The sequence below is a fragment of the Pholcus phalangioides genome, unplaced genomic scaffold (genome assembly GCF_987345545.1).
Source record: "Pholcus phalangioides strain wild (caught in Gottingen) unplaced genomic scaffold, Ppha-v1.0 ptg000022l_1, whole genome shotgun sequence".
Classification (NCBI taxonomy): Eukaryota; Metazoa; Arthropoda; class Arachnida; order Araneae; family Pholcidae; genus Pholcus; species Pholcus phalangioides.
The window spans coordinates 34,427,712-34,684,778 of NW_028301615.1; the positions used below are offsets into that span (position 1 = coordinate 34,427,712).

The following is a 257,067-nucleotide window of genomic DNA, read 5'->3' on the forward strand; positions in this document are numbered from 1 at the left end:
TCACTCACCAGAGATTATGCATAGTGCTATTGGTAAATTTAATAAGTACTAAAAAACATTTTTACTGGTGATTATGTATCAGGTGTACAAGTATGAAATGCAGATTTTTTTTTTTCAAAAAAAACACGTTAAATTCGGAAGGATGATTAAAAAAAAAAGTGCTTTATTCAAAGTATGCTCTATTGCTTGTTATACATTTCCCCCATCTTTCCTGAAATTTGTGAATACCACGCCAGTAAAAATCTTCCCCTTTTGCTGCGAACCATTCATCGAGCTATTTTTTCACATCTTCGTACGAACCAAAGCGTTGCTCAGAAAGTACGTGACCCATCAATGCAAACAAATGGTAATTGGAAGGAGCCAAGTCTGGTGAGTAAGCCGCACAGGGTAGAACTTCCAGCTGAGTGCTTCCAACGTGCCGCGAATCGCTTTTGCTGTATGTGATGGAACATTGACCATTGTCAAGGAGCATTTCACGTTGTCATGGGGCATTGCGATTGGAAACAGCTTGTTGATTAACACTCAATTGCTCTGCAAGTTGTTTTTGTGTCTGTGTAGTGTCATCTTCGTTCAACAATGCTTCCAATTCCACATCTTTTTTTTTTGGCGGTTTTCCATGTTCCTTGTCTGCAACATCGAAGTCGCCACATTTGAAAAACCGAAACCATCATTCACACGTGTCTTGCGATGGAGCATGTTCACCATACGCTTCTCGAAGTAATCAGTATGATTCAGCAGCAGTTTTCTTCAAATGAAAACAAAAAAATTATTGCTGTCCGCGAATGCTCTTTGTTCAGTATAACTTTCGACATATTGAATACAACACTATGCACACACTTTTCCAATTTATCACTCGTGCGCATCTGACACTTGTTGATGACACAACAAAATGACGCAGTGTCAAATCTTCATAGCACAAACTGCATTGGTGCACCATCTGTTTTCTGAAATCCGCATTTCATACTTGTACACTTGGTATAGACCCAAGCGTTACATCACTAGTAAGCATGATAAATAATACTGTATCATATACTATTCACACTAATTCATGCATCAATTGTAGATATGTATTTTTATATTGGGGCCTGACTATTCGTCACGCATACCAGATTCATTTGGAATTTTTTCTCATGTTTATCAAATTTACATATTGCACTGTGATATGTATAACCACAGATAAAGATGATGAATTTCAAGTATTTATCAAATTTACCAATGGCACTTGAGTATTATGCATAATCTCTGGTGAAAGTAATAAATTTATCGAACTTACCAAGACTATTGGTAAGTATGCATAGTAACCCATTGTAAATGTGATAAATCTGTTATAGATAAATATAGGAAAATTAATGTATTGTGTTAATTAAGATGGTGTTTTATATATTCTACCTGTTTTATGTATGTTAAAATCCTGCATAATGCCTTCCCCACTTACATGGGGTGTTCTTAAACTCAGAGGATTGTCACTCTCCGCTATCCAAAGGTCTCGCGATGCGAGGATCCGGGTTCGAACCCCACAGTGGTGGTCGGCTGAAGTAGGTTTTCTGTGGTTCCCAACTTCAAGGTGTGAATGCGAGCCGATCTCCCCTTTAAAAAGTCTCGCCACAGAGAGCAACAGGCCTACAACGTTACAAATATTCAATCATTAGACTTCACTCGCAATTTGCAGTATAGATGTCAGCACTGAAATATCATACACGACACTAGCTACACACTCAGACTATTAGGTGCACTCACTTTGTTCCAGACTCTGCCACGAAGCTGGGCTGGAAGAGATCTCGGCAACGGGATAAGTCCGGTGGCAGAGACCCTGGCGTTCATTCATGCATTCATTGCTATCCAAAGGTTTTTAACAGCTGGCTGATGTGAAGATATATTTTAGGAAAGGGAAAATTCAACTGCCTTTGTGGGGAATCAAACCCACGCCCTTTCACTTTCTGGGTGAACGCACTAGACTACAAATGCAACAAATCTCAATCTTTTGTTGGAGCTCGTGTGCACTGAATCGGATGTTTGCAGTTGAATGTGATGGAGATCCACCAGTTTGTCTGTGGATGTGAACATGTTTTTCCACCAGTTCTTGAATGTCAGGCTCATGCACCTCCAGTCTCATGGTCTTCCCCAATCACACAATCTCTTCAGAAATGGTGGCTCTTGTTCATGAGCTAGCCCCTCAAAGTCACGGTCAATAGTGCAATCAACCCAAAGTTTTTCTCCCAGCAGAATTGAAAAAAAATGTTCAAGCACACGTGTGGTTGCAATTCTACATCTAGTTTCATATCGTAGTCACTTTTATAGGATTGTTCATTTTTCAAGTTAGGCTTGCTGATGGAAGACTAGGGGAGAATATTACCCACAATTTGACAGCCCTTGTGTGTGGATAAAAGAACAAATCATCAGCTGAGTTATGATGTGAAAATAAACAAAGCGTGAAATTTTTGCTCATAATGCAACCCATCACTTATTAATTAAATTTTAAATTAAATCAAAATATTTGCTGGCTATGAAAATAGCTCATTAACTGAAGTTCAACCATAGTTGAGCAAATGAGCCACTTACTGGTGGCAAACTGTGGGCCAGTGAATTGTATAGTGTTGAATTTTCTGTAAATCAAATATAGTGTGGATCCACATTTAAAGCCGGGTTTTCCTAGGAGTGTAACGTATCCATGGGCCCCCAGGCGTAAAAGTCTGAAGTCAGCATGTTAATTACAGCAAATGTTAAATTTTTATCGAGAGACAGAGTGTTGCCGGTGGACGAATGGTCCTAAAGTTAAAGCAGGTTTTCGATGTATAAAAGCGCCTCTCTCGATCTCACTAATCGCATTCATTCAAGTATTCACCTCTTGCTTTGGCTACTTGAGTAGCTTGTTGATTTCGGTCATGAAATTTTAATATAATATGATCTAAATAACTACCATTCTTGTTCCCGGCAGGTCCGGTGAAGATGTTTTTATAAAAGCTAAATAACCCATTAACGAGTCTTGCAGTTCAACCCGTGACTAGTTGCCCTCTGACAGATGAAACCTTGAATGGTCTGGTTCGTGACGATACTTCTGGTCTAACGCTTTAGAAAACGTCCAGTACCTCTGTCTTCGATGTTCAACTGGCTGGGCTCTGATGGACTGTCATCGATGATTGCTGGGAGGTCTACCTGAAAACTGGCTGCTGACGACTCGCTCTGAAACTTGGGACACTGTTCTTCGGTTGGTTCCAACGACGTGAACGGATCTACATCGCTATCGTATCTAGTGCACTTGCATCTCTTGGTCTGCGAGAAGAAAGGTGATGTCCTGCTACATGGACTTCTGCGGTGAGATCCACACTTTTTTATAATTAAGATTGATATTCGAATAATTGACTTTAACGCAAAAAAAAGTTGTTTTAATGAACAAAGTCTAACTTAATCTAATAAAGCCTTCTGAAGTGATACAAAACAACTTGTTTGTTTCCTGCTTGTTGTCTGCCTTTAACTGGATAATTAGAACCGGGCACTTAACCCCATTAAGGGCTGTTACAGGAGCAGGTCTCCTGTGTCGCCCGCAACGTGATTCACCCAGCGCGACACGCCGCCCACTCACCAATAAGAAAAGCAGCATGACTGTTTTCCTACAGAGCGTAATACGCCTCAAGACAGCGCTTTATGTCGACTGCGATTGGTCGTCTGCTTCTGGAGGAGTCGAATTCATCATGCGCCGCATGTTTTGTCGACTTTCCCTTCCCCTCAAACCGGAGCATGCAGACTACAGAGTAGCTGATGCCAAGGCCATATACTATAATATAGCTAATCTGATGTGCCCAGCTAGAAAAACACAAATGTGTAGCGTGATTATGTAACACGTTTCTGCTGACGCGCAATGACTCAATTTGGTTCACACGGCGCAAAAAACCTGACTTGAGGGGCCATTCAAGTATTACGCCAGCATATTTTCAGCCACATTTTTGACCTCCTGCCCCAGCAAAATTAAGCTGTGCCTCTCCCACCACATATTTGGATCAGAGGCATATGCTGGGGGGTGGGGGGGGCGCATTGCCAACCCCCCCCCTCCCCCAGCATCAAAGGTGGAGTCGATTGGTATAATGTATATATGTGCATATATGAATCAACATTATAAACCCGAATTCCAAGTCTATCTGCCTATGAATGAGTCTTACCACACACCAACTCCAGTCATATATCACCGTACAGCAATTTCCAACCAGAGGAGTTGGGTGGGAAATGAAGGCTCCATCCATTGGTGGTTGCCCTAGGCTCGGTAGGTAAAGAACTTGCTTCTAACGTTCTATGCTCAGATTCGAACCCATGTAGCTTAATGGTAACCTTCATAGTGGAAGACTAGCATCTTACCACGGTACCACTCGGACTCCTATGGATGAGTCTGGCATTGGTGTAGTGAATTTTGCTGTGCAATCATTGAGATCATTTTTCACATTACAGACTGAACACACTATATTTTTCACTTACATTGGCGGGACAAAAAAATTGTCTACAAAAGAAGGGGTTCCGTTGGCTCTAAAAGAGGGTTTTTACTGTATTTCATGTTTTCATAAAGTGTGGTTGGTGACAATCTCATTTAAACCCCTCCTCTCTCCTTTGATACTGGCATACCTGAACCCGTGTCAGGAAATGTTTTCTTACAAGGACAAACTGGGTATCAAACCACCTCTAAACATCCTTTGGTACTTTAGGCGAGCATTTTATCGACATGGGCTGCTGCGTCCACCAAACTTGAATAATAGATTACTTTGAAAGTTCGTCAGAGCTGGACAAATGCCTATTTTGGGCAAGAATGGTTTCTGAGCCTCAATAATGGTTTTCGGAATGTTTACTTTGGTTACTTAACATTGCATTTCAGGCATGTATGTGCCTTTACAATGGTTTGTCACCTCTTTAATGCTGCCAGCATTATGTATAATAGCTCATTCCTTTATAGTATTCTTTTGTCACTTTTTAAATCCTCCAAGTTTGAAGAAAACCCGGGCAGCGCCAGGTATTATAGCTATCCCCAGCGCGACCCAACCCATACAGGTAAAAGGCTTACATCCCGGAAGGGGCAGAGCCTGGTCTGTTTTGACAGGTATTACAGCTAGTCACAATATATAATGAGAGTTTGTTACAAACCATTTTTTCAGTATTGAAAAACACAAAATAAGCAGATCAGAGACTTACGTAGTAAAAAAAAATATTTATAACATAACAATTATAGCTATTTCAATAACGATTTTGTTTTTCCTCTAAATATGGCACATTTAATGCAAAAAATACATCTAGAATGTTCAAGTTGCCAGTGAAAGCAATAACTATAAAAAAAACTTCTACAGAATTATAAAAAAAAGAAAATCATTGTGCATTAGCAATGAGAAATTAACCTAAAAATCTTTGGTCCATCAGGATATTTGTCAAAATAACTTTCTAAAAACATACGAAGAATAACAAAACTTCTCTATTTATCCCGTTCAAATAATGGATCTGTAGGGAGGGGAATGGATTAATATTTTAACAGAACATATTTGAAAAAGACACCTGCTGCGAAAATACCGCTAGAATGTTCCAATGCCATTAAATGCAAAAAAATATATAGGGTTTGCAAGTTGTTTCTATCACAAAACAGTAAAATTTTGACGACAAAACGCTACAAAAATATATTTTATACCTGCGCATGTTTTTTATATGGAAGATAACTTTTTATATATATTTTCTGTGAAACAGTCCCTTGAACAAAACATTACTAACAGCTACTCTATTCAACGGAGAATTTGGCAATGCAGTCTTGTGATAATCGCCTCTTTTTGAACAACATTCAGTTTGCAGGGGCAAACACGATAGCTACTCGACTAGGAGCGTAAATCTGAAAATAATAAAAATTGTAATGAAAATTTCTCAATATTGTCTATTCAAATACAAAAACAAAATCCAGAATTTATGGATTGTGAACATAAAAAATAGAAAAAAACAGATACAATAACGAAAGCTTACAATTACAGGAAAAATTGACATCCTGACACACTTCTTGTTATAAGGAAATTTAAAGTTTTTGCTCGGTCAGAAATATTAAATTCCGAAACATTTTTCCTTCAGAGAGAAATTATGTCACTCTCCATTGTTCATCATAACTACGAAAGACAGGATACAAAGCAGAGATGAAAATGAACTTTGGAAAAAAAATGAACATGCTTCTGCAAGGAATCGAACCACCGTCCCCATTTCGCAGTCCAGGCAAGTGCTGTAGCATTAAGTTACAGAAGACTGACCTTTTCTTCCCTTGGGGCATGTATGCACGCTGAACAGGACTATGCATGGGGCAACCTTCTAATTCACCCAATAGCTTTAAGAGACACTAGCCCTCAGATGATGCTATATAGAGAGAACCAATGTCATTTCACTGTTCATACAAACCGTGCATCATCTGGACGCTATTGTCTTTAAGAGCTATTAGCTGAAATATGAGGCTGCCCATGCATGGTCCCATTCAGCCTGTATACATTATCTAAGGCAAGTGTGCTCAACCTTTTTGAGAGTGCAGGCCACTTTATTGGTTTGGAAACAGTGTTGCTGGCCACTAGAGTTAAGAGTCAAGAGAGCCAAGAGTCACTACAAATGATTTGCAAGTGTGCCGCAGGCTGCTTGAGTGATCTGGAAATGTGCCAAGAGCCACTTAAGTGATCTGTAAAGTTGATGTGGGCTCTTAAGTGAACTATAAATGTGTTTCAAGTCAATCAAATCAAATGATCTGGAATTGTGCCGCCAGCCACTCAAGCAATCTGCAAATATACCATGAACAACTTGGTTGAAATGGAGGTGTCCCTTGGGTCACTCAAATGATCAGAAATGTGCTTAGGGTCACTGATCTGAATGTGTGCCATTGGCAGCACAAATAACCTGGAAATCTGCTGCAAGTCACCGAACTAATCTGAAAATGTACTATGGAACACTTGAGTTATTTGGTTATTTGTCATGGACCACATCAGATTCTTCTAGGGTCACATTTGGGCCGTGGGTTGAGCACGTATGCTCCAAGGGAAGAAAATGTCAATCCTCTGCAGCTTAATAGTGAAACACTTGCCTGTACTGAGAGTGGATGGTGGTTCGATTCCCAGCAGAGGAGCATGAATTTTCTTTGCAAAGTTCATCTTTATCTCCACTTTGTATCCAGTCTTTCATTTCTCCTTCATTGGGATTATAGACATCTTTTGTATCATGTTGCTTTAATGATAGTGATTGAACAGGATGCCAATTGTGTAATTACATCCTACCTGACAGGTATTTTTCAAAATGTTTTTTTTGACATAAATTTTCCGCTTTTGTAAGCTGTTTTGTATGAGAATGATGTTTCATTCTGATTTGTTCAGCTACTGGGTAAACAAGATTTGAAATAAAAATTGTTGCAGAGAGGTTTTACAGAGTATACAAATATGACCCTGCCTTGCATTTCAGGCACAGTAAAATGATGACATAAGAAATCTAGTTAGAAAAACAATATAGTCACCCCCTTGGTGTTAGCGGGGGTTACATTCCAGAGGTGGCCACAAATAACCATAAACTTTTGTTTTTTAGACGTCTCATTTATATCTGCTTTGTGCAGCAAAAGTAGAAGGGGATGTCCAGTTATTATCAGCGATGTTTCCTGAAAGAATACTACAATGTTGTGCCGTTGTATTTGTATAGAAACAAGGTTTCCCCACCAATTTTCCATCATGTGAAAAATGTACCATAGATGAGTCTATGTCATGGAAACAGTCTATTGCCAATTTAAACTTGTGAAGCTCTGGCATTATGTCATTAGTAAATAACTTGTCTTCCACTTCTTAATCTTGATTATCTTCATGGGGGATAACATTTTAATTTCAGGAACAGTCAGCTTGATTAATACCTCCTGTCGATTTCTGAATTGCTGTCAAAAAATTCTCTAATTTCTTCTATGTCAACATCATTGAAACCTTCTCCACCCTGCTGCTTTGCTAACGTGTCTTTCATAACTTTTATAGCTGGCTCCACAGAAAAGGGGAGTGGAGGGAGGTGCTGTAGGTGTTTGAGCACCGATAGAGTTTTGCAGAGCAGGTTTGAGCACCCCCCCCCCCCCAGAAATAAATCACAATTTCCTGCTTAAAGCTCAATCTCAGCACCAACAGGTCTGAAACATGTCTGATGCCTATGAAAAAGGATGTGTCCTCGGGCACACATTGTAGTTCAAATTCTTCCAGCATGAGATGAGTGTTTTCATCTTTATAGCTTCCACAACTCTAGTCTAGCAATGACACTGATGGCATTAGTAAAATGCATTCATGACTTTAAGAAGCTTTTTGCATTTGCATCTTTTTTGATCGTCTGCAGAATATTCATCGAGCAATGTTTATAGCGAGCCATAAATGTTCACATACCATCCGATCAGGCAGCTAAATGCTAGATGTTGAGTTGGAAGGAGCATAGAGGACTCAAAGGTAATGATGTTCACAGGTGTTATGCAGTATCCAAAGACCTTCAAATAGCTTGAAATCTTCACTATCAAGACACCTTCTGACTTCAAGAACAAGACAATGTTTAAACTAATCCAGAAAAAGTGTTTTTTCTTAGTCCAAGCTGTTCTATCGTTCATGATCAATATTCCGTTCTAATATGAAAATTAGCACTGTATTGCAGAAAACTTGGAAAGAGTGAATATGAAAACTGTGAATACCGAGGGCTGACTGTAGTTACATAAATTAATTTCTGTTAAGACACATGAGAAAATTGAGAATGTGGTGATACTCACAAGCATAGAATTCTGCCTGCCGCTGTACATTTCAGGGAAAGTGAAGAACTCTGTATTGTGGTCCAAACGCTTGTGGCCTCCAAATTCTTCAGAATCGCTATCAAGTGCTATCTTGTATCTGAAAAAAATATGCTTAAGGAAAATAAAGCGATCCAGCTGAGGATTAGAATGTAAGCTTTGGAAGAATTCATCTCAACATGGGGAGTCAGAAACCAAATACATTTGGTAATCTATAATTTATTTATTTTTCACCAACCAAACAATCTATTACAGTGTACGGTGCCCCAGTCTCTAATATTTAATTTTTTATACATTCTCACCAAAAATTTACTTGAAAATTTTTCATCTTTAACGGAATGTGTGTGTGTGGGTCATAACTTAATCATATTTCATTTCATACTGTGCAACGACCATTGTCAATTTTAGCCATTGCCCCGAATGAGGGGGCTGGGATTATGCATATAAAATACATGAATATAAAAACACATTATTTAAAAAAAAAAACAACAATTTATATGCATCCATAAATTTTAATTATAAGGGATTTTAAAAGAAAAACTTGTCTGAGAAAATGGCCAAGTGATTGGTTATATATATATATATATATATATATATATTAGTGTTCAACATTTCTTTATTTGCAGACCAGTGAAGTTAATTTCACAGACCAGCATAAATAGGAGAAATAATTCGAGAACCGGCAAAAAAATAAATAAATAAAAGGAGGATGATTTCCTTACTTCCTTTTCATTATATTTCAAAATCTGGTATTATCCATGCAAGAAACACCATTGAGCCGGGATCCCTGTTGCCACCTATCGAGTAAAAACAGAACTGCCGCTCATAATTCTTCAAATGAAAATGGTTGGCTTTAAACTGGTTTGCAGTGTAAACATGAACAATATGTGGTATAATACTACAATATTCATTTTTATACTGCACTAGTGTAAAAATATTGTTTGTGTTTTTATGTCTGCTGCAAAATCACTTGCAAGCACTGTTGCGGAAAGCATATTAGCCAATACTTTGGTGCATAAGACACGAAAATTAACAGTGTATGATATCATACTGCATATCATTAATTTTTCATACTGCACAGCCAGGGTTGTTTGGTTTAAACCAAGTGGTTTTTTTCAAAAAATCAAATAGAAGTTGCCTAAATATCATTTTTTTTCCTTGAAAAATATCATATTGGTTCATTATTAGCCAAAATGTTTCATTTTTACCACATTTTATATCCTTGGGGTACATTCTGATGGTATATCTTTAAATGACATAAGATTTTATAAGTGGTTTTTTTCAAAAAGGCTCATAAAAGTGGCCAGAATATATATACATTTTTCATATGAAGTATCTTAGTCATTTAAAGTTATATATAAAAGCCAAAATTTTTTTCTCATTCTTACAACATTTTCTAACCTTTGGCTACATTCTGATGCTCTATCTTTAGCAAATTCATGAATAAGGATTGCATCACACATCTAAATGTAGTGGTGTATTATCTCACAGGGTTTCTTTTTCCCTTCACAAAGAAGCAGCTACAGTAGTGACACCATCATGCTAGGGGCAGTTGGTCCTATAATCCAATAAAGACACCAGCTGTCCTCAAAGGACAAAGACTAGTGTACTAGTTGTTACATTACCTCACATACATTTTCATTTTCTTTCCCATAAGAAGTAGCACATCTCCTAGACTTAATATTCAATAGTTGTTTTTTTTATACTTTCACACACACACTGTTAAGCCCAGTTAATCAAGGTTCTACTATATAGTAGTAACAGATTTATGAAAAATAATCAGCTATATACAGGGTGATTATAATTTAAGTTTTGATTCCAAAACTATACAATAAGTACTAATCAGAATGACTTGAAAATTTGCACGGATACTCCTGAAGCAATAGAAGTTTCTTTCGCAAAAGAAAAAAGTGCAAAATGCAGACGATGCTGTACTTGGCTAGCAGTATAATCTATTTTGTGCAACCACATCATTTCGGCACTTCCACAGCATCAGTGTGTGGATAGAACTTCTATCAAGATGCACATTGCAATACCAGCAAAGCAGATGGTGAAGACCCATTTTGACAGGATGCACCTCAACCCTTGCAACTTCTGGCTGTGGGGGGTACCTCAAAATGTTATAAACAGTGGACAAATGGCAAACTTTGATGAATTGCAATCTGCAGCACATTCCCTATACGTTAGAAGTTCCTCAGGAATATTAACCGGGGGGGGGGGGCATTTGTTTTAATAAAGCTGAATTGCAAGCACATCCACATTATTACCATGGCATACTCCGATTCTGTTGAACAAGAATTTTTGTGCTTTCAACCTCATAGCCAGTGGACAACATATTTAACATTCCTTAAGTAAGTTGTAGTTATTTGTTCAATTACTTTGTTTTTTGTGATGTTTCCATGAATTATGAAATCGTGAAATGCTATAATTAAAGTATTCTGCGATGACTGGCTATCGTTTCCATTCTGCGAGCAAATTTCCCACATGTTGGATGATGTCATTAATTTTACATTTTTAAGTATTTTTTCCCCTTTATCAAATAAAATTGAATTTTTTCAGGAATATTCACGTCAATTTTCAAGTCATTCTGACAATCGTTCTTTTTTTACACTGTTTTGAAATCAGAACCTTATTATAATCACCCTGTATATCGTAAATCATTGCTAATTAATCTGCATTATTTATGCTTCATTAAATGCATTATATTCACCTAATTTTTATTACTTTTTGCAAAATAGCTTCGTAATTAAGTATACTGAAAGTAACTGGAGAAAAACCTTTATATATTATATGATTAATAACAACATTAAAAGAATTTTCAAACACATAGTAATCCATTGAGTTAAGTAAAAAATAATTAAATTGCAAAAGTTGGCTTTAGTTAAAATATAAGAAATATTTATTAATTAAATATGGGAATATGGGAATTATATTAATAAACATTTTATTTTAGTTAATTATTGGAAGGTTGAATGATTTTTCAGAAATTTTATTGTTTTTAATGTTAATACTATTTAAAACAAAAAAAATGGTTTAAACCAAGAAAACCGGTTTTTTTACCAACCCTGCTGCACATTGCTTTAAGACAATTTCAGTTGAAGAATTTGTAACAAACAGTTTTTGTTATATCTAACAGGTGGTGGCAGGGGTCCTAGTATGAAGTTCGGATCCCTTTCTCTATCTCAATCAATTTTCATGCACATTTGTGTTCGACACAGAAATACTGGAATGGGAAAGCAAAATTCGAACCCATTCATCAATTTTCAAGGTAACATAATTTATCCTTCTAATACACTCAGATCTTCTGGAGAAATTTTTGGCAAACATCTTTCATTCGAGAAAAAAATAAAACAAAGTATCAATTATGGGCAATTAAATTCAGCAGATTCAAGGAGATAAATCTAAATTGAGAATGAAAAAATTGTATATATTGAATGCAATATAATTGAAAGTGCCGAATAGATGAAGTTAGTTAATAACAGAACCTAGAAAAATCTTAATCATTTTCAATTTTGGTTTCCGAATACATTTTAAGATTTTGTTCTTTTCTCTAAGACAAAATTACTACTACCAACAAAAGGATACTTTCCGGGTTTGTCAACACCTATTTTGTAATCGGCGAAACTTTTTGATGAATGGAAGTTGAATACAAACACCAAATTCGCTCTTTCAAACACGATAACTTTATCATCTTCATGCTTCCAACTGACATAGGCCTTAAGAATCAAAGAAATATTTTGAATGAATGAAATTCAAACAAGTATTATAACATGTGCGCAAGCAAGTTGTAATTTAATTTTATCATATACTTACAATAATGAAAGATGCAACCATTTTTTTGTCTGGAGGCTAAAGAAAAGTGTGTTGTGTGTGTGTGTGATGTAATGGACAACTTTATAGTCATACTAACTACAATACCCGAGGTTTTACCCATATACTGGCAGCATTAAGAAGTGGCAAATCATTGTAAAGGAATAAACATGTCTGAAACGCAGTGTTAGGGAACCACGGTAATCAAAGTAAACATTGCAAAAAAAAATTGTTGATGCCCACAAATCATTGTTTGCAAAACAGTTTTTTTTCCCATTTCAGTCATTCGCTCAGCTCTGAAAAAATTTTAAAGTAGCCTATCATTCAAGTTGAGTACCATTTGGTATACATGCAAAATTTGACGATGATCAGCCAAAAACTGTAAATTTGTATAGAGAATACACACAGACAGAAAATCAATATTTTACATACACTCATGTATAAGACATGAGTCAACATCACCAACAACCATTTTCAATCTGCTGCTGAATGAAGATCTCTAAATTTTTCCATTTTGCTCTGTCTGATGCTTTAGCCACAGCCACTTTTCTGATCTCATCCATCCATCTTGCATGGGGGATGCCTTCTCGGATGTTTAACACCACAGGAGTACCAATCTAGAATACTTGTAGTCTAGCTGTTGTCCTGTCTTCTTGCAATATGTCCAGTCTGTTTTAGATGTTCAATTCTTTCCATGATATCATATACCTTTGTGTGGTTCCTTATCCAAGTGATTTGTTTCCTGTCTTTCTCCTTGTGATGCCTAGCATAAATCTTTCCATGCTCCTTTGAAGTAGCCTTTGTATAGTCTTGCTTGTGAGTGTCCATGTTTTAGCTCCATAAGTCAGTGCTGTTAGCACACTGATTAAACACCTTTAGTGGTCCTGAAGTGGGGGGGGGGGGGGAAGACATAACGCTCACTGGTGATTCTTAATTTTTCACTAGGCTGAAACTCTAATAAACATGAACTGAAACTCTTGCAACCTATTGCGTAATAAATTTATGAAGAATCAGTAACATGTATGATGAAACATTAGTTAAGAACCACTACTTTACAGCACACAGACTCTGCTGGTCATATATCGCCATGTGGCAATTTCCAACCAGTGCAGTTGGGTCGGATTTGAAGGTGCAATCTTTATCGGTGGTACCCCAGGCTTGGTAGATGAAGAGCTTGTTTCTGATGTTCTTGCCTGGAATCGAACCCACAGATTTTGGCTGTAACCTTCATGGTGGAAGAGAAGACAGGCATCTTACTACTGCGTCACTCTGGAGCAGTTAAGAACCACTGGGTTAGGTGTTTGATCTTGTTAAGTAATTTATCATACTACACTTTTGAGCTTTAATAGGAAGTAGCTAGGGCCTGTTCCTCATAAGTTCAGGCCTTGGGCAAACATGACTTTGAGGCCCCTTTGTATATAGCATTATTTGAAGCACGGGCAAAGAGGGCTGGCTGCCTGCCCTCCCCCCCACCCCCTTTGAGACAAAAATAAAAACATTTGTTAATATTTTTGTAAACATTTAAAATATCAAAAGATGCCAATTTTGGCATCTGAATAGGCCCTGGAAATTTGTGGGCTTTTTTTGCTCATGTAAGAAACAGACCTCGAAAGTGGCAACAGTGATAACTTTATTAAAACTTCTGGATGGCAGATGATAAAAAATACTGATGTCACCAGATGCCCTCAGCAGCACATAAACTAGTGAGGTTGCTAGCTGAAAGCAGTTCCAAGCAATATTGAAAAAATGCTATAGCTGTCTCAAATTTAAAATAAATTGGAGTAGGCTGTGACATGAATATGTCCTTCGCGCCTTGAACTGCATGGTAGGTACTGACAAAGAAATTGGTATTCTCAGATTTGTCTTGGAAATATCTAACATACAATACCATTGTCTTGTATTTGCATTGCAAACCTTCTGAGATATAATGTAAAACACTTTTGTTATGAAAGTGAGACGAGAGCTTGGTGAGCAGACCAGAAGTGGTATTAAAACCAAAGCAGTATCATTTGATTTGTGGGAACGAGATCTACCCACAGATTTTTTTAATTAAAAACACTTGATTCTATGATAAAATAGAAAACATATCCCCCACATAAATAGATTTTACTTACTTGGGGTGAACTCAGCCAATGGAATCTTTCTTCAGTCAAATTCATCGCACGATCAAAGTTGTTTAGGAACTTGTACCGCAACAAATCGTCATCTACCAAATTCCACTGTCTTCTTGCATATTTATAACTCTCCTGGTTGCCAATCCTAGGGAAATCAAGCCATTCTGGATGGCCAAATTCATTGCCTGAAAATGAATTTCATTGCCATGAAAGTAATGAATAACTTATGTCCAATTTTACAATGTTAAAAATGTTTCGATTAGAACTAAACATTGAAAAGATATTTGGTGATGTACTTCAAGTATGGGTAAATTGGGTAACTTTAAGTATGTTTTGGGAGAATGGAGGATAGGGTCAAAACTCTGGAGTCTCCCTGAAAATCAGAGAGAGAAACCTGGTAGACTCGGTAGCTGTCATAGGCACATGGTGATTGTGACTGAAGAACTGCCCCTCCCCCAACTTAATTTTATTGAGCAACTGTTGATTTTATTAGTAGATACCTATTCCTTGAAACAGATTCCCCAGGACATCAAACCCCCTGACATGAGAGAAAAATTTGATTATTGAAACCTTAAACCTTTAATGATTCAAAGGTACAGCCTCATTAATGCACATTAATAAAAAATCTCTGCTGTAAATATTTTAAATGCGTTTTCGAATTTTTTTTTATTAATTTAGTCCGTGTAAAATGCAGTATTTTAAAACCTTCTAAAAACTTCATCAATGGAAATAGCCTACATATGTAGAGACCTCTCCACTTGTTAATATCACATATGCAGGAAACTGGTTGTTTGCAGCGATGACGACTAGGAAAGAAAAATTCATGTGTGTCCACTGGTACTTGAACCATAGCCCTCTCACAGTTTGGATGAGTGTGCTACCACTGCGCTATAGAAGTAATGAAGAAAACTGAAAGGCTTGTCAATACAAGTTTCAGTTCCATATGTACCTTGCATTAACAAGTGAAGAGGACATTTTCTCTTCATATATGCCACCATCTGGCGGCCTTGATACAGTTCTGAAGGCATTACCTGATTGCTTGTCATCTTCCATTGCATGGTGCTGTTCAGCATATACGCTCGAAGGAAGATCTTTCCAGTAGAAAGAAATTTCCTATTGCTTCTATAGTGTAGTGCACTCTTCCGGACTATGAGAGGGCTGTGGTTTGAGTTCCAGTGGAGGCAAATGTGAATTTTTTTTCCTAGTTGTCATCTGTGCATATCAACCAGTTTCCTACAAACTTTGTGTTATGAAAGTACATACTTGAACACCATGGAAAAGATGACTTACCAATGAAGTTCAGCCAAGCCTCTCCACCAAGGGAATGGGTTATGAAGCGAATCATTTTATGCAATGCTATTCCTCTATCAATGGGTGCAATCAAAGGAGTAAGTACAGACATGTAGTCATACATTTCTTTATCCATTAACCAAAATGCTATTGTTTTATCACCAACAAGAGCCTGAAAAATCAAAAGGGAAAATATTAAAATTTTGTGAAGGCTTCGATATTTTGATTCTGCCAAATGAAAATGCTGCGTTGTATTTTTATACTCTCGTCTAAAAAATAACCCTGATATGCCGTTATTTTTGAAAAATCTGATTGCTGATGGTCTAAAATATTCATGGTTATAATAATATAATGCCAACTTAAAAAAAAAAAATGTCATGTAAGTGCTATGGGGCCGTTCAAGTATTAAGTCATCATTGATGGGGGAGACGGGGGTTTCCAATTTGCTGACTTTTGATAAGGGGGGGGGGGTGTTTGGATTATGCTTACATCATCAACCACCTTTTATGAAAATATGAAATATTTTTAATGGCATCTTACTCGGTGTGACAAAAATGAGAAAACCCTTTCGACAGTTTGTGAACAATGGAAGTAACATCCCTCCTATTCATAAGTGCCCTACAGAGCCACTTTAGTGATCTCTAAATATTTCGCGGATCCAAGTGATCTGGAAATGTGTCCGGGCCACTTAAGTGCTCTGGAAATGTGCCATGCATCACTTAAATAATCTGAGAATGTGTCGTGGGTAATTTGAGTGATGTAGAACCGCACTGGAGGCCACTTAAGTGCTCTAAAACTACGTCACATGTCACTCAAGGGATCTCTAAATGTGTCACGGATCGCTTAAGTGTTTTGGAACTGTGTCTCGGGTCATTTAAGTGATCTGAAAATATGCCACGGGCCGCTTAAATGTTCTGGAATTGTACCATGGGACACTTAAGCGATCTGTAAATGTGCCGTGTAGTTAATTTTTACAAAATTAGGTTTGAAGAGAGCAGGCCACATCAAGTAACCCCCAGGGCTATATTTGGTCCGGGGGCCAAGGAACTTTATGTGATTTATCATTATATGGCTTAGAGGGTGGGTCGCGATGAATTTATTAAAGATAAATTTTGAGTTCATAGCCTTCAAATAACATTGAAATTAACAGAAATTGATTATAACAACATGTAAAGGTATTTTCTTCCGAAATTTCAATTTAAAAAAAAATAATTTTTTTTGCATTAAAAAATAAAATTTTGATCGTGGAAAGGGGGCACGAGAGAACCCCCCCCCCCCCCCGTGTACGTCTCTGATCCCACCAATATGCGTTAGGTTTCAGAGGGGCAGAGTTGATGAAATTTTGCTGACAGGGGGGGGGTCAAAAATGGCTAAAAATTTGCTTACGTAATACTTGAATGGCCCCTATCAGGTTTAATTTCCTATAATTTGAATTACTTGATCTTGGCACATAAATGGTGTTTCTCCAGTGCACCATAAGTTATTTTATGGTACTTCTTTGTTTTTACGTTGCAATCAGTCCAAAAAAATATTGTTTTATTCAACACTGCTATTGAGAGTACAGACGAATCTTGTTAACCCCCTTTAACTAGCATAGCAGAAATCACTTAACCCCCCCCCCCACTCCTCCTTTAAAATACTGTATTTTTTTCTTTTATGAAGTAGGCTTTCTTCCGATTTTCAACTGGTGCAAAGTAAAGAGTATAGAGAAATGTGTTCCATTGAGAAATCAGTTTCACAAAATATCTGGGCTCGTCATTGCTAAAATAAAAAACTTTTCAAAGGTGAGGCATCGGGTCAATGCTTCTTAGAGGATTAAGGCAAACTTACTTGATACAAACAAAATGCTTGTCCTACCCCAGATGGCATCAAAAATTATACTGTATCTCCCCCCCCCCCCCCCCCCCACTATCTAGCATGCCGTAAAAATCAGAAGACACCACGGTTTTTAAATGTTGGAGTCTGGTCCATTCCCGACATGCCAGGAAAAGAGAGTTTCAATGAGGATCACATTATATATTCAGAAAATCAATATTAATCTATATTAAATACTGAATAAATATATGAAAGGCAATAAAATAATAATTTTAACTATAGCAAACGTGTTTGGTCCAGAAATTTTATAATGAAATAAAAATTCAGCATTTACTTATCACGCTAACCTAATTAATGCCAGCTTAATATGAAGTAAGATATTGCATGGCTTTTTTTTTTAATGTTCATGTATCAAACAGAGAAATATGCTTTCACTTTAAATATTACAATATCATGTTTTGCAGTGCGATTCTTTAACTTTTTGCTCTGCTTATTCATATCTTAAACACATGGTCGAAAAAAAAGGAATGCAGAAATACTTTGCAGTCTACTAATTTAGCCCATCTAATCTATGAGAAAGAATATGCTTAGTATCAGACATTTGCAATAAACTAAGATTTATGGTAGCAAAAAGCAAATGTGAAATTGAAGCTCTCTTCAACGCAGTTCACAAAACACAAAGGATCTCAAAAAGCAGAGAACAGACGAGGTGGAAATCAGCCAATTCAATTGATTATTTGATTAAATATATTTAAGAATTTTCTGGAACCAGAATCTGTACCTTGATTTTTCTGTCATGCAAAAAAAAAAAAAAAAAAAATATGGGTATTAGTGGCACGCCAGCTAGTTTAGGGGTAATAAGGTAGGAATATCTATGTTTAATATGAACCTGTAAAACTGAATGAACACCAGAACTTTGTCACTGGACTTATCCCATCGCAGAGATATCTTCCAGCCCAGTTGTAAGAATGGCACAGTCCAGAACACTTTTTTTTCCTTCTTTGACTCAAAATAAAAACAAACATTCAAAATTTTTACAATATTTTCCCTGAACAATTGGCTACTGTCACGATTAACAAATTTTGTGGTAATAACAGACAAGATAGGATTGAGATAAAAGTTCCAGGGTTTTGTTAATAAGGATGGATGTAATGTACATATTAGAATGAATGTATACTTAAAAAGCAATTGGAGGAGGCCCCATGCCATCTCTTCTGTTATCTTACACTTGTCATATTACAAATACAGGATACAAGAAAAAAAAAGGAAAATGAGAATCTTATAGTGAAATATAAAATATCCATCGGAGTGAGTCATCTCGCTTAACACCTTGTTGGTGAGCAAATGGGTTTGATAACTTCTGGGCTAGAAACTAACATCAAAAAACTAGCATCATTAAACTTATTGGGTTGAGTTCACTCGCTCCAGTGAACCTGAACGTAAAATAAAAATACATGGGGGAATATATGCAATTAGGGATAATCCGTGCCATCTTGCTTAGCACCTTATTTGGTGAGCAACATGAATATGACAATATGAACCTGTAAACAGCAAACTTCCAGTCGCAATGACAACTCCAACTTAAAAGATAAAAAAAATCCAGGTTGTTTTCTTCAAAAGTTCTCTCCAGAAATAATTCTGGAGCATGAGGCTTTTAAATGGCAGGTAACTACCATTGCCCTTCTTGGTTTCAATGCCTGATAATTCGACAATACTTGGCAAAACTAATTCACAATTCCTTTTTTCATCCAGCAATGCTTAATTTTCTTTCCAATTGCCTAAATTTTCACTGTAGTTGCATTTTTTTGTTTTACTATTCATTGGGTCATTGCACATGAAAATGACTGATTTTAAGGAAAATTAAGAAACAGAATGGAAAAAAAAAAGTACCAGTTGAATGAACTGCCATATGAGGTTGCGCATTACCCTGAAGCACTATGGCTATTCACAAGTGCTAGTTACTCAAGACACAATTCGCCACACATTTGCAACATTTGTGTGAAGAGAAAAAATTTAATTTCTTTAACCAGACAAGTAGCCAGAAACTTTTCTATGTGTGCGCAAGAAAAAAATTAATTTCTTTTCTTCTGCGGTATTGCAAATCATCAGAAAACGATTCAGCAGGCTACTAAGCTCATAATCAATTTATCATAGGAGCAGTTTAAGGGTTAAAAAGATTCACCATTTCATTAAAAAAAACCTTCTCATTGAACTTTATAGATTAAACAGGGAAAAATTATTTCAATTTTTGATAATTGCCTTGAAATATAGTTGAAGGGATTAAACTCACCTGGTCATGAGATTCAGCATAAGTAACTGTCTTCTCCATCCATCTACGGTTGCTTAGAGTGTGAACTATATCACCCATGTTCCAATCTTCGTCTTGATGTTCCTTCAGTAGCTATATAATAAACAGAGAAAAAGAAATTAAAGGACTGAATCTTATTACTCGCAAGTCAAAACTGATTGAACTATAACTGGGTAAACAAAGCATAATGTAAAGAAATCATGTGTAAGAACATGTTTTTTTTTTCTGAAATAAAAAAGTTATTGTGCAAAAAGTTAAAAAAAAAAATACAGCAGCACCATGATCTATGAAAGTATTGGCTCGAAAGTAAATATCAGCTAGTGAGAATGAAACTTCCAGGTAAAAAAGGCTTGTTTAATGTAATGTTCAAAAGCTTTGAACAAATTAAAAACAACAGTGTTGTTGGACAATACTACATAGTGGTTTGCAAGAATATGGTAGCAAAATTACTTTTTTTCTGCATAGAACACACTGTCCTGTAGCATCTCTCACTATAATTTTCTGCTTATAATAGCCAAGTTATACAGTAAGGCTGAACACATAGTGAGGCAACCACGAGGTATGGGAGTGCATAAAGGAGACTAGCAATGAAAACAATTGTATTGCTTTGTTCTACACATATTCGAGCAGCGAGACAAACAAGAGATAGTGTCCACTCAACGAGGTGCGCTACCTACAATCTGGTTTGCTTTCACCTCGATCTGCAGATTGGTCCGTTTCTTCCTTTTTTTTCTTTCCTTCTTCTGCAGAAGAATCATCATTATTACATCTTACATTTCAGAACCCCTCTGGCTATTTTCTCTATCCTGTTCTACTATGAGCGAATGTCTCTTCCTCTACCCCTATGCATTTTTTTCTTCCTATAGTTGCGATTCTCGTACCGCTTACCTCTTTGTCCCACTGTAATTTCAGCCTAAGATTTAGGTACAAAATTATCACTATTAACATCACCCTGCCTATAATGTCACCTTTTATTGATCCCAGCCCATCAGTGAATTAGGATTACTTGTTATTTAGTCACCCTGCTTATGAAACAATTTCTATTCCATCCCCAAAGATGACCTTATGCAAACACAAGGCCACAACAGGCAAATTGCCCAACGATGGCTGAAAATTCATTGTAATTGTAAAACTCATTAAATTGCTTACCGAGGTGTGTACATTCAAAACATGTAAATTTTTAAGTGTTGATTATAGACTGTTGCATATGATCCACCGCTTTCTGCGCTCTAGGAAATTTTGATGTTTTTTAAATAAATCTACAAAATAAAACTAATTCAACAACTTCGCATAGATTTGATAGGGTGTGGATGCAAGTAAAAGGGGATCAACTTTTTCTCCCCTGAAAACATGACTTTCCTATTCTTCAAGATTCAATGATTAAGTTGCCTTATTGAAGAGACTTTCCAGATATTAGCCCCAAGATGAACTACGAACAGAACAGTAAGTCTCAACCAGGAAAGTTGCCTTAGTTTTAACGAAACTAAGGCAAACTGTAGCGAAACCTCAACAATGATAAATCCCTCTATAACAAGGATTGTCAACCTGTGGACAGTTGCAAGCTCCAGGACAATGAAATAATCAAATTTGATAAATTAAAAGAGGCCTGCCGGGCTCCACCATAGAAATTGTAGGCTAGAAAGCAAGTCAGAAAAGGTTGAGAACAGTTGATCTACAATGTTTCCTAAAGTGGGTAATATTGGCCCCTGATGAGGGCGATAGAAGCTGTGGGTACAACATAGGATACTATAGGTTCACTTGAGTTGGGGGAACAATCAAAGAAACAAATTTCTGAAGGGGGAGGATGGAACAAGATATTTGAGGAACTACGCTCTACAATGATATTTTTTCACAGTTCACAAAATATTGTATTGAAATTTCACCGTCTTTACGAAAGATACAAATTATGAGAGGATCACTAACACACCATACTGATGTTTTTACACTCTCTTGAGAAATAAAAAAAAGTATTACCTGAATCCATTTATCGGGTATTGCCATTCCTAAACGATAATCAAAACCATTTCCACCTTCTGATACAGGTCTGCACAATCCAGGCATTCCTGAAACATCCTGTAGAACCAAAAAAAGTTGTATACGAAAATATAATAAACACACAATTTTTCAATTAATTATTTAAAAATAATTTAATATATATTTTTCCTTTTCACCTCAGCAATAGTTATCAGCTCAGGATAAAACTTGTGGAGCATGTGGTTGGCCAACATTAAGTACGTTAAGGACTCTGTGTCAGTATTTAGGCCAAAGTATTCATTGTAGTCTCCACTGAAGCCATGGCCTATGCCATGAGTGTGATACAACATCGAAGTTACACCATCAAATCGGAAACCATCGAATTGGTACTCATCCGTGTACCAACATAAGTTTGATAAAAGAAACCTCAGCACTTCCCACCTGAAATGTAAATAATTGAGTTAAAGCATGAAATCAAATTTTCACTAATCTATAAACAGTGAAATGCCTCTTGAAGTCACCTCCCCCCCCCCCCTCCCCTTTTAAGGCAAAATAATAATTGTGTTTTGTTTAACATAACTTTTATGTTAAACTCAATAAGACACCCCTTTTTTTTTACCGTCACCCCTTCTTTCACTTTTTTTTCTTTTGCCTGTCAGCATAAACAAAAGAGGGGCTTTATGGTATATAAAATTGATTTTCTGTCTGTATGTTCTCAATACAAATTTACAATTTTAATCTGATCTTTGCCACATTTTATACGTATGTGTACCAAACAGGACCTGACTTGAATGACACGCAACTTTGAAAGTTCATCAGAGTTAGGAATATTCCTAGAATGGCCAAAAAATGTCCAGCAATAATGGTTTGTAAAACAATATGTATTGTTGCCAGTATTTATTATACAGTAAAATCTCTCAACAATGGCCGTTAACGGGACTGTGAAAATGTGGCCGGTATCTGAAAATCATTGTTTTGAGGTTTCTTGCAATGTTGAGTCTATGGGACACGTTCGGTTCCAACAAAATGTGGCCGTTGTTTGGAGGCAGATGTTAGAGAGGTTTTACTGTATTAAAGTTTTGACAGACTGAAAATAAAGACTCCTTGATTTCAAAGCTCTCTACATCCTTCTAAAAGCATATAAAGGTGATTCAAATTAAAAAGAGATTTTACCCAAAAACTACTGAAGAGCATTACAGAAAAAACATTGATTTCAAGACAATACATGTTGATCTAGAACCTTAAGACAATTGTCCACTATTCGCTCGAGTTAGCCAGGCTACAACACCCGTTAGATATCAGAATTAATATGTAAGTGCATAAAGTGATATTATGAGAGCTCATTCATAATTAATAGGAAAATAACGCAGAAAATTAATAATTAGAACAATGATGTTATTTATTAAAACTTTGTCAGTTGTATCATGAAATGGAATGCCAGCAATTAAGTGGTATCTCTATGATTCATGTATATGACCATGTTCTGTTTGACATGGGAAAAGTTCAGGTAATTTACAAGGAAAGGGTTCCCAAGGTGCCATCCTCAAAAAATTGCGAAATTTTTACATTCATCTTACCCAAAAGCACATGAAAAACAAAAAATTAGTGGGGAAGTGCCATTATTTGTTGTTGTTGTTAGGAACCACCGAGTCAATTTCGATTCTTGGTGACTCTATAGATCATGGCTCTCCAAGCTTTCGTGCCATTATTAAAGCGGCAAAAAATGATTAAAAATGCAATAGCTGACCAGGTTTGCTGGATATTTAAATTTATTCTTAGCCTCTATTGGCACATTCAAGTAATTACTTTTTTTTAGAGACCCATAATAGTTCTGCCAGAATTTATATATATATATATATATATATATTCATTTAAATGTTAAATATATATATATATATATATTGATTTAAATGTTAAATATATATATATATATATATATATATTTGACATTTAAATGAATAGAACCATTGACAATTTTTAAAGACTAAACTTTTTAAAGACATCACTTTTGGACCCTTTCCTTGCACCTCGGATGCCTCCTCCAAAATAATTTAGATAAATGTGTGACAACATGCATCATCTTCTTTCTACTTGAACTTACCCATGTCATTTTAACATCAACTTTATCATATATTAGTTTCCCCTACCCCTCATAACACCAAAAATGACCAGTTAGAGGGTTTTTGTACATACAAAAAAAATCTGTGAAACATTTTTTCCTCCAGATTTTTAGTGCACAATATTTCAAAACCCATCTGTGAAAGCATTTCAAGTTATATTCATTCTCAATTTCTAGATATGTGTTATTGAAAAACTAACATTTTTCTCAGAAAAATTTCAAATTTCAATCAAATTTAACATTTTGTCTCACAAAACATATCACCAATATATATATTTTTTTAAATACATAATTCTCATAGCTAGATAATACATTGCTATCTGAATTTTTGGAATTTAACAAATAATGTAGGTATTAATTTTTAATCAATGCCTTTTTATTTACTTTTTTCCTCTACCTTTTGGAATAAAACAGTATTTCAATGTGCAACATGACCAGAGGCAGATATCGGAAAGAAATTGTGAAAAAATAATATCAATAGAGCATACCAATGAGCAATGCCTCCAATGAAACAAAAAATATACCCTAAAGGCAGCAGTTCTCAACTGGTGCTCCACGGAGCCTCTGTGTGCACTCCCCAGGGGCTCCACGGCCACTCGAAGAAAATTAAAAAAAAACAAATTTGAAAAAAATAGTTACAAATATTTTTAAACAAAAATAAATCAGTAACTTTGATGAATAAATAAAAAATAAGCAAATGGGGCTTCGTCATCAGAATTATGTACCAGAAAGGGCTCCACGAGTCAAAAAAAGTTGAGAACCGCTGCCATAAGGTAATAAAAGAAAAAGATTTTATTCAAAAATTTACAAAAAATTCATATTTTTTTTCACTTACTGTGAGTAATCGAAGAGTCTACTGCCCCACAATGAATGTTCCCCACGTCCTTTATCATGAAAGAAACAAGAATTGCTGCCATCAAATTGGTTGAGACCATCTAAGACATTCTTCGATGCATGACTGTGAACAACATCCAGCAACACATAGAGCCCATGAGCATGGGCATTGTCAATGAGTTCCTTAAGCTCTTCGGGTGTTCCAAAACGACTGAAAGTTTAAAAAAATATATATTAATGTAAAAACTACAAGAAATAAACTGCTTTAAGAGACCAGTATTATACTAAAAACTTTACAAAGTTCCTTTATAAATCTTGAAAATGTAATCAATAAGACTATAAACTATATACCAATAATCTATTGGTTGTTTTTTTTTTCTTTTTCAAGTATTTTAAAAGATCTTTTGCCAAACTTTCATAGTGTAATACCGGCTTTAGACAGAAAGAAGCACATGGTGACCCCTTTCCCCAACAGTCAATTCTTGCACAAACAATGGTGTTCTGCTGAAAGTGGTTTACACAAGGGGGAAGAGTCAACAAAAAATATTTGGGAACCAAGTGCTAATAACTTTTCAGCTGCTAAAAAATGCTTTAACAGTAAATACAGTGAAACCTCGATATGATATTTTGTGGATAAAGAAAAAATATTGTAAAGGGGTTATCATGATATTGAGAGGCAACATTATCACGTGCCACTAAATTTATGTTGCTGTTTGCATTTTTTCTAAATCAGCGTTGTCAGTACCATCAGAAAATGCACTTTCGATTATTTATTTGCCACAAAAAATTTCATTTTATTAGCTGATATACAAAATTCAGTTATATGTATTAACCCTGTTTAGAGGTGTATTACACAAAAACCAATAAGCGAAAGACACAAAAGTAAATGGTACTCCTAACCATATCATAGCCCTCCGTATATCAATGAAAAGATTTTAATAGGGTAATCAAAGAAGACTGGGCTATGCTGGAAGCATGCATATGTGTTGTGAACCTAACCCGAACTCTGTTTCTGTGTAATGCGTGTTATGTGTAGTGCTGCCATCTCCCTCAACTTTTCCAACTATGAGCAAAGTGTAATGATTGAATAATTATATTGTTGTAGGCCTGTTGCTCTCTGGACTATGAGCACTCGACCACCACAAGGGAAAATAAACAATACTGAAAACTTCCAACACTTTTGGTGATCAGGTGATGCCCATGTCATCAGACACACTCAAAAGAACAAAAATATGCGAGGAGTATAAAAATATATTGAAGGATATTTCAAGAGAAATATTAAAAAAACAAAGTTGTAATGGTTTCAAAATCTTTAATAAGCTATTGTTATAGAGAGGTTCATCGTAGTAAAGGATATTGTTGCATCAAGAGGAGTTTGACACCAAACTATAGGCGAATCCACAGAAAGTTTAGAAAAATATCATTGTACAGGAATTTATTGTTATTCTGACATTTATATCTTGCTTTATAATTTGAAATTTTGGAAAATCTCATGGAAATTTTAAATTGAATCAACAAACTGATATTGTAGATGTTACTGACATCACATATTCATACTGAAATACAAATGCATAGTGATGCCTTGTTGCATTCCGATGCAGGATTTCCTAGTCACTGACCCTGCACAAATTTCTCCAAGTCCTAACTTGACAATTATCTTCGAAGACTCAAAGGCAGAATAGTTATCCACAGACAGCAAGGGAATTATTGGAAAAAATACAGAGACCAGAGAAGTTTATGAAGAAACGTTAATATTTAATCTAGAGAATTAGAATGAAGATTTAGAAATTGGTCTGTTTTCCATTCTTGTTAAGAACAAGGAGACAACACACCAATCAATGAACTACAATAGACTCGTGGTAATCCAGCCATGTGCTAATCAGGCCTGTCCAGTGTAATTCAGTTTTTTTAGACAGGATTCCATCCAGCATAGAAAAGAAAACTTGTCACGAAATGTCTGTGCACAGTTTATATAATTCAAATGGGTTTTTTTCAATTAACTTCCAGTAATCTGGCACATCCTGGTTTGATATATGCTGTATTAGCGAGAGTTCTACTGTACTTCAAACCAATAATGCAGCTCAAAAACTTTCCGAAAATTTGATTCATGTTGATAACTCTTAAGGGCCATAATGACTTCGCATTGTTAGAAAAATGTATACAAAATAAAAAAATGCACTGCCATATTAGATTGGATGGCCTATGTTTCAAAAATGAGCAGGTAAGATAACTACCTAGATGCAGCAAAAAAACTTGTGACTTGATAACCAAAACTTCCGTAATATGCATGCTCCATAACAGCCATCAATTGGATTGCATTATAACCTGCGCAATAAGAGAAAAAATACATTTTTATAATACAGTAAATTCAATTCAGATAATTCTTGATTTCTCCTTCCTTCAACTTTACATATTTTTTGTATGATTTAAATATGTTAATCAGATTTCTTTTTTTAACTGTAAACCAGTGAAATAACTATAATAATAGTAATTCTTCATTTTGTACTAGGCCAGTGTTCATGATGCTAAAAATTTTACTACACAGAAATAACTGTAATCATTTAATTTATATATATTCAATTTGCTAGGGATTTTGATTTCACAAAAGTGGGCGTGTCCTGATGGTGTCGGATAATTTTATTCTTGTGTATATAAGTACAACCATACTTTTCTTTAGCCTGAAGAATTATTAAACAGCAAAAGCTAACAAAAATCATGAATATAAACAAAAATATTGCTTTTTTCTTTTAATACCATATATTCACCAGAAAAAACATAACTCTGAAGTACAGGTTAATAACGAATAGGGTAGTATTAATATAGGTGCAATTAACAATCAAATACTGAAGCACCAAAACATTTTTTTTGTACGTCATCAGTAAGAATTATTTTAAATACTCTTTTATTAATTTTAAATTTCATTGAAAATGTATTTTGAAAAAAGAGTAGCCCAACTGTAATAAAATTTCAAACTGCATGTGATCAAAATACAAAAAATAAAGTCTCAACCTTGGTTCTTTATCCTGGGAACAACATTTTTGCTGAAATGAGAATAACTTGCGACTTTTTGTTCTTCAGATGAAATACCAACATGAGCTTCATAAATTCTGAAGCCCTCTGGCTTTTTAGGTTTGGTATGCTTGAACACATATCGCTGTAAGAAAGAATAAATCTTTCAGCATTCAGTCACTTTCAAGCGTAGCAAATAGCAGGGCTGGAAAAATCCCAGGCACTAGGTTGCCATAGCAACTAAAAACTTGGTATTGAAGCCTAAAATGTTCTTAGTGTAGTTACTAAATTGCAGGCTGAGACATGCTAACATGAAAGAGGGTCACTATATCCTGGAAAAAAAGTCAAAAGAAACATTATTTATCTTTTTTTTTTCAGTTGAAAGATGTTTTGGCCCCTAAAAAAATTGTTCTGCCACCTACAATTTTTTTTGTAATTTGTCCAGCCCTGACTAAAAGCATTAAAAATCTTTAAACCACTCAATCAGTCACCTATAATTTTCAAGCCAGACTGGGTAGACCAGCGTTTCCCAACCTTTTGGATTTCGCGGCACCCTCGGGAGTAACATTAGAAACTTGGGGCACCCTTCCTTGAACCCACACAAAGCACAGTTTATTACAACAAAAGTCGCGTTTGTGTGAGGTGGATGTATGCTTGAGTAATAGCAGTCTATTTCTTGCTTTGTATTTTATTGCCGCCATAGCAGATATATCTTGCTCGGACAGATATGATGTTGAAAAATGTGAATTTTAATTGCTTTCTTCATTAGATTAGGATACTCCTCTCTCAGTCTAAGCCAAAAAGCAGTCACCGGCCCCCTATTTCTTGTTGAACTTACCTTTGAGTGTGGAATAGGAGCAAAGATCAATAAATTCATCCTGTTCACAAGCAGTGTGTTTTCTCCGCATTGTCTGCGAAATCAAATGGTGAGACAAACCAGTTGAGATGCTCGATAGAAAGTACATACCTATTGCATCTTGCAATCTTGATAAATGTTAAAAAATGAGGATTTTTGAGATTATTCGAAGGTGATGTCACTCTCCACAATTACTAGGAAGGTTTCGACTGTTGGCTGATGCGAACATAAACTCAAGAAAGAAAATTCAACTAGCCTTGCTTGGAATCGAATCCATGTCCTTTCACTACGCCAGGAAAGTGCCCTAGACCAATAAACTACAAACCCACTGAATCCTCTTTCCTTAGAGCTTGTGTGCGCTGACCCAACGCCATCTATAGCAGAAAGCTTCTGCGCAAAGCTCATGTGACGTCACTGAAGAAGTACATTTCACCTGTAGCCATTGGATATAGCAGGCCAACGCATGTGATATCTTTATCTTTTTTGCAGTATATCCAACGGTTATAGGTGAAATGAACGACTTCAGTGATGTCACAGGCTTCGCGCGGATTCTTTCTGCTGTAGATGGTGTTGGCTGAACGGGGTCGTACACTGGCAGCCAGACTTAACTCAGGCCAAAGCTCACATTTCTCACACTGTGACCAGATGACGACTTATCCAATGAGTCTGTCATGCATGAGAGTAATATATTAATTCGACTTAATTCATTTTTATTTTAAGACCTTAAGTGGACTAATATTTTTTTTAATTTATCTCCATAATATCTCGCAGCACCCCTTAGGCGATATCGTGGCACACCAGTTGGGAAACACTGGGGTAGACTATTGGTCAAATGAACATAATACAGCTGTGCATTATTCAAAAAAGATGCGATTTGCTAATTTTAATGGATATTAATAAATTTCAAAACATGACCATGCAAAAGTATACCTATATTATGTATGGGATTCACACTTTTACAGTTTTCTAGAAAAAATACTTACCTACATACCTCATGTTGGGGAGGATTCCAAAACCGCTGGTCGTACACAATGGCGTCTTTAGGTTGTACCACATAATTTGTCCAAGGTGACAAACGATCCTCCATCTTTCCATTAGGTGTCAAAATCACCAGCTATAAATTTAATATAATGTTATAATGTGCTGAAAAACTTTACCACACAAATTTCTTTGAAACAGTTTTATAATCGCAAGTTCTTTTTCAAAAGTACAAAAAAAACATTAAAACACATGCTCATAAGCACTTTTGCAAAGCAGCCATGCTGAATAGAAAAAGGACCGATCATATGATCAATACATGAAAATTGTATTTGCTCATTACCTGGGCTCAACAAATTCCAAAGTGACCATAGTGACTAAGAAATTGGTGTTGGTGCCTAAAAGTTTGTACATGTGATTAGTACATTGAACTCTGAAAATTATAGTAAAATTTTCATAATTTATGGCAGCATGTCTACTGACATGGAAAAGTTATAAAATCCGAGAAAAGTAAAAAAAAAAGAATCAGTTGATTAAAAAAAAAATATCTCTGAACATTCTCCTTGGCAGAAGAAAAAGACTGGCTCCTAAGAAATTGAATAGACATTGTTTTGGTTTTTTTGGTCTACACCATAAATAAAATACTTTCTGAAAGAGACTTTATGATGTTTCTCACTTGATAAAGTTGCAGAAACTTTAATTTCTATATATAGTCAAACCTCATTAGTGCGTCACCCGGTTAACACGTCACTCCGCTTACTGGGTTACTTTTTAGAAGTCCCAATTGTACTCGGGCAGGAATTGGCGCAGATATGGCTTACTCCGTTTAACAAGTCACTCTGCTTACTAAGTCATATTTTTGCTCTCCCAAGAGTGACTCATTAACGAGGTTTGACTGTATATACAGTGAAATCTTCCAACAACGACGAGAAAATATGGCCATTATTGAGAGCATCCCATTGTTAACCTTCCATTTAGCACAATTCGTTGATCGCTGAATTTGTGAGCAATGTGCTTGATGGGACGCACATTCAAAAAACACCTAGTGAAGTTCATTTATATAACTGCCAGGTGATGGGTGATGAGCATCAGTGTTAGGGGGTACCAATAGAAGGAAAGGAAAAAACATGTGATTTCACATAAAACCAGGTAAACAAATTTTATTGTGGGAGGGGGGGGGGAGGTGTAACATAGCCGTGCTGTGTCTGTTAGATAAAATGTGTCTGCAGAAGGAAATCAACAAGAACCTCAATAAAATTGTTCTATGTCTAGTATAATTTTTTTTAAATTGACACGAAAAAACTGTATATTGTTATCATGACCCTGATTGTCCTAGATGGCAGGTGGTAGTCACACTGAAAGGAAAAATATAGAATAGTTGTTCCATGAAAGCATTTGGAACTCTTCCCTCCAGCCGTTGTAATGGAATGATTGCTATAACGTGGGGTCATTATAACAAGCATCAACTGTATCTCCATTTATTTATTTGTAAATGTATTTTCCACCAGATTTCTTCCCAATAGATACACCATTATAAAGTTGATTGTTGTAATGATTTCAAGTCTCAGTCAACTTAATAAATTGATGGTAGCATTGCACATAACAATCATGACACAGAAACAAACTTCACGTTGAGTTTACAACAGGGACATTAACATGTACCAATTTTTTAGAAGTTTTGCTCATGTAATTTACATTTAGTCAAATGTTTTTTACCCTAAAACCATTTTTGCCCGTGTTTTTTTTTTTTTTTTTGATGGGACGAAAATACCTTTTTGTCGGCAAAATGGCCAACCCTGTATAGAAACAAATCACAGATAATCTACCTTGATATTACTGTTGTGTGGAATAGCACACGACCCATCTGCATTTGGTGGTATTTCAAGCTCCCATTTACCATGTTCCAGTTGCTTGAAAGGATGAGTCGTTCTCTTCCAATCATCTGTAAAGTAAATGTCATGATTAATAGCTCTACAATATATATTTCACTCAATCACTTGCTAAAATATTTCAGTAAACAAACAAACTTACTGAAATCTCCTCTCAGGTACACGCCTTCGGCTGCTGGAGCCCACTCCCTGCAAATAATACTGTTGTCTTCCCTTACATGGATACCAAAATGCTTGTAAGCACGACAAAATTCTTCCAAACCACCTTCATAATCGCAGAACTTTCTCAGAATATCTGTAAAACAGCCATACCTGAAACATATGATTATAATTAGTTTCAAGTCGAGGAGAGGAAAAAACTATAAACAAAGAACAATCGATTCATAAATACTATCTTTTTCTATTATTTATAACGCATGCATACCCAAATTACAAATTCCACAACAGGCAAATCGCCCAACTAAGATGCTGGAAAAAAAGGTGCCCATAAAAAATATGGATGTCAAATATAACAACCCAATATTTAAAAGCATATACGTATCACAGGATAATACACTGTCAATAAAAACATGATTAGGATTGTCTTAATTTTAAGTATGGATAGCTTTCTACTATGTCTATCCTACTTCTTTTTGAAAGTATCAATTGTGCTCGGTATTCATAACCCCCGGAGGTAAGCTATTCCATTCATTCACAACCCTATTAGAGAAGAACTCCCTGCGATATCACAACCTGGAATCGTCCCTTACAAAACAATACTGGTATCCCCTTGTTGAAGCAGTTGTTTGACTGTGTATTAGTAACTCATGATCCAACCCATTCAAAATTTTAAACACTTCAATCATATGCCCTTCATGACATGTGCATTCTTCCAATGTAAACATATTTAAGAAATCAAGTCTTTCTTCACATCTCACACCTTGCATGCCAACAAGAGCAAGCGTAGCTCTTTTCTCCCCCCCCCCCCAACCAAGTCTATGTACGTATGGTCCCAAAAACCTTACAGTGTACTCTAGTCCAGAGCGAATAAAGTCCTGGAAAAGCGAAAGAATGACTTTGGGGGAAAGCGCAGAGACCTTTTCAGAATGAAACTGAGCATTCTATTTGCTATACAAAAGGGAAACTCTCCTTTTAGTTATTGAAATGTGAAGAACAACGGACTCTGCCTACTGGCTGTTGATCGATACGTTGGAGGAAGGGAAGGAATGGAATACATTTTCTTAGGCATAGCATCATAGTAAAAATGCTTGGGATCGTCATTGCTGAAATAAGAGGGTTTTAAGGAGGCGAGATGTATCGTAATTGCCACTAAGATGGTTAAGATTAAACAAATAATATTCAGCTTGCAGAAAAAATTTAGCTCTTACACCATCAGCAAAAACTGCTCTAAGCAAAATATCACCCACAAATCGAAACTTGTACACCCATGGTTTAAAGCAGTGGTTCTCAAATTTTTTGGAGAATGACTCCCCTTTGAGCGGGATCCACAGATAAATGTTGCCCAAGGCAAGGGAGATGCAGGTGACCAAAGTTTGAAAATCCCTGTCCTAGGAGGTTGCGACCCAAAACTAAAAAATTATTGGTTTTATCGCCACGGCTCTCCCAAGGGCGACAGCGCTTCAACACTGGAGCCTGGGAAAATTTTCATCCTTTTTTTACTTTTTCACGCTAAATTCACGAATTGACTATAAAAGAGCTCGTGAAAGTCTGGTCTGGAGACCCACAAATGATCCCAGCCCAGGGGCCCTGATCAAGGATGTGGGACCAGGAGGAAAATCCCTGGAGGGGCAAGAAAGAAATTTTTGAGAGTGAAAGCTTTCACAAGTTTATTTAAAGAGTAGCAAGAATGTAAATTTAAGTTTACTGTGAGTGTGAGCGTCTGAATCAAAGTTCACTAGGGCTGCAGTGATGCAAAAAGGTCAAGAACCACTGGTCTAAATGTACTCTAAAAAAAAAAGGGTTCGTTTTTATTAATACATCGACAAACTCTCATCAAATATATATTGTTTCTGCCATTCTATGAGTATTCCGAGCTATTGTGACTGCGTTATAGACTACTAGTACTAAACCATACATGTATCTCGTCCATATTCCTCTACAGAACCTCTAACAAATTGGTACATCTTGGAATGCGTGAGAATGTGTAGTGAAACCTGACGTGAAGTTTGTTTCTGTAATGCTTGTTATGTGTAGTGCTGCCATCTACCACAAGTTTTTTCTAACTATGAGTGAAGTATAATGATTGAATAATTGCATCTTTGTCGGCCTGTTGCTCTCTGTATTACACATAAACATAGATGCAGAGACTGAGCCCCAATAACTAATGAACATGCAATGCATCACTTCCCCTTCCTCCATTACGTCCCGTATATACGGGATAACTGAATGAATGCCAGAACTTTGCCACTGGACTTATCCTGTCGCCAAGATCTCTTCCAGCCCAGCTTCATGGCAGAGTCCGGAACAAATATATACGGGATAACTGTCAACTTTCAGCCCTTCCAATGTTTTCTTCATATTGGCGCCTCTGCACATAACTAAAAACATAAATAAAAGTGAATTTCATTCTGGAACAGACGCAGTATAACCCAGATCTCCCAACAACACAAGTCACTAAGGCAGACATAATGTGATGCTGGGTTGCTTTAATTTTTTTAGATCTTTCCATTCCAGGTGGCAATAGTAATGTGGGCTATTCAAATGACGTCGCCCTTTCTGCAACATTTGAAATAGCATCATTTCGTTTTCTATTGTATAGAATAATTTAATTAATAATTTAATAATAATTTTAATAATATTATCATCGCATCATGGTCTCATGAGTAAGATTATTTTTCCGCCAGGTTGTATATCTGATATATTTATTCTTTTTATTTTTTGTAACTTTTCATGTCTTCCGCATTCTCACTGTCATGAAGAAGCATCATTATATAAGTTAATTGGTGATTTTTTTTTGGCATCCATAGTGGCAGTTATAGCCTTGTCGATTTTTCGTCGGGCGTGTTTGGCACTGAAAAAAAAAAGTAGTGAAGGGGATCTGGATTATACTGCATCAATTCCAGATAAAACTGAAGTGGCCTATTTTCAGATCACCTGAGTGACTCAATGCCACATTTCCAGATAACTTAAGTCACCCCTGAGATGTTTCCAAACCAATGAAGTGACCCGCAGTACCCAAAGGGTTGAGCATCCTTGACCTGAATCATTGTTTGTAAATGTAAGATCAAGAATGAAAGAACAGATATGATCTTGATCTTACATTCGCAAACAACGATTCAGGTCAAGAGCGCTCAATCCTTTGGGTAGTGCAGACCACTTCATTGGTTTGGAAACATGTCATGGGCCACTTGAGTTATCTGGAAATGTGCCTCGAGTCACTCATCATATCTGAAAATAAGCCACTTGAGTTATCTGGAATTGTGCTGCGGACAATTTGAGTTATCTTAAATGTACTGCAGGTGATTTTGGTGATCTGGGAAAGTGCCAAGGGCCACTTGTGATCTATAAAAAAATCCTGCGGGTTGCATAAGTCATCTGCAAAAGAACTGAGCCACTTAAGTAAACTGGAGGTGTGCTGCAGGTTGCTAAAGTGATTTGGATATGTGCTTGGGTGTCGCTACATGATCTGAATATGTATCGCCGGCACCTCAAACAATCTAAAAATGCAGCAAGAGCCACTGAAATACTCTGCAAATGTGCCACAAGCCACTTAAGTGATAATCTTTTGTAGACCACATATGACCCATGGTTTGAGCATGTATGGCTTCGATAAAGATGGCAACATGAAGAAAACATTGGCAGGAAATCGAATGTTGTCAGTTCTATATATACTGTACAGGACTCAATCCCTTACGCAGGCAAGTGCAGATCTAAAGAAAGGGTGATCTTCCCTTCCAAGAGCGAAATGATATATGTGGAAAATTTTGTCCCATAAAATATAGGATGATCAGATGCACCTGCACAATGAGTCCCTTTCCCCAAAGTAGAATGCTTTGCATTGTTCTTCAACGAGCCCTCGGCTGACTAGAAATGTCCTGCGGTAAAAAAATCTCAGTTTCCTGTAATTTTTCGTTTAAACTCTTCCAGATTGTTCTGTGACATGTCACAGATTTTCGCATATTTTGCTTTGAGGCCTTCTCCGACATATTGCCCTAGATCCACCTGCCTCTGCTCTATTCATGGCTGAAAATGTCTGCCTTGGCTTATTCTCTCCTGTTTCTGATCCATTCGTAGCTGCAGATGTCTACGTCACTCATGCACAAGTCCAGTGGAGGAATTGGGGTGATGGGAACGGTCACCTCTCAAATAATATGGGAAAATTGCCTATCCCGTAAAGTATGGAATGATCAAATTAACTCACACAATTCGCCTCCTCCCGTCACATCATCCTGGATCCACGCGGGGCTGAAGATGCCTCCCCCCACTTCATTAGCAGCTATGAGGAGAGAAAAGGCAGACATCTGCCTTCATACATAGCTGGAGATGCCTGCTTCCGCAACATTCCTAGCTGCAGAATGGAGGAAAAGGCTGACATCTGCCTCGGCTTCATACGCAGCTGAATATATCTACCTAGGCTCTGTTTGCACAGCTGAATATATCTGCCTAGGCTATGTTTGCACAGCTGAAGATATATGGCTGCTTCCACTTCATTCACAGCTGAAGATGCCTGCCTCCACTCAGGCATGGATCCAAAGGGTGAAGGGTGGGGGATAGGAACAACCATTCCTCTCCCAAGATCCGAATAACACGCAAAAACTCTTCTATCCTGTAAAATACAGGATGACTTGAATAATTTACAGGACACGAAGGGAGTGGTACTTAACATTGTATATTCATTAATTGTCATTGGGGGGGGGGGCTCAAAAAGTCTCAGCACCCCCCCCCCCCCCATCTGGTTCTGTCGCCTACGGATTTTAACTAATAAAATCTGTAGTTGCATATAATTTGTAATTTAAATTACTAACGCGAAGCACTTTAGTTCACTTGATGATTCTTGAACCCGTTTCTAAAATGTCATGAAATTTTGAGAAGCAAATTTGTTTACCTTCTACGAATTTCACCTTCGAAGGGTTTCAAATATGGATCGAACTTGAACAAATTTTCGATGTCCGGTACAATGATATTTTTATAATCCGGGGCGGACATTCTTGAGAAATTGGGGAAACAGTTCCAATGCGATATATATTAACACGATATATATAACAAGTTATATTGAGAAAATATATATTGGAAGGTTAGGAGAGAAGAGAGTCTTGGGAAGAACCTTTGAAATCACATTCACGCACCGCCGCAGGGCACTCCACCACTGGAAATCAAGGCCGCGTGTGCGATAAGATAAACAACACCTCGGACGCGTCGCTTTCACGCTCGAACCAATCACGTTCGATCTCTTATTCGGATGATATCAAACGGTTCGAATGATACACTATTTTTATTCGTTGATTCAGAAACATGCGCGTGTCGACGTCATTGCAAGGTCGTTTTTTAAAGGGCATCTGCAATCAATCTTTTCATCGCGAAAGAAAAAGTAAAATAAAAATAGAAAATCCTTGAAAATACAGATTGACCATATTTTTTAAAAACAATTACGGGACATTTATTATCCTATATACAAACACGACCACAAGAAAACAGCCAATTGTGGAGGAAATTGCCAAATCGGTGCTGAAATTCCTAAAAAAAGATTACCAATGGGAAGAAATAAAAAAAGACCTTCCACACAAAGGGGGGTGAACTTCCATTAACGATCAAGGACGAGACATCTCACCCAAACTCAAATGGAATAAATTCATTCTGGCTCTCTCCATGTTTTTTTTAGCAGTTTTCTCATCAATGCAAAGCTTCATTGTAACCCTATGTGTGAACGGAAGTTTTTCCTCCTCTTCTTGCGCTTTCTATATACAACGAAACCTCGATATTGTACGATACTGTGCGGACTGATAAAAAATATTGTTGTAGAGGGGTTATATCGTTATATCGAGAGGTAGCATTATCATCAGAATTTGCATCAGATCAGCACTGATTTGTTCATTGATTGTTTCTGAGAATACCCAGAAGCGGCGACTCACAACCTAGTAGCACAACGATATAGTACAATATCTGGACCGTATTGTAATGTATCGAAATGTCAGAGGAATATCAGATGTCATAACTACGATATAGAACGATCTTGTCCTATATATGGTACAAATTATTTATGATATTAATTGATCAAGTCTTTAGTTTTTCAGTCGAATATGTATTTGATTCCGTGTGAATAATCTCTACTTTGAAGGACAACAATTTGGGACAATAAATTATTTTAATATAGTTTGAAAAACATAGATCTATATCGGAACCTGACAATCTCGATATAGACCTGATGTAGATCTATCAAAGAAGACATAGCTCTATATCCTGAACATGACATACATCTATATCGTGAACCTGACAAAGATGTATATCGTGAACCTGACAAAGATCTATATCGTGAACCTGACAAAGATCTATATCAGATTCTCGATATAGACCTGATGTACATCTATCAAAGAAGACATAGCTCTATATCCTGAACATGACATACATCTATATCGTGAACCTGACAAAGATCTATATCAGATTCTCGATATAGACCTGATGTACATCTATCAAAGAAGACATAGCTCTATATCCTGAACATGACATACATCTATATCGTGCACCTGACAAAGATATATATCAGATACACAATATGCTGATATATCAACATATCGTGTGCCTTTAAATAAAAATATTGCCTTCAAATAAAAATTTGGAGAAAATTTAAAGTCGATCGTACAATTTTTTGTTTAAATGGAAATTAAAAACGTTCGAATGAATAATTTTTCATATGATAATTTTGATTTTAATAGGATTAATTATGTTGATATATCAAAATCATTTCGTCAGTTATGATTGAATCCTTACTGTGTATGTTTCACATCGTAGATGTTGGTATTTTAGGAGGAGCAGAACTTATCCACCGTAACTTTAATTGCGACTTTATTATTGCACATATTTTTTAATTTAGAAAAATTTGCTCTTGTTTTTGTTGTATATGTGTGTGTTTTTCTTAAAATTATTTATTATTTATTTTTATTCTTCGATGGTTTCATTTCTTATCCTACTTTGAGAATTTTAACTTTTTTGTGTTGCATATTTTTTATTTTTTGTTTTATTAGCATAAATGAATAATTTTCAAAAAATAATTAATATACTACATATGGGTTCCTTTTCATCTCTGACTATGCCTTTTTTAGCCAGCACGATATCGTGGCCCGATATAGATCTATATTGGAAACTGAAATTTTAAGATATAGATCTATATCTTTGTGCTGCTTGGGAAAGAAACGGGTTTTAATTGTTCGAAAGACGTCCATATTTCCTTTCAGAATTTTTTTTTTTCACAATGTGTTTTTATTCCCCAGAATGTGGAAAGTCCATTGTAAGCATTTAGAGGGTACAGGTCTGCCTATAAGAAATATATATATGGTGCACACACGTAGTACTGTATCAGCTTTTTCGATAATTCCCAAAAATTTTCTTTCGTTGTGGTGATTTGCTTGCTGGTTATGCCGTATCCACCGTTCGTAATGGCTTTTTACTATATGCCATTGCGAACGGCTGTGTATGTAAGCTGTGTAAACCAGCCAAATGAAGGTGCTGGTTAAGAACTGTCGGTTCTAAATAAATGAACGTACTGCGCTCCTGGTGGCTCGAAGTGTACAAGGGTCACCTACCGGGGCAATTGTGTAGTTACTATGATAACTGACCAGATGGAAGTGAATCAGCACTCTGAATAGGGGCACAAAAGCACCAATGGAAAGAACTATGCAATGGATCAACATTCATTCAGACCGTTCTCATCCCCAGAGAAATAAAATAAGACCTTTGTTCGAATATGAGCTACATTTGAAGATCATTTTTTCATGTAGGTTGTATGAAGTAGACTATATTTAAAATAGACACCACATAATAACCTAGGATCAAATCACTCCTTTATTGCACTTGTAAACACAAAATAGTTCACATATTACGAACACAATGCCCAAAATATGAGGGAATGAGACCTGTTAGGTGTTATGTTGACGGTTCTATGGATCAGTAACTCTGCCAGAAAATAAAACTAGTCCGTTCCTCTTGTCAACGATGTAGACCAAGAAGGGGTGGTCAGCCACGAATTCGATTTTCACCAACGTCGCTCCTACGCCGGCCACTTTCGTTGCAGCTGCCGCTTCGGTTCCTTCTTCGTTGACGTCCAAGACGGCCTTGAGGATAACGGAAGACACTGACAGCTTGCCGTGGTCGCTTATCCCCCGGAGGTCAGAGGAATCGGCTTTGAACAAATCCCGGATACCTAGAGCGATCAAAGCATTTTTCAATTCAGTTTTGTATCGGAGGCTGAATTTCGGGATCGCTACCGTGTCCATCAAACAGTGTTCCAATTTGTCGAACACGTCGCAGAGTTCAAATGAGCTCATCGGTGCGTCTGAGAAGTCCTGATCACTACGGGGCAAGACCAGAAGCATGAAGATGTCGCCGCCTTTGTAAGGAAGCTGTAGGTACTTGTACCCGGTATTTTTGTCTTCGTGGAAAAAAAATTCCGGATTGTCGTTTTTATCCATTTTCATCATTTTTACCTGAAACGTGAAGAAACAAAAAAGTGACGTGCATAGTAACGAATTTAGGCATTAGACAAAATTAATTTGGAACAACTGAACCAACGGTGCTTAACGTTTAGGAGAGTGCACTTCATTGATGGTTTTTCAAATGTGTAGCGGGCCACTTCGTTGTTGTGAAAACATGTCACGGCCGCTTAAATGATCAGTAAATATGGCACGTGTCACATAGGTGATCTGTAAACGTGCCACTTGTAACTAAAGTGATGTGGAACAGCACCGTGACGGGCTGAGTGCTCTGGGACTATGCCGCAAGCAGGGCCGAACTTGGGCAGGTGCGAAAGGCACGGCCGCACAAAGACGCTAAATTTTAGGGGCAGCAAAATGATCTGATTGCATTTTAACATGAAAAAGTGACTACTTTATATTACATTTGACTTGGAAAAAGTAATAGTTTAAAAAATTCAGACATCGAACCCTCTGGCCTAGAGTTTGACAACCTGTTTTAGAGGGCCACCAGGCTGTTTTTGCACCCGGCCTTCCTTAAGCCCGTCTTTACCTGTAAGTTATTGAAGTGATCTGGAACCCCCTTAATCGTTACAGCGGCAATCTCAGAACATCTCGGGTTTTTAAAACTCTTTCAAATCGGCAACCCCGAGTCCACATACCGATGTAAGTTTAATTCTCCTGATAACATGTTACCCTCCCCCTCCCCCTTCTGTTTACCAACTACCAGTGGGCGGAGCCAGCTTTTGTTTAAAGTCTGATAGTAGAAGGGAGGAGAGAAAGGATGTGTTTCTTTTTTCTTCGAGGTTGTATACGATTATGCTTATTACAGCATTAAGTTTCCCCCCTCCTTGTTGTATTATTATTATTTTGTATTGGAGGGGGACACGCATTTATCAGCTTACGAGATCGGGGAAAGATATTCTTCTTGAAAATAGATGGCAATTTCTAGAAGGTTTAGTGATTTCCAGCGTGGTAGTTATAATGCGCATCAGGAAAATTTTAAAAACTGCTTAATGGGTTGGGTGATCTGTAAATACGCCGTGCATTACTCAAGTGATCTGTAAATGTGCCACGGGACACTTGAGTATCTGGAACTGTGTCGCAAGTTACTCAAATGATCTGTAAATAAGCCGCAGGTCACTTAAGTGATTTGGAAATGTGCTTCTTTGTTCATTTTTACAAAATTAGGTTTGAAGTTGCGGGCCGCATCAGACAGCTCCTAGAGCCACATTGAACCCGCGAGCCATTGGTCGAGCATATATGATCTGAATATCAGTATCAAAGGGAACATCAGCAACACAACGCATGCACTGAAGCGTATTTACGAAGGGGGGTTAGCCACGACAGCAACTAAATACTTTGTCAGCCGGGGCAAGCACTCATTTTGGTTCCCCAGGGGTGCCGAATTCACCCTTTAACTACTCCTTCTACACCAAACGGGGAACCATCCTTTGGGTCAAGCGCCCGTAGTACCAGATCTGCACGCACTCCAGTTGGTCCCTGGGATTAGCGGCTTATAACTCAAGGCTTCTTCTTCTTCTTAACCGTACATGCATCTCGTACACATTCGGAATTTTTAACGAATCGGAATGTGTTCTGAGTGAATGTGTGGCCCTAACGTATCTATGTTGTAGAGCCGCGCTTGTTTTGTGTTCATGCTGCCATCTGTCTTCCATTTTCTGGAGTAAAGATGGAAAATGCCTGAATTTTCATGTTATGCCAGTATCGTGTTGTAGGTCTGCATAGCCCAGGGCTGCAAATTATGAGGGGCCGTGAATTTGAGGAAAGAGTTGTCAAGAAAATTTATAAAATGGTAGGAAGAAGGCAAAATTTGTATAGACCACAGGCGAGCTGAGTCGCTTGTGCCCAGAAAGAGAGACACTAGGTCAATGAGTGACTCAGAGAGTTTGCAAGCATGTGAGTTACCTAGAGGACAAGCAGGGCCACAATTAAGGGGGAGGGGGAGCAGGTGGGTCTCTTGCCCCGTGTGCTGGACCCGAGGAGGCGCAAATTTCATTCTGACAGCTCTTTTTCAACATTACAAGGGGGGCGTCAAAATGCACGCTTGCCCCGGGTGACCAAGCATCTAGTTGCGGCCGTTAGGACGACAGACCAGGTCCGAGAGTAACCAAAAGAGAGGCCAAGAAATTCTGCAATCATGTTAATGACTAAGAGAGTTTGCAAGCATGTGAATGATTAATTGAGTGACAGAGAGTTCGCAAGCATGTGAATGATTAATTGAGTGACAGAGAGTTCGCAAGCATGTGAATGATTAATTGAGTGACAGACAGAGAGTTCGCAAGCATGTGAATGATTAATAGAGTAACAAAGTGAGTGCAAGTATGTGAGTGACCGAGAGAGTTTATAGGCATGTGAGTGACCAAGAGAGTTTGCAATGATGTGAATGACCAACAGAGTTTGCAATGATGTGAATGACCAACAGAGTTTGCAATGATGTGAATGACCAACAGAGTTTGCAATGACCAAGAGAGTTTGCAATGACCAAGAGAGTGTGCAATGATGCGAATGACCAAGAGAGTGTGCAATGATGTGAATGACCAAGAGAGTTTGCAATGACCAAGAGAGTGTGCAATGATGTGAATGACCAAGAGAGTTTGCAATGATGTGAATGACCAAGAGAGTTTGCAATGATGTGAATGACCAAGAGAGTTTGCAATGATGTGAATGACCAAGAGAGTTTGCAAGCACGTGAGTGGCCAAAAGACGGACTAGCAAAGGACTAGAAATCAGGACCGAAGTCCAACATATCCACTGAAAAATTTCTGCCAACTTATAATAAGTTATCGATATTTGAAGGTGTGCGGACACAAATTTGATTTCGGGGGAGTCACTAGTCCAGTTCCATTGAGTGAACATAAAATTAATTCAGTTTGATGTAACATTCTAATTACTGTTCATTCGAACATGATTAGCATTCGTGTGCGCTCATTAAAGGTAGAAATATGAAGCACCCACCTGTTTCTTTTCACTGCCAGTCATGTGGAAAGTGCCATCGTACGTGTGGTTCTCGTTGAAAGGCGTCTCCCAGAAACCCTTGAAATATACGGCATTCAATATTATGAATTGCGTTGAAGCAGGCGGTGTTTTGGAAAGCATCTTATCTATCTTGCCGTTAGTAGCTTTGGCAACCCATTCATTTATTTCTTTCTTGGCTGCTTCACCACCTTTGATGAAATCAAACTGCTTGACTATGGCTTGTCCGAAATCTTCGAATTCGCTTAAATACTCTTTTTTCACGGGAAAATCCTTGCGCAGGAAAAGTCCGTTCGCAGTTTCCAAACTGTAATTGCCTCTCGAATTGTTCAGAAAGTTTCCCAGAAGGGTCTTGAAAGAGTTGTGAAAGCCAGACAAAATTAGGCCGTCGCGATCCAACTGCAGGGCGTTTTCGATTTCAGTAGCTGTGTTTTGCTTCGCACCCATGTATGTCATCACGATCGCGGTATATATGCTGAACGGAGATATGAATAGGTTCCCAGTCTGGTCCAGTTTTCTGCTCAGCTCGAAACCGAAGTCGTTTATGTTTCTGATCAATGTGCTGGATGATCCACACAGGTCTGATGAACTCACGGGTGTTGATACCAGGATTTGCAATAGAGCGGGTACGAAAATTAACGCGTTCAAGCACGGCATTTTTCCTCTGCTCTCTTCTGAAATATAAACGAGTGAAGTCTGGAGTTATATATAAGAACAAAATGCGCAATTGAGTATTTGCACAATAGAACAGAACGACTAAAAATGCGTGAGTGTGCTACGCGTGGAATCGCATAATATTTGAAAAGGTTGTCAGATCGAAAGAATGCGATTTATTGAATATTCAACAGCGTTTCTGCTTCACACAAGTATACGTCAAAAATTTTTTTGTTTTAGAGTTGATTTTAGCAACACGGAATGCTGCGTTTATGTTCTATTTTTTAGATGATTTCTGATTGAAAACATGAACACCTGTTCCTCACTGCCTATTGCCATGATTTCACTGTAAATTAAGAAATTCATATATTTCGTTTTTGAAACAAAAGCATGAGGAAACAGGTGTGAAAGTCACATGCTTCTACATCGGTGATTCTATAAGTGGGGCCCACGTCTCCCAAGCGGATAATTTGAATTTTAAGGGGAGCAATTTGAGAATGAGTTTATTTTTTTTTAAGGGTTGGAACTATTTAGAACTCCGACATTATTTATATAAGTTCAAATTTATACTTTCAAACAGCTTCTTTTGATGTACTCCTTCTTTTAATTTTCCTCCAAGTGTTTTCTTTGGAAGGGATTTAACCAGGGGTTCGTAGCGTTTTGTATTCCACGGACAATTTGTGCCAGTAAGATGAAGTCCGCGGATCCCCCGTGCTAATACAAAGAAGAAATTTGCAAGACACGGACCCCTTTGCAAAGTAATACTCTGTATGTGTAGCAATGCAAAAGTAACAAGCTCATGGAACCTCTTGAAGGCTCTTCAATGACCCCCCCCCCCTCTTAAAAACCGATGCTTTTGACCAAGTAAATAGGCTTTTTTTGGCTCCCTCAACATGAATAGGACTTTACTTTTTATATGACAGGAATTTTAAGAAATGGGGGAAAATGACAGAACTTGGGGGGTGGGGGAAAGCCCGCGTGTTGAAAAAACATAAGTACGTATGCAAAGCAAAAAAGTCTTTACATACAAGAAAAACTTTGTCATGAAACTATAAATATTCAAGTGCACTCCTCCTGACAAAAGTTTCGGTTACTGCCCTGACGGGGGATACATCGGGATTTCAGGGTGGATTTGGTGGGGCATGGAGCAAAAAGGTTTGAGAACCACTACTTTATACGTTTAAATGTAGCAATTCTTTTCACCACGCATATTCGAGTGAATAGTTGAAACGAAATCATATTTTAATTAAAATAAATACGTATATGTTAAAAATGGGACGTATGAAGATAGAGTAGGCATGTAAAGTTGTAGGCGCACCGCACTTTGAATACAATTTTTCGATAAGGTAAGACAGCGTTGAGAAAAATTGTTGTTACTGGAAGAGATGATTGCATGAGAAAACATCATCTTCAAGGACTGGACCAGAAGTAGGTAGGGTGACAGGGGTAGTTGCCGTGGGGGAAAAAACTTAAGAGGGCGGAAAATTTCAGGGGGCGGGGAAAAAACGAAATTTTTCGAGACATCGATGGTTGAAAGTAGAGAGTACCGACCGCACATGCACCTCGTACACATCCCTCTACGGAATTTCTAACAAATCGGCACATACCGGAATGTGTATTCTCAGTTTGATGTTTGGCCCGCAAGGTACTTATGTTGTTGAGTTGCACTTGTTTCGTATTCATGCCGCCATCTGTCTAAGGGCTCCCTACACGTGAAGGAGGAGGAGACCCGTGCAGACTGGCCACAGGGGCCCTGTATGTGAAGAAGACGGAAAACTGTGCAGCCAGGCCATAAGGACCCTACACGCAATGCAATGAATGACAGGAACTGTTGAGAATTGACATCACTACAAACGGATGCGCCGTAATAGCCCGTGTCGTGAAGCATCCAAATGTCTGTAAATATGTTTTATGTGCTACTATTTATTGTTTTGATTTATATTGAGGCTCCGGAAGGGGCAGGGTGGTTCTGGGGGCGGGGAGAGTTCGGTCGTGGGGCTTGGTGTGGAGTTTAGGGTGGCTGTTGTGGGACATGGCTGAGGATGTTTAGTTGGGATTTGGGGGCGCGAGCGTCGTGCTGGTGCCGGGCGACGATGCTGGGCTATTGTTGGGTTCGGAATGGGATGGAGGCATGGTGGCGGAGAGTTGGCGAGGGGCGCCCTGGTGTGGTGGGTTGGCTTGGGGTGCCTTCGCCTGGCTGGTACACTGTTAGGTTTATCCGGCACGTCCGCGATCTTATGGCAACTGTGCTTAAATTGCAATAAAGCCTGGACATTCTCGGTTCATTCTGTGTATTCTACCACCTGTCTTCTATTTTCTAAAGTAAAGGTGGAAGTGCTTGAATTTCCATGTTATGTCAGTATCATGTTATAGGTCTGCCTGTTCACTGCGGAGAGACTTTTTCAAATGGGAAACCGTCTCGCATTCGCGCCTCGAAGCTGTAAAACAGCAGAAAATCAACTACAGCCGACCACCACTGCACCGTCAACGAGATTTGAACCTGGATCCTCAGGATGAGAGTCCGGCACGATGCCCACACGACCGCACAGCGTCAGTAGATGGTACCAGACGTTTAAAATTTTGCCAGTCAACATATTCTGAGTGAACATTACCTATTATCACCTCATTCAATATGCTTTATTGATTCCAGCGGTGACATGAGGGAGGGCGAAGGAGATAACAACCCGTCCTTGTCCGACACAAACCCCAAAATGGTTCAGGTAAGCGTTCTTAAGGGAAAGGAAAGCTTATGTTATTTACGTTCCTCCGTTTCCCTTTTTCTGAAGTGGATCTGAAAATTCGCCCCGTCCCTAAAAAAGTTCCCAAAAAATGCGGCAAATAAATATATTTTTTAAAGATTCATTTTTTCGTTACTTTATACAGTTACTTAACTTTTCGGGTGCATCAGCCATTAATAGAAGACATCTAACTGTAAATATCGTATTCCGTCGTTTCTTGAGAGAACAAACAGATTAAAATTCAGAACTCACCGTGGAATGGATTCGAAATATACATTTGGATGACGATAACCAAGTAAAATAGTAATCAGCAATTCTTTTTACACTGGGAGGTAAACGAAGAGCAGCAGCAAACGGATGGACACCATCAACCATCAATAGCAGTATGAACAGTGAACGACTCAACCACCAACGGCTCTGCCGAAGGCCAGCCTTGTAGAGGTACCAATACGCATGTATGTATCGAGGTTCTTGTCGTGGAACGTTCTCGAATAAGGGAAAAGTGGGACCACAGAGGCGCCGACACGAAGCTGTAAGGTATCCGGGTGGTGTCAGTATATGCGGGACTCAAGTGCTTATGCACGAAATTGGAGATGCGTTTCATTGTATATTCATATCCGCTCTTGAAATTTATTGGGAAGGGGCACAAACATCCTCAGCTCCCGGGTTCCGGTGCCTGTGAGTGGGAGTACTCTTCTGAGTGTAGTCCTCCCTTTGCCTATGAAAGTAATTATGGTTGGCTTTAGTTTTAAATATAGATGGACAATGTAAGACAGATAACATAGCAAGAACACAAACTTTATTTGGTACTTGTACTGGTTCTATGGATCAGTTACTCTACCAGAAAACAGGACGAGTCCATTCCTCTTATTGACGATGTAAAACAGGAACGGATGGCCAGCTATGAATTCAAACTTAACATCGTGTGCGTCTATAGACTTATCAACAATCTTTACGACTGTCGCTGCGGCCGCTTCACTTCCTTGCTCGTTGATGTCGATGATGGCTTTGTGCAGGGGCGTCGAAAGTGTTTCGAAACTGTGGTTGCTCATCTTTAGTTTTATATCGGAAATTTTAATTTCTGAATCAATTCTGGGGGTGCTCGGATGCATTTCACAACTTATCGTGGGTGCTCAAGCACCCACAGTACCCCCGGCTGCGACACCACTGGCTTTGTGAAAGACAGAGAACACGGTCAATTTGCCCATGTCGCTGATCCCAGTGAGATTGGTGAATAGGCTCCGGATCCCGAGAGCAATCAATGTCTTTCAATTCCTGCTTGTATTCGAGACTGAATTTCGGGATACTCACAGTGTTTAACTTCTTGTTCTCGAGATTCTACGAAAACATCATAGAGTTGGGACGTGCTCATAGGTGTGCTTAGGAAATCTTCAGCACTACGTGGCAAGGCCAGAAGCATGACGATTTCCTCACCTACGTAATGAAGCTCTAGGTACTTGTATGTACCTAGGTTTTTTTTGTCCTCATAATAATGATAAAGGAAAGTATTTCGCAGAGTGATAAGTCACTCTCACATCATTTTTACCTGAAATATAAAAAAGTGTAATATATAAAAACACAACAGGAATATTTTTTGCTCCTGTTGATGCCTATTAACAACCCTCTGAGTTCGTCGGTCCATTAACAGATCACTCTGTATACGTATTGTAAAAAAAAAATAATTCTTAAACGTATAATGAAAAATGAAGAGTTATAAAAATCGTTTGGAAAATGTATCAGTAGGCAGTCGTATAACTTTTTTTTTGAACTAATGAAAAGGTACAAGGATGACGTCACTCTTCGCTACCATACGAAGATTTTAACAACTGGCTGTTGCGAAGATATATTTTGGAAAGAGAGAAAATTCAGCGGCCCCTGCGGGGAACCGAACCCACGTCCTTTTACTTTCCGGGTGAACGCCCTAGACCACTAGACTACAGAGGCACCGAATCGCTCAATCTTTTCTTGGAGCTCGTGTACACTGAAAGGGTACTTTTTTCTAGAAGAATTAGAAGGGTACTTTTGAAAAAAGGGAGGTTTTTTTCTCTCTTTCCAAAATATATCTTCGCAACAGCCAGTTGTTAAAACCTTCGTAATGAAAAGGTAATGAAAAAGCTAAAAATTGTTGTTGAAAAAATAACCAACAGCAATGAAAAAGGAATTGTCGATCCTCTTCTCGCTTTGTTTCGCTCAGCATTAGTGATATACAAATCATTTTTCTGACGTGAAACTGTCATCGGAAGAGAGATAAATGGGTACGGCTTGAAGAGCGATATATATATAGAAATTGTTCGCATGTAATACTGTATATTTATCTCTGTGATTTGTAAAGGAACAAGCGAGCAGCTCTTTTACAATTCGAAAAGGTTTTTTTTAATCTTTCTATCCTCCTGTGTGTAGTGATTCATCCTCCCCACACACATCTATATATGTGTCTTTCTTAGAACTAATCCTTCTATTTTGCATATACTGTGCATAAAAGTAAGAAAAAGAACAAGAAAACCTACAAAACAAATTTGTAGGTGAGGGCTAAAAAGCGAGAAACACTGTACTAATACTTCCTTATCTAATCATCTACTTTTGCTCTCTGTACTGTTCCTCCCCCACCCAGTGATGGTAACCTCTTCCAGCGAAATTTACCTCAAAAAATTCCCTTTTGACTAAATTTCCCCCCCCCCACGCACTCAGAAAAATGTGCTGCCATCTAACGGGGCAAATACATAATCAAGTATTTTACAAAGAAAAGTATTGCACTGCATTAATTTCTTAATTTTTTGCAAAAATTATTTTGTTTGATGAATTCTCCAAATTTCCCACAAATGTTGAGAAATTGCCCACTTGAGCAAATTTTAGACAATTTTTCCCACGAATATGGGAAATTCCCCACCTGATGCATCAGGCTCCCTAATATAATAGTTATTTTAATTAAATTAAGTTAATTTATATTAATGAAAAAGTTTATGAATTGTAAATTGGTATTAATTACAAAGAAAAACATGCTGAATTAATATCCAATTTTTTAAACTTCTCAAATATGTTATTTAAGTAACCAGTTATCATGTATATAAAAAATGTGCAATTTGGTCTTGAATTTGAGGAGCGGTCAAACATGGGTTAACATTTTAATTTTTTAACTTTTAAAATTAAATACTTTTATTAAACACTTATACACGTATGGCGTTCACTGGATGAAAACAAAATCAGCCTTTAAAGATACGGGCGAAACGACCGCAAATACGTATGTGAAAGGGGCCTTAGACATGGGAACACCAGTGTCGATTGTTTAGGGACAATTTTAGGTTGTGGTGTTGCAGGGAAATTTTCTCTGAAATCGTTGTGAATAAATGGAATAGCTTAACTTCGGGTATCTTGAATTCTAACACTACTATCACGTTCAAAACGAAAGAACATAAGAATTGGGGAAAATCGAGGAACTATCCACACTATAGTTGCCTTATCTAAGAGAACCGTAAGTTTTATGGGCGGTGTATTTTTATTTCATCATAATCATGTTTGTATTAGGCCGGTATTACACTATAAAAAGTTTGATATAAAATCCCTCTTACAAAACTTACAAATTCCAACCAATAGAGAGCTACATTAGGTCACATTCGAGCAAATGCAACATATAAGCTTATTGGTTGAATTTTTTATTTTTTATAAAATTTCTTTTACAAAACTTTCACAGTGTAATCCTGGCGTTTTATTTTTGCACGTTTTTATTTTCTCGGGGGGGGGGGGGGGGGGTAATTGCTCTTATTTTGCGGGTTGCTGTATTTTAATTATATTTGACATCCATATGTTTAATGGGCATTCTCTTTTCATCCACCTCATTGGGCTTTTTGCCTGTTGTGGCAGTTGTATTTGTATCTGAAAGACACAAGGGACTTATTAATTAAATATAAAAATTTGGGTGCGTAGCCATCGGAAAACATTTGGTTCATTTGTCGCTCATGAAGTCGCAACACAACCACAGCTCGGGAATTTAGTTAATAACGAGAGATTGTTGTTTTGTATGTGTGTGAGAAAAAGTATTAAATGACTGACACCTATTTCTCTTACACTTTTATCGGACTTGCAATACTTGAATTTCCTAATTCACGGCGAAATAGTGAAAATGCGTAATGGTGAACAGGTGTTCATGTTTTCAATCTGAAATCATTTGACGAGGATTCTCGTATCGCAACCAAATTCTGGCAGAACCTGCTTGAAGTTTATTCCTGAGAAGCACGAAAGCCGTTTGATCTGCTTTCACCATATGTTTTGCACCAAATCATTTGCACCATATTTTTCTTCAAGTGTTTGCCGTTCTTGTGGGGCTTTCCAAGAAAATATCCCATGGTGGGATGTCAAGTGACCTCGGAGGTCAAGCATATAGCATTCTTGCTGAGACGCCATTTTCAGTTGTAGCGATAGTAGCGTCACCAAAACTTCTATAGCGCTACCAAACAAGGGGAGTTTCAATATTTTTGAGTTTTCCTTTATTTCAAGCCCGTTCTAGTAAGTGTATGTTCAAAAAACAGTTTATTATAGTATTTTGAAGTACCGTAAATCATTTTGAACAGCCCTGTACATACACGACCTGGAAGCTTTCAATCAGGTGATAGTCATGCATTTAGATTTCGCTGAAGCGAGTGAATCAGTTTCACAATATAAATGGATAGGTAGCCAAAATGACTCACGGCAAGATAAACCAGATGCTTTCCAGCCTGGGTAGTTCGACGAAACTCTTAGTGATAGGACGATAGATTTGACCATTTTTTCCCCTTTTTTCGTGGGGGGGGGGTACTTGGAGGTCCCCCCCCCTTGTTGTACTTGGAGGTTCCCCCCCCGCGCTGCAGCCTTGACGGCAGACCTGTGTCCATGAAAGCTAGTCTTGATCGAATCAATAGTTATTTGAACGTTCCAACTAAATCCTGTTTGTTGTTTCTTTACTGGTATCGGTGATTCAACTTTCTCTGCATAAATATTGTAGACAATTTCAACTAAAAGCAAGGGTGCATAACTTCCGGCCCGCGAAGTTTGTTCCGGTAGTAAAGTATCAACACACACAACACGATAAATGCTTGGTTGACCATATTTCTTTCATAAGAATATATTCTTTCTTAGAAGAAAGCTATGGAAAGCTCGTAAAGTTGCCAGTTACAGCCAAAAAAAATTATTGTCGAAGGTAGGTGAAGTTGCCCTTCGCAAACAGAAAAATTGCCAAGGGCAAGTGAAGTGGCCACCTATCGCTAAAATTGCTCAAAAATCACCAATCACGAAAAATGATGGATGCTGAAAGGCAAAATTTAACTCACTAAAAAGAAGTATATGTTTGACAAAAACTCTCACTTCTACGTTTCTCGCAGTTATAAGACGATTTTTTGCGGTTTCGGTCGAAGGTACAGGGAAATAATAGTATTCGCTTTATACGTCTTTCAATTACGCGTCTTTTTTCCTTGTTTCCTTGCACCAACGGAAAAGTGAGAGATCACTGTATGTAAGATGAACGTACTAATTTGACTATTGAGTACTCCCCTTAATTCATCACTACGTGATAAATAAAGTCACTTCTTTTTTATACACTGAAGAGCCAAAAAAACTGGTCCACCTGCCTAATATCGTGTAGGGCCCCCCGCGAGCCCGCAGAAGTGCCGCAACACGACGTGGCATGGACTCGACTAATGTCTGAAGTAGTGCTGGAGGTAATTGACACCATGAATCCTGCAGGGCTGTCCATAAATCCATAGGAGTAAGAGGGGGTGGAGATCTCTTCTGAACATCACGTTGCAAGGCATCCCAGATATGTTCAATAATGTTCATGTCTGGGGATTTAGGTGGCCAGTGGAAGTATCTAAAGTCAGAAGAGTGTTCCTGGAGCCACTTTGTAGCAATTCTGGACGTGTGGGGGGTGTCGCATTGTCCAAGTCCGTCGGAATGCACAATCGACATGAATGGGTGCAGGTGATCAGACAGAATGCTTACGTACCTGTCACCTGTCAGAGTCGTATCTAGACGTATCAGGGGTCCCATATCACGCCAACTGCACACGCCCCATACCATCACAGAGCCTCCACCAGCTTGAACAGTCCCCTGTTGACATGTAGGGTCCATGGATTCATGAGGTTGTCTCCATACCCGTACACGTCCATCAGCTCGAAGCAATTGGAACCGAGACTCGTCAGACCAGGCAATGTGTTTCCAGTCCTCAACCCTCCAATGTCGGTGTTGTCGTGCACAGGCGAGGCGTAAAGCTTTGTGTCGTGCAGTCATCAAGGGTACGCGAGTGGGCCTTCGGCTCCGAAAGCCCTTATCGATGATGTTTCGTTGAATGGTTCGCACGCTGACACTTGTTGATGGCCCAGCATTGAAATCTGCAGAAATTTGTGGAAGGGTTGCACGTCTGTCGTCGCTGGTCCCGTTCTTGCATGATCTTTTTCCGGCCGTAGCGATGTCGAAGATTTAATTTTTTACTGGATTCCCGATATTCACGGTGCACTCGTGAAATGGTCGTACGTGAAAATCCATATTTCATCGCTACCTCGGAGTTGCTATGTCCCATCTCTCGTGCGCCGACTATAACACCACGTTCAAACTCACTTAAATCTCGATAACCTGCCATTGTAGCAACAGTAACCGATCTAACAACTATGCCAGACACTTGTGTGTTATATAGGCGTTGCCGACAGCAGCGCCGTACTCTGATTGGTTCCATATCTCTTTATTTGCATACGCATGCCTGTACCAGTTTTTTTGGCTATATTTATCGTCCTTTTTTCTGGTAGAATAACTAATCCAGGGAACCAGTACAAGTACCAAATAAAGTTTGTGTTCTTGCTATGTTATCCGTCTTAAATTGTCCACCCAGTATTTGAAACTAAAGCCAACCACCATAATTACTTTCATATGCAATGGGAGGACTACACTCAGAAGAGTACTCCCACTCACAGTCACCGGAACCCGGGAGCTGAGGATGCTTGTGCCCCCCTCCCAATAAATTTCAAGAAGGGGATTGCCCCCCCCCCCAAACAATAAATGAATATACACTCATTGCCATAAAAATTGGCGCACCAAGAAATAATTGTGGGATCGAAACGAAAGTTGGCCTGAAGGTACATATCGGGCAGATATGCAAATGATTAGAAATGCAGCGTGATTGCGCATTGCGTAATGCCACTAGAGGGCGTTGAACTTCGTTCTCCTTGGAGTATAAAACAGGTAAGCAGAGTTTGCTGGAGTGTATTTAATCGTTTGCAAAGGAAATGCTGAGGTAGACATGCCGTTACGCCGCCGTCGAAGACCATATGAGCAGTTGTCAGAGTTCGATAGGGGAAGAATCATCGGGATGATGGAAGCTGGGTGGTCAGCTCGGCGAGTAGCTCGTCAACTAGGCCGTTATGATTTTACTGTGAGGATGTGTTGGGACCAGTGGACAGAAGAGGACGCCCTCGACAGACCAGTCGTCGAGAAGACCGTCACATCATCCGAAACGCACGCGTAGAGCCAACTGCCTCATTGGCCGCTATCCAGACACAGCCAGCAGTTTCACTACGGGCCCCTGTGTCTTCCCGAACCATCTCAAGGCGCCTGGCTGAAGGACATCTGGTATCGCGGTCCCCATTACGTGTGCTGCCAATGACACCCACCCACCAACGCCTCCGTTTGGAGTGGTGTCGAGCACGACGGGATTGGACTGCAACGGAATGGAACCAGGTCGTCTTCAGCGACGAATCGAGATTCAACTTGAGCATTGATGACAATCGTGTTCGTGTGTGGAGGCCCCGTGGTGAACGCTTCAATCCTGCCTTCGCTGTACAGCGACACACCGCTCCCACAGCTGGTGTCATGGTATGGGGTGCCATTGCTTACGATACACGGTCACTCCTAATATTGATCCATGGCACAATGACAGCCCAGCGGTACGTCCATAACATCCTTCAGCCACATGTGTTGCCACTCATGGCAGGGCTCCCAGGAGCCATTTTTCAACAAGACAATGATAGGCCACACACAGCAAGGATGTCACAAGACTGCCTCCGCCACATTACCACCACTTCCCTGGCCTGCTCTATCCCCAGATTTGTGACCAATCGAGCATATCTGAGATCATTTGGGACGGCAAGTTGGACACCCTACGAGGTTGGTCGAACTAGAAACGCATTTACAGCAACTGTGGAACGAGATGTCTCAGGACATCATACGGAACTTGTATGCCTCAATGCCCGCTCGTATCGCATCGTGCATTCGCGCTAGAGGGGGTCCAACAGAGTACTAAAACTTCTGTTCATCTGTACTTTTTTCTGCAGTAAATGATCCTTTTTCTTCGATTTTCTAATCACTTACTTATATCAACGTAGTACTTACATGTGTAAAATTTCGTTTCATTTTGACGATTTCTTCTGGGTGCGCAAATTTTTATGGCAATGAGTGTACAAGGAAACGGACCTCCCCTCTCGTGCATAAGGACTTGTGTCCCATATATACTGGACAACTTGAAGCTTCGTGTCGGCGCCTCTGTGGTCCTACTTTTCCCTTTTTCGAGAACGTTCTACGACAAGAACCTCGATACATACATGCGTATTGGTACCTCTACAAAGCTGGCCTTCGGCAGAGCCGTTGGTGGTTGAGTCGTTCACTGTTCATACTGCTGTTGATGGTTGATGGTGTCCGTCCGTTTGCTGCTGCTCTTCGTATACCTCCCAGTGTAAAAAGAATTGCTGATTACTATTTTACTTGGTTATCGTCATCCAAATATTTTCGAATCCATTCCACGGTGAGTTCTGAATTTTAATCTTTTCGTTCTCTCAAGAAACGACGGAATACGATATTTACAGTTAGATGGCTTCTGTTAATGGCTGATGCACCCCAAAAATTAAGCAAATGTATAAAGTAACGAAAAAATTAATCTTTAAAAAAATATATTTATTTGCCGCATTTTTTTGGAACTTTTTTAGGGACGGGGCGAATTTTCAGATCCACTTCAGAAAAAGGGAAACGGAGGAACGTAAATAACATAAGCTTTCCTCTCCCTGAAAAACGCTTACCTGAACCATTTTGGGGTTTGTGTCGGACAAGGACGGGTTGTTATCTCCTCCGCCCTCCCCCGTGTCACCGCTGGAATCGATAAAGCATATTGAATGAGTTGATAATAGGTAATGTTCACTCAGAATGTTGACTGGCAAAATTTGTAACGTCTGATACCATCTACTGCCGCTGTGCGGTCGTGTGGGCATCGTGGTGGACTCTCATCCTGAGGATCCAAGTTCGAATCCCGTTGATGGCGCAGTGGTGGTCGGCTGAAGTTGGTTTTCTGCGGTTTTCCAGCTTCGAGGCGCGAATGCGAGACGACTGACACATAACAGGAAAATTTAAGCACTCCCATCTTTACTTCAGAGAGTAGAAGACAGATGGCAGAATACACAATGTACTGTGAACGTCCAGGCTTTATCGCTATTGCAATTTAAGCATAGTGGTCATAAGACTGCGGGAAAACCTACTGGTGTACCAGCTAGGCGAAGCTACCCCAGGGTGCCCCTCGCCAACTCTCTCGCCTCCATGCCTACATCCCATTCCTAACCTAACAATAGCCCAGCATCACCGCCCGGCACCACCAGCACGTTCGAGCCCCCAAACCCAAACATCCTCAGCCAAGTCCTACAACAGCCTCCCAGACCACCCAAATCTTCACACTACGCCCCGCGACCGAACTCACCCGCTCCTCCCGGAGCCTCATTATAAACAATAAATAGCAGCACACAAAACATATTTATTGAGATTCTGATGCTTCACGACACGGGCCTTTACAACGCATCCGTTTGTAGTGATGTCAATTCTCAACAGGTCCTCGGTCATTCATTGCATTGTGTGCAGAGCCTTTGTGGCCTGGCTACACGGTTATCCGTCTTTTTCACGCACAGGACCCCTGTGGCCAGTCTACATGGACCTCCTCCCTCTTCATGTGCAGTGCCCCATTGACCTAACTACAAGGGTATCCCTGTTCTTCATGTGTAGGGCCCCTACGACAAATGGCGGCATGAACAGGAAACACGTGCAACTCGACAATATGAGTACCTTTGGGGCAGGGTCGCAACTAGGAGGGATGCAGGCGGGTCAGATGCCCAGGGCGCCAGACTAGAGGGGACGCAAATTTCACTCTTTAACCTCTCCTTCAACATTATGAGGGGGCGACAAAAGCGTACTTGCCCCGGCTGACCAAGCATCTAATTGCGGACCCTGCTTGGGGGCCACACATCACACTCAGAATAGACATTCCGGCATGTGCCGATTTGTCAGAAATTCCGTAGAGCAATGTGTACAAGGTGCACATACGGTTAAGTAGTACCGTCTACTACTACTTTCAACCATAGATGTCTCGAAAAATTTCGGTTTTTTTTCTTTTATTTTTCCCGCCCTCGGAAATTTTCCGCCCTCTTAAGTTTTTCCCCCACGGCAACTACCCCTGTCACCCTATCTACTTCTGGTCCAGTCCTTGAAGATGATGTTTTCTCATGCAATCATCTCTTCCAGTAACAACAATTTTTCTCAACGCTGTCCTACCTTATCCAAAAATTGTATTCAAAGTGCGGTGCGCCTACAACTTTACATGCCTACTCTATCTTCATACGTCCCATTTTTAACATATACGTATTTATTTTAATTAAAATATGATTTCGTTTCAACTGTTCACTCGAATATGCGTGGCGAAAAGAATTGCTTTATTTAAACGTGTAGAGTAGTGGTTCCCAAACCTTTTTAGGCCATGCCCCCACCAAAGCCAATCTGAAATTCGGATATCCAATTCTTAATATATAAGAAGGGAAATAAGCAAAAAAGTATTCCCTTGTGAAAGGATACCGCCCCCCCCCCTTTCCTAAACCGTTCAGAACATCCGAAAGCTGCACAAGTATTGTCCATTCTAATCAAAAATAAGACAGCATGTGGAGATCGTCGTATCAACAGCCATAAGGAAAGCATTGCCAGCGAGATTCCCTGACCAGCCTTTTGACCGGAGTCACGTGACTCCGATCTTTTCTTCACATTGTAACCTCTCGCGCGCTCTCTATATTATTATTACTCTGTGTTTAAACCTCTTCCAAAGAAAACACTTGGAGAAAAATTAAGAGAAAGAAATCATCAAAAGAAGCTGTTTGAAAGTATAAATTTGAACTTATATAAATAATGTCGGAGTTCTAAATAGTTCCAACCCTTAACAAAAAAATAAACTCGTTCTCAAATTGCTCCCCTTAAAATTCAAATTATCCGCTTGGGGGACGTGGGCCTCACTTATAGAATCACCGATGTAGAAGCATGTGACTTTCGCACCTGTTTCCTCATGCTTTTGTTTCAAAAACGAAATATATGAATTTCTTAATTTACAGTGAAATCATTGAGGAACAGGTGTTCATGTTTTCAATCAGAAATCATCTAAAAAATAGAACATAAACGCAGCATTCCGTGTTGCTAAAATCAACTCTAAAACAAAAAAATTTTTGACGTATACTTGTGTGAAGCAGAAACGCTGTTGAATATTCAATAAATCGCATTCCTTCGATCTGACAACCTTTTCAAATATTATGCGATTCCACGCATAGCACACTCACGCATTTGTAGTCGTTCTGTTCTATTGTGCAAATACTCAATTGCGCATTTTGTTCTTATATATATCTCACTTCACTCGTTTATATTTCAGAAGAGAGCAGAGGAAAAATGCCGTGCTTGAACGCGTTAATTTTCGTACCCGCTCTATTGCAAATCCTGGTATCAACACCCGTGAGTTCATCAGACCTGTGTGGATCATCCAGCACATTGATCAGAAACATAAACGACTTCGGTTTCGAGCTGAGCAGAAAACTGGACCAGACTGGGAACCTATTCATATCTCCGTTCAGCATATATGCCGCGATCGTGATGACATACATGGGTGCGAAGCAAAACACAGCTACTGAAATCGAAAACGCCCTGCAGTTGGATCGCGACGGCCTAATTTTGTCTGGCTTTAACAACTCTTTCAAGACCCTTCTGGGAAACTTTCTGAACAATTCGAGAGGCAATTACAGTTTGGAAACTGCGAACGGACTTTTTCTGCACAAGGATTTTCCCGTGAAAAAAGAGTATTTAAGCGAATTCGAAGATTTCGGACAAGCCATAGTCAAGCAGTTTGATTTCATCAAAGGTGGTGAAGCAGCCAAGAAAGAAATAAATGAATGGGTTGCCAAAGCCACTAACGCCAAGATAGATAAGATGCTTTCCGAAACACCGCCTGCTTCAACGCAATTCATAATATTGAATGCCGTATATTTCAAGGGTTTCTGGGAGACGCCTTTCAACGAGAACCACACGTACGATGGCACTTTCCACATGACTGGCAGTGAAAAGAAACAGGTGGGTGCTTCATATTTCTACCTTTAATGAGCGCACACGAATGCTAATCATGTTCGAATGAACAGTAATTAGAATGTTACATGAAACTGAATTAATTTTATGTTCACTCAATGGAACTGGACTAGTGACTCCCCCGAGGTCAAATTTGTGTCCGCACACCTTCAAATATCGATAACTTATTATAGTTTGGCAAAAATTTTTCAGTGGATATGTTGGACTTCGTCCTGATTTCTAGTCCTGCCCATACTTTGTCACTCTTTTGGTCACTTTCTGACACGGTGCTTTTGCAAACTTAAGTCCGTCTTTCGGCCACTCACGTGCTTGCAAACTCTCTTGGTCATTCACATGATTGCAAACTCTTTTGGTCATTCACATGATTGCAAACTCTTTTGGTCATTCACATGATTGCAAACTCTTTTGGTCATTCACATGATTGCAAACTCTTTTGGTCATTCACATGATTGCAAACTCTTTTGGTCATTCACATGATTGCAAACTCTTTTGGTCATTCACATGATTGCAAACTCTTTTGGTCATTCACATGATTGCAAACTCTTTTGGTCATTCACATGATTGCAAACTCTTTTGGTCATTCACATGATTGCAAACTCTTTTGGTCATTCACATGATTGCAAACTCTTTTGGTCATTCACATGATTGCAAATTTCTTGGCCTCTGTTTTGGTTACTCACGGACCTGGTCTCTAGGGTAACTCCCATGCTTGCAAACTTTATGAGTCACTCATTGATCTAGTGTCTCTCTCTCTCTGGGCACAAGTGACAAATTTTGCCTTCTTCCTAGCATTCTATTAATTTTCTTGACAACTCTTTCCTCAAATTCACGGGCTCTCATAATTTGCAGCGCTGGGCTATGCAGACCTATAACACGATACTGGCATAACATGAAAATTCTAGCATTCCATCTTTGCTTCAGCAAATGCAAGACAGATAGCAGTATGAACACAAAACAAGCGCGGCTCTACAACATAGATACATTAGGGCCACTCATTCGCTCAGACCACATTCCGGCATGTGCCTATTCGTTAGAAATTCCGAAGAGGAATATGTAGGAGATGCATGTACGTTTAAGAAGAAGAAAAAGCCTTGAGCTATAAGCCGCTAAGCCCTGGGCCCAACTGGGAGCGGGGTGCGAGCAGATCTGGTACTACGCGCTCTTGACCCAGAGAATGGTTCCCCGTTTGATGTAGAAGGAGTAGTTAAAGGGTGAATTCGGCACCCCTGGGGAACCAAAATGAGTGCTTGCCCCGGCTGACAAAGTATTTAGTTGCTGCCGTGGCTAACCCTCTTCGTAAATACGCTTCAGTGCATGCGTTATGTTGCTGATGTTCCCTTTGACACTGATATTCAGATCATATATGCTCAACCCATGGCCCGCGGGTCCAATGTGGCTCTAGGAGCTGTCTGATGCGGCCCGCAACTTCAAACCTAATTTTGTAAAAATGAACAAAGAAGAACATTTCCAAATCAATTGAAAGACCTGTAGCTCATACACTGATCACTTGAGAAATGCACGGCATATTTACAGATAACCCAACTTTTTAAGCAGTTCATAAAATTTTCCTGATCCGCATTATAACTGCCGCACTGGAAATCACTAAACCTTCTAGAAATTGCCATCTATTTTCAAGAAGAATATTTTTTCCGATCTCGTAAGCTGATAAATGCGTCTCCCACTCCACCACAAAATAATTAGAAGGAGGCGAAAAACCCTATCGTTTCCTCTCTGTTATTTACGCTGTAAGGATAATCGTATACAACCTCGAGCAAAAAAGAAGACACATCCTTTCTCTCCCCCCTTTTACTATCAGACTTTGAACAAAAGCTGACTCCGCCCACTGGTAATTTTTTAATGTTAAAATGTAATCAAATCATTTTGCGGCCCCTAGCGTTCCCGTTTCGCGGCCCTGTGCGGCTGTGCTTTTCGCACCTGCCAAAGTCCGGCCCTGTTTGCGGCGTAGTTCCAGAGCACTTAAGCCGATTACGGTGCTGTTCCACGTCACTTTAGTTACAAGTGGCACATTTACAGATCATCCATGTGACACGGGCCGTATTTACAGATCATTTAAGTGGCCGTGACATGTTTTCAAACCAATGAAGTGGCCCGCTACACATTTGAAAACCATCAATGAAGTGCACTCTCCTAAACGTTGAGCACCGTTGGTTCAGTTGCTCCAAACTAATTTTGTCTAATGCCTAACTCTTCGTTACTATGCCAGTGATGGATTCACTTCTTTGTTTCTTTGCGTTTCAGGTAAAAATGATGAAAATGGGTGGAGACGTCTATCCGAAATTTTTTTTCCACGACGACAAAAATACCGGGTACAAGTACCTACAGCTTCCTTACAAAGGCGGCGACATCTTCATGCTTCTGGTCTTGCCCCGTAGTGATCAGGACTTCTCAGACGCACCGATGAGCTCATCTGAACTCTGCGACGTGTTCGCCAAATTGAAACAACATATGATGGACACGGTAGCGATCCCGAAATTCAGCCTCCGATACAGAACTGAACTGAGAAATGCGTTGATCGCTCTAGGTATCCGGGATTTGTTCAAAGCCGATTCCTCTGACCTCCGGGGGATAAGCGACCACGGCAAGCTGTCAGTGTCCTCCGTTATCCTCAAGGCCGTCTTGGACGTCAACGAAGAAGGAACTGAAGCGGCAGCTGCAACGAAAGTGGCCGGCGTAGGAGCGACGTTGGTGAAAATCGAATTCGTGGCTGACCACCCCTTCTTGGTCTACATCGTTGACAAGAGGAACGGACTAGTTTTATTTTCTGGCAGAGTTACTGATCCATAGAACCGTCAACATAACACCTAACAGGTCTCATTCACTCATATTTTGTGCATTGTGTTCGTAATATGTGAACCATTTTGTATTTACTAGTAGAATAAAGGAGTGATTTGATCCTAGGTTATTATGGTCGTCTACTTATACAACCTTCATGAAAAACTGATGATCTTCAACTCATCTTCGAACAAAGGTTTTATTTCTCTAGGGACGAGAACGGTCTGAATCTGTTGATCCATTACATTACATAGTTATTTTCATTATTGGTTTTTTTTTTTTTTTTTTGCCTCTATTCAGAGTGCTGATTCACTTCCATCTGGTCAGTTATCGTATTAACTACACAATTGCCCCGGTAGGCGATTCTTGTCGACTTCAAGCCACCAGAAGCATATTACGTTCATTTGGCTGGAACCGACTGTTCGGCACCAGCAACTTCATTTGGCTGGTTTACACTGCTTACATACACAGCCGTTCGTAATGGCATAGTAAAAAGCCATTACGAACGGCGGATACGACACAGTCAGCAAGCAAAGCACCACAACGAAAGAAAATTCCAATGTTAATTATTGAAAGGGCTGATAGAGTACTGCGTGTGTGTACCATATATATATATATATTTCTTATAGGCAGACCTCTACCCTCCAAATGCTTGCAATCAATTTTCCCACACTATGGGGAATAACACTAAAAACATTGAGAAAAAAAAATTCTGAAAGTAAATATGGCCGTCTTTTCCAAACAATTAAAACCCGTTTCTTTGTGACTCGCAACGTCTGGGTATTCTCAGAAACAATCATTTGAGTGTCCTCTCTAATTTGTCATCAGCCAGCTAAAAACGACTATTTTTGTATATTTCAGCAATCACTCTTCAGAAGAGTGATTGTCCTTGTTCCCTTGCACTTCTCTCACTTACGCGTCTTTTTTCTTTTGCAAGGGAACAAGGAAAAAAGACGTGCAAGTGAGAGAGACGTATAAGCGAATACTATTATTTCCCCGTACCTTCGACCGAAAGTGCAGAAAATCGTCTTATAACTGAGAGAAACGTAGAAGTGAGAGTTTTTGTCAAACATATACTCTTTAGTTTAGTGAGTTAAATTTTGCCTTTCAGCAACCATCATTTTTCGTGATTGGTGATTTTTGAGCAATTTTAGCGATAGGTGGCAACTTCACTTGCCCTTGACAATTTTTCTGTCTGTGAAGGGCAACTTCACCTACCTTCGACAATTATTTTGGCTGTAACTGGCAACATTACGATCCTTTCATAGCTTTCTTTCGGCGATATTCCGTATTCTTATCAAAGAAATACGGTCAACCTATGTATTTATCGCGTTGTGTGTATTGACACTTTACTACCTCCAGACCAACCGTGGCCCCCGCTCTGCCCTCCTAGGAGATACATACACTTTTCTACCGGAACAAATTTCACGGGCTGGAAGTTATGCATGCACCCTGGCTTTCAGTTGAAATTGTCTACAATATTTATGCAGAGAAAGTTGACTCACCGGTATCAGTAAAGAAACAACAAACAGGATTTAGTTTTATGGAATGTTCAAATAACTATTGATTCGATCATGACTATTATAGCTTTCACGGACCCAGGTTTGCAGTCAGGGCCGTAGCGAGTGGATTTCCCATCGAAATATGAGATGACCGAGGAAAGGGGAATCGTGTTTACGTCGTTGTAGACTGTGCAATGACGTCAGCGGCCATCACTTCCAACAACTCTTTTTGTAGTTATTATATATTGTACTTTTTTGTCGTTCCAGCGTGACGTCGAAACTTGCACGCGTTTTTCGCGATTTTCACCCTCTCAACGTGGTTTGCGACGCCATGTTCCATTGCAATTTTCGTTTGCCTCTTGATGCCTACTAACAACCCTCTGAGTTTGTCGGTCCATTAACAGAATACCCTGTATACAAAGCTTGAGGTGGCCAAAAAGCCAAAAAAAAATTTAATTAGGAATGCTGCTGCCATCTATCTGTTATGATTCTTAGAATGAAACTGTTTTTGATTTGAAACCGATGTGTAGCAACTGATGAACCACATAAAGCATGAAACTAAATTTTATTTCTATTTATATGATGCATATGTGTGAATTTCTTGCGCTAAAATATCGGTTACTATGTTTGCCGCAATAGTATCCTGTATTTTGGCGCATGTAATTTACACTGGTATGATATGGTATCATATAATCATATAAATAAAAAAAATTATAGTTTTATACAATATGTCGTATATTATCATGCAGCACATCCGTTTCAAACCAACAACGATTTTATTTCAAGAATTATTAAAGATAGTTTTGTTTTCTTTCAATAGGTGGCAGCAGTCCCAGCTTAACGGTGTTTCTCGCATTAAGCAAAGTATAAATATTTATACTGTTGTTTTAAACAAATATTAGTTATGAAATATTTATACAGAAAAGGTTATGAAATTTTTCCTCTTCATATTTATTTTATTATTTTCGTCTATATTCGCAAATTATTTCCCTCATTTATACCGATTCGCGAAAATGTTCAATTGATTCCAGCCGCCTGCAATGAGAGGAGTTTGAATAACACTGAACCAAAACATACAATGCCCAGGCTTTCAGAGTCAATTGGTTATTCTATCCATTGCCTTACAATTCGACCCTCAAAAAGTTTTTTTTTCAAGATGTCCCGGTTTTTATCAGGATTTGACTCGATTTCGCAGTCGCATGATCTACTGTATACATGAACGGTCGCACAGAGGCAGCTCTCATATGGATGTGCTGTGTGGTATAGAAATCAGCAGATGCGATATACATTGGATGTGGCGCAGAGACCCTTCCTCTTATATATAACGGGGGCATACGTTACCACGGCTAACGACGTGCTATACGTTGCTACGGGGAACCCACCGCTTAGCTTATTCATGGAGTATGAAGCACGTCGGACAGCAGTTCTGCATCTCGGGGAGGACATCCAGATCAATGATCACCCGATCAGTTCAACCCAATATGAGCAGAAGCGCATGGAGTGGCTACATCATCCAAGTGTTGACATCGTGCCTCTACAGGTTACGTGGTTCAACTCTACCGGTTCCTCGAAGGGATCTTTGGTCACCGACGAGACAGTACGGATATTCACTGAAGGCTCTCGGATCGGGGAGGCAACGGCATGTGCATACGTAGTCCTCGACTCATCGGATGTAGTTTTAAAGAGACTTGGAGTAGTCGTCTGACGCAGGGCACAAGTATATTCCAAACGGAGGCGTATGCAATCTTGAATGCGGTCATCTGGGCCTCGCAACATAGCTCCCCGGTGGTCATACATTCAGATAGCGCTTCTTGCCTTCAAGCTATCTGCGATCCCCGCTCAACACATCAGGATATTCGTAGGATTCGACAGCTACTTTGCCCCCATCATTCGATTCGTATAATATGGGTTAAAGCTCACACAGGAATTGCAGGTAATGAGATGGCTGATCGTCTGGCCAAGGATGCCACTAGTTCGACCACAGAGGAACAACACTTACTGCCACGCAGCCACTCCAAATACCAATTAAAGAGTGAGCTGTTGCGAAAGTGGCAATCACAGTGGGATCATAACGTCCAGAAGGACGCATATAGTATCCAACGGCATGTTCGCTGGCATCCTTTCATTTGGTCGCGCGAAAAGATTATTATAGTTACAGAGCATGGTCCGTTACCAGTATATTTAGAACGTTTTAAAAAGTCCAACAATGACAAGTGTCTTTGTGGTCAAGTCGGGACATTACAGCATTATCTGTGTTCCTGCCCGCACACTAAACAGTTCCATTTCGGCCATATTTCGGATAATGGAAAGCTTTGCTGGGAGCGACGCGTATTTCAGAGCCCAATCAACTTCGGCCTACTTCGCCAGCTGATCCAATTCCTGGACAAAAAATCTTCATCATATCCATACCAAATGGGTTGGCACGAAGCGTAAACGAGGTGCTGATGACGACTATGTACCAGCTAGGTGCTTTCGCCCGGACCCTACTAGAATATACGATCTGCGGCCTCGTCGCTGAAACTCATCTACTGAGAGCCAAGCGACGTTGCGCCTATCGACATTTTGTACTGACGAATGTCTAATCAACTTGTAAATTGAGATTATATTCCAGAGACAATCAATCTTAATTAGTGTTGGCGATACTACGATTATTCAAATCAACTCTTTACTATAAGATGAGCGTGATCTGGCGGTTATACCTTTCGGAGTTCTTTAATTTCTTCCTCCGTATATTATGATACGTCCATTGACGAACATTGATTATATGTGAATTTATATGTGCAATCTATATGTAATATTTTTATTTATTATTCTGAGATTTTTAATAAAATTTCCAGACACACCCTTCCTCCAGGAACGCTTCGATATCTCAATGAGATGGGAAGCGGGGTGTGTTTGGTTTTCAAAGGTCAAAGTCGCGTGATCTGTCTACCATATACTAGGCACGTGCCTGCTATCCTGTCCCGTACCGTAAATAGGCTATGATTCTATGAGCGAAGTGAAGTGTAACTTGGTGACCGACGTCAACAGAGAGAAAATAATTAGCGCCAATAATTAGCGGTTTGACTAATTTTAGAATTTTATTGGTCATCACCATTCCTTTTGAATTTCCTTACTTCTTTCACAAACACACGTTTGTATTTATCATACTTCAATGTAGTTCCATCGTATATGTTTAGTAGATACTCCTTGTTCTGTTGATTGGTTTAATTTTGTATAAATTGAAAATTTTAAATGGTATTTACTCTTTTCACGCCATAATTTTCGAAAAAAAAACAACATTTTGCATGTTTTTTCCAGGCTTTCGGTAAGAGCTATTGTGACCTAAAAAAGCAATTTTATGCTTAATTGAAATAAATATCAGGAGGGAGGTGGGGGCAAAATCCCTTGAGTCTAACTGAAAATTTGTCTGTAAATCAGTTTTTGTTATATTTTTGAAAATTAGCTTTTGTGAACTCTCTCATGCCGTTTTCGAAACCACAGATTCAATTGTGCAACTGGGTGTGCCGAAATATTTGCGCATAAATGAGTTATAAGCTGAGCAAGTTATTAGTACACAAGTCTAGATCTCAAATGGAAGATCCAAGTGGAATTGCAACTTGTACACGTAACCTGCCGATTGATTGCAAGGAACCTCCCATTTATGTACAACCTGTTTGTACCAAAACGGGCCGAATGAGTGTTCTTTTGAATTTAAGTAGAAAATTGCGGTGAGTGAGACATTTTTCAAGACCAGAATTACTTCTAAGAGTTGTCTATAGTGGGGTCAAAATATAGTGCTATGGATATTGGGAATGCCATTTTGCATGTTACCGATATTAATTGAGTTCAGAATATCGGGAACAATGTATTGGATCATGATCTCTTGAGTATTTAAAAAAACAATAGCCACTGTTGTCAATTATTTTCCACAAATTTACAAGCCAAATTGTATTTTCTGCTCGCCATGTATATATTTCGGAGCATTAAAAACATTGTTTGTTAGCCTATTGTTCGGCACCTTTTTAATCCTCAGCAAGTAACGTAATACAATTTTTGTGAGAAGAGCTGGAATAAATCTGGTTGTACGAGTTCCACCCTGACCATATGTTCCGGCGTTCTTCTATCTGAAGGAAAAATTCTTTTAGTGAAGGAGTTTCTCTCGAAATGAGAGGAGAGATCTGACTGCCGAATTATAAGAAAGAGTTGAAAGAAGCAAAACACGAAGAGAGTTTAAACGCTACGGAGAGAGCAACGATATATTTCAACAAAAGCATTGATCAAATCATCGAATTTCACAATGACGACAGCGGCAAAACCCACACGTGTCTCCCATCTCCCAAAAAAAAAAAAGAAATCTTAGATACGAACTTGTTTCGTGAAGCTTTCTTCTCTCTTCGGCTTTTGCTTCATAATCGCATAACAGAATTTCCCAATATACTGGGAAATGATGACAATTCGAAATGACGAACAGGTGTTCATGTTTTCAGTCTGAAATCCATATAAAAGGGTGACACCTCATATCGCAACCACATTCTGACAAAATTCTTTAGGAGTCTACTATCGTGAACAACGAAAGCAGTGTGTTCGCTCTACAATAGACCATATTTCTTTCAGTTTGACGTCCATCTCAAGTCCGCCAAAATCTGACGCATACCTTTTGACGTGCAGTATGTATACGCATTTCATAATCGTCATCTATTATATTATAAATAAATACTTAAGTTGAGTTTTTTTTCTTGTTTCACTTCACCACGAACTAACTTAACTCGTTTCCATCCAAATATAGCACGGACAACAAAAATGGTGGATTTCAACGTGCTACTTTCCGGATCTACTCTATTACTAATCACGATGTCCTCATCCGTGAGTTCATCGGACCAGTGCCGATCATCCGGTCAGAACCCATTGGTCAGAAACATAAACGACTTCGGGTACGAGCTGAGCAGGAAACTGGACCAGACTGGGAACCTATTCATATCTCCGTTCAGCATATACACAGCGGTCGTTATGGTATACATGGGTGCGAGGGGCAAAACAGCCGAAGAAATGAAAAACGCCCTGCAGCTAGATCGTGACGGCCTAACTGGCTCCAACTTGCAGCGCTCTTTCAAGGCGCTTTTGAGAAATTATCTGGAAAATGCGGGTCGTGGTTACACATTGGAGACGGCGAATGGACTGTTCATGCAGGACGGGTTTCCAGTGAAGGAAAAGTATATACGCGACCTGGAAGCTTTAAATGACGTGATAGTCATGCATTTTGATTTCGTTCGTAATGGTGAATCAGCCGCGGACGCTATAAATGGATGGGTATCCAAAATCACTCGCGGCAAGATAGACAAGATACTTTCCAGCCTGACTGGTGAGACGAAACTCCTGCTCGTGAATGCCATATATTTCAAGGGAACCTGGAAGACGCAGTTCGACGAGAGCAAGACGAAAGATGACATTTTCCGCAAGAGTGGTGGTAAAACGAAAAAGGTGAGCACTCGATATGCATTACTGCAAACCTGTGTCAATGTTTTGTCACCCGGGTCAAGCCGGCATTTTGGCTCCCTTTGTAATGTAGAAGAAGCAGTTAAAGGGTGAATGCGGTGCCCCTTTGGGTTCATCGCCCGGGGCACCAGACCCACCTGCACCCCACCCCCCAGACCCTCCTCCCAGGTGCACATCCTTCGGCCAGTGAAATTTGTTCCTGTAGAAAAGTAGTATCCGGTAGTATCAATACACACAACACGATAAATACCTAAGCTGACCGTATTTCTTCCATAGGAATACGGAATATCACAAAAAAAATTTAGGAGAGAAAATTCCCTTCACAAAAGAACCAAGTGAAGTTGCTAATTACAGCTGAAATAAATGTCAAATTGAAGTAAAGTAATAATTTCTAGCCGAAAGAAATTGTCAAAATTGGCTTGGGACGGCCAAAATTACAGAAAACCACCCGTACAATACGGTGGTATGTTTATATGTAATTTTCGAATTGCAGAAATGCCGTATATATATTACCGAGCATTTTGTTAAGTTTGATAAATTTAACTAAATTAATCACATTGTTACCGGCGATTATGCATAGTACCTGAGAGTCATGTCGTGATGAAACATTGGTTGCCGTGGTTCTCAAACAATGCGTTTTAAAGATGAATTATGACTTTACAACGGTTTGTCACATCTTTAATGTTGCCAGTATTATGTATAACAGTTTATTCCTCTATAATGGTTTGTCGCTTTTCCATTCCTTGCATTAATTGAAGAAAACCCGAACACATTGCCGAGTATTATAGCTAGTACATGATAATTCATACATTCAATTGTATCATTACATCGGGGTACGATCGCAGAATTTGTTATCATTATATCGGGGTCCGACTATATTCATCACACACACACTACACTTATTGGAATTTTTACACATTTATCAAATTCACCAGTTACACTTGGGCATTATGTGCAATCACAGATAAAAAAAAAGAAAAGCGATAAATTTCAAGTATTTATCAAATTTACCAATGACGTTGGTTATTATGCATGTTCACGTTTAGCAAGGCGATTGTGGTAGGCAGTGCCGTAACTTGGCAGGTGCAACAGGTGCACCCGCACAGGACCCACTTAAAAGGGGGGAAGGCCCAGAATGCGCTCAAATGAGCCATTCTGGGTGCATATGGGTCCTAAATGTGCAAATTCTTGCACAGGGATGTCTAGTTACGGCACTGGTGGTAGGTATGACAATTAATGTATAATAAAATATTTATCATTATATATATTTACCCTAACATGTATTTTCTCCTCTTCCGTCCACAACATAAAATCGTAAACTGCAGTGATTTCGGGTTACGTTTCTGTGCAGTGCTCGTATGTGTAGGGAACCGAACAACCCCCATTGGCCAAGTTCGCCTTTCATACCAGACAGGATCCGGCATAATTAAAAAAAATAATAATTCAAGAATTTTGATCCGTCATTTTAAAAAGAATTCAACACTCGTGGGAAAACGTTATTACGGTCTTAACGGTTGTTTGTTTAAAGGTCTATAATGACAACACCAAAGTGTGTTCTCTTCCCAACAATCTTAAAGAGCTTCACGGGATCCGCGATGATTTTCATAATCACTTATTGTTGCATCATGCGCTTACCTCCTACGCGGAGAGGGAGGGGGGAATGAAAAAATCATTTCTGGGGTTTCTCTCTGAGTTGAATAGTAGCGGCAACTGTATCAGCGGAAAACAATGTGCGTGAGAGATTGAAACCCATTGAACGTGGGAATCACGATGAAATTTTTATTGCGCATGCGCTCTAGTTGCGTCTTGTGTTGTATGGGGCATGGGGGTGTATTGCATAGCGGAATGCTGTTGATTGAATTTTTATTATTGATTGAATTTTTATTATTGAATCATGCATAGTTTGTGTATGTTGTCCTATACTCATAATTACATGTATTTCATCTCATTTTATGCATATTTACTACACATATGTTATGTACTATACAATGTTTACATCGTTATCATGTATGTACTCTTTACATCATACGTCTCGTAGCATCGCTTTATGTCTAGATCATTCCCAGAGCCCATCTGTTACAAAAACTCTGACGTTGTATACGGACACCTGCTTATACTGTATAATCAAATTACATATCATACTTTCTCAACTTCTATACGAAACGCCATAATTATTGTCCTTCGTCAATATATGTTCATACGTGAATATACATTCATGTGTTCGAATGTATACCGCCGGTGAATCTGCTGTGGTACAACTGAACTTTTTTTATAACTTTGAACTTTTTTATGTTCAAGTGAACTTTGAAATTTCTCCGAACTTGATCACCATTAGGACTATAATATCCAAATCTAAATATGCCTCTAACTGGCAACGAAGTCCCCCACCCCCAGCTCCTTCAGTCTTGTGATATTATTGATCAATATCAATAATACTCACTTACACCTTTATAGTATAGTAAAGTACAGTACAGAACCGAGCACGCCCAGGCTCTGTCGCTTTTCCGATATAAATTCATTTACACCTTTATAGTTCATTGGACCTGCATTTGCACAAGTATCCTGCTTTTCTTTTCATGCTCTATTTTCAGATTCGGGCCTATGAAAAAACCCTTCCAACGGAGGACAAGATGAGAGGAGGAGTGGGTGTCGCACATCAGTCATCCGGCTGATGGTTGGGGACAGAGTACGTTGATGAAGGCGGATACCCCGGGATGTTTTTGTCGGTCTCTTGCTCCTTGGCGACCGGCAGGGGTTTCCGGGAGCTTTGGAGGGGTGTGATTGCCGGAAGCGATGGGAGTCTCGGTAGGGTTGGGTCCTGTGGCTTACGGGCCGGGGATGCCTGCCGAGCCCGGACATCAACAGAGTTTTCCCAGCATGGCCCAGCCACTAGGTAATCTGCTTCAGAGGGGGGGGGGATATATTTGGCGTTCGTTTTTGCGGTCCTTTGCATGGGTCGGAGGTCCGATCACGCAATACCGGCCGGCGCCGGCGTTCGGCCCGTGGTCTTGGTGGCTTGCGTGGTTTTTTTTTCAGCATGGTTCAGCCGCACAAGGTAGCCTGCTTATATCCCACAAGGGACAGAGCGGGCGCCATGTTTGGTGTTTGCATATTGGAATGCTGTGCGTATTGTGATGTCTCGTACAGCATTCTACTGAGTATTGCTAGGTGTATTGCGGTGCACTTCACATTATATTGCTTTGTGTTTTGTCCTTCCTTTATTGCGTATTATAAGGTATCGTGTATTTGTAGTGTGTAACTTATTGCCCTATGAGATGACACGTATTGTGGTGCATAGTGTGTTATAATGCGTTACGAATAGTGGTACATCACATGTTGCTCTGTTCACGTATAGTACCTCGAAGTCTACGTGCGTATCTAGTATTATGCGCGAAATTGTGTTATACATATCACATAGATTTCTGTTTCAGAAAAATGAAATGATTATTTCATAGAGCATCGAAAATTGGGGTACATCGACTATTGTTGCGGCGCGTTACGTGCCCGTGATGTGCTGTCATGTATTTCTCAAATCGGAAGTGGGAATACTGGCAATTGAGTGGTTATTTTACTCAGGCTTCACTTTTACTAGCCGAAATGTACAAAGTATGATAAGTAGCAGGTCCAACGGGGGGAGGTGATTGAATGCGGCAGGAGAGCAAAGTCCATCTAGTAATCATTAGTTCATTACTACGTGCTAAATGGAGTTACTACTTTTTTTTTTATATTTCAGGTAAAAATGATGAGAGGGAACAACATCCCTTGTCGTTATTATGAAGAAACCGGATACAGGTACCTAGAGCTTCCTTATGTAGGTGAGGAAATCGTCATGCTGGTGGCCCTGCCAAGCCGTGCTGAGGACTTCCCAAGCACGTTCTTGAGCGCGTCCCAACTCTGCAATGTCTTCGCCAAGCTCAAGCCCAACATATATGACACAGTCGTCATCCCGAAAGTCAGTCTCGAATACCAGAGGGAATTGAAAGACCCTCTGACTGCTCTCGGGATCCGGAAAATATTCGACGATAAAGCTGACCTCACTGGAATGAGCGACGGGGGCAGCTTGTACGTGTCGTCTGTCGTTCACAAAGCCGTCATCGACATCAACGAGCAAGGAAGTGAAGCGGCCGCAGCGACAGTCGCAAAGGTTGTTGATAAGTCTATAGACTCAGTCGTGGTTACGTATGTATTCATAGCTGACCATCCGTTCCTGTTTTACATCGTCAATAAGAGGAATGGACTCGTCCTGTTTTCTGGTAGAGTAACTGATCCATAGAACCAGTGCAAGTACCAAATAAAGATTATGTGTTCTTGCTATGTTATCTGTCTTACATTGTCCATCTAGTATTTAAAACTAAAGATAACCATAATTACTTTCATATGCAAAGGAAGGACTACACTCAGAAGAGTACTTACTTACAGGCACCGGATCATGGGAGCCGAGGATGCTTATGCCACCCCCCCCCCCCAATAAATTTCAGGAGGGGGATTAAAATACCCCCCTCGAAAAATTAATGAATATACAATGAAACGCATTTCCAATTTCGTGCATAAGGACTTGAGTCCCGAATATAGTGGTCAAATTTCAGCTTCGTGTCGGCACCTCTGCGGTTCTACTTTTCCCTTTTTCGAGAGCGTTCCACGACAATAACCTCGATACATACATGCGTATTGGTACCTCTACAAGGCTGGCTTACGGCAGAGCCTTTGCTGGTTGAGTCGTTCACTGTTCATGCTGCTGTCGCTGGTCTCCTTCCGTTGGCTTCTGCTCTTCATAAATTCACATTATGAAGTTATATGAATTTTTTGTGAAAAATATGAATGTAACGTGAAAGATGATATTAGTAGAATAAACCATTTCTGTAGCATCGAGATTATCTCCCGTAACTCCGTAGTTGAGTGCGGCCGTCAGTAGAGACTACGGAAGATCTGTAGCAGTTGGCAGATCCTAGAATATATGAATATTCAGAATGCGAGAAAAAGTTTTCACAATATTTTTCCCAGTAAAGTTCCACTTTTCGACACCAGGAGGGAAGCGCATCGCTACCTATTCTGTAGTGTATGGGAAGGGGGAACGGCAGTCCCATTTTTTCGTCGTTGTTACTGTTGGGTGACCCGCACAAGCGTTTTCGAAAAAAGTTCCATTTTCCGTCACCGGGGGGGGCCTCGAGACACGCCTAATTTTTTCTGTGAACATCGATTTGGTGGAATGGCTTTAGGCTCTCTAGGTTGTGAGGGGGGAGAAGGGTGAGCACCGGACCTGTTTGTTTGCCTGCGCACAGAATTTTGACATCCCGATATTATGAAATAAAATCCTACCTTAATATAATATAGGGAGTTTTTCTCTTTTTTGCTCATCAAAAAACTCTGTGTACACGCAAGCATTTTCAGTCACTTACAGACTCTAAACGTCCATACTTTGCAAAAAAGAAATGGACCATGGAAAAAAAAAATGATGAGTTTCTTTGTTGCTTTTGTCCATAACCTAAAAACGGGAAAAAATAAAATTTTATCAGTAAAAATGAGCTTTCTGGAAAATATTGAAAAATAAGTGAGCGGCCTACATTATGCACTGAAGAGCCAAAAAAACTGGTCCACCTGCCTAATATCGTGTAGGGCCCCCGCGAGCCCGCAGAAGTGCCGCAACACGACGTGGCATGGACTCGACTAATGTCTGAAGTAGTGCTGGAGGTAATTGACACCATGAATCCTGCAGGGCTGTCCATAAATCCGTAGGAGTAAGAGGGGGTGGAGATCTCTTCTGAACATCACGTTGCAAGGCATCCCAGATATATTCAATAATGTTCATGTCTGGGGATTTAGGTGGCCAGCGGAAGTATCTAAAGTCAGAAGAGTGTTCCTGGAGCCACTTTGTAGCAATTCTGGACGTGTGGGGTGTCGCATTGTCCAAGTCCGTCGGAATGCACAATGGACATGAATGGGTGCAGGTGATCAGACAGGATGCTTACGGTATGGATGATGATATGGTACGATGATATGGGACCCCTGATACGTCTAGATACGACTCTGACAGGTGACAGCCCCTGATACGTCTAGATACGACTCTGACAGGTGACAGCCCCTGATACGTCTAGATACGACTCTGACAGGTGACAGCCCCTGACACGTCTAGATACGACTCTGACAGGTGACAGCCCCTGACACGTCTAGATACGACTCTGACAGGTGACAGCCCCTGACACGTCTAGATACGACTCTGACAGGTGACAGCCCCTGACACGTCTAGATACGACTCTGACAGGTGACAGCCCCTGACACGTCTAGATACGACTCTGACAGGTGACAGCCCCTGACACGTCTAGATACGACTCTGACAGGTGACAGCCCCTGACACGTCTAGATACGACTCTGACAGGTGACAGCCCCTGACACGTCTAGATACGACTCTGACAGGTGACAGGTACTGTCACCTGTCAGAGTCCTGAAATTGTCCAAGTCCGTCAGAATGCACAATGGACATGAATGGGTGCAGGTGATCAGACATGCTTACGTACCTGTCACCTGTCAGAGTCGTATCTAGACGTATCAGGGGTCCCATATCACGCCAACTGCACACGCCCCATACCATCACAGAGCCTCCACCAGCTTGAACAGTCTCCTGTTGACATGTTGGGTCCATGGATTCATGAGGTTGTCTCCATACCCGTACACGTCCATCAGCTCGAAGCAATTGGAACCGAGACTCGTCAGACCAGGCAACGTGTTTCCAGTCCTCAACAGTCCAATATCGGTGTTGTCGGGCCCAGGCGAGGCGTAAAGCTTTGTGTCGTGCAGTCTTCAAGGGTACACGAGTGGGCCTTCGGCTCCGAAAGCCCATATCGATGATGTTTCGTTGAATGGTTCGCACGCTGACACTTGTTGATGGCCCAGCATTGAAATCTGCAGCAATTGGCGGAAGGGTTGCACGTCTGTCACGTTTAATGATTCCCGTTGGTCCCGTTCTTGCATGATCTTTTTCCGGCCGCAGCGATGTCGTAGATTTAATTTTTTACCAGATTCCCGATATTCACAGTACACTCGTGAAATGGTCGTACGTGAAAATCCAAATTTCATCGCTACCTCGGAGATGCTATGTCCCATCTCTCGTGCGCCGACTATAACACCACGTTCAAACTCACTTAAACCTCGATAACCTGCCATTGTAGCAGCAGTAACCGATCTAACAACTATGCCAGACACTTGTTGTGTTATATAGGCGTTGCCGACCGCAGCGCCGTACTCTGATTGGTTCCATATCTTTTTATTTGCATACGCATGCCTGTGCCAGTTTTTTTGGCTCTTCAGTTTATATACTACATATATATTATATTGCATGTAAAACATCACTTAGCTGTGTGATTGAATTCAGGGCGATTAATCAATTCCCCTTTTTGTCCCATTTTACTGGCAAACCGTTCATTCTAGAAACATACTTTCAATTAGGAAAAAGTATCCAAATAACGGGGGAAACTCAGATTCATGTTGTTTTGTAGTTATCAAACTAAAAATAATAACTTTTTATACGAGCACCATGTCTTCAAAAACCCGATTAGAAACTTGCTGCCCTGTCTTCCCAGGGCAGCAAGCACTAATTCACACTTTCAAGTGCAATATTCGCAGAGATATTTCAATTCAAAATAGGGAGAAATTTTGGTCAAAAAAAAATGACGTCAGCAATATAACTAACGGACAACGCTTCTTTCCCTGATTTATGGTGTTCCAATCTGCTGATTTTGTAAGAGCCACCATCTCGTTAAAACTCAAAATAAAGCCCAGTTTTGCGAATATTAGTAACCTTTTCTTCTTTGAAAGCTATTTGGGTTCCGGGATGTTTTAGGATTTCGTGACATTTGATCATGCGGAACTCCAAGAAAGTTGTCGCGGAACACCAGTTGGAAACCCATGGTCTACACAGAAAGAATACCGTCAATTTCTGTTCTAACGACTTCGGTTGTGACGACGCCTCGGCTATAACGTCAAGAATTCACAAAATTAATCGTCAAAAATCGTAATTTTCAGAAATTTATGATAGGCAAGTATGGTTTAAGCAGGGATGTTTTCCTGAAACTATTCTATTGGAAGATACGACGGATAATAAAACTGATCCAGAATGACAGTGCCACCTATCCGCGAAATGCTGTAAAACGGCATTTTGCGAAAGGTTCATTTTCTCGCTTGGTTAAAGTACGTTTAATCCCCTGGGAAAAAAAGGATTTAACATTCATAACGAAATTCGGTGATGTCCAAACGACACCGATATCATTCACCAACAACATTCCGTTCGATTCTCACGAATTTCCAAAAGACTTTTGGCAAACCCCAGTGTTATTAGAAGTATGCCTCTAGGATCAAAGATTCGCCAGAAAAATGCATTTATGCGCAAAGGGAGTTATGGAAACACCATATATGCACTTTTATAAACACAGGGTGGACCAGTGTTATCCGGATTTATAATTTCGAAGAGATCACTCCTCTCCCCAAAATTCTAAGGGTATTCTAGTAAATAGAGGGGCATTTTCTTAACAGTGAGAAATAACTCTATATTAAAGAGTATTTTCACTCCTCAAAACGGAATTTGGATCCCGCATTTTCCAGAGAATTTCTCAAAAGAGCCTTGAAAGAGCGCTGCAAGTCGGAGCCAATTAGGCCTTCAGCAGGGCGTTTTCAATTTCGGTGGCTGTTTTGTGCCTCGCACGCATGTATGCCATCACGATCGCGGTATATATGTGAACGGAGACATTTTCCCAGTCTTGCCCGGTTTTCTGGTCAGCTCGAACGAACCCGAAGTCATTTATGTTTCTGAACAATGGGGTGGATGACCCACACAGAACTGACGAACTCGTGGGTGATATCACCACAATTTGTAACAGCGCGGATACGAAAGTAACATTTAGAAATGCGCAATTTTTTCCTCTGGGATATCTGCGATAAAAATGCGTAAAGTTAGTTTGGGGTGGAGTGCAAAAAACTTCTTGATATGAGTAATTTTTAGAATAAAATGGAACGAACGCAAATGCATATGTGTACTGCGTATCACAACGTACTTGTAAGGTTTCAAAGTAAGTAGGAGGTATGACCTGAAAGAGTGAGAAGAACGACAAACACTTGAAGAAAAAATGGTATATAGCAGATCAAAAACGCGGCTTTCGTGCTTCTCAGGAATAACTTCAAGCAGATTCTGTAAGAATTTGGTTGCGATACGAGAATTCATGTCAAATGATTTCAGATTGAAAACATGAACACCTGTTCACCATTACGCATTTTCACTATTTCGCCGTGAATTGGGAAATTCAAGTATTGCAAGTCCGATAAAAGTGTAAGAGAAATAGGTGTCAGTCATTTAATACTCTTTCTCACACACATACAAAACAACAATCTCTCGTTATTAACTAAATTCCCGAGCTGTGGTTGTGTTGCGACTTCATGAGCGTCAAATGAACCAAATGTTTTCCCAAATTTTTATATTTAATTAATAAGTCCCTTGTGTCTTTCAGATACAAATACAACTGCCACAACAGGCAAAAAGCCCAACGAGGTGGATGAAAAGAGAATGCCCATTAAACATATGGATGTCAAATATAATTAAAATACAGCAACCCGCAAAATAAGAGCAATTACCCCCCCCCCCCGAGAAAATAAAAACGTGCTGAAATAAAACTAACACAAACATGATTATGATGAAATAAAATTACACTGCCCATAAAACTTGCGGTTGTCTTAGATAAGGCAACTAACTTTAGTGTGGATAATTGTCGTAGTTTGGCAATTTGCGGATAGGTGTCATTGGAACTCATTTTTATTATCCGTCGTATCTCCAGGTAGAATGATTTCGGGAAAATATCACTGTTTGAGAACCAAATTTGCTTTTTATAAATATTTCAAAATTAGCATTTTGACAATTAATTTACAATGAATTTTTGACATTATAGAAGACGATTCCTTTGAACCGAGGTCGCTATAACCGAAATTGGCGGTATTCGTTCTGTGTAGACCGGCGATGTCATTTTACATTTGAAGTTTCCAACTGCTGCAAACTTGAACTTATAGTGTAGATGGAAAGTAGAGCCGCCCCCAGGAAGAGAGAAATAGCATTAAATGATGGTAAAACAGTTTATCCGCACTTAAATTAAAAATAAAAATTAATTTAAAATTAATTAACTTAAAATAAAAATTAATACTGTTTTTCCTCAACTTTCCTCCGTTTTTCGAATTCGAATATCTCACTGTATATTGCATTTAAAAACGTGGAATTTTTTTAGTTGGTATCAGGAGAGACTGGGCAACAACTTTTTAACTGGGTTTTCGGGGAGTATATAGAAGTTTTTATTTTTATTTTAATAACTATACAACCCCTTGCAACACGATTGACATATCTGAGAACTACACGTAATTTGGATAATTTTTGTAATTGGAAGTATGCCTCTAGAATCAATGGTTCGCCAGTAAAATGTCATACGCCCCGTTATCTAAGCACCCTGTATAAAATCGGAGCAAAGGGGATGCTAAAGATTTTTAGACCTACGAAATTGTTGAGAAGCACCGGGCCCTGCGTCTGGTAAGGATGGTTCTGATGGCAGTACCATATTTACCATCTAGGCAACATCTTAAAAGCATTAAATATTTTTATATTATATGACAGTAATATCAGAAACACTAAGAACTAATGAAAGAGATGAAGCAATAGAACTAATTGGCTTGGAAATCGTTAACACCAGACTACCAACAGCTGCGTGACAACGTATAAATTCTACATCGTCCAGATCGTAACAATAAACATGTACGGACTATTTCTCACGCGATGCGCACCTTCGGCTACAAGCTGAACAAACAGGCCTTCTATTTTTAATGAAATTTTCGAAATGCCAGGACTGATTATAGTCCTCCATCCAGTGGAAAATATCATTCGAGATACAGAGCGGACAGTCTACTGAATGCTCTACGTCTACACTCTATAATCGGCGAGATACTAACGATGATTATTGTCCACATAGTGATCGCGTCCGTCGGATTTGTTCTCGTCAATGGCCAGTGTCCGTCGTCTATTTCTCCCATAAGCTTGAGCATCAACGATTTCGGATTTGGTCTGGGCCGAGAGTTGATGCCAGGTTACGGGAATTTTTTCATGTCCCCTTTCAGTATATACGCTGCTGTGGCGATGATTTACGACGGAACCGCGGGATTCTCATCCGCTCAGATCGAGAGAGCTTTGAAGCTCACTGATAACGAACTATCGAACGACGATCTAAAGAGTGCTTTCCGGAATATGATGGACACATACCTGAAACGGAACGCGGATTACAACCTCACAGTGGCTAACGGGTTATTCATTCAGGACGACTATCCCCTGAAAGACACGTTCGTGGATGACATGGATTTATATTATCGAGCTCAAGTCCGGACATTGGATTTCGTGAATGACGGCGACGCAGCGAAGGACGAGATCAACAGCTGGGTCTCAGAAATCACCAATGGGAAAATCGAGGATATCTTCTCAGAGCCTTTGAATCCGCTGACGAAGCTGATCCTGATCAATGCCATTCATTTTAAAGGGACGTGGAAGGTACAGTTCAACAAGGATTTCACCTATGATGGCACTTTCTATAACGCCAACAGCGGACAAAAGAAGGTGACGTATGATTCCATGTCAAATCAAATTCATATCCGTACCTATAATGTGCTCGTAAACTGTTTAGAAAAAAAAAAAGAAATCGGAGGGGGTGTTAGAGAGAGTACCCATGACAAGACCAACAATACAGTACTTGAGTATTTAACAGTGAAATCTATCAGATTTAATTGGACAAACCGATCTCGACCAGGCTCTGTCGTATTTGCGATTTCCACTCAGTGCCCTGGAAAATTTTAACAAACCGTATATATACATACACAACTGAACATCTTTGTGTGTGTGGAAAATTTTAACAAGCCGTACATATATATACACCTGAACATCTTGTGTGTGTGGAAAATATTAACAAACCGTACATATATACAGGGTGATTATAAAAAAACTATCCCGACATATGGGCCCATAACCATCATACCATTCACAGAAACTGAATGAAATTTTGGCATAAGGTATTTTGAGGTATGCGCTCAAGAATGATATGGAAAACAACAGTGTCACTCTAACAGTTACGGTTACAGTGAGAAAATATGAAATGGCAACACCAAGTTTTTTGTATTGTGATTTAGACGCAGTGATTTATCCGCCCTAAAGCCATTTCAGAGTTGGTCCCTTCTTAATCAGTTCAAACTTCAAGAATTGTGTATTATCGTTGAAAGTTCCTGTGGTTAAAAAAAGAAAAAACAACCCCTTCCCAGTGCCGTCTTAACGCACGCCCCCCCCCCCCGGAACCCTCAAGAGTAGAGGGGACCTCGCGAAAATGAGATCTAGTTAAAATTTTCTAGAATTTACTAGGTAGAGTCTCAGAAAAACCACTTGTACCGGGGGGGGGGGCCCATGATGCTCTTAAGACAGCACTGTCCCTTCCCCAGGACCATAGCGTGCTTTCTCGGGAGCAGCAGCACAGAAAAAGGAGGAGTTACAAGCGCCCCCCCCCCCCGATTCGGCTCGTTGACCGCCCAAGTTGCCTCAGAATAGTTACGGGCCTGGCCAAGTTGCAGGGCCCGGTGCTTTAGCTGATGTGTGTGTGTGTGTGTGTGTGTGTGTGTGTGTGTGTGTGTGTGTGTGTGTGTTTGCCTGCTCTTTCTCTTTCTTAGTACTGGGTCTGAAAGGGATAATTTCAAATGAAGTTCATGAGTTTTATAAATATGAAAGAAATCATTCGGAAATATCACTTTAATTTAACCACTTTTATTCTGGGGGGGGGGGGCGCTGACTACTGTTTTTGCACCGGGCGCCACTAGGTCTAAGACCTGCCCTGCTTATCCACATAGGGCTCACCTGGTCAACGATTATCTGGAAAGTGAGGATATTCGGCGTATGGATTGGCCAGTCAGATCTCCTTACCTAAATCCTATAGAACATGTCTGGGACGCTATTAGGAGGGCAATTGCATCTAGTTATCCCCCTCCGAGAACCATCCCGGAACTAAAAACTGCGTTGCTGCAGGTATGGGACCGATTGCCACAGAGACTCCTCACCTGCATCGTGTCCAGTATGCCGTCTGACTGTGAGAGGGGACCATACTCCATATTAGACTCATTTTCGGTTCGATCCCGCAATGTGGATTTTGGACATTCCTGCAACGATGAGCTTTTACTGACAATCATGCGTGCGTACTATGAATTTGTATAGTACATCTCTTTCTCTGTTATAAATGTGTGTTCGTACCAAATTTTATTAAAATCTGTCCACTATTTTTTCAGAAATTCGACATAATGTGCTAATTCTCTTAATTTTGCACACGAGTGTAGTTAACCATGGCTATATTGTAAATGGCCATAATTTTCACACCAAACTACGCAAACGTGACGATGATCCCAAATCATAGGGACCGGTATAGGGATCCGGCAAAACCCGAATTTCGGACATTATCCGAGTCAACTGGGCTGGCACGGTCACGAATTGGCCAACTTCGGGCTTTGGCAGTAACATATATATTTATATATTTTTTACATGTGTCGAAATTTATTGGGGGGGGGGGGTTTGTTCAAATGGCCTCAATCTCTAGGTTCCGGTGCCTATGTTGCCAATAGAAAAGCACGGTTTGTGTTGGAGGATATGCCAACGATTGTTGATATAAAAAGATTGAGGATATGCCAAGAAAAAGGTTGCGACTTTCCCTGCTCTGCTGTACTTGCATTTAAAGTACAGTCAAATCCCGTTTTAACGAATACCGTTATAGCGAAATTCTCGTTTTCACGAACACTTTTCTAATCCTCCAGTTAAGTTTACCTAGGAACGATGCATAAACATGGAATTCCTTTATGACGAAATTTCGTTGTAATGAAAGGATTTCTCCGGTCTCTTGGAGTTCGTTGTAAGTTCGTTCTAATTCGACTGTATTCTAACAGTGTGTAAATAAAAATTTATGCGTGGTAAATATTTCGGGACCAGCACAACTTATTTCGTAGGGTTACAATAAGTTTCGCGTTAAGGAAAAAAAGAGCTTAAAGAAAAAGTCAGCTGGAATGAATTCATTCCTCTGGCATTTGGACTTCATAGGCACCTTAGTTTAAACTACTCAAAACGCGTTAGTACGTGATAGTTATAAATATTCAATTGGCTACATTTCTCATTTGGATTTAATCTCGTTATTCCTCTACTGTAGGTCAAACTGATGCAGCTCAAGAAGCAGAAATTCCCTTTCAGCGATACCATCGCCGGAACCGACCACAAGTTCCTCGAGATGCCTTATAAAGGCGGAGATATCAGCATGCTGCTCGCATTGCCGAAGAATCGCGATCAGTACCCGGATCTACAGATGACTTCAGAGACCTTTTGCGCAGTCCGTGATAACCTACGGAATATAACCGTCAATCGAGTGGTCATACCCAAGTTCAAATTCGAGTATCAGAAACAGCTTCGAGACACGCTGGAAACACTCGGAATCAAGGATATCTTCATCGCCGGAACAGCGGACCTGAATGGAATAGGCAATGACTCCGACGCGGAGCAAAAACTCTGCGTTTCTTCGGTTCTCCACAAGTCGTTGATCGACGTCAACGAAGAAGGCAGCGAAGCAGCCGCGGCCACTAAAGCCACCATCGTCACTCGTATGATGCCCGTAGCCCCACCGCCCCAAATCGAATTCATCGCTGACCATCCATTCCTCTTCTACATCATCGACAAACGGAAAGGTATCGTCGTTTTCTCTGGAAGAGTCGATGACCCATCATAAATATCCTCATATTATACATTGAACATTGAAGGACCGGACACTACCCCGCTTCCCATCTCAGAGAGATATCGAAGCTTTCCCGGGGGATGGGTGTATCCGGAAATTTATTAATTTATGTGAAAATAACAAACAACGATATACATATATATAATAAAGAATCTGGAGTAAAAATTGTGATCATAGCATCATCCACAGATAATCAGTCCGTAATCGTAATAGTCCTTATACAAATAATCAAAGAATAATTTTTGTCTTGTATGTGATAGAATCAGGAATTGAGTTTATCCAATCTAGAATATACCAATATCAGCAATCAAGCTGTAATAAGATATAAATTGACGTCTATATGGCCGGCATCTCCATTTCGTCCTCCAGCCGGAAAAGGCGGATAGAGTTGCCTCATATTATAACAGTAAAGTCCCTCATAGCAAACACCCTCAGATGCAGCCATCCTTCTTTTCAGGCCAAAAAATAATATTTCCCCTTTTATATAATAAGAGTATGCATTTCAAACCCCTGATCAACGGTCATCCCTCTCTTACGGACGAATTTTTTTATCCCCACTGGTGTCCACAACAGAGAGGTTTTACTGTAATTTAACACTCATCTATGAAAAATATTCTCCATTCTGTACTCTAAATCCGCAGTGCAAACGGTACAAATGCCATTCAATCATTACACTTCACTCACTTCTGAAATACAGATGGCAGCGCTGATAATCAGACACAACATTAGATACGCATTTAGAAAGTTACAGTTCCGGCACAACACACTAGGTAGTAAATTGCCCATAGACAGTGCCGTCTTAACGTATGGGCCTACCCGGGCACGGGGGCCTCAACAGAAGAGGGGGCCTCACAAAAATCAGATCCGGTTGAAATTTTCTAGGATTTACCTGGCCTCCGAAAAACCACTTGGCCCGGCAGCCCGTGATACTCTTGAGACGGCCCTGCCGATAGATAGCAATAGACCTAAGTTGTTCTCGGTTTGAAAGAAAGAAAGACTATTAATGCTTGTGAAATCCAGTAACAATATAGCGTATTGGCGCCATTAATAGGAGAAATAATTAGCCAACTCGCAAACACAAGAAAAAATAGCAATACAGTAGGAGGGAAATTTCCTATAAAAACTTAACTTATACTCTACATTAAACATTTAAGAAACAGATTTTAGTTGACTCGTGCTGCTATCTATCGGATAAAAACAAAACTATACCAATTACATTTCTGAAAGGGAAACCGGTTATTGGTGTAAAATCGTTTTACAGCATCGAAATGAACAACGTGTGATGCCTTACATTTTTTTTTAATTTTCATGCTCCACTTCAGTGTATTTTTTTTTCTGTCATACCAGTTGAGATGTGTTGTTTATGTTTGTAAAAGAACTCTATATCGGTTATTTTATTATTTTCCTAATGCTATATATTCCTGAACAAAATAAATATTTTATGGTTTTTTGTGTGTCGAATATGAATATCGTTTAAATTAACGGGCCATGGCGAGGATATCTTGCGTTGTATAGTTTTTAATTCTTGTAGAATACAGCACAGCAATGGTATGCTTCATCACAGCTATTATACATATATGAGAAAAAGAAAAGCATCGGATACTTGCTAGCGAATAAAAAGTTATAAAAATAGCGGCACCCCTAGTACTCAATCATTGCGAATACGAACCTGCAGCATCAACCCCCCCCCCCCCACTTCCACGTTCAGCGACAAGCTCAAGAGCGGTTCACAATCCCAAACGCCGGTGCCCTAGTCCACACGCCTCAGTGACCTGCTCCTGCAATTCCCCCGGTCACTCTATTGACAACTAAAATTATTTACATCTGACGTACATTGGTTGGCCATCGCAAGGCCTGCTGGAAGATCCACATGTATTCCAAGCGAGGAATCTGGCTGTGCAGAGTTTGGACGCTCTTGATGGGACACCCTGTATATATGTTACTGCAAAAGCCCTACGTTTGCCAATTCGTGACGGGGCCAGCCCAGTTGACCTGGCCAATGTCAGCTTTCGCACGGCTTTATCCGGCCCCTATATATCGATCACAAAGATATCGATATTCAAATTCCTTTGATCGTTGCCATTGCTATATCATGTGCAAAATTAAGAGAATTTGTACATTTGTGCCTATTTTTTTTTTATAAAAAGTACTTACTTACTGTAGTGACCGATCATAAACGATGCTCTGTGACGTCACGATGTCACGTTTTCTCGTTGTAGCGTTTTTCGCCTTGCGATGGATGGTAACCTAGCAACGGATCGCCAGAGAGTTTTCGAACGTTTTAATCAGTTGATTGTATTTCGTCATAGAGTATGGATGTCGCGTATAACTTGTCCGTGTGTGTAAATAAAATGTTCATGTCTTTAAAAATGAAATTTACATCTTCTCATTGCCGTCGCCTTTACTGGTGACCCGGACGTGATCCCGAACCTGCCAAGAACTTATCGCCATGGCTGAACAGCAAGAGAGCGATCTTCGAATTCAAGCTGTCCACGCGAAACTGCCGACATTCTCGAAGGACAAGATCAAACTTTTTTTCGTCCAGCTTGACGCTGCCTTCAAGATCAACCATGTTACTGCCGAAGGAACTAAGTATAACTACCTAGTCAACTGCCTAGATGTGGAGATCTTGTCAACGGTAAGTGACATTGTTTTCGATCCTCCCGCATCGGATCCGTTCTCGAAACTCAAGGGGAGACTTCTCGCTGTGTATAAACATTCAGCCGCGAAAGAGGTCAAGATATTGTTAGAAGACCTATCCCTAGGTGATCAGAAGCCTAGTACGTTGCTACGTAAAATGCGTGAGCTTTCGACAGGGCGAATTAGCGATGAGACTTTCCTCAAAAATTTGTGGCTTCAACGGCTACCAAAGAGTATACAAACGGTGTTAGCAGCTAGCAGTGAAGAACTGGACAAGCTAGCCGAGTTAGCTGATCGAGCAGCTGAGCTCACCGAACCCAATTACGGTCATGTAGCAGAAGCCTCGTCTTGCTCGGAGCTAAGAGACCTTAAACTTCAAATCTCGGAGCTGACTAAAAGAGTCGAGCAGTTGGGCAAATATCCGAGGAATAGCCGGAACCGCTATCGAAACTCCAGTCGAGACCGACGTTATTCTGGTTCTAGGAATCGCTCGCGATATCGAGACTCCGATGAAAACCCTAAAGTGTGTTATTATCATAGCAGGTTCGGAAATAAAGCTTTCAGATGCAAGTCCCCCTGTGCTTACAACGCTCAGAATAGTCAGGGAAACGGTCCAAGCCCCCCGCAGTAACGGCATGCGGTGGCGGCGATAGCAGTCTTCACCATAGCCATTTGTTCATTATGGAAAGGAAAAGCGGCATGAAGTTTTTAATTGACTCTGGAGCTGATATATCAATTTTACCTTACAAAGGCAACGGCAAACCGACAACTTTTGAGCTTTTCGCTGCAAATAGTTCCCGTATATCTACCTACGGTTTGAAACTCCTGGAATTGGACTTGAACTTACGGCGGAATTACAAATGGCATTTCACCCTCGCTGACGTTGAGAGACCAATTATCGGATCGGATTTCCTTGCTCACTACGGACTCATCATCGATATCAAAAACAAGCGACTTATAGATCCACTCACTTCTCTCACATGTAAAGGTTTTACTTACAATGGACCTTCGACAACGATTAAAACAATCTCAGGGAATAGTGCTATAACTGAAATTTTGAAGGAATTTCCCGAATTAACGAGACCTCGTCCGTTTTCGAAGAAAGCTTCCCATAATACCTTGCACTACATAGAAACTAAAGGTCCTCCTGTTTTCGCAAAGCCACACAGATTGCACCCAGCTCAACTCAAGATTGTCAAGACCGAATTCCAGATGATGTTGGACCAAGGTATATGTCGTCCATCGAAATCAAACTGGGCTTCCCCGTTGCACATGGTTTCAAAAGGACCGAATGAGTGGAGACCAACTGGTGATTATCGAAGTCTGAATCGAATTACTGTGCCGGATAACTACCCAGTGCCACATATACAGGACTTCGCGCAGAATCTGCATGGATGTAAAGTTTTCTCTAAAATAGATCTGGTCAAAGCATTTCATCATATTCCTGTAAATCCCGACGACATTCCCAAGACAGCAATCATAACTCCCTTTGGTTTGTTTGAATTCGTAGTCATGCCGTTCGGACTCTCAAACGCTGCACAAACGTTCCAACGCTTCATCCACGAGGTGCTACGCAATCTCGACTTCTGTTTCTCGTATCTTGATGACGTGCTCATCGCCAGCCATGACGCAGAACAACATCACAAGCACCTTAGAGAAGTGTTTGAAAGACTCGATAAGTACGGACTGACAATCAACACATCTAAATGCGTGTTCAATGTACCGGAAATTTCCTTCCTGGGCTATTTGGTCAATGAACACGGCTCAAAGCCTCTCCCAGACAGAGTTCGTGCAATCCAAGAATTTCCTCTTCCAGAAAACATCAAGCAGCTTCGAAGATTTCTAGGAACTTTGAACTTTTACAGGCGATTTCTACCATCTACAGCAGCTGTGCAAGCACCACTTCATTCCTTCTTGTCCAGCACCAAGAAGAATGACAAGACATCAGTTCCTTGGACTCTTGAGACCAGACAAGCATTTGAAAAATGCAAAACGCATCTCGCTAATGCCACTCTTTTGCACCATCCTTCAGCATCATCACCATTAGTTTTACATGTGGACGCAAGTGATTTTGCTATAGGTGCCGCCTTGCATCAAGTATCTGACGATAAGCAGCTACAACCACTTGCATTCTTCTCAAAGAAGCTTTCAAGCGCACAAAGAAGTTATTCTGCATACGATAGAGAATTACTTGCAGCTTATTCTGCTGTCAAGCACTTCAGGTATATGCTAGAAGCAAGACAGTTCTGCATTTGTAGTGACCATAAGCCGTTGGTGTATGCGTTCAGGCAGAAACCAGAAAAGTGCTCACCACGCCAGCTACGACAGTTGAACTTTATCAGCCAATTCACAACAGAAATTCTCCATATAAAAGGTGTCGACAATATTCCAGCTGATACTCTTTCTAGAATATCGGCCATTTCTGTACCCACACCTTTAGATTATGTGCAACTCGCAGCTGACCAAGAGAATGACAACGATCTCAAAACCATCTTAAATTCTAGTGTATCATCTTTACAACTGAAAAAACTCAGCCTTCCTGACGCAACAGCCGAAATTTGGTGTGATGTGTCAAACGGAAAAATAAGGCCTTTTGTACCAATTTCTCAACGACGACGAGCGTTTGAATCATTGCATTGCTTATCACATCCTGGCATCCGAGCAACATCAAAACTGCTGAGCGACAGATTTGTTTGGCCTTCAATTAGATCTGACTGTCGTGAGTGGACTAGAGCATGTATTCCATGCCAACGCTCTAAAGTTCACCGACACACTCGATCCGCGCTGGCTGAATTCAAGGTACCAAACAACCGATTTCAGCATATCAATCTTGACATAGTTGGTCCATTACCATTATGCCAAGGTTCTCGGTACCTCCTAACGATGATAGACAGATTCTCCAGGTGGATCGAAGCCTCTCCAATGCCAGACCAAACTGCCGAAACAGTCGCCAAAACATTAATTGCCACTTGGTTTTCAAGATTCGGCATACCGCACAGGATCACCACCGACCAGGGCAGACAGTTCGAGAGCCAGCTTTTCCAAAGCTTGAGCAGATATCTAGGATTCCAACATCATAAAACGACTGCTTATCATCCACAAGCAAATGGGCTGATCGAGAGACAACACCGATCGCTGAAAACTGCCCTGAGATGCCGTATTCAATCGAATCCTGCTTGGGTTGATGCTCTTCCATTCGCTCTACTGGGTCTAAGAGCAGCAGTGAAAGAAGACCTGGGATGCTCTTCCGCAGAAATCCTGTACGGAACACCATTGCAGTTGCCCGGCGAGTATTTTTCGAAAACACCAGACATTATACAATCCGATTTCGTCCATCAAATCCAAAAGCTAATGCGTTCAATGAAGCCGGTGCCTACAACAACTCACGGATACACGCCGACGTATATTCCTAGTGATCTGCAATCCGCGTCGCATGTCTTCGTACGCAACGACGCACCACATCCTGCCTTACAACCAACATATCAAGGCCCGTTTCCTGTCAAAGATCGCAGGGAAAAATTTTTCGACATTAACATCAATGGGGCAAGCAAGAGGATCTCCATTGATCGTTTGATTCCAGCTTTCCTTGGCGATAGCTTTAAAGTACCTTCAGAAGTGCCCATTCAGCCATCCAGTACAGCGTTGCCAGCACAAGCAGTACCAGCAACTGTGACTCGCTCCGGTCGTCACGTCCACTTCCCCGACAGATATTCGACCACAAATTTCGTTGACACTAGGGGGGGAGTGTGTAGTGACCGATCATAAACGATGCTCTGTGACGTCACGATGTCACGTTTTCTCGTTGTAGCGTTTTTCGCCTTGCGATGGATGGTAACCTAGCAACGGATCGCCAGAGAGTTTTCGAACGTTTTAATCAGTTGATTGTATTTCGTCATAGAGTATGGATGTCGCGTATAACTTGTCCGTGTGTGTAAATAAAATGTTCATGTCTTTAAAAATGAAATTTACATCTTCTCATTGCCGTCGCCTTTATTACTAACCGAAACGGCGATCCAGTCCATATTCCGAAGAATTTCTAACCGATAGGTCACCGCCGGGGTAAAAAGACTATGACAGGGGCAGGAAGAGTCAAGAAGGTGTGAAAAATCAAAGTATCGTATCGAAAAATGCACGCGTACAGTTAAAAGCAAGGGCTGCTGGGAAATAAAAATTCACGTACAGTTCAAAACAAGGACAGGAGAAAAGAAATGTATGCTTGCAAAATTGGCTATACAAGAAATTACACCTGACACTACTAAATAGTGTAAAAATACATGACATACTGAAAAAAAAGGTGGAATGGATACAAGTGTAGTGACTAGGAGAAGAGTACACATGGTAGTCCGTTGCATTCCAAGTATCATACAATACACAATTTTTACATGAAAATAGATTTAAAAAAAACAAACCCAGTGACAAGTTATTTGTAAAGCGCAAACGGCTAGGGGAAGCGTTACGCACTTTCTAGTCCGTGAGTAATTATAGAGGAAAAAAAGAGTGTGACTTGTGGTCGCAAGATCCATAGACCCATAGTTACAAGGGAGTATACAAAGCATATACATGTGCATGTAAAGTTTCAAAACTACACAAAGTAAGAAAAGTGAGAAGCAGGTTTCAGTTCACAATGTGAATACATCGAGAATATTCTGAGGGAGTTTTGGAGAAAAATACAATACATCTTTGAATGTGATAGGACCAAAGTATCAAAAAAAAAAATCGACATTGAGAAAAGATGCAATTGTGTATCTGCGGAAGGGATACAAAATGAGTGATAAGGAGATGTGTGTGTGTGTGAGTACATATATAAAAAGTACTGAAATAAAGATACTAATAATGCCACCGAAGAAGTATGCAAATATTCAGTGTCGAATACGCAAGCGTACACGTGCGTTTGGGTGGAGCTGTGACCACGAAGGACACGAGGCGTTTTCCACGATTCGTGTGCTCGTACTCCTCTGCGATATTCGCTGTGTTTGTCGCTAGAGTTTGGTACATTTTTTTATCAGATAAAATAAGTAGCCACAAACGTATGGATGACGAGTGAGATGGATAATCGTCGGTAGATTGGAGGCAGGGAAATCACAAGTGCAGGTGGCTACACAGCTCAGTGTCGCCTGCAATTTGTGGAAACAGTTTCAGGACACTGGATCCATATCGAGAAGACCTGGACAAGGTCGTCGAAGAGCCACGACGACCAATGAGGATTGTTATTTTGTACTTTCGCGCCACAGGACTGCTACAGCATCACAGCTCTCACGTGAGCTGCATGCCGCCACTGGAACTCGAGTTTCACGGTTTACTGTTACCCGAAGGCTTCGGTGAGAGAGGGCTTTATGCCAGAAGACCCGCTGTTTGCGTCTCGCTAACTGCAGCGCACAAGAGAGGGTGTTTAGCATGGTGCAGACAACATCAGCTTTGGACCAGACTTCAGTAGAGCACCGTGCTTTTCACAGATGAGTCGAGATTCAGCCTGGACGCTGATTCTCGACGTTCACTCATCTGGAGAGAGCCTGGTACCCGATACCATCCTTCCCACATCAGGGAAATGGACCACTATGGTGGTGGAGGTGTCATGGTCTGGGTAGGCTTCATAATCACATTTGGTGCATCATGTTGGACGGAAGAGGGTCCGTGACTGCTAGGAGGTATAGAGAGGAGATCTTAGAGCCCTATGTTCGACTTTTCAGTGGTGCAGTTGGTCCTCGGCTCCAGTTCATGGACGACAACTCTCGTCCACATCGGGCTCACCTGGTCAGCGATTATCTGGAAAGTGAGGATATTCGGTGTATGAATTGGCCAGCTAGATCTCCTGACCTAAACCTTATAGAACATGTCTGGGATGCTCTTAGGAGGGCAATTGAATCAATTTCCCATTAAGGCCATTATTTATATTTGCCTACTATATTATATTTTCTTTTATTTCAAATTTCTTTAATTTAAAATAAAGGAAATTTGAATTTGAAATTACTGTTTTCTAGTTGCTGTCCTGGCAACTGTCCGAAGTTCTTTTATTTTCCCCAACGCTAAAAATACTATTAAACGATCAGTGAAGTTTACCGACAACCAGCTGTAGAAGCTTGTGAGAAGATTTCTTTGGTTGTGAGAAGATTAATTTAAAATGGATTAAAAAACACTAATTTAGAGATAATGCAAAACTCAAATAGACCACCCTAATTTACTCCAAGTGAAATTGACCTTATGCTCATGTGAATTGCATACTTATGTTATGTGAATATAGTTCTGTGAATTGGATACTTACGTATTATCACTCAACGATGGGCAAAGTTTTTTAGCAATTGCTTTTCCAGCATGATTAATATGAGCTTTTCCTTTGAGTCTGGCATCCTTAATAAAATTCCGTCTGTAAGACGATGTATTTCTCATTCCTCGTTTCCTTTGCTCAGTCGAGACGTTTTCCTCCTGGCACGAAGAAGAGTCTGAACAGTCTGATGTTACTTCCATGATTCACTAACGACTACGTTTTATTAATGGCAAATAACAACATTCCTTAGCCAACAAACAAAGAAACAAAAGCGATGTAAAGGAAGAAAACCTTCTTATGAAGGTACTCAACAGAAAACCCTACTGACACCTTGAGAACTAAATGTAAAAAGGAGTCATGTCCTGGACTAGACACCTTTTTACTTTTAACGTTCGTTTATCCTCAGCATCTTGAGGCGAGACTAGACCCATTTTATCATAAAACGATGCCTTGTCGTCTCTATTGTACGAATCTATCAAGACATAAAAATTGAAAAAATTACCCCTTTTTACATTTAGTGATTCAATTAGGCCGTCGTGGACAAACTGCAGGGTGTTTTCGATTTCGATGGCTGTTTTGTGCCTCGCACCCATGTATGCCATCACGATCGCAGTATATATGCTGGACGGAGATATGAACAGGTTTCCAGTCTGGCCCCAGTTTTCTGCTTAGCTCGAACCCGAAGTCATTCATGTTCTTCACCAATCAGGTAGATGATCGACACATGTCTGACGAACTCACGGGTGAGGACACCACGATTAGTAACAAAGCAGATACGCCCCGTTTTGGTGGTTTCCATGGTATACAGAGTGGATAATATCGGCCACCCCGTGAAAAACTAATATGAGGAAGTGTTCTCACTTTTTAGATTTGACCCTAAAATTGATAAGTTTAACGCTTCAAAATCGATCCAACCGCTGCAAATTTGAACGTACAGTGTAGATTGCAAGCAGAGCCCCCTATTAGGGGTGTGTGACAGTAGCGGTCGCAGCAGTCCCCGCACTCGCGACAAGTTATTGGAGACTTCCCGCACCATTTCTGTAATTATTTCTTGCATTAATTCTAAATTTCCATCGATTCTAGATTTTTTTTCCACCTTTAATTAAATTATGTGCTTTCATGGATTCAGAATTAATTATTCCATTATTTCTGAATTTTCTTCCATTCCTTAATTATCATTTCCATTATTTCTGAATTTTCATCGACTTTGAAATTAATTCTGTCATCAATGCTGAATTTTTATCAATTTCCCCCCCCCCATAAACTGCACAGGGTGCACAGCACACAAGAGGTACGGCATTTTACTGACGAACAGTTGATCTTAGAGGCATACTTCCAATTGGAAAAAGTATCCACATAACGTGTAGTGCTCAGATATATAATTGATGTTGTATAGCTATTAAAAATAAAAAAGTTACTTTTTACAGTACACGGACACCCAGTGCTCAATAACCCAATTATAAAGTTGTTGTCCTCTCTCTCCTGATGATAACTAAAAAAAATTCCACGTTTCTAATTGCAATATTCACTGAAATATTCGAATTCAAGATTAGAGAAAAGTTGGGGAAGAACGAAAAAAGTGTCGTCCATTATTTTCAAATTTATTGTGGATTTCGAATTGAAATATCTCAGTGAATATTGCACTTGGGCCGGTATTACACTATTTTTTAAAGTTTGATAAAACATCTCTTATAAAATTTGAAAATTCAACCAATAACCGCATCGGTTGAATTCGAGCAAATGCAACTAGTGACCTTATTGATTGAAGTTTTCAAATTTTATCAAAGAGCTTTTACAAAACTTTTATAGAGTAGTCCCGGCCTAAGAAACGGGAATTTCCTTTGTTGATTCAGAAGAAAAAGGGCAAAAACTTTCTGATTGAATTTTGGACGAAAAGGAATAAATAAATGACGCTATGACTAGACACTGGACTTATTCCATTGTCTATTTCTGTTCCAGCCCAGCTTTTGTGGGAGAGACTGGAACAAAAAACAAAATTCCAATAATACAAACCTTGCAGTACGAATGGCGTATCTGAGGTGTATACGTCATTTGAATATTTTTTGTAATTGGAAGGATGCCTCTAGGGCCACAATTTTCCGTACGTCAAACTCAATTAAGAATGATAAAAGAAAATCTTTAATGAACCCAAAATATAAAAACGACGGACGCTCAGCTCCTCAAGACACGTCTTCCTCGTCGCGTTTCCGACACACACACGATCACACTGGAGAAAATCAGGCGACAGTAACGTACGCTGACAGAAAGCAGGCGACATCACAATAACACCGTCGCAATAAAACACAGTCCACAGAAAATTGTTATTATTACTAAACCTTATATTCCGCTATTTGCAATTAAATATAATCGAAAATTTGAAAAATGTTATTTCCTTACGGCACGAGACCATCACAAAATCTTTAAATGACCCACGACAGCTTATCGAATCAAGCTGGTGGCCGTTCAGAAATGAGTAGTACAGTCGACACTCGATATAACGACCACCCTTCATCCTGTCGAAAACGGACGTTATATTGGCAGGGTAATTATATCGAAAGTAAAACATACATGACAGATGTTTTATGAAACCATTTGCGACTTATGCTAATCGTCGGTGTAATAGAATCTCCGCTATAACGTGCGGTCGCTATAACGACCGTCGACTGTATACTTTCTATACGATTGTAATCGAGATTGATTTAAGATACTAGATCAACAGAGAACTACGGAAGAGATATAAGAACATAAACTTTATTTCATTTTCCCTGAATCTATGGATCATTTGCTCTACCAAAAAACAGGACTAGCCCATTCCTCTTATCGACGATGTAAAACAAGAAAGGATGGTCAGCCACGAAATCTACCGTGACATGAAAAATAATTTTTGAAGAAATTAGAGATGTCTGTATTACTGCAGTCGCTGCGGCAGCTTCACTTCCTTCTTCATTAACGTCGACGACGGCTTTGTGAAGGACGGATGACACGAACAGGTTGCCCTTGTCGCTGATTCCAGTGAGGTCAGATGAAACGGTGAATAGGTCCTGTATACCGAGAGCTTTCAGAGAGTTTTCCAATTCCTCTGTGAATTCGATATTGAGTTTCGGTATTTTAAGGGTGTTCACAAGCTGGCTTTTAAGCTTGGCAAAGACGTCGCAGATTTCGGACGAACTCATTGGCGTGTGTGGGAAGTCCTCGGCACTGCGCGGCAGGGCGAAGAGCATGACGATATCGTCACCTTTGTAAGGAAGCTCTATGTACTTGTATCCGGTTCGTTTATCTTCGTGGAAAGGGAAACTGTTTTCATACATGGCCATCATTTTTACCTGAAATATAAAGCAATGAATTGTAACTCATTTATTCCGTATTAACGAATTTGTAGAAAATGTAGTACATTATTTATGTACCAGCATAAAGGACAATATCCGGAATTCTGTTTGTGCCTACATAAACACACAGTCTCAAAAGAAGGTCATGAACATTGAAAAATTATTTTGAATCAATCAGCTTAATCAATCAAAGAAAATACACATCATCATTCAATATCAGATACTAGAATATAGGACTAGTACCGCTAACAGAACTGAAATATCACATAATGAGTGAAAACTTTCTATCTTGATTAAGGAGTTGCACATTTTTTGGAGGAATTTCTTTACGAGTTGTACACGCCTATGCCGAGACTCGTACCCAGGTCCTGTTACAACCAAACAAGAGTGCTACCATATGCACCACTGAAGACACGGCCCTGCCTTCCTTATTCCACGAATTGTGGTGCAGAAATAGAGGCATTAGTAACCTATCTTTCTTTCTCGTGTGCCCAGTTATATCGTCCCCCCCCCCCCACTTAACGTTGGACAGTTCGATTTGTTCAAGTAAAATGATTGCACATCGAGCTCGTGAGCAACCGAGCTTTTACATCGCCCGCCCTCTAGAAAAATAAATTGGGCATGTTTTTTTGCGTACGTACGTTCTTTGTGCCTTGAATCGCGTGATAGGAAATGACGAACAAAGTGCTATCATTAGATTTGTCTTTGAATTAGATAACAGATGATACCAATGTCGATTTATGCTACATTCCCCGAGGTGCAGCATAAATCGATTTCGTTACGTAAGCGAGCTGCGAGTCTTGTGCCTGAACGGGAACAAGAATTTAAATCACAATGATATCGTTCGATTTCTCCCAAAAATGCCTAGAAAACGACAACATAGGATTCTAATTGCGTTGCAGACCTCTTGAGGTGTAGCGTACTAAATTTGATTACAAACGTGGGCGCCGAGTGCTACGCCCACACTAAAACGGTATTAAAACAGAGTGATGCTTCCCCCCCCCCATGTAGAACAGTAGAGAGATTCCAGGAAATGCCCCCCCCCCCTCCCCAGATGGCACAGTAGAGAGATGTCCTTCTCACATGAGATTAACTTTCATGAAAAATGCTAATAACTATTCATTCTACGATTAGTGTTCATGGATACACATTTTGCAGTGACAAATATCTATTACTCACCTGTTTTGTTTCACCACCACTCTTGTGGAAAGTGGCATCTTCCGTGTTGGACTCGCTGAATGATTTCACCCAAGTTCCCTTGAAATATACCGCATTAAGGAGTATGAGTTTCGTTGAAGTAGGTGGCGTTCCGGAAAGCATCTGTGTTATTTTGCCGTGAGTAGTTTTTGCTACCCATTCGTTTATTTCCGTCATTGCTGCTTGACCATCTTCGACGAAATTCACTTGCTTTACTATCGCTTGGTTGAAAGATTTGAGGGCGTTTATATACTCTCCCTTCACGGAAAACTCTTTTTGCAAAAACACGCTATTCGCAGTCTCCAAGATGTAACTGCCTCTCGCATTATTTAGAGAGTTTTCCAAAAGGCCTTTGAAAGACTGCTGCAAGCTGGAGCCAATTAGGCCATCACGATCCAAATGCAGAGCGTTTTCGATTTCTTTGGCTGTTTTGCCCCTCGCACCCATGTATGTCATCACGATCGCTGTATATATGCTGAACGGAGATATGAATAGGTTCCCAGTCTGGTCCAGTTTTCTGCTCAGCTCGAACCCAAAGTCGTTTATGTTTTTGGCCAATGCGGTGGATGATCGACACTGGTCTGATGAACTCACGGGTGAGAACATAGGGATTAGTAAAAGAGCAGATACGAAAAGAACCGTGTTGAAATAAACCATCTTCTGTCCGTGCTTTGTCTGCAATGGAAACGAGTAAAGTTAGTTCGTAGTAAATTACAAATTGTGAATATTTGTACAATAAAATGGAGCGACCATAAACGCGTCTGTGTCCGTAACCTGCGCCAACGTATGTGCAAGATTTCGGTCGTCTCGACATGGATTGCATACCTGAAAGGAAGTAGTAGATTGATTTTTTCTCCCTCACGAAAGTGTGTATACTTTAGCAGTTTTCATCATAGAATGGGTTGTGTGACTCGAGATGTCACCCTTTTATGGCTTTCCATCGAAAACAACAACACCTGTTTATCGTTGCGTATTTTTATAATTGCAGTCGAAAACGAAAAATTGAAATATTGGAAATTTCAAACAAAAGCGCTGGGGAAACAGGTGCAATGCAAGTGACACGACCCATGAGCATAATGAAGAAACTGATCTGTAGACCCTTCCTACGCCTTTCTCTGACGATCAAAAATAAAATAGCGTCATATGTTATTATAATTTATTTCTGTTGATTTCATTGTTATTTGAAAGCTCAAAAAAATTTGTCTTTAGAAATTTATTGCGATCCACCCTCTAAGCCATATATGCTAACTAAACCTATGAACGGCGGACCAAATGTGTCTCTCAGATTCATGTAATGTCACCCACGACCTCAAACCTAATTTTCTAAAAAATGGACTTGGCAGCATATTTACAGATCGCTTAAGTGGTAGGTGAAACAGAGTATTTAAGGGGCATGAGACATTTTCAGATCACTGAAGAAGAATCGTAGCACATTTACAGATAACTTTAGTGACCCCCCTGGCGCAATCCTGGAACATTTAAGCGGTTCGTGGCACATTTAGATGACCCCTTAATTGACATGCTGCACAGTTTTAGTGCATTTAAGTGGCCCTTACTGAAGCTCTATATCACTCAAGTTACCCCGGCACATTGCTAGATTACTTAAGTCATCCTTGGTCTAGTTAAGGATCACTTGAGTGACGCTCGGTGCAGTTCTCGAGCACTTGAGTAGCCCGCACAGATTTCTAGAACACTTGAGCTGCCAGGACACCTTTCCAGAGCACTTAAGTCTATAAAGCGGCTCTATAGAGGGCTTATCAACATTATGCTTCAAGTGTTGTTGTTTTTGGAACACGGAGGAAATATTTTGAATATTTCATATTTTTATGATTAAAGATAAGCATCATTCAACATTCCCTCCCCACGTCATCAAAATTCAGCAAAACCGAAACATCCCCCCCTTTGAATGTTCCAAGGGGCAGTAGAAACTACGGGCATAACATAGGATCCTATGGGTTAGATTGTGTTGGGGGGCGATGGGAGAAAAAAATTTCTGATGAAGGGGGCGATGGGACAAAAAAGGTTGGGAAACTATGATCTAGAGTGTGCGGGACTGGGTCAATGACTGACTTACAGCATCTGCAAGCATGTAAATGACGTCATTCCAGAGAAACTTGGAAGAAATCGGACGTGTCAATCCCAAAAATGTTTGTTCCCGTTTTGCGTACGAACTTGCAGAGTGAATCTCCAGACATAGACAAAACCTGTGGAAAAATTCTATCCAATGAGCAGCCGGAAGCAGCACGGTGTTACTTATTTACTTACTGACGTACATTAAATACACCTTCCTAGGTTGTTTACTATCCCGTCTGTAATCCCACGTTCAGACCCATGACCATAAGGGAAAACATTTGAGTCTGGTCTGGTAAGAAATTGTAGGCCACGCAGCAGCTATTTAGGCATCATTGCACGCATTTCACTCACAGTGAGAAAGAAATTGATAGGTGGCAGATGGCAACACTCCACATAGCAAGAATTACACAGAAACAAATTTTACACAAATTCGAAACATACTTTCATAAACTTTTACCATAGGTTATTGAACTCCTATTCTGAAAGAACATGGCCGCTAATGCTGCAATGTTGGCTTACCCTAAGCAAGACACTGAACTGGTTCTTCTGACCGACGCCTCAATCACAAGTCTCGGAGCGGTGCTGAATCAAAAGCACGCGACTTCAGTTAAACCCATTGCTTTCTTTTTCCCGCAAGCTTTACTGCAACGGAAAAGAACTCCAGTAACTACGTGATGAAAAAGTTTGCGTTCCTTACAAAAAGTTGTAAAAAAACAAATTGCAACATGTTGACTGATTATTCGGGAAAATTGAAATGGTAAAAAATAATTTTTCGATTCTTAAAAAAAACATGAATAAAACAGACATTTTGACACCTTATCTTTTAACTTATTCCTTCCTTAACTTCACCTTATCTTTTAACTTGCAAAAATTTCTTTTTGGATTACCTTCGCACTTGTTTTCCATTTCGATTTAGAGAAAACACCATTACTACCCAAAATATTACACGGTTCATTTACATTGCTGTACTTTGTGTTATTAGCATGCTGCTCTTAGATTTGATGCTGTCATGGACATAACTCAGGAAATCATCGGGGATGGGGGGGGGGGGGGGGAGGGTCATCCACAAGGTTGCGGCTGACAAGGCTTTAAACCTGGAGCCCGAGACAGTAACAGACATTTTTTGTTTCTTCGTGCACTATAGAAGGGCCCGTGTGAAGACTAGCTTGGGGGGGGGGAGCCCGCTAAATAAAGATCCCAGCCTTGAGGCCTTGCTCCAGGATGTTGGCCGTGCAGGAAATACGTCAGGAAATTCAGTAAAGTGCCAAATAAACATATATACAGAGTGTCCCGTAAGTCCTAACTCAGCCTTTATTTCATCAACCGTTCATCGTAGAGGAATGATTTCAATTTTAAAAAAATTCTCAAAATACACTCAAAAATAACCCTTTTTTCAAAGCGAAAATAGTATGTCACAAAATAAAAAAATTAAAATTTTATAAAAAGACCCCCATCTAGAAAAACCCAATTAGAAAGCTGCTGCCCTGATTTTCTGAGGCCAACAAAAAAATTAAAACATTTCTGCAATAAAGACGCAGAGACATCTGAATCCAAGAAATGGAGAAAAGTTGGGAAGGAACAGCATAAGTAAGGGAAGTTAATTTGAACTGTTGTTTCCCAACTATCATCCGATTTTTGAATTCGAATATCTCAGTTAATGTTGCACTTGGAAACGTGGATTTTTTTTTTTGTCCTCAGAAGAGACCACTTTCTAATTAGGGTTTTTGGGACAGGGTGTCCATATGAACATTTATATTTTCTGTTTTATGAAGCGCTGAATTTCGTACAAGGTGAATCTTTTTCACACACTTAAGAGCATTTTTTAAATTGCAGCCATTTCTCTACGACGAACTCTTCATGAGATAATGGTGGAGTTAGAAGTTACAGGGTATATTGTTGCTACACTGTATATTGTTGTACCGGCCGCAATCAATAAGTGAAAAACACTTCATTGAAATTATTTCCCTAATTTCGAAAAATGTAAAAAAAAGACCAACTATTTTTAGTTTAGTTCTTGAATTTATAAATAAAAAAAGAAGCCAAAATTAAATTTAAAAAGTAGCCAAAAAAGGAATTAAATAATAAGCAAAAGTGTTCATAAAATTCAATTAACTTTATTCAATTAATTAATTGATTACTGAAAATTAACGAATATATATAGAAACTTGATTATTGAAACAGGTGGGGGAAGATAAGTCATATATTGTACTGAGGTGTTGCGGGATGGAAAATATGGTAAAAGCCCTAAGCTCTTCAGCAATGTATTTTCTTGATCCGCAGAGAACAAACGGCTTAGATTGCTGTATCAAGTGGTTTCCAAATTATGTGCCGTGATGGTACCATGGCAATCTATCCATTCAGTAATTCAATGCAGGGCCGTAACTGGGCTGGAGAAACCAGGGCACTGCTGGCGCCCAAGAGGGGGTCACAAAAAATATACACTTATTTTGCAACCTTTTCAAGGGGCCTGAAGAAAAAGTCTGCCCTGGGGCTCTGAGAAAGCACGCTACGTCCCTAATTCAATGGTATGATTTATTGAAACGTTTCTTATGATAAACGGTACATCTCAGTATGCTTAAAACTTTTCACATTTTTCGACCCGTGACTGCAGAAAGTTATCGACTGTGGAATCCGTCGTTAAATTCTGAAAGCGAGATAGGGTGGGAAGAGTGGTGTTTGGTCTTTTTAATCTGTCCAATTAAGTGCATATGATACTTGGTCAACTTTTTTCCCAAAATACATTCTGGGAAACTCTTGCAACGTTGATTCAGTGGCCAAAGGGTGAATTCCGATCCCAACCGGCCCAACACATACGACTGTTTGAAAGCGGGACGTATGGTCTCCGAGTGAATATAATAATATCAATATTATTATTATTATTATGCAAATCAAGCACACGGGACGTATAGTCTTTTCCAGTGAATATAATAATATATAATATCATTAATAATAATAATACTATTTTTATTATTATTATTTTGCAAATCAAGCACACTTCAGATCAACACCTGTCATTTTTTTCCTTCCGCCATCCCTGAGTATATTCAACGGCTGTAAGTATTCAATAACGCCACGAGCTTAGTGCGGAGCGATTCTTCTATAGGTGGTGTTGATCCAGGTCCGTTCTCATGTTTTGGAGAGCTATAATTGCTGGCAAACATGAGTATAATTTAATAATTAATTCAATATAACAGAAGAAGTTTCAGGCTGACCGGAATTCGCAATGGAACGAAACACAGTCGACACTCGCGACAACTGCCTCACGTAATAGCGACCATTACAGTAGAACGACTGGTAGGATGAGTACCGAATGTTTCCATAGAACAGTTATCATATATGCTTTACTTCCCTTCGGATTCAACGATCCTCCCAATAAAACGTCTGTTCCCGACAGGACGAAGGTGGATCGTTATATCAAGCGTCGGCTGTAACTTCTGAAAATGTTCAATGTCCTTTTCTATCCCAACTAATGTGTTTCGACTGGCATTTTCAGACGTTGTTGTTAACATTCACACCCCAATGGTGAAAACTGCTAATAAGTTCAGCAGCGGCATCAACAGAAAATTATTATCATTATTATTATCATTTAACATTATATTACGCTATTTACAATTAAATATACCAGAAAATTTGAAAAATATCATTTCCTTACGGCACGAGACCATCACAAAACCTTTAAATGACCCACGACAGCTTATCGAATCAAGATGGTAGTCCGCGTCATCCAAAACTGAGTAGTACAGTCTACACTCGATATAATGACCCCCCCCCCCCTTCATCCTGTGGGAAACGAGGTTATATTGGCAGGGTAATTATATCGAAAGTAAACATATATGACAGCCGTTTTATGCAACCATTTGGGACTTGTCCTAATCGTCGCTGTAATAGAATTGTCGCTATAACGTGGGGTCGTTATAATCAGCGTCGACTGTATACTTTCTATACGATTGTAATCGAGATTGATATAAGATACTAGATGAGCAGAGAAACACGGAAGAGAAATAGGAACATCAACTTTATTTGATTTCCCTTGAATCTATGGGTCATTTGCTCTACCAAAAAACAGGACTATCCCATTCCTCTTATCGACGATGTAAAACAAGAATGGATGGCCAGCCACGAAATCTACCGTGACAGGAGGAATATTTGTTAAAGAAGATGCAAGAAATTGCATTCCTGTCGCAGCGGCAGCTTCACTTCCTTCCTCATTGATGTCGATGACTGCTTTGTGAAGGACGGATGAGACGGGCAGGTTGCCCTCGTCGCTGATTCCAGTGAGGTCAGATGAACCGGTGAATAGGTCCTGTATACCGAGAGCTTCCAATTCCTTTGCGAATTCGGTATGAAATTTCGGTATTTTAAGGGTGTTCACAAGCTGGCTTTTAAGCTTGGCAAAGACGTGGCAGATTTCGGACGAACTCATTGGTGTGTCTGGAAACTGCTCGGCGCTACGTGGCAGGGCGAGGAGCATGAGGATATCGTCACCTTTGTAAGGAAGCTCTATGTACTTGTATCCGGTTCGCTTATCTTCGTGGAAAGGGAAACTGGTGTCATACTTGGCCATCATTTTTACCTGAAATATAAAGCAATGAATTGTTACTCACTTATTTCGTATTAACGAATTTATAGAAAATATATTACTTTATGTATGTACCAGTATAAAAGACAATTCGCGTGTCAAAACATATTTCTTTTAATTATTTCTCATTTAATATTAATTATTAGTACCTTTAAACAACTACTTTTTATTATGGAAAAAATTAAATTTCTAGCTAAGAAAAACCTTTGAGATGTATATATTTCTAGTATTTTAAAAAAACCATGAAAAGTGCAAAAACCCTCAGTCCACAGAGACAAACATAGTCGAAATAGCTCAGACCCGAAAGTGTTAACTCGGCGTGTGATCACATAAACACATTTTCAAAAAGAAGATCATGAACATTGAAACATCATTTTGAATCAACTTAATCAATCGAAGTAAACACACATTCAATTCCATCAATCAATATCAGATACTAGATTATAGGACTAGTACTGCTAACGGAACTGAAATCCCACATAATTAATGAATAGACAAGAAAAAAGTGTCGTTAGTCATGTTGATAAATTTGAATTTACGATATCAATGAAGCTAAAATAAACTTGATTAACGATTTAGAATCGTTAAAGAGATTGAATCGTCAAATAAAGAATCGTCTAATAAACTTGATTAACGTATAGCGTAAAACAATTTCCTTACAAAAGTGGGCGCCGAGTGCGATGCCCACACTAAAAATATATCAAAACCAAGTGGTATATTCTCCCTCCCATGTGGAACAGTAGAGAGATTACAGGAAATGGTCCCCCAGATGGCACAATAGAGACATGTCCTTCTCAAATGGAATTAACTTTGACGAAAAATTCTAATAACTATTCATTCTACGATTAGTGTTCATACATAAACATTTGCAGTGACAATTATCTATTACTCACTTGTTTTGTTTCACCACCCCTCTTGTGGAAAGTATCATCTGTCGTGCTGGACTCGCTGAATAATTTCACCCAAGTTCCCTTGAAATATACGGCATTAAGAACAATGAGTTTCGTTGAAGTTGGTGGCGTTCCGGAAAGCATCTGTGTTATTTTGCCGTGAGTAGTTTTTGCTACCCATTCATTTATTTCCGTCATTATTGCTTTACCATGTTTGACGAAATTCACTTGCTTTACTATCGCCTGGTTGAAATGTTTGAGGTCGTTTATATACGCTCCCTTCACGGAAACCCTTGTTGCAAAAACACGCTATTCGCCGTCTCCAAGCTGTAACTGCCTCTAAAATTATTTAAAGAGTTTTCCAAAAGGGATTTGAAAGACTGCTGCAAGCTGGAGCCAATTAGGCCATCACGATCCAAATGCAAGTCGTTTTCGATTTCTTTGGATGTTTTGCCCCTCGCACCCATGTATGTTATCCCGATCGCGCTATATATGCTGAACGGAGATATGAATAGGTTCCCAGTCTGGTCCAGTTTTCTGCTCAGCTCGAACCCAAAGTCGTTTATGTTTTTGGCCAATGCGGTGGATGATCGACACTGGTCTGATGAACTCACGGGTGAGAACATAGTGATTGCCTGTTGTGGCGTTGTATTTGTATTTGTATAAAAAGAATGAAATCTTCCGATGTCACGTGATGTCGGCGTATTCATACACCACCACCTACAAAAGAAGGCCACCGCACGAAGTTCTTGACGTTGCGGAAGACCATTTCACTTATAGCCTTTGGATATAGCAATCCGACGCATGAACCATCTTTACCCTTTTTTTAAGTATATCCAATGGCTGTAAGTGAGAAGACCTTCTTCACTGACGTCACAAACTTCGGGCGGAGCGCTTCTATGGGGGTGTTGATCCAGGTCCGTTCTCATATATTGAAGAACCATAATTGCTGGCAAATATGCGTCTAATTTAATAATTAATTTACTATAACAAAAGTTTCAGGATGACCGGAATTCGCAATGGAACGAAACACAGTCGACACTCGTGACGACTGCCTCACTTAATAACGACCATTGCAGTAGAACGACCTGTAGTTTTCGTTCCCGACGACGCGAAGTGGGGTCGTTATATCAAGCGTCGACTGTAACTTCTGAAAACGTTCAATGTCCTTTTCTCTCCCAACTAACGTGTTTCGACTGGCATTTTCAGACGTTGTTAACATTCAGAGTCCACTGGCGAAAACTGCTAATAAGTCCAACAGCGGAGTCCACAGAAAATTATTATTTTTTTAAACCTAATATGACGGTATTGCAATTAAATATGCTTGAAAATTTAGAAAAATATAATTTCCTTACGACACGAGACCCATCACTTTAAATGACCCACGACAGCTTATCAAATAAAGCTGGTGGCCCACGTCGTCTAAAAATGAGTAGTACAGTCCACACTCGATATAATGACGCTCCTTCATGCTGTCGAAAACGGACGTTATATTGGCAGGGTAATTACATCGAAAGTAAAGCATATATGACAGCCGTTCTATGCAACCATTTGGGAATCATCCTAATGGTCGTTGTAATAGAATCTCCGTTATAACGTGAGGTTGCTATAACTTGGGATCGTTATAACGAGCGTCAACTGTACACTTTCTATACGATTGTAATCGAGATTGGTTTAAGATACTACATGAACAGAGAATGGCAGAAAAGAAATAAGAACATAAACTTTATTTCATTTTCGCTGAATCTATGGATCATTTGCTCTACCAAAAAACAGGACTAGCCCATTCCTCTTATCGACGATGTAAAACAAGAATGGATGGTCAGCCACGAAATCTACCGTGACAGGAGGAATATTTGTTAAAGAAGAATTGATAACCATTTGCACTGCAGTCGCTGCGGCAGCTTCACTTCCTTCCTCATTGACGTCGATGACTGCTTTGTGAAGGACAGATGACACTTGCAGGTTGTCCCGGTCACTGATTCCAGTGAGGTCAGATGAACCGGTGAATAGGTCCTGAATACCGAGAGCTTTCAGAGAGTTTTCCAATTTCCCTGCGAATTTGATATTGAGTTTCGGTATTTTAAGAGTGTTTACAAGCTGGCTTATAAGCTTGGCAAAGACGTCGCAGATTTCGGACGAACTCATTGGTGTGTCTGGAAACTGCTCGGCACTACGTGGCAGGGCGAGGAGCATGACGATATTGTCACCTTTGTAAGGAAGCTCTATGTACTTGTATCCGGTTTGTTTATCTTCGTGGAAAGGGAAACTGTTTTCATACATGGCCATCATTTTTACCTGAAATATAACGCAATGAATTGTTACTCACTTATTTCGTATTAACGAATTTATAGAAAATGTATTACTTTATGTATGTACCAGTATAAAAGACAATATCCGGAATTACATGTGCCTACATAAACACAGTCTCAAAAGAAGGTCATGAACATTGAAACATTATTTTGATTCAATCAACTTAATCAATCAAAGAAAATACACATTCAACTCCAATATCAGATACTAGATTATAGGACTAGTACTGCTAACAGAACTGATTTACGATATCAATGAAGTTAAAATAAACTTGATTAAGGAGATACGCATTTCTAAGGGGAATTTCTATGCGAGTTGCACTCGGAAAGAATGTCATCTGGCCTATGCCGAAACTCGAACTCAGTTCCTGTTACAAACCAGACAAGCGTGCTACCATATGCACCACTATAGACACGGCCCTGCCTTCCTTAGTCCGTGCACTGTGGTGCTGAAGGAGTGACGTAAGTAACCTCCGTAAACTTCTCGTGTGCCCAGTTATGCCCCTCCCCCCTTAGCGCTCGACTGTTCGATTTCTTCAAGTAAAATGATTACGCATCGAGCTCGCGAGGAACCGAGATTTTACATTCAAATTCTTTTTCTGCAAAAATAAATTGAGCAATTTTGACGTGCGGACGTTCTTTCTGCCTTGCATGGCGTGGTAGGAAATGACATAATGAAAGTGGTATCATCAGATTTGTCTTTGAAGTAGATAACATATCGTACCAGCGTCGTCTATTTGCGTTGCGAACTCCCAGAGGTGTATCAATTTCGTTAGGTATGCGAGCCGCAAGTCTTATGCCTAAACCGGAAGAAGTATTTAAATCAGCGTGGGGTTGTTCGACTTCTCCTAAAAATGCCTACAAAACGAAACCATGGGCTTCTGTATGCGTTGCATACCTCCTGAGGTATAGCGTAAAACAATTTCGTTACAAAAGTGGGCTCTGAGTGCGATGCCCACACTGAAAAGGTATTAAAACCAATTGGTATGCCCCCCCCCTCCCATGTGGAACAGTAAAGAGATTACAGGAAATGGTCCCCCAGATGGCACAGTAGAGAGCTAGAGACATGTCCTTCTCAAATGGGATTAACTTGATGAAAAATTCTAATAACTATTCATTCTACGATTAGTGTTCATGGATAAACATTTGCAGTGACAAATGTCTATTACTCACCTGTTTTGTTTCACCGCCACTCTTGTGGAAAGTGGCATCTTCCGTGCTGGACTTGCTGAATGACTTCACCCAAGTTCCCTTGAAATATACGGCATTAAGAAGTATGAGTTTCGTTGAAGTTGGTGGCATTTCAGAAAGCATCTCTGTTATTTTGCCGTGAGTAGTTTTTGCTACCCATTCATTTATTTCCGTCATAGCTGCTTGACCATCTTCGACGAAATTCACTTGCTTTACTATCGCCTGGTTAAAAGATTTGAGGGCGTTTATATACTCTCCCTTCACGGAAAACTCTTTTTGCAAAAACACGCTATTCGCCGTCTCCAAGCTGTAATTGCCTCTCGCATTATTTAGGGAGTTTTCCAATAGGGCTTTGAAAGATTGTAGCAAGCTGGAGCCAATTAGGCCATCACGATCCAAATTCAGGGCGTTTTCGATTTCTTTGGCTGTTTTGTGCCTTGCACCCGTGTATACCATCACGATCGCGCTATATATGCTGAACGGAGATATGAATAGGTTCCCAGTCTGGTCCAGTTTTCTGCTCAGCTCGAACCCAAAGTCGTTTATGTTTCTGGCCAACGGGGTGGACGATCGACACTGGTCTGATGAACTCACGGGTGAGGACATCATGATTAGTAAAAGAGCAGATACGAAAAGAACCGTGTTGAAATAAACCATCTTCTGTCCGTGCTTTGTCTGCAATGGAAACGAGTAAAGGTAGTTCGTAGTAAATTACAGAATATAAATATTTGTACAATAAAATGGAGTGACCATAAATTCGTCTGTGTTCGTAACCTGCGCCAACGTATGTGCAATATTTCAGTCGTCTCGAGATGGACTCCAAACCTTAGAGAAAGCGGTAGATTGCAAATAGAAGGATTTTTCTGTTTCACGGAAGTATACTTTATCGTTTTTCATCAGAGAATGGCTTGTGAGACCCAAGATGTCACCCTTTTATGGCTTTCGATTGAAAACAAGCACACCTGTTCAGCCTTGCATGTTTTTATGATTGCAATCCAAATAAAGAAATTAAAGTATTGCAAATTTAAAACAAAAGCGCTTGGGAAACAGGTGCAATGCAAATCACACGCCCCATGAGCATAATGAACACAACATAATTTATTTGTCCCCACTCAATTACGACAATATTATACAAATTAAAGTTTACAATTTTACACATTTTACAATATTTGGAAGAAAATGCAAAGAGAGAGAAAAAAATGTTTGAATGGACACAGTAGAACAGTTAGTTCATAATGTGATGAAGAAAACTAGAACAGGGAAGAGAGCATTAGCTAAAAGATAGTAAAATACTCTCGACCCTATGACGACATTTCTATAGGTGCCGCACAATTATCTCCTGGTACATTTTGACCTGAAAAAAGATAAAAAGAACGAAGTATATCGGTCAAATAGGTGTAAATAGCTTTATTTATTAGATTAAAAAATGAATTATATGGTAACCAAAAGCTGATACAAGAGAATTTCATGCTACGGTTTTTTTTTTACTTTAAATCAATGATAAATTTTTAATTATATAGAAGGCAGAGAAAAGCTAGACAAAAATAAACATTAAAATAAATAGAATCTACACTTGAATGTTAACTATCTTTATAACCAAATCGAGTTATTTTTTCCATTTAAATTTATCTGTTCAAATATTTATTATTTTATATAGAAAATTTGATGTCAGGTGAAATTAATTTTTCATTTCATAATATGAATTTTTCATCTTTTTCACAGTGTTGAAACTATTTTGTTACTTTTCAATTCCTATGTTCGATCTGTTTTGGAATACTGTAGCATAATTTGGAATCCACATTGCTTATTTAATATAGTTGAAATTGAACGTGTTCAAAACAGGTTTTTACGCTATGTATATTTTAAGAAACATCAGTCATATATAATCACTACTTACCAAACGAAATACTTCGCTCATCGTTCTGTTATGATTCCCTTGAAACTCGCCGTCTCAGGACCCTTACTAGGTTTTTTCGTAAAAATTATTCACTCTGATATTGATGCACCTAATATTCTAAACCTTATTACTTTTTATTGCCCACGAATCAATCTTAGATGTCATAATCTTTTTTATGTTCCTCCATATCGTTCTGATGTTTTGAAAAATTCTCCATTGTACTGATTTCTGAGATGCAGTAATACTGATGATGTATATTTTTAAACTTTGAATTTTGTATATACATGTTTTTCTTGTATTCATATATGCAAACTGTAACTGGGCTTTTGGCTGTAGTTTGTATTTAAATAAATAAATAAATAAATAAATAAATATTTGTTTGAATTTTATTTATTGTCTTCCCGTTCTTTAATTTTTTTAATGTGACGTTGTGATCGCAGAACTTTACTAACCAAGCTAATGAAAGGAAAGTTGCTTTCACAATCGAAGGAGTTTCAACTGAGTTTCTGTGAAAAAATTCACAATTGGTTGTATTCAGAAGAACGAGTCACAGCGAAACGAATAATTTTTCATGAAGGATCAAGTTGAGTCACTTCACAAGGCTTGCTGATGTGGGGGAAAGTTAGAAAGGTATGGACCATAGACTAAAGATATAATATATTATATTATAACTCTGTGGTATGGACAAAGTAGGGATACTGGTAAGTACAGGAATGGAAGACCCAATGACGATTATTGTCACTTCAACAGTTTGGTTATGGAGAACAGATGTTGAAAAAAAAAACAGAATGTACAAGGTGAGAAACATATACAAAGATCGGATTTTTAAAGAAGAGAAGAGGGGGGGGGGTGAAGGAAAAGAAAACCTCTCATCAGTGATAGCAAAAAGTGCTTTTGTACATATGTACAGACGATCACGCGCGCATTGTTCATTCCAAGGGATTTTCATCTAGAAGATGGTTAAATACGGTCATTTTTAACAATGCTAAGGATTTATTTCGAACACTTAATGGCAGAGAATTCCAAATGTGAATGTGCCGGAAGAAAACTATTATTCTTGAAATTTGTTCTCGCTGTAGGGGTCGGGATACAGTTTCTGGAGGAGAATCTTGTTGGATATCCGTGTGCATGGATAGGAAAAGAGTGAATATGTGTTGGTTTCATGTAGTGATTCATACATTATTATAGGTAATCGATATTTCACCAAGCTATGTAATGGAAGAATTCGCCACAGTTTAAAAAGAGGAGCCGTGTGCTCATGAAATGAGCCAAAGCTCATCACCCTCAATATTTACTTTTGAGCGAATATCATGGGCTGTAGAGATGTTTGAGTGGCAGATGACCATACTTCCAAGCAATAAGTTAATTAAGTAAAGAAAAATATAACATAGCAACCTTCACGGTGACAGACGAGCATCTTACAACCACGCCACTCGGGCGTTAGGCGCGATACTACTACTACTTCACCAAACACCAACTCTGGCCATATCGCTATACTGCAATTTACTGCCATTAGTGAGATGGGTTGGAAGTGAAGGCGCTGTCTATCGGTGATCGCCTCGAGTTCGTTAGGGAAAATATCTTATCGATATCCTCACTTGGGTTCGAACTCGGGACCCTGACAACAACCTTCACGATGGTAGACAAGCATCTTACCACCATGCCACTCGGGCACAGGCGCGGTACTGTCATCTCGTTTTTTGTTCCCCCCCCCCACCGTCACAATTTTTTTAACCAAACAATTTGACGGAGTAAAAAGACTGAACACCAGTCTCTCCCACCCCGCCTTGTTTTCAGAATTTAACGACGGATTCCACAGTCGATAACATTCTGCAGCTGAAGAACGAGTTTTAAATTCTAGTCAGACCATAGGCGGAGATGGATTTGAAAGTCTGACTAAGGGGGGCACGAAGATGATGATAATTCATATATACGCATATACACTTGATCAGTCGGCATAGCCCCCCCCCCCCATGAGTCAGAAGAGGTTAAACTGAGATCTCCGTCCCCCGCTCTTGGGATGTGTTAATATAAATAAAATAATTTAAATGAAAATTATATCATAAACATAATCCTGTTTCACGGTCTATTGTAGCGGTCTTCAACCTTTTTGCAGTCGCGAGCACTGCCTGTACTCATCGTCAAAAAGAAGAGCACCCATATGGCAAGTTTGACATACAAATTCATGCAATTAGGATGTTTCAATCCTCGAATGTGCAATTTGTACAAGGCATTTAATTGGACCGTTAATCAAGTGCTCGTAAGCACGAAATCGGAAAAGAGCATCGAGCATTCTGGGTACTTCAGACAGCACCGTGGTGCTTGCAAGCAACCGGTTGAAGATGCCTGGTCTATTGGGACTGCAACCCTGACATCAGTAACTTGCTACTCGCAACTGAAAAAGGAATTTACTCTGTCGCTTGGGAAAAGTGATTATTTTTGCGTCCCATTCCCCATAATTTTAACGAGAAAGAGTAAATTCAGCGCCCTTTCTGGTCCAACGCCCAGGGCACGAGACTCCCAGAACAGCCTTAGTTGCAAGTCCACCTTGCGTGCACATGATACTTGGTAAACTTGTTGCTCAGAATATATTATATTCTGGCAGGCTCTTACAATGTTGATTCAGTAATCAAAGGGTGAATTCCGATCCCACTGGTCCAGCACATATGACCTGTTGAAAGCGGGACGTATAGTCTTTTCCAGTGAATATAATAATATATAATATCATTAATAATAATAATATTATTTTTATTATTATTATTTTGCAAATCAAGCACACTTCAGATCAACACATATCGCTATTTACTTCGGCCGTCCCAGAGTATATCCAATGGCTATAAGTATTCAGTGACGTCACAAGCTTAGTGCGGAGGGCTTCTTCTATAGGTGGTGTTCATCCAGGTCCGTTCTCAAATTTTGGAGAACTATTATTGCTGGCAAAATATGCGTCTAATTTAATAATTAATTCACTATGGCAGAAGTTTCATGATCACTGGAATTCGCAATCGAACGAAACGCAGTCGACACTCGTGATAACTGCCTCACGTAATAGCGACAATTCCAGTAGAACGACCGGTAGGATAAGTCCCGAATATTTTCATATAACGGTTATCCTATGTGCTTTACTTCCGATACAACGATCCTCCCAATATAATGTCAGTTCTCAACAGGACGAAGTGGGTCGTTATATCAAGCGTCGGCTGTAACTTCTGAAAATGTTCAATGTCCTTTTCTATCCCAACAACGTGTTTCGACTGACATTTTCATACGTTGTTGTTAACATTCACAGCCCACTGGTGAAAACTGCTAATAAGTTCAGCAGCGGGATCAACAGAAAATTATTTTTATTTTTTGAACCATATATTACGCTATTTGCAATTAAAAAATGCTTGAAAATTTGAAAAAAAAAAAAATTCATTTCCTTAAGACACGAGACCCATCACAAAACGTTAAACGACAGCTTATCGAATCAAGCTGGTGGTCAGCGTCGTCCAAAAATGAGTAGTACAGTCGACCCTCGATATAATGACCCACCTTCTTTCTGTGGAAAACTGACATTATATTGGCAAGGTAATTTATAATATCGAAAGTGGAAACCATTTGGTACTTATCCTAATAGTCGTTGTAATAGAATTGTCGCTATAACGGGGGGCCGTTGTAACGAGCGTCGACTGTATACTTTACGATTGTAATTGTACATTGATTTAATCATCACGTGACATCGGAAGATTCCGATATCACGTGATGGTGGCGTATTCAGGCAACACCACCTACAGAAGAAGGCCTCCACATGAAGTTCTTGACGTTGCCAAGACCATTTCACTTATAGAAAATGGATATAGCAGGCCGACGCATGAACCATCTTTACCCTTTTTTTAAGTATATCCAATGGCTGTGAGAGAGAAGACCTTCTTCACTGACGTCACAAACTTCGGGCGGAGCGCTTCTATGGGGGTGTTGATCCAGGTCCGTTCTCATATATTGAAGAACTATAATTGCTGGCAAATATGCGTCTAATTTAATAATTAATTCACTGTAACAAAAGTTTCAGGATGACCGGAATTCGCAATGGACAAAACACAGTCGACACTCGTGACCACTGCCTCACGTTCACGTAATAGCGACCATTCCAGTAGAACGACCGGTAGGATGAGTCCCGAATGTTTCCATAGAACGGTTATAATATATGCTTTACTTCTGATACAATATCCTCCAAATATAACGTCCGTTCTTGACGGGACGAAGGGGGTCGTTATATCAAGCGTCGGCTATGACTTCAGAAAATATTCTTGAGCTTTTCTATCCCAACTAACGTGTTTCGTCTTGCATTTTCAGACGTTGTTGTTAACATTCACAGCCCACTGGTAGAAACTGCTAATAAGACCAAAAGCCAAGAAAAATTTTATTATTATTATTTTTAAACTTTATATAACGTTATTTGCAATTAAAAATGCTTGAAAATTTGAAAAATATCATTTCCTTACGACACGAGACCCATCATAAAACCTTAAATGACCCACGACAGCTTATCGAATCAAGCTGGTGGTCATCGTCGTGCAAAAATGAATAGTACACTCGACACACGATATACCGACACGCCCCTTCATGCTGTCAAAAACCAACGTTATATTGGCAAGGTGTTATATCGAAAGCAAACCGTATGTAGCCGCTCTATGAAACCATTTGGCACTTATCTTAATCGTCGTTGAAGTAAAATTGTCGCTATAACGAGCGTCGACTGCATTCTTTCTATACAATTGTAATCGAGATACTAGATGAACAGACAACGATGGGAGATAAATATAAGAACATAAATTTTATTTCTGAATTTTTTATTTGAATCTATGGGTCATTTGCTCTACCAAAAAACAGGACTAGTCCATTCCTCTTATCGACGATGTAAAACAAGAATGGATGGTCAGCCACGAAATCTACCGTGACATGAAAAATAATTTTTGAAGAAATTAGAGCTGTATCTACTACTGCAGTCGCTGCGACAGGTTCACTTCCTTCCTCATTGACGTCGACGACTGCTTTGTGAAGGACGGATGACACAAGTAGGTTGCCTTTGTCGCTGATTCCAGTGAGGTCAGATGAACCGGTGAATATTTCCTGTATACCGAGAGCTTTCAGAGAGTTTTCCAATTCCTCTGCGAATTCGATATTGAATTTCGGTATTTTAAGAGTGTTTACAAGCTGGCTTGCAAGCTTGGCAAGGACGTCACAGATTTCGGACGAACTCATTGGTGTGTCTGGAAACTGCTCGGCACTACGTGGCAGGGCGAGGAGCATGACGATGTCGTTACCTTTGTAAGGAAGCTCTATGTACTTGTATCCGGTTCGTTTATCTTCGTGGAAAGGGAAACTGTTTTCATACATGGCCATCATTTTTACCTGAAATATAAAGCAATGAATTGTAACTCATTTATTTCGTATTAACGAATTTGCAGAAAATGTATTACATTGTGCATGTACCAGTATACGCACTGTGGTGCAGAAATAGAGACATTTGTAACCTCCCTTTCCTTCTCGCGTGCCCAGTTATGTCGTCGTAGTCGTCCCCACTTAATGTTGGACAGTTCGATTTGTTAAAGTAAAATGATTATACATCGAGCCCGTGAGCAAACGAGATTTTACATCTCTTTCTAGAAAAATAAATTGGGCAAGTTTTTCTACGTGCGTACGTTCTTTGTGCCTTGAATCGCGTGGTAGGAAATGACGAACAATATTTGTCTTTGAATTAGATACCAGATGATACCAATGTCAATTTATGCTACATTCCCCGAGGTGTAGCATAAATCGATTTCGTTACGTAAGCGAGCCGCGAGTCTTGTGCCTGAACGGGAGCAAGTATTTAAATCACAGTGGTATCGCTCGATTTCTCCCAAAAATGCCCATGAAACGACAATATAGGCCTCTAATTGCGTTGCAGACCTCTTGAGGTGTAGCGTAATAAATTTCGTTACAAACGTGGGCGCCGGGTGCGACGCCCACACTAAAAAGCCCCTCCCCCATGTGGAACAGTAGAGAGATTCCAGGAAATGCCCCCCCCCCCCAGATGGCACAATAGAGCGATGTCCTTCTCACATGGGATTAACTTGGATGAAAAATTCTAATAACTATTCATTCTACGATTAGTGTTCATGGATACACATTTGCAGTGACAAATATCTATTACTCACCTGTTTTGTTTCACCACCACTCTTGTGGCGATGTAAAACAAGAATGGATGGTCAGCCACGAAATCTACCGTGACTGGACGGTAGCTCAATCCAGAAACTAGAACTGGTTGCATTGCAGTCGCTGCGGCAGCTTCACTTCCTTCTTCATTAACGTCGATGACTGCTTTGTGACGGACGAGTGACACTTGCAGGTTGCCCCCGTCACTGATTCCAGTGAGATCAGATGAAACGGTGAATAGGTCCTGTATACCGAGAGCTTTCAATGAGTCTTTCAATTCCTTTGCGAATTCCATATGGAATTTCGGTATTTTAAGGGTGTTCACAAGCTGACTTTTAAGCTTGGCAAAGACGTCGCAGATTTCGGACGAACTCATTGGTGTGTCTGGAAACTGCTCGGCGATACGTGGCAGGGCGAGGAGCATGACGATATCGTCACCTTTGTAAGGAAGCTCTATGTACTTGTATCCGGTTTGTTTATCTTCGTGGAAAGGGAAACTGTTTTGATACATGGCCATCATTTTTACCTGAAATATAAAGCGATAAATTGTAGCTCCTTTATCGCGCATTAACGAATTTATAGAAAATGCATTACTTTATGTATGTACTAGTATAAAAGACAATTCGCGTGTCAAAACATATTTCTTTTAATTATTTCTCATTTAATATTAATTATTAGTATCTTTAAATAACTACTACATATATTATGGAAAAACTGTCGAGATGTATATATTTCAAGTATTTTTAAAAAAACCATGAAAAGTGCAAAAACCCTCGAAATAGCTCAGATCGCATAAACACATTCTCAAAAAGAAGATCATGAACATTGAAACATCATTTTGAATCAACTTAATCAATCGCAGTAGATACACATTCAATTTCATCAATCAATATCAGATACTAGATTGTAGGACTAGTACTGCTAACAGAACTGAAATCCCACATAATGTGGGATAGTATAAAAGTGAAAAGTTAATAGTGAAAAGTTTCTGACAGACAAGGAGATATATATAGTGTCGTTAGTGATGTAGATAAATTTGAATTTACGATATAAATGAAGCTAAAATAAACTTGATTAAGGAGTTACACATTTCTTAGAGCAATTTCTTTGCGAGTGTTGAACTCGGAAATGAAAGTCATCTGGCCTATGCCGAGACTAGAACCTAGGTCCCTTTAAAACCAGACAAGCGTGCTACCATATGCACCACTGGAGACACGGCCGTGCCTTCCTTATTCCACGCACTGTGGTGCTGAACGAGAGACATATTTCAGAAACGGATGAATTTCATTATCTGGGTATTATCTTCAATAAAAACCTTAAATGGAAATCCCATGCTGTTTCTATAAGTAATAAATTAAAGTTTATCAACATTAGAATCCATACATTAAAAAATATTGTCTCCCCAGTCTTTCTTCGATCAATCTATTTCGCTTGGGTACTGCCAGTTATACAATATGCTATCACAGTTTGGGGTGGTGACTATGAGACTAATGTTAACATGGTTAGAAGCTCTTTGCAAAAAGTAATCAACAATGTATCTCAAAAATTTTTCATTATCCAGGACTGCAATAATGACTATAGATTTAATACTCAGAAACTTTATAAAACAATTTTATTTATCCAGAAAAACCCTGCATGGTTCAAATTAAAGCAAACAGTAAGACAAACAAGGAGAACTGGAACCCAATATGAAGTGATAAAACCAAATAAAACCATACTACAGAGACAGTTTTTATGCATCGCACCTAAAGAATATAATAATCTAAATCACGATATAAAATCTGAAAATTGTATTAGAAAATTTAAACGATTACTAATTAAAGATATCAATCAAATCTCTTGAGTAACAAGTAGAATGCAATCTGCCTTTCTCACTCTTATTTTTTGGATATCTTATATTTGACTGTATTTATGTTTTTTTGTTGTTGTTTTTTTTTTGTAAACTGATCAATTTTAAATTTCATGATAAATTTATGGTTGCAAATTAATGATATCAATTTCTCAAAGTGCAAGCACAGCGAATACTAATTTTTATCTACTCAAGTCCAGACACGAGTGCTGTTTTTTACCTGGCTGGTCTGTTGCCAAGTATTATCACTTAAAGAACCCTGGACGGATCGTACGATCCCTTGGGTTAATATTGGAATGTAATATGTGTTTGTGTATTTGTGTTCTGTATTTGTCTTGATGTGTTAATTAAATTTCAAATTTCAAATAGATAACAGATTATATCAATGTCGTCTAAGTGCGTTGCGAACTCCGATGAGGTATATCGATTTCGTTATGGATGCAAGCCGCGAGTCTTGTGCCTAAACCGAAAGTATTTAAATCACAGTGTGTTATCCTTTGATTTCTTTTAAAAATGCTTATAAAACGACTCCATAGTCTTCTACTTTCGTTGCAGACGTCTTGAGGTATAGCGTAAAACAATTTCGTTACAAAAGTGGGCTCTGAGTGTGATGCCCACACCGAAAAAGTATTAAAACCAAGTGGTATGCCCCCCCCCCTCCTCATGTGATTCAAGGAAATGGCCTTCCAGATGGCACAGTAGAGAGATGTCCTTCTCAAATGGGATTAACTTTGACGAAAAATTCTAATAACTATTCATTCTACGATTAGTGTTCATGCATAAACATTTGCAGTGACAATTATCTATTACTCACTTGCTTTGTTTCACCACCACTCTTGTGGAAGGTATCATCTTTCGTGCTGGACTCGCTGAATGACTTCACCCAAGTTCCCTTGAAATATACCGCATTAAGGAGTATGAGTTTCGTTGAAGTAGGTGGCGTTCCGGAAAGCATCTGTGTTATTTTGCCGTGAGTAGTTTTTGCTACCCATTCATTTATTTCCGTCATTATTGCTTTACCATCTTTGACGAAATTCACTTGCTTTACTATCGCTTGGTTGAAATATTTGAGGGCGTTTATATACTCTCCCTTCGCGGAAAACTCTTTTTGCAAAAACACGCTATTCGCCGTCTCCAAGCTGTAACTGCCTCTCGCATTATTTAAAGAGTTTTCCAAAAGGGATTTGAAAGACTGCTGCAAGCTGGAGCCAATTAGGCCATCACGATCCAAATGCAGGGCGTTTTCGATTTCCTTGGCTGTTTTGCCCCTCGCACCCATGTATGTCATCACGATCGCGGTATATATGCTGAACGGAGATATGAATAGGTTCCCAGTCTGGTCCAGTTTTCTGCTCAGCTCGAACCCAAAGTCGTTTATGTTTCTGGCCAACGGGGTGGACGATCGACACTGGTCTGATGAACTCACGGGTGAGGACATCATGATTAGTAAAACAGCAGATACGAAAAGAACCGTGTTGAAATAAACCATCTTTTGTCCGTGCTTTGTCTGCAATGGAAACGAGTAAAGTTAGTTCGTAGTAAATTGGAAAATATCAGTATTTGTACAATACTTTTGTATCCGTAACCTGCACCAACGTATGTGCAAGATTTCGGTGGTCTCGAGATGGACTCCAAACCTGAAAAGAAGCGGTAGATTGCAAATAGAACGATTTTTCTGCTTCCCGGAAGTATACTTTGGCGGTTTTCACCAGTGAATGGGTTGTGAAACCCGAGATGTCACCTTTTTATGGCTTTCGACTGAAAACAAGAACACCTGTTTATCGTTGCGTATTTTTATGATTGCATTCTAAATCGAGAAATTGAAGTATTGCAAATTTAAAACAAAAGCGCGTGGGAAACAGGTGCAATGCAAGTCACACGCCCCATGAACATGATGAAGAAACTGATGTGTGCCCTTCCTACGCCAACCTCTGATAATCAAAAAAAAAATAGCGTTATATGTTATTGTAATCGATTTCTGTTGATTTCAATGCTATTTCAAAGTTCAGAAATGTCTCTTTAGAAATTCATTTCGACCCATCTTCTAAGTCATATATGCTAATTAAACCTCCGCGACCTCAAACCTAATTTTCCAAAAAAATGGTCATAGCGGCATATTCACAGATCGCTTTAGTGGTCGGTGGCACAATTTCAGAGCATTTAAGGTGCCCGACGCACATTTTCAGGTCACTGATGAAGATTCGCGGCACATTTACAGATAACTTGAATGACCTCCCGCGAAATTCTGGAACATTTGAGCGGTCCGTAGCACATTTAGATACCTCCTTAAGTGGCAAAGTTTTAGTGCATTTAAGTGGCTGTTGATAACCATTCAAGTAAGGCCGATGGTACTTAAAATTTGAAAACCATTTAAACAAGGAAAAATAACTTAATATCTTAACAGTGGAGGGCGTTTAATAAGTGATCAGCGTCGCTGCTGCAAAGGTTGAGGGTGATATGGAAAATTGAACATAGTAGGAATAACATGTTCTTTCAAATAGCGTTGAGAAGAGGACTTATAGCTGTCAGCTGCGAAATTCTCAGCACAAAGAACAAATGTTTTATTAGGATGTCAAGACTTTCTTTTCACAGCTTCCACCCATTGTTTAAGAGCTTCTGGGTTTCGCACGAAGAGGGAAACCTTTATTTAAAAAAAACAGTGTATTCATTACCAGGCTTCAAGAAAGCACACAATGGAATTAAGACAACCATAAGTATTCTATATGTGCGTTGTATAATATTTTATCACGTGTATATATTGTTTATAATTTGTGTTAATTGCATTTTTTATTGGGTTGCTGTATTTTTGAAATATATGACATCCATATTTTTATGGGCATCTTTTTATCAGCCACCTCGTTGGGCATTTTGCCTGTTGTGGCGTTGTATTTGTATTGTATTTTTATCACCAGTGGTGTGTTTACAGGGGGACTTAGTGGCATATAGCCCAGGGCGGCAAGTTGAGAGAAGGCGGGAAATTTGGGGAATGAGTGACCTTTTTCTCACTAACCGAAACAGCGACCCAGTCCATATTCCGAAGAATTTCTAACCGATAGGTTACTACCGGGGTAAAAATTAAAATAAAAAAGCAAAATAAAGTAGGACAGGGGATATATACTAGTTCAGTATATATCCCCTGTATCTATATATACTAGTTCAGTGTAAGTCTCTTCCCACGCAGCTAGATTCCAGGTCAGTGAGTGACTAAAAAAAGTGACCTGGAGAGTTTGCAAGCATGTGAGTGGGCAAAAGAGTTCCTCGGAGCGTGAGCAAGCATGTGGATGACCAAAAGAATGGCCTAGAGCAGTGGTTCTCAACCGGGGGCCATATGGCCCCCCTAGTGGTACTGGAATACTTCAAGGGGGCCACAGAAGAAAATGGAGAAAGGGGCCATGACAGGTGGTTTGGAGGGCTGCAGAGAGCTCAGAAGAAAAATTAAGGTGTGAAGAAATAAAGCTTTTATATTTGTGACTATATACCGTCTTCGGGCATGGACCCACTCGGGCCTTTCCGCCTACATTTTGCAACAAGTTCCTTAGGATGGGATTTTTCGCAGGTCCCCGGCTAGATTTTTCACAGACCCCCTTCTCTATATCAAATTTACAGTGTGAAGACAAAAAATAATGAAAACCATATCAGGCCCCAGGTTGCAGCTCTGTCAGTCCTACTCTGGTGACGGGTAATGCCCGGGAGCCTCATGTCCATAAGTGATCCCACCTCATGATATTTTGAAAACATGAACACACCTGTTTGCATTTCGTTTTGTCATCATTTCACCGTACATTACGAAATCACATTACGCAAGTATGAAACAAAAGTCGAAATATTGACACTAACCGGCCGGTTAGCCACTAATAAAGTTGGTCCTCGTCTATGCTATTTGTATCGTGGAGACAGAATTTGACAAGGATTCATCTTATGTTAACGTTTCCTATCACGCAGTGGTTAACTTTTCCCTTCACGGAACACTTTTTCGTAGGAGAAAATTTCATCCCGAAGCAGTTTAATTTTGGAGACTCTTTGGAGTGCACAACCTCTTCTGTCCGCGGGCCAGAAGCTTGTATAGAAAGACTGGCCATATGGTTAGTATGTTACGGAATATTCCCGTAATATTTTGGCTTTTTCCCAACTTTTTTAAAAAATGACCTGTTTTTTTTCTCCCGCTTTCAGCAAGACTTAAATGAATTTTTTAAATAAAAAAAAAAGATTATTTACAGGACTTATATAAATTGCATTATGATAATTACGACTCCATCATAGTTAATTATAGTGAAATGAACACTGCATAGCCATCTCAATTATTTTTCAAACACATACGTTTTTTTGGTGAATTATATTTTGGCTTGCGGTACTCATCATTTTTCCGCGATTGGCGAATTTTCTACAATTTCAGCGATATTTGGCAACTTTACTTCCCTTTAACAATTTTATTTGGAGTGGAAATTTTATTTTCCTTTGATAAATGTTTTGGATTGGCAACTTTACTTTAATTTGACAATTTTTTCGGTTGTAATTGATGTCACTTTCGTTGACAACTTTTCTGGCGGTGTCCCGTGTTTTGCACGAAAGAAATATGGCCAACCTAGGTATTTAACGTGTTGCGTATAATGATACTTTTCTATCGGAACAGCTTTCACAACTGGATGGATCCCCCTTGGAAGGCTGCATTTGACCCACGGAGATTATCAATCTCCTTCGCATATAAGCTTTTTGTAAAAGTTTTGAATGATATGTAGTTGAAGTACCGGCGATAAATCTTTGAAACCAGTACCTTTGTTTAACATTTAGGAAATTAGGGGAGAAAAAGATGAAAAAAGCAGGTTTTTCCATTGCCTCCACACAGCCCCCCCCCCCTTCTCCTATTCATGTAAGAGATGGTACATACCACACGTTTTGTTTTACTCGTCCTACCGTAGTGAGAGAGAAAATAATGCTGAGGTAAAGAAAAAAAATCTATTTCTGTTTATAGGGTTGCCATTAAAGCATGTCGATGGAGGGAAAGAACAGAGAGAAGAAGCTTGAATGTACTTCTACCATCTACTCTGGCTGAGATATCTCGCTCTTGTACGGGAAGAAGTTTAGAGAATGTTCAAAAGTAATGAAATTGTACGGAGCATTTCAGAGTTAAAAGTTAAGCCTTAATTCCGTAATACCTCTTCAAAATTATGATTTGAAAAAATCAAAAATTTTATCTGAATTGAAGTAAAAAATACACAAATTGATCAAATTTGCAGCTCTCAATTTCATACCGGAAGAAATTCATCCCATACCATTTGGAAAATTTTTTCTGAGCGATCGATGGTAGCGAGAAAGTAGTAGTAGATGGATGGTGTAAAATGATAAAAAATTTGACAGTCAGTGTACATCATACATTCTGAGTAAACTTTATATACGCATATCGCTATAAACTTTATATCTCATAAATTGAATTTCATAAATTTAAGCTGTAATTTTATGCCAAAATAAGAAGTGGCATAAATGCCAAAATGCAACAAACTTGATAGGTAGTCTGAATGACGTTTATGGCAACCCGTGCGGAGGCTTTCCATCTCTAGGAGGTGCTGGCCATGTCCGGGTGAGCTCGTGCAGCACCTCCTAGAGATATGTGGTCTCTGCAGCGTTTGCCATAAACGTCATTCAGACTACCTAGCAAGTTTGCAACATTTTGAAACACAGCATCCTGTTTAGTTTCTTTTTATTTTGGCGTAGAATCTTCCTGATTGGCTCACAAATACCGCATAGTAATTGGATGTGGGCATAGAAATCGCCAATTCTGAACCCGATCATTTCTTTTCCTCACAACGATGATACTGACACGAGCGGGGAATTTTTTTTCCCCTGAATATTCTGAGGGAAAATGGGCTACTTGCTGACGTCACAAGCAGACTGCGGAGGCCTTCTATCTCTAGAAGGTGCTGGCTCGTGCGTTATGGCTACACTGGAATGTGATGACGCTGCATTTACACACAATTATACTCCGAATCAAACAAAACTACTCGAAATTTCTTATTCAAGAATGAATCAATTTAATTAATTTGACACACATAAATTAATTTACATAATATGAGTAATACTGAACGTAATATACAGCAGAGGGAAAGGGCCAAAAATCACTAGGCTATTTCCCCGATAGAGGAAAAACTTGAGCACCTAACTTTGAAGGTTCTTAAAAACTTGTCCGGTTGTTAATAAGGTGGTGTTCGTTAAATTACCATATCTGAATGAGGGAATCAGCCTTACGACAGATTCGTATTCAGATTTTAAAAATACATCTGAAGAACAGAACGCCACCTATCAGCAAACATTTTTTGAACTTTTTCCTGCTATCGAAGAAAAATTTAATTCATAATATTAATTCTGGATGCAATCCGCATACTTGAACGACAGTCCTTTCGATTTTCATGAATAGCTAGTAACTTTTGGCTCACCCTGTACGTATGAAAGCGTATATATACAGTTTGTAATAAATTTTCGAAAAGATAAATAGAAAATTGATAATCTTAGTCCACGCATTCATAAAATACTAATTTTCCTCGTGTAATCGGCATTATCGATAATCGAATTTGGTATCTTGAAGTTTCGATTACGAAAAATAAGTAATCGATTCAATCAATCATCGATGATCGGGACAATATCAAGATTTGAATTTTTTTGATAATCAAGTCTTTTTTTATGTGATGAAGACGTGTTGGAGGGGACTAGAAACTTTTCCTGTATTAACTCCTCCAAAGATAATAATGGCCATCAGAGAAATAGTCTATTTCGTCGTTGGGAGAGATACGGAAAGTTCTGCGAGGTTACTAGTACACTGTGTTGGCGCAGATTTATTGTTGTAAGCATGTCGTTTCCACCGAGTCTTGAGTTTCGTTGTTCACTGGCGATACGAATTCATTTTAAGGAATGCCAAAATGGCCATGAAGACGCCAAACGAGGACAATTTTTCTGCGGAGACGCTAAATTGGTTCCAAACTGGTACCAATAAATAATGAATAGAATCTTCCGATGTCTCCTGACGCGACTTATTTAAGTCAATTATACTTTTTTACAGGACTACAGTGGAACCTCCCCCTAACGGACACTTTTCTGATCCCCGGTCCCGTGGAATAGGTCTTTAATGTATTTCACTCCCCGTTAGCGGACATTCTCGCTAGCGGACAGTAAAACCAAGCAAACTATTTTTTTTTCTAACCGCTAATTTATTAATTTTTGGTCATGAACCGAGGTCAATGATATTCAGCTAAGGTTATGTTTAATTCCCAACTCGTGTTAGTAAATATGATAAATTGTCAATTAATAACTTAATTAACTGAACATAACTATGGTCCAGGATGATGAATTTGAATCGCAATGTTGGTGTTATTTGTTGATACATGTGAAGATAGCCAACATTACAAGACTGATAATGTTATGAATGTTTTCATCTGCTTCACGCTTACGTCAACTTCATTTTTATTGCAAAATATGCGTAGTGCACGCAGGGACGCAACTAGATACTTTGTCATCCGCGGCAAGCCGTCATTTTGACACCCCTTGTAATGCAGAAGAAACAGTTAAAGAGTGAATTCAGCGCCCCCTTCTGGTTCAGCGCCCGGGGCACCTGACTCGCCTGTCCCCCCCCCCCCCCCCCCAGTTGCGGCCCTGAATGCACGTATCACGTGCTGGAAAAAAAATTAATTGGTTTAATGAAGAGAAGAAAGGTTATAATTTTTCACCTATTTATCAGATTTTCTAACTTTATTTTTGGAAATTATGCATAATCACCGGTGGAAATGATAAATGTTGCGAAATTTAAATGAAATTTCTCTATCGAGACGATTGGTGATTATGCTTAACCATTGGTGTATCACTTTCAGAGAGAGAGACAGTGACATACATATTTTGACATTAAAAGGCATAGGAACCAATTGCGACCGAAGCTAAGCGTCATATAAATGTGAAAGGTGTATAAACGAAGTTCCGCTGCATATCGTACCTCCCCGTTTGAAGACAAAATTTTTGGTCCCATGGGTGTCCGTTATCGAGAGGTTCTACGGCATAATCAGGGCCTCAACTAGATGGTCAGCCGGACAAGTACGCATTTTGCCCCCCCCCCCATAATGTTCAAAGAAAGATTAAAGAATGAAATTTGCGCCCCCTCTAGTACGGGACACCAGAACCGCCTGCAACCCCCCCCCCCCGCCCTAGTTGCGGCCCTGTGCATACTCGTCTCCCATACTCATCCGAGGGTATGTCAGATATATCACAAGTCTAGTCTGTCAATGACTTGTATATGAACGAATTCATGAATGGTTTTGGGTACTAGACGAACACACTGTACGGCAGGAAATAAGTAAGAACATAAACTCTATTCGATGCAGGTCTATGGGTCAGTTACTCTGCCAGAAAACAGGACCAATCCGTTCCTCTTGTCGACGATGTAGAACAAGAAGGGATGGTCAGCCACGAAGTCGGTGGTAGGGAACAGCGCAAGCTTAACGATGACGATGGATGTCGCTGCTGCAGCTTCGCTTCCTTCCTCGTTGACGTCGATGACGGCTTTGTGAAGGACGGAAGACACTGCCAAGTTGCCTTCGTCGCTGATTCCGGTGAGATCAGAGGAACTGGTGAATAGTTCCCGGATCCCGAGAGCGACCAGGGAGTCTTTCAATTCTTTCTTGTATTCGAGACTGAATTTCGGGATGCCGACGGTGTCCAACGTCTGGTTCTTGAGCTTGGAGAAGACGTCGCAGAGTTGGGACGAGCTCATCGGTAGGTCGGGGAAGTCTTGGGCACTGCGGGGCAGGGCCACGAGCATGACGATGTCTTCGCCCTTGTAAGGAAGCTCCAGGTACTTGTATCCGGTTTCGCTGTCTTCGTGGTAGGGAAAGCTTTGCTTGGCCAGGTTCATCATTTTCACCTGAAATTTCGAGAAATTTGATATCTTTAATTTACGTGTGGTCATAAATTTATGGGAATCATGCACCGTACATGAATGTAAGTAAATTTTTAAAAATGGACGTTAAAAAATGGGATGATAAGAAAATCATTCCTGTGCGGATGAATTTATGTGATGAGGGGGATTTTGCGAGGGAGGAAAAGGTCGCTTTTTTCTTCTTGGGGAAGGGTGGCATTAAGTTTTTTTTCCGTAAAAATATGCCATAATATCTTGGCCGAAAGGGGGAGAGTTTACACCCCCCCCCCCCCTGCGTCGCCGATGGTGCTAGCAATGCTAGAGACCTGGAGTTTTTTTAGACACCTACACCTCTCTCTCTCTTTCGAGAGTATGAACCTTCGAGTTTTTGTTTCCTACGCCTTGATATTCCTCACAGAGACACCATTAGATTTAATAGAAATAGCAGCGCAAGAGAGCTGTAAGTACATGATCATCAGGACAAACGAACAGCGGGAAGTTATCCACAAGTAAATGACCAAGGTAGCTGTGTTTGGTAGACCAGCATAGGCGGTGACGTGGATGGGGGGGGGGCGGAATGGGTGATCACCATCCCCCTGCCCAAAAAATTTGTATTATACGCATAGGAGGAGGGGGGAAGGTAAAATATCCTCCTTCCCCCCAGTTCGAAAAGCCTGCATCCGCTTATGTAGCTCAGATCGATAAGTTACTCGCCTACCCTATTGTACCAAAGGATGCTCAGAGGTGTCGCGAGTTCGATTCCAGATTTTTCTTGTCATCAACTTTCCTGATACCCGATTACAACAGAAACGGCGGTAAAATGAGCACAGTAAGTTGCCCACAGCGAGGGGTTAGGGCACCACCCTCTCGGCAGATACGTGACAGAAAGTCGATTGCTGCTACTCGGAATCGGCAATAAACTGTCAATCCCGGTGTAATTTTATCACTTTTGTCACGCTACGATCATTTTTCTGCAGAAGAGGAGGACCAATAAAACCGGGACCTACAACTTGTTGTCAATTCCGAACGGTAGCGTTTTGCGTCTTTTTTTTTTTTTTTCGCTGCTGTAGTGCTCGAGTGACGGACTCGTATCGCCCTGAGTTCGGTCAGAGCTTCCTGAACACGGTCCTGAGTTCAAATCCCACTGGCACTATAGTGGTGGTCGACTGAAGTTGGTTTTCTGTGTGTTCCAACTTCAAGGCGCGGATGCGACCCGATCTCTCCGTTAAAAACTTTCGCCACAGAGAGCAGCAGGCCTACAACAGCATAGCTATTCTCAATCATTACACCTCACTCATAGATGGCAGCACGGAAAATTCAAAACACGGCATCAGATACACATTCAGACTGTTAGGTTCTTACACACACACACTTCCTGCACAACTCATTCGGTAGTAAATTGCCCATGGAATAGACCGGAGTCGTGCCCCGTTTGAATGAGTGCGTGAGAGAGAGAACTCGCGGCCCCAAAACATTCTTTGGTACTTTAGGTGAGTAACTTATCGGCACATTGCACCTCATCCATATTCCTCTATGGAATTTCTAACTCTTGTTGGAATGTGCTTATATACGTGTTGTGAACTTGACGTGAAGTTTGTTTCTTGTAAATGCTTGTTATGTATTGAAATAGTGGTGTCACCTATCTTCTGAATTCGGAAGCAGGCAACTTGGCTAGGTAAGTTTTGCTTCTCGAGTCATGCACGAATTTTTGAATGTTATAGGCTTCATTGTGCTCTCAGTGGAAAGAATTTTTTTGACGGGGAGATCGGCTCGCATTCGTATCTCGAAGTTGGAAAACCACAACAAACTAACTTCAGCCGGCACGCAGGTAAACGACTACAGGGCGACTGCAGCTGCAGACAAATGATTGTTTCCGTAACGGGGCTACGGGAAAGGGGGGTGGGTTACATTATCAATATTGCAAGAAATGCCGCTGTGCGATCGTGTGGACAACAGCGTGAGGATATTGGGTTGCAGGATTTATACGGGATGATTATAAAAAAACTATCCCGACATATGGGCCCCTAACTATCATACCATTCACAGAAACTGAATGAAATTTTAGCATAAGGTATTTTGAGGTATGCGCTCAAGAATGATATGGAAAACAACAGTGTCACTCTAACAGTTACGGTTACAGTGAGAAAATTTCGAAAATATCAAATGGCAACACCAAGTTTTTTGTATTGGAATGCGATCTCCATACTGAAAAACACTAAATAGCGTTGGAATGTCACCTGTAGCACGAAAATGCCCGGAGCTAGGCAAGTAAAAAGGACTTTGCCGTGCACCAGAGCATTAATGTTCGTTTCATTCGTCACACCGTTTCTTCGGCTGAGATTACAGCCTGATTAGTCCTCCACAAGGTCATGTGTGAAACACAATAAAATGCTTTATTTTATGCTGCTTCTCTGTCCTTATTGGTTGTCCTCTAGCCTATAGCCTATCTACCGCCGGTGATTTTCATGCTACAGTTGCCGTTCGAACGCTATTTAGGGTTTTTCACAATGGAGATCGAGGCCGGGAGTATCATCTCCGAAACCTAGGCCTCGCCAAAAAATCGGAAAAACCTTCTGCAGTATTTTATCGGAAAGCATACTTTTCTTTTCCTTTTCCTTTCCACAACTTTTCTTCTATCAAAAAAAAAAAAAAACCATCTTCAAAAAAACTTTGAAAAAATTTGTGAAAAAAAAAAAATCGTGATTTTAAACTTTCTCTTCATCTTCTATCTATATTTTCTCGACTTTGAAAAATAACCGTATTAACTCTATCTCTTTTTTCCCACTCCTTGCCACTAATATTTTTTTTTTGTATCCTATGTTTTACTTGCAGATTCCAGCCAATACGGAATCGAGGAGGCGTCTAACCCAATGAGAGACGCCCTGGTCAACATCAAAGCGTTGCCCGACCGGGCTTCTTCACAAGCGAAGCTAATAATAATAATACTAATAACGTAAGGCAGTGGTGGCATTTTACCGGCAAAAAATTCTTTAATTTTAATAATAATAGTCGACAGACCATTGTGACCATTGTTTTTTCAAAAGAGGATTTACTCCCAAACTTTCCCTTCTCATACATGCACTTTCACAACTACACATACATTACTCACTTGTCCTTCTCTTCACCGGGGGTCCCCAAGGGGCCCCAGTCCTTATGTTGGCTAATGGCCCATTTCCATAGGGCCAGTCACCATCGAAAAATTTTGAGTCTGGTCTGGTTCCAATACAAAAAACTTGGTGTTGCCATTTGATATTTTCGAAATTTTCACACTTTCACCGTAACTGTTAGAGTGACACTGTTGTTTTCCATATCATTCTTGAGCGCATACCTCAAAATACCTTATACCAAAATTTCATTCAGTTTCTGTGAATGGTATGATAGTTAGGGGCCCATATGTCGGGATAGTTTTTTTATAATCATCCTGTATATTCCTTCTTGGCCTCTATCGGCATTCAAAATCTTAATATTCACAATTTGTTTTTGAGTGTCTGTAATAATTATGCTTAATTTTCTTTTTGTGCATATTTAAATGAGTAGAATCAGTGGGGCAATTTTTTCAATTTTTTTTCTTTGAAGACGTCACTTTGGACAACACTATCTGTAGCAGAAGGTCTCCGGGCGAAGCTCGTAACGTCACTGGAGAAGGTCGTCTCAACTATAGCCATTGGATATAGCAGGCCGGCACATGTGCGCCATCTTTACCGTTTTTGTAGTATATTCAATGGCTATAGGTGAGATGACCTTCTTCAGTGACGCCATGAGCTTCGTGCGGAGGCTTTCTGTTATAGATGGACCATTTGCCTTGTATTACAAGAGTCATCAGTCTGCGTACAAAGAAAGGTTCATGAACGTGTGTTCAGAGGGAGGAAAAATGTCAAGAGCACTCACCTGTTTTCTTTCATCGGCGCTTTTGTAGAAAATCCTGTCGAAGGTGTCGTCCTTGCTGAACTGAGTCTTCCAGGTTCCCTTGAAATATACGGCATTCAGAAGCACCAGCCGTGTCAGTGGGCTCAGAGGTTCGGAAAGCATCTCTTTTATCTTGTCGTGGGTGCTGTTGGCCACGAATTCATTTATCTCTCTCCTGGCGGCTTCTCCGGCACCAGCGAAGTCCAACTGCTTGACCAGTGCATGGTAGAAAGATTTCAGGTCCTGGACGTACTCTTCCTTCACAGGAAATCCTTTCTGCAAGAAGAGTCCGTTCGCCGTCTCCAGGCTGTAGTCGCCTTTCGCACTGAGATAAGTGTCCAGGAGGGCCTCGAAAGATTGCTGCAGGTCAGACCCAGTGAGTCCGTCTCGTCCCAATTGCAGGGCGTTCTCGATTTCGGCGGCAGTGTTCTCTCTCGCCCCGGTGTACGCCATCGCGATAGCAGTGTACACGCTGAACGGCGATATGAACAGGTTACCTGTCTGGTCCAGTTGCCTGATAAGCTGAAATCCGAAATCGTTTATGTTCGTCGCCAACGGGGTGAATGATGGACACTGGCCAGAGGAATCGACGGGCGATGACACGGTGATTTGTAACAGAACGGATACGACAATCAACACGTTGAGATGCGACATTCTTTTTTTCCAGGTGTGTCTGCAAAGTAAACGAGCGAAGTTTAGTTCTCGGCAAGTGCAAGATCTATATTATACGAATATATTTATATACAGTGAAGTGCCGCGACCATAAGTACGTGTGAGTGGTGCTACGTGCCGCAACGCATACTACGCCAGGAGATTAGGAGGACGTGGGAAGGATGTCAATCCACATGCAAAGACGATCGCGCAGATATCATGACATTTCCTTTCGCGGAAGTAGGATTCCTGTGCTTCTTTCGCTCATTGTCGGTGACAGTGCTATTATCTGATGTGCGCCATCGTCCTCTAGCAAATGACTGTGAATTTTTTTTTTCTTTTTCTGAAGAATACAAGTGGAAACTTGTTTTCTGTTGTTTCACTGTCGATTGAGAAACTAGCAGAATTGACAGCTCGCGAGAAAAACTAATACCGGTTTCCAAATTGCCACACGATTGCTGAATGCATCTTTTGCATAATAAACATAAACCACGTGGGTGTGGAACAAGGAAAACCAGACAAGGATTTGGCATCGGCTTCTAAAATGGCGCGAGGGGTCGATACCAAGATAAAAGACCCTTTAGTCCTTTCATTGTTGTTTTCAACAATCAGTTTTGTTTATCATAACATTCCAACTACGGAAGCAAATCACGGTTGGGGAAAAATGAGCACGACAAAAGTGCACACACAAAAAGATAAAAAGGCAAAATGCTCAAACAAATCAAAATGTCGTAAAGAGCTAAAAAAAAAACAACAAATAGACGAAGTGCACACAAACAAACGGAAAAATAGCAAAAAAAAAGGTCGAATAATACTAAAAAATAGCTGCATAAAAGTAGACAATACTCGAAATGAAGTGAATAATAACCAGTGCAGTGGTTGGTACCCAGTGTCGTAACTAGCCATTCCTATGCCCTGTACAAGAATTTGCATTTATGCCCCTTTTGGCCCATTCTTAGCCCCCCCCCCCCCCTCCAAGTGGGTCCTGTGCGGGCGCACCTGTTGCATCTGCCTAGTTATCGCACTGGTGATACCTTGGCTAGCGAACGTCTCGGCATTACGAATTTTTCTGCTAATGAAGATTTTTTTTTTGTGATTTTTCTGCCTCGGCTAACGAACATTTTCGTTGATATGGACGCATGTGCTAATATAAAACAACCGCACATTCTATGACCAAAAATGGTGGTTTAAGGGACATCTCACCTCTTAAATTGGATACCAAAAGTAATGAGTAATTTCACTCCTACAAAGGTTTTTTTTAAAAGCTGGCTGATGCGAAGATATATTTTGGAAAAAGAGAAAAAATTCAACTGTGTGCCCCTGAGAGGAATCGAACCCGCGTCCTTTCACTTTCCGGGTGAACGCTCTAGACCAGTGGTTCTCAACCGGGGGCCATGGAGGAAAATATCGCAAAAGGGGAGCCGCCATGGCTGCTGATAAGGGGGACATGAAGAGTGACCAAAAAAATTTAATTTCAAACAAAATGCATAGAATATTTTTTTCGCAATTTTTCCCCTATTTAAGTAACATTAACATAAAGATTTGATTGGTTGGCAGGACATTTCAATGCCGAGCATAAATAAGGATCTGAGTAGTTGAAAGATGAAATTTAGCACTTGAAATATCAAAATTTTTAAGAGTTTCACGAAAACAATGATTTTTTTTGCGTGTGTGTAACCAATTTCTCATAAGTAAAGCTCTGATTTTTATGACCTAAAGATGAAACGTCGTTGCTCTGCTGATAAGTTATTCGCAACTACGTTTCTTCTTTAGGTCATAAAAATCAGAGCCCTTGTCATGAGTTTGTCATCAATAATTATAAGGTTTCGAGATGAATGTATATATGCATACAGTGTCACTTTATTGACAGTAACATTTATTTGAAGACAACCAACCAAAAAACAACGTTAAATGCGGATAAAACGGTTTTGTTGGTATCAGAAGAGACGGGGCAACAACTTTGTAATTGGGTTTTTGAGCACACTGTGTCTGTATAAAAAGTTAACATTTTTATTTTAATAACTGCACAACCCCTCGCAACATGAACGACATGTCCGAGTACTACACGTTATTTGGATAATTTTTCTAATTGAAATTATTCCTGTAGTGTGAACGCGGTTTTCCAGTAAAATACCATACGCCTTGTTACCTATGCACCCTGTATATTATATGTAATAGTGTCTGTTGTGTGAAATATTGTGTAAGCCAAACTCACACGTTGCTTTGTTCACCTGAGAGAACGGGGGAGGGGGGGGGGGGTAGGAAATTAATCATGGTCACAAGGGGGCCACAGGAATGAGAAATGATTGAAAGGGGGCCATGGGCAAAAAAAGGTTGAGAACCGCTGCTCTAGACTACAGAGGCAACAATCTCGATCTTCCCTAAGAGCTCGTGTGCACCGAACGGAACAAAAGTGAAAGGACGTGGGTTCGATTCCCCGCAGGAGCAGTTGAAAACAAAAAATTTTCACTTTCCAAAATGCATCTCCGCATCAGCCAGCTGTTAAAAACATTTGTATGTATAATAGAGAGTGACGTCATCCTCGGTTAATTTCACTCCTCTCCAGAATTTTCGTACACTGAAGGGTACCATTATTTTTTTTCATCGGTGAGAAATAACTCTAATAAAAAAAAATTACCTAAAAATTTGAGGAGTATTTTCACTCCTCAACGGAATTCGAAGGAGTAAATTTGAATTTTGATGCGTGAATCACGCATCTGGATGCGCATTTGGCAAACACTGCTTCGGTGTGTATTCTTGTTGTTTTACGAAAGTTAATTTCTCGGAAAAAAAAAGGGAAATATACAAATGGTGGTCATTATTTATCTTCCGTGTCTTCCATCCGCGTGTGTTTGCGTGCATGACGTCACTCTCTCTCTCTGGCAATCGCCGTGTCCGTCCGAGTGAAATACGCTGATAAAATTGCATGCGTATGAGTAATTCTTTCAAGACGAAAAAAAAATACGCTTTTGTGAGGAAACGTTAACCGACCACAAAAACAACAAACACGTTTATTTCCCATGCCCTTCAACATGAAGTGGATCTTCTTCTCGTTCTCTGCGCAAACAACAAGCCGCCGCCAGCATCCATACTAAAAGTGAAAGGATTAGTACGAGCAACGCCCTGAAAACTCGCCAAGTAAGTGGGTCAATTGTGTGTGTGTGTGTGAAATTTTTGTCTAAATTCGCGTGTTATTTGTGATTGTAATCCAAAAAGCTGTATTCGAAAGCCTAGTTTGGTTTCCCCCCACGCCCCGCTCCCTAGGCTGGACAGTGACAGCCGGCCGATGTTGTTTTGTGTGGTTCTCGAAGACAGAGCCGCGAACGCGAGTCGGTTTCTGCTCGAGGTGGTTTTTTGGTTTTTTTAACCCTTTGAGGGGCGGCGGTTTCGTTGCGTAACCACCCGTTCAAAAAAAAAAAACTTTCCTCGGCCGGGTGGTGGTTTAGGGTCGCTTTTTGGTGGTATATAAGGGAATTTTTTTTCCCATTTTTTTACGGATGGTGGATGAGTCTGCCTGAGGGGTTTCATCCAGTGGTTATAGCCAAGACTCATCTCGTGTCACGACCTCTGCCGGGCTGTGGTTTAAGGGTGGTCGATTTGGAGAAATGTGTTTTCTAACATTCAATATACCATGTTGTGCCAGGACAGTGGTTAGTGACCGTTCAAGTATTACGTCAGCATATTTTTAACCATTTTTGAACCCCTCTTGTCAGCAAAAGTTAGCAAAACACTGACCCCCCCCCCCCCCGTCAGCAAAATTTCGCCAGCAGCTTAGAATATTTCATATCTTCAATAGAGGCCCCCCACAAGTTCAGGAATGACAGGGCTCTAACCATACGGCCCGGGACTATTGTCATCATTTTTTGCTTTTTCCACACTATAAGTTAACTATAGAGTTAACTAAGAAGGACCCGTGAAAACTCTGACCACACCCCCCCCCCCCCGCAAAAAAGATCCCAGCGTATAGGCCTTGCAAGAGGATGTTGGGGACCATGGGGACAGCCACGAACCCGACTAGGATTGTGTCAATAACAGCTTTAGGGCGATACTCACTTATATTCAAGTTTTTAACCAATCTATGTTGATCTCTTATCCAAAAATGGTGTGACTACAGTTCAAACCATGTCGATGAATACGGCCCTTAGGCCGGTATTCACCGACATGGTTTAAGCTATAATCACAATTTTTTGATAACAGATCGACACGGATTGGTTAAATTCAGGGTTTTAACCAATCTATGTTGATCTCTTATCCGAAAATTGTAACTACAGATTTAAACCATGTCGGTGAATACGGCCCTTAGCAGACTAAATAAAGAGAGTGGTGATTGTATTACATAGTGCAAAATGAAAAAAGATCTCAGTATCTCATTTTGGGCCATTTCTGGAACAAATGAAACAGTTTTCCATAGAAACCTATGTTTCGGTTAACGAAGATTTCGTTTTACGAATGCGATACCGGAATAAATTATCTTCGTTAGCCGAGGTATCGCTGTATTTTTACCGTTGTATCAGGTTCCGTGGAACACGAAAGAATAAGGACCTCTGTTATAGTCAAAAAACAGTACATGAAATAATTTATGGAAAATTATCTCTATCCGCAATTTTTCCGCAAACATTGAAAATTCCAGTGAGCTTCATTGAGGAAATTGGATATTTTTTCCATGAAAAAGGTCAGGATAGCCAAAGGAATATTCCGTAAAATACCGATCATATAGTTACCGAATACAGTGAAACTTCACTATAAAGATATTCGCTATAGCGATATAAATCCCTCTACAGCGATATCTTTTTAAATCTTGTTTGGAATTGCCTGTAGATTAATGTTAACCTGCATATAGAAATGTCCTCTCCACTTGTTAATACAAGATCCATTCGAAGACTGGCTACTTGTGAAGATGAAGATTACACGGAAGAAAATTCATCACTGCCCCTACGGGGACTCGAACCTGGTCACTCGTCCGGCAAGATAGAGACCGGGGTTCGAGTTCCCGTGGAGCAGTGATGAATTTTCTTCCTCTTCTAATATTCATTTCCACTAATATCCAGTCTATCAATGAATCTTAAAATGTTAAACTACTCTCGATACAACGATATCCTTTACTGCGATAAAAATCCCTCTATAAAGGTATTTTTAAGGAAGTTTTTGAAACCAACACTATATATCTATACACATTCGATTCCCGTTTTAACGAATACCGATATAGCGAAAATCTCGTTCTAATAAACACTTTTCTAATCCGCCAGATAAGCCTTCACAGGGACAATGCAAAGGGGCCGTTCAAGTATTACATAAGCAAATTTTTAGCCATTTTTGACCCCCCCCCCCCTTGTCAGAAAAATTTCGTCATCAGCTCTGCCCCTCTGAATCCATCTCATATTTTCATAAAGGGTGGTTGATGACGTAAGCATTATCCAAACCCCCCCCCCCGTCATCAAAAATCAGCAAATCGGAAACCAACCCCCCCCCCCCCCCATCGATGATGCGGTAATACTTGAACGGCTCCAGAAACCTGGAATTCCTTTAAAACGAAATTTCATTATAGCGAAGTGATTTCTGCGGTCTCTTGAAGTTCGTTATAACGGGATTCAACTGTACATAGAAGAAACGGTACTTTTTTTTTATATTTTGCTAAAAGCCGTCGATATTTTGTACTAAAGGGATCGGCACCGTTACTTTTTCTGTTTTTATGTTCTGTGTAAGACACAAAAGTGCAATGCGATAAACTTCTTAACATGGGCCAATGCATATAAAGCCAATTTTATCAATAAACTAAATCAATTATATAAAATTTTTGCGGCGAATAAATACATAAAAGCGGATTTTCTGGTGGTATTAACAATTCCGACTTCGAGGCGCATCTCCGATGCGAGCCGATCTCCCCGTTAAAAAGTCTCGCCACAGAGAGCAACAGGCCTACAAACAGTACAAATATTCAGTCACTACACATCACTCACTTCACTTCTGAGATATAGATGGCAGTACTGAAAAATCATACAAAACACTAGATACGCACTCAGACTGTTAGGTACACACATAATTCCGGCACAACTCACTAGGTAGTAAATTGCCTATGGCAATAGACCTGAGTTATGCTCGGTTTAAAAAAAAAAAAAAAAATCCGATGCAGAAAAGATGGCAACAGAAGCATAAATTTGATCACACGTAAGAATAAAGTTGACTTTCGATACAGCGATATATTTTTCTTGGTCCACAGAATATCGTTTTATCGAGGTGTTTCACTGTATATAACATTAATTAAAAGTGGGTCCACTGAAATATTCAATTCGTCTCGCGATGAGGAGCTCTGCTTATGCATGAAATAACAAACTAGACTCGTAACAGTATACAGAAACTTTACTTACCAGATACCAAAACGAAAAGATGTAGTTAATATTCAGACGGACTCTCAACTGCCTCAGTCATACACCTGACACTATATATATAGTCAATATCTATAGATCCGTCCATACATAACCGAGGACAAAGGAGAAAAAGAGGGAAGCCATGATGTGTTGCCGCACACCATGTACCTAAATATAATCCTCCGCCGCCTCCACCTTTGCTATCTTCAAAAACTCATCCATTCAATTCAATGCCGGCTTCAAAATAAAAATATTACAAAACATTTGATTTCTGTGAAAAAAAAAAACCGTTTCGATCATCATATTCCTGACCTTTTTCCACTCTTCTATTGCGTTATTACGTGAAAAACGCATCGTTAAAAAAACGTCACGACATTTTTTTCTTCTCTCTCTCTTTCTCTTCTGTGGGCAAATTATTGCAACATGTCATCGCGATGGCCTTGTTACAAGTGGGTTGCTACAATGTTTGGATTGTGCGTACGCAATGCGTCGATCGATCTAAAACCGCCGCATACACACACACACACGCGAGCCGTCGTTTCGTTATTGCAATACTGTTTTGTTGAATTGCTGACAATGGGGAGAGACATCAAGGAGATGTCATTGACTTACCTTGGTTAGCACTGAATTAATGACTTTTTTCTACTAAATGCGGGTGGCCATCGATGGGCTCCATACAATATGCAAAGCGGGTTTTTTTTTGTCAGTGATGGCACGTTCGGATGCAATATAATAAGGTTTGATGCGCGTTTAGGAGCTTTCCATCCAAGTGGGGTTTTTTTAATCCACGTATTATCATTAATATCAGCATCCGGAATGGATAAAAATTTTATTGTCGTGTATGATTATTTGGGGATGGTATAGTGATTTCCGAGACGGGTACATCGTGATTATGTCGTAAAATGGGTTTTCTCTGTCTTGGAGACTTGTTTTAGAAGCAAGTATGTGTTCTTCAATCGCTGGTCCACGGACTGGTGCCGGTCCGCGAGACACATTTCGCCAAATTCTTAGTTAAAGCCACTCTAAATCGGTGTTTCCTCAACCTTTCTGAAAATAAGTAGCAGTAAAATGTTTGGAATAATTTCATAGACCACACTCGTGTCCCGTATTACGGGACAATTTTCGTTGTTCTGATTTTTTTTTTATATACATTTGTTCGGTTTTCTCACCGATTCTTGTTTGAATTTGTTGAACTATTAAATTGGTGAAGCGTAAATACACAGTTCTCATAATACAGTCGACGCCGCTTAGCGTGCTCGCAACTGGAGTTTTTGATAATAATAACCAAATGATAACTATATCCGAAACGTCTCGTTCGCAAGTGCTATTACCATTGTATTCACATTTTTATCACGCCCGTTTCTCACTTTGTGTAATTTTGAGACGCTTCGCGTACATGTATTCTCTCCTATAACTGTGCATCGTTTTATTCACAGCCCACATCTGACGAACTAGGAAGTGCATAACGCTTCCCCTTGCTGTTTGCGTGTTCATATAGTTTGTACGTTGATTGCTTATTCATATATTTTCATGATATTGTGTTGAAATGCAACGGACCTGCGTGTGAACTCTTCTCCCTAGCCGCTAATTTTCTATTCCTTGCGCAGGCACACAATTGCATCTTTTCTCAATGTAGTTTTTATATACAGTATGTCACGTATTTTTCCCCCTTTCCAGTAGTGCCAGATGTAATGTCATGCATACCCAATTTTGTAAGCAATGTAAATTTTTTTTTTCTTCCTGCAGCTCTTGCTTTTAACTGTTATGTGGCTTTTTCGATACTTTGATTGTTCACATCATCTTGACTCTTCCTGCCTCGGCCATACTCTTTTTTACCCCCGGCGGTGACCTATCGGTTAGAAATTCTTCGGAATATGGACTGGGTCGTCGTTTTTCGGTGAGTAAGTAAGTTCTATTACCATATAACCCCGCTTCGGTCGAACGGGATGTATGGTCAACTGGTATTGGTAAAACGGGATACAACTCTGTTTTTCTTTCCTACATAATTGGTTCTATTCCCGACTTGTTTGCAAAAATGTCCCGGTTTTTCACGTATTTTCACCGACGACTTTTTATTCTTCATTTTATTCATCGAATCAACGAATAAAATTATCTTCCCAACTCAGAAATTATATTGCGACAATCAGGACTACATATAAGAGTATTCATTAATATTCATCTCACATTTTGTATTGTTTTTCATTTTAATTCATTTGCAATTTGTGAGAAGTGGCTCTTCATTTTCCTCGATTGGCGACTTTTCGGTGATTTTAGCATGAGTTAGCGACTTTGGCATCATTACTTTTACTCGAGCTTACTTTTAGCATCATTTTTGGCGATTATTGGCTCTGTCCCGTATTTTCCCGTATTTCAAAACCTAATTTCACGTATTTTTCTCGAGCAAATATGGTCAGCCCAGTGATATTCCCTTATTTAGGATCGATATTCCCTGCATTCTCCTGAACCTAAGTATGAAGGTATAATTTTATTTGAATCCATATGGACATAAACTAATATCAATTACAACGGATGAATCAAGCCTGCCTGCGCGGACCACCTATGTCCTCGTCGTGGACCATAGGTTGAGAATCACTCCACTAAACGATTCGAAAGCTGTATTATTGCGGGAGGGGGGGGGGGTAAGAAGAATGCTCTTGAAATTTCTATTCATGTGAAAACAAATTGTTCATAACACCAATAGTAAAAACCAAACAGAGAAATCTAATGGAAGTTAATGCAGTGCTTTATGTCACAGAAGCAACGCGAAAGTTACACATAAATCTCTGCAATTCACCGCTAGGAAAATTCACCGACCAACAATTCATCGATGGAAAATTCACTAGTGAGTGGTGTGTGTGTGTGTGACTGACAGAGTGAGCGGTCTAGTCGGGGAGAGTGTGACAGAGAGTTCCCGACTCTGTTAAGTCAAAGCGTTAACGCGGATTGGTTAAACAATCTGAAATTCATGTTTTTAACCCAAATTTCCTGGGGTTCGAACCCCCCACCGTCACTACAATGGTGGTCAGATGAAATTGGCTTTCTGTAGTTCCCAACTTTGAGGCGCAAATGCGAGCCGATCTCCCCGTTAAAAACACACGCCACAGAGAGAGAGAGAGAGAGAGAGCAACAGAGGCCTAAAGCGGTACAATTATTCAATCATTGCGCTTCACTCACAGAGAAATGTGTGCGAGCTGCATGTACGATTAAGTAGTAGTAGGTTTTTAACCAATCGGTGTGTCGAGTTGCATCGCACCAGTGGGGAACGCACCTTAGATGCAACGGGATCTAAGGTTTTTCGCTCAGCCATGACCCATAACACCAATAGGCTATCTGGTATTATGCCGAGGTGAATATGAAAAAAAAGAAGGATCGTCTTCCCCTGAGGTATAACGATCAGTGCACTTGCCCGGTATGCAAGAGACCCCATTATAGTACAGAGAGTTTTTTTTTTTTTTTTTGGATCGTCTCTCAATGGTCAGTGCGCATGCCCGGTATGCATAAGGTCCTGGGTTTGATTTCCGATGGAGAGAATAACACTTTCCACGTTCACCCCGGCATAATAATCATTAATCATTTTCGTCGCACCACGGTCATTTTCTGCACACGAGGGCTGTGATTAGACCGGGGCCTGCAACTTATTACCGATTCCGAACGGCCGGCTTGTTTTTTTATACTCGTCGAGAAGTTGGTGCGCTAACCCCTCGATGGGGGACACCCTGCGGTAGCAATTTTTTTTGCTGTGGTCAAGTTTTTTGTTGTACTCTTGTGTCAGGTGTGGACAACCTCTGGCCCGCGGGTCAAATACGACCCGCCAAGAAGTTCCATCCGGCCCGCGGAAGATTTTCTGGTAGAAAAGTATCAATACACGCAGCACGATAAATATGCAGGGTGTCCCATCAAAATCGCCCAAACTCTGCACAGCCAGATTCCTCGCTTTTTTTAAGTTTTCTAACGAGAACGAATCGGGTATCGAACTCGCGCGAGACCCCTCTAAAAATCCTTTGGGGGTCATTCAAGTATTACGTCAGCATCGAGATTTGCTGACTTTTGATGACAAGGGGGCGAGGGGGGGGAGGCTTTGAAGGTTGCTTACATCATCAACCACCCTTTTTGAAGATATGAAATATTCTCAGCTTGTGACGAAATTTTGCTGGGGGGGGGGGGGTTGTCGGTGTTCTGCGGACTTTTGCTGACAAGGGGGACGGGGACGGGTGAGAAATGACTAAAAATCTGCTTACGTAATACTTGAATGGCCCCTTGGTATTTTAGGCGAGTATCTTATCAATCTGGGCTACTCTCTCAGCATAGAGCATGCAGGCCTACAACACGATACTCACAAAACATGAAAATTCAAGCATTTCCATCCTTACTTCAGAAAATGGAAGCCAGATGGCAGCATGAACACAAAACAAGCGCAACTCGACAACATAAATACGTTGGGGCCAAGTTTACACTCAGAACACACATTCCGGCATGTGCCGATTCGTTAGCAATTCCGAAGAGGAATGTGTACGAGGTACATGTTCGGTTTAGTAGTAGCAGTAGTAGTCTTTTGAGTTCTATATTGTTTTTATTTTTGAGTAATAAATTTGATTTTTTTGCAATGCGGATTGTGTATGTGCGTATATCGGTAGAAGTTTCTTATCTTGGGCATAGAAACCGGACCTGATGGCCTCCCCCTTCCCAATAAACTTCATAAAAGGGCTTAGATTCCCCCCCCCCCAAGAATTCATAGATCTATATATATAAAATTGATTTTCTGTCTGTGTGTGTGTGTGTATGTTCTCTATACAAATCTACAATTTTAGATCGATCGTCGCCAAATTTTTCATATATACCAAATGGGACCCGACTTGAACGATAGGCTACTTTAAAATTTCGTCAGACCAGGGCAAATGCCCCAAATGGCCAAAAAACCGTGGGGCAACAATGGTTTTCGGGCCTCAACAATCACTTTCCGAACGTTTACTTTGGTTACCGTGGTTTCCTAGCGATGAGTTTCAGACGTGTTTATGTCTTTACAATGGTTTGTCGCTTCTTTAATGCTGTCAGTCATGTATAATAGTTTATGCCTTTATAATGGTTTGCCACATTTTCAATACTCTCAGTAATGAGGCTTTTTGAATAGACGTCATAATCATCACCATCATCGCTTTGAGGGTCAGGAAAAGGGTGATCCTCATAGAAATCAGTATTAAAATTGCCGATTTAACTGCATAAATATGGAAATTTAGTGGGGGGGGGGGGGTTTCCTGCCACATCAATAATTTCAAAAATTACAAGGATACCCCTACGGTGGCCAACCCCTACCAGAACAGGGGTTGGCCACCCCTGTTCTAGGTAGTTCGAAATTCCCATCGTTCTAGTGTCAAGACCGTAAGTATAGCTCACCATACACCAGTGATTCTCAACGTGGGCGTTAACGCCCCCTTAGGAGCGATGGAATGTTCCAGGGGGGCGGTAGAAGCTACGGGTAATATAACATAGGATCTTATGGGTTAGATCGCGTTGGGGACGATGGGAGAAAAAAATTTCTGAAGAAGGTGGCGATGGGACAAAAAAGGTTGAGAAACTATGCCATACACACGGACTATACGTTTCATCATGAACGCCTAATGAATTCTGTGGAATTTCAAGCATGTGTACTGGAACCCCCTTGCGTCATTACTGATGTGAAAAATAAAAACGTTTATTTTTTTTTTTTACATGTCCGGGTCATTTTAGCCAAAAAAAATACACGCCCGATCAAAGTTTTCACACTCGCAAGGCATGTCGGGCAATATATTTGTCCAGCTCTGGATGATACAGATAATGTGACACATAACTCATATCAAAAAAGGATAACTAATAGAGGTAATACTCGGAACCCGAACGGTATTCGTGCCGGTCGGGTTTTCAAAAAGTATCCTTGTAACACATAAATGATTTGAAACGATAAACAGCCATCCAGGCTAAACAAACTGTCCTCAACCCATTATTTTGGCTGCATTGACACGCTCTTGAAACAGCTGTGCATAACGACGATGGCCATATACAGTCACGTCGGAGATACGCAACCTTTTCAGTCCGTCTGCTATATTACGGGGCCAGAAAATTGGAGGGTTAGTCATATGACCCGTATTTTACGAGACATTCCCGTTATTTTGACAGCCCCAATTTCGTTATTAATTGCCCCGTTTCTCTCCCCTTATTTTCAACGAGGACTAAATTGACTTCATGAAATCAAGAATTAAGTTCATTTTCATTTCTTATAAATTAATACAGTAAAATCTCTCGTTTGCGGGCACCGACGGGACGAAAAAAATTCGTCCGTAAAAGAGGGGGTGACCGTTAATCAGGGGATTGAAATACATACTTTGTAAATGAGTTTTCTCTGTATTGGAGACTATTATTTTAGAGCAAGGTCCTTCAATCGCTGGTTCAATTCACGGACTGGTGTCGGTCCGCGAAATATTTCGCCAAATTCTTAGTTAAAGCCATTTTAAATCAGTGTTTCTCAACCTTTCTAAAAACAAGGACCAGTAAAATGTTCGGAACAATTTAATGGACCACTCGTATCCCGTATTACGGGACATTCCTGTAATTTTTCGTTGTTCTGATTTTTTCCCATACATTTGTCCCGTTTTCTCACCGATTCTTGTTTGAAATTTGTTGAACTATTAAATTAGTGAAGCGTAAATACACAGAGTATTCATAATACATCGGGACTCCAAGTTTTTGATAATAATAACCAAATGATAACTATATCCAAAAAAGTCTCGTTCGCAAGTATAATTTTTACAACTGGAAATCATTATTTGGCCGTAAAAGACGGGTGACCGCATCTGAGGAGTGTCCGTTAACAGGGGTTTTACTGTATATGACTTTAATTATGGTCGTTGAAATTGAATTCATTCCACACATTTGTCAAACATATACATTTTTTGTTGAATTACTTTACTTTCGCAATGTTTTGCTAGAATTGGCAACTCCACTTGCCTCTGACAATTTTTTGGGGATAGTTGATAGCTCTACTTGCATTTGAAAATTTTTGTGGCAATAATTGATTAATTCTAGGAAAACAGGTATTTGCCATTTCTCGTATTGCCATCGGATATACTGCAAAAAAAGTTGTTAAAGATATCGCATGCGTCAGCCTGCTTGTTATGTCCAATGGCAATAGGTGAAATGGCCTTCAGTGACGTCACGAGCTTCGTGCGGAGGGCCTTGTTCTATAGGTGATGTTGGTTCACCCCGGCATAAAATCCAGAAAATATGTTTCCTAATAATATCTTGCGGTCAGTTGATACTTGCATTTGACATTTTATGGCTGCAATTGGCAAATTTACTACCCTATTACAATTTTCTTTCTGTGACCAGCAACTTTACTTGAATATGGCAATTTTTTGCTATAATTAGGAACTTTACTTGCTTTTGACAATTTTTTAGGTATAATTAACAGTATGCTGTATGAATCTCGAATTTTTATGATTAGCCTATACAGTTTGTCCCCCACCAAGACCGCCTAAACTCAGCACGGCCAGATTCCTTGCATGTAATACATGAAAAATGCCCGAAGAACTGTACCTATACGACCCGTAGTTTTCGAGAAAAACGCGAAAGAAAAGCATGACGTCATATCCGGTGCAGGGGGGGGGGAACTTTATTGGATACATGAACATCGGTATTTGCATATGTTTACAGAGGGGGAAGATATTCAAAATGTCCACACCGTGCATATCGAGGCTTATGTAAACATAATCAAATACCGATGTTCATGTTTCCAATAAAGGCTTTTTTTTCCTTACACCGGATATGACGTCACACTTTTCTTCCGCATTTTTCTCAAAAACTACGGGTACAGATCTTCGGACATTTTTTATGTATTCCAAGCGAGGAATCTGGCTGTGTAGAGTTTGAGCGATTTTGATGGGACACCCTGTATATATATCGTGCTGCGTGTATTGATACTTTTCTACCAGAAAATCTTCCGCGGGCCGGATGGAACTTCTTGGCGGGTCGTATTTGACCCGCGGGCCAGAGGTTGTCCACCCCTGCAGTATGCCATGCCAAAACCGTTGAAACTTCATGTTCAGTTCATGTTGTTCATAATGTAAAATAAAAAAATGCCTTTATTTAATAAAGATACGAGCTTGTGGGTTTTTACACTGGAGGAAGGTGCACATCCGTTTTGGCCTCCGTCTGCTGTGACGTCACTTCCTCTTTCTAGGATAATTATCACATTTCCTATTTCCGTCTTTTTTGAGCGATGTTTTGGCAACCATAACAAAAAGAAAACCGGTCACGATGCCATTAAATGATAGACAATGGTCGGAATGGAACGCCATCTGTGTTACTATTATCGTTATTAACATTTTGTGTTCAGTGTTATCGAAACAAAAATACAAATACGGGAAAAATATGAGATAGTCGGCGGCCATTTTTTTTACTTCCAGCCTTGAAACAAGGTGAGATTCTTTTGCTGTATCTATAAACACACGATTGTTTAAAGCTTTCAAAATCCGATCGAGCTCTGCCTATGAAATGGCTAATAGAGTCGACGCCGCTTATTAGAATCACGGATAATATCATCTCAGTCGGGAATTGTTATCACTTTTGCTAGGAACGGACCAATACCGTGCGGGGTCATTCAAGTATTACGTCAACATCGATTGGGAGGGGTAGGGGATGTTGACTTTTGATGACGAGGCGGGGGGGGGGAGGGCTTTGAATGATGCTTGCGTCATAATAACAACTCTTTCTATAAAAATATGAAACATTCTTAATGGCATTTTGCTAGTTGTGTCAAAAACGAGGAAAAACCCTTTCGCTGGTTATTGGGCACCTGAACTAACATTCTCCCTCCCGCGGATCCTTCAAGTGATCCGGAAATGTGTCCGGCCCGCTGAAGTGTTCTAGAAATGTGTTGCGGGCCGCTCTGTGCTCTGGAACTGTTCCGCGCGCCAATCATCAAGTGATCCGTAATTTTGTCGTGGACCACTTAAGTAGTCTGAGAATGTGCCGCGGATAACTTGAGTGATGTAGAAGTGCCTCTAAAACTGCGCCACATATCACTCAAGGGGATCTCTAAATCTGCCATGGACCACTTAAGTGTCCTGGAACTGTGCCGTGATGTACCACGGGCCTACTTGAGTGATCTAAAAATAGGAATCTCCTCTAAAGAAATTTATAGTTCATAGCCTACAAATAGCACTGAAATCGGTAGAAATTGATTATAATAACACACACACATAAAAGTATTTTCTTCGGAAATTTTAAATTTTTTTAAAATATTTCTACATTAAGAAAATGAATTTTTGATTCAACCCCCCCCCCCCCCCCAGCGCGTCGTCTCTGATCCCAATATGTGTTAGGAGGTAAAGGATAGAGCTGACGAAATTTTGCTGATAAAGAAAAGGAGACCAAAATGTTGACGTAATACTTGAACGGCCACTAACATGAGAAAAAATTCGCTTATATCGGGACTTCGGATAATACTATCAATTTTTTTTGTTTTTCCGTGGGAAGTTTTTTTTTTTCTGAAGCTAAGTATAACCAAACTTAATTTTTTTCCCCCCTTGTAAGTTATCGTTATGAGATTATCGTTATCATTCATGTCTCGTTTACAAAATTTAAGTTGTGCATGTTTAGGATGACATTACTGTCGTCACTAGAGCTGTGGCAGCTCCCAAGAGAGAAACAGTCACCTCGGGTTGGATTAACCTCTGGCAACAATGTGCGTGCTCTAAAGGGCACAACCATTTCTACAGAGCCAGCTGAAGATACTGTAAAAAGATATTGTCACGTTAGCGATACAGGTGGGTGGAGAAGGGTTGTCATTGATATGGATGTAAATCCGCCGTGGTGGTTATAGTGACGGACTCGCGATGCGAGGATCCGGGTTCGAACCCCACAGTGGTGGTCGGCTGAAGTTGGTTTTCTGTGGTTCCCAACTTCAAGGCGCAAATGCGAGCCGATCTCCCCGTTAAAAAGTCTCGCCACAGAGAGCAACAGTCCTACAACGATAAATCATTCGATCATAACACTTCACTCATAGTTAGAAAAACTGGTGGCAGATGGCAGCACTACACATAACAAGCATTACAGAGAAACAAAAATCTTCACGTCAGGTTTCACTACACGTACACGCACATTCCCGCATGTACCGATTCGTTGGGGGTTCCGCGGGGGTGAAACGTACGTGTACATTAAAAAATGTCGTAATTAATGATATATGCATTAGGTAGTTTCATTCTAACGCTTCACATGGCTGGTTAACAAAAATGCAAAATTTCAGCATAAGGGGTCATTCAAGTATTACGTCAGCATCGAGGAAGGGGGAGGGTGTTTCGGATTTGCTGACTTTTGATGACGGGGAGGGGGGGGTTTGAAGATTGCTTACGTCATCAACCACCCCTTTTTGAAGATATGAAATATTCCAAGCTGCTGACGGGGGGGGGGGGTCAAAAATGGCTGAAAATCTGCTTACGTAATACTCGAACGGCCCCTAACTGAAAAAAAGGGGAGGTCCCGTTTTAGAAAAGAATAAAAAAAATGGAAGGATTGTGAACATTTTGCAACCAATTATGTGGAGAAACAAAAACAGTTGCCCCGTTTTAATAATACCCATTAACCAAACATCCCGTTCACCCAAACGGGATGTATGGTCATTGCACTTGCAAACGAAACTTTTATCGTATATAGTTATTGTAATCAGAAACACAGAGTCTCGATGTGATTACAATAAGCGGCTTGGACTGTATTACTATATGCAGTCCGACTTGGTTAATTCGAAGTCCAAACTCACTGGAAAAAAACTTCCGAATTACCCAAAATTCAAAATTATTCAATTAATCTATCCCGGATCTGTAAAATGATTACAATTAGCAACTTAATCACCAACATTCACAAACGATAATAATAATTATCAATTTTTTAAAAATTTTACTGTATTTTTGTTTGCCGGAAAATTAATAAATGATTTTTGGTCTTAAACCGGTGTGCATTTACACAATGTGTAGTGCAGTCGAATCCCGTTATAACGAACGCCAAGAGACCGGAGGAATCACTTCGTTAAAACAAAAATTTCGTTATAAAGGAATTCCAGTATACCTAGCATTGTTCCTATGTAAACTTATTTGGGGTATTAGAAAAGTGTTCGTTAAAACTAGATTTTCGCTATAACGGTATTTGTTAAAACGGGATTCGACTGTATATATATATATATATATATATATATATATATATATATATATATAATGATATAATACTCTGTATATACTATTTTTTCATGCTGCACGCCGGTTTAAAACCAAAAATCAATTTTACTTGAAGAATCAAAAGAATTAATTTGTTTTTATTCGATAGATGACAGCACAATCCTCTTTGAAAAATTATGACAAATAGTTTTGTTTTTATATGATAGGTGGCACCAGTGTATCAGTTTAACTATGTTCCTCGCATGATACAAATATAACTTAGAAGAGGTTAGGAAATTTTCCTCTTGTTATTTTTTTTACGCTTGTTGCTAATTATTTCTGCTGTTTATGAGCCGGCCCGTGACATTGTTCACTTAATCTCACCAGTCCGCAAACAGAACACCGGTCTTGGGCAGGTTCTTCCTTCACCGGTCCGCTAAACGTTTCATCCAATTCATATAGCCGCTGTGACCTGTAAGTAGGGTGACCATACGTCCCGTATATTCCGGGACAGCCCCGGTTTTCTTTTTTTTTTCTGGCCGTCCGGACTTTTTTGCAAAAGTGTCCCGGTTTTTCACGTTTTCTACATGACGCCAAGACAAGAATATTAATCTCCCGCATTTGTCTTATTGAATGTTTTATTTCGTGGAATTCATTTTAATACGCTGCAATTTGCAGTAACGTTTCCCGCCATTTCCATTTTTCTGTACTTTCAGCTATAGTTGGCAACTTTGTGCACTTTTGGCGTTGTTCTTGGCGATAATTAGCGATGTCCCGTATTTTTCCGTATTTTCAATTCCAATTTCTTGTAATTCTCTCGAGGAAATATGGTCAGCCTACCTGTAAGTGCTAATGCGGCCTTTATCTCATCAACCGTCCGTCTTATAGCTATGATTACAATTTTAAAAAAATTACCAAAACGCGTTCAAAAATTACCCTGTACCAGTTCTGAGAGTGAAAATACAGCGTGTAACAAAATAAAAAAAATCCTACATTTTTATACTGTCTCCGCCCCCCGTCCCGTCCCGTCATCTAACTTCCAGTTAGCAAGTTGTACTGTCTCTCCTGATGCCAACAGAAAAGTTCCCAGTTTCCAAGTGCAATATTCACTGAGGTATCCGAGTTCAGATATTGGCGAAAAGACAATTTATTGGCATAAATGAGGGAATGGAGCGTTTTGTCCGATATTCCACTTAGAAACATGGAATTTTTTCTGTTGGCCTCAGGAGAGAGAGGGCAAAAACTTTTTAATTGGAAGTTAGAGGACAAGGGGAGCATATAATAATTTAGATTTTTTTTATTTTAGTTTGTGGCACACTGTAATTTCACTCTCAAACCTGGTTCAGAGTAACTTTTGAACGCCATTTTCGCATTTTTTAAATTGGTATCATACCTCTACGACGGACTGGACTGTTGATGACATAAAGGCCGTGCTAGCACTTACGGGACACCCTGTATATAATTTTAGATTTAATTATGTTAATATTATACCGTCTCTGTATTAGTTTTTATTTTCGTCTTAGCTGTCATCAGGTCTGCGATTTATTTCTCCCATTTATTAAGCATTCCGAACTCGGCAACTTTCTGCAGCTGAAGAACGCGTTTTGAATTCAAAACACACCAAGTTATACTGAAATTCTCAGTCCCCCCACTTGGTATGTGTCAAGATTAAAAGTTTCTGTGTTGCCATTATTGTTAACGTTGTTGATATTCAATTACGTAAAAAATGTTATGTATTTTTCATTGCAGATACAACATGAAGCTGGGATTCACACTCTACGCCAGCTGTTGTGCCCTCGCCATTGCCATTTTGTGCACGGCTGTGACCAGTGACAGCCAGCAGGTAGCGTCACAGTGGCGAGACGAATGCGACACTCTTCAAAGTCCCATTTCCGAGGTCGTCAATGGACTGAGCAGTCGGGTTATTTCCGTCATCAACGACAAGGGGAACATTTTCTTCTCTCCATTCTGCATATCAGTTGCTCTGGGGATGGCTTACCTTGGCGCGGGTGGCAAGACGGCAGAGGAGATGGAACACTCCCTCGGTTACGACAGCCTCCTGCAATTCGGACAAAGCAACGGGACGACCGGCTTTGACCCGTACGTCGTCCACAACGCCATCAAGGACGAGCTGCGGTCGTTGGAGAACCACTCCGACGAATTCAACATGCTGGTCGCAAACGCCATGTTCAAACAGATCGGATTCGACGTTCGTCCAAATTATATCAAGGAGCTGAAATCGATCTACACCGCCAAACTCCGGGACGCCGACTTCATATTCGACGGCGTGGAAGCCGTGTGGGAAATCAACGAGTGGGTGAAGGAGAAAACCCAGGGTAAAATAGACCACCTATTCGAAGGGCCACTACACCCCCTCACGAGACTTGTCTTGCTGAACGCGATCTACTTCAAGGGATTCTGGCAAGAACCTTTCGACGAGTCCATGACCCATCCCAGACCCTTCTACAGGACGGGTGGTGGCTCGAAGCCCGTAATGTTCATGATCTCCCAGAGGAGATTCAATTACTTCGAGGACCGGCATCAGACCGGATACAGTTTCTTGGAGATCGACTACAAGGGCGACCACATCAGCATGATCCTGATGCTACCCGTCGACAAGAACGCTTTCCCGGGACTCGAGGTGACGAACAGTCTCCTGTGCCACGTGCGCTCGAGTTTCGTCCGAGAGAGGGTCCTGGCGATCATCCCGAAGTTCCACATGGAGTACGAGCGTGAACTCAACGACGACCTGAGATCTCTGGGTGTCGTCGAGCTCTTCTCCGAAGGCAGGGCCAACCTGACTGGTATAAGCGCCGAAGGCGACCTCCACGTCTCCCTGATAAAGCACAAGGCCGTGATCGACGTCCACGAGCAAGGTACCGAGGCCGCCGCGGTCAGTGGCGTCGTCATGACAGCGAGGTCTGGTTTTACCAGGGCGATGCCCGTTTTCAGGGCCGACCATCCTTTCTTGTTTTGTATACTCGACAAGAGGAGCGGGGCCATATTGTTCATCGGACGGGTCGTCGATCCCTGACGACAACAACAACAACATTTCTTTTCCGTTGCCTGTTCCAGTTGATGGCGTGTAAATAAAAGGAACTTTGTATTTATAATAGTTGCAGGTCTGCCATTTGCCTGAATCATTTATTCTGAGTGTCATGGTGAATCAAATTTCAGTGTCACTTGAACTCGGTCCAGGGATGGAAGGGAAACGTGTGACACCAAAAAATATACTGCAGGGGTGCACAACCTTCTCAGTCCGCGGTATTTCCGCCTCGCGGGCTAGAAACTTGTACTAAGATAAAACCCCGAAGACTGATAAAGATTTGGTTTCATTGATAAGACCAGTGCCGTCTTAACGCATGGGGCCACCCGGGCACCTCAAGAGAAGCGGGGCTTCAGAAAAATGAAAAGTAGTTTGCATTTTTCGAGAATTTGCCGGGTAGCACCTCAGAAAAATCACTTGGCATGGGAGCCGATTATGCTCTTAAGACGGCCCTGGGTAAGACCTAGGTTTTACCAATGTCTCTTGACTTTTACCCGAACTTTACCCGGCTACAAATTCGCTGATAAAAACACGGGACTTCTCGAAAAATTATAGTGTCGAATTACGAAAGACAATTGATAAAATCACCTATTATCACTAAAACTGCCTGAGCCTTGTACAGATTTGTTCAGTATCCTTCAACCTTTTTCCTCATCGCAGAACTGTGAACTTGAGTGAAAATTTTCGTGAACCGGCATCATGGCCCCCATAAGGGGTGGGCTGACAAGGCTCCAGTGTTGGTGCCCCGGGACGATTTTCACCATTTTTTTGCTTTTCACAATATAAATTCATCATAAAGGGGCCCGTGAAAGTATGGTCGGGAGGCCCCGCAAAAGATTCTAGTCTAGGGGCCCTGCTTTTTTAGGATGTGGGGGGCCATGACCGGCATCGTAGGTGCCAATTCACGGACTTGAAAAATCTGTAGTTTATCACGTGATGACACATTCCGCATCAAAGAAAACGTCAAACAAATAAAAGGGAAAACTCGGACACTTTTTTTTGAAATTCCAATATATGACCATGTGTAAGTCCCGTTTTTCCGGGACACATTTTCCGCTATCCCTATTTTTTTTTAGCTATAATTAGCCACTTCGCTTTCTTTTGGTATCATATTTGTGGCGACAACTTTTTTTTCCTACTTGAAATCGTGATTTCCCCATAGTTTTCCTGAGAAAACGGGGTCAGCCTGAAATTGCAAGCACTGAAAAAGAACTTTCCATTCAAACTCCATTCATTCCATTCTTTAGGGATTTTCCATTCGAACAAAGCTCAATTTGAAAACTTTTAGGGATTTTACTATGAAGATACAAAAAATCGGAAGAATTAGATTTCCGACCGGAAAAGTTTAATTAGGCTGAAAAATCGGAGTCATTGGCACCTATGCGACGTAAATGGGATAAATAACATGCGAACTGGTGAAAAAAGAATTTAGAGGAAACATTTCTAACCTTCTGACGTATTATATTTCATATTTTTATACTTTGCTATATAAATACGAGAAATCGCTTCAAGCTTAGGGTGACCATATTTCCTCGAGAGAAATACGGGAAAATACGGGACAGCGCCAATTATCGCCAAAAATAACGCCAAATCCAAAAAAAGTTGCCAAATATTGTTGAAATTACGGAAAAATCCCAATAGCGGGAAATGAAAAATTACTGCAAATTGCAGTGGATTAAAATGAATTCCTCGAAAAACAAAACGTTCTTCAAGACAAATGTGGGAGATTAATATTCTCATTTATAATTGTAATTATCACAGAATAATTTATGAGTTGAAAAATAATTTCAATCTTTGATTTCAATAAAGAATAAAAATTCAAGTAGACTTGGTGTAAAATACGGGAAAAACCGGGACACTTTTGCCAAAAAGTCGGGACGACCAAAAATACAGAAAATACCGGGACTGTCCCGGAAAATACGGAACGTATGGTCACCCTTTTCAAGCTAAGATACCGTGCTGTCACCTATGGGAATAAAATCAAAACTGTTTGTTATGAGTCTTAAAATAAAATGGATGTGAAGTTAAACCAATTTCCAGAATGAAAATGTGCACCATGTGGTATGAAACTAATATTTTTACTTTTATGCTGCATACCGGTGTAGATTTTATGCACCAAACTACCGGTCACTATGTTTTTTGATGTTAACAAAAAATAACCCAGCGGCAAACATAATAACCGGTATTTTGGCGCATAAAATTTGCATATAGGTATACTGCATAAAAAGAAAACGTTCAGTACCATAACACATTTCATTCGTTTTTGTGCTGCATATTGGTGTGAAACCAGCAATTGACTTTACTTAAAGAATTATTTTATGGTTCAGTTTTTATTCGATAGGTGGCAGATGGAGTCGTATATTTTTGCGTGATGGATGTTTTTTTACGATATTTTTGTTATGGAGAAGAGGAAAATTTGCGGCAGAAATATTTTCTGCAATTTTAGAATCGGTCGCAGAATTTTTATCCATTGCGGACACTTCATATACTGTATAATACGGTCATACACTATATATTATTTTTGGAATATATATTTACTTTTTTTGCAAAAAGAAGTATTTCCTCTTCCGTGAATACAATTAGGATATATATACTATGTAACTACTTCACCAACTCTGGCCCATATCGCAAATTACTGCCATTAATGACATGAGTTAGAAATGAAGGCGCTATCTATTGGTGGTCGCCTCGAGTACGTTAAGGAAATTATCTTATCTATATCCTCCCTCGGGTTCTCACCCAGGACCGTGACTGCAACCTTCACGGCGGCAGACGAGCATCTTACCACCATGACATTCGGAAGCTACTATGTCACTAAACCTCACTAGGCAAGTGAGGTTTTTTTCCGTTTTCTAGAACAACTCGGTTTTATAGTACGAGTATGCGATTCCATTTTGAGCCCAGCTGCAGTATGATGCAACCGATCAGTTTATTGGTTGTATTTTTCATGTTTCATAAAAGCACTTTTACAAAACTTTTACAGTGTAATCCCGGCCTAATGCCGACAAAAAACAGAACATTGTTTAATTTTTTTTTATATGCCCTGGGAATGTTGGGCAAGATTTTTCCGGCTTGAAAAATGCAACCAATAAGAGTATCGATTGCATTCGAACGAATGTAACCAATTAGCTTATTGGTTGTTGTTGTTTTTTTCAAGTTTTGTGAAAGTTCTTTTGTCAAACTTTTATGGTATTAATTTATATGGTGGGTATATATTGTAATTTATATGGTAAATTATTATATGGGGTGTTAATTATTAAAGTTTTGGAAAATGCCTTTCACAAAACTACCAATAAGCCTTTTGGTTACATCCACTCGAATGTTGCCAATACGCTTATTAGTTGCATTTTTCAAGTTTTATAAATGAAATTTTCTAAAACTTATATAGTGCAATTCCGGCCTAAGAGCGGTCTTTTTCAACTTTTCGTTGTCTCGCAGCACATATGAATTGAGTTTAAAATTTACCGTTTTAATGACTTAATTGCAAGCACGTATGAACAAACAATTTATCGCTATTTGTTATATAAATCGAAATTCCTGAAGCAAAACTCAATTACATATACATCTCAGCTTGACGCTGTTGTGCAATTTCTTCTTCGCAAGGTCAAATTTTGTACCTCCCAAAGCTTCTTCCGAGAATTCCAGCTATGATCAGTTATTATTACTACTATTAATAATGTTCGTTACAGGATAAACTGGTTTCGCACAAAATTTGTTGTAAGTATTGCCTCTTTCGTAATAATTTCAATATTTGCCATCAATCAATGAACAAAATGGCTTAATAATATCCGTGTTTAAATAATAGCTTAATAGCAATCCTCTCTTCTATATTTTTTCGTTGAATGTGTGTTCATCTTGTGCAATATTTCGAAACGAAGGACTTTCTCACCATATCCGGAAATGTTACGATTCGTGCCGCTCCCGCCCCCCCCTCAAGCTTTTTTGCTGTGGCCCGCCGGCCATTTTTAGGAAATGATTGCTTTACGTAGAAAAACAGTTAAATTTCCCAAAAAACAAAAATTCGTTGAAAAGCTCTGGGGGCCACTGGAATCTGTACCGCTATATTTAGAACCGTGTGGTATTTTTCAGATTCAATACTGATGCCGTATGAACGCATGGCCCTCATATCCTGGAGCGGGGCCTCCCTAGGCTGGGATGTTTCCCGGGTCGTCGTCGTCGTCCCCGGTTAGACTTTTCAATGTCCCCTTCTGCAGTTAATTTACAGCATGAAAAAGCAAAAAATTATGAGAACTGTCCTAGGCCGAAGGGCTAGAGCTCTGTCAGTCCCCCCCCTTCCTTGTGAGGGGCCATGGCCGTACATTTTGATACATTAAAAGCGACCTTGCAATAAAATAATAGCGCCATTGCCGCTGTGGTGGTCGAGTGGTTATAGTGACGGACTCGCGATACGAGGATCTGGGTTCGAACCCCACAGTGGTGGTCGGCTGAAGTTGGTTTTCTGTGGTTCCCAACTTCAAGGCGCAAATGCGAGCCGATCTCCCCGTTAAAAAGTCTCGCCACAGAGAGCAACAGTCCTACAACGATAAATCATTCAATCATAACACTTCACTCATAGTTAGAAAAACTGGTGGCAGATGGCAGCACTACACATAACAAGCATTACAGAGAAACAAAAAAAACGTCAGGTTTCACTGCACGTACACGCCCATTCCCGCATGTACCGATTCGTTGGGGGTTCCGCGGGTGGTGCGTTTGCGGTGTAGCATTCATTCATTCATTCAAACCGAGCACAACTCCGGTCTATCGCCATAGGCAATTTACTACCGATTGAGTTGTGCCGGAAGTATGAGTGTGTGTGTGTGTGTGTGTGTGTGTCCCCCAAATACCCCGGGCCACGAAAGCGACTGTATGCATTCAACTGCCTGACACCTGGCCAGCCGTCACCCAGCCCTCAAAGTCCAGCCACTCATCCGGCATGGTTTCAAAGGAGCTGCCTCGCGACCTTCGCCTACAAGGAACAGCTTTCGCCCTTATTTAATTAAATACTAATTCGTGACTTCCTCCTTCTTCGCCTCGTCCTCATTGGAAGTCGAAGCCTGGATCGTCTGCCTCTTGATCTTCGTTTTAATCCTCAGTCCATTCTTCTTCTCCCTGTCGTCCCGTCTCCTAACGCCTTCTGATTCTCTCACTCCTTCTCCTGGGTGCAGGTGGGCTCGTCGCTCGATCTGCCGCTCCCGTCCGCTTATTATGGAGCCACTCCATACTCTCTTCCAGAAAGCCGACCAGTTCCTTGATTTTCCTGAGTGCTTTATCATCCTTGGCCATTCTTTTAAACCACTCGTTCTCCAATTGCGGCCGTGGCTTAACTAAGTGGAAACGACTGGTGTGGACACATTCCGTGGCAAAGTGAATTGGACTTCCCACTCCTCCGCATATACATTGCTCGTTGTCGGAAATTTTGAAACGCTTGAAGTTGGTGGGAAACGGTCCATGGCCCGAGAAGAAGATTGTCTTTTCCCTACTCCAGTAACGTTCTTTCCACTGGACTTTTGGGATGACTCTATGAATAAGCCATCCGTTTGTTTTTGGATCATTCCATTGCTTCTGCCATTCCACTATTGTCTGCCCCTTAATTATTCTTTTGATCGTTGCCGCAGCGATCTTCTTCTCCTGGGACGTTGTCTCCAGTTTCGTCGCTTCCCGCGCCAACTGATCTGCCTCCTCGTTTCCACGTTCGCCCACATGGCCTCTCACCCACATCAGTGCTACATTCCTCCTCTCTTTCAGTATTTTTCTTATGGCTCTAGCATCTTCGTGTCTTGTTAAAGGGTCCCTGATAGCTTCCAAGCTTGATTTACTGTCTGAATATATGGTCATGATCGGTGTAGCAGTAGTAGGTAGGGCCTCCAAAAAATGGCTCGGGGATCCATGGTGTTCTTAAGTCAGCCACCTCGTTGGGCAATTTGCCTGTTGTGGCGTTGTATTTGTATGGTGTATTTGTAAATTCGCTTGTAACGGAGCCGGAACAGTTTTTGAGGCCTATGTTTTGTCTACATATGCCGGGAGGCCAAATTCAGCATACAATAGGGATACACAGTCAGTGCCGCCTTAACACATGGGCCCCCCCCCGGCACGGCCAGGGGGCCTCAAGAGAAAAGGGGCCTCACACAAATGAGATCTGGTAAAACTTTTTTAGAATTTACCAGGTAGGGCCTCGGAAAAACCACTTGGCCGGGGAGGGGGGGGGACCATAATGCTCTTAAGTCGGCCCTGTACACAGTGTCGTAACTAAGTAGATACAACAGGTTACTGAGATACAGTGATAATTATATTTCCGTTGTAATGCATTAATGTGCCACGGATCACTTAAGTGATCTCAAAATGTGCCGGGGCCGCTGAAGTTCTCCAGAACTTACTCAAAGGCTCGGTAAATATGCCACGGATCATCTAAGTGTTCTGTAAATATCCGGGTCACTTGAGTGCTCTGTAAATGTGCAACGGGCCACTCAAGCCTCAGATGTCTCCGAGGGCCACATTCGGCCCACGCGGTATGGATTGGGCATAGATAGTGAACGAGAATAGGACAGACCTAAAGAGTGTGTAGCATAAGAGTCACCCAAAACGTGACCAAGAGAGCGATAGACCAAGTAAAAGTGAGTGAACCCAAAGAAGTGACCAAGAAAGTGTGCAAGCATATGAGTGGTGAAAAGAGTAAGTTTGAAGACACACGCGTGTTTTTACGAGGCGGGGGAGGGGGGGGGGGTTCACGAGTTATGTGGCAAACTGAAGGAATGGGTGGATTCAGAAAATGTTTGACTAGATATTATAATTACGCAATTAATATATTTTCAATGACTAACCAATACCTTTGACGTCATTCGTAGGGGTCCCTAATTTCTGCTTTGCTCAGAGCGTCCTCCCTTTATGTCAAAGTCAGGCTCTGCTAGTGGTATATCAATTGATACGTGTAGGGGTCTTAGAATCCCTCAAAAAAATTGTCTCGTAAACACAAAATATGTTTATATAAATTATGGCACAGTTTAACATCACTTAAGTAACCCGCATCATATTTAATGCATTAATCTTAGTAGGGAGATGGGGGTCTCAAAAATATATAAATGTTCCAGTTCTTGAACTGAACGACGCCTGCACCGGGACGAAACATGAAATTTTTACGTCAATAAATTAAAAATATATATATGCGAACACAGTCCTTTGGAAACACTAACCGGTGAATCGGAACAGGGGCCCCGAAAATTTCTTGAGGGCCCCCCCACCAACAAAAATTAAATTGGAAAAAAAAAACTTGTGTTCAATAATTTTGGGGGCATTTGTTTGGTACGTGTCCCATTATTGGACACCTCGCTATAATGTTATTCAAATCGGAGTAACGGCCCCCTACATTTTAAAACTTTATATAAAAAGGGGCCAGTTCTCCCCCCCCCCCCGCACCCCCCGACGTGATTGTTTTTGTTTCGACAATGTTTCGAGATTATTTTCCACGTATGTAATTTTCAATTAAAATTCAATCGAAATGGTTCAATAGCTGTGAACAAGTTTGATTTAATATCGGATATCGATACAGTGACCATACCTCCCGCATTTTTCGGGACAGTCCCGCTTTTTTTCTCTTATTTTTGCCGTGCTGACTTTTTTTTTTTTTTTTGTAAAACTGTCCCGGTTTTTCACGTATTTTCAACGAAACCAACTTGACTTTTCCTTCTTTAAATCAACGTTCTATCTTCCCAACTCAGAAATTACACCACTATAATTACGACTGTAAATAAAAATATTCATCCAACATATTTGTCACGTTTTTTTTAATTCATTACAATTTGCAGTATAGCTTCATCAACTATGATCGGCGACTTTGCTTACATTTGGTATCATTTTTGGCGATTATTCTTAATTTCAGGTATTTTTTCCCGTATTCAGAAACGCTATATACTGTATTTGTTCGAGCAAATATGGTCAACTCAAATATCGAAACCTCTTGCTTGTATGGCCATCTAGCGATGAGTTGGTGAACTTGCAGACGAGTATCTTAATATCAGAAATTGGACAGATAGATTACGCTGAGGTGAACTTAAAAGGAACTGTATTGAATGAAAAATTCTGCTGTCGTCTGCTTTTATTCTAGGGTTTTTTTTCTGTTTTAAACGTTTCCTTATGCCCAAAGGAAAGAACTGAACTTGCAATTCGGTTCAGTTTGTGGGCTTCGGTCGTAGGGACTCGTACTGAATGAAAATTTCTGCTTCTTGACAGAAATTTTACTATCACTGCTTTAGTCGTTTTTAATTTTGAGGGTAGGTGGCAGCACAAATGCTATGAATCAAACAAGAAATTTCAAGGTGGTTAGAAAACTATTAAGGGTGGGGGAAAGATTTTAACCCCTCTTTGGAAAAAATGTGAACTTCATTTATCCTTTGTTTCTCCCCTGATTCTTTGTTTTCGACTTCCCCCCTTATGGGCTAAAGCCGGGTTTTCCTAGGAATAGGTTTGCTGCGCAGCGTGAACCGAATTAGACCATTTCGCGCCGGCAGAAACGTGTTACATAATTACGCTACGCCTTTGTGTTTTGCTAGCGTGGCGCATCAGATCAGGACGGTTATATTATAGTATATGGCCATTGCATCAGCTACTCGGTCGTCTGCATGCTCCGGTTTGAAGGGAAGGGAAAGAAAACACTCAAGAGTGACGAGAACATCGGCAAAACACGCGGCGCACGACACATTTGACTCCTCCAGAACAAGTCGGCCAATCACGTCCGACGTAAAGCGCTGTCGTGAGGCGTATTGCGCTCTGTAAGAAAACAGTAATGCTGCTTTTCTTATTGGTGATAGTGGACGGCGTGTCGCGCTGGGCGATCTAGCTTTGTTTGTGGGTTTTGCTCTTTTTGTGGGAACCGTACTGATCAAGTGAGTGACTTTATGAGTGGTCAAGTAAGCTGGACATTTACCCCTTCACATTTTGCCTACCCTGACTGTATGAGTGACCAAGTGAGTCACCCTATGAGTGATCAAGCGAGTTTGACATTTACCCCCTGACATTTCACCTGCCCTGACCACATGAGTGACCGTATGAGTAAGCATATGAATGATCAAGCACGCGGGACATTTAGCTACTGATATTTTACCTGCCCTGACTACATGAGCGACCATATAAATGACTGTATGAGTGAATGATAGTATAATGGTGACTCATGTCAATCACTCAGTCACTCACTTATTCACTCACTCATAAGGGCAATCATTCAATCACTCCCTTATTCACTCACTCATAAGGGCAATCATTCAGTCACTCAGATGGACACTCATTCACTCAGTTAGTCATTCACTTGGTCATTCATACAATAAATCACTCGGAAACTCATTTAGTCACTTAAGCGGTCAATGACTCAGTCACTCATTAAGGCAATTACTGAATCACTCACTTGGACGCTCATATGTTCACTCAATTGGTCACTAATACTGTCAATCACTCGGTGTCACTTTGTCACTCATACGGTTAATAAATTGGTGTCTCACTTGGTCACTCATATGATAACTCACTTGGATATTAATACCGTCACTCACTTGGATATTCATACCGTCACTCACTTAAGCATATATAAAATATCACTCGCTCTTGGATATTCACAGGTCAGGCATTCAGAGGCAATCATTCAATCATTCACGTGGACACTCATGCGGTCACTCACTTAGTCACTCACTTGGCCATTCATACGATAAATCACCTAGTCACTCACTTGGTCATTCATTCGATAAATTACTCGGAAACTCACTTGGTCACTTACGGTCAATCACTCAGTCACTCATACAGTCGATTACTCAATCACTCACTTGGACTCTCATATGGTCACTCACTTGGTCACTAATGCGATCAATCTCTCGTTGTCACCTTGTCACTCATACAGTTAATCAATTAGTGTCTCACTTGGCCACTCACTTTGATATTCATACCGTCTCTCACTTAAGCATTTATAAGGTCACTCACTTGGGTATTCACACGGTCACTCACTTGAGCATTCATAAGGTCCCTCACTCTCTTAAGCATTTATAAGAACATTCTTTTGGTCATTCATACGATCATCCACTTGGATATTCATACGGCCACCCACTTGGATATTCATATGGTCACTCACTCACTCACTTATACAGTCAATTTCGCACTCTCACTTGGCCACTCATACTTTCAGGGCAGGCGATATGTCAGTCAGATGCGAAATTTCCGGGGGCGAAATGTAACGGGGACGAAACGCTCCGGGGGCGAAATGTCGGAAGCGGGACAGTGGAAATTCCTTCTTAACGAGTTCTTGCACAGGGTCCCCAAATTAGTTATTTTACCCCAGAGCTGTTTCTCGGACTGTCTTTTTCATATCACCCCGGAGCAAAAACTGTACCGTGATTGGAACAGCATCTATCCTGCTTGAGGCGAGTGCCGTCTTAACGCAAGGACCCACCCGAGCAGAGAATGGAGGCCTCACAAAAATGAGATTTGGTTGAAATTTCCTGGGATTTACCTGTTAGGGCCTCAGAAAAACCACTTGGCCCTTTTGGCGATCAGTCAAAGGGGGCCATTCAAGTATTACGTCAACTGATTTTTAGCCGTTTTTGATCCCCCCCCCCCCCGTCAGCAGAATTTCGTCAGCTCCGCTCCCTAACTCCTTACTCGTATTGGAATCAAAGACTTACCCGGAGGGGGGGGGGCATGGGTTAAGCTCGTGCCCCCCCCCCCCCGCCAGAAAATCAAAAATTTATTTTTTTGCTGCAAAAAAATATTTTAAAAAATTAAAATTTCAGAAGAAAATACCTTTATATGTTATTATAATCAATTTCAGGCTATCTGAGGGCGAAGAAAGGCATCCATTGTGTCCCACCCTGTAAGCCCATTAGCCACGGACCAAATGTGGCCCTCTTTGTTATCTGATCTAATATTCTTATTAGCAATTATCGTAATGAAATTGGGAAGATAATTTTGATCGGTGTTTTGAAGAATAAAATGCCAAGTTGTGTCTTCGTAGGAAATACGTGAAAAACCGGGACATTTTTGCAAAAAAAGACGCTACAGTCAGAGAAACAGGGAAAAAAAACTGGGACTGTCACGGGAAATACGGGACGTATGGTCATGCCTAGTTAGGAAGAAAAACGCAGAAGCTTGAAACAGCCGTAAAAAAATCTCTGCTGATGTACGTTTAATATGACAATCATGTGACCAGGCCCACAGCCAGAGGACGGCAAGGGCAGAGACACCACTTTTGTTTTCCAGGGGTTCTGGTGCCCCGGGCTCTGGGTCAGGAAGGAAGGAAGGGCCCTGACTATACTGTTTTTCCGTACAAAATTGCTGGAAGGGGGGGGGGGCAAACGGGCATTACACACACCCACGGGTGACAGAGTACATTTTCATTTCCAGTTGTGGCCCTGGACTACTACTACTACTTAACAGAACATGCATCTCGTACACATTCCTCAACGGAATTTCCAACGAATTGATACATGCCGGAATGTGGGTGTATGCATTGTGAACCTAACGTGAAGTTTGTTTCCGTGCAATGCTTGTAATGTGTAGTGCTGCCATCTGCTATCGATTTTTCTAACTACTCTCTTGTAGGCCTGTTACTCTCTATGGCGAGATCGGGGAGATCGACTCTGGCCATGGACTGAGGTCATGGTTCCCCGCTCATTGAGGGCGCCAGGTTTACTCTTCATTCGGTCAGAATTACAGATTGGGGGTGGCGGGCAACAAAATGAATATACGCGAGGGCTTCAGGTGTGTAGATGTGATATGGTACTATGATTTCCGGGAGTGAATAAGTAAATTGACGGCATGATACTCAAAGGGTAAGAAAGGTCTGGAAAGTACTGGTTCCCCCAGTATATCGCTTTGCTTGGTCGGCAGGGGTAACTCGGGAAGAAATCTCCACCGGTGTCGCAACTATTTTTGGCGCCCTATGACCGCGTTTTTTTTTTATTCCGTCGACAGAGGTTTTTTTTTTACTCTTTCAACTCAGATTGGATGCCCCTCCTAGAGCGGCAACCCCTTGTTGCCACACGGCCCAGTAGCCTCCCCTATTTGTCTGACCCATCATGCAGTTGAAACAGCCCTGCTTGCAGAATAATTTTTTTTATAGTTCTTCCAACGTACCATCAAAGTTCGGGTTCTCAAATAAAATTCATCACTTCGTGGTCTGCGTAATTTAACTTTTCTATACCAAAACCAGTGCGCGTTAATTCTAACATTACATCAACTCAACAAGTTTTGCCCCAAAATTGGCAGGCTAAACTTGACTACAGTGACATCTATTGACGGACTTTGTAATTAATTTTGAAATTCTGTCTCAGTTCAATTAAGCCATCCGAGGTGAGGCAGTTGCACGTATTTCTGCCAATTTCATTTCCGAGACTGCACTATGTACTGCAAAAGGTGGATAATTTGAAAATACCATAACCTAATGTTTCAGATTACAGCGCCATCTGCTGTGGAAATTTGTAACTATAATTTTGAAATTCCGTCTGACTTCCTTTCAAACAGAGCACAACTCAGGTCCTATCGGTCCTTAATTCCGAGTGAGTGAGTGCGTATCTAGTGCTGTTTGATTTTTCAGTGCTGCCGTCTGTGTTTCAAATTGTAAATGAAGTGTAATGATTGAATATTTGTACCGCTGGTGGCAGGTCTGTTGATCTCTGTGGTGAGACGTTTTAACGGGTAGATCGGCTCGCATATTCGTACCTCGAAGTTGGGAACCGAAGAAAACCAACTTCAGTTGACCACCACTGTGGCGCCGGTGGGGTTCGAGTCCGTCACTATGACCACTCTAGCACCACAGCGGCAACGACGCCGTGTGACTGAAAAGCACAAGCGCAGTGCAGCAAACTGTGCAATCCGTATCGCTCCCCGTTTCCATTTGCTTATTTTTCTAATGACCTCGTCAATTTCGGGGCACCCTGTACAATCGCAACACTCGTAATTAAGCACGGAGTTGAGTCCAACGCCATCTAGTGAACCGAAGGCTTTCCAATTCGCTTTATGCACGCTTCGACGAACGTATTGGCTTGTTTTATTTTTATCCCGTAGAGGTAATTAGCAATACGTACTTATACTTTCAGTTAAAAACAGCAGAACTACTGACCTGGATCATTTTGAGAATAGTTGTTGTTGCGATGGAGGGATTGTTTTCTGATTGTTCTTCATGCTTCAGTGAACTTCTTACCATTACCTTATTTTCATGATCACAGTTACAGCCGATACCAGTTAAGAGTGAAGCCTTGATAATTCTACCTAAGGGTGCTTGTGAAAATTTTTTCCAGAGATTGGTCATTTACCCTGTGTATACATACACACACTGAGTGGTCAATTTATTATGACCACCACCACCACCTCCTCCTCAGTACGTGCTTCGTTGGGATCACTTTTGCGTCGATGTTTCTTGGCACAGACCCCTCGCAGTGGCGGATTTATGGTTTTGCGGTTTTTATTTTAGCCCAGGGACATTTGTGCAATATTCACTGCCGGAAAAATCACCGCTGGGAAAATTCAACGGCAACAGTTCGTCACCAGTGAGCGAGTCACCGAGTGATTAAGCAAGTGAGTGAATATGTCAACGAGAGTAAGTGAATGAGTTTGTGAATGGAAAAATCATGAAAATTCAAAACAAATGCTAGAAATAAACACCCATTAAAATCCAGACTAAATGAAAGAAATATTTCCAGAATGTATGAAAGGAAAATAACTTCAGAATTAATGAAAGAAATAATTTCCCGAATTGATGAAGGAAATAAATTCTAGGATTAGTGAAAAAATAATTCCAGAATAAATTGATGAAAGAAATAATTCCGGAATAAATTTATGAAGGAAATAATTCCAGAATAAATTGATGAAAGAAATAATTCCAGAATAAATTTATGAATGAAATAATTTCAGAATAAGTTTATGAAGAAAATTATTCCCGAATAAATTGATGAAAGAAATAATTACAGAATAAATTGATGAAGAAAATAATTCTCGAATAAATTGATGAAAGAAATAATTACAGAATAAATTGATGAAGAAAATAATTCTCGAATAAATTGATGAAGGAAATAATTCCAGAATAAATTTATGAAGATTCAGAATTATTGAAAGAAATAATTTCAAAATTATTGAGAGAAATAATTTTTAGATTTTTAAACGAAATAATTTCAGAATAGATGGAAAAAAAAAAACCTTTCTGTTGCGCCAAGAGAAAGCTCAGATTTTCATTGTTGTCAAACAAAAGAATGTTTCTGAAGTCGAAGAATTACGAATATAGAAGCGACACAGCACTGAAAAAGAAGTCTAAAATAAGATTCTAAAGTGAGCGAGGATGAAGGAAATGACAACTAATGATGTAAAGATTGGATTTATCGTTGTAGCAAGGTGGTTTCAACGTGATTAAATATATTGAAGCAAGACGTTGCACATAAGCAGTGGTGTATTTAAGGGGCTCTTTGCGGGCAATAGCCCAGGGCGGCAAGTTCTCCCAGTTAAATACGATTAATTAAATCAGAACTTTATCTTTCAGAATTTCTTCATCCCTCCAGCAGTATGACATGTTTTACTAATACTAATGTGACCATTCGTCTCGTATTTGCCGGGACAGTCCCGGGTTTGTTTCTGTTTTTCTTTCTGTCCCGACTTTTTTCTGCAAAAATGTCCCGGTTTTTTTCACGTATTTTCAACGAAGACAACTTGCCTTTTTTTCTTCAGAAATCGACGATCAAAATTATCTTCCCAACTCAGAAATTACATTACGATGATTACTACTAAAAATAAGAATATTTAATTCACATATTTTTATCATGTTTGTTTTTTGTTAATTTCACTGTAATTTGAAGTGGTGCATTATTTTCTTCGATTGGCAACTTTTCTGTAATTTTGACATGAGTTGGCGACTCTGCTTGATTTTAGCATTATTTTTGGCGATTATTGGCAATGTCCCGTATTTTCCCGTATTTCGATGCCCAATTTCACACGTATTTTTCTCGAGCAAATATGTGCAGCTTAACTAATACGCTAGTGGCGCCGTTATATTTTGATAATTTTTTTTTTCTTTTTCCCACTCTGAAATAGGAATCCTCGATGGGTCGATTTAACGGCGTATTGCGTCGGCATTTGTTGGGGGGAAGGGAGAAGTTTCGGATTTGCTGACTTTTGATGACGTGGGGGGGGGGGTGTTCGGATGATGCTTACGTCATCAACCACCTCTTCATAAAAATAATTCCTAATGGCATCCTTACCGAGTGCCATAAACGAGGAAAACCTTTCCCTAGTTTGTGGGAACCTGAACTAACATTCCTCCTACTAATAAGTCCTCTATAGCAGTGTTTCTCAACCGCCGGGCCGCGGCCCGGTACTGGAGAGTGACATCATTCATACCGGGCCGTGACTGATCTGCCGTTTTCTTTTCCCCCATCATGTGTTTGACCGAGCCTTCTACTTACAAAAATGAATGAAACCAGGCCGCGGTCTTCCAAGGGTTGAGAACCACTGCTCTATAGAGCCACTTTAGTGTGATCTCTAAATGTTCCGCGGTTCTTTTAAGTGATCTAGAAATATTTCTGAGCCACTTAAGTGTTCTATAATTGTGCCGTGGGCCGCTTAAGTGCGATGCAACTGTGCCGCGGGCAACTTGAGTGTAGTAGAACTACACTACGAGCCTCTTAAGTGCTCTAAAACCGTTCCACACGTCACTTAAGGGATCTCTAAATATACCACGGACCGCTCAAGTGTTCCGGATCTGTGCTGCGGGTCACTCAAGTGATCTGAAAATGTGCCGCGGGTGGCTTAAAGGCTCTGGAATTGTGCCAGGGGTGGGTCACTTAAGCGACTTTATCTGTACATGTGCCGCTTAGTTCATTTTCACAAAATTAGGTTCGAGATGTCAGGCCACATCAGATAACCCCGGGGACCTACATCTGGCCCCTAAGCCACCATGGGTTGGGTTCAATGGCTTAAAAGGTTGGTCGCAAGAAGTTTTTTTTTTATTCAGCTGCTGCGCACATTCGACTTGTATTTTTAGGAAGAGAAACATTTTTTTTTTTCTTCCTCATTTTTTTATTTTTTAGGTAAACGTGGAAAGAAAGAGTTGAGGTGAATGTCAGAGTCTGGTTCTCTGCTAGTAAACCATGCGTAGCAATTTATATCCCTAACAAGAAGAAAAAAACACACCATATTTGCACTTACGTGAGTTCGTACGTATGTGGGTCCGAAACCGCACCCAATATTCAGGGAAAATGACCCGATGCATGTTGTATAATATCCCGGTTAAACAATTATTAGACGCATAATTATTTCCAGAAATTGTTGTAGGTTATCCCAATGTTTATTGACTAAAGACACGGCAGTCGTTATTTTGTTTTTGTTTTTTTTTAAACTATTATGAATGCTTATAATAATGAATGTTTCTTCCGTGCCATGGGTTCATAATGTAAACCCGCTGTGGGAATTTCGAGGATTAACCTGAAGGTATTTTTGATCTCACAGGACCTGAAAGTAAGTCTTCTATATTGTATTTTATAATTTGCCGGCACTGTATATAAAACTTTCGATGCTTGTTTTTGAGGGAAAATTCATCGATTTTAATACAGTCGAATCCCGTTATAGCGAAAAAATCTCGTTTTAACGAACACTTTTCTAATCCCCTCAAATACGTAGAAACAATGCGAAAACCGGGAATTCCTGTATAACGAAATTAGGTAATAACGAATGATTTCTCTGGTCTGTTGGATTTCGTTATAACGGGATTCAACTGTTAATTTTTTGTTTTTTAAGCAAAGAGATGTACACAAGCATACATATACAAATAGAGACAACTTTTCATCCAAGGTGAACATGCCTGTCACATACTGGATGATGGGTTATTGATTAAAAAAAAGTACAATGTGTGAAGAGGGAAATATACCTATATATAAACACTTTTACATGAACACAAATATAAATGGGGAGGGAAATTGATAATTAAACATCAAATAATAGATGGGTGAAGGGGGAAAAAAAACAAAAAATTAATAGTAACATCATTGTGGTAACGCGTGGCGGGTGCATTTTAAATATCAAATTTAGAGATAATAAGTATGATTTGAATAATTAAGCTACTGTCAGAAAGGCAAAATATTTAAAATGTTGATAAATATAATGGGAGAAAATTAATTGCCTTAATTAGTGTGAGGGGCGATTTCTTTAAAAAAACAAAAGACTAAAAGTGCACGGAGATATCATCAATAGACAATAGATATTTTTTGAGGTACTGTACTTTTCGTACGTGTAAAGAGAGAAAGCATTCTTAATTTCAATGGGTAGAGAGTTATAAAACCTAGGTATTAGGTAGGAGAAATGAATTTTTTTTATGTTTTTGTGAATAATTGGCAAAGAATATGGAGCGTTACGCCTAGCAGAAGATCGAGTGGATATTAATGGTAGGGAGTATTGACGTTTAAAGAGAAGTAACAGGGATTTATAAAAATATAAGTATCTAAGTGGTAGAATTTCTATACTTTTGAAGTCGTAATAGTCATTAAATAATAGTCATTAAAAATTAGCCTTATAATTTTCTTCTGTAGTGATATAATAGGTTTTAAGTTAGTCAAATAGTCACTACCCCAAATAGGTAAACCGTATAATAAGTAAGAATGGAACAGTGAGTAGTAGAGGGTGATTAAAAAAGAGCGATTAAAAAAATATTTTAGAAAATTAAATTTATACATTGTAAATATTAATTTGATTTGTAGATTATGAACATGGGATTTCCATTTCATGTCAGAGTCAATATAAATACCCAGATATTTTATATTATTCACTTGTTCTAATTTATGACAGTTGCAATCAGTGTTAATGTTACATACAGGTTTATTAATCATAAAGTCAATATTCAAGGCAGGAATGTTATGCAAAGAAAAGTTAATATATTTAGTTTAGAGATATTAAGTTGGAGATCATTTGCATGAAACCATTCTCTAATTTTTATCATGTCAGAATTTACTGTCATTTGGAGAGATTCATTACATAAATCGTTTACAAATATATTTAAAGAGGATGTGGGGCCAAGAACAGATCCCTGGGGGACTCCTCGGTTAACCCCTAAAAATTTACTGGAATGAGAGCCACATCTCATTCCAGGGTTTCCAAAATCTCATTTTATTTACATGAATCACCATTTTTCGATCACAAATTTTATACTTGTTTACTGGCGAGGTGCGTAATTGCACCTGCCCATGTATGTAATATATCTTTCTCAAGATCAATAAATGGTTAGGTTTTCCCGGAAGCACCCGAGTCCCCAGGGACAATGTGCTTATATCATTGAGGGCAGTACTGCCTGCGCAATTGTCCAGAGCGCCAAATAATAGGGAGAGCCGCAACAAGTGGGGAAAATTGCGCATAACTATAAGAAATAATTTGGAAAAAAATAAATTTTATTAATTACTGCGCAAAATATATGATAAATTCATGAACGAAATATTTTCACAATTGATGAGAAATTTCATTAATTTATCGATCCCTGTTCTATTCGGGTCCCTGGGCTCAGGCCCTGCTGCCCCATTTGATAAGAATGAAGCCATGGGCTGGTTCCACTAATTTCGAAAACTGAACATTTTGATGAAAATTGTTTGTTCGGATTCGAAGATCGTCGTCCGTTTGAGTTAATTCTCGAGCTTTCTTAGTTAGTTTTCGAGATGTTAGTTCGAACCCGAACAAACAATTTTCATCAAATGATGGCCGCGAAAACCTTATCAACTATTTACTGAACATTTTTTTTATCAGAAATATTTAATAAACATTTTTCAAACTGAAAATATATCAATGGGTCGCAAAGTTGATCGTGTTGTTGGTTTTGGGTAGTGGCTCGAAATGGTTGAGAACCCCCTGTTTTATCAGTATGCTGAGACGATTTGGGCCTGTAGGGTGCATAGGGAACTATTCTTATGATCGGTGTCGGGCACCCTAGGCAGCCGTGACATACCATTTGGGAATCATCGCATTAAACTAACGAGAAGAAGGGCACCAAATTTTTATCCTGCACAGGGCGCTACTTTGTCTGAGACCGGCTCCGATGATACAGTTCATGCCTCTTAATGTGATCCCATCCACATCAGGGCTCGAAGATTCTGATAACAATAACCGAATGATAACTATATCCTTTTGTAATTACGATGATCATACATCCCGTTTGGTTGAGCGGGAGAATCACGTCAGCAAATAATTTTTAGACATTTTTGACTTCTCCCACCCCCATCAGCAAAGTGTTTGAACCCCCACTCTAACCCCCTACCATCTCTAACCCCCCACCCCAATCTCGCCCGTCAGGAAAATTTCGTGAGCTCTGCCCCCCACTTCCTAACGCATATTTGGGATCAGAGACGTAAGTAGGGGGCATGTGGCGGATCGTGCCCCCCCCACCACCCCCCAGACGATTAATATTTTTTTTTTTGATGCAAAAAATATTTTTTTTTTTAAATTAAAATTTCAGAATACCCTTGTATGTTATTACTAGCTGCGGCTTCGCTCGCGTGGATTTGGTCATCTGAAAATTGTTCTGCAATTTTTCCCCCCATGTAACATTTGCACCACATTGGGGGTTAAATTTTCAGAAATCCCGTCGTAGTGATTCTCTGAATTATAAAATATAATATTCACCAAATTTTAAATTTATAGCTTCTGCTGTTTGGACTCAACGATGATTGCGCCACGTAACCTTTGGAAACCCCCCATATGACCACCCCCCCCCCTCCCAGATATTGACTTTTGAAATATCCCGTTTTAGTGAGCCTCTGCATAGCAAACTAAAACTACTGACCAAATTTCATAATTATAGATCCTGCGGTTTCGACTCAGCATGATTTCACTATATAACCTGTGAACACTATTATGACCTTTAAGCCCCGTTCACATGTGTAAGATTGGGGGTCGCTTTGGAGTGATAATTACCGGCATGACAACTTTTTTCCCCCTAGTAGGGAAAAAAAATGTGGGGGAGTAGCTCATCAAAAAAACCCCCCATCTTTCTTGGGGTGGATTGGTGGTCGACACCGACCTTCTCTCCCATAATCCTTCGCGCCGCGAAAACTACTGTAAGCTCCTTCGTCAGCCATCTTGAATCAACCACTTCCGTTCAACCCACGTAACCAGTGACGACTTTCGGAAAGAAGAGGGAGATTACCGGCATAAACTAAACGTCATGTGAATGGTTTTGTAGCGAAAATCCCCGTTATACCGGGGAATTTTCCGGGTTGTTTTATTGCACGTGTGAACGGGGCTTTAGGGGGGGGGGGGCTCGAATTTCAAAAAGCCCTTTCTTAGTGGGTCTTTATTTCATAAGGTGAAACTACTGACCAAATTTCATGACTACAGCTTCAGCGGTTTTGGTTTGGCATGATTTTTACATGTTACCTTCGAACTCCCCTTTTGACCCCCTTAGAGGTTGAATTTCGAAAAACCCCTTCTTTCATTTATTTTTTTTATTTTTTTTTTACATCATGAAATAGCACTTCTGAACAAATTTCGTGATTACAGCTTCAGTTGTTTTGGTTCGGGATGATTTCAATATGTAACCTTTGAACCCCTGTTTCGCCGCTGTGGTGGTCGAGTGGTCAGAGTGACGGATTCGCATCGCGACGATCCGGGTTCGAACCCCACCGGCGCCACAGTGGTGGTCGGCTGAAGTTGGTTTCCTGTGATTCCCAACTTCAAGGCGTGAATGCGAGCCGATCTCCCCGTTAAAAAGTCTCCCCACAGAGAGCAGCAGGCCTACAACGTTACAAATATTCAATCATTACACTTCACTCACAATTTGAAGTATAGATGGCAGCACTGAAATATCAAGCACTCAGCTACACACTCAGACTGTTAGGTGCACTCACTTTGTTCCAGACTCGAAGGATTATGGGCTGGAAGAGATCTCGGCAACGGGATAAGTCAGGTGGCAGAGACTCTGGCGTTCATTCATGAACCCCTGTTTCGACCCCCGTAGCGGTCGAATTTCAGAAAACCCCTTCTTAGTAAGTCTTTACGTCATGAAACAAAACTATTGACCAAATTTGATATTTATAGCTTCAGCGGTTCCGGCTCGGTGATGATGAACCAGTCAGGACATGTCATTATATATGTATGGATAATCAATTTCCTGTTAATTTCAGTGCTAAAAATTTCTTTTTAAGAAATTAATTGCGACCCACCCTCTAGGCCATATATGCTAAATCCATCTCCCACGGACCAAATGTGGCCTTCGGGATTATCTGATGTGGCCCACCACGCCAAACATAATTTTGTAAAAATGAACTATGCGGCATATTTACAGATCATTTAAGCGACGCGCGGCACATTTTCAACTCACTTAAGTTGGCCCGCGGCACATTTTCAACTCACTTAAGTTGGCCCGCGGCACATTTTCAACTCACTTGAAGGATCCGCGGCACTGCCTCTCAAACCAAATGGGGAGGGGCCGAACAAAAAATTTCGCTTATTTTGCGTAGTACTACCCCCATCAAAAGAGGTCGTAAGAAAAAGTCTGCCCTGGGGTCCCGAGAAAGCATGCTATGACTCTGGGCAGAGGCTGATATTACCAATCGGTGATGCAACCTAGACTGAACAGGCACTGTTCTCTGCTGAAAAAAAAAAAAATTTCACCCAAAAGGGGGCACCAAAAATGTGTCCCGCACAGATAGAGATTTTTTCCCCCCAGTCACCCTTGTTTGGGAAGGGCGACTAGTTTAGTAGGATCGTCCCGTATAATAAAACAGATAAATTTTTCCCCTATTGCGTTGTCGCAGGCTTTTTCCCGTTTTGTCTGGCTGTTAGGAGGGGCGATTAAAGGGATGCAATTTATGCTGTTCAAAGGGACAGCAATTTGTCGTCCCAGACCAGCATCAAATGATTACCCCCATGCCCAGCCCTTAGGGGTTGATTGTGGGATTACTGACGAGCCAGGTAGGCCTATGAAGAATTTGAAGGAGAGACTGTGTCTGGTGTATGTCAGAGAGTGCATGAATGTTGTGTAGTGTTTGGGAAGAGAAGTTTTGTCATAGCTTGGTCAAAAATTGGTCATGGCTTCAAGAATTTTTGCCTGGGTAATTTTTTGCAATGCCACCACACCTGAAAAACGAATTGGAGGAGAGCAAAGTGTTCAAAAACTGTCCACTCGAATTTCTCAAAACTTCAGCAAAATTCCCATCAAGATTTGTCGTCCCCGCCCACCTGAACTGAACTGAACTGAATAAGAACTGGATTTGGTGGTTCCTAAGAATTCTCAACTACCACCTTAGAAAGTGCCATGAAACGGCTATGAAGGAGAGATTTGTTGTGTTTAGAAAAAGTGTGTAGAGTTGTGTGTGTAGAAGAAGAAAGGATAGAGGGGAAAATTTTAAAGTCAAAATCGGGAAAAAACTTTGTCAAATAACGAAAGAGTTTTTCAATGTCACAATAAAACCTTCTTTGCACGATGCACACCACAGTCCATACGGAGACAAGTTCCTCTTCATTAACAAGCAAGTTCTTATACAATCTCTTATGAAGCCAAAGTCCATTTACAGATCACCACCTACAGCAGATCAAGATTCTTGTGGAACTATATGGGATAAAAAAATTATCTTCCGATATTAAAACAAGATAACAAAAAACCCATTTTTTCTAAGTTGGTAGGTAAGAAAAACCGCTCATCTCTTAGAGCGCAAAAAGACCTTTTTACTTCAATAATAAAGAAACAATTATGAATCAATAAGAATTCAGGAATAAAACCCGAAAAACAAGCACTATGACCATTATCATCATGGCATAATTTTATATTACAAGGGTACCAATAAAAGTTCTATTTAATATTTCAATAGTTTTATAACAATACTCACTAAATTATTAAGAAGCATAATATAATCCTCAAGCCATACTATTTACAAAATCCAATATTTACAAGGGATTTTCCTCAATTAATATTAACAAGAGATTTCTATCCCGATCCAGTATTTACAAGGGATTAAACCTCAACATCCACTATATACAGGGAATTATTTCCCCAGAATCAATATTTACACAGGATATAAACCCAAAAATCCACTATTTACAAGGGGTTTTATCCCAAAAATCCAATTATGTGACCAAGTCAACAGTTATTCAGTAATATATCTTTCATTTTAACTTTTTTCAATTTAGTATAAGACAATACTCCTTCAATTTTATCAGTTGCAAATTGCACCCTAGAGTTTATAACACACTTCTGCCATATCCAAAAAATCCAAAATTCACTCAGAGCAATTTTACAAACTGACCAAAATAAAGTTCCAAATAAACAGAGCCTATGATTTATAGTAAGGTGAGAAAATTTTTTACTAGAGTAAATCAGTAAACACATTTCAGTAATGATACTCACAAAAATACTAACTTCCATAATATCAGAAAAATAATTTACTGTATCAGAAAAATCACTAGTTTCCAAAACATCCCAATTACTCACAATAGAGCCCACAAAGTAGACCGGAGGGATGCTATATGCCTTACCTATACCCATTTCAGAGTCAGCTTCACCCTGAGTAAAATATGTGCAAGAGCAACAAGAAAATAGCTCAACCATTTGTATCATCTTTTGCAAGATTAACTCAAGAAGTTTTTCAGAACCAATTGCTAAGTATTTCACATGAATCTCCAAGAGTTCATTTAAGCATCTGGCTACTTTACAATTTTCTACTAAGTTCAGGGGATTTTTGGGGGCTTCGAGCCAGATTTTTCCAAGAAAGTCCAAAATTCTGGTAAAAACACCTTGTTTTAACCAGGGGAACTTTTGAGCCAAGGGGACACATACTTCTAACTCATAAAGGTCCCTATCAAATACCTGATTCCTGAAGGGGCAACTAAAAGCCATGATAATAATAATCACAGTACTTACCCAACAAACCAGGAACCACCAAGAGAACCCTATACACTATACGGCGACCGCTAGGAAATTCAGTAGAACACTATACGGCGACCGAAAGATGTTCGTAGTACTGCAGTTCTTTATGCGACGAAAACGCAAGAAGCCCTAAGCTTGTAGCGTAGAAACTCGTAGACTTACTGCCACAATAACATAACAGGAACTTATAGAAGCAATTACGATATCAAAAATCAATTAATTATGTTAATTATTAAATTAATTACGCAAAATCAGAGTTTTTGACGAACGCAGTGATGACGCATACAAAAAGCGCCGAAACCCCCCCCCCGCCCACCTCTTCCGCACATCACTCGGTATAAGCGCTTGAGTGACAAAAAGTAACCTGTCGTGTTGTTGCTTCCGAATTTGGAAGTTAGATGGCAGCACTTCCTGAATACATAAAAAGAAGGCATTCCTCAGAAACAAACTTCATATTAGGTACGCAACACATACACGGCCGATTCCGACATGCACCAGTTCGTTAGAAGTTCCTCAAAGGGGTGCGAAGTGCGCGATTTTATGGTTTGGTAGTATTAGTACAGTCGAATCCCGTTTTAACGAATACCGTTATAGCGAAAATTTCGTTTTAGCGATCACTTTTCTAATCTCCCAGATAAGTTTACGTAGGAAGAAAATCCTAAAATCTGGAATTCCTTTATAGCGAAATTTCGTTATAACGAAGTGATTTCTCCGGTTTATTGGAATTCATTATAACGGGATTCGACTGTCGTACTTAGTATCATTGTTGGTTGGTTGTCTTATAAGTTTCTGGATGGAGTCCGGTCGCTTTATAGAATGTTTAGCATCCATTCCTTCTCCGCATGTCTCCGCAACTTTAACGGTTTTTGGGGATTGATTTAAACCTTCTCATGTTGGCGGAGAACGGGCCGTGACCCGTTACAAACATAATGACTTCTCTGGGCCAGTTGCTGTTTACGGTCTTGATCCTAGGAATTACCTTGTGGATAGATCTGCCAGATGCCTCTGGGTCGTCCCACTTAGCTTGCCAGTCGAGGAGCATCTCTCTCCAGAGTCTCGATAGGGCCTTCGTGTCATTGGTGGAGGTTCCTTCTTTGGCAGCTTCTTTTGCACAGCGCCCCCACAGGCGCTCGTGAGCTTCAACCCAAGAGATCTTGACGTTAGGGTGCCTAAGGAGCAATTGCCGAATCTTTCGGGACGTCTGGTGCTTTGTAATCGAGTTCAGGATCTCCATTATTCTTGAGAGGCTGTCCGTCCTGAGAGGCTGGTGTGGGCCGGGACTTTCAGCCTTGTGACCTCCCCAGTTGATAGACAGAGTTCTTCGGGTGCAGCTTCACTCTCCAAATATTCTTGATGGTTTGATCCTGTGTGCGTATGTAGGATGCCCCCGTGGTCTCCTCCATCCTCGATCCGTTGGTATAAAATGTGTTCAGTTGGCCCTCTGTCTCCATGTCTCCACTTGTTCTAACTTGTTCTACTATCGCACTTGTTACTGCGGCGGGTTCTGAACCAGGAAGGGCCCGTTCAAAATTATGGTGTAAGGGAAGCCAAAATTGGTAGTAGCACCGGCGTGACCGAGGAAAAAAAAATTCTAGTTGCGGCCCTGCCTGTATGATAGAAAATAGATGTACGTATAACTTGACATTTATTTTAGGAAATTTTCTAAAAATCGGGTTCTGGCCGTCCCAAACTCTGCACTAAAAATGTGGTAAATGCGTGATCGTTTTTAATCTCTGATGCTGTGTTAATGCTCTTCAGAAGCGACACGCTCTATTTGCGGACTTGTTTCTCCATGTTTGTTTTCGATTTCGTCCTCCGCGTTCTTCTATCCACCACTTAAATACAGGTCCTTAACCTTTTTGTGTTCCACCGACCCCTTGCGCCAACTAAAATTGAGAATTACAGAATTATTTTCGGAGAAAGTATAAAAACGATTAATTCATTGTATTATAGCCCCTCCTCGAGAGGCAAATAATATGGGGGGGGGGGGGGAATTTGTCTGTCCCGCAAAATACGGGATGATCCGATGCACTTATACATTAAGTCGATTTTCCGACACATCGCCCAGTTTCCGCCGAAGATGTCTGCCCAGAGCCGCATTTATGGCTTTTGATGCCTAACGGGAGGAGGGAGGCAAAATTTGCCTCCCTCCTCCCGTTTTCTGTAGTCTAATTTCCTTTACTAATCTTTCCTTGGATTCGCTATCCTGTACTTGGTCTTCCCTCCACCCCCTGCAAATGCACCGATGTCTCTAAGTCACTCTTTTGTTTGCTCACGCATGTGCTTGCACACTGTTTTGGTCACTCACGTGTATGCACACTGTTTTGGTCACTCACATACTTGCACACTGTTTTGGTCACTCACATACTTGCACACTGTTTTGGTCACTCACATGCTTGCACACTGTTTTGGTCACTCACATACTTGCACACTGTTTTGGTCACTCACATACTTGCACACTGTTATGGTCATTCACATGCATGCCCTCCCCATCCCCAAGGGTGGGGCTGATGGGGATCTAGCCCCAGGATAATTACTGTCATTTTTTGTTATTTCATGCTATAAATTCACTATAGATGGGTCCGTGAAAAGTTTGGTTTGGGGGCCCGCTAAAGATTCCAGCCTAGGGGCCCTGCTCAAGAATGTGAAAGCCATACTCATGTGCCTGCACACTGTTATGGTCACTCACATACTTGCCCATTGTTTTGGTCACTCACATACTTACACACTGTTTTGGTCACTCGCATGCTTGCCCGCTGTTTTGGTCACTCATATACTTACACAGGCTCTAGGCCACTCTTTCGGTTGCTCCCTGACATAGTTCCTTGCTTTAGAGGTCACTCTTTTGATTATTTGCACGTTTACACATGCTCTGGATCACTCTTTTGGTCATTCACATGTTTGCTCATGCTCTAGATCAGTGGTTCTCAACGTTTTTTTGTCCATGGCCCCCTTTCAAGCATTTCTCATTCCTATGGCTCCCTCTTGCGAACATGAATAATTCCCCCCCCCCCCCCGCCCGTTTTTCCATTAGAAGATAGTTATTCAAAAATTGTCTGAAGTATATAAATATGTTTGAATTCAATTTGATTAATTTTTAATTTATGAAAATAACGAAAGAGCAAAATAAACGTAATAGAATACAGTAAAAAAAAATAGAAAAAATTATTTTCAATCAATGTAAATTCTGCGCTTGAAGATGACACAAAGTCATCAAGTTACTTGTACTGGATGGAATTTGTATTATTTCAAATTATAGTTTATTTTTGTGCAAATTATTGTGGTTTCGTTGAGAAAATGTCAATTGTAGCTTCCAAAATACGCATTCTTGTAGTGATAAAAATCGCCAAATGTGGTAGCAAGCAGTTTTATTAATTGTATTCTCTTCATGTGCGGATAAAAGTAGTAATGAGGGAGCACAAATTAATCACAATTGAAAAGTTCAACCTTTCGCATCGTTTTCAAAAATAATACATGTATCAAGGATATAGGTTCATGTTGTAGCCATACTATGAACTTAAAAAAATGAACTAAAATACGCGCGTGTGAAAATTTTTTAAATACACTCATTGCCATAAAAATTTGCGCACCAAGAAATAATTGTGGAATCGAAACGAAAGTTGGCCTGAAGGTACATGTCGGGCAGATATGCAAATGATTAGAAATGCAGCGTGATTGCGCATTGCGTAATGCCACTACAGGGCGTTGAACTTCGTTCTCCTTGGAGTATAAAACAGGTAAGCAGAGCTTGCTGGAGTGTATTTAATCGTTTGCAAAGAAAATGCTGAGGTAGACATGCCGTTACGCCGCCGTCGAAGACAATACAATTATACAAATTGTATCCCAAGACCATATGAGCAGTTGTCAGAGTTCGATAGAGGAAGAATCATCGGGATGATGGAAGCTGGGTGGTCAGCTCGGCGAGTAGCTCGTCAACTAGGCCGTTCTGATTTTAGTGTGAGGAGGTGTTGGGACCAGTGGACAGAAGAGACGTCATTTACACGGCAACCAGGTTCAGGACGCCCTCGACAGACCAGTCGTCGAGAAGACCGTCACATCATCCGAAACGCACGCGTAGAGCCAACTGCCTCATTGGCCGCTATCCAGACACAGCCAGCAGCTTCACTACGGGCCCCTGTGTCTTCCCGAACCATCGCAAGGTGCCTGGCTGAAGGACATCTGGTATCGCGGCGCCCATTACGTGTGCTGCCAATGACACCCACCCACCAACGCCTCCGTTTGGAGTGGTGTCGAGCACGACGGGATTGGACTGCAACGGAATGGAACCAGGTCGTCTTCAGCGACGAATCGAGATTCAACTTGAGCAGTGATGACAATCGTGTTCATGTGTGGAGGCCCCGTGGTGAACGCTTCAATCCTGCCTTCGCTTTACAGCGACACACCGCTCCCGTATGGGGTGCCATTGCTTACGATGCACGGTCACCCTAATATTGATCCATGGCACAATGACATCCCAGCGGTACGTCCATAACATCCTTCAGCCACATGTGTTGCCACTCATGGCAGAGCTCCCAGGAGCCATTTTTCAACAAGACAATTCTAGGCCACACACAGCAAGGATGTCACAAGACTGCCTCCGCCACATTACCACCATTCCCTGGCCTGCTCTATCCCCAGATTTGTTACCAATCGAACATATCTGGGATCATTTGGGACGGCAAGTTGGACACCCCACCCTACGAGGTTGGTCGAACTAGAGGCGCATTTACAGTAACTGTGGAACGAGATGTTTCGGGACATCATACGGAACTTGTATGTCTCGATGCCCGCTCGCATCGCATCGTGCATTCGCGCTAGAGGGGGTCCAACAGAGTACTAAAACTTCTGTTCATCTGTACTTTTTTCTGCAATAAATGATCCTTTTTCTTGGATTTTCTAATCACTTACTTATATCAACGTAGTACTTACTTGTGTAAAATTTCGTTTCATTTTGACGACTTCTTCTGGGTGCGCAAATTTTTATGGCAATGAGTGTATTTGTTTGAAACATTCATTCCAGAGAAATCATGTGCGCAGTCACAGGGCCGGATTAACCATTAAGCAAAATAAGCACATGCTTAGGGCATCAGTACTAAAGGGGCACCACCAAAAAGATATCATATGGTATTTTTTTTTTAATGTGCAGTTCTTTTTCGACATCGATCATACGATAGAAGGAGCTAAAATTTTAAGAACACTTGATTGTAATAGTTGAAGATCATTATCACAAGGATGGCACAAAAGATGAGAAACTAGACCACATTATTTTGCTGAGTTTTTTTTTATTAGCTTTTCACAATTTTCATAAAGTACGCCCAGGGCTGTCTTAATATTATCACACGCCCCCCCCCCCCCATACAAAGCGATCTTTCTGAGAGAGGCACTACAACCTAGCTAAAAATTCCTACGTACCTATTTGCATATTTAATCTGGAAAATCGGAACCAGATCTAATTGTCACTTGACATCCCGACTGAGTTATCCGGGCAGAATTTACTGCTACTTCACCAAACACCAACTCTGGCCGTATCGCAATTTACAGCCATTAGTGAGATGGGTTGGAAGTGAAGGCGCTGTCTATCGGTGGTCGCCTCGATTTCGTTAGGGAAAATATCTTATCTACATCCTCCCTTTTGGGTTCGAACCCGGGACCCTGACAACAACCTTCACGATGGTAGACGAGCATCTTACCACCAGGCCACTCGGGCACGCCACTTGACACCCCGGTGCCAGAAGTGCCCAGATGGGCCCATGCAGTAAACCAAGTTCTATAAGGACATGATTTTTGTGGGTCATTAGTAGATCAACTGTGCAGTTTGATCCATAGAAGTAAAACAAATGCTACCTGGTGTAAATTACAAACTTGAGAATGTATCTAAAAAGAAAAAATACCCAATATATATAACGGTGATTTTTGTCAGAAATAAGATACCTACTGGCAGGACCGCAAGTGAATACTTGGTTAGCAGGGGCAACCACTCATTTAAGCAACCCCGTAATGCTGAAGGATAGGTTGAATGGTTAAATTTACGTCCCTTTTTGTAATGCGCCCGGGGCACCAAACTCGCCTGCTCTTCCCCCCCCCCCTCCACTAGTTGCGGTCCTGCCTATTGGTAATATTATGGCCATTCTAAGATTCAATGGTTTCTCCTTGGAGTGTTGGTACAGCCTTTATTCATCAACCGTTTGTCGTAGTGGTATGGTTCTAATTTTAAAAAATTCTCAAAATGTGACCAGAAATTACCCTGTACGAGTTTTGAGAATGAAAATACAGTGTACACAAAATAAAAAAATGAAGATTTTTATACGATATCCACACCCCCTCCCCCCTGTCCTCTAACTTCCAATAAGACAGTTGTTGCTCTTTCTATTCTGAGCCCAACAAACAAATTACATGTTTTTAACTGCATTATTCCCTGAGATATATAAATTCAAAAACGGGAGACAGGTCCGGGCTTAGGAGAATTTTGCGGCCCGATGCAAAAAAAAGTTTTTGGGGCTCCCTCTAAAAAAATTTTTATGTAGTTGCTCCCCGACTTGGAAACTTTTCGAGTTACGGACGTAAATCTTGAAGGGGAAATTTTTTTTCACAAAGAACGCATTCTATCACACTCATTTTTTTTTTCATTATTTCAGGAACGCGTTGATAGTCATTGGATCATAATCAAACACGATCCATTGAGAGGGAATGACATTTAAATTAATTTTGCAAAATTCATAGATTATTAATAATAATTAGCGCGTGGTCCACCTGCTGACACTTCATCGTGGCTCGAACCATATTGAACAGACATAAAGTTTTGTCATACTTTTAAAGCGCTTCATCATCTCTTTATCAAATATACGTTGCAATTCGATAACTTTGATCATTTTTCGAATTTGTGATTGCTGTGTTTGTTTAATTAATGTAAATTAATAGAAGTAAAGGAATCAATTAATGGAATTCCGTGATCCCCACAACAGTAGGGCTGACAGGCAAGATCGTCGTAATAGCATCACAGGCCCCCGAGCCAAGGGATTTTTTGGAGGCCCTACCTGAAAAATTCAACTACGTCTCGTTTTTCTGAGGCACCTCTTCTCTTGAGACCCTTCGGGCACGGCCCGGGGTGGGGGAAGCATGCGTTAAGACCGCACTGCCCAAAGTTCGCACCAGGCGTCCTCCTTTTTCAGTTTTGAATCTGGTAGCCCTATCTGAAGACCACATAATCCGTGTTTTCACTTATTTGTTCGATCATCCATATTGTCCGAATGTTTTTGTGGAAAGAAATAGTTATTTTTTCTACATAAAATCGATTATTGCAAATTTACAATTTTTGTTACCGAAATTTTCGTCTCATAAAAAAATTTTATGCCAAAAAATGACAAAGAACTCTCTGTTTCATCATCGCATGAGTTGCCTGAAATTTCGAGATTAAATGACAGCACCAACAGTATATAAATCAAGCCTCTGGAGAGAGTATGACGTCAGCGGTCTCCGCCTTGGCAGTGCTGAGAACTGTCTCCCCCAATATCTTGTCACGTGACTCGGTGAAAACAAACATGATCCCCGTTATTTTCTTATGGCATAAATAGGAGTTTAAAACAATAAATGAAAAAATAATTTCAGCATGGACGAGATAATTTCAGCATTAATGAAATTTATAATTTCAGCATTAAAGAAAGATAATTTCAGCATTAATGGAAGAAAATATTCTAGAATTAATGTAAGAGATAATTACAGCATTGATAAAAGGGATAATTCCAAAATTAGTGAAAGAATTAATGAAAAAGAGATAATTCCAAAATTAATGAAAAAGAGATAATTCCAAAATTAATGAAAAAGAGATAATTCCAAAATTAATGAAAAAGAGATAATTCCAAAATTAATGAAAGAGACAATTCCAGAATTAATGATACAATTTCAGAATCAATGACAGAAAAAATTCCAGCATTAATTAAAGAAATAATTTCAACATTAATGAAAAAAATAATTTCAACATTAATGAAAAAAATAATTTCAACATTAATGAAAAAAATAATTTCAACATTAATGAAAGAAACAAATCCAGAATTGATGAAAGCAATTATTTCAGAAGTAATGAAAGAAATAATAATTAATTAAGGAAATAATTCCAGAATTAATGAATGAAAATCCAGAATTAATGAATGAAAATCCAGAATTAATGAAGGAAAATTCAAGAATTGATGAAGGAAAATTCAAGAATTGATGAAAGAAATTATTGCACATTAATGAATGAAATGATTCCAGTATTAATGAAATAAATAATTTAATCTTTTTTCACCTTTAGATGAGTTCCCAATCCTTTTTTTTAATCTTTAAAACGCAATATTTAGAGACCGAACTGTACATTTCTTTGGAAAAATTGCCAGGCGGGAAGTTTGTTTTGACCGAGTCACGTAATTTCCTTGCATTTGATGTCGCTGCAGTCGCGATGGCTGGATGCTTCCGACCAGTAATGTCGTCTGCTTATATCCAGGCTACTTGTTTTGGGCGTCTCCTTGTGTCCTGAAAAAATTACTGAACTGGCAGTTCGAACTTCCAGTTCTGTTTGTGAGCTTAGCTTGTAGGGAACCGACTTCTTCTCTGTCGTCTGCTCATTAAGAGGGTCTTAGTTTTGGACGCCTCCTTATGCTCAAATAAAATAACCGAACTTTCAGTTCAAATTTCCAGTTCAGTTTACGAGCTTCGTTTGTAAGGAACTGAGCGGAATAAAGAATATAGTTTTTTTACTTTAAACTTCATCATCACCACATGAGTCGCTTTCAAATTTGACATTAGATGGCAGCACATTACTATAAAGTGGAGAGTAGAAAAATTCGCTTTTTACGATCTTACCTGTCGTCTGCTTGTGTGTAGGTCCTTTATTTTGGATGTCTCTTTGGGTCTTGAAAAAATTACTGAACTGGAAGTTTGATCTTTCTGGTCAGTTTATAAACTTTGTTCATGAGGAGCAAAACTGAATGAAGAATTTAGTTTTTTATACCTGCGCTTCGTCATCACCACATAAGGCACTTCTCATTTTGAAAGTAGGTAGCAGCACCAACAATATTTTTAAAATTGAATTTCTTAAAGTATTCTAGAGTATTAAATTAATTTTAATTCCCTTGCAAATTCTACAAGGCAAAAAAAAACTGCTTTGGCGGACGGCGTAACATTTCGAGTCACCGGTATATACGGGTTTTGTCATTGCGTAACCCAGTGACAAAACTGTTCATGTGAACATAATAATGATTCATTATCAGGATTTCAAGCCCATCGGAAAATATAAATAAGGGGCCATTCAAGTATTACATAAGCAGATTTTCAGCCATTTTTGACCCCCCCCCCTTATCAGCAAAAGTCAGCAAAACACTGAACCCCCCCCCCCTTCCCCCGTCAGCAAAATTTCGTCAGCAGGTTAGAATATTTCATATCTTCAAAAAGGGGTGGTTGATGACGTAAGCCACCTTCAACCCCCCCCCCCCCCCCGTCATCAAAAGTCAGCAAATCCGAAACCCCCTTTAATCAGTTTGTTGACTTCAATTTCGATACGGTGAAAATCTGATATTACGTTGAATGACAAGCAGCCTTCAGGTGGCTTTTTGGTTCATAATGTGGCCGCTCTCTCGCAGGCGAACGAAGCAACGTGCGATTTGGCTTAAACACAACACAATATTTCTCATAATAGTCTGTACTATATTTAATATGCAAGGCGCATAGGTAACGGGGCATATGGCATTTTACTGGCGAACCATTGGTCCTAGAGGCATACTTCCAGTCGGAAAAAGTACCCCGAATGACGTGTCGAACTCAGATATTGTATTCATGTTCGGAGGGGTTTTATAGCTATTAAAATAGAAAAATTAATTTTTTATATAGTCCCCGCGTGCCCGAAAACCCAGTTGAAAAGCTGTTTCCGTGTCTCTCCTGATGACAACAAAAAAAAATTCCACACGTTTCCAAGTGCAATATTCAGAGATATGAAAATCTGGGGAAAAAAACCATCTCTAAATGTGGAAAAACAGTTTTACCCGCACTTAACGCTGTTTTTTTCCACTTGGAAAAGTGCAATTTTTATTGTTGGCATCAGGAGAGACGGGGGGAACAACTTTCTTACTGGGTTTTAGGGCACACGGGGACTGTATGAGGAGTTAATATTTGAATTTTAATAAATATGCAATCTCTTACAACATGAATGCATATAAAACATATATATATATATGAAACATATTTGATTCATGTTGCCAGGGGTTACATAGTTATTAAAATAAAAATGTTACCTTTTTATGCGGACACCCTGTGCCGCATAAAAAATTAAAATGGCGCAAAATGGCGACTTGACGGCAGCAAAAAATTGCTCGATGAGTATAAGAAACAAGCCTGCCGTTCGGAATCGGCAATAAATAGCAGGTGTCGATCTAATTAGCCCTCGTGTGCAGAAAATGACCGTGGTGCGACAAAAATGATCAATGATCAGACCACTCAGTGCCGGTTGAAGATAGCTTTGTGCTAAACTATAAGTCCGTTTCAGGTTAACTTTGCAGTGAAGAGGAAGCTACGAGGGAACCGCATCACTCGTTGCTATGACAACGAAAGCCTCTTAACCTATGTATCGATGCGCGGCCTCGGTAAGGTATGGCTGATTCTCGCCAATCTCGCAGAAAAAAAATATTTTTTACGTATAACGTAATGCTTGTAGAAAAAATTGCAGTCAGTTAGTAACAAAAAATTAGCTAATGAAAAAAAAAAAAAATCACTGTCGATACTTTCAGAAATCAAAGTGCGGTTTTTGAAATCATTTTTTTTTAATTGAAAAGTATCTTAGTAACTTCTATTAACCCGGTTTTCACGTTTGAATCTGGGAATAGCCCCAAATAATAATAATAAAAATGATAAGGAAAAATTTAGAATTCTTTTACTCACTTTCACTTTTCTTGGCGAAATTTCCGTCGCTCACCCACCCAAACGCACGGTATACGTCGATGCCACTTGTTATCACTACAGTTTTAGTCATTTTTTACGGATACCCATTCTATGGAATCCTCACTTGAAGTTGTAGAACTATCGGATTCTCTATTACTTATTAATTGTTGTTGCTCCAACATGTGTTCCATCAGGCCATCTGCAATCCAAAATTCCTCTTCCTTTCAATAACGTGCTTTATGCATTATTGCCAAAAAGAACGGAGAACGTTTTAGCGTGTCTATCTCTGGTGAAAAGAAAGATACAACTGTCACAGAAGGAAAAAATACACTGCAAGCCTAAACCATTGTGGGTATCTCTCTCTCTCTCTCTTGCTTATTTATATTTATCTGGAGAGACAGCCTCTGTGTGTGCTGTGGGGGAGAAGTTGGTGTGGACGCAAAAGAGACATTACTTATGTCAACACCCTCCGCTATCGGCTATTGGAATTCAGAAACCACCCCTATCCTACGAACACGGCAAGAAATAGATAATTAAAAAAAAGTAGGGGGGGGGGGCGCCGTAATAAAGAGGGGAACCGTAACCTACACCCATAAAGAGAGCCTCTCACAACGGTATCGGCGCTGTCGTGAAAGAGGGACACTTCCTGTAATCTATGAGTGAATATCTGAATTCGTTGGAGGCTATTTTCGGGAGAAAAAAAAAACTGATTGAATATTCGTCGCAGGCCTATAACTACATTCAAAACTGAATGGAAAATTCAACAAAATGACGATATAATATATATATATAATTGTGCAACCAAAAAAAAAGCACGACAGTGATATTGGCGGGGAAAATTTCTTGGAAATCGCGCCAAAATGTTCTTGAGCTCGCCATGGATTTTTAATAACGGTAGCCAATATTTTTTTCTAATTTAAAAATTTTAAACGAATATACATTGGTTCAAAACGGTATTTTTTCAGTATCTTTTTCGAAATCATAAAAAAATTTGAAATATTCTATATAAATGATCATCAGAAACCTCCGATGTATGGGAACTATATTTTGCGGCGAAGGAATACACTCTCTACCTTTCTCTTCACTGCAAAGTTAACCTGAAACAAACTATAGATGGCTATCGTCTGTAATTGCTTGAAAACGATATGGTTTTTTTTTGCAAGCTTTCATTTTTCACCCATCTACTTCTTGGATTACATTTACTACCATCACTCAAAAGAATGTCAATGAATGGTCAACAAATCTTTGTCTGTTTTCCTTATGGCAGCCCTCTTTGAATGAAAAGTCTGAACACACACAATTTTGTCTTTACAGTTATTCCATTTTGCTTAAACCTCTTCTATAGTTTGTGTCAGGGCCTACTGTCACCCCCAAGTCGTAAACCCACCGAAATTACACGCAACACTTTTCTTATTTCCTTCCTCATGTTAATGTTGCTTGAATAGCGGAAAAATTCCGACAAATATATTCTATAAATTTTGTTTGAAATTGAATTTTTTTAGTCAGAATGAGTAAAAAAAACTTCTCTTTTCGTGGCCCCCGTATCAGTAGCCGTGGCTCCCCTTCTGCCAGATTTTTCATCCGTGGCCCCCCCTGGAATATCCTAGGGCCCCCTGAGGTGGCCCCCGGTTGAGAACCACTCCTCTAGATCACTCTTTTGGTCATTCACAAGCTTGCGCATGCTCTACGTCACTCTTTTGCTCACTCACTGACTTAGTCCCTTACTATCTCGGCAGAGGCAGATTTATTTCGGGTTATACAAAACTTTCGCCACCCTTCTCCTATTCTAATAATTTTCTTTGCTCACTCAATCCTCAAATTTGCCGCCCCTCCTCTCTGAACTTGCCGGCCTGGGCTATAGCCCGTTAACCTGTAGATACGTCACTGTGTCTACCCCCCCCCCCCCACTCCATTCACAGCTATAGATATCTGCCGTGGCTTCATTCACATCTGAATATGCCTGCCTTTACTCAGGCGTGGATATCCAGAGGAGGGGGGGGGGGGCGATGAGAACGACCAACCCTCCCAAGAGCCCAATATCATTGGAAAATTTGTCTGCCCCGCCAAAATTCGGGACGGTCAAACGAACTTAATAATGGAATTCGCACCTTCCCATCACATCGTCCTGGATCCGCATTCGTGTCCCGATTTAGTCCAATTAAAATCTGGTCACCACGATGCATATTAATTTAAAAACTCGGGTGGAAAGACAAAAACATAAAGGTTGTCCCTATCAAATGTTATGAAAACGGGACTTGAAAAATGATTCATTAAAAATCCGTATTCATTATAATCCGTATCTATCCCAAATCTCGTTTCAAGTTAATCTTTTGAAATTCTTTGCACAACTTTGAACAAAAATTTTTAAATTTTTAAAAGAACCGATCAAGGTTTACGGGTAAGTCATAAGCCTATTATATTTAAGCCTCCATTTTGTTCCTTGTTCTTTGTCTGATTGATTTGGGTAATTATTCATTATTATTCATTAACAAGGGTAATTTTGAAATCGCGCTTCGAATTCAGCCACTCCCCCGACTTACGAACGGGTTCCATTCCGAGCATCGTTCGTGAATTTAAAAATTGCACCAATTCACCGATTTCAAGTTTTTCTTCCTCACCGATATCTGTCTATCCCTTGGCTTCAGGTTGAGACCCATCGGAAAAATGTTTCATAACCTTCTTCTTTTTCCCTCATCGCCCCATAGAAAAAAAAAAAAAAGTTGGGACGACCAAAATTACAGGAATATCCCGTAAAATACGGGTCATATGTTCAAGTTTCTACCCCGCCAACGTCAAACAAAATACCGCATATCAGGCCCGCGGGCTGGAAAGGTTGTGCATCCCTGGTGTTTACAGGGCCGCAACTGGACACTTGGTCAGGCCCCCCCCCAAGTGACCCCCTTCCAGTTGCGTCCCTGCTGGAGTATATGGTAGCGTACTTGTGTGTGTGTGTCCGGTTTGCAAGAAGACCTGTGTTCGATCATCACCTCCTAGAGATAGAAGGCCTCCGCAGTCTGCTTGTGACGTCAGCAAGTAGTCCATTTTCCCCTCAGAATATTCAGGGAAAAAAATTCCCTTCGCACACATTTTTCCATTTGGAATCATGGTGCTATTGTAAATTGGCATCCACTTCTATAAAATTTCGTCACAATGAGCAAAACACCAAATATACATTCAGATACAAATACGGAGGCCACAACAGGCCTTGGCAGCTAGGCGAAGAGAAATTAGAAAAACATTCCAAACTTCAAAAGCAATTTGTGTGTTCAAAAAGACAGTGTGGTGAAAACATAGTAAACCATTTTCGTCCCTAGAAATAATAAATATAAATAATTAACTATTGATCAGGAAGTGTGCAGTTGGAACCGATAGCTCAAATAATGATCATAAATTCAATTTAATTCGCAGTGTTTTTACCTAGTCGGAGCCGCACAGAATGACCTCGCGGGTTCAGCTCCTGGCCACCCTTGCCATATACACTCATGTCCATAAATTAAGGATAATGCCAGCTCCGGCAAATAAAGGTTCAGAAACAAAACAAACGTTACTTATTCATAAAGCCCATTTATTAAACAAAAGATAAAGAACAAAAACGATGGTGTATGTATGATACCATTCATAAAAACTACGATTTTTGCTCCCTGGAGCAATTGTAAAAAATATCTCCTTTACAAAAACTTACTATTACATGGTTGGTATGATGGTTAATACATTGTATGTCTGTATGTCTCCCATGCGATGAAATACAGTCCGTACAACGCCTAGGCATGCTGAGTATCAAATTATCGATCTGATCTTGGGGAAGATCACTCCACTCAGCAAGCAATGCTCTCCGAAGTTCAATCGGCCAGTACCTGCCAGTATCATCGTTGTGAAGAAAAATTATCGGACTCAGAATTGGCGATTTCTATGCCCCACATCCAATCACTATGTGGTATTTGTGAGTCAATCGGGAAGATTCCACTCCAAAATAAGAAGAAACGAAATAGGATGCTGTGTTTCAAAATGTGGCAAATTGGCTAGGTAGTCTGGATGACGTTTATGGCAACCTGTGCGGAGGCCTTCTATCTCTAGGAGGTGCTGGCCATACCCGGGTGAGCTCGTGCAACACCTCCTAGAGATAGGTTGTCTCTGCAGCGTTTGCCGTAAACGTCATCAGGCTGCCTAGCAAGTTTGCCACATTTTGAAACACAGCATCCTGTTTAGTTTCTTTTTTTTCTGGCGTAGAATTTTCCTGATTGGCTGACAAATACCGCATAGTGATTGGATATGGGGCATAGAAATCGCCGATTCTGAGCCCGATCATTTCTTTTCCTCACAACGATGATACTTGCACGAGCAGGGAATTTTTCCCCCGAATATTCCGAGGGGAAAATGGACTACTTGCTGACATCACAAGCAGACTGCAGAGGCCTATCTCTAGGAGGTGCTGGCTCGTGTGTTATGGCTACACTGGAATGTCATGACGCTGCATTTACAATTATACTCCGAATCAAACACATAACAAAACTACTCGAAATTTCTTATTCAAGAATGAATCAATTTAATTAATTTGACACACATAAATTAATTTACATAATATGAGTAATACTGAACGTAATATACAGGTGCTGGTTCGATTCCCGGTGGAGATCAGATGATTTTTCTTTCACTCCTCAGCCTAATATCCAGTTTTATTTCCTTGATTAATTGGGGGTGGTGGGGCCTGGGGGGGGGGGGGGGGGGGAGACCCTATCTCACTCTCTCAACTCTGTCTCTGTTCTTACAGCAGGAAACAAATTCTTCTGGATGAATCTGGTTGACTGAGAGGAAGAGTCCTTGCGGCCATGATCAACGTGGAGCTCGCGGTCGCCGTACTGCTGCTGTGTACTTCCGTCGTTTCCCGGTGCCACCTGATAACAAGGGCTCCTCAGACGGAGGCCACCGACCGCCAACGACAGGGAAGCCGCTTCGTGGACGCCGTCAACGAATTCGCCGTCGAGGTCTACAGGAAGCTAGCGACCGATGACATGAACGTCTTCTTCTGTCCAGTGTGCCTTTACTCGTCGCTGGCGCTACTCGAGGAGGTGTCCGGCGGCAAGACCAAAGCCGAACTCAACGTGACGCTGTCCATGAAAGCGAACAGGCTCAGCTCGGACGAAGTGAGGTCGCGACTGAGCGACTTGAACAGGAGGTGAGTGGGTCCGATGGCTCAAGTGATTCGATATCAACCTATCATTTGCTGGTTAATTCCCAATATACGGTATAGCTTTTTTGGCGCCAAGTTTTGCTCCACTACAAAACGGTGATATGTCGCCAACATCAGCCTCTCTGTCACGTTTAAACGCTATTGGGAAGTATTCCTATTTTTCCGCCACAGTGGCGCGGTGGTAAGATGTTCGTCTTCACACATGAAGGCGCCACAGTGGTGGTCGGCTGAAATTGGTTTTCTGCAGTTTTCCAACTTTGAGGCGTGAATGCAATTCCCAGTCTCACATTTGAAAAAGCCTGCTCGCAAAAACAGCAGGCAGACCCTACAACATGCTAATTACAGTACATGAAAATTAAAGCATTTGCCATATTCTGTTCAAAATATGGAAGCCGCAAGAAAATGGAACAGGCGCAAACCTCTGAAAATATACATACGTCAGGGCCACATATACATCAGAACACATTCCAGCATGTAACGGTTCGTTAAAAATTCCGCAGAGGAAATATGCGTACGAAGTGCGTGTACGGTTAAGTAGTAGTATATTTCCGCCGATAAACCTAGCAAATAGAGCCAAATCAGGTCTGGTGATAAAAAAAAATAGTCGCCAAGCAGTGATATACCGTAAGTTGGGAATTTACTCATTAGCTACTGTACTTAATTCGATATAATATCGGAGAGAAATCAACTTCTTTCACGTGCAGTTGAGCTCTGTTATAACGACCTCGGTTGTAACGACAATTCGGTTTTAACGTCAATTATTGTCAGTTCCGGCAGTTGAATTCTGGAGGTGCTCAGACTGTTGGCACTGCACCCCCGGCACCGACGCCACTGCTTACAAATAACTCTTGGTGAGAAATGCAATGCCACAGCAAGTCAGCAGCGCATGGCACACAATGGTGGGGCCAATAGGACAGCATTCAAGTCTGGAGGCCTGAGGTGAATCTCCTCATTTTTTTTTACCATGCTATAAATTCACTAAAGGGGTGGGGGGGGGGGGGGGGGTTCTGTTCCAGGGAGAAACCATCCAGCATTAAATTATGAAAACTCCCTTTATCTCCGATTTTAGTAAAGACAGGCCCGTAACTTAGCTGTGGCAACCGGAGCAATGCCCCCGAGCAGAATAGGAGAGGGGGGGCAAAACCTCCTTTTCCCAAGCCTAACCCCTAGATATTGAGTAAGGATTACGAATTAAACCAAGCTTCGTGTGTTGAAAAGAAGGGTATTTTTGTAAAACAGAAGAAAACAGAAAAAATTGGTCGGGAAGGGGGCAGGGCCATATTTTGGGGGGGGGGGGGCAGGCGGTTCTATTGTCCCGGCATCGGAGCAGAGAGAGAGCGAAAATTTCACCCTTTAACCTTTCCTTCAACATTACAAGGGGCGCCAAAATGAGTGCTTGCCCCGGCTGACCAAGCATCTAGTTGTGGCCCTGAGGAAGGCAAAATTAAGGACTCATCAACATTATTATCTTTGGGAATCTCACTTGGCGCACTCATTTTGGCGCCCCCTTGTAATGTTGAAGGAAAGGTTAAAGGGTGCAGTGGCCCAGGTCAATAAGATACTCGCCTAAAGTACCAAAGGATGTTTAAAGGTGTCGCAAATTCGATAACTGGTTCATTCTTGTCAGAAACCTTCCTGACACAGGGGTACAACAGAAACGATGGCATGACTACAGAGAAAAGGATTAATTTTAAGATTAATTATTTAAGCGCACAGTTTAATTGTCTCGTTCTGTCCATAGGATGCGTCATACGAGTTGCCTGTCTCGTACCGCCAACGGACTCTTCATCGACGAGAGCTGCTTGACGGCACCGAAGTCCAACATCACTTCATACGAGGTCCTGTACAACACGGGTGTGATCGGCGTGGATTTCAAAGGCAACCCTCAGCAAGCGGCTTGGGATATAAACGAGTTCGTCAGGGTCAACACCGCGGCAAACATCAAACGCGTCATCGAGCGAACGGGTGACTTCGCCGAGGTGCCGTCCCCGCTGCTGTTGCTGAACGCCGTCCATTTCGGGGCAGACATCGTCAGTTCCGACGACAACAACACCGACAACGGCAACGACGACGATAACAACAGCAACAATACTGTCTCGCACGGCAAGAACAGGTCGACGACTGCTCGAGTGAAGAGGACTTTCTTCAACCACGGGGTCGGAGACCATGATCTGTACGTCCAGGCCATAGACTCCCGACAACAGAAAGTTCGAATAGCTGAATCGTACGATTTCAGGTATGGAAGGATTTTTTTCCCCCTCTCACATAACATCATTTCAGACTGTCGTGAGACAGGTTAGTTTTACCCTACTGTAGGATATTTTGCCCTTGCGTTTAGGGTAGAGCTTGGTTCTGCCGTTATGTAGCACTAAGCCCTGCTGTCGAAATCTATAGATCTGTATCTTTAGCAAAAACTACACGACGGACATTAAGATGGTTGGCATCACCCCTCGAATCTGGCTCCGCAGGCTCTCGATTCGGGATTTATTTACGTCTCACCCTGTCAGATCTGTACTGAGTAGGATGGCGGCGTCTGGTTTACGAAAGTTACCTGAATACCCTTATGGTTGGGACAGGGGTGTGTACTTGCATACCATCATTCAAGGCACAGTACTGTAGTTCACTTTTTTTCGCGTCACTTGCTCCGTTTTTATTTCTCTTTTAGTCAGTGGTGGTGTTTTGTGTTTCTTTTTCTCTCTCTCTCGCTCCTTTCCCGCGTGGTTATGGAAGCTGTAAATTTGATAATTGCATCACGCAGAACCAGATTTGCGATACATGTGTTCCAATTGCATAAGCTACCTTCTTCAACCAGACTGTCATTAGTTCTGTTTGAAGAAGTTCCGGTCTGGTGCAGCGTCGAATGTCACGAGCTTGCCGTGTCTATATTTAAAGATGAATGCTTCTCTGTTTTCGGCACAAACAATCATAGGTTCGGTAGAGGAACTCCATTTGGTCAACGGCATAATATGAACCCGACTATCAAACATGACACACATTTTTCCATTTGGAATCATGATGCTATTGTAAATTGGCATCCACTTCTATAAAATTTCGTCACAATGAGCAAAACACCAAACATACATTCAGATACAAATACGGAGGCCACAACAGGCCTTGGCAGCTAGGCGAAGAGAAATTAGAAAAACATTCCAAACTTCAAAAGCAATTTGTGTGTTCAAAAAGACAGTGTGGTGAAAACATAGTAAACCATTTTCGTCCCTAGAAATAATAAATATAAATAATTAACTATTGATCAGGAAGTGTGCAGTTGGAACCGATAGCTCAAATAATGATCATAAATTCAATTTAATACGCAGTGTTTTTACCTAGTCGGAGCCGCACAGAATGACCTCGCGGGTTCAGCTCCTGGCCACCCTTGCCATATACACTCATGTCCATAAATTAAGGATAATGCCAGCTCCGGCAAATAAAGGTTCAGAAACAAAACAAACGTTACTTATTCATAAAGCCCATTTATTAAACAAAAGATAAAGAACAAAAACGATGGTGTATGTATGATACCATTCGTAAAAACTATGATTTTTGCTCCCTGGAGCAATTGTAAAAAATACCTCCTTTACAAAAACTTACTATTATATGGTTGGTATGATGGTTAATACATTGTATGTCTCCCATGCGATGAAATACAGTCCGTACAACGCCTAGGCATGCTGAGTATCAAATTATCGATCTGATCTTGGGGAAGATCACTCCACTCAGCAAGCAATGCTCTCCGAAGTTCCGGTACACATGTAGGAGGTGGTTGACGGGCTGCAACTCGTCGGCCAAGCATGTCCCACACATGCTCTATCGGATTCAAGTCAGGTGAGAATGCTGGCCATTCAATACGGGTGATATCCTCAGATTCAAGGCATTCGTTTACGATGTTTGCTCGGTGAGGACGGGCGTTGTCATCCATAAAAACAAATTCTGCGCCCATGGCACCCCTAAACAAACGTACATGTTGTTCCAGAATGATGTCCCGATAAATTTGGGCTTTCATGGTTCCGGTTTGAACATGCAGATCCGTTCTGGAACCCAGTATAATTTCACCCCAAACGAGCAATGCTGCACCACCGTTTGTCGTTCAGTGATGTTGTCTTGGTGGTAACGGGTACCTGGCGTTCTCCATATGAAAGTCCGACGTGAATCAGACTGCAAGCTAAACCTGGACTCGTCGGAAAACATCACACAAGCCCACTGTGACACATTGCATGTTCTCTACTCCAGGCTAATCGCTGCCGACAGTGAGTTGCCGTGAGCGGAACACATCTGACAGGCCTGCGAGCCAATATCTCCCAAATGTCTGTACACGGTTTGCCTTGAAACTGTGGTACCCGTGACTGCAGATAGCTGACGAGACAGGTCGGATGCTGTGCTCCGTCTGCTTCTTTTGGTAGTTACTGCCAAATACCGGTCTTCATTCGGCGTTGTAACTCGGGGGCGACCTGTACTGTAACGTCTACTGACATTTCCGTTATCTTTGAATCGTTGCCAAAGCCTACAGATGACACTTTGGGCAATTCCAAGTTCCTCGGATACTTCCATCTGAGTACGCCCACATTCCAGGCGGCCGATAATTCTACCACGTAAAAAATCATCCACATGCGTCCTCTGTGTCATAACTATTCGCTTATGGCACTGAGCACCTTACAGAACTCTTGTGAACAATTTTACTTCTTTGCCACCATTCCTTATATACCCCCCCCCCTACACTCTCGTCATTGTGACGTACTATCGGCATCATCTGGTGGCTTCCTGAAATTTGCATATCACTCTTGCAGATGTGTGTGATAATTCCACAGGTGAAATTTTTACTTTAGATTTCGATTTCCGTGCGATTCTGAATTATCCTTAATTTATGGACATGAGTGCATTTTGCTCAAATAATGCTGTCGAAGTGACCTCATTAAGCTTTATGCATGATGTGTAGCCTTTATGCGGTGCAATTTTTTTTTCTTGTATAAACACGTGTACAATAGAAGTGTGAACGGTACCTTGTTGTTTTTTTCTCTCTGACCGAAGGGCTCTGGAGGTTCCGTGCCTGAAGGAAATCGCCAGCAACGTCAGTATATGGATATTTCTACCTCACAAAATCGGGAGATTATACGACGTCGAGTTCGGTCTCAGCGCCGAACTGTTCCGTGAGGTTGAGAAGTCTTTCAGGGAAGGGGTCACGGACATTTGTATACCCAGGATCAAGTTCAGCTGCTTCATGGATCTCAGCGAGGTACGTATGTAGCGATGTATAAATTATTTAAATCCACCACAACCTCCATTTCGATAGTCTTGGTAAAAAGCTTCTTAGTTCTTTGAAAGGGTAGTTTCTTTCTTTCTTTCATTCACAACTCAGGTCAATCGCCATGGGCAATTTACCAACTACTGATTTGTGCCGGAAGTGTAAGTGTGTGTACCCAACAGTATCTGATTTTTCAGTGTTGCCATTGGCGTACGCATGGGGGGGGGGGGGAACCCCCACAAGCCGAGATTATAGTGTTATTTTGCAGTAAAAAAACGTAAACACCCCCCCCCCCCCCGAGGAGAAAAAAAATTGAAAACCCCCTTCTTGAGCAAATTCTGCGTATGCCTATGAGTGTTGCCATCTATATTTCAGAAGTGAAGTGAGTGAACTGTAATGATTGAATATCTGTTGCTCTCGGCGGCAAGACTTTCTAACGTGGAGAGCGGCTCGCATTCACGCCTTGAAGTTGGGAACCACAGAAAACCAACTTCAGCCGAACACCACTGTGGCGCCGGTGGGGTTCGAACCCCTTTAAAGAGGTACTGACTGTTTCACGCAGCCAATAGGATTTATACTATTACTACTAAGCCGTCCATGCAACCAGTAAACATTCCTCTGGGGGAATTTCTAAGGAATTGGGGCATGCTCCGAAAGGTTTGTGTGCGTGTATCTATGGCCCTGACGGCCAACCCGACCCCGATTTAACACCACAATTCGTTTCACTGAATTCTGGCACTGTAACGAGTTTGACGTTATAACGAATCGTGGATTAACCCCCCCCCCCTCGGGTCTTCAACCTTGTATACGTGTATATACAGAATGGATACTATAGACTGCCCAATATAATTACACAAGTGACTCTTGTGAAAAAGTGAAAAAACTAATGTAGAAAAGTTTTTTCCGTTTTAGGATCGGGCGAATATTTAGGGAGTTGTAACGTTTTGAACTTTAGTAACGTATCGGTTTTGTAATGGTTATTTACGCGACAAAAACACCAAAGAAAGTAATTTTCTTCCTCCCCCCCCTCCTCCCCATAGCAGCAGGGGGGTTGCCGCTTTTTGAAAATGAGCTGAATAATTCAATCCATAGACGGAGATACGGAGTGCCCCCCCCCCCCCCGGGAGATTCCCCCCAGCTTCAAATGTGGAATCGACTGATCTAATGTATATATGCATATATGAGTTGACATCATCATCATTGTGCCCACCCCAGACTTCCAAGTCTATCTCTACCTATGATTCAATCCCGTTAAAATCCAAGTTCGGTCACCTTCTTTCACAATTGGCACTTCTTCTCTTTGCGTAGATTAATATTATAACCTTGTTGTGTTACATGTTACCTTCGTCTGCTATATTGGCGAATTTATCATCAGATTTGTGACGTGTGCCGAACAAATGATATCTACACTGCTGGCCACCCAAATTGCAACACCAAGAAAGACAAGAGATATCGCAACAATATTTATTTTGTAGATAACATGTTGACCAAGCATCAAATGATTAAATTTATAGACTTCTGTGAAGTGTGGTTCCTGCCAAAATCAGTAGCCGGAGTAGCCGCCATTGTTGGAGATCACCGCTGCCACACGCCTCGGCATTGATTCAAAGAGACTTTGGATGTGTTCTTGGGGTACAGCAGACCAAGCAGCTTCCAAGTGTTGCCAAAGTTGATCTGGTGTGGCAGCTGGGGATGTAATGTGGGTCAATCGTTGAGCAACCATGGACCACATGTTTTCTATCGGCGAAAGATCCGGAGAGCGAGCTGGCCAGGGAAGCAATTCAATCTGGCGATTGACGAAGAACCTTTGGACAATGCGTGCCACGTGTGGTCGCGCATTATCCTGTTGAAATATGGCTGTGGGCAAGCCCTGAAGGTAAGGAAGGACAACTGGCTCCAACACCTCGGAGATGTAGCGCTGGCTTTTTAAAGTACCGGCAATGCGTACTAGAGAAGTGCGAGAGTGATATCCAATACCGCCCCATACCATAATACCCGGTGCAGGACCAGTGTGGTGGTGCATAACGCAGCTGTTCAGCATCCTCTCTCCACGGTGTCTCCAGACTCGAATCCGACCATCGTGGTGTTGCAGACAGAAGCGTGACTCGTCAGTAAATACAATTTCATTCCATTGTGCCGTCCACATCTTTCTTTCATCGCACCATTGGCGGCGGAAACGTCTGTGGTTCTGCGTCAAGGGTAGACGAAGCAATGGACGTCTTGCGGACAAACCACTCTGCTGTAAACGGCGTCGAATGGTACGCGCAGACACTGGATGATGCGGTACAGACTGAATGTGCTGTGCTATGGTTCGTGATGTGGCTGAGCGATCCGTCACTGCCATACGCCTGTCATTACGTGAAGTGGTGCACTGAGGTGGATGCGATTGAACACGTCGGTCCGTCGTACTCTCCTGCATCCAACGATCACATATCCGCATTACAGTTGTTTGGTTCGTCCAACACGACTACCGATTTCCCTGAAAGATAATCCACAATCTCGGTAGGCCACTATCCTTCCTCTGTCGAACTCGGATACTTGATCAAAAGATGATCGCTGTTTTCTACGAGGCATAATTGATCGTTTTTTTGAAAAAACCACAAGAAAAACACAATTGCCGTACTTCAAATCGTCGAAATCTCCAAGCCTTAAATAGCGCTTTGAAGTGGCGCCACAGGCGCGCGTGATGTGCGTCTGCGCTGAAATTCTAATCATTTGCATATCTCACCTCCGCTAATGCATGTTGTAAATTTCATATTATTTGCATGCTTCCTTCAGGGTGTTGCATTTACGGTGGCCAGCAGTGTATTTGAAAAAATTGTTTAACCAAAGAACACTTTTTTTTGCCAAAATGTGCGCATTTTGGTGCATACACAGGCATGGCATTCACTACGTGGTCGTTTTTTATTTACGCTATCGTTTCAATGAGATCACATGTTCATCAGTGAAACAGGGCAATATTTTTTGAGCAATTTTTGAAATTTCATCGAAAATGTTACGCGTAAAAAGCTTCAATGAAGGATGTAAAAATGTTAGCTTGTGACGGTAGGAGAGCGGCTGATGGGAACAGTAATGTAATAACTCACAAATACAAATCAGAAAATTTTAATCAAACTGATTATTTTATGAAGTGACATATATTAAGTATAATTTGTGATTTCGGTTTTTTTATATTGATATCCACAGTCACATTTACCATACCGAATTCTGCACGTTGCAATGAAGATTTTTCATTTCCTCGTGAGACTGCAGTTGACTTTTATCACGCTGAAACGTTTTATAATGCATTTTTACTTTACCTTTTCACGAGAAAGATTTTGACGAAATTTATTTCAGCTTGCAAAAATTATTCGCCCTGAACTTGGTCGTTTTTCGAGATGAATTTTCATTCGAAGGCGTATTTATAAGGGGAAGGTTGGGTTGCCCCGGGACTCTCTTAGCAAAGACGGGCTTTAGGCTCTCGCCGTTCTTGGTATTCCTAATTTTGACGCCCCTATGGTAAAGCTCTTATGTTTCGTTTCTCTTAATTTTTTTCCGAAACATCATCCCTTTTTCTCTCTGAGCTCTGTTTTCAAAATGAAAGCTATTTCTAATTGTTTGTTCTTCTAAATATGGTTTTGTTTGATACACACTCTCATAATATAAAGGAGATTCCGTAAAAATGTTAAACAGTATTTGTTGGACTTCGTGACAATTTGTAACTGTGATCGATTTTTCATTCAACAAGCACTTATTGTGTTTAATTGTGTGGCAGAATTACAATCAGAAGCCGTGATGCAACATGTAAATCAGTGTTTCCCAAAGTGGGCAATATCAACCCCCCTCGCCCCCCCCCCCCCCGGTGGGACATGGAATGGCCCAGGGAGGCGATAGAAGCTAAGGGTATAACATGGAATCCTATGGGTTCGCTTGAGTTGGGGACGATGAGAGAAAAAAAATTCTGAAGAAGGGGGCGATGTGGAACAAAAAGTTTGGGACACTATGATGTAAATTTTTCAAGTTTTATCAAAAACCTTTTACAAAACTTTTATAGTGTAATAAAAAAAATGGCCTTCGGCCGGTATTACATTACAAAAGTTTGACAAAAGTTCTTTTGTAAAAATTGAGAAATACATCCAATTAACGTATCGGTTACATTCGAGCAAATGTAATCAGTAGTCTTATCGGTTATTTCTATTCTTCAAGTTTTCTAAAAGGTCTTTTGTCAAAATTTTATAGTATAAACCCGGTCTTCAAGGGGTGGGGGGGACTTGGGGGTGTGGTCCCTCCCCAAAATGTGAGAAATTACAAAAAAAAATGGAAAAAGATGGCCAAATCTGTGTTGTTCTATCACTTTGTTCTCCCCGAAATGAAAGTGGTTCCCCCAAACAAATTTCTGGCGACGGGCCTGAGGGAAGGGGTATACTATTGTTTAACGGTCTCAAAAACCACCAAATCGGTGAATTTGGCAGGATTATAAAATGGCGTTATCAATTTTGAAAGCGTGTGTGTGTGTGTGTAAAAACACTTTTGTATATTATTTTATCTCAAGGATTCACGTGTATAATTATTGGGCGATCGATAGTACCCACCCTGTATGATGTGTCACTTTTTTTTTTTTTTTACAGGATTTACGGGATCTAGGCGTGAGGCGAGCCTTCAATCCCATAGGGGCGGACTTCCACGGCCTGTCCGATAAAAAGGGACTACGATTGACCAGAGTGCTACATAGAGCCTCCGTGGACATCGGTGAACAAGGATCGGTCTACGATCGTTGGTCTACCGCCGAAACTGAGGACAGCTATAACAAGACATTTCGAGATCGAAACGGAACGTCCTCGAGGTCATCGTCGATTAACGATTTGCCGCCCTTCAACGCTGATCACCCGTTCCTCTTTTTTGTGATGGACAAACCGAGTGGATTGATACTTTACATCGGAAAATTGTATGAATTTTGATTATGTGTCGTGTGTGAAATAGAAATTGTGCGTCAGTTCAAAGTTAAATTTTAAAGAAATGATTGTACAAAGTGCATAGATTGGTGATTTTTTTTTCCGTATAAAAAAACATTTCCGTGTGCATGTGTATCATAAAAATCATGTTATTAAGTTTTTAATAACCACCGCATTTTTTAAATGTGGTTCCCATTTAAAAAATCTCTCCGCCGCGCAGAGAGCATACAGATCTTCACAACACGATACGTACATAAACACGAAGATTCAGACATCCACCACCAGGGCCGGTTCTGAGCATTTTCCAAATAAAAGCGAACAATATGTTGGTGATCAAAAATCGCCCCCGCCCCGCCCTTCCAGTTGGCACCTTCTGCGGCCGCGTAGTTCGCGGGATTCTAGATCCGGCTCTTGTGTACCACTTTAACTCGATTACGGGAGACGTGAAGACAGCACTTCACGAACACGAAACATGCACACAGGGCCGCAACTAGGGGGGGGGGAGCAGGGGGGTCTCGTGCAACGGCCGCTAGACTCGAGAGGGCGCAAATTTCATTCTGAAACCTCTCCTTCAACATTACAAGGGAGCGTCAAAATGCGCGGCTTGCCCAAGGTGATCAAACATCTAGTTGCGGCCCTGCATGCACAACTTAGGCCCCTTTCACACGGAGCGGATGCGGATGCGGAAGCGGGTCCGCATACCCTTTCACACGAGCACTGAAGATGCGGGTGTTTCGCCCGCATCTTTAGGTTGAAATTCGTGCATAAAAACTATTTTTTCGCAATTTTTGTAACTGTTTTTCTCCTTCACCCCTGATTCAGTGCCCATATGCAGCCTAGAGGTATTCTTTGGTGGTTTAGTCTAGAGCCACATAGAATATGGATATATAAAGATGTCTTCATTCCGATCCTCACAAGTAGTCGATGGGAGAAAATGTCTTAAAATATTTTCAAAAGATTTTGAAAACAAATCTGTCTTTCCGGAAAAATATGAAAGAAAAATTCCAAAAACATCCAATGTTCGAAAAATCAAATCCAAAAACATCCGAAACTAATATGTTCCTAAAAAAAAAATTCAGGAGATATCAAAGAATTTGCAAGTAGGAAAAAAGGGGAGGGGTGGGGACGTTCAAAATGTCTGTGCTTAGAAATATTCACATCACAATTCTGTCTTAGGCCGGGATTACAGTATAAAAGTTTTATAAAAGTTAGTTTATAAAACTTGAAAAATGCAACCGATAGGCCGATCAGTTAAGTTCGCTCGAATGTAACAGATGTGTTTATTGATTACATTTTTCAAGTTTTATAGTGTAATACCAGCCTTAGGCCGGGATTACACTATAAAAGTTTTGTAAAAGCTCTTTGATAAAACGTGAAAAATTCAACCAATATTATCTTATTGGTTGAATTTTTTGAATGCAAAATGTGTGTGCGTGTGTGTGTGTGTGCACCGGTTGCATTTTCTGGAATGCAACCGATGCGCCTTTGGTTGAATTTTTCAACTTTCATAAAAGTTCTTTTATAAAACTTTATAGTATAATCCCGGCCGGATTACACTATAAAAATTTTATAACAATTATTTAAAAAAAAGCAACTAATAAATTTATCGGTTGCATTAGAGCAAATGCAACCGATAAATTTATTAGTTGCTTTTTTCAAGTTTTATAAAATAACTTTCATAAACCTTTTATAGTGAAATCCCATCCTTAGATTAGTCACTTCTGAAATATAAAATTTCATTTTTTAAGTTTATAGACTGAATATCGAGTAAAATAAACTTGTAGGTATCGGGGGAACCACCAAAAATATTCAAGTGCTAGGGTCTTCAAACGACTTAATCCGGCCCTGAGTGAACACCGTACATTGATAACGTTGTTTAATAAAAGTATTTTTTTTAAAGTTTAAAAAAATTAACAGATTAAAAATTTAAAAAAATAACAAATATTTAAAATAATATTTCAGATATTTTTAAATAATTTTAAAAATTTAAAAAGAAAAAAATTAAAATTTTTAAATTAAATTTGAAAGTTATTAATTAGGTTTAGTGTGTAACAAAGTAAAAAATCTAAATTTCTAAACGGCCCCCTCTAATATCCAATTTAGAAAGTTTAATAAAAAATTAATCCTGATATGAACAAAAAAAATCCCAAGTGCCTAAGTGCAATATTCGCTGAGACATTCGAATTCAAGAATCGGCGAAAAGTTGAAAAAGCGCAGCATAAATGAGGGAAAGGAGCCTTGTCCGTTTGTTTTCGCTGCCCTTTTTCATAACCTTTCTCCGATTTTTTAATTTAAATATCTTGGCGAATATTGCATTTGAAAACATGGAATTTTTTTCTGTTGACCTCAGGAGATACAGGGCAACAACTTTCTAATTGGAAATGAGAGGAAAAGGGGACCGTACAAAAGTTTATGTTTTTTTGTTTTGTAAGGACCTTCCTTATTCGTTGGTGTCTTCTAAATATAAATATACATACTGCCCAGACAAAATTATGGCTGTCCCATTTAAGCATATATACTGTAGATAGCTTCTCGATTTATCCCAATATGTTCATCGCATCTTTCTCCAATCGTTTCAATCGAGGTAAAATTCACGACCCCGGAATCAAGCCATTCCATCCATTCACAACCCCATTGGAGAAAAACTCTCTGCGGCACCGCAACCCGGAATCGCCCTCACAAATCGAATCGACACCGGTGTTTTCCCCCTCGAAGCAGTTGACACCCCCCCCCCCCCCCGACGATGTATTATTATACAAATACAACGCCACAACAGACAAAATGCCCAACGAGTGGCTGAGAAAAAGATACCCATAAAAATATGGATGTCATATATTTCCAAGAAAAAAAATTATAGCAACCCAATTAAAAATGCAATTAACAAAAAATTATAAACATATACACACATAATAAAATATTATACAATGCCCATAAAGAATACTTATGGTTGTCTTATTCTAAGAATGGATAGCTTCTCGATTTACTCCAACATGTTTATCGTATTTCTTTTTAAACGTGTCGATTGTGTTACAATTTACTACCTCAGGGGGTAAGTTATTCCATTTATTAACAACCCTATTGGAGAAAAATTCCCTGTGACACCATAACCTTGCATTGTCCCTCACCAATCGATACTGGTGTCCCCTTGTAAAAGCAGTCGATTGGCGGTGTACTAAAAGTTCATGGTCCATCCTATCCATCCCATTGAAAATTTTGAACACTTCGATCATATCTCCACGACACCTGCGTTCATCCAATGTAAACATATTCAAAAAATGAAGTCTTTCTTCATAACTCAAGCCCCGTTTGCCAGTAAGGACACGCGTAGCTCTTCTCTGCATCCCTTCAACCAAGTCTATGTCCCTCTGTAGGTATGGTCTCCAAAACCTTACAGCATACTCCAGTCCAGGACGAGCTAAGCCTCGAGAAGCGGAAGAATGACTTTAGGAGAACGCAAAGAGACATTTTTGAAAAATGTTATTTCCTGGAGATGGGTGGGTTTGAACCCTCCCCATTCTCTAAGCCCGTATCTTACCAACCCACCACTGCAGCATTATTAACTCACGGTCCATTTTAACCATCCGGTTGAATACCAGAAACACCTCAATCGTATTCCCCCCGACTAGAGGTACCGACGGGGAAAAAAATGAAAGAAAAAATTTGGGTGGGGCTGAAAGTTGCTGATCGCATCGTATATACGGGATTCTGGCATGTAAGCATGCGAGGGAAGGTGTATTGTTTTTTCAGAAGGTACTGGGGGCCTCAGCCCCTTACAAACATTTTTGGGGGCTGAGCTGAAATGGCCTCAGCCCGTACGTTCGGTGCCTATGCCTCCCCGACACATGCAGCTCTCCAATGCAAATATCTTCAAAAAATCAAGTGTTTCTTCAAAACTCAACTCCCGTGTGCCATCAAGAGCACGCGTGGCTCCTCTACCAAGTCAATGTCCCTTTGTCTGTAAGTATAGTCTCCAAAACCCAACGGCATACTCCAATCCACGACGAACCAAGCCCGGAAAAGTGGAATTATAATTTTGGGAGAACACGGAACTGACCTTTTCGAGAATGATACCGAGCATTCTGTACGCTTTCTTGGCCACTGCTGAATAATGTTCAGAAAACCCAAGCTGCCCAATCAATAAAGATTCCCAAACTGGTGATCCCAGTATTACATCTGAAATGACATCATCATTCAACTCGCAAGCGAAACGTGGATATTTCGAACTGTAGCCTCTAGAATATAACATTATACAGTTCAATTAGTTCGAACCAAAATGAGCGACTATGTACTTGTCAACGCCGAAGGTCATGCTCCAATCATATTCAAGTTCATCTGGAGACTTTCCCTTTCGCTTGGATTCCCGAATACCCCAATAAGTTTCACGTCATCTGGGTTGGTAAGATATGGGGTTAGAGATGGGAAGAGTTCAGGGTATGAGAGTTCAAACCCACCCACCTCCTGAAACTTACACTTTTTAGGGGTGGTAAGTCAATGGGAAGAATTTAGTACGAAGCTGTCCTCTGTTTTGCACGACGTCATACCCTTTGTTCGAAAAAAGCGTGTTTGTACATCACACCCTCTATGGTTCACGGATAGCGTGCGGAACCTTTATCTTGAAAAGAAAAGAGCATTCAGAGAGTATAAAAGTGGACGAGGTGACCTATCATTGTTTACTGATAAAAGAAGACTGTTGAAGAAAGCGATAAGGGATAGTAAAAAGCAAGTTGAATCTAGGTTGGCAGATAACATTGGCTCTGACCCAAAATCATTTTTTCGATACGTCAATAATGGATGTAAGGGGACAGTTGGCCCCCTCTCGATAGGAGGCTCAAAAGTAGAGAGCAATGTAGGCATGTGTAGTGCTTTCAATGACTTTTTCGCGTCGGTTTTTAATGGAGATAATGATATTCGATATGCGGGTGTTGCATGGGGTAATAAAACGCTCAACGATATTCAAGTGGAAGACGTGGAGGTCCTAAATCTTCTAAGAAATGTATGTGCAAGCAAAGCACCAGGACCAGATGATATCTATCCCAGGGTTCTCAGGGAAGGTGCTAATGAATTGTTGGGGCCAGTCGCACAGATATACAGGAGTAGTGTTGCTGAGGGTATCGTCCCGAGAGATTGGAAACTGGCTAACGTTGTTCCGATATTTAAGAAGGGTAGTAGAGAAGTGGTGTCTAATTATCGTCCAGTGAGTTTGACGAGCTCCCTCTCGAAAATTTTGGAAATTATCATCAAAAGGCAGTTTGTGAAGTGGATAGACGAGAATAATGTATTGTCGGATAATCAGCATGGGTTCAGGAAGGGGAAGTCATGTGTAACTAACCTCCTTTGCTTCTATGATTACGTGACTAAGGCTTTGGGTAAGAGCAAAAATGTCGACGTTGTTTACCTTGATTTCCAGAAGGCATTCGATCGGGTCCAACATGGCAAACTCTTGAAGCGCTTACACGAGATTGGAATAGGGGGCAACTTGCTGAATTGGATAGAATCGTGGTTAAGAGATAGGTCGCAACGAGTTATGGTGAACGGGGAATTCTCTGGTTGGACAAACGTCACAAGTGGAGTTCCTCAGGGAAGTGTCCTTGGCCCCATACTTTTTTCACTTTTTATCGACAAACTCGATCAGGGTATCGATGGAATTACTAGCAAATTCGCAGATGATGTGAAGCTAATGGGGGTAATCGGAAATGAAAGCGATAGGGAGTTGCTCCAGACCAACTTAAACAAGATTGCAGCATGGGCAAATGAATGGAGCATGACGTTTAGCGTAGATAAGTGCATGGTCGCTCATTTTGGTTCGAACAACCCACGGTTCTCTTACGAGTTGAATGGTGTCACTATCCCGGATGCAACTAGAGTCACCGATTTGGGAATTCTCATTGACGAGCGACTTAAGTTTTCTGAACATTGTTCAGCGGTTGTCAAAAAATCGAATAGAATGCTTGGTCTCATTTTCAAAAAGGTCTCTTCGCGTTCTCCTAAAGTCATTCTTCCGCTTTTTCGAGGCTTAGTTCGTCCTGGACTGGAGTATGGTGTAAGGTTTTGGAGACCATACCTACAGAGGGACATAGACTTGGTTGAAGGGGTGCAGAGAAGAGCTACGCGTGTCCTTATTGGCACACAGGGCTTGAGTTATGAAGAAAGACTTCATTTTTTGAATATGTTTACATTGGATGAACGCAGGTGTCGAGGAGATATGATCGAAGTGTTCAAAATTTTCAATGGGATGGATAGGATGGACCATGAACTTTTAGTACACCGCCAATCGACTGCTTTTACAAGGGGACACCAGTATCGATTGGTGAGGGACAATGCAAGGTTATGGTGTCGCAGGGAATTTTTCTCCAATAGGGTTGTTAATAAATGGAATAGCTTACCCCCGGAGGTAGTAAATTGTAACACAATTGACACGTTTAAAAAGAAATACGATAAACATGTTGGGGTAAATCGAGAAGCTATCCATTCTTAGAATAAGACAACCATAAGTATTCTTTATGGGCATTGTATAATATTTTATCATGTGTATATATTGTTTGTAATTTGTGTTAATTGCATTTTTAATTGGGTTGCTGTATTTTTGAAACATATGACAACCATATTTTTATGGGCATCTTTTTATCAGCCACCTCGTTGGGCATTTTGCCTGTTGTGGCGTTGTATTTGTATTTGTATTTGTATTTGTATAATTTGCTTACAATCCCATCGACACCTTAATCGAGCCCATCGACGGAAAATGAGAAAAAAATGGAAATTGCGATCAAGACTTTTACGGCTAGACGTGGGTTTTCTCTTCCTCTTCACTTTTCCCCGTCCAGACAATGGTGAGTTTTTCCTATAAAATAATAATAAAAGAGTCTAAGATTTTGAGATTGTGTTCCAAAATTTTTCAAGCTCCCGAAAATGCCAAAAACGTATATGCACTATCAAGAATGTGTGTGTGGTCCTTCATTGATTTCATTAAACTGGCACAAAAAAAAACCGTTGAATCGATTTTTGAAAAACGGAATACGATATTATACATAGGAGTACTCGAATCAACGCAAACGAACTTATTTTGAAAATCTTTTTAAACTTGGAGGGGGGTCTGAAACAGCTGTTCGGTGGTTTTTAAAAATTTTGGGCCTGAATTGGCAATCTCACCGTGATTTGGTGACTGTTTAGCAATAATCGGCGATGTCCCGTATTTGTTGACCGAACTTCCCGTATTTTTCTTGAGGAGATATGATCAGCCTACAGATCAAATTGTTCGTAACACCTTTTTTTCAAATAAATGAAGTGGCCCGTACTTTCCTAATGGTTGAACATCCTTCCTTTGCGCCCGTCCTCCCTCCCCTCATTAATCGGTTCTACTGGAATTTATATTTTGGCTGAATATCGGCACATTTGTGGCGGCGAATCGGAGGAAACATATATTTAGGATCGAAATCTCCCGCATTATCAGTTGATGAACTATGATCAAGCTTATTGCGTCACCACTTTGACTGCCATTTCATAAAAAACAACATAAGAGAGCCATCTTCATCTCTCGTAATATTCTTGCCCAAAGTTAAAGATGCAATTTGTTCAAATGAATGTCGACTTAAGCCAGGTTTTCGTAGGAGCAAAAACGCTGATTGGTCAAAAAAACATGAATTTCAAGTTTTTACCCAATCAGCGTGTTCACGCTGCACACGGCGCAAAAGTTCTACTCCTAGGAAAACCCGGCTTAATCATCGAATGCTCAGTTGGTAGGCAGTGCCATCTTAACGCATGGGCCCCCCACCCGGCACGGCCCGGGGGTCTCAAGAAAAGAGGGAGGCCCACAAAATGAGATCTGGTTGAAATTTTCTAGAATTAACCAGGGCGGGCCCCAGAAAAATCACTTGGCCCGGGGACCCATGATACTCTTGAAACGGTAGGGTGTTTTTTCGATTTGAAGCTACGAATTCATGAGAAATTAGCAATTTCAGGCTGCCAACGATGTAACTAAGTATTCCTATAAAGCGTGCCAATGGCTGTCCGGATAACCGAAAAGTAAAAAATAATCAAAAAAACACCCATTGCTGATGTAAATGTAGTCGGTCTTGACCTGCTGTAATTTCTCCTGAAAGATGTACGACATTGACCTATGGCATAATGCGAAATCGCACTTGATTTCCTTGATGGAAGGTATGCTGTCATCTAGTTCTCAAGGATGATACTAGATATATGAGTTGTATTTTATTATTTTTTAATATTAGATGACAGCAGCTGTTCCCTTTCCTGCATTCTTAATCACCAAATTATGGTCACATTAGTTACTTCGCCTGACATTTTGATAGGTGTTACACCGCCATCTATAGTACTTTTGACCTTAGAAAATTTTCCTTAACATCACTGAGAGAGTAGGGAAAATAGAACATAGCTCCGATGTAGTTCCTCGATAGAAAAACCGAAGATTTTGTTTTGTGGGGGTAAAATGTTGTTGATAATTAACAGTGCATGGTTGTTTTGGTGTGCAATTAATCGATCTGGCTTGTGTGTGAATTTTTAGGAAATTGTGTAAATTTATCAACAAAGGAAGAAAGATGGCGGAAGTGTCTCTGGAAGAAATCGACTTGCTCCATCCGGAAATTTTGTCTAGATCACAACTCTGTAGTATTCTATCGAAGGTTCATTTCCATTCATTTTATTCTCAATTCCATTGCCCATCGAACCCATTGCGATTGCTTCTAGTTTCGAATTAGGATAAATGCATTCATTGGAAAATTGTTTTTGATCCAACAATTTTAATTTGTGTTTCTTAACAATTAGGAAGCACATGAAACAAAAATGATTGGATTTTCTTTCGAATGTTTGCAGCAACCTTTCTTTTAATCAACCTCGGGCCAAATGCGGCCTCGCGAAATGTGTCCCCGGTCGGAAAATATCAATACATGATAAGAGCATAGGCCATGCATGCCCAACCGATCGCCCGCTGGCCAAATGTGGGCCCTCGCAGCCATCTAATGTGGCCTGTGACCTCAAACTTAATTATTTTGTGAAAATGCACTAAGCAGCACATTCCCAGACCAATTGAGTAACTCTCCTTACATTCCTAGACCGCTTAAGTGACTCTCCGCACATTCCTAGACCACTAAAGTAACTCTCCGCACATTCCCAGACTGATTAAGTGACCCACGGCTCATTTACAAATGAATTAACAGAGCCGGGCACTGTTTTAGATCGCTTAAGCAGCTCACGCTGCCGCACTTCACTGGGAGTCATTTGAATGACTCCCTGAACATGCTCGAAGATAATTTGAGTGACCCGTGGCACATTTACAGATCAATTAAGTGAATTGGGGCACCATTCTAGGTTACTTAAGTGGCCTGCGGCACACTTACAGATCAGCCTTGTGACCCACGGCATATTTACAGACATAATTAAATTACTCTCTCCACATTTACAGGTCACTTAATTGACCTGCAGCACATTCCCAGATCACTTGAATGGTCCCAGCACATTTATGGATCACTTATGTAGTGATGTTTTCAAACTAATGTAATGGCCAGTGCTCTCCAAAAGGTTGAGCACCCTTGGCATACGCTGACCATATTTCCTTCCTAAGAGTACGGGAATTTGGGATCCATACGGGATATCGCCAATTATCACAAGGAAATTGTCAAATACAAGTGAAGTTGCCAGTTGTGGCCAAAAAAAGTTGTCAAATGTATGGGAAGTGGCCAATTACTTGCTGCCGCTGTCTACGTACAGAGCCTTCAAATGTGTATTTTCACTTCAAGAGAGAAATATTTTGTTTTCGTTGGTAGAGCGCTCGTCCAACAAACGAGAGACCGGGGTTTGAGTCCCCATGGAAGGGGGTGAGCAGAGATAAATTTTCTTCCTTGTCATCATCTCCAAAAATATAACCAGTCTTATCGAGGAATCTTGTATCAACATGTGGAGAGAGAGCATTTCTTCATATACATTACCTTTCTAGCCTGTTGCCGCTGTCCTTCCTCGTCAGTGGGAGGCATAGGAGGCTCAAGCCCCCCCCCCCTCCCCCCAGATGAAAAAAAAATGTATGTCAAAAACATTTTTGTAAAAATGAAATAAGCTGCACATTTACAGTTCGCTTAAATGACCCATGGCACATTTTCAGATCACTGAAATAGGCCCGTGGCACATTCAAAGATCACTTAAGTACAAGGATGACATCACTCTCCACTACCATACGAAGGTTTTAACAACTGGCTGTTGCGAAGATATATTTTGGAGAGAGAGAAAATTCAGCGGCCCCTGCGGGGAATCGAACCCACGTCCTTTCACTTTCTGGGTGAACGCCCTAGACTATAGAGGCACAGAATCTCTCAATCCTTCCTTGGAGCTCGTGTTCACTGAAAGGGACCATACGTGGATGGCCGGACCAGACTCAGGCCAAGCTCACAACTGCTGATGCTGCCACCAGATTGCGACTTACACAAGGATGACGTCACTCTCCGCTACCATACGAAGGTTTTAGCAACTGGAATTCTGTGGGTCTAGGGTGTTCACCCGGAAAGTGAAAGGACGTGGGTTCGATTCCACGCAGGGGCCGCTGAATTTTCTCTCTTTCCAAAATATATCTTCGAAACAGCCAGTTGTTAAAACCTTCGTATCACTTAAGTAACCCGCGACTCAGTTCCAGGGTCGAAGTGACATGGTCCGTTTTGGAGCAACGAAATTAACTTACAAGAATATTTTCGCTCACCCCCACCCCTTTTCAAAGTAAAACAACTGCACTGCCTTTTGTGATTAAACATCTTTTTGTCATCTTCTTTTTTGTTTTTGGTGTTTCAGGCTTTTGACACCTTGTTTGAAAGAGCGGCTGAGCACTTCAAATGGGCTAAAATTTTTCTATAAGTTTTCAATTTTTTTATACTGAAACACTTAAACGATCTGTGGCACATTTAGAGATCCCTTGAGTGACATGTGGCACAATTTTAGAGCGCTTAAGCGGGCCCCCAGTGCAGTTCTATATCACTCAAGTTACCCGCGGAACATTCCCAGATTACTTAAGTAATCCCTGGCATAATTAAGGATCGCTTGAGTGATGTGTGGCACTGTTCCAGAGCACTTAAGCAGCCCAGACACATTTCCTGAGCTCTTGAAGGATCCGTGAAACATTTGCAGATCACTGAAGTGGCCCTGTAAGGGATTTGTCATTAGGTTGAATGTTAGTTCAGGTGCCCATAAACTAGCGAAAGATTTTTCTCATTTTTGGCACACCGAGTAAGATGCCATTAAGAATGTTTCATAACGATGACATAAGCATCATCCAAACCACCCCCCCCCCCTCCCGGTCATTAAAAGTCAGCAAATCGGAACACCCCACCCCCTATTCATGCTGACTTCTGACATAATACTTGAATGGCTCCCTAACAGAATATTAATTCTGGTACTTCCAAGTTCAGTTTTTCTGGGAAAAAACATAATTTTTTCGCTGTAATTGAAAATGATCATAAATTAATAAATTCAATGCTTGTGACCGTTTTGATTGCTGATTTGAATTTATATAATCGATATGAACACTAAATTGTTTTCCGAAAAGTTGATTATTTTTGGACATAATATGGCAAACAAAAGAAACTGCTAAGTGGTTAAGAGGGGTTTTACTGTAATATATAAGGTGCTTGGCATGACATTATTCAATAACATATACAATTAGGTACGTAAGGTTCCCACACATTTCTAGTGGAACAAAAACTAGAGAGCAGAGTAAAAGAGGCAGTTGCCCCAGGCTGCAAAATTTTAGGGCCAACAACAACAAAAAAACGCTCATAAAATCATCTTACACGAGTCAAAGGGAGTTTAGAACTTAAGTAAATTTTAGGTGTTCAAGTAATTTCAAATCTATGCCCAACGTAAAGTCCCGTTGACACTGTTTAAGTTGGTAAGTGATATAGTGGTTTTTAATGCACATATTGATACATTTTGAAATTGGTTACATATCATTTTGCAGAAACACTTGGATGTTCATGTAGATGCTTCGATGGATAAAGAGGAGCTGCTTTCAATATATTATAAAGTTGTCCTCCCACTTCCTGCGAGAGACTACAAACCAAACAGAAGAGGCCAGCTGATGCTGGAGAAACGGAAAAAATGTTTAGCGAAGCGTAAAATAGAAGCGCCTTCTGCATCTCTGGAAGAGAAGTAAGTTTCAATGTAATGATAATACATGGCCACAACTTTACGTGCTATCAGTATGAATTATCTCGCTTACCATCATTTCCTGTTTGGAATGCACAGATTATGCATTTTTCTGAAGGAAAAAAAATACCAGAGAATTTTGGTGTAGATTGTTGAGTTGGTGTTATTTGTAGAGTTTTTTTTAGATGAGAGTAGAAGAATCACAATTTCTGGTTTAAGATTTCATAATTGTATAATGAACGTTGCTTAATGACTAATACCACCTGCCAGTCGAGTGGTATGTATCGCATATGGTGCAGGTTTCTCGATCCACACGACGTACAACCAAAGGGTTATTCAGCATCAACTAAATGAGAAACACATTCTGTTGACAAAATTGTTTCCTTCATAATTGATGGATGTATTTATTATGATGTGTTTCCAGTATGCATGATGGTGCCTTAATATAGTGTCTGACTCGCTTATAACGAACATGGATGTTACGTATTTTTATATCCCCTGAATTTGGTATTGTTTGTGTATGGTATTTTGATTGCTTATAATGAACATTGATTTCAACAAAGTAAGCCCGTAATGAATTTTTGAACAATTTTTAAACATGGTCACGAATTTCTTTGTAATATTATTTTAATATTATTATCTGTTAACTTATCTTTCTGTAACTGTGAATGTCTTGTTTTTTTCCTTGGAAAAAAAATTCGTGTAGGACAGGGTGCTGTAAAGTCCTATTTTGCTTCTTTTATTCGTACTTTTCTCTGTGAAATATACTGAAGAGCCAAAAAACTGGTAGCATGCGTATGCAGATAAAGAGATATGGAAGCAATCAGAGTACGGCGCTGCGATTGGCAATGCCTATATAACACAACAAGTGTCTGGCATAGTTGTTAGATCGGTTACTGCTGCTACAATGGCAGGTTATCGAGGTTTTAGTGAGTTTGAACATGGTGTTATAGTCGGCGCACGAGAGATGGGACATATCATCTCCGAGGTAGCGATGAAATTTGATTTTCACATACGACCATTTCACAAGTGTACCGTGAATATCGGGAATCTGGTAAAAAATTAAATCTATGACATCGCTGCAGCCGGAAAAAGATCATGCAAGAACGGGACTGATGAGAATCATTAAACGTGACAGACGTGCAACCCTTCCTCAAATTGCTGCAGATTTCAATGCTGGACCATCAACAAGTGTCAGCGTGCAAACCATTCAACGAAACATCATCGATATGGGCTTTCGAAGCCGAAGGCCCACTCATGTACCCTTGATGACTGCATGACACAAAGTTTTACGCCTCGCCTGGGCCCGACAACACCGACTGTTGAGGACTGGAAACACGTTGCCTGGTCTGACGAGTCTCGGTTCCAATTGCTTCGAGCTGATGGATGTGTACGGGTATGGAGACAACCTCATGAATCCATGGACCCTACATGTCAACAGGGGACTGTTCAAGCTGGTGGAGGCTCTGTGGTGGTATGGGGCGTGTGCAGTTGGCATGATATGGGACCCCTGATACGTCTAGATACGACTCTGACAGGTGACAGGTACGTAAGCATCCTGTCTGATCACCTGCACCCATTCATGTCCATTGTGCATTCCGACGGACTTGGACAATGCGACACCCCACACGTCCAGAATTGCTACAAAGTGGCTCCAGGAACACTCTTCTGACTTTAGACACTTCCGCTGGCCACCAAAATCCCCAGACATGAACATTATTGAACATATCTGGGATACCTTGCAACGTGCTGTTCAGAAGAGATCTCCACCCCCTCTTACTCCTACGGATTTATGGACAGCCCTGCAGGAGTCATGGTGTCAATTACCTCCAGCACTACTTCAGACATTAGTTGCGTCCATGCCACGTCTTGTGGCACTTCTGCGTGCTCGCGGGGGCCCTACACGATATTATGCAGGCTACCAGTTTTTTTGGCTCTTCAGTGTATTATTTTGTTTGCTAAAAACCTCATTAGAAAAAAAAAATTTTTTTAAAGATTGTTTATTCCCAAGAGAATCCAACTTCCAAAAGACCTTTAGTGCATGTTTGCCATTCTCAAGCTAGAGATTCGGACATTAGTTGTGGTGGTTTCATCATGGGAGTTTTGAGAATGTCTAAGTGCAAAACACTATTCATTGCTTCAAAAATTGTGGTTATACAGTTTGTTAAAAGCCAAAAATGAAGAAAGAAAGTGAGGTATATAAAAGAAAAACTTAATTACTTGTAGTTTGTTATTTCTCTTTAAATGGTATGAAAAAAAAATGAGACGAAAACATTTCCTTGTGTCTTATGCTCTTGCTACTGAAAGAAACAGCATTGCATTTTGCATGTTTATTTGGCGAAAATGATTTAAAAACAAACCGTTGAAAGTCCACAAAAATATCAGGAAGATAAAAGCAATTATTCACTCATATTTTTATAGATGTAATCGATTATGCGATTTTAATTAAAGCTTTATTTAAAAAAATCTTTATTAAAATATATTATTTGATTTGATTCATTTTAAGAATGTTAAGATTACTGAAAGATGTGTATCGTGCTTGTGAAATTTAAATTGAATTTAAATTATTTCCTTTATTTAAGATTTTTAAAACAGTTACAAAACATTTATGGGCTAAGCAAGCTTGTGAGCCCACAAATGTTTTATTTTGCTCCAATGCATTATTTTTCAAGCAGGTGTGGATATAACAAAGTTCAGGTTTAGCAAATAGTTTAGTTGTTTTCTTTTTCCAATTTTGTTATAAGTGAGTCTGACTGTGATTTGCACATTTTTATTCTTTCACACATTTAATTCTGGTTAAAAAAAAAAAAACAAGCAAACTCGAGACTTTTTCACTTTTTGTGTTAAAAATTTCAAGTCCTGTATATGTTGGTAAAGCATCGATTATTATTTCAAATCAGCAAAATTAGGGTGTAGAATTCAAGGCTTTGTACAAAAACTAATTTTCTCTTTTTTTCATTAGCGGAATCCTAGTGCCCAATTGTAATGCATTGCAAACACTTAATAAAGTAATATCTAAGTTTAGCTCCCTATACTTTTCTGTAATATTTTTTCCATTTACGATATCTAGAAATGTAACATATCTGTCTTTCTGCACTGTATCTAAGGATTAGGTCCAAATCTATACAGTGATACCTGGGCTAACGAAGATGATACAGGAATCATGTTCGTTTGCCGAAACATGATTTCCGATAGGTTTCTATAGAAAATTGCTTAATTTTTTCCAGGCAAGACCAAAAATTTAAAGATAAGTTGCTTAAACACCAAGGAGTGCCAAAGAACAGCTTCAAAGTTGGATAAATGTGAATTTACATTAAAATTATATGCTGAGGATATTTTTATTTTACATTATGTACACAACCAACACCAGCTTTGGTCTGCTAAAGTTAGTGTTGATACAACCCAATCAAGTTCATAGGTATCACCCCGCATCCATTTGCGATTTGGTCAGCTCACTTCAGTGTCTGATACATGTAGATGGAAAAGGTAATCTTCTACTATGTCCAGACTGTTCATTTATGATGCTAATAGTCTTGCACTGAAAAAAACACTTGCTCTGAAAACAGAAAATGCATTGGAATAAAAGGGAGCCTATTAGCTAAATCTTCCATTTTACTTGAAATGGTTCAAAAACGTTCGGAAAGAGAATTGAAGGTTTATAAATGAAGAGAAAAATTCAGTTAACTGGCCGATCAATTTAGTTGAAATCTTTTGATTAACCAGTTAAACATTTTAATTGTTTTAAATTAAAAAATTTTATTCCCAGCCCTAGTGATAAGAGATTCAGAGATCAGTATTCACACTGATACAGAGGCAGCTCTTTTTTCTAATGGTTCTATCCTGATGGTGAGTGATGGAGGAGTTAATAGAATAACAATCATGCAGGCTTCACCAAAATTAATAATTTGTTACAATGAAATTTATAAACATAATTTGAATGCGGTTGTTACATGTGTGTTTTTTTCCGCTGTGACGGTGGGTGGAATTCAATGGGTGTGGAATTCTGTTTTCACTGAAGTCATCATATCTTTCAAAAAGTGTTGTATCAGTAATGAGATGGATGAAACTGAAGACTAGATGTGTGAAAATATTATTCTGGATAATGCCTCTCACAAGCACTCGAGACAGCAAAGGACGAAGCAATTCGAGGACAATTTAGATTTATTTCACAGAACAGCTATTTACACTTATTTACAAGCACAGATTCTGATGAAATACGCGAACCAGAGAGCAACTTCTCTCTCACATACAAGAGATCTCTTCTCTTCAAGAAAACTCAACAAAACTCCTAGTTCTCTTCTGGTTGTACCACTATATAGGAAAAAGAAACCTTCCAGAACAATCTCCAGGATTCTTGCAATGTTTTTACACTTTTCTTGGCGCTATGACATCGCCAAATCATCAAAGCTGTTTCCAGTTTGTTGCTAACTTGACAATATTCACAGAGATGTTAATTTTCATTTTTACATAAGATATAGACTATTTACAGATGAGAATTACATGATAAATGAGGACTTACATAATTTTCGTAACACTATACTACCTCCCCCTCTTAAGATGTGTTGATTTTTGGGAGTCAGCTTATATACAAGTTTTCAATTGTGCTTTTAATGGTCCTGAAGTGGGGAGGGGGGGGGGGGTTCTGCTTACACACTATTATATATGTGGTACCTAAAATTTGTACTTCACTCCTCAACAAAATTTGGAGGAGTAAAATTGAATTTTTTGATGCATGAATCACGCATCTAGATGCCTGTTGGGGGAGCACTGATTATATAAGCAGGTCTGACTTTATTTTCAAATTTTTTTTGCCTTTTGTTGTGAAGCCTCCCAAACTGTTAAGCACACACTGTTACAAAAACATTTTTTGCACAAGTGTTGTTTGTAAAATCTTGACGACAACTGTGTGTGTGTAATACTGTTTTAATTCTTATCACATAGGACGACGCCAGATAGTCTTTCCTCCGATGTCTCTAGTAGACTGAAAGTCACTCCTAGTTCCACACCAACGACGCCCGAAAGAAAAGTGATCCGCTTGACAAATAAAGTTTGCAACGGTTCGAATGCATTGCCCGTCACACCTGTAAAGACTCCTTCGCCAATCTCTAATAGCAAAGGGAAAATAATTAAACTTATCAATGAAACTATAATGTCGAATGCGAAGAGTCCAGATTCGAGTGCAAAGAAGAATACAGAAAAGCACAAGAAGGAAAAGGTCAGTCAGTTTAAAACCCTTTTGGTTGTTCTTTGATATTCATCCTTTAACACTAGAATGGCAAAACTTTGGTGTGTGAGACGTTTATTTGGCAGTAGCTCAAAAATATCTAATAGGATGTGAGGGTTCAGAATCTTTACTCCATTTCCCTGGACTCCCGAAAAAATTATTATTGTAGCATATCACCCTAGGGGCTCACATGTTCCATTAACATTAAGTGTTCACCCTGGTCAAGTCACATGATTTGTTTTCTTATATTTCTTATTTATGCACAATGTCTGATATTTTGTTGTGTTGATATATATAAATATATATAGCAAAAATATGTAGTATTATTAAATACCCTATCTCACGGGCAGAGGTACCCGCAGGCTTTCGTTCGTCTTAATAGTTCCATGATCTCATAATAAAATAGCCATGTAAACAATGTGGGGAGTACCTGATCAACTTCCTCCATCTTATTGAGACTGTTGCCACCAAAGCATAATAATGTTGAACATAACGCCACATGTCCATATGCAAATCATCTGAATGTTCATCGTCATTTCTTCCTATGCCGAGTGCCTGGCATGCGATGATTGGTCCAAGAATAAACCTGTTCACCTCCACTATAAAAATTGTCCAGCTAGACATCACATCATCGCATTTCTTCGTTCATCCAGCTGTGCTAGGAGCAGCTTTGAGTGTTGAGCAGGAAGGCTCTTCATGATAATTTACTAACATCTTACAATTTTGTCTTAATTGTTATAATATGTGACTAATCCTACTCGGTGCTTAAACTACTCAGGCTAGTCCGGGTAACCATAGTCTCCTAATGGTTTTTCTCGTCTAGTTCTTCGAGAAGTTTGTATATTTCTAATCAGGCAAATGTTGAAATCCAGGATCCTCAAATGAGCTTACAATGAAAGGTAATGGCTGTTACCTTCCTCATGTGACAAAATCATCTTCAGGGTGTTGTCTTCCCGTCTACTAACTTCCAATGTCTTGGTGAGCTACGTCTTGATGTGCTGATTCATGAATCATGATTTTCCTGCTAATAGCATGTGCTTCATCATCAATGTGCTGATTCACAAACTGTGATCATGAACTTCCATCATTCAAATTGAATTGCCCCCCCCCCCCCCACTAATTGTCTGATTCCCCAGAGAAGTCATCTTGATCTTCTTAGTCTGTGTGGATTGTCGTCAACATAAATGGGTGAGATATATCTTATACATTGAGATCATGGCTATTCTTGCTTAATGATAAAAATTGAATTAATGAATTGTAATGTAATTTAATTGTGATTAATTACGTTACATTAATAAACGACGTAATCTGGAAATTACCAACGTTTCTTTGAGTTTGCCTGTGACTTATATAATGGATGCAAGAACCACTGGGTGTAGCCAAAACTAATTCACTGCATTATACAGGTCTCTTATCCCTTGCTTTACACTGTTTTGCTATAATGCAATTTTTAAAGTTGATTTTAGAAATTGCAACCTGCAAAATTCAGCTTGAAGTTTAACTTTAATCCTGGAAATGGGCTTGCAAATTGAAAATATGTAACATAGTTAAATCCTTTGACGACGAAATACATTGGGTTTTCTATGATGTAGAGTTGGGACAAATATGAGAGAAATTTGCACATACAACTTACCAGATCTCTCTGATGAACAACGTTTGGTAACACATTGACAATGCCATGGGAAATTTAATCGAAAGAGGCGGTTCCAGTGAAACTAGAATTTTCATATTTTACAACAGTATGCAGAATTCACCGCTTTTGCTGAGTTTTTATAAAGACACGAAAGATGCTGCTTCTCGACTGTTTCATTAAAAAAAAGTTATATCAGCCTTTCGTACCAGGCTCTTCAGGGAAGAAAACATCCAAACTCACACTAGAAGCAATCAGAATTATTGAAGACAGAAAAAATATTAATTTAATTCATACGATTGCATACATTCACGGAATTTATTCATATATAAGTTTGATTATAACTAATTCATTAAAAAAGGTTCCTTTGCTGTTGGGTTCAATTCTTTTAATTATTCTGAAGAAAACCAACCCCTTATCCCCTATCTTTCCCATGTTAAATTTAACTTGCTTTATGTGACTATTTTGCATAACCAATTTATTGTAAAGCAAGAGATGCCGCCTGTATATCTCAAATTTTAACCATGATCACAAAAAATATGTCACTTGCGCCACAATCCTTACTTTTGAGTGAAAAAATTATTCTGAAAGAATTTACCTGGGAAAAAGCCAGTTGCATGTGATCTTTTTCCCCACAAAATGACATCGCATGTGTAAAGTGAATTTTCAATATAGTGCCCAAACCTCCAAATGTTTCATCCAGCCAGCATCAATTCAGCCTCCTCACAGTCAACTCAGCAAGATGATCTTGTCATGGCTGTCTAACAGACGCCTACAAAATATTGTGCAATGCAAGATGGCAATGAGAAGTATGATTGGTGTATGGCAGCAGTTCTCAAACCTTGGGGTTCCGTTATACCTTTCCCAGGTGCTCCGCAGCCACTCCAGGGCAATAAAATAAATCAGTGAATCTGAAAAATAAATTTTAAAACAGGCTTGCGAGGCTTCGCCGCAGAGCTCCATGAGACAAAAAGGGTTGGGAACTGGTGGTGTACCGTTCATCAGTACACCTCAGTTTACTTTTAATGTTTCCTAACAGTGAAAGACAAATTTTTCCTTTTGCAATCATTTATTCAGTTATTTAAGTTAAGACTTTTTTCTACACAACAATTTCTCTTTAGTTCAGTTATCACAGTATTAATTTTACGTTAGAGTTTCTTTAACAAATAAAGTTCAATAAAATGGATGGCTCTCACCTGGTGCAGTCTGTTGAATCACCTTTTAGAGTTCCTGCATCACAAGAACCACAACTTCCAGTCACAAATGTCCAGGTTGAGCATCTCCCGGTAATGCTTCCCCGGCACATATCCAATACAAAGATTCACAGGCACAATGTTGAAGATGGGCACTTAGTTTGGCCTATAGGCTGTTAGGACAAACTAAGCTTGATTATTTATTGAGGCAGTTTAAGGTTTAATATTATGCTTAAGAATTTATTTCTATTATATTCTAAGACAGTCAGACCTCTATATAACAAACTCTGATTGAATGAATTCCTCGATTCAACAATTTTTTTTTTCTGAAATTCCTGCAAAAATAAAGGTCAAACCTTTATTTAACGAATATTTTTTCGATATAACGAATGTTCAATATAACAAATTTTTTCCTTTTGTTTCTCATCACCCATAAACACAATCCAATGATTTGACTTCTCAGGATTAGACCTTCAAGCTCTTGTTTAGAGACAAATGAAGAAAAGGAAGAGCAGAGAGTAATCTGAATAAAGCCATTTAGGGTGTGCATAGGAAGGTTCCTGTGGCCTCCAAAGCAGAATGTGTCGAAATCTCTGTGATGACAATGCAGAGCAATCTGTGAAAGAATTTTAAGGACAGTGTAGAAAACAGTATATTATGGCAATTTTTATTGCAGAACATTTCCAGTCAGCTTAGGGCTCATTGCAGAACAATGCAAAGTGTTCTGCTTTGTGGCCAGTGTCCAATTGGTGTATACACCAATATCATAAAACATGCCGTTCCCTAGCAACCAAAAGAAGAGATAAAATTTAGATTTCAGTAAATGAAGTTACTTCAAGTTTGTGTCCTCTGTCAAACTTGAAAGAATGGCATTTAAGAGAGGAGAGAAAGCTTTTTTCAATGTAGCAAAAAAATGGCAGTTTCAAGAGAGTTTGATAAAAACATTGGACGTATCAAACAAACTTCTATCAAGCATTTTTTCCATGCATCCTGATTTTATTCTTAAATTAATATGCAGTCGACACTTGATATAACGACCCCCCCCCCCCTCATCTCGTTGAAAATGGGTGTTATATCAAAACATATATAATACTATGAAAACATTTGGGACTTACCTACCGGCCATTGTAATGGAATGGATGCTATAATGTAGGGTCATTATAACGAGTGTTGGCTGTATATGTATTTCAATTGTTATCAGAAATAAATATAACCTCCATAGTACGTAGCTTTTGAAGTTTGTCGTTTTGAGTGTGTTTATGCTCTTGTTTAATTTGACCGTGATTTAATGATTTCCTTGATTTTATAAATTGTGGATTTCTTCAATTCTATAAATCAGGGGTTGACTGTAGAAGAAAAAAGTTGTATAGAAATTATTTTCAAGAATCCAGTTGCTAATACAGTATATTTACGATAAAAAATATAATTAAATTTTATATCCCATTCCAGGAAACGCAGCAGCCTGCAACTGAAGAGTCACCTCCTCCGAAAAAAAAACATAAGCCAATCACGTGGCCATAAAGCTATTTTTTTCTCTGTGTTTTCAACTGATATTTTTAGGACGGGAATAGAAGAAGAAAAAAATTTCCGCATGCATTTTTCTTTGACAAAGTATGTGCTGTTTTGTGAACACCGTCATCTTGTTGCCAATTCATCATTCATTTTGACCTTCGATGAAAGGGTATGTATAATGACTACTGTAAAAAAATTATTGCAAAAGAAAAAACATTTTACATGTAAAAATTGTCATTGGTTGTTTTATTGTTTTGAATTTTTGAACATTAATGCCATAGTTTGTTTTTCAACATGTATATAGGAGGGGGTGACTGTTGAGCAGGGTTTTGAAATGCACCCTTCAGATAGAGACCCCAGGGAAATTATTATAGTAGACTCTCTGCTTGTTAGAATCTCAGCTATTTTTAATACTTTAGCAAAGTACAGACCAGACTTTTGGGAATATGGAAAAAGTTCTGTTTATAGTAATCGGCACTTCAGATAATGTTGTATTTTTTTTCATTGAAATTTTTCTTTTTGTATATTCTGAAGCTAAGGTTGAACCAGACTTATTTTATCTTCATTAATTTATCGTTATGGATGTGCAAGACTAACTATTTAGACGGTCAGAAGACTCCCTTATTGGCCAAAATTTCTGTACTTTAAAACAAACATGGCTTTCATGGCCATCACATACATTAGTCTCGATAATCTGAGGCGGAAGGGACCAAGGACACCACAGATTATCTAAAAGCAATAAAATGCTTCAAATGTTGGTTTTACTTTAAAAAAAAGGACTATCAAAAGCAGTACTAGTGTACTTACTGTATTCTCAATTTTTGAATAAGATATACAGGGTGAACGCAACATGTTCTGCCAAACGAAAGGAGCTGATATATGAGCCCAAGTGGAACATGAAACACCCTACCTACCCTGCCTTATCTTGAACTGTTTTCTAGTTATAGTGGATAAATCCATTATGGGGGGAAAATGTGTTGAGTCCAGAAAAACCTAAATTTTCGAAGTTTCTAAGAGACATACATTCAAACTAAGCACATGATTGGAAAGAACAGAAAAAATGCTATAAGGTGACACCAGTTTCATTGAAATATCTGCATTTAATGATGAGCTACAAGTGCTGAATTATTGGTAAAGTTCAAAATTGAATTGTCACCAAAATTTTTTATCACCAATTACACAAACTGCAGTTCGCTAAAGTATACATTTCTAAGAATAAAAAAGTGCTCACCCACTATAAATAATCCACCCAAGAAAGCACATTCCTCTGTGTCATATTACCCAGAATTAGCCCCTATACACATTTCGAATGATGACAACAACACCCTGGAGTTCAAACGATAGATATCTATCTATCATTAGGTATCTCTAGAATCAAGCACTCTCTTGAAAGGCCATACATGTTCCATAAATGGAACATGTATTTTTGAACGCGCGTAGATCTTTAATGTTTAACAGTACAAAGAAAGTAATTGATTTACTTTAATTGATATATTAAGTGGTAGAAACACACGAAATAATTTTAAATTTTTTTCAAAATTGAAATTTTGGCAAATTTTAATCGCAGTAGGGAAAAAATGCCCCAAAAATGTCAAATTTCAAAATTTTTTATATCAACCTGAAGTTTCCGAATTTATTTCAAAAAATACTTTGAACTCTTGTCTAGATAAGTTAAAAAACCGGAAATGTGTGAATCAATTTTTATCTGATATTTTGTAAATAAAAACTGTGTTCTATTTATGGAACATTGGCCTTTAAACAGTTAATCCAACCCATATTTAACGATTAGACTCATTTGAAAATTTTTCGTTTTTATCAAATTCGTCAATTACACTATATACATGATAACCGGTAAAAGTGGTAAATTTCAAGTATTTATCAATTAATCAGATACACTTGGGGAATATATACAGGGTGATTATAAGTACCCGTACTGTGAGTAGTTCTTCCCAAAATTACTCTTCCGAATGCAGCCAAATTTTCAGGATGCCTTAATGAGTTCATGGAAGAGAGAATTATGCAATAAAAAATAGTTAAATATTTGACCACTAGGTGAAAACCTGGCCACGTCTCTCTGGCCACTCTGCCAGATCCTACGTAACAGGTCTGGGTAGTTTCCATATACTGACATTGCTCCGACCAATGTAGCTAGCTCCTGCCTGTAATACCGTCTTAACACATGGGCCTACCCGGGCCTCAGAAAAATGACTAGTAGGAGGTAAGGCCACACCTTGGGAAAGTGATAGATAGTGATAGGAACCGAGAGACACCCAGGCTCTGTCACACTCAGTGATATAAGCACATTGTCCCTGGGGACTCGGGTGCCTCCGGGGAAACCTAACCATTTATTGATCTTGAGAAAGACATATTACATACATGGGCAGGTGCCATTACGCACCTCGCCAGTAAACAAGTATAAAATTTGTAATCGAAAAATGGTGATTCATGTAAATAAATCACAATTGTAAATCACAGGTTATAAATCTCATAATAATCGTCATAATCGGGAATAGTTCTTGATAAAATTTGATCTGCTTCTCTTCAGGGATTTCCATTGGATCAGTAACTATCACATCAATGAAAGCTGTCAATCTACTGCTGCGTTGATCTAATCGCTGCACCGTGTGGTTTGATTTGGTCAAAAGACATTCGTCAGTAATTGCTGCCTGTATCCAGCTTTTCGATAAGCCAGCGTGGATCAAACTATTCTCGACTACTCAGGCTCCTCTTCTTCTTCCTCTTCTCTAAACAGATGTACGAGATCGCTGTCTGGGTGTAGTTGACGTCGTAGTCTAGTGGATCTCCTAACTGGCATAGGTGGCTCTCTATCTGGTTCTGGCTCCGGGACTGTAGTTCTGATATCCTCAGGGTGCTGCTCTAGAAAGCGGACCAGTTTACGTATTTTACTTTTCGAATCTTCCCGCTTCAGGATGCACTCAAGCCAAGGTATTCGCAGATGTTCAGCTGGCTCTCTGAAGTGGAAAGCCGTTGTCTTGGGGCATAGAGTTGCGTAGTGAAGAGGCGTGCCTATGGCCAAACATGAGCATTTATCACTGGGGATTGATTTGAACCTATGAAGGTTAGCCGGAAATGGACCATGGCCCGTTACGAACATAATCATCTCACGTGACCATTTATGGTTCCGAGGCATTACATGTCGCAGGATCCTATGAGTTGATCGACCGGGCTCTGCGTTGTCATCCCACCTCTGTTGCCATTTATTCATTAGATCCTTCCATAGGATTGCTTTGGCGTGTGATGCGGGAAGCAGCAGATCACCTGTAATGATTTCGCATTCGGTAGCTTCCTTCGCCGTGGTATCCGCCAATTCATTACCCCATTGGCCTATATGTGCTTTTACCCAAGAGAGGCTTATTCTGGTGTGATTGCTGAGAAGCTGTCTTATTGTCCTAGCCATTTCATGACTAGACTGAGGATTAGAGACCGCCAGTATGCTAGAGCGACTGTCAGATCTAATTAGGGCAGCTTTTCGATGTAAAGAAGCATCTAAGACTGCGTTGTAGATGGCGAAAAGCTCAGCCTGAAACACTGAGTTATCATCCTTTAGCTTGACCGACCATCGGGCTATTACTTGTTTACCTTTAGTCTTAACGTATGCTGCTCCAGTCCCTTTTTCCGACTTTGATCCATCCGTGTAGTATATAAGTGTGGATGACTGAAGCAGCTCACCTTCGTTTTCTGGTTCGTCAAAACGTATTTGGCTGTTCCGCAGCCCGACTGACGGGTGGGATGACCAACCCTTTATTTTTCGTTCATATGCCTGAGGATCCAATGTATTTTCCGTCGTTGAGACTGTCTTGCGGAGCTGGAGTAGGCGAGCCGACTTAGCTAGAAACTCCATTTTAAGGCTCAACGGAGGGAGGCCCAAGATAGTCTGGAGAGCATTTGTCGGGGTTGTACTATAAGCTCCTGAGGTGTACAACAGGTATCCTCTCTGAATTGAGTTCAGTCTGTTTGAAAGCTGTACCTGAGGCGATGCACACCAGATTGACGCACCGTAAGCCATAGTTCGCTCTGCCACCGTCAAATAGAGGATTCTGCGCATTTCTTGATTAATGCCCCACTTTGCTCCGGCCATAAGTCGCATCTTCTGCAGGGTAGCAGCAACTTTATCCTTCATTTTCTGGATATGGGACTCCCATTTGAGATCTTGGGAAAGTGAAAAGTGAAAAACGCCATTTTTTTTTTATTGCATAAATCTCTCCCCCCATGGTCTCATTAAGGTATCCTAAAAATTTATTCATTAAAGATATCCCGTAACTTCGGCTGTGTTCGGATGAGTAATTTTAAGAAAAACTATTCAGAGTTTAGGAAATTTACCCAACCTGTATAATCACTGTTTAGCCCCATTCACATGTGCAAATATTGCGGGAGCATTGGGGGGTTCTAGAACCCGCTTGACGACTTTTTTCCTTCGTAAGGAAAGAAATGGGGAGCAGTCATTGGTGAAAATTCTTGAAGCGGGTTTAAAACCCGCTTTTTCTATTTTCCATGTGAACGGGGCTTTTATCAAATTTGCAAACGGCACTTGGGTATTATGCATAATCGGCGGTAAAAGTGATAGATCTATCAAACTTACCAAGACGATTTGTAAGTATACAACCGATTTATCTCATTTAACGTAACATATACAGGATGTTCTGTTAGTGGACATCAAGGGAAAAAAATTGCAAAGGAACGTGGTGTCGCAAACCAGGTCAAGCGGGTGAAAATCGCGAAAAACGCATGCTGGTTTCGACGGCACGCTAGAACGAAAAAAGAACTATAATAACTACAAAAAAATTTATTTGATCAATTATTACAAGAGTTGTTGGAAGTGGTGGCCGCTGACGTCATTGCACAGTCTACAATGACGTAAAAACGATTCCCGGACGTGCGCTTGAAGATAACGGGTACGCTTTTGATGCCTGCCGCAGCGATGACAATCCGCGCTATGAGATCCTCCGGTGTGCCCACTGGCGTCGCACGACGCCTGTGAACCCACGAAGGCATTCAACGATCAACTGACATCCATCTTTTCGTCTCCTCTGCACTCAGAGCCTGCATGCGTTTTTCGCGATTTTCACCCTCTTGACGTGGTTTGCGACACCATGTTCCATTGCAATTTTTTTGTTCCTCTTGATTCCTACTAACAACCCTCTGAGTTTGTCGGTCCATTAACAGAACACCCCGTATACCTCGGTCCGACAGCACAGGTTCTTCCAAAGCAAGACTTCTCAATTAAAAAAGCACGCATATAATTTAAAATTAAAGAATTAAATGGTCCTGTGTCTAAAAAATATTAAAAATAATTCTATTTCTTTGCTCGAGCAGGGAGAGACAAGCATCCCTGAAGCCTTTTTCGGGACTGTGAATTCAATAGCGAAAAACCGGGATATCTGGCCGCCTTAGCAGCACCAGCAAGAAAAATAAACGAGTAAAGCTCACAACAAATACGAGGGGGGAATCTTCAGAAATCGCATTCCGGCATATACCGATTCATTGGAAATTTCGCAGAGGAATGTGTACAAGCATGTACGGTTAAGTACTACAGTCGGCGGCGCTTATTAACCGCTTCGCTTACAGGTGATTGGCAAGAAATTCGGTTGATCTCTACTTAACGAATCAGTGATAAATATGGTAACCCTTCTAATCTAACCGCATGTTAGGAAAAGGAAGGAAAGTAGAAAAGTAAGAGGAAAAAATGGAAGGAAAGCAGTGTCAGAGATATGCTTATCTGTTACACTCTTATTTTCTCCCCCCCCCCCATCTGCAATATTTACGCAGAGAGTAGACAGGCCTACAACACGATAGTTACAAATCGAAAATTCGAGCATTTCTCCATCTTTACTTCAGAAAATAGGCGCTATAGATGGCAGCATGAACACGAAACAAGTGCAACTCGACAACATAAATATGTTAGGGCCAAGCATACACTCGGAACACGCATTCCGGCATGTGCCGATTCGTTAGAAATTCCGATGCGTACGAGGTGCATGTTCGGTTAAGCAAACCTTTGCTCACCGCTTCCACTATGTTCTTAGCCTCAAGTAGATAATAGAATAGGTGAGAAGTATATAGATTTCTCTTTTCACCCTCACCTACCAACTGCTCGCTTTCGTTCTTAGTTGTATATAGTAAAAGGATGCATCACAGAAGTAAAAAAGAACTTTCTCGAGATCTATGGAACGTACCTTACATTATAAGAAGTATGCCCGGTTTCATTCGTTTTTGTGAGTGGGGGGCCCGGTCAAACAAACGACCAATGGAAAATGAAAGTTTATCACTCGCTGCCCGGTAAGAATGATGTCAGGGCCCGGAGGTTGAGAAACACTGTATTAGACCGAGGAGGTTGTAATGTGATCCATAGCTCCACCATCACCAAACATACTCCCGCTCTGTCTCCATAGGAGATAAGCTGCTTCAGCTCCATGGTATTAGACAATTCCATTCTAACTACAGTAAACCTCCCCCCCCCCTTAACGGACAACCCCCAAATGCGGTCACCCCTCTTTTACGGCCAAATAATAATTTCCCTTGCATAATAAAAGTATGAATCTCAATCCCTCCTGGATAACGGCCACCCCTCTTTTACGGTCGATTTGTTTTGTCCCGCCAGTGTCCGTAAAAGAGAAGTTTTTGTTTTATTCACAGTGACTGAGTATAAAAATGTGTGATTTTAGCTTAAAGGTGACGAAAAATACAACGGAACGATTGAACATTCTGCAATGAGTTATTTGGGAAAGAAAAATGGAGTTGGGGGCTTATTTTCCGGTCTCTCTCAAGTACGATGACCATACGTCCCGTTTGATCGAGCGAGATGTATCAACACCACACTAGAAATAATGCCTCGGAACTGGAATGTGACGTCAGCACGAATTGGCTCAGAGGAAAATGCATTGGTGGCAATCGGCTTCACTGCAAGACTTTTCCCTTTTTTTTAAAATGCGATGTTCGTGCATTTTTTTTTTTTTAAGAATTACTATACAGATTTAAAGGGATTTTTAATTTCGCGATAAATTCAAAAATAACAGTAAAGTGAGACCTCGCTACAATGATACTCAATATAACCCTCCATAACATTTTTGAAATCTGGTTTGGAATTGCCGTCTAAAATGTTTAACTCCTCTCAAAAAAAAATTCACCATGATAAATCCATCTATAAAGATATTTTTTGAAGAAATTTTAAAATGGCACAACCATCTATATTTCGCTCTAAATCACAATGAAGAACCGAATTTAATAAAACTAATACATTATTGATCAGTTGATATATTTATTTAAAAAAATAAGTTTTATGCCGTGAAATAAATACTTAAAAACTCATTTTATGGGGACACTGATAACTGATTCAGAAGAGATGCCAAAATTTTAAATTTGGTGGTAACTGATAATATGCAGGCGGCAAAAATCTTGTTTTAACTCTTTTCTAATCTCCTAGATATATCTCATGGGAACAATGAAAAAACCTGGAATTCCTCTATAACGAAGTTATTTCTCCAGTCTCTAGGAGAGAGAGTTCCTTATAACAGGATTTAACTGTACATGTAATCTTAATGTAATGATCTCCTCTCTGCAACAATATTTTTTCTTGGTCGTCAAAGTAATAGCATATGCATTTTTAATGGTGATTGTTGGCAGCTCTTAAATAACATTGCCTCATGAAAAAAAATGCAGCAAAACTAAAATAATGCTAGAAAAGATTATCTTACAACAAATACTTCAGTTTTTTAGTGAAATCTTTGGCAGCTAAATATTCAGATCTTAACATTTAAACATTACCTTCTGGTGATTTAGGAATTTTCTCCATAACAAACGAGGAGGGGAGGGAAACCCAACAAACTAGTCAAGTACAACATTAAAATATTTTTATTTCATTTATTGACACAAATTAAACTGCACAAGAGGATGGTAAATACAATGAATAACATGACAAATATTATGTACATAATGCAATGCATATAACATACCAAAAATATTAAGTATAGCATGCCATAAACATAATGTATATAACATGATGCCAGAAATGTAATTGTAACACGATGCAAAAAGTATGAAGTATGTGACACGATGCCAGAAATTTAAAGTATAAACACGATGCCAGAAATATAAAGTATAAACACGATGCCAAAAATATAAAGTATAAAACACGATGCCAAAAATATGAACACGATGCCAGAAATATGTAGGATGCCAAAATATAAAGTATAAAACACGATGCCAAAAATATGAACACGATGCCAGAAATATAAAGTATAAACACGATGCCAGAAATATGTAGGATGCCAAAATATAAAGTATAAAACACGATGCCAAAAATATAAACACGATGCCAGAAATATAAAGTATAAACACGATGCCAGAAATATAAAGTATAAACACGATGCCAGAAATATAAAGTATAAACACGATGCCAGAAATATAAAGTATAAACACGATGCCAGAAATATGTTTACCACAAAGCTCTATAAATACAACTTATAACACAATGCCATAAATATGACATACTAGCTCTAATACCCACACTGCCCAGGTTTCCTCCATATAATGTATAATATGATAACAGAAATATAATGCATAAAATATAATGTATATAACATGATGCCAGAAATGTAATTGTAACACGATGCAAAAAGTATGAAGTATGTGACACGATGCCAGAAATATAAAGTATAAACACGATGCCAGAAATATGTAGGATGCCAAAATATAAAGTATAAAACACGATGCCAAAAATATAAACACGATGCCAGAAATATGTTTACCACAATGCTCTATAAATACAACTTATAACACAATGCCATAAATATGACATACTAGCTCTAATACCCACACTGCCCAGGTTTCCTCCATATAATGTATAATATGATAACAGAAATATAATGCATAAAATGTTAGGCAAAAAAATACGATAGATAATACAATGCCAAAAATGTAACAAAACACAATAATGCTATATAATATTGCTGTTAAGAATCTGCTATAAACTCTAGGTTGTGATCTGATTAGCCCTCGTAAGTAAAGAATGAATGGTGCAACAGGTGCGGTAGCCCAGGCCATGCAGAAAATGACTGTGGTGCGACAAAAATCATTAAATGAATATGGTACAAGAAACAAAAAATTTAATAATTGCATATGCTATAGTAAATTACTTCTTCAATGTTTGTAATTTTCTTTTTTTACCATTGGCTGCAATACTTATTGTGTTGTTTTTAATAATACAATAGTTTTTTAACAATGCATTGATTGATTTTTTGACAACAATCTTAAAAACATCATTGAATGTGTGCTTATTTGAGCATGGAGTGAAGTCAAAGTCGCATTCGCTTAAAGATAACATAGTTAGTTCACAAGCTAAATCTCTTTGGTTAGGACATTTAAGAAAAATCTCTTCAAGAGGATCAGAAACCAATTTTTGCACAATTACATAACTGTAAACGACAGCATTCGTAACATCAGGATGAGGATATGCCAGGCCTCCTCTATCTAGTTTGTTGATAAATGCATATGAATTATCATAACATATTAGTTCCCTTTCAAGAGAGAGCTTTTCACCACAAAATTTACATTTAAGAAATTTCAAAATGGAAAAAACACAATAGCCTGCTAGATAAACAATTATAGGCAATATTTCTTCACATTTTTCAATATCATTTCCATCAACATATATTTGAGGAAGAAGATTAGCAATGGACGCAGAGAAATTTGTGATATACGTCAAATTGTCAGAGTCTACATCAAAGTCATCTACTGTAACAGTACCACGTGAACCAGAATTGTAAGAAAGTTTCATGGTGCTCTGTAATCTTAACTTCGACTCTGATTCATACACCTGTCTTATAGACACATGGTACTGTGATCCTGCCAACTGTCTATATTTACCAAATTGTGCCTCTAATGGACCACTCTGAACAGATCCTGGTAAAAAATAATCTTTCTTTAAATCTGTCACACAATGAGCACCAAGCTCTAACAACGCATATGTAGAATGTCGTAGGGCGTTATGGGTCTCTCTAGACAGCTTCCCGTTATCTAAAGAATATTTCTCCCATCGATCCAACCAATCTATAAAATTATTTAGAAACACAACATTGTTATCACTATCAGTAAAATACAATGGTTCTTTTTGAGGATCATTAAAACGTGCCCCTTTATATGGTGTTTTTACATTGACAACATTCCACCACCATGAAATTATTTCTATGAATTTGGCAGTTCCTTCACAGTTTGCGATGTTGTGCTTAGGACCCAATTCCCGAAGGGCTGAGACAACAAATGGATCAAACACCTGCAAGGACAATTTAACATTCTGCTTTTCTAAGCTTGTTGGATACAGAGCTTTTAAAGATAACCCTCTGCAATACTTCAAAAGATTCTCACCTTCTGTTTCTCTCAGCTTGCGAAGAGAACCAAAAGAAGCACTATACATTTGATGTGGTTCTGCCAAATCAAAATTAGGGAAATAAAAACTGTGATCATTACATTTTTGTGCAATCCAATTATTACGGATGCATTTTAAAATGTGTACACAATCAATGACATAAAACAATGGGGCTATTTCTATAGATTGCAATAGCCTAGCATCATTGGATGGGTGAGGATAAACAATATTGACTTGATTAGGGGTACAAAAAAAGCTCATTGCTTTGCTGTTAATACTGTTGTTATCTGTTACAATACACAACACATTAAAGCCAATGGTGGTTAGTCCATTGACCAATTTCCGGATTACCGAATGAAAATCTGAAGCATTAAAATTATGCACTGGCAAAATATATACTACATCTTTATATTTTGAGAAAAAACTATTTACCATGAATGCATGGGCTGATGTAGCAGCTGCAGTAGAATTATATGCCATGCCAACTACGTTACCACCTTTGTAGTCAAAATAACTTTTTATATGGATTTCATCTACAATCAAAGATACAGTTTTATCGGCTTCTCCCAAAGAGGCAAACTTTTCTCTAATGTATCGCAGGTAATGAAGCCCAAACACTTCCTTCCCAGGATTGGTATTCAGTTCACCACAAACTTTTTTTATCGTGGAGGGGTGAGGCATGATAAAAAAACAATAAGCTCGCATGAAACGGTAGGCATGGGGTGAGATGGAATGTAAGAGACTAAAAAACACAAGATAATGTGATTTGTACGTTCTTTTCGTCGTTGGAAGCAGAAAATTATTCATCTGATGAATGCAAAATTCCAGTATATCTTTCTGCTCTGTATGAACTCTTGAATGCAATAGTTCAATACATTCAACAATGTGAGAGAGTAATGTGTCATTAGTATCGGTATGTCCTTGTGCCAGTGATTCCAAACAGTCAACTATGTCGCAAAAGAATTTCAAACTGTTGCTCTTTGTTGGTAGACTGTGCTTACCAATCGTATTCATCTTACAAGATGCAATAAAAACATTAACCTCAAAATCCGGTGAAACCACAACAGAGTGAGTTATACAAGGAGCAACATTAGGACTATTGCTTACCCTTGCAATGATAATATCCTTGCTATTTTTCAATACATACCATTCTTCATTCAGATGGATTTGGATTTTTTCCTTAAGTTTTTCGTGACACGACAAAAAATCTTTTTCATCTTCATTTTGCTTTGATTTTAAACTTTCAGCAATAGCCACTGCAAGTTGCTCATTCTCTTTAGCTTCCTTCTTTTCATCCAAGCTCATTCTGCAAACTTTTGCTTTAGACAAATATGAAGGGGCACCAGGTATTATTGTTGGAAAAGCCCCTTTTCGTAGACGAGGCTTATCCAGCTTTGCAATAACTAACTTGCCATTCTTGGTGTCAAACATCTTGGATTCCCTCTCTATATCTGTCTCTGCAAAATGCAACTCACACACCTAAAGAAAAATGAAAAAAAAAATATCTTGGTTGAAAGAATTTTCACTATTAAATGTTTTTCATTGTAATTGAGAAAATAAGAAGTAATGAAAACAGAGCATAGTAACATTGCACAAAAATTTCTCTCCAGAGCTCAATAAATAAACATGTTAAAACACATTACGGGTCGGGTCACCATAAGTGGTACTAAATTTTATTTTTATTCAAAGAACATAACATTAATTACTACTCACCCGAGAATGCTTGGTTGGAATAAAATCTTTCCTATGAACAAACCGAATCCACTTTTCTCTACACTCGCCTTCTTTAGGAAACCCAAAAGTTGCTACTTTTGATCCTGTTTTGTAATTGCCATTGCAAAATGGCATAATACATTTGTAGACCATTTCAAAATTTTTTCAAAAAAACAAAAAAATATGTATACATAAGCCTATATCTCACGAATACTACCGCGTGTTTGACCAACACCACACTAAATATAGTATATTTCTAGTGTGGTGTTGGTTTGACTCCGTGCCAGTGATGGTAACCCCGTCAAGCAAAATTTCCCACAAAAATTTCCCTTTTGACTGAATTTTTCCCACACATTCCGAAATTTTTGCTGCCATCTATCGGTGGAAATATGTAGTCATTTATTTTACACTGGAAAAGCATTGTTTGGCATTTATATATTTTTTTCAACAGAAATTCTTTTGTTTGACCAAATTTCAAAATTTCCCACAAACGCCAAGAAATTTCCCATATGGACCAATTTTAGCCAATTTTTCCCACGAATATGGGAAATTTCCCACGAGTTACCATCACTGCTCCGTGCCACAAGCAAAATATCCCGCTTCACTTCGGCCAACATAGCGTGACGTCACACGACCCATCGTTGCCAGTCGTGAGGCATTATATTTAGTGTGGTGTTGGATGTATGGGCATGGAGTCATCGGTTCTTTCGGATGTACATTCGACTCTTGGTATTCGCGATCTCTTCCTCAGGAATTTTTTTTTTTTTTTGGAAAATACTGAAATACTGTTGAGGTAATAGTTTTTGTATCGGAATAAAATATAAATTATACATGTTAAATAAACATTAAAAAAAAATTTAAATAGAGTGACCATACGTCCCGTATTCGCCGGCACACCGGTTTTTCCTGCTTGTCCGATTTTTTTGCAAAAATTTTTCGTTTTATCACGTATTTCCAACAAAGCCAACTCGACTTTTACTTCAAAATAAACGATTGAAATTATCTTCCCAACTCAGAAATTACATTACGATAATTACGACTACAAACAAGAATTTTTATTTCACATATTTGTCATATTTCTAATTAAATTCACAGAAAATTTGAAGTGGTGCTTCATTTTTCTCGATTGGCGACTTTTATGTAACTTTAGTTGAGTTGGTGACTTTACTTATTTTTGGCGATGCCCGTATTTCGAAGCCAAGTTTCACGTATTTTTCTCGAGCAAATATGGTTAGCCAACTCTTAAAGGTTTTTCTGGTGTTTTTGAAAATATTTATGCAAGACTGTTGTTTAACTGTTTAAATGTTTCTAAAAGTGAAAATTTGCAAGGAAAACTCGAAATATTGACAAAGGTTAGCTTCGTTGTTGTGGTATCTCGTTATTACAGTGAGTCCCAATCCTTTCTTTTTCCTTCTCGCAATTAGATAATGGATAATGCGGATATAAATGATAAAAATTGGATAACGCGTTTTTTATCTGTTAAAAAAATTCAAGTTTTCTTCTGTAATTGATTACATTAATCATCCAATAATTAATTTCCATAGATTCTTCTACTTATTGTTTAATCTCATTTCTGATATGGCTATAATTAGGCTGACCATATTTCTTTGAGAGAAATACGGGACATTAAGATTCCAAATACGGGACATCGCTAATTATCGCCAAAATGACGCCAAAACCAAACAAAGTTGCCAAATATTGTTGAAATTACGGAAAATCAAAATAGGCGGGAAGTGAACCATTACTGCAAATTCAAGTGGATTAAAATGAATTCCACGAAGAAAAACGTTCACCAAGGCGAATGTGGGAGATTAATGTTTTCTTTCATAGTTGTAATTATACAAATACAAATACAACGCCACAACAGGCAAAATGCCCAACGAGGTGGCTGATAAAATAATTTATTCGTTTAAAAATAATGTCAATCTTTGACTTCAATAAAGAGTAAATATTCAAGTAGGCTTCGTGTAAAATACGTGAAAAACCGGAACACTTTCACCAAAAAGTCGGGACGACCAAAAAAACAGAAAATACCGGGACTGTCCCAGGAAATACGGGACGTATGTTCACCCTAGCTATAATATTAAATTTTTTGGCTCCATTTTTTTTTTTGAAAATTAATTCATAAACGAAACTAAAAAAAACATTGTTTTTTAACATTTTTTGAGATTTGGAAAAATAGATTCGTTGAATATAGTTCTTCACTTATTGATTTCAGCCGCAACAACTATAAATTAATGTTTCTTTGACACTTGACTGAATTTTTGAACGTTTTTCCTGAGTCGTGTGTTCACGACAGTATCAAATCTAAGCACAACATGCCAATAACATGAGGTAACATAATGTAAACAGTATATTAATTACCTAAATTAGCTTAGGTAAATACAGTGGAACTTCGCTTAACGAGCAATTCGCATAACGAGCTAATACTTTGAACAAATTTTGATTCGATTAGCGAATGATGATTCGCATTACGAGCAAAAATTTTGAACTTTGTTTATTTAGTTTCACGTTGTCGCAACTGAGTTGATGGTATTTCGCTTTCGTTCACACACGTGCTGTAAAATTGTGGGTAATATTCTCCCCTACTGTCTCCGGTCAGTGTGCCTAACTGGAAAAAATGAACTCTCGTACGAATGTCTCTGTGTACGATATGAACCAAGATGTAGCATCGTATGTGCACTTAAAGCATCTTTTTTAATTGTGCTTGGAGAAAACTGTGGGCTGATTGCATTATTGAACGTGACTTTGGGGGGGGGGCCTAGCGCACGAACAAGGAGAGATTGTGTCCTTGGGCAATATCATAATAAGCTCTTCATTCAAGAACTAGTAGAAGAACATGGCCATATCTACAGGCGAACTGATGAATCTCCATTTCGCGTCACAGCAAGAGCTTATGCACAAGATCTCATTTGAGGAACACGAAGAGAGAAATGAGGAGTCCCTCACTTCAAATGAGATTAAGAGATGCGTTGAACGTGGAATTCTGCTCAAAACTTTGTGGAAGAGAACCACCCAATAAAGCTGTAGCAGTGCGTGTGCGAGCAATAAATCTGTCCAACGGTAGAGCGATTTCTCATTTGCGAAATAACCAAAAGAAAGAAGAAGAGGAAAAAGCAAGTGTTATAGATCGGGTTCCTTTCTAAAGTCACACAAAAAGAATACAGAAGTGAGTTCCTAAGTCGCCATAAACGATAGTCTTCCTTTCTCTGGTCATTTAGACATGGGCGGAGATACGGAAGGGGGGGAGGGGCCATCATCAAAGGTGAAGTCGACTGATCTAATGCATATATGTATAGATGAATTGACATCATCATCTTGCCCCCCCCCCAGACTTCCAAGTCTATCCGCCTATGCATTTAAAGTAAGTTAATTTGCAAACATTATATCGCAATGGATATGTATTTATGGCATTATATTATATTTATTTTGTTTTATTGTATTATATCATTATAGTGTTGCATTATTGAATGAATGACGTTTTAATTAGTCATTTTCATGTGAATGAATAATTGTGGAACGAATCATCCAAGTTTCCATCATTTCCTACGAAGAAGTTTGATTCGAATAACGAGCACGTTGGCGGAACGGATTAAGCTTGTTAACCGAAGTTCCACTGTAATGGTATTTTTTCCCAACCGAAATGGAAAACAAGTACGATCGCTAATCGAAAAAGAAACTTTTACAACGCGAAATTCGTATGACACATTTCTGCGAGCAGAAGCCAAAATATTGGCACGATTCATTTAGGAATTTTCCTGAATAATCAGTCGCCTTATTTTCCATCCCGCACCCCCGGTTGGGAACCACTGGTCTACAACCAAATAGTATATCAAGAAATGAGAATGTAAAATTGGATCAGCTGTAGCTGTTTCCCAAACTTGTCCCACACATATCGCCCCCCTCTTTAAACCCCCCACATCAATTCATCCCATAGAATCCTATACCAAAACCCAAAGCTTCCACCGCCCCCAGGGGATATTGCCCACTTTGGGAAACACTGCTGTATCTCTACACTTCTGCTACTATATAGCTTCTGGACCAATACCACACTAGAAATATACTGTCGAATTTAACGACTACCGTTTTTTTATAGCGAAAAAAATCTCGTTTTTACGAACACTTTTCTAATCCCCCCAGACAAGTTTTCATAGGAACAATGCAAAAATCTGGAATTCCTTAACGCGGACAAACCGCCCCACGCTGTGGGATAAAAAGATTTTTGAATGGTTCAGCCAAAGCCGCTTGAAAGGCGGCTGCTAAAACTCTTAATGCAGCTTTGGGTTCAGCGCAGCGGGTGCGGACCCGGCTTCATTTGCAAAGTGCATGGTCGAACTCGCGGAGCTTGTGTCGGAAAGAATGTTTCGTCGTAAGTGCCGTAGGAGCTCCGATACGAAGAAAACGGGGATGGGGAGTCTAGGGTTGCTAGACGTCCGTATATACGGCCAACAAGTGCGTATGCAGGTTGGGATTGCACTGAATACCCGTGAATTATTAAAGGACTGCGACCTCGGAACGTTGTTTCGGGGGGAGGGTTCACGTGACCCAAAGCCGCTTGAAAGGTGACTCTTAATGCAGCTTTGACGTGACCTGAGCTCTCCAGCTTCCAATGCCACTGAGGTGTATTTAATGAACTTTGAATTAAAAGATAATTTAATTTTTGAGTGATTATTTTTTATTGTGCTATGATTATGTTGTCCGGGGGGGGGGGGCACCCCATGGCAAAGCTGAACATTCATCACTACTGACGAGCGTTAAGCTAATGTTGGCATGTCTGCTTAATTTTTCCCACACGTCTCGAAAATGTGCTGCCATCTACCGGGGCAAATACGTAGTCAAGTATTTTACAATAGAAAAGTATTGCAACACATTTTCAAAAAATTCTTTTGTTTGATGACCTCTCAAAATTTTCCACTTGGACAAATTTTGGCTAATTTTTCCCATGATTATGGGAAATTTCCCCGTTCACTGCACGTGCGCGCGGATCCATATGACCTAGAATTTTCTGCACTTCCTCAAAAGGGCAGCACCTTGTCCTCAAGGCCATTTACGTGGGAAATTGAAAAACAAGAGAGTAAATCGTCACGAATACTGTTGGAAAAAACCGCTATCAGCCAAAGCCAAAAAATTTCTCGCTGCACATTTTTCAAACAAGCCCAATTTAGCAGAAAAACTGCTAACCTCTGTTTCCTTCATTCCGCAATAGGGAAAAATCATAAAGGATTATAGGAAAGGGGGTATGCACCGCGAAAATCTCCGAGAGAGAGACAGGATGTAAAATACAATATTTATCCTCTTCTTTCTCTACGAGGGAAAAAAGTCCTCAAGCCAGTGCCGGAACTCCCAATGCTACCGCAATATTGTACTTGTAACCGGGCTAATATGAATCGAACACAATCGCTCCCCTCATACTTGTCGCAATTTTTGAAGAATTCTTTAGTCATTTTTAGTAAGATAGGCGCCCATGTTGGCAGAATTTTGATTGGGGGAAAGCATTTGCTCTGCCACGTTCTCCCCTCTCCCCGGGTACCCCACTGAGAGGAAGGCCTATCTCTAGTGTGGTGTTGGCCAAAAGGGGCATTTGTCAAAAGATGAGCAAGGAATAACTTGCTGAGGTAGGCCTATTCGGCCAATAGGAAAATCGACGGGTAAAATGTTGATAAAGAGGGAAAAGATCCTTTACAAAGAAGGGAATGAACCTGACTTTTCAGAAACCAGCTTCTGCAGAGACCTGAAGAACCCATCGCAATTTCAAACCTTTCCAAAGGATGAATGCAACTAGGAAAGATATAGTCCGGCCTATCTGTATAGAGACCTGCAGCACTTTCCAGGAAAGGAGTTGTATTGAGATGAATCATTCACTAAATAGCAGAGTTGAATAGCATTTCAAAAGTATTGTATTTACTTGTGCTTTTTTCCCCCTCAAAATGGTTTCAATGTGTAAAAAAATCTGTAAAAGTGAAAAGACCGTCATAGAAAAATGCCTCCCAAGGCACCAGCCCTGCAGATGGTTTTCTTGCAGTCAATCCATCTGTGGTGCATTTTTCACACGTATTAAAATTGGTAAAGGAGAAGCCTTGTTTTATTATACTCTAACAAATTAACTGGAATTTAGAAGAAATGACTGACATATACATTGTTGTTTTTTCCAGAAAGCATTGTCTTGAATCACTCAGCCTCCCCCATTCTTTTGCCTTGAATCACTCAGCCTTTTTCCTTCCCACTACTTTGTGTGGAAAAGGGGGGGGTGGAAGAGAACCCCCAACCTCATAGAACTGATATGTCCAAAGAACAAAATTTTAGGATTTTCCGTATTCGAAGTCACCCTGGAATGTAACTCTCGCGAATATGGAGGGGATGACTATAGTTATCAATCGGTTATTCTTATCAAAAACCCAGAGTTCCAATGTGATCACATTAGCCACTGTCAAACGTCTGCCTGCTCGTGAATTACAACGAATTGGTGAAAAAGAAACCACATACACAATTGAAATTGATGATTCGTGATATAATTTTTATTTATATGACATATTGTACAATGAGCTCCATGAATCCAACATCATTAGCATGTACTTTCAGCAGTTAAACTGATATCCTCATTTGTTTCTCCTCAACTCAATAATAATTATATAACAGGGAAAAAAAATCGCTGAAAAATCAAATATATATATTTTTTCATTTATAAAAAAAGATTTCTATTCACAAAATTTGTCAATTCATATTCAGAATTTCAACACTTTCGGTAAATAATTCGCAATAAAATTCTTTAGTGTTACATCTCAATTATATATATGTATGTATACACCGTTCGATTCAAATAATTTAATTTCATAAACTCGAAAAGAAAAATCGAGCGGGATAATAAAAACAAAAAAAAAAGGTTTCGTACATCACATGCGAGATAAAACACAAAGAATCGTTCCAAAACATGTATCAATCGACACAGAGCTTAAGAGTATGCACATATTACACGCGGTTTCCGATTCTGCAAGTCGGCACTGTTGCTTATTGGTTGAAAACTTGAATTTCAAGTTTTTTTACCAGTCCGTGACGCTGCTGACTCGCAAAATCAGAGACCAGCATGCATCATGTTCCTACCCTCAGGAAGAGAGGGAAAAAGAAAAGATGATAAAGCTGAGATCGAATATTTACCCACAACCAGCGCAAGCACATACATCAGGTTAAAAAACAACAACAAAATAATACATATAAATACCCACATTCAATCTCGAACGAAGTGTTCATGTCCGGCATCCAAAATTATCGCTTAAACGTCACCAAATGAAAAAAAAGTAAAACTATCAACACATATAATATATATATTTTTGTACAAATGAATTTATGATGAATGTCAAAAATATAAATTACACGATATTTCCTCTATATAATGGATGTCTCTTTTATAGAAATGTGAAATTTCTATTTTGAACTTTATTTCAATGTTTTGCGGGAGCAAACGAACAAAAAACAATCAATAAATATCAACGCTTACAAACAAACGAAATAAAACTGGGGGGGGGGGGGGGAACGCTTCGCTCACGCCATAATCAATTATACTACAACAATCTATTATACTAGTATAATCAATTATAAATTCCAAAACTAATTTTATTATGGAAGAATGAACACAGAACCTGTTTATTTGATGTTTTCTTTGAATAATTATATATTTTTGCCATTATTCATACGAAGACGTAAATGCAGATTTTTGTCACATTTTCCAGTGCCTTTATCGCTGCACTTCTTCGGAATCTGAGAGTAAGTAAACCTCTTAAGCAAATTCTTTATCCGAGGGAAAAAGAAAAATTCACATGGGGGCGAAATCAGAGGAATAAGCTGATTGTGGAAGCATCAAAATATGATGTTTTGACAGAGATAATCCAACACCGGTAGAACAAGTGAGACGGCACATTATCATGATGGAGCACCCAAGACTAGGTCTTACTGACCTATGATCTGGTCGCTTGCGTCTCACCGAATCATGTAGACGTTTAAAGACAACACAGGTCTCAACTGGTGTCAGATTACCTGTCAAAACATCACATTCTGATTATTCTACAATCAGCTTATTCCTCTGATCTAGCCGCATTTGACTTTTTCCTCGGATAAAGAATTTGCTTAACAGGTTTACTCAGGTTTCGAAAAAGTGCAGCGACGAAGGAACTGGAGGATGTGACAAAAACAAAAGGCTTGCAATCCGCACTTACGTCTTTATATGAATAATGGCCAAAATACATGATTGAAAACAGTAGTTACTTCGAAGGAAACACCAAATTAACAGGGTCTATCTCTATTCATTCTCCCGAAAAAAATAAGTTTTCAACTTTTTTGAGCGTATTAATACAACACGGCTGTATATTTGTTATACCGTTAAATTTTTTTTTCTGTCAAATGTGCCAAACCAAACTTTTAATCACAAAAAATTAAAACTAATCCTTCATGATCAACCTTTCCAGACAGAAGAAAGTTTCATTCGAAAGAGAAATGATAGTATTCAATAAAATGGATACTCAAAAACAAACGGTCAATCAAATAAAACCTTTCACCATGACAGACGGAAAGGTATGAACGCTGGCGTGGTAGAATCAAACAAAGCAATCTGAAGAGGTATTGGTTAGCACCATAATTTGTAACCAAAACATGGTCATAATCCGAAAAAACACTTGTGTACAAAGCTGTTTCAAAGTAAAGCATATCCACACTCTATGCTAAAAAAGAAAGGCCATGGAATTGAAAGCAGTGCTATTTGATGTTCCCGGGCAAAGCTTACAGGTTATAAATGATGTGATGGGTGTTCAACCTTCAGGAGAGTGCGGGAAACTTCATTGATCTGAAAATGTGTGTCGCGGGCATCTTAAGTGCTCTTGAACAGTGATGCAGGTTACTTAAGTGATGGATGGTTGATTGATCTGTAAATATGCTGCAGGTCACTCAGTCTAGAACTGTGCCACATCCTGTCTGAGGACACTTAATTGATCTGTGAATATGCTGCGGGTCACTTAAGTGAATATGTGCAGCTTGGGTCATTTTTACAAAATTAGGTTTGAGGTGGCAGAACATGGGTTGCACATGTGAAGCCAGAATTATACTATAAAAGTTTTACAAAACTACTTTTATAAAACTTTTATAGTGCAATCCCAGCCATAGAACTAATCTCACCTGAGCTAACAAAATGGGCCAATGTGCGAGAAAAAAAGACGCTCCCAACGCTGTCAGCCGATCACAGGCCCGAAACAGTGATAACAGGGTGCTGGTGCCACATTCGATGACTAGTTTCTCCTGCAGAACTTTAACAACAGAATTTCTAATGTGAAAATGTGTTTTGTGAGTGTATGTGCGTATGCATCATATTCATGACTCTTTCGTACTTATGTTGTCAGAGTTCAGCCTATTTTGTGTTCTCATTTGTGCTATTACTAAACTACACATGCACCTCGTCCATATTTCTCTGCGGAACTTCTAATGAATTGGTACATGTTGGAATGTGTGTGTACATGTAGTGAACCTTCTGTGAAGCTTGTTTCTGTGTAATGCTTGTTTTGTGCAGTGCTGCCACCTGCCATCAATTTTTCTAACTATGTGTTAAGTGTAGTGACTGAATAATTGTACCGTTGTAGACCTCTTGCTCTCTGTGGCAAGACTTTTCAATGGATAGATCATCTTTCATTTACGCCTCAAAGTTGGGAGAACTGCAGAAAACCAACTTCAACTGATCACCAATGTGGCAATGGTGGGGTTCGAAACCAGGTCCTCGTGATGCAAGTCTTCATCATGACCACTCTCAGCCACCACAGCGGCTTCTCGTTCATCCTGCTACCTGTATATATTTTGTATATCTGTCTTCCATATTTTGAAGTAAAAATGTTTGAATTTTCATGTTATGTAAATATGATGTTGAAGGTTTACTTGCTCTCTGCTGAGAGACATTTTTAAATGAAAGACAAGCATTTGCACCTTGAGTTGAAAAAACGCAGAAAACCAAAATCAGAAAACCACCACTGCACCACCAACAGGGTTTGAACCTGGATCCTCACAATGAGAGTCCAGGTGACATGTTCACACTAGTAAAGCTGTTTTATCACAACAATAAATTGGATGCAGAAGCATTACAAAAATTTAGATTGGAAAATTAAATCAAGGAACAATGAGGTCCAATGACTACTACTACTACTTTACCAAACACCAACTTTGGCCATATCGCTATGTTGCAATTTACTGCCATTAATAACATGGGTTGGAAATGAAAGCACTGTCTATCGGTGGTTACCCCAAGTTCGTTAGGGAAAATATCATATCTATATCCTTCTTCGGATTTGAACCTGGAATCTTGACAGCAACCTTCAAGGTGGTAGACGAGCATCTTACAACCATACCAGTTGGTAGGTCCAATGACTGAAACTGCACTCAGATAGGTAGAAACAGCGGTTTGACAACTGGTGACTTAGAGCAGAGGTTCTCAAACTGTTAGCCACAGCACCCTGGTGCGCCTCTGACCTTTGTCAGGGGGTGCCTCGGTGCGGTGGCCCGACAAAGGCTTTGCAAAGAAATTCTTTGTTGAATTGCTCTGGAAAGCAGCAGATAAGCATTGAATAGGGTAAGGTGCGCCGTAGGTGGTAAAAGTTTAAGAACCCGACTTAGAGAATTGCCCTCGGAGTGGCGAGCTCTTGACACTGTAATATATTGCATGATTTTCTCACACATCGCAGTTGGCATATATCAAACATTTGTAGTTGTTTTTACAGCACAAATACGAGCCGCTCTCCCATTAAAAAAAGTCTCTCCGCAGAGGGCAGGCACACCTTCAACATGGTATTTACACGACATGAAGATTCAAGAATTTACCATCTTCGCTTCAAAATATGGAAGACAGATGTAGCACCAGCAAGAAAAAACAAAACAAGCACAACTCAGACAAAATAAATACATCAGGACAATCAATACATTGTGGTGACAGCATCCACCACTAGATGGCAATGTCCACATAACAGGGAAAAGAGCGTACCTGCGAGATGGAGGAACTGGACTTGCGTTTGCTGCTCAAACCAGACAGTCATGCGGTCTGCTCATATCAATGTAATATGTTCTTGTAGATTCTGTTGCGTTAGTTATATAATAAATGTTTAATTATGTTTGAATTGTGAAAGAAGTGTCTCATTCCTTCGACAATAATCGGTGACCCTGATCCTGAAAGCTCTTCTGCTCAATTTCCATTCCGTCTCCGCCGTTACCTACTGTCATGACGACGAATGTAAAACTGCCACCTTTCTGGAGCTGTGAACCTGAATTATTCTTCAACAGAGTAGAGTCATTCTTCTTCATTCACAAGGTCGAAGATGATCTCACAAAGTTTCACCTCATCATCAGCTCGCTTGGTCCAGACGAACTGAAGCTTGCGAAACCACTACTTCAATCCGCGGACGCAACTGAACATACCTACAAAAACATTTTACATCGATATGAGCGGACCGCGTGACTGTCTGGTTTGAGCGGCAAACACAAGTCCAGTTCCTCCATCGAGCACGCGCACTCTTCTCCCTATTATGAGGACAGCATTATCAGTGGCGGACACTATTGCCACAACATATACAACACACATTCTGGCATATACCGATAAGTGTATGTGGTTGGGTCGTAGTTGTTTTTTTATGAAAATGCACACTTGCTGCATAATCTAGATGCTTTCCATATATTTCGTTAACATGGCATTACCTTTAATTGAGAATCTGAACTTTAAAAAAAAATCCAACTATTTGACAGGCCTAAGGGTGCAAACTGCACCCTGATAGTCACACACGCACATAATTTGTTAATTTTTTAAAATCTGTCCAAATTTATGGGGGGGGGGCGCAGCCTGTATATTGGCTTGCTTCAATTCAGCCACACCTTTTCGTCTATCTTCAAGAAAAAGTCAGAGTTTCATTTGATCGAACCCTTATATTTTTTGAGGCCTGAAAATACCTTCATTAGTGTGAGTTTATCTTTCACAGAGAGTGAGCAAGAAAGAAAAAAAGATAATACAATAGAAGCAAGCATTCTATCATTGCACATGAATGCACAGCCTACAGAAATCATAATTTTCCTTGATTTTGTGACAAGTTATGGCTTAAAAAAAAAAAAAAAACATGAATCACAGACTCGCGTATATTTAAAACATACTGTCACACCCAAACGACAAGAAAAATGAGGTAAACTTTCATGCATGTAAATGTGTGAAATCGTGTATAAAACATAAATAATATTATAAGAACTTGTAACAGAGTTTAATTCTGAATAAGTTGAATCAAAGTTTTTTACATGGCCCCCAGAATGTTCGATGTCAGAGGGTAAAGCTAATGGCTTTTCATCAGCAACACTGAACATTTGACTTATCGAGATTTGACTGCATGCATAGAAATAAAAATGTAAAAAAAACCAAAAACAAAAATCAAGCTGTGTTGCCACCACATATTTGTACTAAATCCAATTATTTTTTATTTGACCATCCAACTATTAGTATCACCCATTAAAGGTTATCGTCACATGAATGACAGTCCAGTTATTTATGAATTATATAGCTTGCCGAAAAAGTAAAGATACATTGTTTATAAGCTCAAATGTAGTCTTTCATTGGGTTTGTTGGTAACACTGACTCCAACCCCTCCTCCTCCCATGATGTGCTTTTGTGAATGTTGCACTGAATACAGTTCAAGTAGCAATTCATTTGCAATGGCAATTCAGAATCTCGTCAAATGTGAAGTGCGCTTTGTCATGTTTTTCTCAATGCGAGTTATAGCACTCATAGGATATACACAGTGACAGTAATGTTTTATGCAGGATTTTCTTGTAGGGGGTAATTAATTTTTAATTTCATCCATCAATGTCCTTCTGTAAAGATTGAATTGTAAAATTTTGGACCATTCTGCAGTGCAGCTTAGACCTTGCACTCGGCAACTTCAACTAGTTTCTTACACAAACAAATACCTTTCATGATGATCCTGAGATAGAAAATGAGGTTCTGACTATATATATGACTCCGGGATGCAGATGCCAGGGCTGAACAAATCACCAGAAATTTACATACCCAGTTGGCATACAATTTGAAACAATCATGTTCAAGTCAGTATTTTACATGCCAGCATCAGGCGTGTGCCTTGGGCAATAGATTTGTTCAGCCCAGACAGAAGCCAGTACCCAGACAAAATACTTGATCAAACAATAATGGCAATCACATAGAAGAATGAGGCATGAGCCAGTAAATAGTTGGCCAACATTTTTTGTCAAATAAAAAGTGCTTCAAATGAGTACAAGCCATTGTATCTTTACTTTTCGGACAAGTTTGTCTTCCTCTAAAAAGCCATGGATTACACTTGAATTAAACCTGCTGACACAGCAATTTCATTGTATTTTTCCCCGAATTGGATAGAATTATTTTTTTCACTTCCTGAATAATGCAGTAAGGGTTCAGAGCTCTATCCCAACTTGTTGGTCATATAAAGGGTGGAAAAGATAAGCCGCTTCTGGTCATTAGACATCGAAATAGAAATCCAGCAAACTTAATAAAAGCTATGTTAGAAAAAACTGAAAGCAAAACCTCTTGCAATTATGGCTGAACTATTCGATAATGAATCAAAATTGTTGGTACTTTTTACATAGTTGTGGCCTCGGAATTGGGACATAAATTGTTTAATCCAATATAGTTATAGTTGCCACACTATTCACCATGATTCGAGCCCAGACTTATCTATCTGCTGATCAGATAGGTATGAACGAACCCCCCCCCCCCCACAACATCAGAAACAAAAAAAAACTTTAGTCACAAGAACACTTGATATTGGCTGAGAAAACTTTGTACTTAACACAAAAAAAGTCACCAAAAATGGATATGCTCTAAACCTCCCTTTTTTTCCCTGATATTTATTAAAATGAAAATCTCTCTCAGGTACTGTACTTTAAAATAAAGAAGGCAGCATTAACCTCCACTCCAACAGTCGAAGTTATCAAATGTGGTGGCGAATCAGCAAAAAATAAATTGGGAGAAAATTCATTTAAAAAAACTAATACGTGAAAATTTTTTTTTAACATGCATAAATATTGGTTGCATCGATACGGGGGGAGAAAAATGAAAAATATATAAAAATCCATCCAGAGACCAAAAAATTATATCCCTAAAGTTTTTCACATAAATGATATCTGAAAACACATACACACACACAAGCTACAATTAAAAATTCAATTCAGACATATTCAACGCTCAAAGAAAATAAGTTATCCAGAAAGTCAATGAAACAATAATTTCTAACAATAAAACTTCAACAACAGAAAATTGTATACATAAAAAAAAAAGAAACACATGTGGCTTCATTTTGTTTAAATTCATTCACAACAGGAATTTACGAGGCACATATATGGGAAAAGGGAAGAAAATAAGACAGACACAAATTACAGAAGGATTTTGAAATACGACAGTGAAAATCCTGTTTTTCTTACAAAGCATTGAAACAATTTGTACTGCGAGTGGAGTAACATACAATCAGCACCATACTCTACTCAGTTTGCATAGTCAGATAATATTAGGAAATGGATTCTCTCTCTTATTGAAGGTATGAAGGTAACAACTGTAAAAGAAGCCACGGCAAATCATGCGACAACATGCATTAAGGCTGGCATTTATAACGTGCAAGTCCATAATCCTGATAAAGTAAGACAAACAAGTATCTTTCGATAGCACAGGGTACACAGAAACGTTTTGATTGTCAGTAAAGAGTAGCCGTTTATTGTTATCGTTTGTGACTCATTGCATTTGTACTATGTTTCAAAACTCTCTTCCCTCTTTCATTCGTTGTTTAACCCGGGGGTGGGGTTCTTTTTTGGAAGACTCAACTGCTTAATTGAAGATATTCCGCTCTTTGGTGGTTTTTTTTCTTTCTTTTTTAAACGAGTCATAAAATCTGAAGTGAAACTTCTATCAAAATGGTTATCACCATAAGATAAAATTCACACACATGTTGCGATAAATGCTCAGGTTAATTGACTGCAATAGAGTTCAATTATTTGTCAAACTTATAGCAAATTATGATTATTGACGAGTATCAGACTGCTCGTCACAGAAGAGCAAGTAAGGGTTTTCAAGTTGCCTTAGCAGCCATGTTTCCCAGAGAAGATGAAAAATGTTAGAATTCTTAAGAATAAGCAGAAACAAACTTTTATTTTTAAGAGGAAAGCTTGATCGTAATAGTACATCAAGAGGTGCATGTAGATTTTGTAAGCTCAAGGGAGCCGCTGTAGCAAGGCGTGTGAAAGTCCCCTACCCCATTACTGTTCTCCCTCCCAGTAAATAAGCAAGCCCCCCCCCCCCCCAAACCACTGCTGAACAGATACCTTAAAATCCAGGATCTGGGGGTTGTGGAGCCACTAAATAAGGGGTAAAGTGTAAAACAAAAACAAAATGCAGGGAAAAATTTAGAAAAGTATTTCGTTTTGGTGTTTTTCTCTCTTAAAAAAAATATGCTTGGCTCTTTAGAAATTTGGCTAGTTTTTTCCTTAGTTTGTCAAGTCCTGCTTAAAACCACTTTACCTACAAAATAAGGTATGCAGAGGCATTCAATGTCCACAAATGGCTCCGGAAAAACTTTTCTTATTCATGCCTTTTTGGATAACTGCACCAGTAAAATAACTCAAGAAAATTCACAGATTTCTATATGCCATGGGTATGCATCAAAAATTAGTTTTCTCTGCAAATTATTCCGTCCAATAGATTGATAGTTTAAATTTACAATCAAAACAGTTTTTTTTTTTAAATTTTTGCATTAATTTTATTTTTCCCTGATTTGGCACCCCCCTCCCCATATAGTAGCACCCTGTGTGGCCGAATAGATCGCACAGCTATAAAGCCACCCATGTCAAATAATGGGACGTATATGCATATGGCTACTTGGAACTTTTACAATGCAGTGACCTGCCTAAAAGCTCCCACCTGCAAAAATAAATTATGGAGATAGAACATATTGTACACAATTATGAGATTCGCTCACTCACTTCAGCAGTGATTGCAAGGATTTCGTACATTTTCACCCAACAGAGAATGTCATTTGACTGCTATGACAGTTACTGAATTTTTGCATCCGAGTTTACATATTGCTTAGAGATGTACAAAAATCAATCACAATCATAACACAAATAGAATGAGAAATATTGCTTCTTTGACAAGTTATCAAATAGTGAGAGCATGGCAGTATTAAGGGAGAGCACAAAAAGGGTTTTTCTTTACAGAAATAAACCAAAAACAGAATATTTTCTCCCCCACAGTCAAACACTCCAAAAATTTTCTCAAATTTTCAAGAGCGGGGATAGGATTATGGACTTGTTGCAAACGGGACATGAAATTTTTATATCACAAGCATATCATAGGCTATCAAGGATTTTTTTAATGGCAAAATTCATAGGCGAGCCTTGCAAAAAAAGAAAATTAAAAAAAATCGTTAGAATAAAAATCGTTCATTTAAATTAAAATCACATCTTTTTGAATGAAGGCATTTATATCGCAAACTTGAGAATAATTTCACATAGAAATCAAATCAATAGAAATCAGCAAATACTCATAAGATATATGAATTCCAATGATAGGAAGGAAAGTTTGGAATAAAGATGGTTAAAAAAAACATCTGCATGACAAATATTAACAGTTTATCAAAATGTGCTTCCATTTCAAACGAGTTCACTGTACTGCAAGTTAAAATGACTGTATACAAAAATGAATTGAATGAAAAATTGGTGGTCAAAACATCAAATTAGAATGAGAGAAAGGCAGCAAAATGTTAATAGCTTGCACATGGCAAATGCCATAAATCAGACTCTGAACACTGTCCAATGATGATTGCTGGTGATAGGCTGGGCTTGTTTACTGTGAAAGGAAAGAGTTGTTAGATTGCTTCACTTTTGATAATAAACTCTGAAGTGTACCTAAAAGTAGGTAATTATACACTTCCTGTAATGTGACAATACACTGAACGTTAAAGGACCAGACACATCCTGCTTCGCATCTCAGAGAAAGAGATATCAAAGTATAATTGTGGCAATACAACAGATCCTTGTTTCTCTACACGTGATCTCATTCTATGACATGCATCAGTCATTTAAGGTGCAATTACGCAAAAAACGAAAAAACACAGATTAGTGAACTCAACAGTTGCAATTTGAATGTGCATATGGAGTAGTCATTGTATTCATCTTGGACTGAAAATGTACTCGTAGTACACAGTGGAACACAATACACTAAAAAGATTTCTAACAGAGGCTGCGATCAATGATCAGCAGACACACATATCAGAAATCAGTTGGAAAATATTCCAAGAAAAGTTAAGGCCATCATCAAAATCCAAAGATGGAATATGTGTAGAATTCTCCCTCTGAAGTGCAGTCAAGACCATCATGCACAAACTTTCTAGACTACTGGCCAGGTATGCATGATGGCATAACGCTTACAGGCCACACACTAGTGTACTCATTGTGTTCTGTGAATCAATGCTTTTTTTTGTTGTTTTATTTATGAACACTTCGCGGGCTAGAAGTTGTGCAAGACTATAGGTTTGAATACTTTTTGGCAATATAACACAGAAACTGCACTTTGGCCCATCAGGGGAAAAAAGAAAACCTGTAGCAGAACGGTCTCGTATATTCAATTCTTATAAAGGATAGTTCTTGAACAAAATTTAGTATAAGTGAACGTAGCTAACATTTAATTGAAGCTGAGAAAATCAATAAAACACTTTTATAAGTAAAAGTATTAATAGACATTTTGAAAGTTTTCTTGAAACACATGAACACATCAGCATTTGACTTCCCACTTAAATTTCTTGAGAGAGAGAGATGAACGAAAGAATTTTAAATATTTATGTTGTGCATTAACATGAATGATGACTTATTTTGTGAGTAAAAACCTTTCAAACCATCATTCTAATGCGGTAATTATGTCATCAAATAAAAGTTACAAAGTTTCGAGAGAACTAAAAAATAAGAGACGAAAAAAGACACCCGATTCTAAGGCACTGATTGATTTAATAAATATTAAAATGGGGAGAAAAAAATTAGCATTTAAATCATTCACACAGATGTCACAAGCATTTTTTTTACTAAATAGTAAGGCACTACTCGTGAATAGAAATTTTACAATTTCAAGTCTAGTGTTCCATGGCGATTCTTGTTTTTTGTTTTCCTTATTCGCATAATGGTCTAAGTATATACGTCATTGATGTTGATGGTTTAAAAAAAAAATGAAATGCATAATCAATGAAATTCATGTCAGCAGTCATTTTAGAAAGTGTGATAATTCTTCAGATAATTATTATATTCTAAGTTGACTCATTCTGTGACGAGAGTTCACAAATCAATGGAAAAAAAATTCTTTTGGCCAGCCTACTGAGAAAATTTCATATCATTCCAAGATATGTTCTTAGATAAATTACACTAAAATATGTCAGTCACAACAGAAGTGCTCAAAAAACTGATTGACAGTCAAATTGGTGACATGAATAAAAAATACCGCAAACAACAGGAAGTTACATCCCACATCATCATCAGATTGCCAAATTAAGTTAATGGTATAGGCATTTTTGAGTAATTAAGATATTGATACAACTCTTACAAAAAACCTGTTCAGCTGAATCAAATAACTTCATAGGAAACATACACAGGTATCCCTCGCTTAACACAATTTTCAAATGGTAAAACATAGCAACTGTGAAATTTAGACTTGAGTTTGCTTTTAACCATCAGCGTGTTCCCATTGTCCACAAGAGAACAATTAGTATAGTAGCATGCTCAATCATCTAGGAATGACTACAATTTTTTCAATGACGTGCACATATATATATCAGGGGTCTGTCCAGACTTGTTTTATAAGGTCCTGTTTTTGTGAATATTTTCCTTTTGTGAAAAGAGTAATTTATTTTGTGAAAAATAAATAATTTTGTGGGAAGCAAAATAATTTATCACAAAAGAAATAAAATGCCAATTTTATAATTTCATTAATTTGAATTTTGTGAAAGGTCTATTTTTCAGATCTGGAATTTTGTGAAGGGTCCAGAAAACAGACCCAAATTTTGGCTCTGGACATACTCCTGCAAATATATACAGTAAAGAGCCTAATTTATTATCATCATTTCTCCATTTTCGAACAGGTTTGCTTGTACTTTGTTGGACGGGTGTACATTGTAGAGTCTGTGCCTATGCAATCACTGTTTTGTCTGTGATTGTGGTTTCAAATCCAGATTCTCTGAACCACGCCTTTTTTCCCGATTACATTCAATTTGCATATATGATTTTGATTGCCATCTATCTTTCACAAAGTCAACTGAAACAAAAAAGGGAATTTTTTTTACTTGGCCGCAGTGAGAGCAACTTTTCTCTGGCTATTCCCACAGCCTAGGGCTAATCCTTAAAATGAGCTTGCAAATCAGAGATTTGACGTTTAGTATTAGTTGAAACGACAAAATCTGTCAGATATAAATTTGAATAATTAATTCATTCATAGAAACTTAAATTTGGTCGCTGAGGCAAATTTATTTTTGCATCCTCCTGACATATATAGGGTGTCCACTCTTATCATCGTCCAATGGCTATTTCCTGAATGGTTGGTTTTAGAGACAACTTTGAATTTTAAAAAAACGTTTCAAATGATGTCGCCCATCGTCTTAAATGCTGTTCAAATAAAAAAAATTATTAATAAAAATGTTACAAAATTTAAATTTTTATACAGTCCCTCATCTTTTAACTTCAAATTAGAAAGTCGTTGCCCTGTCTCTCCTAAGGCCAATTAAAAAATTTCCATGTCTCTAAGTGCAATATTTGCTTAGATATTTGTATTCAAAAAACAGAGAAAAAGTATAAACAGCAGCATAAATGAGGGAAAGGAGCGTGGGCAGAGATACGGGGGGGGGGCCCAGAGTCAAACGTGGAGTCGACTGATCTAATGTATATATATATATATATAGATGAATTGACATCATCATCATCGTGCCCCCCCCCCTCCAGCAATAATGACCTTGTCCCCCCCAGACTTCCAAGTCAATCTCCGCCTATGGAAAGGAGTGTTGCTAATTTATGCTGTTTTCCCCGCTCTGTTTTTGAATTCAAATTTTTCAGCGAATATTACACTTAGAAACATGGAAATGTTTTGTTGGCTTCAGGAGAGATAGGACAACAACTTTCTAATTGGAAGTTAGAAGACAGGAAAACAGTATAAAAATTTAAATTTTGTTACTTTTTCATTAATAATTTTTTTTCTCATTTGAATGGCATTTAAGACAATGCCATCATTTGAAATATTTTTTCTAATTGAAAGTTGTCTCTATAACCAACTGTTCAGGAAATAGCCATTGGACAATGATAAGAGAGGGCATCATGTATGTATATAAGGAGAATACCCCAATCCTCAATGTTCATGTTTAATTCACCTCACTTTATGCAATTTTATCTTACACAATTATTTTGAGAAACCAATTACAATGAAACCTGCCGGGAACGGAACATCAAGAGACAAATTATATTACATTTCTTACAGATTTTGGTTTTCATAAAGGAGCATATCAAAGTACAAATCATTTTAATGGGACTATCTTTTGATTCCATTCAGGACATGTTTTCGTTTTGTACAGTGTTCATCTTAAAAAGATTTTGCTGTGATTGCATACAGCAAGGGACACCTGTATATTTTTGTACATAATAAACTTCAAAATATAATGTAAACAAAGGGTATCTGAATTTCCTGTCGAGTATGAGGGTGAATCACAAAGTAAAGGCAATTTCCATACAGAAAGTATGAAGAATGGTAAACACAAATTGTTTGAGAGTCTGTATGCAGAAACTGTGACAACAGTCGGTGCAACTTCAACAACATCGTTCTTCATCACTATCTAATTTTACACAACATCTTTTTCTACTTAAAGTATGACATCACACACATACAGTTTAAAGTTTAGTTCGGATAGATAGTGATAATTTTAATAGTGAGATCCAGTTGTTGATGCAGGCATAGAA

General features: G+C 39.7%; 14 protein-coding genes across 18 annotated transcripts; 6 read left to right on the forward strand and 8 right to left on the reverse strand.

The window, feature by feature from the left end:
• Positions 1 to 5,170: 5,170 nt before the first annotated feature.
• On the reverse strand, positions 5,171 to 37,070 carry AGBE (1,4-alpha-glucan-branching enzyme). Its single transcript, XM_089249334.1, has 15 exons — positions 36,808 to 37,070; positions 31,906 to 32,075; positions 31,701 to 31,816; positions 29,888 to 30,010; positions 28,041 to 28,185; positions 27,266 to 27,356; positions 25,033 to 25,242; positions 22,276 to 22,519; positions 22,079 to 22,177; positions 20,087 to 20,197; positions 15,982 to 16,153; positions 14,692 to 14,876; positions 12,353 to 12,483; positions 8,750 to 8,867; positions 5,171 to 5,848 (listed from the first exon to the last, which is right to left on the reverse strand). The coding sequence occupies exons 1-15, from the start codon at positions 36,906 to 36,908 to the stop codon at positions 5,801 to 5,803; spliced, it is 2,064 nt and encodes a 687-aa protein (XP_089105460.1). The 5' UTR covers positions 36,909 to 37,070; the 3' UTR covers positions 5,171 to 5,800.
• Positions 37,071 to 39,740: 2,670 nt separating this feature from the next.
• Positions 39,741 to 44,081, reverse strand: LOC149070237 (leukocyte elastase inhibitor-like). Its single transcript, XM_089250228.1, has 2 exons — positions 43,364 to 44,081; positions 39,741 to 40,399 (listed from the first exon to the last, which is right to left on the reverse strand). The coding sequence occupies exons 1-2, from the start codon at positions 44,036 to 44,038 to the stop codon at positions 39,854 to 39,856; spliced, it is 1,221 nt and encodes a 406-aa protein (XP_089106354.1). The 5' UTR covers positions 44,039 to 44,081; the 3' UTR covers positions 39,741 to 39,853.
• A 14,239-nt stretch (positions 44,082 to 58,320) lies between these two features.
• LOC149070238 (leukocyte elastase inhibitor-like) lies at positions 58,321 to 62,066 on the forward strand. The gene is made up of 2 exons (XM_089250229.1): positions 58,321 to 59,136; positions 61,408 to 62,066. The coding sequence occupies exons 1-2, from the start codon at positions 58,462 to 58,464 to the stop codon at positions 61,951 to 61,953; spliced, it is 1,221 nt and encodes a 406-aa protein (XP_089106355.1). The 5' UTR covers positions 58,321 to 58,461; the 3' UTR covers positions 61,954 to 62,066.
• A 5,935-nt stretch (positions 62,067 to 68,001) lies between these two features.
• On the forward strand, positions 68,002 to 83,839 carry LOC149070239 (uncharacterized). The gene is made up of 5 exons (XM_089249294.1): positions 68,002 to 68,092; positions 68,212 to 68,903; positions 72,652 to 73,190; positions 79,794 to 80,541; positions 83,150 to 83,839. The coding sequence occupies exons 2-5, from the start codon at positions 68,226 to 68,228 to the stop codon at positions 83,717 to 83,719; spliced, it is 2,535 nt and encodes an 844-aa protein (XP_089105420.1). The 5' UTR covers positions 68,002 to 68,092; positions 68,212 to 68,225; the 3' UTR covers positions 83,720 to 83,839.
• Positions 83,840 to 86,174: 2,335 nt separating this feature from the next.
• On the forward strand, positions 86,175 to 86,996 carry LOC149070240 (uncharacterized). Its single transcript, XM_089249295.1, has one exon. The coding sequence runs from the start codon at positions 86,175 to 86,177 to the stop codon at positions 86,994 to 86,996; it is 822 nt and encodes a 273-aa protein (XP_089105421.1).
• Positions 86,997 to 95,363: 8,367 nt separating this feature from the next.
• LOC149070241 (leukocyte elastase inhibitor-like) lies at positions 95,364 to 98,051 on the reverse strand. The gene is made up of 3 exons (XM_089250227.1): positions 97,976 to 98,051; positions 97,133 to 97,825; positions 95,364 to 95,950 (listed from the first exon to the last, which is right to left on the reverse strand). Exons 2-3 carry the CDS (start codon positions 97,805 to 97,807, stop codon positions 95,399 to 95,401), a joined length of 1,227 nt encoding a protein of 408 aa, XP_089106353.1. The 5' UTR covers positions 97,808 to 97,825; positions 97,976 to 98,051; the 3' UTR covers positions 95,364 to 95,398.
• Positions 98,052 to 103,259: 5,208 nt separating this feature from the next.
• Positions 103,260 to 109,084, reverse strand: LOC149070242 (leukocyte elastase inhibitor-like). The gene is made up of 5 exons (XM_089249296.1): positions 108,970 to 109,084; positions 108,178 to 108,870; positions 106,442 to 106,990; positions 104,696 to 104,773; positions 103,260 to 103,796 (listed from the first exon to the last, which is right to left on the reverse strand). The coding sequence occupies exons 2-5, from the start codon at positions 108,850 to 108,852 to the stop codon at positions 103,260 to 103,262; spliced, it is 1,839 nt and encodes a 612-aa protein (XP_089105422.1). The 5' UTR covers positions 108,853 to 108,870; positions 108,970 to 109,084.
• Positions 109,085 to 114,934: 5,850 nt separating this feature from the next.
• LOC149070243 (leukocyte elastase inhibitor-like) lies at positions 114,935 to 119,872 on the reverse strand. Its single transcript, XM_089249297.1, has 4 exons — positions 118,936 to 119,872; positions 116,275 to 116,798; positions 115,777 to 115,825; positions 114,935 to 115,486 (listed from the first exon to the last, which is right to left on the reverse strand). Exons 1-4 carry the CDS (start codon positions 119,608 to 119,610, stop codon positions 114,935 to 114,937), a joined length of 1,800 nt encoding a protein of 599 aa, XP_089105423.1. The 5' UTR covers positions 119,611 to 119,872.
• Positions 119,873 to 124,132: 4,260 nt separating this feature from the next.
• On the reverse strand, positions 124,133 to 138,073 carry LOC149070244 (intracellular coagulation inhibitor 2-like). The gene is made up of 3 exons (XM_089250135.1): positions 137,934 to 138,073; positions 130,900 to 131,590; positions 124,133 to 127,017 (listed from the first exon to the last, which is right to left on the reverse strand). Exons 2-3 carry the CDS (start codon positions 131,569 to 131,571, stop codon positions 126,481 to 126,483), a joined length of 1,209 nt encoding a protein of 402 aa, XP_089106261.1. The 5' UTR covers positions 131,572 to 131,590; positions 137,934 to 138,073; the 3' UTR covers positions 124,133 to 126,480.
• On the forward strand, positions 134,423 to 152,223 carry LOC149070245 (iripin-3-like). Of its 3 annotated transcripts, XM_089250132.1 has the most exons (3): positions 134,619 to 134,706; positions 139,680 to 139,830; positions 150,860 to 152,223. In XM_089250132.1, the coding sequence occupies exons 2-3, from the start codon at positions 139,808 to 139,810 to the stop codon at positions 152,142 to 152,144; spliced, it is 1,308 nt and encodes a 435-aa protein (XP_089106258.1). In that variant the 5' UTR covers positions 134,619 to 134,706; positions 139,680 to 139,807; the 3' UTR covers positions 152,145 to 152,223. The 3 variants fall into 3 exon arrangements, with proteins under 3 accessions (XP_089106259.1, XP_089106258.1, XP_089106260.1); XM_089250133.1 differs by lacking the exon at positions 139,680 to 139,830 and having other exon boundaries at positions 134,423 to 134,706; XM_089250134.1 differs by lacking the exons at positions 134,619 to 134,706; positions 139,680 to 139,830 and adding an exon at positions 146,222 to 146,380.
• A 13,047-nt stretch (positions 152,224 to 165,270) lies between these two features.
• LOC149070246 (serpin B8-like) lies at positions 165,271 to 202,347 on the forward strand. Of its 3 annotated transcripts, none has more exons than XM_089250138.1 (5): positions 165,271 to 165,701; positions 191,678 to 192,082; positions 193,839 to 194,333; positions 197,123 to 197,327; positions 201,944 to 202,347. In XM_089250138.1, exons 2-5 carry the CDS (start codon positions 191,736 to 191,738, stop codon positions 202,271 to 202,273), a joined length of 1,377 nt encoding a protein of 458 aa, XP_089106264.1. In that variant the 5' UTR covers positions 165,271 to 165,701; positions 191,678 to 191,735; the 3' UTR covers positions 202,274 to 202,347. The 3 variants fall into 3 exon arrangements, with proteins under 3 accessions (XP_089106264.1, XP_089106265.1, XP_089106262.1); XM_089250139.1 differs by having other exon boundaries at positions 191,681 to 192,082; XM_089250136.1 differs by lacking the exon at positions 165,271 to 165,701 and adding an exon at positions 168,238 to 168,626.
• An 8,336-nt stretch (positions 202,348 to 210,683) lies between these two features.
• Positions 210,684 to 224,192, forward strand: LOC149070247 (uncharacterized). Its single transcript, XM_089249911.1, has 4 exons — positions 210,684 to 210,903; positions 214,215 to 214,405; positions 219,344 to 219,617; positions 223,899 to 224,192. Exons 1-4 carry the CDS (start codon positions 210,820 to 210,822, stop codon positions 223,968 to 223,970), a joined length of 621 nt encoding a protein of 206 aa, XP_089106037.1. The 5' UTR covers positions 210,684 to 210,819; the 3' UTR covers positions 223,971 to 224,192.
• A 2,694-nt stretch (positions 224,193 to 226,886) lies between these two features.
• On the reverse strand, positions 226,887 to 228,102 carry LOC149070248 (uncharacterized). The gene is made up of 2 exons (XM_089249298.1): positions 227,116 to 228,102; positions 226,887 to 226,988 (listed from the first exon to the last, which is right to left on the reverse strand). Exons 1-2 carry the CDS (start codon positions 228,100 to 228,102, stop codon positions 226,887 to 226,889), a joined length of 1,089 nt encoding a protein of 362 aa, XP_089105424.1.
• Positions 228,103 to 231,960: 3,858 nt separating this feature from the next.
• LOC149070249 (uncharacterized) lies at positions 231,961 to 236,335 on the reverse strand. Its single transcript, XM_089249943.1, has 2 exons — positions 236,056 to 236,335; positions 231,961 to 235,821 (listed from the first exon to the last, which is right to left on the reverse strand). The coding sequence occupies exons 1-2, from the start codon at positions 236,206 to 236,208 to the stop codon at positions 233,110 to 233,112; spliced, it is 2,865 nt and encodes a 954-aa protein (XP_089106069.1). The 5' UTR covers positions 236,209 to 236,335; the 3' UTR covers positions 231,961 to 233,109.
• Positions 236,336 to 257,067: the final 20,732 nt, after the last annotated feature.

What these genes read in the sequence shown, in the direction of transcription:
- LOC149070246 (XM_089250138.1), top strand. Translation starts at nt 191,736, where the DNA reads ATGATCAACGTGGAGCTCGCGGTCGCCGTACTGCTGCTGTGTACTTCC. An exon ending in CTGAGCGACTTGAACAGGAG is followed by an intron (nt 192,083 to 193,838) that starts GTGAGTGGGTCC and finishes TTCTGTCCATAG; the next exon opens with GATGCGTCATACGAGTTGCC. An exon ending in GCTGAATCGTACGATTTCAG is followed by an intron (nt 194,334 to 197,122) that starts GTATGGAAGGAT and finishes CTCTGACCGAAG; the next exon opens with GGCTCTGGAGGTTCCGTGCC.
- LOC149070248 (XM_089249298.1), bottom strand. Translation starts at nt 228,102, where the DNA reads ATGAAGGATAAAGTTGCTGCTACCCTGCAGAAGATGCGACTTATGGCC. An exon ending in CTCATAGGATCCTGCGACAT is followed by an intron (nt 226,989 to 227,115) that starts GTAATGCCTCGG and finishes GTTTGGCCATAG; the next exon opens with GCACGCCTCTTCACTACGCA.
- LOC149070245 (XM_089250132.1), top strand. Translation starts at nt 139,808, where the DNA reads ATGGACTGGGTCGTCGTTTTTCG. An exon ending in GACTGGGTCGTCGTTTTTCG is followed by an intron (nt 139,831 to 150,859) that starts GTGAGTAAGTAA and finishes TTTTCATTGCAG; the next exon opens with ATACAACATGAAGCTGGGAT.
- LOC149070240 (XM_089249295.1), top strand. Translation starts at nt 86,175, where the DNA reads ATGGCTGAACAGCAAGAGAGCGATCTTCGAATTCAAGCTGTCCACGCG.
- LOC149070242 (XM_089249296.1), bottom strand. Translation starts at nt 108,852, where the DNA reads ATGGTTTATTTCAACACGGTTCTTTTCGTATCTGCTCTTTTACTAATC. An exon ending in GTGGCGGTGAAACAAAACAG is followed by an intron (nt 106,991 to 108,177) that starts GTGAGTAATAGA and finishes GTTATATTTCAG; the next exon opens with GTAAAAATGATGGCCATGTA. An exon ending in TTGGTAGAGCAAATGATCCA is followed by an intron (nt 104,774 to 106,441) that starts TAGATTCAGCGA and finishes GTATATTTCAAG; the next exon opens with GGAACTTGGGTGAAATTATT.
- LOC149070239 (XM_089249294.1), top strand. Translation starts at nt 68,226, where the DNA reads ATGGTGGATTTCAACGTGCTACTTTCCGGATCTACTCTATTACTAATC. An exon ending in GTGGTGGTAAAACGAAAAAG is followed by an intron (nt 68,904 to 72,651) that starts GTGAGCACTCGA and finishes TTTATATTTCAG; the next exon opens with GTAAAAATGATGAGAGGGAA. An exon ending in CCAACAGCGGACAAAAGAAG is followed by an intron (nt 80,542 to 83,149) that starts GTGACGTATGAT and finishes CCTCTACTGTAG; the next exon opens with GTCAAACTGATGCAGCTCAA.
- LOC149070237 (XM_089250228.1), bottom strand. Translation starts at nt 44,038, where the DNA reads ATGCCGTGCTTGAACGCGTTAATTTTCGTACCCGCTCTATTGCAAATC. An exon ending in CTGGCAGTGAAAAGAAACAG is followed by an intron (nt 40,400 to 43,363) that starts GTGGGTGCTTCA and finishes TTCACGTTTCAG; the next exon opens with GTAAAAATGATGAAAATGGA.
- LOC149070238 (XM_089250229.1), top strand. Translation starts at nt 58,462, where the DNA reads ATGCCGTGCTTGAACGCGTTAATTTTCGTACCCGCTCTATTGCAAATC. An exon ending in CTGGCAGTGAAAAGAAACAG is followed by an intron (nt 59,137 to 61,407) that starts GTGGGTGCTTCA and finishes TTTGCGTTTCAG; the next exon opens with GTAAAAATGATGAAAATGGG.
- LOC149070241 (XM_089250227.1), bottom strand. Translation starts at nt 97,807, where the DNA reads ATGGTTTATTTCAACACGGTTCTTTTCGTATCTGCTCTTTTACTAATC. An exon ending in GTGGTGGTGAAACAAAACAG is followed by an intron (nt 95,951 to 97,132) that starts GTGAGTAATAGA and finishes TTTATATTTCAG; the next exon opens with GTAAAAATGATGGCCATGTA.
- LOC149070243 (XM_089249297.1), bottom strand. Translation starts at nt 119,610, where the DNA reads ATGGTTTATTTCAACACGGTTCTTTTCGTATCTGCTGTTTTACTAATC. An exon ending in GTGGTGGTGAAACAAAACAG is followed by an intron (nt 115,826 to 116,274) that starts GTGAGTAATAGA and finishes TCTAATTCAAAG; the next exon opens with ACAAATATTGTTCGTCATTT. An exon ending in CGATTCAAGGCACAAAGAAC is followed by an intron (nt 115,487 to 115,776) that starts GTACGCACGTAG and finishes TTTATATTTCAG; the next exon opens with GTAAAAATGATGGCCATGTA.
- LOC149070249 (XM_089249943.1), bottom strand. Translation starts at nt 236,208, where the DNA reads ATGGTCTACAAATGTATTATGCCATTTTGCAATGGCAATTACAAAACA. An exon ending in TTCCAACCAAGCATTCTCGG is followed by an intron (nt 235,822 to 236,055) that starts GTGAGTAGTAAT and finishes ATTTTTCTTTAG; the next exon opens with GTGTGTGAGTTGCATTTTGC.
- AGBE (XM_089249334.1), bottom strand. Translation starts at nt 36,908, where the DNA reads ATGTCCGCCCCGGATTATAAAAATATCATTGTACCGGACATCGAAAAT. An exon ending in AGCTGATAACTATTGCTGAG is followed by an intron (nt 22,178 to 22,275) that starts GTGAAAAGGAAA and finishes TTGGTTCTACAG; the next exon opens with GATGTTTCAGGAATGCCTGG. An exon ending in ATGCTGAATCTCATGACCAG is followed by an intron (nt 16,154 to 20,086) that starts GTGAGTTTAATC and finishes TTGATTTTTCAG; the next exon opens with GCTCTTGTTGGTGATAAAAC.
- LOC149070247 (XM_089249911.1), top strand. Translation starts at nt 210,820, where the DNA reads ATGGCGGAAGTGTCTCTGGAAGAAATCGACTTGCTCCATCCGGAAATT. An exon ending in TCTGTAGTATTCTATCGAAG is followed by an intron (nt 210,904 to 214,214) that starts GTTCATTTCCAT and finishes ATCATTTTGCAG; the next exon opens with AAACACTTGGATGTTCATGT. An exon ending in AAAAGCACAAGAAGGAAAAG is followed by an intron (nt 219,618 to 223,898) that starts GTCAGTCAGTTT and finishes ATCCCATTCCAG; the next exon opens with GAAACGCAGCAGCCTGCAAC.
- LOC149070244 (XM_089250135.1), bottom strand. Translation starts at nt 131,571, where the DNA reads ATGTCGCATCTCAACGTGTTGATTGTCGTATCCGTTCTGTTACAAATC. An exon ending in GCGCCGATGAAAGAAAACAG is followed by an intron (nt 127,018 to 130,899) that starts GTGAGTGCTCTT and finishes TCGAAATTTCAG; the next exon opens with GTGAAAATGATGAACCTGGC.